The sequence below is a fragment of the Corvus moneduloides genome, chromosome 1 (genome assembly GCF_009650955.1).
Source record: "Corvus moneduloides isolate bCorMon1 chromosome 1, bCorMon1.pri, whole genome shotgun sequence".
In the NCBI taxonomy this organism is placed as follows: Eukaryota; Metazoa; Chordata; class Aves; order Passeriformes; family Corvidae; genus Corvus; species Corvus moneduloides.
Window position 1 is genome coordinate 134,759,578 of NC_045476.1, and position 263,144 is coordinate 135,022,721.

Sequence of the window (263,144 nt, forward strand, 5' to 3'; positions counted from 1 at the left end):
ATGAAAACTTTGTAACACCCTGCACTGATACTGACGGTATTTTCCTGTGACATGCTTTACTTCAGTCTTGCTCACAGTACTTAAAAACTGCAGCATTCCTGATGGTTTCAGAAAAGTCAAGACTTGTGGACCCTGCAGAGCTGACCAGTATAGCAGTGCAAAATCAGTACCCTGTATAGATCCACTGTTCTCTGAGAAACCTTCATTTCAGCTGCTTCTAAAGATGAAAAACTATTCCAGGGAAATAGTTTTCTTCCAAAACAGCCCCCATCTGAAATATTTATTCCAGAAAATCTCAGTTGTATGGGAAAAGACACTATCAAAGCAGCATGCCAGGTCAGCTATAGCAGTTACTTTCCAGGCGTACCCAGGCCTCTCTTGATTCATACTGCTCTAGCCGTGATAAAAATCCCTTGTGTTTACTTGTCAGCAAACCAAACCTCTGGGATATGACTCTCGATACAAAACTGTGCAAGCACTGAGATGCCAGGATGATGAGCTCTCTCTGAGCACCTCCACAGCCACTATTAATGACGGTGCTCTAAAGCAAGTGCAAACAGTCACACGCTCTTAATGCTTAAACCACAGCAAATGTGTTTAATCCCAGACAATAGCTCCGTTATACTGTGTCTTAAAGCTGTGGTCGGCCAGGGAAGTGGTGACCACTTCTCACATATATAACGTATACCAAACATATTCAGTTTGGCAGGAAGACAAGAAGCTGGAAGTGTCACACTGGAGCCTAGCCCCCTGACAGCATGAGACATGTGCTTGTAAGCTGTCTCAAGGAGGATATTTGATTGCCCTCCTTCTTCTTCTGCCTCTCTGCCAACAAAAGTAGAGTGACCTCCCCCATGACCTGGCAAGTGCTGAAATTCCCCAAACACATTTTTCTGTTGTGCCCCAACGCTGAACAAAAGGAAACGAAGCAGCCTCGATATACTTGAAGTATGGAATGAAAATAATAGCTGGCTCTTGCTGGCCCTGCAAACGCCGATCTTTACCTCCTCCCCAGCGCAGTTTGAGCTGCCTCCCACGCTTATCTGCTGTACTGTCGGCAGCTATTTCGGATGTATACACTTATTTATTTATTTATGCCTTTATTTATTTATTTGAAGAAGGGCAGAGTGGGGGGCGGGCGGGGGAGGAGGGGGGGTCTTGTAATTGCAGTTTACACTGCGTTCCCACGCTACTATTGTTTGTGGCTTTGTTTCCTATTCCCATCACGTGTGCTAATTAGTTGGAGCCGCTGGCTAGCTGGGAGGCGTGTGTCTGGAGTAAAAGCAGAAAGATCACTTCCTGGAGGGATCTAGGCAATCTGAACAATTCTTTGCTTTACTTTCAGCCCTCTCCCTCCCCCCGGCTTTACCACTCAGGGAAGAGAGAAGAAGTGCTGATTGTCAAACACGAGACACCGGAGAGGCACAGATTCTCTTCTGAAAAGGAGCAACTCAGAGACGCAGAGAAAATTGGGCTGGAAAGAACATCTCATCTGTGTTTAACAAACCTGATTTTTTATTTACTTTTCTTTTTTATCTTCAGAAATCCCCAGTGTCTTTCTGTTGTGGCTAAGAAGGTAAAAGCAGCACTTAAGAAAAAAATCCTCAGGTTATTTTAGCCTGCCCTTAGGAAGTGAGTCAGTTTTTTATGGCAAGGCTAAGCTAGCTCATGCCATGGCTTGCAAAATGAAATGAGACCCAGAAAGAGAGAGAGGGAAGATTACCTGAGTCATGGCATTTACTTATTAGTGCAGGCGTCAGACAGCAAGGCCAAGTCACACAGCAGCACCAAGTACCTATGCATGGATCAGGTTTTAGACTCAGCACTGGATTTGGTTTAGGTGCTTTTTCTTTTTACTTTTAGATCTCCAATTAAACCCTCCTGCCCATAGCCCGGGTGCTTTTCAAATGCTGAGCACACTAGACCCCCCCTCAGATCATGCAGGCAGCATGCAGCCCACACGGGCATCGAGCTGGAGCCGTAGGAGTTGCCAGGATCCCACCGACACCTTGCTGTCCTGTCAGCAGCCTTGGCTGAAACCCATCCTTCTCACCCAGTCGGCAAGCCCTGGGGCCGTGCTCCTCTGGCTTTAATAGTGCTTGTCCTGCTAGTCTAGATTGACTCTCCAGGTTCTCCAGTTTCCCGTGCTGAGGAAAACAGAGGGGGGCTGAGAGCGTGTGAGCAAGGGCCGGTGCTACAGCTGCAGCAGGCAGGGGAGGGGCTCGGGCAGCCAGTGACCCCTGCAGGGAGCATCGAAGCTGGGGCTCCTCTCATTTCAGCCATGCACTGCAGTGCCTAATGCCTGTGCTGTCGTGGTCAGGCTCAGCAAAGGCACAGCTTGTTCCGGAGGAGGCAGGCCCTAACCTCCTACATGGAAGGGGGGCTGCCAAGCACTCACCCAGAAATACAACACGGTCTAAATCTGTGTTTGCTTCTCTTTCACCAGGCACAAGCTTGTGAAAACAGAGGTGTGCTGCTAATAACCATAGTCAGGCTTAGTGCAAGTATGACCTGTGCTTTCCTGTACAACTCTGGTACAGTTAAAAGAAAAGCACAAAGAAATAGCTGTCAGTCTGCCTTGACGTTGTGGGATTGTAGCTAGGCAAAAATTCCCATCCTCTGGGAAATTCCAATATTTCTATGCTTTTATTTTGCTTTCACTTGGGTTACAGAGAATTGAAATATCTCGAGTCTGTTTGGTTTGGGGTTTTCCTGTCCTTTCTGTGGGGAAAACAAGTCCTATGTTTCGGAAACAGTGAAATGCTTCCCTGTGAGTCAGCTCAGCTTTAAAGGGCATCTCTGTGAGCGTCACGTTAATACTTGGATGTTGTCATTTTTATTATCCCCCAACCCTGTTTTTTAAGAGACTGGGCTCCCTTTCTGGGTTACCTGTCTCATGACAGCCTCTTCAGCTCAGGGTACAGGACAATATTTTGCACTATTGAAGGCACAGACTGAATGGCTGGCCCAGAGAAATGCAGGGCAAATTTTCCTGCCATGGAAAGAAGTGTTTTACAGAGCTATTGTGCAAGGCTTCAGAGGTGGCATCCTCATACCACCATGCATATCCTGCTTTCTGCTCATAACTGGTTTTGCCATTTACAAACACTTCATATGCATGCAGTAGCTCCAATTGCTTTGGTAGAAAGTGGGAAAATATTTGCAGTCTAGCTTTCAATGAGATAAGGAGCTAGCATTTAAGGAGAGGTGACCAAGTGGCTGGTGACACAGCCCTCTGCAGATGAACAGGCACTTCTGATGCTCCAGTGGGTTGGAAAGCAGAGTCTGCCCTGAAGTCAGGCTTGCCCACTGTGAATGGGGAGAAGCTTAGAGAGGGAAAGACCTGCAGAATCCACCCTGCATCGTGGCCTGCATTACTGAGGAAACTGGTGGCCAGTGAGGAAGGTGCCACATAGGAATATGGAGGGCATTCACACGTGCCTCACTAACTTCATTATTTTCATTAAATAATCCCTGACTTGGCCCCAGGTTTATATCTTTGCAAACAGTCCTGAGCAATGTCCTGTCAGATCTTCCTTTTCCTGGCAGAAAGCATCCCTCTCCTTGGGAATGCTTACAGTATTACTGAGGGGAACACTAGGCTTTACTGTAGCACTAACAGTTGATAGAGTCTGCTGCTTTGTGCACCTGTGGTCTTCCACTGACTGTAAACGTCATAATTTCTTATTATTTATTTCTTTTATAATGCAACTCACAAGCCGCTGCAGCCACTGACCTCCCAGAGAGATTGCTAATCAGGCAGAATGGCACTGCAGGGAGTGGTGAGTGCTCTGTTCAGATATTTTTTAAGAATATGTGAGGACCACCAACATCTTTGCACAAGTAACCTGAACCAAAGGAAAAATAATCTAGTAAAGCAACTCTGTGCACTGTAACAATTACAAGGCTTCTTCAGAACTAAATCTACTTAATTATTTTTTAGTTCTTGCATCTCGTTATTTATATTTAGAAACTAAAAAGCTCCAACTAGAACAAAAAACCCAACCCATCAGTGAGTCATTCAAAAGTTCTCTGTTCTTTTTCCTGTTTTCTCACTGAATATGGAAAGTGGCTCATGATTTGTGTCCTGATATGCAAAGCCTATATGAGCCTGAGGGAGCTTCGCTCAGACTTCATGGCCACGGTAGCTGACAACAGTCACTTCAATGGAACAGAGCTCCAGCTAAAAGAGAGGCTTCTGGGTGCATTGATCACAGTAGTTGCAAAATGTTCTGTGAAGATGCCCACCCCTTCTGGAACTACAAATTAAATTAATGACCTCATTTCAACTTTCTTTTTGTGTGTGTACTGGTACAGTACACTTGGTTACACACAAAAACTTTTGAAATGGTGATTTTTCATGGTCAGCAGAATTATCAAACCTTGTTTTCTATGGAGTAATGCTCTACAACCTGATTCTGGCCCAGAATCTGTACCTGCCAGTTTGCTCCATGGTGCTGCTGCCTGCACCCTTGGGCTGGCAGATGGGCAGGAAGCAGAAAATGCTGCAGTGGGCAGAGGGCTTGGGCATGCTGACTACCCAGATCAAATCATCTGGCATGGCCAACAGAGGACAACCAATCTAGGTCCCTTTTCTTCACTAGGTTTGCTTAAAACCTGTGGGACCTCCATTAGTTTGAATCTGCCATTCATCAAAGATGGTGGGTGGTAGCCAACAGGCTTCAACGTTATTGAATTTGGAGTACCTTATCAATAAATATATAAACAGCAAAGCAGATAAATGAGATGGTCACTGAAACTTGGTTGCCAAAGGAAATCCATTTTAAAAGTGCCTATTTTGTGCACTAAAACATTTCCCTGTGGATTAGGAGGGAGACATTATTTCAATCCTTAGAGGTAGTAACAGCAATGATATTGCTGTAGACATGATGGTCTAAATAAACAAGATGCAGGGTTTTTTGGAAGAGTCCATATCTTTAGATCTAAGGTTTGTGTACCCAGTTTATCCACTTTCTCAGTTATACTGCCTGGTCTAGTAAAAGGTACTCCCTTTTTTTTTTTCAAACTTTGCCTCTCTTAAGGATTTGGAAGACTCTTAGACACCGAAGTAGTGGGCCTCAGAGTAAGTACACAGATGAGATAGTTAATCAGTCACTCAGAGATTGTTTCTGAGATAGAAGAGCTTTCATACGCTCTCTTGGAGTGTTCTCAGGTTTGTGATGACTGAAAATGGGGGGATGGTTTCAGTACCGCATTTACAACTACAGGAATGTAGAGTCCACCTTTAACTTGAAAATATTTGCATAAAGCATTCAGGTATTATAAAGCAAACTGATTACTTTATACCAGCTGGATTACAGCAAGCCAATATTGACTTCAGGTTTTGGTCGTCAGCAAGATTTATTTTACTCAAAGTAAATATTGACTGTGGCACCGCCAAGGCCAGTATTTACTTTGGAGGAATATCAATCTTGTGGCTCAAAACTGGAAGTCGATATCATCATTGTTACACTTTCTCATAAGTAGTAGGGAGGAGGGGCTTTGGCTGATGGGAAACATATATACATATATACATAATTTAAGATGCAGTGAAGAAAAGAAAATAGGGAAAGACTGGCATTATCTTCGACCAGCAAAAGACAGAAGCTGCTGGAAGGAGCCACGCAGTCAGAATGTTATAACTCCCAGGGACATCTTTCCTGCAGACACTGGTTGTTGACCCCTTGAAAAGTAAACAGCAAGAAATGTAAGTGGTAGCTGCTGTCAGGAATAGTACAACATATGGAACAAGAATTTCTGTTCCCAGCCTCCTTTGAACTGTCAGTTGATTTTGTCTTAATACTCTGTAAGCCCTACAAAATACAACACGCCTGCTCTGTCATGGGATAAGTTTAGAAAGCCATTGAAGTTGTGCTTATTGGAGCCTTTGTCACTTGTGTCTCTGTAAAGAAACACAGCATCTAAACTTAAACCAAGAGGAAGACAAGGAGTCTGTTTGGATTTGAGGCCACTAACATGGAAAATGCTTTATGTTGCTTTTCACTCTGTTGGTGAAACTGTGGAGGAGGGCATTCAATCCATAACCGTTATGTTATCCGTGAAATCTCTTGGCACATGCACACACACCGTGTTCCTTGATACAATGGTGCTTTTCTAGTTTAAGTGCTAAAAGAATATAAAAATAGCCATTTTCCTGCTAATGTCAGAGACAGTCCTATTAATTACAGAGACAGACAAATAGTCATCAGGATTCCAAGGAGCTGGGAGAGGAGTGCTCCCCAGCACAGAGCCTAGGTGTAACAGTGTGCAGGAAGTACTAGCAGGCAACCCCTGCTGTGAAGACCCAGGACAAGTCTACCAAGGACCGTGGCTGGTTTCCTAGAGGCCTCCTTCATACCACTACATTGCTGCTGGTAGAGGACGAGTTTGACACAAGCCAGCTAAAATACACTTTCTCAGCTGAGAAGCCCAAGGACTGACTCCTAGCCAGGTATAGTTTGCAGCTGCTGGAGCTGTGACCTTCCTGACCTAGAACTCAGCATCCTCCAGATGTTGACAGAGACAGAATTGGGTCCATAGAAATCTAGCCTTGACACGGACACCTCTGCCAAGTGCTGCCAAAGACTGCCTGTCAAGAGTATGTACCAGCAAAGGAAAGCTGCATGGCACTGAACTGCTTCTCACTTGCCAGCTGCATTGGAAGGCACGAGCGGCAGGGGGGTCACTTCCCAAGCTAAAAAACGTGACAGGGGTCAGGTCTCTGCAGCAGGCCATTCGCTCTCTCAGGAAAATCCTCAGCTGGTGGCTTACAGCTGGATTTGCCATCATACAAACACACAACTGTAATGTTTGCCTTTCAAAAGATCTACGGACTTAACAGCTGCTGTGGCAATTGCTGCAAAGATCCGAGCTGAGCTTGTTAGAAACACCAGCCTCCTTGCTTCATGTGTTAGCTGTATTTGCATGTTGTAGCCCTCCAAAGGGCAGTCACCAGAGCTGAGAACACTCATACTGGCTTTCCTGTGCCTGTCCACTCCCTCTGCTTAGCTGTGCTTGTGGCAATGCCCAGCATCCAGCGTTGGTGGGTTCCTATCTAGAAGTTTTGCTGGGGCCAGTCCTGTGCATGAGCAATGACAGCTCTCCAGAGAGCTTTCAGGACATTCAGCATAGAGGAGTTGCCCAAGTCATCCAATAGCAATGGTAGCTTAGGTCACTTGCAGTAAGTGACTATATATTTGAGATCGATAAATGTCAGCCTGCTGTGAAATGATTTAATGACATTAAGTTAGTGGATGTTAACAAGATGACGTTGGGGTAATGTGATCATCTATTGCCTTTGGCCAGGCAGCAAATAGCTATTTTATTAATTTTTCTTCTTCCTCTATTTTTATGGCTTGGTTTAGAAGATTGAAGAAATTTTGGCTATGGAATTTTACATTTTTGAAGTAAATAGATGTGAATTTTGTCCCTCAATCCACACAAAAATAATTCAGTCCTGACTCATGCAAATGCCAAGAGAAACACAATAGGCTTGGAATAAGATACTTCCCCTGCATGACTGCCTCAGAATATTGTAGGAGGGAAGTCTAGAAAGTAATGAACAGCAGTCATTTCATATGGTATCCACAAGACATGGGGTTGTTCAGTTGCCACACAGAGGCATGTGGTCCCCAAGATGAAAAAACATATTAGAAGTTCATCTGAAAGCAGCTCATCTTGTGGAAGCATTTGCTCTTGTAGTTGTAAGAGGCTGAGTTTTGGCTCAGATAGATGCTTATATGTGTGTGTTCATCTTGATTTGCTGTAACTTTTATGCATCTCACTGATTTTTTAATGTGAACTTCTTCTTTTCATAGTAAGTGCTGTTTCCAAGGGTGGGACACATTCAACCCCTTCCTGCATGTCCGGCCTTCAGCTTCAGTCATAAAGTAAATGTGGGTTCTCCCAGTGGGCTGATGTGAGCAGCAGCCAGGCTGTAATTGGGTCCCTCAGGAAGGTTTAACATGAAGAGGAGATGAGGTTTGTGGCTTTGTCCAAGGCAAGAAGCTGAGGGAGGAAATGAAGGGGAACCCAGGAGGTCCTCTCCTTCACTCTCACCTCCCATGTCAAGAAAGGCATAATGATACATTTTGGAAGAGATATTTATTTCTGTTCCTGCCATTCAAAATTATTTCATTCCCTGCATTTGTGTAGTTTCTTTGGCTTCTTTGGCTTTAGTGAAATCCCTCCCCTTGCTAAGATTCATAATATTTGTTTATGTCCATGAAAGAGGTCTGGAACGCCGTCGGCCTCTTTGGGAAATAATTACTGTTAGTGTGGTCTAATAAATGGTCCCAGAGGGTTCAACATGAAATAGCCAGGGTCTGCAGGAAAGAAAACTATGTGGAAACTCGTGCAGCCTCACTAATCTGCAAGGAACAAAACAAGTACCCTGGGGTAAGAACCAGTAGCTACTCACCTAATTGCTACCATGTCAGCGTGTGAAACTACTACCTCCACACAAGCTAATGCGAACCTGATGCGGTCAGATTTCTGATTAAGACCAGCTAAATATCACTTCAAACGAGCAGATAATCCCTGCGACAGATCTGCAGTGCAGTCAGGGCTGTTTGTTATCTGAGCCTGGTGAGGCAGCCAGTGAGGAGGACATGGACAGCCCAGAGCAGTCACCTTTAATGTGCAATGGGTATAAATAGTGGCCACTGCCTCTGAATCCATGTCCCTCCCTCACCCACCTCACTTATCCTTCTCATGGAGAGGAAATTCAGCCAGAGGGTGATGAGACCAGAAAGTGAAGCCCCTTCGATTAGACCGCAAATGACCCTCTGCATTTCAGTCCTGTTTGCTTCCTTCCCCTAAGGTGTGCTTCAGTGATGGCACTTGGTCTCCCAAGTCAGTAACCTCCACCATGACCACATGAGGAGGAAAAGCAAATGCAGAGGAGGAGGCCACATGCTGATCTGATGCCCCAGATCTGGGCACAGAAAGTCATAACTCAAAATCCTGCTTTGTCCCAGCTGTACAAACCCCAGCCAGCCTGCCTAGAGGCAGTGATGCCATGGCTGACTTGATGCCTGTGTCTCCTTCATCACTAGACAACATTCCCATGGCGGCCCTTCTGCAGATCTCTGCCCCAGACCAGGCTATGTGATGGGCTCACACTCCTTGGTTTGGACTGTGAGAGCAGCTCATGAGCAGCTCCAAGAGCTAAGTCCTGATCCCAGTGCTCTGGCTGCAGTCCCAGAGCTTTGCTCCCAGTGTGTGCCCAGACGTGCTTACGCTGTCTGGCCCTGCAGCGCCTGGCCAGGCACACAGGAAGGCTGTGGCAAAGGCAGGAACAAAACTTTTGCCAGAAAGACCTCCTGGCAGTCCTGCACCTGCCGTAATCACTAGACTGCACTTCCGTTGTTTCACCTGTTACACAAGATTTCTTCTCTTTTGGTATTTTCAGTGGGACACTCTCCAGTTTCCAGTGGACTTTGGACATGGTAAACAAACAAGGCTGCTGTTTGTTTCTTTTAGGTGTACGTGAACACTTTCAGGTACAAATTCCTGTAGTCTTTTCTTTGAAAGGAATCAAAACTCAGGAGCATGGAAAGTTTTCTTATAATGTTTTCAATGTAAATCTTTCCTCTTTTAATTAAATCTACAGGAAAATGAACATCACAGTGATGCAATATCTGCCGTGTTACTCACTGCAGTCACTGAAGGAGAGCTCCCATGGATGCTTGGTGGTGCAGCAGGCACCTTTTGGCACATGGCAGAGGTGTCCTCATTGATCACCAGCAGAAATGCTATGAAGATGTTGGGCAGGTTCACCAAGGAGAGGCAGTGCCAAGGCACAGCCCAGCTGTGCATTCTGCACACACTGTTATGTTTTAAAGAGAACTATTACTGTTTTATCTGAAAATACTGAAACATTTCACTATTAGCTTTCATACAAGGAAACTGTTTTTGAAGGAAGTACCAGGCAGGTTATTGGGAGGAAAGGGGCAATGAAAGAGGAGAGAGCATCTGTCTGAGACTGATAGAGGAGCTTTAAGTAGGTTAGGGCAACAGTACCCAGCTTCTTTTTCAGGTCCCTCAGGGTCCTGACTCTGCATTCAAAACATGATCCCGTGTTTGGGTGGCATGTGCAGACAGGAGAAGAGGGACATTCATCTTCTGTGGCCAGACACCACCCTGAACAACTTGTAGGCAAATAGGTGTTGAGGACCACAGGCCATTGTGCTGCTGCCAGCAGCAGAAGGGCTGGCCCACACCTGCAGCTACTCTGTAAATGGTCTTTGGAGGTCAAGGGGGGTTAAACAGCTCACGGAATGTGCATTGGCAGATGTCATAGAATCACAGAAGCATGGAATCACAGAATGGTTTGGGTTGGAAGAGACCTTAAAGACCATTTAGTTCCATCCTCACTGCCATGGACAGGGACTTTTTCACTAAACCAGGTTTCTCAAATCTCCATCCAATCTGGCCTTGAGCACTTCCAGGGATGGGGCATCCATAACTTCTCTGGAAAACCTGTTCCAGTGCCTCACCACCCTTGATAGGCTGTTTCATTGGCAGCCTCCTCCCCACCACACATTTCCCTCCATCAGCAGCCCACCAGCTCTGACAGGCACACCATCCCATTTCTGCCCATCCAGATAACAGCATCCTGCTCTGAAACCTTATAATGCACATTCACTGATCTCACTACCCAGCAAGCTGGTGCCAATAACAGAGTTGACATCAAAGGGCAGAATCCCCTGATTTGCACTGCCTGGCCATAAATTAACTGAACTCTACCCCCAGCACCCCATCCCTATGACCTCTGAGGTACTATATTTACCAGGGCACTCTGTGTGCTAAGTCAATGTGGAAATCGGGTTAGTCATACTTTCCTGGAAGTGTGATCTTGCCCTGCTTGGCCGCAACCTGTGAGCTTCCCAAGCGCCACAAGCACTTTCAAAACTGAATGCTTTTCCAGTGGAAAGCCTTCCTGCTCTATTGTGAAGCAGGACTGAAATGATTTGCATTGGGAGCCAGCAGGAATTCAGGTTGAAAAAAAAAAAAGAAAAGAAAGGGGTGTGCTGAGGTGGCCGTATCAATGTGTTTCACACGGAGGTTTGCTTTCAGCTCAGAAAGGGATCAGTGGTTATGTGAGATAGGAGAGTCCTGCAGAGAAGTCACAGTTGTGGATTGTTCCCTAGCTGAACTGCTGCATCTCTCATGAAAACTGGAGCAGCCCCAACACAAAATGCAATTGTTGATCCTTAACACGCCGTGAGAATGAAAAGAGAAATTATATTGCAAGCAGGCAGTAAACAAGGAGAAAATTTACCTCTTCCAGGTAAATGAAGAGCCAGATTCTCATCCAGACACAATCAATTCAACTTATCTGAAGGACATCATCCTATTTCTTGATATTCCAATTGGGTGAGTCTTCTCTGAAGTTGAAAGGGTTGGAGGACTCCTGACACTAAGCAGACTCCAAACTGAATATGCAGAAATGTTGGCAAGTTCATAATCTAGAAAAAGTTCACAACAATTTATTTAACAGCAATTTTAATTATGTTTTAGAGTAAATTAATTAAAACATCAAAATTAAATTGTATTTCAGTCACTTTGACACAGCATACACATTTCAAACTTTAAATAAACTGAAGCACTTCTCTCTCCAAAATCCCATTTGGGAAAGAGTTCTGCTTTGAGGAATTGTTGTTTGCTGTTACACAAAGGCTCCACAGAAAGCTTCTGATGGCCAGAGTTTCTGGATTTACGCTGATTCAGTCCTGATAGCACTGGAATTTCAAAGGTGAGATATTTGTTCTGTAAGCCTTGATCATCCTCTGCAGAACTGCAAATGGACCCTGTGTTGCCTCCTGCCCTGCCATGCTGGATCAGCACCTTCTCACCCAAAGACCAAGACCTGTCAGGATGTCTCAGGCTGAAACACATTTGTAGCTCTGATTTCCCACCTTGTTCAATGGTTACCTCTCATAAAGGCCATGGAAAAGGCTCATAAAGCCATGAAGAGTTTTCAGACTATAAAACTTGCACTGTGTAAAAGCCTCTGTTTTTCATAGTCTTTGTTGTTTTGTACATTTTGTACATCAAAATGTCTTCTGTAACAATCTGCTGCCAGCTAGCAGATTCTTCTAAAGAATTAATTTCTCTCTTTTTCAGGACAACAATCTGCTTAGCAGCATCTGCAGGGAGGTGGAAGCAGTCCCTCTCTGTCCTGCAGCGCCTTCACAGGAGTGCACTGATCACCAGTGTAGGGTGACCCCGGGATGACAGTAGCGGGACCAGAATCAATGAGTTGTTCAGCAAGTGAGCTGAGACAAACCCCAAATCAGTCAACAAGCTGGAGAAGCACCTCCTCTCCTTCCAGTCAAGGCTTTTGAGTAACTGAAAAAGATTTTCTAGTCCTCTAGGGTCATCTTGAAGGAGTAATGTCTTCACTCCTGGAAGTCCAAGGCTGAGCTGGGAGACTGCAACAAGAAGTAATGTCTGTGTGCAAGAAGAAACATCTTCACAGAGTTAGCTCTAGCTGGAGGAGGCCTGGCTGTGTGCCAAAGAGCAGGGCACCCGCTCCCCTGTGCTCTCCCACAGGTTGTATCAGCTTCACCAGAAGGTTGGCTTGATCTCCTCCAGCAAGGTTAGGCCTGGAAAAATGACAAGATCAAGCAGCAATTTGGTCGGTGAGAGCACAGCTGGGCCCATGGCAGCTACTGCATATTAAAGGTAGAGAAGAGGGGGACAATGTCCTACACATCTTTCCAAGCCTCAGAAGTGTAATAGGTTATGAATATCAAAATTACATTAATCTGGTGCCTGCTGTCTTCCAACAACTTCTAGAACAATCCTTACACTCTTCACAAAAGTCAACAAACTAAACAACCATGACATTGAGTGTGTCCCCCTCCATAAATACTGTAGCAGACAGCACTGTAAGGAACTCTGGATAGGTAGTAAGAAACCCTGTGGGGATGAGGCTTGCAAGCAGTCAGGGCTCAAATATCCCCTTACACTGAGTAACACAGACATCTCTTACAGAAGGAGACATAAAGATCTGTCCATCTTCATGTGTCTTTCCCTGACCTTGGCTGGCCTGTGAGCAAGGGCACTGAGAAAAAGATGCACTGGAGAGGACATTTTCCTCACAGAGTCAGCCAGGCTCTGTCTTGAGATTTAATTTCCTGTGACCCAAAGTAGTGTCAGAGCCTGTCAGGTGGCAGGTGGTCTGTGAACTGGGAGTAGCAAATCCCTGCTGTAAAGTTCCGCGCTTACTCTACCTGAATTATGTCGATACTTTTAAATAAACAGACCAGGGCTCATGAGGCCAGGTGCCACAACACAGCTTGCATACACACAGCTGAACTTTCTTTCCCCTCAAAAGAGAGTGGTCTTATCCCTTCTGCATTTTGGAGACTGGACTAAAACCATGCTGGAGAGCAACTAGACAACCTGCTTAATAATGGAAGACTGGCCAAGCCCAGCCAGTTAGACTGAAATCCTGGTGCCAAAGGAAAGCCTGCTGTGAATCAGGTTCCCAAGGCTGCTCTGGCTGCAGCTGACACAGCTGAAGCAGTTGCCATTCAAAGTGTTCGTCATCCCTCCATCCCACACACTTCAGCAATTCTGCCACCATAGCTGAGGGAATTACTTATCCAGGCCAGGTCAGACAACTTGACTGAGTTTGAATGGTTTTCGTAGGAGGTTCTTTGAGGACCTGGATCAGTCAGAGAGATGGAAATTAAGGACTGATTTTTCTATCATTTGTGATGTCTGTAGAAGGTGAAATGACCTGAAGCCAGGGAAGTTTTCCTCCGGCTGTGGCGCAGGCAGAGGACGTGTGGTCTTTGTGCATCCTTCATGCCGAGCACAAGTCATTCACTGCTTGTTTCAGTCTGCAGCTCACTGTGACAAAATGTGACAGTGCCAAGGGTCTGTCTTTACTGGGAAAATTTTACCAGTGGAGAGAGTAGGCCTCCGATCCAGTCTATAAATGCCTGGGAAAAGCAGGAGAAAAATGTCTCTGGTTTTTATATTGCAGGGGCACTCCTTACAACTCACAGCATACCTATACATCTTTCCCAGTTCTGGACAACTTCATGGGCTTGGCCAAAGCCTCTCCCTGCTTGCTGCCAGTTGCTCTGGTTTTCAGCCAAGCTGCACAGATCAGTCTCACAGTAAGACTCTGAGACTTCAAGTGCAGTGAAATGTAGGTCAGATCCTGCCCTGTAGCTGGGGGCAAGCTACCCTCTGGATCTGTGGAGCCCCAGCTCCTATGTCAGGCATTGTCTCACCCTTTGGCTTGAGTTTTATTTGTGAGAATTAGCCTGGAGGCTGAGAAATTACAAATGGACTGGCCAATGTTTGCGAGCAGAGTTGGGCAGAAGGGGGATTACGCAAAGCAGGAGACACTGGAAAATCAAATAAAAATACTGTCCTGAAAAGTTGGTTGCATAATAAAAATAACAATTAAATAATTATTTTTGAAATCTGGTCTATGGATAGGAGCCTTTATGGTCATTTTTTGACCCTTGCTCACCCAGCCCTCGGGGACACGCGCAAACACAGGCGATTAAGGGGGGTGGGGGGGGAGGGTAGAGGTGGAAGGAGGCTCTTCTTTCCCCAGCAGAGCAAAGTCACCGCAGAGGGTTCCTCTTGCGGGCGATGGAAGGGTGGCTGGCTGGTGAGAAGGGGCGGGGGGCAGGACGGGCGGCTGGTGAGGAGGGGCGGGGGGCAGAGGGGTGTCCGTCGATGCCGAGGTGCGATGGCCCCACAGAAGACCTCGCATTGTGCGCGGCGGGGCGAGCCGGCGCTTTGGTGCCAGCCAAGAAAACAAATGCCTTCCCGCTGTCTCCTGGAAATGCTTCCACCGCTCCTGCTGAGCGCGTTCATTTCAAAGCCCGCTGACTTTTTGCCCTTTCTAATAGAGCTTAAAATGTTTCAGTTTTCCAGGCTCCCCCCACCCCGGCCCTCGGCTCGGAGGCACTAATGCCGCAGGTTCGTGGGATGCCAGGGGAGTGTACGGCCAATCAAAAGGATTAGGGGGCGGTTGGTATCTGAGTGGCCTTAAGATTCTTCCCCACAGTGGCAGCGAAACGCTATAAACCCGCAAATCTTCAAAAGTATCGGTTAAAGCCAGCAAAATCCCCTCTGGAGCCTGGCCGCTCCAGCTGCGGGGCTGCCATCCCGCCTTCCGCATCCCGGCCTCTCCCCTTTTTCCCGGAGCTCCGTGGCTCCCCGCTGCCGCCGGCGCTGCCCCGGGCCCGGCCCGCAGCTGCCCGCCCTCCCCGGCCGCCCTCCCGCCGCCGGCCGTGTGTGTGTTTAGGAGGTGCCGTTTCCCACAGCTCTGATCTAATGCAGCTGTAATTCAATCTCCGTGTGACCGGCACTCCGCCGGCGCTCTCCCACCCGCCGGCAGGCTCCTCTCTCCCAGGCTGTGTGTGTGTGTTACACATTTACACTGTCAATCTGACGGGCTCCCCTCAAACAACCCCTCTGTATAGATTTACAATGTCAATCAGGCGGGCTGTGGGGGCTGTCGGCGGCGACCGCTCCCCCCCCCCCGCCGCCTCCGCTGCCCCCGCAGCACAGTCACCCTATACCTGCCACTCAGCCCCGGCAAAAGGACTTTTGTTTAATGGCATTTGTGTGCGGCCACAAAGAGCAAAGGCAGCTGAGGCAGATAAGGCTGAGAACCTGAAACAGATGTAAAAGAGATCAGATCGAGTTTTCTGCGGATCCTCAGCTCCTGTAGAGATTTATGACCCCTTTTAACCCCATTTTAAATAGATTAAACCGGGCTTGTTTTATACGGATGAAATGAGACCGGTGCTTGTATAGAAATTTACCCAGAGAAATGGATCAGACCCCCGGTTTTGCTCCATTCCTTATCACTAAGCCAACCCCTTTGGCCACTGCGTTGCTCATCGTTTGAAAACTTTTCTGTGATCTCATTATAACTCACAACCTCAGAAAGATCACAAAGCTGCCAGTCGACCTTTAGCCCCCGAAGAGTCCTAATTCTGGGCTGGCAACTTACAGCTCAACAAGTGAGGCAAGGCAGGCGGACAATAGTGGCGGCTGAGGACGGGGAGCACGGCACAACAATAAGCTGTCCTTGGAAGTGCTGGGCTGCGATTGTCATCCCAGACACAATCATGGGAGACTCGGTTGGGATCGCTTTCTTTTGGCAGACCGCTTTGAACTCTGCTCTTCCCTTCCTGTTTCTCTGTTAATTACAAGTTTCTGCTTCTTCCCAATGACAGATGAATCCGCCAGGGCTGAGAAAAACCAAAGGGACAAATTCTGCTCAGTTGGGGCTGCTGAGCTTCCCCCGCCTTACTCCAGATTTACACTACAGGGCCTGAACTGAGAGAAGAATACAGCTTAGTAGGTCGGCCAGTGGTTTGTACAAAATGCAAAAACCAGTTTTCCTTGGAGAAGGTCTGGCAAAGCACTGTGATACCGACTATAGATAACAGCTAAGCTTTAAAGCTCACTTGCGGCTGCAGAACTGCCCTCTTCCTCTTCTCACAGGCACCAACAGCACCAATTCCTAGAAGATCCTGGGAGTTGTTTCTTGAGGGCTCCTGCACTGCCCAATGGAAGTGATGGCAGTTCTACAGCCCCTTTACAACTCTAATACCATTGCGTTTACCTGTGAGGTGACTTCATGATTTTTTTTTTGAACAGGAGTGTCACTGATACCAGGAGGGTTTTTTTCAAAAAGTGCCTTTCCCACTGTTCTCCTAAAATGGAGACTCACAACAAGGCAGCCCTAGAAACACTACCATAAGAAGAACCATGTCAATTATTTCCATTTCATGGGTATTACTGACTCATCACAATTTTCTATCGCGATGAGCTTTTGAAGCTGGCTGTAAGAGGTGGAACATATTTCATTTTTGTCATGCAGGGGTTCTTCTGAAATCCTGCATTTTCTCTGGTTGGGGATGGAGGTAAAAGGGGGAAGTTCCCTAACAGCGACACAAAGAGTGTTCCAACTTGTGGCTGTGCCTGCACTCTCCCACGCTTGCACCTGTGTCCCCAAGCCTCTAGCAACAGCATCAGAACTAAAAAAAGCTTTGCTGTGCTCAAAGGAAAATAAGAAATGTGACCATCCAGTCTGGGAGCGAAAGAGAGAAAACTTCTAACTAGAGGTCCATGTCTCAAATCAGTATTCATCAGGCACATGCTTACAAAAAAGGTCTCCTGACAAGAAGAAAAAGCACACAGATAAAAACCAGACACGTCATAAAATAGAAAGGAGGCCTCTAAATTTTCCCACTTTTGGGGTGGGTATTTTCTGCTGAACTCCTACCCAGCCCCTAACTCACACCTATGCGAGTGACCACAGATGTCAGGCTTTTTTCCCCACAATTTACACATATGTGAGAAAATTCAACTTGCACCAAGGGGGCAGAAAATCAAGTGTTTGCCACAGCTGCTGGTGCTGAGGGTTCATGTCCATCAGCAAACACCCGGGGCTGGGGAGAGGATGCTCCACACGTGGGCAGCTGCTCCCGGAGAGGCCTCAAAGCCCTGTGTCTGTCTGGCAGATGCTGCGGGGCTGGGGCTCAGACCAAATCCTGGCCTCTCTTGTCCCCGTGTTGCTGGAGGAGTTGAAGTTCCTCTGCCTTTGGGCAGACAACATCTCAGGGCCAAGGGCAAGAGGGTACAAGGTGATCTTCTTGCTTCTTCGGCGAGAGGCCAGGTAGAGTTTAGCCCAACTTTCTACCCTCAACATCTCTGCCTCAGCCTGCAAATTAACTCCATCACCCTAAATCCACAAACTGAGCAGAGAGAGTTGGTTTTATTTAAAGGTAAAATAAAAAGCCTATAAAAAGGTTAAAAGCCCAATATAATTATCTTATTTTATTTTCAGTCCCATGGTATTAATTAAAAAAACTGCCCAGCCTGAGAATTCGATTCCTTCTACCTGATATGGGGATGCAAAGGAATCTCTCTTGAGAAAGGTCTCCGGAGTCCTTAATCACCATTTAGGGGCCCTGCTCTTTGAAGGGCCATAGAGGAACAAAGTGGTTTGGGGATTAGCGAATGGCTTTTATTTCTTCCCTAATGATGAGCAAAGTGCAACGAATGCCTAGGGCAGATGATAAATTGAGGCAGAAAATGTTGCACGAGTGCCTTTTGCTAAGCTAGAGGATCAGTGTCAACAATATAAAAAAATGCCTCTGTTTGCTCATAAGAAATAATGTTTGAATCATTAAACAGTCCAGACGGTATTGGCCACATTTAACCGCCTTGTACCTGCAGCCCCTTTGCAAACAACCCCTTTGAAGTGACTTCAAAGGGTCTGTGCACATAAGGAGAGGCTGCAGTATCAGTCACTCCATTGGGTACTCATGGGGCTGCGGAGCAGAACACAACAGAGCAGAGAGCTGACACTGCCCAACAACCTCATTCAGGGTTGGGAGTGAAAAGGAAGGCCATCCAAGAGCCCCTGAGAATATTTTACCCCAAAGAACAGAAAGAAAAAAATACAGCATGTTCCCTTTGACACTGTCCCACAAGCCACTTTGAGCTGGGGTTTCCTTCAGTCATGGGAAAAAAAAAAAACCCCAAACAACAAAAACTTAATTCTAGGGGAAAAAAAATTAAATAGAGTCATGATGTTCTGTAGCATGTTTCTGTGGTGAGGGTGAGGAATCTAGGATGGAGCCAATGTCCCCAGAAGTCACTGGAGACACTCACTGGTTTTAGAGAGTGCCAAGCCAGGCTTGAGTCAAAATTAGCAGGCAGCACAAGTCAGAAAGCTCTGCTGGCAAAAGCAGTACAGAAGCTGACTTAACAGAAAACAACCAAATCTGCCAAACAGACTGTAATTTTTTCCTTTTGTAAGGCTGAGATATAGCTCCATCTCAGAGTGCAGACAGGAATTAACTGACCCAATGATACCTATGGCAGGATTTGTTGAAGCACCTTTTCTCCTCTTCTTCTTTCCATAGATAATTTCCCCTTCTTTGCACGAACATCATAGGAGGCGTAGAACTCAAGCTGTCTTTGCTGTCCAGATAGACAAAGCCAGCATCACGATGTTACAACTCCTTGTTTTTTAACCTGGAGGAATGATACAAATTCCTTGGGTACATCTGGAGCTCAGATCACCTGCTTTGGAAACTAGTGAAATACTGACAGCAGGGTAATCTTGTGGGTTCATTTTACCTCTCTGTTCATTAAAGAGCAAGCCTATGAGGATCAGATGTTCAAAAGTGCCATGTTTTTATACCTGGGGTTGTATGTTTCAGTGATATATGAGGTCCTTCTCCTACTTATTATGGCCATTATAAGGTTCAAAAGCACTTTCTGAGGAAAATATAAGTACATACTACATGATCTCATTCTGCAAGATAATCTTAGTAAGTACACCCTCACCAGAGATGTGTAAACCTTCTTCCTTTTTTAAAAGTCTAAAATCAGTTTTTATGTTTAGAGGATTTCATAAGGAACTTGGGGATGACGAGGAATCAGGCAAAAACCTCATGATTTCTGAGATAATTTGTATTTTTCAATGATAAAACAGCATGAATAAGAGTGCTACGTGTTTATCTCCATGGAGAAAAATAAATTACCTGCTATTACAGAAAAACAGATTGGCTAGCAACTTAGATATTTGTAAGGAACGAAAATAGTAGTGCTAGGGCAAGTACTACCCAATTAGCAATTGGCAGAGAATGAAAATATGTGGTACTGGAGAATGCAGACTAGCAACATGCTTTACTGCACGTTACCTGCACACATAAAATAAATGCTGAGCTAGCATTATTGTCTTCATTAGAATACCTGTAACGTGCAGGTGACATAAGTGGTAAGGTGGGAAAATTGTAAAACTGTAAATATAAGGAGCAGGAGAGCTTGTGCTTGCCTCTCTTACACGAAACTAAACAAATGTGGGAGCAGTAGCTCATTGTTAAGATTGGAATCTGAAGCAAATACTTCGAGTAAGCCAAGGAAGCACAGAGATTAGGAAAATATTGTGGTCGAGCAAGTAATGTAAGGATGGATACTATATGGACTTTCTGAGGAGACACATTCAGGAGATGGATTTTACACACGCCAAGAATGTGACACTGGCAGCCTTTACATCAGTGTGAAGGAAAAGTGGGAACATACTAGTGGTTCAAAAGGGCTTCTAGGAAAAAAAACACAAATGGGTTCAAAAAACTGTTCAGGCAAACTGCTGTGGCTGGAGGCAGAGGAGGGAGGAAGTGAGAAGGAAGGATTCATGGTGAAAAGCAGTGCCACAGCTTATGATGCCCTTCGGCCATCAGCAGGCCAGGCATGGAGGCTTGATTCCCAGGACCAGTGCCACCATGGTCACCTCACAGGCCAAAACCAGTGTGTTGCCCTTAATCAGGAGCAACCTGGAGGACATCTGCCTCTGCTTCAGAGATTAAGGCTCATGGTAAGTTAGAGACAGCTTAGGCTGTCTTAGGAAAAGAGATCCTTCTGGTAAGAGTTGATCCTGGAAAACATGTCTGTGATCCTGGTAACTGCAAACATGTTGTGAACAGAAAGAAAAGCTAAACACATAAAGAAATCCATAAAGAAAGCTAAATTAGTTGCAGGAAGTGGAGACAGGTGAGGGCAGTAGGTTCAGTGTGGCCAAGTAAAGATGCAAGCGATTAGGATGAGCAATAAGCAGAAGGCCTTCCAACTATAAACAAGCTGGGGAAAGAGGACTCTGGGAAAGCTGTACAAATAAGCAGCAGTGACTTTAAAAAGATATTTAGAGGAGGAAAAATAAATCTTGAATAGAGTCCTTCAGAGTGCTTGACAGCAGCACTGTCATGTAGCATCAGTGTTCAGAGAAGGGCATGCTGTCCCCAGCACACCCCCTCTGCCAACACTGTCTGATGAGCAAGGACATACACTGCCATCCCTAGAGAGCAGACTGAGGTTTGGATCTCATCTGTGCAGGTGCTGGAGGTTGTGGGAGCCCTTAAGGAATACTTTATATTTTATTAATATTTTGAAATTCTTTCACACTGAGTTGATGAACAGGTTAAGAGACCATTATCTAGGATATGAAGCCTTAATCTGCCAGCTACCAGTGTTTCATAGACAATTTTTCAGCCCTTCCAGTCATGATATTTTATATATTTACATTAGAAAACATGAAGAGAAATCCTGATCATTTTAATCATCTTATAGCCTGAATTGCTCCAGAGAGGAAAAAAAGAAAAAAAAAAAGAGAAAGGTGCTTTTCCATTATTTCCTTTCAGGAGAAAATTAGATGCCACATGGTCATAAAGCCCTGAATTGAGAGCGACAACAAGTCCCCTTTCCCAAAGATCTTACAATGTGGAAAGGATAAAAAAACGAATTTGTGTGTAGAGGGGATAAATGGTCTTTTCATATCCATAAATGCTTTATTTTTGCATGAGTCATAGTGGGTTTGAGTGAATCCTTTAAAATGCCTGACATTTTGGCTCTGGGCATGGACATCCTCTGTCAGAAACCAAGTTTCTTAAAGTCACTCTAAGGATCTGTATGAGCTAGGGAAACTCAGAGCTGCTTCCACCACTGCAGACCCCATGCCAGTCACTGATTGTGGCAGTGCTGGTGACCCTGCAGCCAACACCATCTTGGGAGCTTCAACTTGTGCACCTAAACCTGCTTGGATCACTGCAAAGTGGTGTGAACAGGGATGCATGAGCACATCTATGGAGGGGGAGACTAACTGGTGCTAGCAGCCAGTTTTGGGGTCTTTGAGTGGGTTTTTTCTTTGTGTTTTTGTCTAGAAAACATCCCTAAGGAGCATGAGGGTGGTTCCTGTCAGGGAGGTCTGTTGTGCCAGCACTTAAACAGGATCTCTTCAGGATGCTCACACTTAATTCCTACTGTTGCACATTTTTGGAGTCTTTTCCAGTCCTTTTACCTAAGCCTGAAAGCTTTCAATTGTTTCCTGAGTGGTCCAGGATTGGAATCAGCTCAGGTCCCTGGGTGGAGATATCCTCTGGGCCATGGCATTGTTGCACAAGCAGCTGTTGCTGGGACACTGCAGAGCTGCCCAGAGCTGTGCCAACGCTGCTGTCAGGGGTCTGTGGGACAAATCCAGACTAAGGGGCTTGGGGACAGGAAGGAAAACACAAGTGATGGGAGGCTTTGTAGCCCTCCTGGATGTCTTTTCACCAGACAAAATTATTTCTCCATTTGTCTCCCTGGGAGAGGCAGGGAGAGGTGTGGGAAGAGCCTCCCAGAGCATGGATGTCTGCTACAGCTTGTGTTACAGGGTTTCTGGACCACATGTTTACCTTTTTTCACCACAAGACATGCCTGAGACGTGGAAAAGGCCTCACAGAAAACCTGCTCTGGGTGGCTTTCCTCCTACAAATGGAGTTGCTCAGAATTGTTCTGGGAAGAGGGAGGGATTTTCAAGCAGAAACTTTGGAATATGGCACTTTGAATGATGAAGGTAATTCCCTCACACAGTGGAAGAGCTTTTCACCTCCCTTTTGGCCCATTTGGCCTCTTCCATTGCTGAGTAAGAGTCACTAAAGCCTCTGACAGTTAGCAAATGGCAAACCAGGCCTCAATGCTGAAACAACCCCATCCCTGGGGATTTTATTGAACTACATACTAAAATAAATTACACAATCAGTACAGTAGCCCTGCAGTGATTGTTTGATACAAAAATCAGCTTTGTCCCATCTATGTGCCTCCCAGCACATATACAATACTTCTAATGGGAGATTTCCACCATGGAAATGACCTGGAGAGGTTGTCCTGTCACTCAACTTTTCTTTCTTTGTAGCCACCAGGCTATGGCTGGATTTGTGCCTGACATCTCAGTGCCATGCCTGCCACATATTCACATTCATTAATGAGCCTCTCTCCTATTCTGAATGTTACTTGTCACACAGGGAAGGTGAATCTGTTAAAAGGTGAGTCACAAAACAGTCAAGACCAAGCAGAAGAAGCCACTGAGATTCCCTTAACAGGCAATGGCTGCATGATGCAGCCAACAGAAGGGAATTTTCATCAATTATAATGAAAAATCATAGCCAAGACACCAGTCAGATTTGAATTTCTCTTTTCATCTCACTACAGTGCTCTGCAGCCAAGACACCACCTAATTTAGCTAAGTCCATTGTTACCCTGCCATAAGGCCCTGGAGGAGCTGCAGGTACCCTGCAGGACTCAGCGCAGCCAAGAGAAACCTCTGAGGCTGCATTTTTGTTCCATTCAATCCAACCAGTTTGCTGCCAGGCCAACATGCATGTGACACACTTAAAACCCCTTCAGCCTGTATGCCCTTAGAGGACAGTTCCTGAGTTTATGAAGATATGGCACAGCTCAATCCTGCTGGCATTTAATTGCCAGCACCCTCTGTAGCAGGTACCACAGTCACCATTCCCACCTGTCTGGCTAACCCCAAACCAAGCACTGGGGCTGCTCATCCCACAGGGCATCCCACCAGGAAATGTCTGACCCAAGGAAGCAAACTTCAGTTCAAAAGAGTGGCCCGTGGCTGTGATTGGTAAGGAGCACTGCCCAATCTTCCTCTCATGGAAAAGAAACTGCTCGGCCTCCAAACCTGTCAGCAGGGTTAGATAACATAAATTACTAGAGAAAAATTAAGTGTCAGATAAATGATTTCAGAAACTGAATGTGGCTAGTGCAATTTGGAGAACAGACTTGCCAAGAATATGAGAAGAGGAAAAGCAGTAGAGAGGCCAGAACACCATCAGGTTTAGGAATAACCCAGCATGCCTTGGGCATCCGATGGATCCCCAGCAGCACATGGCCAGACACACTTGTTCATTTCAAGAAAACACATCTAAAGTAGGACCATCACTGTGCTACTTTTTAAACTTCAGTCACCAGATGCAGATTTCCTTCCACAAGGGCTCAAGGATATCTGCCACCTTTCACAAAGCAAACAGCAGTAGATGCTATATGACCTTTCTTCTGGGAGCAACATGTAATTTCCACATCTGCCTTTATGTCTGCCCCCAGCTGCATGTCAGTACAGCTGTTGGGAGAGCAGTGGAAGGAAACAGACAGCCAGGAGAGACCATGGAAGGCAGGGCAGGACCAGGAGGAACCTTCACCTTCTTTGACACTAACATCACCTCTCTCTTATCTGCCTTAGCTGCAACCCCTCATTCTTCATCCTTAAAAACCTCCTTTGAGTCAGCCAGAGCTGAAGCTTGAGGTAAAAAGCAGCAGATGGACTTTAGTTTGTGTTAGACTATTGCAGTCCATGGTGGTGGTGATGAGGGTGGCAGTGGCCATGGTGCAGGGTTGCCTGAGCCTGGGTGCAGTGAGATCCTGCCAGAGCAGAGCTGAAGCAAATGCCAAAGCTGAAGCCAAGAAGGGTGCCAGGAACAGGTGAAGCAACTGAAAAGTCTCTTGGGGTAGCTGTCTCCCCTGTTGTAGTCCAGAGGCAGCAGTGGGAGTTGTTCTGGTGTCTGTGGAAGGGAAAAAAGAAAGACAGGAAGGTGAGAAGAGGATCAGCCACACCAACAAGTGGGAAGGAGAAAGGGGCTCTGCATGAGCCATATGACTGCTGAATTTTTCTGTACTTTCTCCCAACTCTTGGCACTGATAAGAGAAATCCTTTTCCAGACCCTGCCAAGCTGACATGCCAATCAAGCTCTTTTCCATCCACATGCTGATATGTGCAATTAAAAGTTTCAGAAAGATCTAGTTAAACTTGATGTAAACCGCAGATTCATATTTTCTACCAACCTCCCACAAAGCCTTTCAAATCTAACCTAAACTTAACTGCCAACTCTCCTGAGATGTTTCTTGATAATGTCTTGTGATAATGGGTGTTTTTCCTAAAGCCCCAGCTCCCAAATGGAAATCATTACACAAGAATCTCAGCTTTCATTAAAAAGTAGATTTCTATCCCTCAGGGCTGTGAAAGAAAGCTCAGAGTTGTGAATCAAGCAAATCATTCTGGCTTAGAAGGCCAAACAAAAGAAGCCAAGGATAACTACTGTGCCCATAGCTCAACACAGCCCCTGGACCAGGACAGCTGGGGCAGTCCTTGCAGGGCCATGACCCCACTCTCAGGTAAACTGCCCTATGGCACCATGCACTGCAAAATAAAGGTGCATGAACTTTTCTTCAGCAGTTGTTGAGTGATTGGGCACCCTCATTATGCCTTATTTTGGAAGGCACAGAGGTAAAAGGAGATTCACCAATAGACGTGCATACACAGGCACACAGGCACACATCCATGTCACATATCAGGCTTGCTGGTGTAGACACAGTCACACCAACATAAAACCCAGATGAATCCATCATCCTCACAATCATCCCACTACAGAGATTGTTCAATTACAATGAGGCTACAAAAATAGCCCAAAGATTCTTAGTTTTCTGATCACACTATTCAGAATAAGCATTACCCAGCAAAAAATGGCAAGTGTTGACATTTTGTCTCCTGACTTTTCTAACTAAACTGCTGCCCAAGTACAAAAAAAGGAGACAGAAAGAAGCAATTTAATCCTCATCCTAATATGAAAATACATTCAAAAGGAGAAGAAATAACAGAATCTGAAGCTTTTGCTTGGCATTTCTGTCACTCATATATACAGATTTCACTTAGATGCATGGTTAAACTGTTGTACTTTAATTTTTATAGCATAAACATCTGATTTTCCACACAGAAAGAGCTGGTTGTTCCCCGCTCTTTCTGCCAGTGAAGGACAGTGTTTCTTAGAGCAAGGAGATCACTGGCTTTTCTGCCAAGATGCAGTAAAACACAGAGGTGGGGGCTACACTCCTGCCCTGCTCCTGTCTTCTTCAGGACTGAAGTGAACTGCCATAGAAAAGGAGCAGGAAAAGAAATTTTGGATTGCTCAAAAAGGCAAAATGTTTTGTGATCTTTGAAAAAGCACTGCAGAAATGCAGCTGTCTCACGAGCAAGCACCAGACACAGCAGCATTAGCAAACCGTGCACTGAGGGGCTCAGCCCGATGGTTTGCTTAGGGAGGAAATTGCTCGTGTAAAGGTTTTCAAAGCTCAGCTCACATGTGCACACACCCTGCTCAGAAAAATATATTCTGAGCTTTTTCTCTTAACACTTCTCATTTTCTAAGATAATTGAATGACTCAGTGAACATGGCTGGCATTAAAATCTTGGGGGAGGGAAAAGCAGAGGTAGCAAGCACTAAATCCTCTGCCAAATCCCCTTTTCATAATTTATAGTCTGTCACCAGTTTATCACCAAGAACTGTCCCTCTTTTTCTCATTCTCCAGGCTCCTTTCCCAGTGGACAGTCCATGCCAGCTGTCTCGGCAGCAGGAACGTCCTTTTTTTCCCAAGCCTCGACCTGTGGGAAAATCTTCATTGGCCAGTAATTGATTCCACCCTGCCAGCTCCATTACTTTAGTCTACAGTCAAACTGCCAGCAAGCTGGAGACAGGCAGCCTCAGCCCTCCCCTGCTCCCGCTATTGAACCCGCTCCTGCCCAGCCTGTTGGCTACCGGGGCTCTGAGCTGATGTGTCAGCCCGCCCTGCAATTAGCACTAATCTGAAAATTGGCCTTTGCTAGCAAAGCCAAGCACCTGACAGCTAATTGTTGATGTCAGATTGATGTGCATTTAATATGGAAAGGTTATTTATCAAAGAGTACGGGGTTTTTTTTCTGTTGGTCTTGGTCTGTCCCTGGATTGTCACAGGCGCTTACAGCCCACAGACCAATAAAGAACTTATACTTCATTTAGCTTAAGGAGCCTTCTAAATACCCTTTTCAAACACTCGGTGTAGGGCAGTTCAGTACTCATCTATTTATAGTGTTTATAAAGAAATCACTGCTAAGCAAGCAATTATTGTTTTTAGTCTCTTTTTTTGGAATCAAAATATTGGGGGGTGAAGAAAGGTTTATAACAGAATAGCAACTGCCGGCCAGCTCTGGGATTAAAAATGAAGTTTTGACTCATCCCCAGAGTCTTACCAGCCTTTCCTTACACCAGGCTCCTTCAATGTTTACAGTATTATTTCTGATTTCCATGACTGTGTGTGTCATAGGAAACACACAGGGAAAAACACAGGTCCTGTTGATTTTAACACAGGTTTTGCCACTCATGACAACAGAGCAGGAACTTCCCTGGCGGTTTTGTGGAGACAAAAGTACATGATCCTTCACGTCCTCATCCTGGCACCAGGTGGCAGAAGGTGAAGCCACGTGCACATGAAAACCCCTCTCACTGCAGTGAAGTTGGCTGACATCTATGTACGTATGTATGTATGTATGTATCTATCTATCCATCCATCCATCCATCCAGGTATTGTAAAATGGGTTCTCTTGATAATGAAAGCTGTAGCTAAATGTTTTCCATGAGTGTCAGGCAATCACTACACTGAAAACAGGCTGCAGTACAAGCATTACTATTGGGAGCCTGATGCTGCGCAGGTTGCCATCTAGCACCTACATAAATAGCCTAAAAAAGTAAATCCATCAGACATTTGAAAAAAATCGCATTTTTTCAGACTGGACACATATTTTAGGTCATGATAAAGTTCTGCTAAAAACCAATAAGGCTTTGCAAATGCTTAGAGGTAATTAATATATCCTATGGAGCCTTGGAGGTCAGCAAAGATACTAGCGGTGCATGTAAAACTCTGCCATAGAACCTACAGTAAGAAAAAAAGATGAGGGTTTCAAATGAAGCAAGAGGAAAGACAGTCTCCAGCATGAAAAGCTATGAAAAGTGGTAAATCAGAGGGGACACAAACACAACAACAGTTTGATACAAATCATATTCTGACAGGGGAATGACAAGTACCAGTATGAGTTGTGTGAAGCAATTGCTCATATTCATTCCACAGGTGGAGGAAAACATTGCTTGTGTATATCGAACACATCCCCTTTTTGAATGAAGGTAGTCAAGTATGTTACAGTCTCCTGACCTCTAAACTATCTCTAAACTGACTATCTTTTAAAATATGAAAGTATATAATTTGTATTCTTCCACTAATTTCACACCACAAAAATTTAAGTGGAAAGTACCCTACCATGCAGGATCTAGAGAAGGACCTTCACTGCAAAGAAAAACTTTCAAAAGAAAATATTAATTAATTAACGTTTCATCATTCATTAGGCATTGCCTGAATAACAACATCTGTGCTAAGGTAATGACTGGAGCAATGTGAGCAGACAAAGTGGAGGCAACCAACTTACTGAGGCTGGGTGTTGGGGCAGGCAGAAGCTGCTCTCAGTACCCAGCATCCAGGAGAGTTGGCAAAGTCCTGCACATCCTGGTGGTCCTCAAACAGATGGACAAAGTTACACCAAACTTTCATCACCATCAGGGCTGCCACTTTACCAGGCCTGCTGCGCTCTGCTCAGGCCAGAAATCACCCCACGTGCTCTGCCTAGCCCTGGGCATGGTGACCCTCTTGGGCGGAAACTCCAGGCCAGTGTGGATTTAGGAAGAGCAGCTTGTGGGCAGAGCTGTGTGTCCCAGTGGCAGAGCTGTGTGCAGGGCAATGGGCCACCAGCAAAGGATGGGTGCATCCTGCACACACCCACCATGGCATGTCCTCCTTCTGGACAAACATTGACTCCAGACACCAAATTCCCCTCCTGGTGCCCTTGCAGCCAGTATGGAAACTAAGCAAATGCTTTGTTTCAAATACGTGCTTTAACCCCCTGGGTTGCTCCTTGGTGAGGCTTTAAAGACATGTTGGGAAGTTTTGGCAGCGTTGCTTTCAACTTGGCCAGCGAGGAGATGTTGAAAGTTACACGACTGCATCCACACTGGAGTTCTGAAATGTGTTAATTAAGACATTCTGTTACCAACCCTTTCCTTCCTACGCAAGACAAAACCCACCGGGTGCTAAACGTGCCTGAAATGTTTCGTATGTTTTAAAGCTTCCCTGAATATGGATCAATTCTAACACTTTTTATAACGCCTGTATCCTAGCCAAGACAAAGCCTATGACTCCAGTCTGAGTCAAGCACACGTTTAACACCCTCTGCTGAATAGGTCCTAGGAAAGGAGAGAGTTCAAGAAGTCAGGGCAGGATAGCAGCTGAAGAGATGTTTGTCTGAGCTGTTCTTAAAGACTTCCAGTAACAAAAGCTGCACAAGTTCCCTCCGGCAACTTACCCTGCTCCTTCAGTTTCCTTACTGATCGAAATTATTTTATGAAGTCTAATGCAATGCTCTTCTACTGCAATTTAAACCGTCACTTTTCTTTCCTGTCTTCCATGGACACGGAGAACACTGCTCCCCACAGCTGATGTGTACTTTCTTGGAGCCCTCTGTATTTTCATTAGTCCAAACAACGTTGATTTGTCAGTGCTTCCTCAGAAATGTATCCCAGGTCCCTGAGTACTGTCTTCCTCTGCATTCTCAACAACTGACCTTTTTGCAGCGCTGAAACTGAAACTGGAACTGTTGCTCCAGTGGAGGCCACACAAGCGTGAGCAGAGGGGAAGGTCCTACCAGGCCATTCTCCTATTACATGTCCCAGTAGGACACTTGCCTTCCCCGCCACAACATGACAAAGCTGAACTGTTCTCCTCTGCAATGCCGCTTTGCAGAACTATTGCTTCTCACTTCCTCACTTCACAAGTCAGGAGAGTCACTGGGACCAGGTGCTTCCCCACCACCCCTTTCTGCACTGTTTGGGCAGAATTCCTTCAAATCTTCCTATTCCCAAGGGGTAGGCTCTTCTCACCAATCCTTCCTCAATCCAGAAATCTCCTGCTCCCTGCTCTCCCATTGCTTGGTTGGCAAACTTGGGCACCTCTGTGGTAACTGCAGGTGAGTTTCCTTCTAATTCCTCCATGATGAATCCTAAAGGATGGCTCTGGTGAGAGACTGTCCAAGTATCATACTTGTCTGCAATTTACACAACATAAACATTTTTTGGACACCCACCAGCACATGTTCTTCTATGGAGTACAAGAGCTGCTAGCTGAGCAAGAGCTTCAGCAATAAGAAAGGGGGGAAATTTTCATTATATTGTTTTCTCTTACTTAAGTATTAATATCACTAGATAATACATATCCCTGTTATCTGGAACAAGGGCTTACTTCTTAGGATATAAAAACTTCTTTCTATCGGATTGGAACATGTCTGTCTTGATCAGCTTGTATCTTGAGATACTTAAAAAAAGAAGGAAAAAAATGCAATTTTAGCAATAGCTAAAATAAGGAAAAGATCTCAGCCTGTCCAGCCAAAACAATAACCTGATGCAGAAGTCAAGTCTATCAGGTAATGCTCAAGGGAACATTTTAAATAAGGAAAAAAGAGTGGAAGTGGGAAAAAAATATCATCATTGTATTCTTATGCAGTAATGTTCCTCCACTAGCATTAACAGCTTATCTCCCCATCTAAGCACTTCTCAATAACAGACTGGATTTTATGTCGAGTACAGGCTGTACCAAGTCACTAAAACTATTCTATTGTTAAAGATTATATAAAATGGTCAATCAAAGTGTCACTTCTTCCTGCCCATCCCCCAGGCTGCTGCTGCAATAATTCTATATAAAAGCCAAGCGTGAAGGGGGAGCAAAGCACCAAGAGACGGAGAAAATGGCACACAGCAGAGCCAGCAGGCACATGGGACACCCCACCATCACAGAGGGTTGCACTGCAGTATCACCTAAGCAAAAACATCCAAATAAAAACTTTAGTGAATGTTTCCTTGCAAAAAGCCATTTGTGTTTAGCAGTCTGTGCGCCTGCAGAGCTACGGAGCATCTTTCCATGCCTTGTCTGGTACAGTGGGTCCCAGCACAACACAGATGTGGGAGATGAAGCCAGAACAGGCTCAGGAGAAGTCCACTTTTCTAGCATTTCAAATGAGATTCCTAGATAACCATGCTATATCCATGGCTCAGAAATAAGCTGTGTCAGATCAAAAAAATGGAAAACCATGACATTTGGTAACTGAATTTTAAAAGCTGCTTCTTTTGGTGGTGGTGGTGGGTTGGGGTTTTCCCCCCCTAGTAGGTTTTCATACCTATTATAGTGGAATTTTGAAGAGGCTTTCTGAGAAGGCCTAAACTGGTAAAAGGTGGCAGTTTTGAGCTCAGTGTCCAGTGTTCATGTGGGATGGGAAACAGCTCCTCTAAGCTTGAACAATCCCACAGGCATGATGAGCAGCAGGGCTTTGGGGACAAAGTCCTTGTATGCACAAGGGCAAAGTAATTGCTTACACTGAAAGAACAATCAATCCCTAGCATAAAACAATATTATAGATCTCCATCACACCTGCCCTCAGTCATCTCTGTTTCTCAGCACCAGGACACAAAACGGTTGCATCTCACCCTTAATGCTCATATTCCTGGGAAAACTGAGTAGGCAGGAGAACTGCATTCATTTGTCCAGGCTTGAAATAAGCCTTTGTTAAGTATTTGCTTAACATACAAATGCCTTTCACATCTCAAGATAGACAAATCAAGCTTATGTTCTAATTAAGGAAGGGATCAGATGAAGTCCTCCCTCCAGCAGAGATTTTCCAAAATTTTTGCCTGGATTCAGCTGCATATTCTAAGCACATGGATTGACAGGGAGGGGAGATGGGTAACAGAGGGCTTGTGCTATTTGTGAGTTGTGCTAGAGAATACATAAAGAAAAATAATTCCCACTTCTCAAACGCCCTAGAGCTGATTGAGACCAAATACAGTTTGCATCAACAAGAGCAGCAAACCACCAGCATATCTCATTTTCATCTGCTATCCATGGGGGTCCATCATGAGAGCTTTAAAGGAAATCTGCATATCATTGCACCAGGATCCATGTTCTCTCATACACAGCTTGCAGGCACACACAGGCATAGCTGTATCATGTGCTGGCAAGTAACAGAGAAGTTGAGCAAACATACCTGAAATAGCTCTCATACTTAGAGATGCCAAACAGACTCCTTGCACCATTTCCAGAGGGGCTTTTTTCTCGAGCTCCCTGCATCCCCCAGCCACTCAAACAACAGTTGTTCCTGTGGGCTTGCTCTCTCACGAAGTCATCAATTACAAGGTGATGACTTGAAGAACAATCATTTGTCACTGCAAGCCAAAACGAGCAGCCCTGCTCCTTTGTGCCCAGTTCTGATGAGGAGCTCCCCCAGGTCCAGGCTTGCTCCAGGGCTGTGTGTGCTCTTGCCCCACTGTCCAGTCCTCTTGCCTCCCCCGCTTCTTTCCTTGTAGCCTGTTCTCCCAGGCTTTTGCAGGGAGTAAAGCTTTCTCTCCTCTTTTCTGCCTCTTCCCCATGCCCAGCTGTGCCACCCATCCTCCCAGGCACTCAGGACGCTGTGATAGGTGAAACAGAGATACAAACACCCCAATCAACATGATTGCTGTGTCTTGGGAGCTTAATCCTGCTACTGTACCATTGCAAAAGCACCCAAAACTGAAAGCTAGTGCATTCACAAGGGGTTGATCAACAAAGGAGACTGAGGACCAAACCTGCTTTGCAGAAGAGCCAGGAGGGTTTAGGAAGTAGAGAAGATACCTGAGCAACGCAGAGAGGGTATCTGAGCCACGGTACGGGATGGCTCAGCTAAGGGCGGGGAAGATAGTCTGGAAATGGCACATGAAAAAGAGAGGCTGGGCTGCTATGAATAAGCTTACTGGCAAAGAAATCTAAGGGATGAGTCAGGGAGCAGATGCTCCTTTGCTTTAGATGTTTCAAACAGGACTGATGATCATACGAGATGCTGCATTGCAGGGCAGTGGGGAGGCCCTGGGCGACAGTCCCCTGCCAGCAAGGTGAAGCTGGTGTCCCCATCCCCTGCAGTGGGATTTGTGCCAGGGAACCTCTTCTCCACACACAGCGTCCTGCCTGCCACTGGGGCAACCATCACAACCCCCTCCGGAGACAATTAGACTCTGAAGCCACTGCATTCCCCTGGGATGGAGGCTTCCCTGCATGGCCTGAGGGCAACAGCATATGGGAGTCACCGGGTTTGGCTTTGCAGTTCAGTTAAATAAAAATAAAAGCATGAAAATTCCCAGGTTCCCTCGCGGGGGAGGACAAGGACGGGGACGGCGTTCCCGGTAGCTGCCTAATCGCTCACAGGGCGAAGGCCCCACTCCTGTCAGCACAAACCAGCAATTACGATTAATGGGCTGTGGCAATCGGATCCCAGCACTAACGGAGACAGCAGGTCCCACCATTTGCATGCAGTAAATTATTCAGGCTGTCAGCTGCTCGGATGTGGCTCGGTAATGCTGCGGTTAAACGCCGGCCACATGGCTAATCTGAGGTGTGCCCGCCAGCCCTGCTCTGCGCTGGGGCAGGCAGGACAGCTGTGCCACCGGCACGGCCCCGCAAGCCCCGCGCCAGCCCGGCTGTCACAGCAGGCACATGGCTAAAAGCGTGTCCTTCCGGCGGCAAAAAGCACCAGGAGAAGCTCAACAGTGTTTCACTTAGCTTAAATTTCAAGGGGTTGTGAACCTGGGAATATGGGGAGGGTTGGATGCCGGAGAGCCAGCTTCAGTGACCAAGCCTACCTGAGCCTCCAGACATGGACATGTTTCTCAGGAATTAAATGAATGGCTGGACTCAAAACTGGAGTATTCCTATACTGAAAACACAGCATCATGTAATAAACTCAGGGCTTGCCACTTAAACCTGGTTTTTATAAAGCCAAAGGTAGTGCTCTAGAAGGACCTCCGTTCAGATGAGCACCCAGTGAGTACCTGTCATGAGCACCCACAGGCCATGACGGATGAACTAGATGCGCACTGCCAACATCCCCTTCTGCCTACCTGGCTGTGGGAAGTGTGTTTTAATGTACCCACCCTCAGGCAAAAAACAACTAATTCAGAATAACCTTTCAGGGTGGAAAGACTGAACTCTCCGAAGCTCGACTACTTTTTTCCTGGAGCACAGCATGAAGAATAGCAAATGTGGGGCAGAAGTGAAAGGGTTATTTGTAAAGTGATGTGAAAAAAAAAAAAAAAAAACAACAACCCACCCCAGGCAGTTGTCTATGATGCAGCTCTTCATCCCTGTTTTCCCACGAAGAGAAGTGATGCCAAGGGACCTGACACAAACACAGCACCAAACTCAGACGGATGAAGTTGTTTCTTCATTAGCACCTCAGTGTGGACAACTGCAGCAAAATCCTGTAATTTACATTCAAATCAGACCTGCTTCATGCAGGGGTCTGCCCACATTCACTGGTACACAGCCTGAGAAGGGCTGTATTTCATGTCAGGAGCTTGAAATGGTTAAGAGTTGTCCCACACGGCTCAGTACCCCAGAAACACCTGTACCCTTGCTAAGCACCATCCCCCCCAACAAACATGCTGGGCTGCAGTACTGGCAGCTCTCTTGGGAGCTCTTGGCTTTCTCAAACATGCAGGTCTTTTAGTGGAAAGGAAACATTTGATTAAGAAATATAAATAGTGACAGGCATTATTCTAAGGAAAACTAAAAAAACCCCAAAACACCATAGATCAGTCCTCAGATCTTGAGAGTCTGAAATTTAACAATGAAGAGAAATAAAAGACAGATGGGAAATAGTAATACTCTGTGTGAGCACAGTAGCATAAATGGGTAGGAGAGGCATGATAATGGATAGCAAAACTGAAGCTTAGGAGCATGAGGTCACTTTGCTAAATAAGTACCTACTTCAGAATGTACAGGCAGATCAAGGTGCCCATGTTGGCCTGATCTCTTCAGCACTGAGCTCACATCTGTTTAAAAATGTCTAGGCATATCCCATTCAGTCTGGCTGTATTTAGGACAAGTAATTAAGAGTGTGATTGTCAGAAGGTCAAGTTATTTCAGATCTACAAAGACTTAAAATTCATTCAAGTGCTCAAAGGTTTGCACTGAATAGTCCTATTGTGACCAAAGGGCCATGTAGCAGCACAGAAATTTAGGCAGCAGTATGGGTTTTCACACATCAGAGCCATATTTTTATCCTCATTGAGGTCCAAAGTACTTATGCATCTATACACTAGCAGTAAAACAACAGAGTGATCCTTTATGACAGTATGACCATAATCTAACTTGACAAATGCAGTTGTCAGCATCCCTTAAAGTAAATTATAACTACGCCCCCTTGGCTAAATCCTGAGCCCTTTCAAATAACAAAACAAAGAGCTCTCTCCCAAGAGTTGTGTTCTCTGCATTGTATTTTCTGACATGCTTTCCCACCATCAACCTTTCATCCTGTTGAACTAATATCCATTGTAAGTGGCGCAGGGCAAGGAGGATAACTCCCGTTAACTTCACGCTGGTGAAGTGTGGGCCTGCCTGGAGGAAAGGCAGTAGAGAGGGCAGAGAGCCCTGGCAAGGCTGACCATCAAGTCCCGTGTCCTGCCGAATCAGGCAATACTTACAGACAACTGTGCTTTTCTGTAAAGAGCAGGGAAGCTGGGACTAACGACTGGGAAAAGGTCCTCCCCAGCTGCCCATCTTCAGGGCTCACAAGGTGCTATGGTGGTTTGCACCAAGGTGTTTGGTTGCAGCTCTTCCAGCCTGCTGCCCTCACTGCTACCAGCAAGCAAGGTACCCAAAATAAAGTCAGAGACATTGAAACTGACCCTTTCACAGAAGGGGCTCAGCTGAGCTCTGGATCCTACTACAATGCAGACAAGAGATGTAGCAAGGTCCTGCCAGAAAGCACTGTTGCAGAGGGCCAGCAGCACACTTTGTGTAAATGGAAGAAGGAAGCCTTTTTCAGCCTATTTTCTCCCCTCAAAAAACATGTACATTTGTACTCTTTACTGTACACTACACACCTCTCTGGCTTGCACAAGCTTCTGCTCTGCCCAATTTCATGCACCCGAGACTCAATCCTGCTCCAGGAAGACCTCCTGCCCTTTCAAAAGCTCTTAATAAACGTGGAACATTTAATAAGAACACTTCTTTGTCATGAATACAGGGCCTCTTGGTCTGTGTGTCCCATCTTGGCCTGGTTTTGCCCTCCAGCAAGAGGGAAATGGTAGGGCTGCTCTCAGGGATGCTTGGGTGCTTTATCACCAGAAGACTTCCCATGCAACACTATATGCCTGCAGGGAGGGTGGATAGAGCCTAAGGTGAGCAGGAGTTTTGTTTGCTTTGTTCCCACGTTGTTCTCTGTAATTTCTTTATCCTAATGTTTTGGGTTTCACCCGTAGGAATTCTTTAGGTGAACCCTGCTTTCTGCATAAACATTAGATCTCAGCCCAGCCTGTGTGGTTACACTTTTAGAGGGAGAGGAAATTGCGGTCCTACTCACATGCATGGATTACTGCACCAAGAGAATGGCTGAACCTCACAAACCCTGATCCTGGGGTTGCATCCTGCCCCTAACCTGTGTCTGGTAGTCTCACCCATGGGCATCCTCTTGCCCCAGTGTTCAGTAGTGCTCTTCTCCTGGAGACAGAAAGGCAACAGCTCCAGCTTGTGCCAGATGCTCTCCCTCCTTCCATCTCCCCGACCCTCTCCCTATAAGCACATCTTCCAAAACAAGCAACCATAATGATTAACTAGCCTTAAACTGAACAAACAGCAGGGTCAAAATCGTTTGGAAACTCACCTGGGAGTGAGTTTCTTGGGTGGGAAGTAGCAGAGCAGCTGTGCAAGAGCAGCAGCCCCTCCAAATGGCTTAGCAGGACCCAGGGAGGATGTGTCCATGGCCTTAGCACACTGCATCTCTGTCAAGGTACCCAATATTGACCTTGGAAATCATCTTAGGTATGGGCCTCTCCTGTTCCCGTGCTTCCAGTGTACAGCTTTCAGCAAAAGGACAAAAATCTGGAGGACTCACAGGTTTATCAAGTCATGCCTTAGACCTTGCTGTACACATCAGCCACTCCTATCGCTGCTAAAAGACATGGTGAGAGGTTTTGTCAGACCATCCTGCTTCCAACACGGCCAACTGCTCGTGCGAATGGCAGGAGCAACAAAAGCACTCTGCCGTCCTGCCTGCGTGAGCCCTTGCCCAGCTGGCAGCAGAGCACAGCTCCTGTCCACAGGGTACAAGCAGGAGACAGCAGAAATCCTTCCTCCTCATCCTAGACCTGAGGATAAACAAGACAGCCTGATGGGCCTGGTCACCACTGCCTTTCTCCCATCTGGGGTCTCAGACAGACAGTATCCAGACTCAAAGAGGAAATCTTCACCACGTCTCCTAAACACAGCTCACAGCAGAGATCTCAAAGGCATAGACTGCAGCCACCTGGATGTGCCTAACTGCAAGGCTGAGCCCTGATCAAAGCCAGGAAGTATTCAACCAGCCGGCCTGATCCCACACACCATCTCAGGTCTCCTTGGGATCAGTGGTGCTCACAGACACACGACCCTGGGGGGTAAATGTTTACAGCTGCAAGACAGCTTCTTCTCACTGCTGCTTTCAGAGCCTCAGCAGATAGAAAATAGCAGGTGCATTAAGCTCCAAAATAAGATTATAACATGCTGTAAATTAAAGTATGATGAGCTCTTTGTGTTCAGTCAAATAAGGAATGATGCATGGAAAACAACAGGGGCTCAGATTCATCTCTGAATGATCATTCACAGGATGCACAACAATACAATTTCACACATAGAAATCAGAGAATGCCTCTGAAATGTAAGATCTGCTCTTCCCGGGTGTATTTTTTTCTTTTTCAGTAAAGATTTCCAATGTGCTGAAACCACTTATAATAATAATTGGAAAAAAAGAGTCTCTGGGAAATTATTGGCATGAACTTTTAGGTCTCTAAATTAAGGCCAGCCTAATTTTCCAATTAGGCAGCTTGATAGGCAAGATGACATGTGCAGAGTAGAAGGGCAGGCTCTAAACGGCATTTTTATGAACATTTCTCATGCCTGCAGCAGCCTTTCTATACCCAACAGCTGAGGAGTGCACTTTCCCATGCCGTCAGGGGTGAGGAGGTTACGACTCCAGCATTGTGCCCCTTGTTTTTCACACAAGAACCCGGCGCGCCGCAGCGCTTGAAAGGGTCCAGCGCCGGAGCCCCCCAGCGCGCTGCCGGCTCCCCGCGGCCCCAGCCCCGCGCCCACCGCCCGGGCAGGCGGCTCGCTTTAACCTCCGCTGGGGCGGGCGGCCGGCAGCGCTAATTGGGACGGGGAGGACCTTTTTCAGAGTCGTTCAGTCGGTAAATGAAACTTCAGCTCCGCGGTGATCCAGCGTGTGCAAAGATGGCACAGCCCGAGGAGCAAAGGGCACGGCAAAGATTTCGAGCTGACGCTGCTCTTTCACAGCTCGAGCTGTCAGGCAGCTGCCTGTCTGCGCTGGCTCCCGGCCGCGCCTCGCCACTGCCCGCCCGGCCGAGGGAAACCCCAGCTCCGGGCTGCACATCCTCCCTAAGCATGCTGAAGAACCAAATACCACTGGGAAGTTAGCAGTGATTTTCTAGGGCAAACAGGAACCCAAATCAGTGCGTGAGGCCCTCAGTCACTGAGCAAAGCCTGGCCCCCAAGAGGTAATGAAATCACACACCAAAACCCGCTCTTAGGTGAACCCGAGCAAACCATGTCGGGCCTATTCAAAGGTCCTTCTCTGGGTCGAGGAATTCAACAGCTAGACCCGTGCTGGCCTGCCACAAGCCAGAGTAGCTCATGCAAGGGCTTTGGCAGGCAGGCAAGGCAGGAGGTAGCCAGTGACTGCCAGGAGAGGACCATCACCCCTCCTTGAACGACAGTTGCCAGATGCTTCTGCCAGCCACACTGATAACACTGCTCATTACTTTGGTGTGGCTGGCACCAAACTCTGAGCTGGGATAGACATCCTTTCCACACTGTACAGGAGCCTGGACCTATAGAAATCTGTCTCACTGAGCTTATTCTCAGTTTGCCCATACATACAGTAGGAATAAAGAAGGAGGGATGATACCTGCGTTGGAAGTGGGAGAGGGCAGCAGCCACATGCAATAGCCACAGTCTCCCTTAAGACTGCAGGGAAGGCCATGCCAAACACAGAGCAAACCAGCCTCAAGGACACACAGAAGGTACTGATTTCCACCTTTCCTACTTCTGGAGAACCCCAATGCCCTGCAGTCTTTTAACAACCGGATCCCAAAGTGAAGGCTGTACCCTCCTAGCTCAGAAGCAGATCATCTCCAGGTCAGGGCATTCAGAAGCTCTGAGCTTTCAAAAAGTTAGAGAAACAAAAAGAAGCGGTGTTCATCCAGAGTGGCCAAGTAAGATGAAAACAGAATCACAGAATGGTACACGGTTGAAAGGGACTTCTGGAGGTCATCTGGTCCATTCCTCCCTGCTCAAACAGGGCCCCATGGTCCTTGTTGCCCAGGACCATGTCCAGACTTTTTTTTTAAGTATTTCCACAGGGGGAGACTCTACAACCTCTCTGGGCACCCTGCGCCCGTGCTCAGTCACTGTCAGTGTAAAACTTTCCTGATGTTCAGAGGGAACATCCTGTGTTTCAGTGTGTACCCACAGCCTCTGGTCTTGGCACTGGGCACCACTGGTGTCCTCCTTTGGGCCCTTTCTGAAGACAAGAGTGACATTTGCTTTCCTCCAATGCTCAAGCACCTCTCTCAGTCACCATGACCATCCAAAGATGTTCAACATGGTGCTCAGACACTCCTTCGTGAGGCAGGTCAGGATGTATACAAACTCTCTTCTCTGATGTGTTTGTTTGTATGTTTTGGTAATTGGCATATTAGACCGTGACCTTCAACTTCAGTTAGTTTTGGGGTTTATTTGTATTCAGTTGAGTCATTTTGACAAGAATTGAACAACTCCTCTCCCTGGGAAGAGAAGCATGAAGCCCTTAAAGTTCTTCCCCATGCTACGGGACTGAGACCGTGAAACACCACTTAAGTTCCCATATGTGTCATGTCTTAAACACAAACCAGGTTTGAGGTTGAGAAGCTGTGCAAAGATTCAACCAGCGGAGCTGCTGTTGTGTGAAAGACATTAACAGAGCTGGAATTTCAGTAATTCTTTGATTTCTCACAAGATGGGAGAAAAAAAACGTGATTTACTACTTTGAAGGTCAACATTTTAAAATAATTTTTATATGCCACCACTTTCAGAAGCTAACCCAAACTGCAGAGTGACTACAGAACCTATCCCAAGGATGCCTAGGATCCCTTAACCCAGTTGGGAAGTGTGACTTTTGGCTGCTCTTGACACGCAGCCTGCTGCAGACAGAAGTTAACAAATGGCAGATTTCCTCATTAGAGCCACCATGCAGTGAGTGCATCAGGGTGCTTAACTCTGATTGAATGAGGCACAACCGAGAAGGCAACAAGAACACTTAGAGGTGTTTAAGATCTTACTCATGTTAGTCTAATGCAGTCATACCAGGGATAATATTTATTTTGGGTTATGGCCAGATGACAATGTAATAGCCCCATTTGGGCAGTCTAGACCCTTCATATACGATAAACACTTCCCCAGAATGTATAATGTACTAAAAAAACACATGTAGAGTGCATGCTTGTATCTAGTAGAAATGCTCTCTAGCCAAAACAGAAGACTGGAATAGCTTTCCCAGCATTTGGGATTAATGCTGCCAGAGAAAGAGTAAAAAGCTCAAACAATAATTTGCCTGATTTATAAATGTGACGGTATTAAGAAATGAGGAGGAACCCAAACTTTCCAGAATGCCCCAAAGTAAAGTAAAATGTGAAGTATTCTTTTCTTTAGAAATGAGCTCAGTGCCAAAGCTTTGGTGGCAAGATGCTAATTTGTTTTCAATAGGCAGGCCTGATTTCTTCAGTGTTTCCCTTTTTCCCCATTTCACCACCTAAAGGCCTGGAATATGAAAGGGCAGACAAGCCTAGGAGGATTTACGAGGTCTTGTTATAGCACATCAGTCATCAAAGGAACATTGAACTATTCTCATTTTTCTTCCAACTCCACATCATGATAAAGATATTTTTTTCCAAGTATGTATAAAGTGTTTTATGTTCTGTTCATAAAAGGTAGAATTCTAGGACAACTTACTAAAGCCTTCAAAACAGGACCAGAATAAACACAAAAGAGAAATTATTGCTTCAGCTAAAACCGCAACCAGCTTTGATTCAGTTTTTACCAAAGCTAACTTTGCTTATAAGCACATCTGTAAAGCTAGAAAGCACTTCAGACATGCAAGTACATGTGAGGAGTGAGACGTGGACGTGGGTTAGGGTGAAGTTCACAAGCACTTCAGTTACAAGTCTAAAAAAGGTAAGTGTCCTCCCAGCAGAATGTGTGGAAATATTCCTTGCTTGTGCAGGAAGGAAGATTTGAGCCTGCCCACAGCCATTTGCTGCAGAATCACCCCTACAGAGAGTGCCTGACCAAGTCGGGAGGCAAGGCTGGGATGGCAGCAGCCTCCTCCTTCCTCTACTGAGGATGCATTCCATGCTGCTCTGTGAGCACTCAGCATTACAATTCTGAGTGCAAATTCTACAGCAAGCATGAATTACAACTACTCAAAGTGACTCTGTCATGCTCATCCAAATCTAAGTGAGAAATTGGTCAACTAAGTGAGATGTGGGCAGTAAGCAAAGCAAAATATGAAAGAAGATAATGAAAACTCAGTATCTGCTAATGAAGTGGGTTTGTGTTGTTACCTGAAAAATTTCAGAGCTGTCATAGGTTAGCAAGCATAGTCCCGGAAGGGACGTCCTTGCTAAGGGGTGCTTACAGTTTCCTCTGGGAACTGAAAGAACCTATCAGCTGGCCAGTTTGAATATGGACAATTCTCTAAGCCACTTAAAGTTGTGATCACCTCTGTGATCCACATTTAAGAATAGGCAAACTCCCCCTCCAAGCTCTCTCTCATTTCCGGCGCTGGGACAGGTGGCTGCAGGCCCCGTGTGGGGGCCAGCGGGCCCGGACAGGCCCTGCTTGGGCCAGGCCGGGCCGGGCCACGGCCATCCTGGAGCCGATGGACCTGTTCCAGCCATGGAACCCCCCCCACTGCCTTGCCGTGGGCAGCCGGAGCGGCTCGGCTCTCCCCCCTCTCCACTGCGATAAGAAAAATTCAACATTCCAGCTGCAAAGCTGCAAGGCCGAGGTGAGATTAACCCTTTTTATTGCTGTGAAGAGCTGAAAACCTGAAGGAAGAGAGAGAGGAGATGCTTAAAGCTGAAATTCTGTTGTGAAGCTATGATATATCAGAGTATCCTGTTGTAATTTCATGAAGATATGGGGGGTGGAGTGTTCAACTCATGAGCAGAAGCACCTGCGCTGAGATAGGCAGATGCTGACGCAGCTGTAATTTCATGAGAAGTTTGGACAGGGAGAGATGAACCAGATGAGGACTTTTGCTCCAAACGGGAAAGGAGAAAACCTCAGTCCGTAGAGATGAACCAGATGAGGACTTTTGCTCCAAATGGGAAAGGAGAAAACCTCAGTTCCTAGAGATGCTCCCAGAGATAGTCCTAAAGATGAAGATGATGAAGACCCTTTGCTCCAAATGGGAAAGGAGAAAACCTCAGTTCCTAGAGATGCTCCCAGAGATAGTCCTAAAGATGAAGATGATGAAGACCCTTTGCTCCCAGGGAAGGAGAAGGGCCTCTGTTTTTGTTTCTGAACGGCTCAACCTTAAAATTGTACCCCAAAAAACTTCAAGAGTGGACCCTCGAAAGCAGTTGCGGGAAAAGCTGCAAGTCGGGGGAAAGGACTCACACGCAGGCAGAGAGACTCCTCTTCCTAAATGGACTGAACAATATTTGGAAGTGGGCGGCTGTCTCATTGTGATAATGTTTTCATAGCATGAGCAAGAAGAGACTTCTCTTTCTATATGGACTGAACAAGGTTATTATGGAAGTGGTAAACAGACTGAACATCTTAAGGGTTGTCTTTTCACATTGTCAGTGGGAGAAGGGAGGAAGGTGGGGGGAGGAGGAGAGTTCTGAAGGTGGTATAATTTTTTTTTTCCTCTTTTAGGTCTGTTAATAAACTTCTTTATATTCTTTCAAGTTTGGTGCCTGTTTTGCATTTCTCCTAATTCTTATCTCACAGCAGATAAACAGTAATGAGTATTTTGGACCAAACCACTACAAGAGCAAAAAAAAATTCAACACTTTCAAAGCTCAAGACTGTTACAGGAAAAAAAAAAACCTAAATGTCTGAAAAACAGATGAAGAAATAAATGTCTTCTCAGCTGCATAATCAAAAAAAGGTGAGAGAATAAATCCATATGATTTTAGTAATGAACTTTGCTCATCAGGTCTGTGCTTCAGAGAGTAAGACAAAATTCCAAAATTTAGAAGAAAACGCAGCATGGCATGTAGAGAAATTCCTGATTTTGGCAGTCAGAAGAACATAGCTGCAGAACTTGGTTTATACTGCCCTCAGGATTCTCAGCAAAATGATGCATTTCCATTTACAGCTGGAATCTTGGTATGTACAAGTAGCATTCATTTGGTTCATATTAGTTGTACATATATAGAGTGATAAGAGTGTTCCAGGCAGTGCTGTGGGCTGGGCACAGTGCCACAGGAGCTGCTGGGCTGGCTTTAGCCTTTCTTTATGTTAGCAGGAACAGCTATCCTCTTACCTGCAATAAGAAAGACCTCCAAACAATAATTCAGATTGATACCACTGCCCAAAGCAAGACATACACAAGGCCTCTCAGGGATCTGTACCATGTGGACAAGGAGATTTCACTGTGCACAGCTCTTGTATATACACTTGTGCACATTGCACAGCAGAAAATGCAGAGAAGGAGCAAAAGGAATGTGACCATGAAGAAGAAAGGGAACTCCTGGGGACAGGGAGCAACCAGCAGAAAAGTGTCCGCATTTGTTATTTTTCTGTATGGATGGCCCTAGAAATATCTGCTTGCATTATCAATTTCTACTGTGATAAAAGGTTGGAGTAAAAAATAAGGATAGCCTTAAAGACACAGGTCATGCAATTGTGCCATCATGGCTGTTCAGCAGCGAACGCTGGTGGTTTCTTACTCGGTGTTAAGGACATGTAGTCTCCACATATTCTTGGAATATGCAGGTATTACAGCTATGAAATACAATTGCAACAACCCACCACAAAGACATTTCAGAATTGCCTGCTCTGCCTTTGCAATTCTGCCTTTGGGAGTTGTACAGAATTGAGGCAACGTGCAATGGGCACAGGCTGCCCCAAAGAGAGACTCCTCCATGGGACAACTCTTGTATGAAGAGTTTGGAGGGCCAATTAATAACTGATGGTCACCGAAGATGGACTGGGACAACAACTGGTTCCTCAAAGGCCACAAAGACTAGCAGCAGCCTAAAGCCATTGGAGGTCCAACCCTGCAATTTGTACGACTGGGTCAGTTTATGTCAACCCTTGGGTTTCCAGATAAAACAGTAAGCTGGATTTGAAACAGCAACCACTACAGCCTCCAAAAGCTACTTCTCTAAAGGTTATCTGGAGGAAGGTTTGATAAAATCACTATTTGTTACCCGACTGTGAAGTAACTCTTATCCTGCCCAAAACATTAACACATATACTTCCTCCCAGATCACTCTTATTGAAGGTTGACCAAGCATGTAGCATGAGTTACCTTCAACAGACAGGATTTCTTTGATATTTTAAATCCCTCCTGGCTTCTTAAAAAGGCCTTATTTTCCTACTGTAGTGATAGGATAACTCTTTACCTGGAGGCTAACACCCAATGAAATTCATGTCCAGAATCCCCTAATTAAGATCATTGAGATGAATGAGCAAATTAAAGCAACAAAATAAGCTCACATTGCTTGTTTCCTTTTCTTGCTTGGATCCATACTGATTTCAGAAACCAAATTTCAGTTTGCAAAACTATAAAAGGATCTGCTGGAACATGCCCATTCCTTCAGAATGGTTATGCATTTACTGTGTGATTCCTCCTAGTATTTGGGTAAATAAATACCTTATACTAAAAATATTCTTCTTGACAGATCATGCATGAGATGTGTCTTGGAAACTACCCATATCAGGTGATGTCAGACATTGGAACAGGCTGCCCAGACAAGTGGTGGAATCACCACCTCTGGAAGTGTTCAAAAAATTTGTAGATGTGGCACTTAAGGACATGGTTTAGTGGTGAAGATGGCAGTGTTGGGTTGACAGCTGGACTCGATCATGGAGATCTTTTTCAACTTTAATAATTCTATGATTCTGTCTGCACTGTACCTCTTGGTTCAGTGTTATGAGAGGGCAACAGTAGGAAATGAGTTTTCTTTTGTTTATTTGGTCAAAGGTTTTCTTTTAGCCAGAGGTGTAAGAAATAGTGAAACCACTGTGCCATACGGCTGTGGTTCCAGGTAAAAAGGCACTTCAGCTTTCCTTTTGCTTTTCTTTTTATATTTAAAAAAAAAAAACCAACCACCCAAACCCAAAAACCTTTTAAAAAATTAAAATGTTTAACCTATAAACAGGTTAAGGCTTTTGTATCCTGTTCTAAACAAATTTTGTTGGACCATATGAAGACTTGGGTGGCAACCTGACCCACCAGCCAGCTGTGATCTAACAGAATTGCTCCCCATTTCTGCACTGATGCCATCTTATCCAAGCAACTCCCAGGTGAAGGCAAGGAAAGGGATGTATGAGCTGTGGCGGCCTGGAACTGGCTCTCTGGTACCCTGCTTCTTTAGGGATCCCTTACCTCCTCTTCCCGTACATGACTGAGACACCTATGTACTCAGTCATGAGAGGCAGAAGGAGCTGCAACACTGCTCACATGGCCTGCTCCAACAGAAAGATGAGGTGTCTGTGGATTTGGGTAATACACGCTTAAGCCAGTGTGCGTTTTGCTGAATTTTGTGCAGTTTGCTGAATAACATACATCTAAAAGAAACACGGTGTCACTGGACAGTCACTGCAGACAAACAAGGCATACTATCTTAACAAATCTCATTTCATTCCAACATTTGGGGAAAATATTTTAAAATTAAACAGGCTTTCTTTTGAAATTGAGTGGTATGAATGGCATTTGCCTCAGCACACCTGCTAGGCACTATGCAGATCACAAATGACTGTGCAGAATTCAGGCTTGGATATACCAGAAATCAAGAGAAATGTTCTCTGATAACAAAAGCTCCAAAAAGATACAGGATATACCATTACATTATTCTTTGGTTGTGTGTTCTAATACCCATTATATTTATCTTAAATACATGTACAGAAAACTAAGACCTACACTTGGCCAACTACATTAAAACAGCTTCTTTTCATTTTTATGAACCACCAGAGAAAATTTACTAACATGCATTGGAAATGCGAGCTCTGATTAAAGCAAAGAATAATCTCTAGTTCCTCATGCAGATGGAGATAAAAGTTTGACGTACTGTAACAGATATTAAACCCAGTATCTGCAGTAAAACAGCCTGCACTGCAGCTTGGAAATCAGGAATGCTTGATGTTGTTCTGTATGAAAAACCATCCTGCAAGCAGCACCACGACACCAAACTCTGGACCTCCTCCATGGAAGATCAACATTCCTTTGGGATAGTATGATGGACTCTGAAATTCTTTATACAAGAATATGAAAACATTCAGTTAACCTACAAAAGCTCAGTTAACCTTTCACCTTTAAATTGAAAGGCAAAGAGCTAGAAAGATGAGTGAATAAAAATGGAGCAAGAATTAGGTACAATGTGCTTATTGTCTTTTATTGACCTCATTTTTTTATGTAAGTGGACAGAAAATTTTCATTTATTTCCTGAGGAAGTATTTATTTTATGTAATTTGTTATAGAGCACGAAGTGCATCTCTCTGCAGTAAATTTACTCCTTTTGCTTTGTTTGCTTGCTCTCTGCAAGCCCTAAAAGTACTGCATCAGCTTCCAGCAATGTTGTATCACTGGCTGCCCCCAAGAACCTGGACGTCAGTTCAAGATCCAGCAGTCTCAGGCGTACCCGGGTTCCTCTCTGATATTTTCTGTGAAGAAAAGGGGAGAGGGGGAAGAAGGTAAGTTTTGTTAAACAATGGTTCTTGCATCTCCTAAGGCTCTCTCCTCTCTGCAGACCCAAGTAGCAGCACCACAGAAAACAAAGCGCTGTAATGAAGCCCAACATTGTTGTAATGCATCAGCGCTAAAACTGCTGGGACACACTCTGTACCACCCCAGAGCCAGCCTCTGCTGATACAACCCTGCCCATCGAAGAACAGACACCACCAGCTCTCACTGTGGGAATGCAGGCTCTACAAAAAAGCAGTTTATTATATGGGAAACTGTTTGTGTCTTCCATCAAAATATTTTACTGTATCATCTGCTATCATGACATCAATTACCTGCAGAACAACATATCATCAAAGGGGAGGAAAAGTCATCATTAGCTCACTGGTGACATTGCTATTATCAAAAAGTTTAATGCCAGCTAACCATGGTTTATATTTCCAACCCTGGGCCTCAGGCAAGGAACTTTTCTTGTCTTACCCCCTCATCCAAAGAGTGGGCATCATCTGCAAGATTTTTATTACATATAATTAAAAAGAAACCCCACAACTATTGTAATGAAACATTCTGCCTACAGGCTTGGGTTTTATTGTTTTATGCTCTCTTTTTTGCTTTCCTTTCCCTTTTAAGTCAGAAGATGTGAGCATTCAACATGTTTTTAAAACAGACCCTATGTTAAGATGGCCATGCCAAATTAGTGAAGATTTTTTAAATAATAGTATGCTTTATAATGCACCTGGAGACCTACTGATTGAAGTTCAGCAATAAAACTGAGAATTATTCTTCTTTTGAAAGTTCAAGTTGTACTTTTTTTTTCCCCAAGTCAAACATAAAGAGCTGAAGATATAGCAAGCTTGACTACCTCGAGCAAAAGCAAGAGAAAGTTTGAAATATTTTCCAGTTACCAACAGAAAAAAATGTAATAGGGAAGTCTGGTTGCACCATTTCTACCTTGCTCATTTTCACCTCCATCTTGGACAGACAATCTTCTCTGTCTGACAGTCGTTTGCTAGCATGAAGCAAAACTAAACCAGATTTCAACTTTCCTCAGCTCATCAAACCAAGATTCATTTGGAAAATGACACATCTTAAGACAAGATCCTGAACTTGCATTTATGGTGGGTTTTGGGTTTGTTTCATTTTGTTTTCATTTTCTGTCAGTGCTATTTTACATTCGTTTCCCATGCCTCTTGGTTAATCCTGGGTAATACTCGGTATCATCCAGACTGCAAGAGATCTTTTGATACCTCCACACTGAGAAGGTATGGGGGGTACATAGGGTACTCAGTCAGCAAGGGTTCTGCCAACACTTGTCCCAACAAATCCTGTGATGATCTGCATGAGTCCAGTGGAAATAACACACATTTTCTTAAAAAACATAGAAGTGAAGGCCCTTACCAGTCCAAAATGCAAGTAACCACTGCTGCAGTGAAGAGCATGGCACAGCTGCCAAAGACAGAGCACAGCTTATGTCTGGTTGTTACCTAAATAGCTGGAAAGAATAAATTCTGGCCCTTTCTCTTTGAAATGTATGCATTTCAAAACACAACAATTTCACAACTGATGAGAATTATTTATGAAACCTAACGTGCAACATTTCAGTGTTGTGAAATCAAAAGACAATGCATAAGACCAAAAAAGTGGATGGTATCTTCCAAGATTTTTTAGGCTTATTGAGAAGAGAGTTCCCCAAAAAACGTTTTGGGATAAGAAGGAGAATGAAGAGGAAAGCTCCTCATTGAAGTATCTTAAATGAAGACCAGCTGACTAGTAGTTTCAGCTTTTTGGGTATATAGTAGCATGAACCAAACCTTCACCTTACTGACAGCTGCTGGCTGGATGGATTGCCTTTGCCTCTAACCATGAAGTTATCCTGATCCCTAACAATATCTTCGGCATAAAATATCAGACTTTACTGCCTTTATCAATGTGTGTGTGGGGAGGGATTAGGTTTTGAGAAAGGGAAAAATAAGAGGGAGAGAAGGAAATCTGAGAGGGAAAAATGCCCTGTGGAAACAGAAAAGAAGGAGCAGATACGTTTTAATGAGAAAATAGGAGGCTTGGAAAGACAGAAAAGAAGGGATAAATGTGAAGCATGTGACAAAAAAGCACTGAAAACACTGCAGGTGAATCGTGTAGAAATCTATACAATATAGAGTAGAGCCAAGAAGAGGAAAAAGTCACTGAAAAGACTGCATAAAACTGTTAAAATCTGACTGACACTTAACTCAGATCTTTGAACTATGCCATTATGTACTGCTTTAAAAAAATCTTAATATATTTTAAACCTAATAAAACTTAAGACTAACACTAGTGGTTCTGGAACAAATTGTAAAGACCAGTCATCCCTCTGCCTTTTTCTCCTCTCTTTCCTCCTACAGGAAAAGCAGCTCACCAGTTACCTAAAGCAAGATGCTGTTCAGAAAACTACCTTCAAGGTCCAGCATTCTTCTACAGAGATCGAACTGAATGAGGTTTAAATTGAATTACAAGTCCTCTCTCTATTTGACAGCACACAATGGGAGAGATATTGAGCTCCATCTTTGTAACTGAAATACAAAATATTATTTTCATCATGCATCAGTTCCTTTTGGGCTGGTTCCTTGACTACAGTGATGTTTTACAAGTGAACAGATGAAACTAATTTTTTCTAATCAAGCCTTTAAAAATACTATTTATAACCAGGGAAGTGCATACGGAAAATCTGTGAAGAAACTACTTCTCATGATCAATGCATCTAATTTTATAGAAAATAAATGAATAAATAAATAATCTTAAGCATGACTCCCCAATTGTACAGTCTGTAGAGAACTTTGCTCAGATTTCCAGACATGACTTTAGCATATATTTGTAATGCAAAATCCAAGTAATTGTATTTTCATAAGAAGAATCACAATCTTCAATGCTGCTTCAGTAACTGGAACAGATTCCAGATACTTTAATTGTACTTAACACAATTATTAAAGAAGCTTTTCCAGTCACAGCACATTTGCTTACAAAAAGATCACGATGAACATCTCTTTGAGGAGCTGACACAACTGCCAATTTTTATGAATATAAACATTTGGGTCTGTGACAGATGTTCCCTACAGCTAAAACACTTCAAGAGTATGTAGATTATGTAGAAAAAGCAGAAACATGAACACAACATGCAGTGGTGGTCTATCCACCACATTTTAGAGCAAGAGGAAATGATAGGTTGCTCTATGCATAGTAATCATATTCTATCCACAAAGGTATTTATCCTTAAAACAGATAAAACTATCCTATGGTTAAAGCAGAAGCTTAAAGCAGGACCCAGAAACAAAGCAGGCATTTTATTATTTTCAGGAATAGTGGTCTAGGAGACACAGGACACCAGTGTAAAAGGAAAGAAACCTTTTACTTACTCCATTTTGCAAAAGGACTTGCTTTATTTTTAAGTAACAATGCTGGTATTCAAGATCATCTTATCCAAAGACCATCAGCAGATACCATTAACCTTCACCCAACCCCCAAGCATGGTGTTTCTCAAGGATCCATGTGTTTTCCTCCTACCACTTCCTATTGCCAGGTAAAAGTATTAAATCCACTCAGAAGTAGACAAAGGTGTTTAGTTACATACATAAATGAAGATACAAGATTTCTCTAGAACTTAAAAAAAATATTTTGCAGGTAGACTCAAAGCTTGATCCACTTCCATAGAACTTATTTACAATAGCTATGAATTTTAACCCTTTGGGTACACAAATTTTGAATGGAAGGACTACACCTAACGCCCACATTCAGAGGTGGGAATCCACCAGCTACTGCTGCTGAGCCATGACCTTTCTCAAGCCAGTGTCCAGAGCACCCACTGAAGCACCACCAGAAACCTTTGCCTGGACTTCAGCCAAGGAACAATGGGTCCCAAAAAGCTTTCTCTGTTTTAAATGTGTACCTGCAGGCTTCTCTCCAACTCTTCTGGAGTGGGCAAAGCACTAGGTACAAGGTGTACCTTCCCTCAAACATCCACTTCCAGAAGATGATGTTTAGTTAAGTTAGAGGCAACCCAAATAACTGCCACAGTGCTATTTGTAGTTTTTGAACTGTCATGGAAAAGAACTAGAAAAGAAGCAAAATGATAATCCTTTTTCTTATCTGAACCGTAAGTCTGTGCAACCACACATCACCAATGTAACACAGAATGCAAGAGCACAGAGAAAGCACGCAGCATAGCCTTGCTAATGGTGTTAAAGAAATTTTAAAAACAAATAAAAAAATTAAAGTTTATGTCCTATTACTACATTCAAAATAGGCTCTATTATCTTTGCATGCAACTATCAAACTACTGTGCCAACTTACAAAAAGTAGGTCTTCTCTTTGCTAATCACATGAGTAGCACAGTGTGCACTTTCAAACTCAAGCAACTTGGAAGCTTCCTCCTGACTGTGTATATCCCTTCCACTGCCATTTGGTCTCTATGCTGATCCTTCCACTTTTGCATGGAAGCTTTAAATCTCTCAAAATCTTAATGGTAAATTAAAGGGTTTAGCCAAAACTCCCCAAACTCTTCAGTCAAGATTTTAAACTTGTAATTTTAAAGTCATTTTACTATGTGAAAGATATATGAAGGAAAAAAACCCCAATATTTTTACATAATAAAATTGGAGGGGGAGGATATGGCATAACATATTTCAGCTCCTGCTAATTAAGAATGCTGGGGGAGAAGTGTTTTTTTAACTTAAAAGTCATTCCAGGTTACAGTGAAAGATCTACAAATGGAGTTACCTTGGGAAGTGATGAGCATGTAAAAACACTGAGGCTGTAACTAAAAATGGGGATCCTAATTATACCAATTTCGGCCAAGAAAATGGGACAGTAGTTTTGCAGGTGTGCAATTTCACATGCAAAGGAAGCATCCTTATTGCTAAATGGCATTAAGAACTTTATTCAAACTCTAAATTATAGGTGTAGACATTAAAGCATTTTGTTGAACTATCCAATATTTAAAACTGCATCTGATCACAAATTCACAAGCAGTCCTTTTTCTATTAAAACTACTCAAGTTATTAGTTAAAAATTTAAGGCAACAAAGCTTCTCTTCTTGGAAACACTGCTACAAAAATAACAACACAATTACAGTAATGGTTGAGCATCACCAGGTCTTAGCTGCTATTTCCCATTCATTTCAAAAGTGCATTCACAGATATCTTCTGTTTTATACTATAAAAATACAGGACTGATATTTTGAGACCAGCCGAATATTTTGGCTCACATACCCCCTACTTTGTTACTGGTTTTCAGTCTCCATTGCCTCCCTTTCAAACAGTAACCTGTGCAATACAAAGCTGAATGAACTTGCTAGGGCTGGCTATGACCACTCTCATCCACTGTCAATCCTTCCATGCCCTCTGTACCACCCCTCAGGTACGTGCACTTCTAAAAGGAGTAGGAAGGCAACTCTTAAACCTGGGGTTTAATTCCTACACTGAGGGTGTAACTTAGAGAATTTAATTTGACTTTTTTACATTTTTAGCATCATTATTTTTTAATGTCTCCCAGCACAGTCTAGTGATGGCTTTTGAAAACCGCAATGAAAGGAATCCCTAGATTATCTTCCATACAAAATCAATTATTATAAAACACTCCAAAGACACGGTTAGAGTTGAGCCATGGTACTCTCAGTGAATGCCATCAGAAGTCTTGATGCCTTTCATTTCTGCACTGTGAGAATTGCAAAGTGTGTTTTTCAGATCCATTATTCAAGAGGTTTTATTTCAGTTCCTTAGCACAGTACAGAACAGTTTACAAAATTTGTAAACGTTTCACTTTCTCTTTATTATTATATGAAAGACACCATATTATCAACCTCAGAAAAAATACAAGAGCAGCAAAGGTAGTGAAATAAATTGACCATCACTTTCCCTCCAGATTTTTTGTTCACCATTCCTACCACCGTTCAAATCCACTCAAAATCACCCTGTAGCTCCTCATTAGTAATACTGAAATGATAAAGCATCCCCAGAGGCAAAACCAACTCTAACTAACTGCAGCCAGAAGCAAAGCCATGCAGCTGGCATGGAATGAAGTTGTGTGCAGAACGATTCATCTTGTTTCTAAAAAGTGTTTTGAAGCATTCACAGATGCTGCCTGAGCCCACACTGGTCTCAACTTTATCAGCAAAGGGACGCCCTACAGCTGGCTTAAGGAGCACAGATCTGTATGAGTTTAGTACAGGTCACCCTCTGAAGCCCCACAGCGCAGGAGCTCTGCAAAAGCACAACACTTCCCAGAAACTTCTCCCTCATTGCCAGTGTACACAAAATTCTTATTCAGAAAATATATGAATGAAAAGAGCAGACTGCTGTCAAGCTGAAGGCAGCACATTTCTATGTAAAAATCTACATCTTGTAAAGTGATTTGTTGCAGCAAGGTACACATTGCACATGTACTGATGGGGCCAGCAATCCTGCATCCAGCAGGTCCAGACAGTAGTCATAACACACCCTCCCCCTCAGAATGAGCTCCCAGGCAATGCTGGGGCAAAAGGGCCAAATCCCGGTTTTGTACATAGCAGTGATGGCAGAAAGTGGCAGAGGAAGGTACCGTGAATTTTGCACCAAGCAGAACATGGACAGTGAAAGAGACACTGGCAGAGTAGTATCGTGGGGTAGTATCCTGCTGACTGCCTTTCTTTAAAGGCTACTAAAGAGAGGACAAAGAACATGCATAAAACTGAAGAACCACATAAAGATCTTGATCTGTTATTAAAAAGATTGAGCTGTCTATACAGAAAGAAAATATTAGTATTAAAAGGTGCTTAACTCTGTCTGGGAAAAGCATGTAATAATCAGGAAAGCAAAGTACAACTAATGCAGATGAGAATGACAATTTGCAATAATATTGATGAACCAATATGAAAAAGCTCCAAGCACTGGGACTTTTCAGCCATTGATGGCTTCAGCTGAAGAGATGTCAAAACAGATGTGCTAGTTCAGTTCAGGATAACCTGCTGAAATGTCATGTCTCATGATACAGTGAAGTCCTGAGAGATGACCTGAAGGTCTCTTTAGGCTTAAATTTTATTCATCCATTATTTATTACCACAGCATCCAGTCATTCAAATAAGGGATGGATGCTCAAAATAGGATTTTCAAAGCACCTCTGTTCTCTGCAAACACTTCACAAAAATGCTCCAAGGTTGCTGGCTACATTCTGTCAGAAAATGCAATCTCGCTTCTTGTGTTTCATCAACCCATTACCACTTCAGCTGTATTTGTTTCCTACTCATTTTGTTTTCCTCTTTCCTTGAACTAAGAAAGCAAACATGGTCTCATTTCTTCTGAGCAGTTACTGCTTGTGACACCTGCTTAGTAATTTTTCAGAATATTTTTGCTCCTTGTGCCAAATCCATACTTCTACAAGGAAATAGGCTGCACTCTGCTAGACAGAAGCAGAGATCTAGATACTCTGCTAGATAAAAGCAGATAAAAGCCTCTCATATTATTGGAAGCTTTTAGCAGAATGCTTTAGGAGTGTGTGAAATGATTAACTTAAACAACAGCCATTGTCACCTGGTATTTTGGAACAACAGTGCATAAGCAGATCCTATGGCAAACATCATTAAAACCAGCAGGTTTTATGCACCTGAGGAAGTCCAAAGCCAAACCCCACTTTGCACTGACCACCATCTAAAGCAGAAATTTGAAATGAATACTGTCACGGGTTAGCAAGCATAGCTCCGGATTTTCTTGCAAAGAGGTGCTTACAGCTTCCTCTATGACCTAACAAAACCGATCAATTGGCTAGTTTGAATACTGACAATTTTTTAAGCCACTTAAGGAGCTTGACATACTTTTGTGGTCCACATATAAGAATGGACAAACCCCGGGAAAGCTCTCTCTTGCTTCTGGCCTTGGGACAGGTAACTGGGCTGGGCCCGTGTGGGGCCCAGCGGATCCGGGCTGGGCCCTGCTCAGCCGGGACACAGCCATCCTGGAGCTGTGCAGCCCCGTTCCATCCGCGGCCCCCCCCCCCCCCACATCCCTGTTACATGCAGACAGCGCAGCCCGGCTCCACACTCCCCCCCCTCCAGTGTGGCCAAGATTCAGCTGAAGCCGGCCCGCTGCCCGGCAAAGATCCTGTGACCAACAGCGATAAGCGAACTTCAGCTGCAAGGCCCGGGTGAGATTAACTCTTTTAGTGCTGTAAGCTTCCTCCAGAACAGATGAAACCTGCAGACATTAAGTAAAGAAAGAAGAGCTGAAAACCTGAGGGAGGAGACAGAGGAGATGCTTAAAGCTGAAATTCTGTTGTAAAGCTATGGTGGTGATGGACTATGATATATCAGAGTACCCGCTGTAATTTCATGAAAGCACGGTGGGTGGAGCGTTCAAACTGTACTTGTGAGCCAAAGTACCTGTGCTGGAATAAGCAAATGCTGAAGCAGCTGTAATTTGATGAGAAGTTTGAATCAGGGAGAGATGGAAGTGATGAGGACCCTTTTGCTGAAAATCAGAAGGAGAAAGACCTCTGTTCCTAGAGATGCTCCCAGAGATGAAGATGATGAGGACCCTTTTTCTCCCAGGGAAGGGGGAGGGCCTCTATTCTTAGAGATGAAGATGCTCCCAGAGATGGGTGAGGAGAACCTTTGTTTTTGAACAGCTCAACCTTAAAATGGTACCCCAATAGCTCAAGACTGGACCCTTGAAAGCAGTTGTGGGAAAAGCTGTAAGTCGGGGGAAGGGACTCTCACATGCGAGCAGAGAACCAACATGGGCGGCTGTCTCGTGATACTGAAGCCATGAGAGAACTTCTTGTGGAGATGTCTCCATGGCATGAGCAAGAGAGACTCCTCTCCCTAAGTGAACTGAAAAAGGTTATTATAGAAGTGGTAAACTGACTGAAAATCTCAAGGGTTGCCTTTTTACATTGTCAGTGGGAGAAGGGAGAAAGGTGGGGGAAGGAGAAGTGTTCTGAAGGGTTTTTTTTCCTTTCTTTTAGGTCTGTTAATAAACTTCTTTATATTCCTTTAAGATTTGTGCCTGCTTTGCTTTCTCCTAATTCTTATCTCATAGAAGGTAAATAAGTAATGAGAATTTTGGACCAAACCACTACACTAAATTGGTGTTTCTGCCTGGTTTTCGAACTGAACCCGCTACAAATACACAAAGAGTTTGGGCATTTTAGCTAGATGCTGATGTGAAAAACACCCTGAAGCACTTGAATATTCCCCCGGACAACTGGAACTTACAGAAGTGCTAATGTCACTGCATGTATGGGGAAATGAATTTATTGGGGGAAAAACTACTGAACAGATTGGTACAAGCAGCAGAGCTTGGGAGTCAACCCATCGTTAGGGGGTAAAATATTACCTCTTAGTTATGCTTATGGAGCTGTTCAAAGCCATAATTTATTGGTCAAGCCTTGGCAGCTTCATTCTGTGGGACCCAAGTGCAGGGACCTTCCCTGTGTCTCCACTGTTGGCTATTGAGATGACAGATAGCTGACTGAAAGTGGCACAGACAGAGGTGAATGAAACATGTAAGTTTTCACTCCTACTGCTAAAGGAAGGTAAATGCAAAGCCTGACAGGAATTGTTTATAACTGTCACAGAAAAGCATCAAAAAAGCCATTGTGAAGACACTATCAAGCTCTGCTATTACCATGATATCAATAATCAATGGCATTTGTGTCTGTGACAACAAAAGAATACAGCCAAAAATGTCAAATATTTAAATCTAATTCTGCTCCAGTACGGACATTTAGAGTCTCAGTAGAATTTCTTATTTCTAAATCACTTCTAAAAAGTGACATGCTTGTCCTCAATTCAAACAAAACCCAAAATAGACAATATTTAATTACTAGAACAAACAAAAAGAATCAATCTTGCTGTAACTTTTACTACAGTATCTGCAAGAATCAGTCTGCATTCACTAAAACTTTTGGTACAGGATCATTCCTTTTTTTAGGGAAGGAATCCACAGAATAATCTGTGTTTTAAAATGTACTTCATATCACATAAAAGATGAATGCTGTAACCTTTTCTCCATGGCACAGAGAGGTAAGCTTTGACAAATGAAACTTGCAAGAGGTGGCTCCTGTCATCTAAGAACTTGTATCTATAGTCATGTCATCAGTAATTTATGCCAGTTGCTTTCTCAGTCTATAATGTAAAGCATATCCTTTAACTTGAGAGGAAAATGAAAGAAAAAAGAAATCTGAGTCTTTAGACCAAATTTTTGTATTTTTTCCACTGTTTAAACTAAGAAAGCAATTATTTTGATTAAAATATTTCTTTGTAACTTACAAAATGTTAAAAAATAAAGACTACATATTTAAATATATATTTAAAAAATAGCCAATTATTTTACAAAACACTAAAAAACCCCATCGCCCTTTATGCTTACGGGCACCAGAAGCCAGGCAAACTGCTTAAAAGATGAAAGGTAGCCCAGTGGAAAAAACCAAAAAAACAGACTCATGTGAAGTATGCTCTAGCTCACATTCGTCAATCCATCTTTCCACAAGTCATCTTATTGCAATTCCTACCCCTTCTCTTTCCCATGCTGAGACCTTGTATCAGTCAAATACTTTTCATGTACATAGTCCTAAACCTTCAGCCCTCCACAGTTCAAATTCACTTTCCACAATACTATTCTAGTTTTCTTAATAGATGTGGTCTCAAATTTACTCCATTTCTACACCTACTCCATTTCCTAAATCATAACTTCTCTGGCCTCTTGCTGTCTCCCTGAGATCTTAGACCAGGCACTTCCAGTCTTCTTTTTCTATCCCACAAAAAACTATTACATACATTTTCTTGCCCCCTCTTACTTACTGCCTCCTCAACTCATCCTAGTCCCAGCCCATTTATCCAGCAAACCTCACCTTCTTTTCAGTTTCTTACCCCACCACAACTTTCTCTCTCACCAGTACCAACTAAGTTCAGTTGTCTTCTTTTTCTTGCAGTGCCTCTCAGTTTTCTCACTCAGCTGATTCCAGTCCCCTTGCACCAGCCATCCTGGCAGGTCTCTTGTAAGGGATTATAAATAGTACATTTTGATAATTCAGACATGGTTCTTACCAAAATTCAAATCCGACTCCCCCTTACTATCTATGGGAACAACGACAATGAATTTAAAAACCTGCCCAGCTTTGGTGCTCAACCCTCAAGCTTTGTACAGCTTGGAGAAGCTGTGACACAGGAGAATCCTCAGCAAACCAGGATAATTCACATACTGTCAGCGGGTTTTTGCAGACACAGCTTCTAACCCTGCTCTGATACTCCCATCTATACTGATGGAAAGTAGTGTCCATGTCCTTTATTTGTATTTAAACCTCATCATAGCCATAATTTGGATTTATTCTTCTCTTGGGAGAGCTGGCTGCAGAAGACATGTAGGGAGGCTAAAATGACTACTCCAGTGGCAGTGAGTGCTGGTAACCATGTTAATGTAAGGGCTGGCATACAAAGACAGACAGAAAAAAAAATACAGAAAACAGAGCTGCTGAACAGCTGAAGCAGATACCTGAATTTTCAGTTGCAAGTGAATGCAACAGGAGAGATGCAAAAGGTGCTAAAGATGAGGGAAGGCTGGGCACTAATGGTTTGGAGGCTCAGATGAAGAATGCACAGGGAGAGAGGGATCTGGAGGAAATACAGGTTGAGGAATACAACTTTGGAGAATGTGGTGAGGTCTGTAGAGAGAATTGATGGGCTTGAGCAAAAACGAGGAAGAACTAAATGGGATTCTAAGACAAGAGGAGCTGGAGTATCACATAGTCCCTCTATCAATCAGCTAAGGCCAAGGGAGGACTGCTCCTTCCCAAAGGGCTCCTGAAAAATACCAGCCCCTTCCCTGAACCTCCCTGTTTGGGAGCCTTTCCTCAACTCTCCTTGTGGCTGTTGGTGCCTGCACAAAGCACTGCCTGTCACATCTGCCCTCTGGCTTGCTCAGTCACTCCTACTGTTCACAGTGGCAAAAGTCAAGTCACATTTACGTAACAGCTGGTCTGTAAGATGCAGCATATGCAGATTGCTCAGCCAACTGCAAGACACTCAGCTAAAGATTTTAGCTAAAAATGTCTGACAGTATGGTCTGGAAAAAGCTAAAAGAAGACAAAATGGGATCTTGCAGGGAAAAAGTCCCCCTGTAACAACAGATTATAAACCTAACTATTTCCAGTGCTCTCAAACCATCTTGAAGCATTACCAAGTGTGCACATCTGTAACATATGGCTGCATTTCTACACCAGAGAACATTACCCAACATTTTAAGGTATATCAAATAATACTTCTTGAAGTTTCAATTCCTTGCTAGTGTCCATTTTTATGAATGCCTCAAGAACAATCTCAGCTACTTACATTATAAATGAACAATATGGACTAACACTGAGGAGACTTTTTGATGAAAAAGAGTTCATGGTGCTCCTGTAAAAGGAACATTTTCAGATTTGGTCAGGAACATTTCTGTGTAGGCTAACACTTGCATTATTCATTCCAATGGCTTTCACAATAAAAATTTATTCAGAGACAACATGAAAATCTTATTGGGGAATGATGCCATTTTGACACTGTCAGTTTGATTTCCAGATACAGCAAGGAAGAGTGTGAAGCACAGGGAAGGTTCACTTCTCTGCAGAATACTATGCACTTGCCTTTGAGCAGAGCAAATATTTGATGGTTCCACTTTCTGCTAAAAACCCCTAACATATCAACAGATCTTAATCAGAGTCGGGCGAGGGACAGTGTTCAGATGTGTTTCAGATTTTTAAAATATGTCCTTCATGAAACTGTGAAACAGATGAGGAAAACATATAAAGAATATTCATGAAGAACCTGGCAGGTCTAAGGAAGGTGTCACCAGTGAGAAAGGTCACCTAAAAAGCCACTCACCTGTTGCACACAATGATGTCAGGAGTGAGCCCAGATGGCTAAGGGCGGCTTTTAGAAATACTAAATGGAGGGAGAAACCATCCAAAAGAGCATGAAACAAGGTATCACCAGACTATTAAGATTCCAGAAATTACAAAGGTTGACCTAATGTTTGTGGTCAAGGAAATATGGACTATCAGTGAATATAACTATCAAAAGGAACTTTTCAGAAAAATTAGTTTTGGAGGCAATAAAGAAGAAATGAACAGTTGGATAAATCAAAAAACATGCAGGGAAAAATGGCAGTTGCAGGTTGGAAGTAGACAAGGAGGGACTTACAGGGAAAGCTAGGAACGAAACCATGCTGCTGGGTACCACATCAGAATGTGTCCTGGCTTCCTAACACCAAAGACAGCATAAGGATAAGAGGAGTTTCCAAAGAGAATTCTTTTTAGGGGACACTGACACTGAAACAGCAGCATGCTTTATGATTTTAAAAGGGGGAATGAAAGAAGAGGGAAAAGCTTAGAGTAAGTATAATGTATGCAATTCAGTGAAACTGGTGACACAAACAAGAAATAAGCCTCAAGGATGAAAAAAGTTTATTTAAAAATAGTGAAAAATAGCTGTAATCATGCTAGCAGATCTGCATTCAGTATGTGGAGTACACCTGGAAATGAACTAATAACAACTGTCGTGACATTGTACAAGGACAAGAGCCATCTTCCTGATCTACTCGTTTTGGCTTATACCTTTTTCTATAACCACTTTATTGTCTTCTGGTCAATAAAGAACCACTGCTAAGTTCTCATTAAACACAACACACAAACATGAACTGAGAAAAAATACCAAATAAGGCTGTGGAGGTTTTTTTCCTAGATGTGGAAAGATGGAAGAACTACAGAAACTTAAATTATTACATCTTTCTCCACAATGAGAATACTAGAGATAGATAAAGGTATCTAGGGGAAAAAGGAATGAATAGAGATTCTGTCATTAGAGGAAGCAACTGAGAAATAAAAGAATTAATGGTTGTTATACAGAGCCAGGTAACTTTCCCCTCTACAGTCCCACCTCCAGATTCTTCCTAGAAGCAGCTTCTTCAAGGAATTTTTCACCTATAAGCTCGTTTTTGACCCCATTTTCTCCAACTTAAACTGTGCAATCTTTCAACTGGATCTACATAGGTAGACCTTTCACATCACAGATTTATTATGGGGGTACAAAACTGTCAACCAAAAGAATCAAAGTCATGACAAAATGTGTGCATATTTGAAGAATGGAGATAAAAAATAACATGATATGAACAAAAAGAACTTAATCTAGACCCCCAACTTCCAGGTCTGTGTTCCTCTTGCTTGATACCATCAACAAGAGAAGAGCTGGATTCAGAACTTTATCAGCTGTGCCCAAAGAAGAACCATGTTCTCTGGCAGACTTCAGCAAAAGAAACAATTTGAACCCTTTTCTGTATACGAGTTCAGACAAACACTTAATGCTATTAGTTTCTAATTTTACTTAGAAATTAATTTAAAATTTTTAAGCTGTTTACTTAGACCCTTTATACAGAAAACCCAGAACAGATGTCCTAAAAATAATTTAGAAGGCGGCCTGTATAATATCAGATCTTCATAACACTAAAAAACGAAGTACAACTGCTCTCTCTCCATAGTCAGAGTACTCTCGTTAGCTGATCACATGCAGCTGCTAAGACTTGTACTCAAGGCAGCAGAGCTGCTACAGATGCCTGGGACAAATCCTGTGACCATCCAAACTATGCCAACCATACCTTGTGTGACTGCTTGCCAAGGAGAGGGTGCTACTAGCCAGGCTTGGCTCAAACAATTCACTGCCCACAAAGCTACTTTAATGTACTGTCTCTACTGGGGTAAAAAACACAGTAATCCAACAATACATTACGATACTTTCCCATCACTGCAGCAATTCCCACCACAGGCAACACTTTGTCTCCAACAAAGAAGCCTCACATTCTGTGCCTGCAAAAAACCCCCTATCCATACTGTAGGGATGCCAAGAGGAACATCTGTGTGCTCAGAAGGACACAAAATTGGCTTTTTGTGTGCGTGTGTGTGTGTGTGCGCCTGGGTGAAAGAGACGGGGGCAGGGAGCTCACAGACAATAACTTGTGTGACTGCATGGTAAGGAAATGTTCTTTCATTCCCTTCCTCCTTCTTTTAATTTATTTTTTAATCTGAACAAGGGAGTCTAACAGCCACAGCAGTTATCAGCTACTTCCCCAAGCCAAGTGAAAAGGGTTAAGTTTCTCCCACATGACTAGTTCTAGCCTGGATTTATTTTTACCAGAAATAATTTCTTTAGGCATTAAACACATACATTCACATTTCATCAAATAATATGAGGATTCTGGGTCTACTTGTCCCTTTACCATAAATTATTATGACTGTAATAATGAAATTGATGAAATGCTGAACTACAGATAGTAAAATGTCTCCTACATGATGGATGCATTTGTGAGCTTTGATTATTAACAAATTGAAGCTTAAAAAGGAGGAAAAAATAATCAGACAAAAAAAGTACAAATACTATAGCCTTTCTGAATGCTGGGTCAGTCACCTGGAGAGCAGCATAAGAGAATGCAAACCACGAACTTGCACTACCATGAAATTAATGCTGTAAAGCAATAAAAACCAGTTCAGTTGAAGTAAATTATTATAAAAAGTCCCTCTACATAGGGCAAAGACCACCACTTACCAGTAAGCATTTTTATTTTGTTTTTATCAGACCTACTTAATCTACAGTTTAAACAATCCAACAGTTCTTTACTGATGGATTGTCCTGGCCCAGTCTCATTTAAATATGTTAAAGTTCCTGGCTACATTCAAAAGTCAGAAGAAACTGTAAGGTTTTTTTTCCTGGAGCTATGCCTGCTAATGCCACATTCTCCTTTTCTTCCTGCCCGCTCTCCAGCTACTCTGTTCCAACACGTGTGGTGCCATCTAATCACTTGACAGAGACCATTAACTCAAACTGCTTCATGCCTCAGCTTTAATGCCAGCACCTCCAAAACTGGAGGATGAGGCCAGGGAATCAATTAGCAGCGACTTATCTGTTTCCCCAAATATTTGTATTTCTTTAACCAAGGGTCTGAAATTACATCCCCTTCCCTCTGAAGGGGAAAATGGAGCCAGGAGATGCAAATCTGGAATAAAACTCAGCCTTTCAATCCTCCTCTCTAACGTTCACCTTGCTAGGAACGTGCTTCAGCAAAACAGGCAGGTTTTGACATACCTGTTACACATCAGACAAAGAATTTTCAGATAACAGTATGCACTATTATCTTAGTGTGCCTTCTCCGGAGAGAAAACTCAGTTACAGGAGCTCCTACAATTCCTGTCCACAAAGCAAGGGAATAAAACAGTTCTGTCATCTGGGAGAGCTGTCCACGGCATTTTATGCTGGATTTGGCAACATCAGTCTAGCAGTTTAGGAAGCTCAATGCAGAGAGGAATGACTCAGCTGTGCAGAGTTCAGGTCTGGCAGGGCTCCCTAGGTGTAGAATTAGTCCAAACACCTCTGACAGTCTCTTGACTACTCAATCACACATATCTAAACTGCTTCTCTATGGTGCCAGACCTGATACAGGTGCACTAGCTAGACTCCCACTATCAGGGGCTCCAAGGGGCACAGTGAAAACAGCTTTTCAGAGAGTCAGCTCAGGACAATGAAAATTTTTTAGCTTATTTAGCCAATCAAGAATGATTACACATTTTTGCACTGGGCTCCACTGTCCAGAAGGCTGTACTGACCCAGGTCTAATGATACCTGAATGGGAAGAGTCACCTCTAGGTCAGGCAGTATGTCCTGCTGGAGCTCGGGATAAGAATGGCTACAACACAGCACTGCAAAAAACCAGCCCACACCTGGAGGGGCTTGAGGTGAGTGGGCATCAGCATCTGCATGGAACCACCTGGGTGTCCTTCCTAATACCTCCTGTGACAGCTCTGAGATCCTGACAAATTGAATGAACTGGATATCTCCATCCCTATCACCTTGGAAAAGAGGTGACTGCAAAGAACAATGTCCAAACTAGGACTCATTTAGATAAAACACAACTAAATATTTTACTAAAATTGGAGCACTTACTTGAGCTTACAATGCGTGAAAGAAAAATGTTTCACCTGTTGTATGCATGAATAAAAATTACTAGAAAATAAAAATAATTGCTTAATACAGAATCTGTGTGTGAACAGACAATATATTTTAATTCTCATTTTGCATTTTTCAGTGAAAGTAGTAAGTTTAGCCAAAACCCCCAAAACCACGTAAAATAATGAAGAACAAATGAACAAAGCAGGGAGGCAACATCTCTCATTTGCTGGACTTATTTTCAGAGCAGTAACTCTTTTTTATGAATATAGCACATTTCCACTCTACTCTTCATATTTTCCACCAAACTTTAGACATTTTAACTGGAACTCCCCATATAACTTCCTTCACTGCCTCCCTTCTCCTTACCAGCATTTATTTGATATTAAAAATGGCACCAGAAGTTTCTCTGGTGTCGTGGGATACAAGCACTCAGTGAGAACATTTTTCCTAGCCAATGCTCACACCAGCTTCTAGAAGACCAAGGACTTTGGTCTACATCCTGCATTCCTGAACTGGAAAATGGAAGCTGTTAAGATGTTGTCTCATTTTCTCTCTGTTACCTGCAACTGCTGTACATTCTGTATGTTCCTTGATAACATGCAAACAATATTCAAGTCCCCTCCCCATTTTTCTCTGCAGAAGATTCTACTGAACATTTATGTTTATATTTTTAAAAATTAATGAAAAGATATTTCAATAATCTAAAGATTTAAAATACTTATAAAATCCACTATGCCTTTTTATAGATGCAGGAAACTGTTTTACAGCAAACCAATCATGTGTCTGGTGTGTTCACCTTTAGTTTCTGAGAAGTAAGAATGAATTTTGTATTTTAATAGGTTTCAAAGATGTTCTGGAATAGTAAACTTAATACATTCTGCCAGTGAATTACTGCAGACTTAGAGTGGTGGCATACATGAACCAGAGTGGAAATAATTGTAAAGAAGCCCAGCACATCCACCCATCACCCTTCCATCTACTTCTCCAGGTCACACACACCCTTTTTGTTTTCCATTTTAAACCGTTTACTCTGATTTTCTTTCTCAAGCTGCCTTGAAAATCTCACTGCTTAACTTACTACCCCAAAAGACAACAAGCTTTCCCAGTGTTTCATATTGGAGGGGTCTTATTAAAGCAAATGAAAGCCAATGGAATATTCACAGTCTATAAGCCTGGAATAAAATGGGAACCCAAAACGTTAGAAACTAATCTTGTACTAAAGGCAGTCCTCCTTTCAAATGCCAACTTTATACTACAGATTCAGTAATACTAATAAAACAAAGAACAGACTTGTCCCAACCGATTTTCAAATAAGTTCTGCCACTGAAAAGGCACCTGCTTAACACTTCCATCTATCTCAGAAGCTGGAGACTGTGGTTATATTTGTTAGGGAAAGCAAGGGAGATCTCAAGACTGCTTCCATACCTTTCACTTGTTAGTCTTTTCTTTCCCGCTATCATATCCAAGAATTCCAGCTCCTGTTATTGCTTACTTACTGGTGGAACACGGTAAGATGCAATTAATCATGATAACAAAATCCTATTCTTGCTTGTGAGTAAAACTAATTGTAGTACAGTATTTCTTTTCCATCACCTTAGAAGGCGCCTTGCAGCTTTCCCACAGTATCAAGTTCCCAATACATGCACACACACAGAGCACCATGGTGATGACTCATTCCAGCTTAACCTACCTTTTCAAACAAACTCCTCCAAACAATGTATTATCTGCATTTTAAATGGCAGGTGAAATTCTACTCTCCCTATAAAAAGGACAGGGAGGTTTATTGTACTCCACACAAGATTTAAGGAAAGTACTGATGGTCCAAGCAATTCGTAATGCTCTTGGGGTGGAAACAATCATTCTGAAAGTTTTCTCACATAGGGAAAAGTAAAAACTACACATAAATGATTTTGCCTATTAATGTGTCAATTCCATTAAAATGTTATCGACTCTGAAAGGATTTACTTGTGCATTTTAAAATATCATGCCTGCAGTAAATCACTTTTGAAGCTAGTGGTGTTAGTTATAACATTAATGACCATACAAAGCAAGAACAGGCATTCAGTCACCCAGGACAAATTCAGTTTCTCTTATACTTGGGAACAAGCTCAGATTACGTGGGTGATAAAACACCCGCAGAGCCCAGAGCAGGGTGGAGCACCAGGAGACAGGTACAGGTTTCGGATGCTACAGGACTGATCAACAGTACCTGCTCAGCCATTTATCACCTGCAGAAATTTAACCTGCAGCCAGGACACGGTGTATAAGTCCCTGGACACAGAGACGCACCTCCAGTGCTGTCACCACCACCGCACCACTACGCTGAGGGACCCAAACCTTAAACTGAACTCCAGTGAGGCTGACGCTATTTCAGCTCCTCGTTTATGTAACAAGCACACTGCACTTACAGCACGCTGCACTTGCACCCTTTCAGACCCTGTCCTGGCCACATCTTCCTCTGTCCCGTTTCAGCATCGACCACGCTTAGGAAGTTACATGAACCACCAGAAGAAACACAGAAGAAAGCATGCTAGTTAAGGTGAGGTTATTCAACCCCATTACTGATGGATGCACACAAATGACACCAAGAAAAATATGACAGTTAAAAGGCCCACTACTTATTCCACATTATAAATAAAAAGTCTTAAATGGAAAATTTTAAATACTTGGTTTAACTTTCTTTTTACAATATCTAATCTATTTGTTTTGCCTTTCATAGGCAGAACAGATTCGATCAAATCAAAGCTCCCCGGTAATATGATTGGACAAAACAGGAGCAATTACTGAACCTTAAAGTCTTGCTTTTTGCATAGGAATAATTTTAATTTATGAAATGTAGTTTTGTTTATAATATATAAATAAAACTTAATGTATAAATATACAAAAAATTTAATATCTAAAAAGTCAGCCTTATTTAACATAGGATTTTAGCAACTTGCCACACTTAACACCCAATAAAACAGCAAATAAATGCAAGATTGATAGCTTTGCTTCACCAACTGCAGTAAAAATCAGAAAGAAGCCACACAAGTTTTAGAGTTCAGCTAGCACTGCAATTACTGTTGGGTAAAAATTGAAAATCCCTGGCAGGGGACTTAGATTTGTCTGTGCATTGGATTCTCTGTCCCAAGAGCAATTTTTGCAGCCAAGAACACAGCAGCATCATTTCTGAGTGGCAGTGAGGGGCCAGCCACTGCAGAGCTGGAGTAATGGTAAGACAGCAGCTGCTGTAACCTTGGTGCTGCAACAGAGACAGCAAAGTGGCTCTGGAAAGTCCAAGGGTTCCCTTCTGCCACCTGAACAGTTAATGCCTCGCACTTGTCTTGTGTAATAATACAGAGAACAGATTTAGCTCCAAATAATTATTTCAGTGCTTTTCTTCTAGCTTTATCAGGTATAATTTGAATGCTGCAGCCTCACTTAGAAAACCAAATTAGTTTTGCTGGAAGGACTGGGGAAGAGACCAAGGTAGTATATAGTGAATGTTCCTGGAATACTGTCATCATAGTCTGCATGTCAAATACATCCTTATCCATCTCTGTGATGTAAAAAGAACAATAACACTTTTGTCATTTGATGGTGCAGTACAAGCACCACTCTGATTACAGCCTACATTTTATCTTCATACATAACAATTGTCAAAGTAACAATGGACTAAAAATGTTCTATAGAACTAATAGTTTGTAGAAATTTTTACAAAGTAAAAAAAAAAAAAGCCCACATAAAAATGAGGACTGGTGAAATTAAAGAACTTAATATTCAAACAGCTAGGGTTTATCCTTAGTTTATGCTGTGGATGCTGCAAAATAAAACGTTTCACAGCAAACTGCTTTGCACAGTAACTGCACAGGTTGTGCAGTAATACACAGATTAGCTGTTTGATATCACACACAGGTAACTAAACTGCATCCTCAAAAACAATAAAAATACTTAGATTTTTCAGAGTAGCAGTGTATTAGTCTGAAAAATGCCATCCTCCAACACATGGCAATGAGATTGCTGTAACTCAAGCTGCTTGAGTGTGTCATACTAAGTAATGGGGAAAAAAGTAAGTTAATAACTCTTAAGCATTTTCAAGACTTATTTCCTGATTTTGATATCTAAAGAGCTTCTATAAAATGACTAACTGATACATTCAATGATAACAATATACCTTCTTGAAGAGTTTCCCTTTCAGGAGTCAAATGGTTTGTGCATGTGTGCACACACAAGTATTAAAGGAGTGACAGATTTTCATTAAACTATAATGTGTGTGTAGGCTCATACCAGATACTGCTATTTGATTGTGGATGCTCACATATTTTTGGGTTTTGCTCCCTAACATCTTCAGGCTTGAACAGAAAACAATCCAGGTACAAAGCTGTGAGCAGTGTTCATTCTTCAGTAAGAAGCACAGATGAGAAAAACAGGAAATTGGAGGGCCAAAAGTTGAGAAACCACAACAAAAACTTATTTCTTGTTAAATAGCGCAAGCCTTCGGTGAGCCAGAAGATATTTACTCAAGTTACAGTTTAGCAAAGCCTGATAGCAAATTGTTTTAGAGATAAGGTCATATGATTGACCACCTCAGCTTCTTCGAACAACTATCGAGCAAATGGAAATGAATGAGAGCTGACTGAAATGCACAAAATCAAACTGAGGCGGCAGAATCAGTCCCAGGTAATAGTTGTATCAGTAATTCAGCCAAAGGCTTCCCCATCTCACTCCTAATTATTTCATGGTCATTTACAAAAGAAGTTGAGCAGATTACTTTGAGACTGTATTTACGAGCATTTCTCATTCATCTGGGTCACTTACAAGGTAACACAAACTCTTTGATAAACAGTATTTGATAAGCAGCACGAAGAAATATTTATTTCAGGAATTTTGAAATGTTTACTGCACTTACTATACTGAAATGCTAGATTTTCTACTGTACTTGCCTCAAAATGTCTCAAAAGCAAGTCTTCTTTAATGACCAGCTACTTTCTAAATACTTGACCAAAATCAGAGAAATTAAAGGTGGGATGAGACATCAAGCTTTATCTTTTACACCAAAGGTGGTTACCCCTGATGAGAAATTAATCTAACTTGTTTTCAAGAAACTTCTGTGAAGGAAAGTTTTTTTACAACCTGCCCTGGGTAAACCCTCTGACAGTTTCACCATCCTAACAGCTAAACTTGTTTACCAAATATCTAAGCTAATTGTATAAGCTAATTGTCTAAATCAAGCCAACTTTTTTCTCTTCTGTGGGGATCTGCTAATCCCTTGCTTTCCTTATTTCACATGTTCCCTGCCCTAGCCCTGGCCACTCCCTCGGTTTCTCCCTATTTGCTCCTGTACCCCAACCCCGCCCAGGGACCGCCCCTGGGCCCCTGACAAAACCACCGCGTACCCAGCCCTCGTTGTCTCTCCACCTCTGAACATTGCAGGTACAAGATGCGATTGAAGCCATCTCAAACCCTCAAGAGAGACCCTTCTCTACCTCCTTTACCATCCACTGCGTTGTAACGCTGCTGGCTGCCGGAGCCAGATCGTGGGGCTGCCCGAAATGGACTGCAGGATGCGACTGATCGCATGGCCCCAGGAAACCCTCGCTGAGCTCTCAGGGAGCAGCAGCCTGCTAGGCAGAGTCCAGCAGTTACAACACTGTTCTTCCTCCAGCCAACATCAAAAGATATGACTGAATCATCTTCTATACTAGAAATAGGATTCGAATCCATGAATTAATTATTTTCATATTGAAATAATTAAAAAAGAAATTATGAAATAAACTTCCTTTAATACTTCAATAATTCTGGTATTTATGACATGAAGGAAAGCTGTAAGAAAGTTAAGGTGGCAAAAAAAGCTTTCAAAAGCTAAAGATAAAAATGAAAAAAGTTTTTCCAACATTTGCAATTCAGCCCCTTAGGTAAACATTCAAGTTTAATTCAACACCGGTGGTTTTACTACTATAGAAGTATAGAATAGAGCAGAAAGAAGAGCCTAACTCTTCTAAATCCCAGTTCAGTTTTCTCTTCTTCCCCTGAGAGGATCAGCACTACTACTAGCTGTTACTCTTGGCACCAGCAGAAATCACCCCATGCAAACTACCCTCTGACAATAAAAGTGGTACTTGATTCTCTAATCATATGACTAACAACTGGCACGGTGATCAAGGGACTGTGAAATGCAAATCATTCTTTTCCTGACCAGGAGAAACAAAACAAGTCTAGAAATTACCGTTTCTTCCTCACTATTATCAATCCTTCCTCACTGGGCTGTAGGATGTGGGTTTCTGCTGTTAATGCTCCAGTTGCCTTTGGTCTGAGAGGAGAACAGTAGACACGAAAGACATCCGTGTATGTGCCCAAATGTCTGCTGCCTTAGCTCAGTCTACATGGACTATCAAGCAAGTAGCATAAGGCACCTCCCTGATGAAGGTCACCCCTCTCAAATTTCAAGGTATTGTCCAGAAGCTGGACAGGATAACACTACATAAAAAAGGCAATGTACATTCAGAAATGCTTGACACTTTCTGCAGCACAGAAAGGAAAATAAACAACCAGCAAGGGAAAATGACACTGGGTCATTTAATTCCAAGTATTCCCAATCTGACAGAATTCAGCAGGACAAGTAACAGGTGATATAGACCACAAGGTATGAGACAAGCTTACTTAGGGAGCATCACAATCACTTTTGCCTACATGGTACAAACAGATGAATACGTTTAACAATTGCTTGCTAATAATGAACTGCCCTGAAGAGTTGCTTTGCTATGGGAACAACCACCCCACATCAAAAGAACCTCATTTGTATATCAAAGGAGAAATTACACTCAATAATAATGTTTCTTTGAATTGGCACCTAAAAATAGTATTAGACAAACTTAACTTTTGGTCTGAAGACTTTTTGAAGGGAGAAGTGATTTTCATTATAGCAAAAAAAAAAAAAAAGAAAACACTTTCACTCGACATACTGCAAATACCATAGGAAAGAACTGAAACTAATTTTAACTATGTGGTGTGAGGAGGTGGGTGTGAAAAAGAGGAAGACTACTTCTTACATGTACTTCAAAACCTCTCAGCAACATCAAAGGCAAAGCATGCCACATTCTTCCAAGAGGTGTTTGTTTACACTCCAAGAGCAGCTTATGGTGCGTAGGACTCCCAATCCCATAGAGGAGCGTGCTCCCGTCAATACTGAGATCCTCTCACGCTTTCCTATTTACTCCTCAAAGGCCTCTTTTATTTCACTAGCCCCATATGAAAGCTTGCTACATACTCAAGAGGTGCACAGTCCTGCGCCATTGACGCCTGCTTTGCCCACTCAACAGAATATTAAATATCGCCTTGCTTACTCTCTCTCCACTGCTTTCCTCTTTCCAGAACCACTTTGGTGCACTCTGCAGAATTTTGCTACTGCATTCAACACTGTCCACAAAGTCTGAAGTAGCTCAGTCATGGGCTTTATGTCAGTTACCAATGATGGCATAGCTTTATGTCACACACAGCACTTTCAGGCTTTTCACTAATCCCCATTCTTCTTTTCATCTAAGCCTTCTGTTACTCAAGAATTTGACAGGAGGAAGTTTCATATGGACAAGGCCTTCTAAAACCAAGCTGCCACTGGCTGTTGATGCCCAGATGAAATACAGCAGAGTAGAGCTTTCATCTGTCAAAGGCTGCACAAACCATAATGCAGGCTCTCAGTCTTTTTCTCTAAATAAGGGCAGAAATAAGAGCTCAAGGTTCATACTCAAATGAGTCTTTAAACCCCACAGGAGTGCCCTGAACAAACAGCCAAGTGCTACAAGCAAGGATGGACATGCACGACTTCCCATTTTACCTCTGTGTATGAAAATCACAAAAAGATGTTAAGACTTTCCTGAACAGATACTAACACTAACTCTACAATTAAAGAAGGTAGGGCTACCACGTTTCAAATTCAGTGTAAAACTTTAACTCACTTGGTTAAATTTAAGCAATATAAACATTTCTGCTGTAGGGAAAATCAAGTCACATGGTGACTTCTGTCACCAGTCTAAACCCATAAAATGCAGAAGAAATGGTAGGTAACTTCAACATATTCAATTACTTCCATTAATTGTATACACTTCCTAATGAAATCACACAGTTTCGCAGCCCTAAGTAATACAGCTTAGAGATGAAAAGCCAGGCCATACCCTCCTTGTTTTGAAGTCTCTCCACTACTATGAGCTGTTCCTAGTAGGAAACACCCTTCCTCCAGCTGTAAGGGCAGCTGAGCAGCTGCCTTAATAACCAATGCCAGCTCCACATATTAATACATAAAAGCAGCTGCCTGCCTGCCTATGCAGCTGAAGGAAAAGTGCTGGAGGCACAGGCCAGTATCTAATACTGGCTCTGATTGCAAAGGCAGCTGCTTGGTTCATACAGCTGCAGGAAGAGTGCTAGGTATCAAAGTAAGAGGAGAAATGGAAGATGAAATGGCTCAAGCTGTGTAATCATAACTCCCAGAATATATAATAGATACTTGCATCCTTAATCTCTGATCCTTAGTTGCCCATTTGTGAACTGGGGTAAATATGGGATAAGTATGCCTCTCTGCTCATAGGATCCTGAAAAATTACATTCGTGACTGTGAAGCGTATTAATATAGTGATACCCTACCAATGCCAAGAAGAAATAGGGAATTCTATCTTCTTTGTGAACTATTCAAAGCATGGCATAGCTGTTCATTACATAAATACCATTCCCTCTATGCATTAAACAATATTAAGGACTTCAAAAAATTTAAGATGAAAATGAAGCACTCCTCAGTTCCTGGTGGCTGGTCAGATTTTGAAAACAGCTATAAGGATCTTTGGATTTCGAGCATGTTTGTGCATGAGAAAAAGCACACAACACATACAAATTAGAGAAACATGCCCTGTTTCTCTGCTCTGATTCGGTAGGCAGGTGTAGCAGTCTGTATTTACTGCATAACATAAATACTGTATGCAGCTTTTACTGCTTTAGGAAAGACCAATCTCCATCAATATTCTGCAGCTGGTGACAAACACTGGACAAGCTATATTCTCAAACTGGTACAGAAATTGCATGTAATTACTAGCACAAGGGGCTTTCTGATCCCCTTCCTTGTTGAAAGTGCAACTACAGGGCTAGCAGAACTGACCAGACTCTTTGAGCTGGAAAGGAAGAAAGGCCACAGAACTGGAAAATAGATGGAGGCATCTAAGAGTCACAGGATCTACGCTGGACTTCAGTATATGAGGCACAAGAATCAGAAGCAGACGGAAATCTGAGGGCAGAAGACAGGATGAGAAACTTAGTACCTCACAGTTTTTTCCTCTTGTGCTACCTCTTAACTTCAGGTCTCATTTCCAGAGTGAGACCAGGGGGATGCTTCTGGGTTAGAAAGTTCTTATTCAGACAAAAAGGACCTCTGTGAGAACCAGCACAGGACTGGCACAACTGCTAGGTTTCCATGCAGTCAGGCACCTCTGACTCAGGCCCACAGTGTAATCCATAGAACCAACACCATGTCTCCCACAGTTCTCCAGAACACCCCAAACTTCATTTAGCTCAAGATGAGATGACCCACCTTCCTGTGATTCTGGCTTAGTTTCTGAACAAATGTCCAGGAAACCATTGGGAAATTGCCATCTCTATTCTCAACCAGTCATATGCAATCACTGGCTGAGAATTGGCATAAATGCAACTTAATAGCTCCCAGGGCTGCTGGCAGAATACAGTGACAGCCAATACCGGTATACTGGCTTATCAGAAACTGGGCCTTTCAAATGTTTCCATAAATCATCAGAAATATTCCATATCCCCTTGGATTATTCCACACAGCAGTATTAAGAAAAGCAATAAATTGATCAAGAAGTTTTTTAGATAAAGAAGTCCTACACTTTTCTTCACATTATTAAAGAAGACAAGGAAAAAAAAAACATAAAGAAAATGAAATATTAAAATATTACTAACTCAATTTTTCTAGGCTTTTGGTGAAGTTTAAAGATCTGAAAATGACACACCAAGAAAATGAACAAAGCTTCTTTACAGATACAGATCCCAGCCTTGGTCACCTGTATCACATTCATCCTCAACTTCATTGCAAAGTCACTACGAATAAGTGAGCATTGCAGGCTGCTGCTGCAGCAACCCATGGCTGTGTGATGACCCATCACATAAAGTACCTCAGGTCCTCCTGTTCATCTGCTCAAAGCAGTCTCGTCAGGTCAAGTCCCACAAGGGGCTGGGTTTCTCCCCAGTGCTGATAGCACAGTGTAATACCTCAGAGATGGGCCCTTGCTCAAAGATGCTGTATAGGAAACATTCATATTCACTTGCCTACTTCCTGCTCAGTAATACTGCTACTGCAGATAAACCAGCACTAACATAAACAGCTGTATACAAGACATCAGCCAGCAGATAACACATCATGCTCATGAGTAACAACTGTCCAAATACAGTTCATTCCCCTGAAAAGCCCACCCCATCAGAATCTCACAAGGAATAGAGACCACGCAGAACTCATATGGCATAACCAGCACATAGCGTAACCAAAGAAGCTCAGGTGGGCTTTTGTGGTTTCAATCTCCTCCATCCTTCTCTTGCCTTTCAAGTTATATAGTTACATATATCCTCAAACTGAGGCTATAACTATATATACTGCATAAAATGTACATTTAAGTAATTGGTACCATTATGCATGCTTGCAATGTACTGTTTTAATACCAAATAAATTTTTGGTATCAACTCTGGTATCAAATTGAGTGAATTTATGAGGACAGCTCTTCATTGTGCTGCTGGCTGTGTTTTTGTGTTTCAGAACTGAAGCATATAGTAAACAAACCACTCACACTTCTCATTATAAGCCCAATTATACATAAAACTGTGGTTGATAATTAGTGCTTCCTACTCAATTCTCTGTCATTTGCACAACACACTTAATGAAAGGGAAGACATCAGTGTGTGACATGCCACATTTTTATCAATACTCTACATACAAAGGTAAAATTAATTCACTGCCAATAATGTTATCTTCCATTACTCTATTAGACAAGAACTCCCTTGACTCCTCTCTCGTAAATGAAAGATTCTTGTAATTTCTTCCCAAAACAGGAATGGCATTTCCTTCTTTCTGGAATACATCTGTTGCATTGAATGCTAAAATACACTGAAAGAATAGCTGAGGAAATCAAGTAAAAACTTACAAAATATTTCCAAAGCCAAAGATTCAGAGCAGAAGAGGAATGGCAAGCTACACAAGCTGAAAGACAACATTAACAGGGGCAGCAGGTCAAGGAAGGGGATTCTGCCCCTCTATTTCGCTTCACTGAGACCCTACCTGGAGTACTGCATCCAGCTCTGGGGTCTCCAGCACAAGAGACATGGACCTGCCAGACCAGGGGAGGATCATGAGAATTACCAGAGGGCTGGAACACTTCTACAAAGAAAGGCTCTGAGAGCTGGGGCTGTTCAGCCTGGAGAACAGAAGGCTCCAGGTGAGACCTCATTGCAGCTTTCAACATATAAAGGGGGATTATTGGAGAGATGGGGACAGACTTTGTTTAACAAAAAGGGCCAAAGGTTTTGAACTGAAAGAGAGGAGGTTTAGGTTGAGCATAAGGAAGACATTTATAATGACGGTGGTAAAACACTGAACAGGTTGTCCAGAGTTGTGGATCCAAGGCCAGTTGGATGGGGCTTTGAGCAACCTGCTCTAGTGGAATGTGTCCCTGCCCATGGCAGAGGGGTTCGAACTTGATGGTCTTCAAGGTCCCTTCCAACCCAAACTCCTAACTGAAGACCAGACTCCTAATGTGACAGTCAAAACACACCAGTTCTATGAAAAGGATGACTTCCCACATTCACCCAGAACACCAATGAATGATATGGAAATTTTTAGCACAGTTTAGGGCTTTCTCTAGTTTAGTTAGGTTTAGAGAAATAATGGCTGTTGAGTACTCTCCTGCTCTCCTAAACACTCTCCATTTGATTACCATCAGACAGGTAGTGGAGTATTGTCTCTACAGTAAAGGAGACACAACAGGAAGAGTGGCTGATGGGGAACTGGAGGATGTACAAGATAGGGAAGAAATAAGAACAAAACTCTTCTGCCTATCTCTGAAACAACAGCTGTCAGCAAAATATGCAATCCTAGGTAGCAAAATCTCCTACATGAAGCACTCCCAAGCACACTGCAGAGAGGGGTCAATCCCCAACAGCCCAGTACACAGCAATATGCACTCTGTGGAGAACAGTCTTAAGCTGCTGCTCCTCCATTCATAGCATAATTACTGTGCTGCTTCATACAGGTTGTTTTCATTATAGTCTACAAGTGGCAACTCCTGCCTGTACACAGGTTGGGAGAATAATCTGACTTTCCCCATTTTCTTTCCCTAGGTACCATGTGTTTCTACAGATCTCAGGAGGAGCTCAATACTCTTACTAAGCTTTTTCTTTTCTGAAATGAGTTTTAATAGGAACCTTTCCCTACAGACAAGTCTAAAATAGAAAAAGCCCACTAACAATTACAATACACAATGGACAATAGCTACAGGATTTATAGCAAAATCTGCATTTTTAAAAAAAGACATGCAATTCTGTATACATTTGTATCCAAAACACAAGAAAACACCTGTTTACAGGACCATATACAGCATTTCTATCTTAGCATTCAGAAATATTTGTTATATTTGTTAAAACATCAGTCAGTGTTTAGCAACTGGCTGAGGGATGATGAAATAACTACATACTATTATGCAGTATGTTACACATATTAAAATATTAACCCTCCTAGCTTATTCTTAAAAACCTTAAGCCAAAAAACCATTTAAACACTAATGAAGAAGGCAGTGTTGAGTTCTTCTTCGTGCTATAAAGCAGAGGAGAAGAATCCTTCTGACACCCTCCATTACATCACAGTTCTGCAAATTGGTACAAGCAGAGGTAGATGCTTCACTTAACTCCAAGCTGCTCGACAGTCTGACTGCCAGAAAACAGATGCTGGGAAGCCATAGCAACATTTATGCCATTTATCAGAAGAGTCCTTTGCAATTATGATGTGAATCAACAAATTTCAGCCAGGAAGAATAATGTCTCTTGGTTAAAACACAGACATTATAAATTCAGTTACTTCCTACTCCTGCCAAAAACGTTCATATTCATGAGCATCTTACAGTTTCCACGCTGTAATTTTTTTTTTTCATAAAATGGGAATAATAGTTTACTATAGCACTGGGAGATTGAAAAACATGTTTCATTAATATTTACAACATTCCTCTTAAGAACTGCAAAGTCAGCAACAGAAATTAGTAATTTGACATGACAACATGTACAGAGATACATCTTATTGACAGCTATTCGTACAACCTAGGATATGCAATAGGCTGTATTCCCTACAATGTCATCAACCCCTCATATGAGCCTAAAATCACATATAAGAAAGGCTATTTTATTCCACAGATGCACCAAACAGGCAAGGCTTATACGATTTCTATCCCATAAAGTCTACAAATCTTTAATGAAAAGTTAATTGAGCTTTAATAGCAGGAGGGAGGACAAGAAAAAATGGCAAACAGGCCACAAAGTTACTCAGGATGTATTTTAAAAAGTACACATCATGTTAATTCAGAACAATTAAAAAAAAAAAATACAGACTGAGGTTCATTGGGATTATCTATACCATGAGGAAGTTACAAATAAAATTGTAGGAAAAAAAAAACATTTCTAACACCAGTCAATAAAAGAAAGCAAGAAAAAAAGTAGAAGACGTGGACCAAAAAAACCCCACCCAATTTGTTCTGCAGTCAGCATAGCTCGGCATATGTTTTTAGGCTTCCTGTAAGTGTGTATCCATATATTTCTGCACCACAGTCTCTGCTGGTCTAATGCAACCTAAATATTCAGCAACTCACCCCATAGGCCAGCGAGCTCTCCTTAGGCCCTGGCTCCTTAGCTTTCCTTCTGGTGGGAAAATGCCCTTACAGAAGCACCACTCTCAGGAGGTTTAGCCGAGTGGAAACAGTGGCTGCAGGTTGTGTCTCGTGCCCGGCCGTGAAACCCAGTGGCTGCTGCCACGTTTCATCTCCTGTGTCCCTGCTCCCACCACAGGCCACACAGCTACACATTTAAGTGAAAAGGCTTTTAACCTTCAAATGCAGTTTGTTTTCTTACAGAAAGCTTACAAAGGAGGGGATGCTGATCCATTTCATGCACTAAAAGCTATTTGGAAAAGAGTTGGGTTTTCAGGAAGTATTTCTGGGTGCGATGGAGTCACAGTTTACAGCGAGACACTGCCAGTCCCAAGTGAAAGCAGGAGAGATCCAAGGCTTTTTATCTATAACAAACTTGCTCAACTTGGCTTGTGCTCACAGTGCACTGGCGAGGAGGGCTGGCTCTCCTCGCACAACGGCACTTGTGTCTTCCCAAGGCTCCTCAAGTTCCCACCAAGCTCTTACTCTACAGGAGAGAACAGCAGTGTACTTGTTTGCTTCAACATACTTTTTTATTAGACAAGAAACGTTGTTTTCAGGGCATGTCTCAAAAATAATTACATAGAACAAAAGCATCTCTTCACTTTAGGATTACTACCTATGAAAATTTTAAATTTTAACAGTGTAACAGCCTATATAAAAAATTATTCATAATATTTTGGATGCCATCCTTCACCAGCCCCCCTACTACGTCTTCTCCAATTCCAACATATGTTTGTGTCTCTGCTTGAGATAATTTTTGATAGCAGGCAAACTAATTAAACATTCTTTAGAAGCCACAGGGCTGAAGTCACTGCGCGGTGACTAAACATTGCAGCTGTCAGGAGAGGCAAAGTGGGTTCCCATCCTAATCCCGCGCTGACCTCGGAGCCGAGCCTGAGAACCTGTCAGAAAGGTGCTCTCACAGCACAAGACAGTGAGCAGCAGCTGCTTATGCTAAGCAGGCTGCAGCCAGTCTTTTCTTCCCCTTCTTTTTTTTTCTTTTTTTCTTTTTTCTCCCTTTTATTTTTTTTACTGTCACTCTGGATACGCTGCATGGCACTTGCACATGCACATCCCTGCTCCTGGTGAGAAGGAGCTGTCTGTGAGCTCAGTTTTTGACATGCTTAATCTCAGACTGAGATGAAATCAAATGTCCTCTAGTCAAACTGCAGGCAAAAATCCAGCACCCACCCTGTGCGTGGGATGAGAAGCATCAAAGATACATTTAAAGGCATTTCCAATTAATCCAATTAAATCCAGGTATTGAACAATGTTAATTCTTTCATGCAATTAACAATAGTATTAAGCTTTTTTCCCTTGACAAATAAAGAACATTAATTTGAAAACTCTATGAATAATACAAGCAGAATTCTTTAATCATGCTATATTAGTCACTAAAGCATGAATATGTGGCAGAATATCTAACATATATCCTTAATTTGAAGGTGTGATTTTTAAAAATACAAGGTAGAGGGCACACAGAGAGCAACCATTTAAAAATATTTTAAATATTTAATGCAGATATAATATTAATTCACAATGAAAAACCTGACAAACAACAGATCTAAGAGAGCTGGAAAACCTGAATCACAGAATTAGGGATTCGTTCAAATAAACAAACCTCAGCAATTCAACTAGGTAAAATTACTAAATTCACTTGAGGACAGCTGTGTTCTGCCTGAAGATCAGTAAAGGAGGTGGCTATCAGTGGTGACAACACTGGTCACCACGCTTTTTTCTCTCTTCATGGCGCACCTTAGAGCAGCCTAATTTTCTAAGAATGCAAATGTGATGACTGTTTATGGACAGCTAATTCTAAAAGCAAGAGACCCAAAGAGGACTGAAGAGACTGAAAAAGGACACTTTTTTGTAGAAGTTACTAAAATACAATTTGAAGAATAACTCAGCACCTCAGTATTACTCAGCACTGCCTCATCAATTTTGCTTCCAGTTCACTGCACAGTCTGTTTCTTGTCACAAGTATCCAAAATCTTCCTTTGGTACCATAAGTCCATCCTTTCATCACTAGTTAAACAACTCATCAAGTCTCCTTCAGTTCAGTCATAGAATCATAAAATGGTTTGAGTTGGAGGGACCTGAAAAATCATCTAGTTCCAAAACCCCTGCTGTGGGCAGGGACACCTTCCACTAGACCAGGCTGCTCAAAGCCCCATCCAACCTGGCCTTGAACACTCCCAGGGACGGGCATCCACAACTTCTCTGGACACCTGTTCCAGTGCCTCACTACCCTCACAGCAAAGAATTTCTTCCTAATATCTAATGTAAATCTACCCTCCTTGAGCTCAAAGCCATTGACCCTTGTCCTATCAATGCCCTTGTAAAACATCCCTCTACAGCCTTCCTGTAGCCCCCTTTAAGTACTGGAGAGTGCTATAAGGTCTCCTTGGAACACGCTCTTCTTCAGGCTGAACAATCCCAATTCTCTCAGTCTGTCTTCATAGAAGAGGTGCTCCAGCCCTACAATCATATTCATAACTCTCCTTTAGACCCACTCCAACAGGTCCAAGAAACCTTGAATACGTAAGGCAACAATGAACAAGCTTATGTGTTTTCAATCCAACTTCTGCAAATTTGACCCACATATTTCCTGGTTTTGTACTAGTGGGGCATCTTGTGACTGAAGACTTAATACTGGTTTCAGTGAAGAAAAACTTGATTACGGATAGCAAAATCCTAACTGCACTAAAGTCTCACATAAAATTTAAAGCACTACCTTGTGATATCCGAGACCAAGATACTGAAAAAAATGGCATGACTGATAGTGGTCTGAGCTCAGAAACAAATACATCTTAAACTAGCCAAGCAGGGTTACTGCTTTTTTCTGAGGCCATTTTCAACACTCTGCTTTCTTACTGTTTCTCAAAGGTATATGACAAATGTACCTTAAATGACAAAATGGTCAGATCTCCTCTAAGTGCTGGGAATTGAGGAGAGCACTTGAATTCCACCGTTGCCTGTGAACAGCATTTCCCTGCTCATTTCTGGGACTGCATCAAACCACCCAAAGATTCAGACTTCTCAACTGTCAGAGAACAGGAGCAAGGTGAGTAACAGGCGCTTAGCAACAGCACCATCATTCTTCCAGGCATTAAGCCACCTTTGAGGAAGCAACAGCTGTAAGTTCCTTGGCAAAACAGGTTACCAGAAGTTTATAAAATCTCTCCTGTGATCAGACCTGTGACTTATGAAACAAAGCACTGTATTAGAAGATATTCATCCCTTGACTTAGACGTATTTCAAGACACGGGGTTTGGAAATATAGAAGATCTTCTAGTGGGCAGACTTCTATTATTTAAAGGTATTCTTGACACTGAAGCTTGTGGATTCATTTATTCCCCAATCAAAACTTAAGTCCTCAAGACACAGGCTCTGAAAAGAGTGCCTGCCTCCATGAGAATCACCCTGCAGCACACCTCTGTGTTTCAATGCAAGCTGCATTCCTTCAGCTGGGGCTCCTTCTAGGAAACAAACTTAACAAATGAGATACAAATTAAAATCTTTAAAAACAAAATTCCATATGAAACTTGACCCCTGTGAAAAAGAAAGAGAAACAAGAGCAGACTGCCTGTGACAGATGTTAGCCATGCCTCTCACGGCATTACTGGAATGTGCACACGTACGTGGTAATGGGTGCAGGAGATGGGACCTAATAAAATAAAAGTCCACTGACCCTAATCTACACAGGGATGTGAGCAAAACTTTGCTTTTAAACTTCACTGTTAAACTTCCAAGTACAGTTGTTATCATTTTCCATCATACTGAACTAATACTCAAAGTGACTAAAACCTCAAGACAACAGGTTTATAGACTGTGAGCAGCTGAACCTGGATGCACTGACTGTACAACATAAGGCTCACTGCTATGAACAACCCACAAAATACCTATTAAAACTGTGAGAGAAGTTTTAGGCTTGATAACATCAGTGTGCACAGATCTGTTATTTTAAATAATAAATTTTTCTTGCCACAAGTGAGAATCCTGAATAAGTGCATAAACTGTTTTCAACCAGGGATTTTTAACAGCCTCATTACTATCTGAATTCAAAGATGTTTTTCTCATGAATCAAAATTTTTACTGTAAAAATATATCTTTTTCTTAGAAGTTATCTGATCTATTAAAAAGAATATTATATAATTAATGCTTTCTGCTATGATTAAAGTTGGCTACAAAGCAACCTTCTGCAAAATGCCTAGAAGTTGTACTTTCAAATCAAGAAAAAGGGAGTACCAGAATAGAAGATAGTCTGTTAGGGAAATGGTTGATTGATAAAATGGGGTATGTACTATATTGCCAGCTGCTCCAGGTGTTTGCCTTCAGAGGGAGGCTGTACCACTACCCACATAACTATAGTAGTTTGTCAATGAATACCTGACAACTTCAAGTCCGGGTAAAACAAAAGCATTCTTACGAGCAGCACTTCAGTGATCATGTCCTTCTATCAGCTGCAGGATGCAAGAAGCTAAAATAAACTATTCAGGGAGAAGGTAGCCACTCTGCTAGATTGCATTTGTATGCATTAACTATCAGTTTGTCCAGTCAGAAAGTTTTGAGTACATGTAATATTTTAAGGGGAGAAAAATAACTGATTTGAGGAGGGGGAAAACACAGTATCTGCAGTGGGTCTTTTCAAAATTAAACCTTCTCAAACTTCATTTTCTATTCATGATATTGATTGGCTAATTACATTTTAACCCTCTTCCTGCTCAAACAATAGCAACTCCTTATTTCATTTTCACATAGAAACACAGCAGTGTTCTTGCTCTCCATCTGCTGGCTCTGCAGGAGCAGTTGACCATGACTTCCAGAATACTTTCATTGCTGATAAGGCAGCACGGAAGAGCAAGGAACAAAATGCAAAGGCTTTATCCTACACCCCTTATTATTACTATTTGATGAAGTTGTGTCTGTAATGAAATGAAAGCAGACATAACAGAACCAGGAATAATCCCAGAATTCATCAGACAGAAAATATGAAGGTGATGACCTGGACTTTATGACTTCAAAGAATCCACTGCTTTAATCATATTTATTTCTTCTGAGTAAATTTACTCCAAACTGGATATCTGTTAAGAATGCTATTTATTTTTATTTACTATAATAATAATTGTGATTATCATTGATTTATATTACTGATATAACATTACTGACCTCACAGGCTATGTTGTGGCATACCCTGGAATCTTTCTACTTGATCCAAGTGTTAATTTAATAGTTGTCTTCAAAATAATCCCACACACAGAGCCCACCACAAGAGCTGCTATCCAATCTCTTACTGACAGTTTCTAATAACCAGTACACTAAGTTCTTTTTAAAAGCTAATAGCAATTTAAAAATTGTAGTTATATATCTGCATTCTTGCATGTTTATGAGAGATAGACATACTCCAGCACACAAGCTAACACAAGCTAAAACAAAGCTTTAGAAGATGGACTCACAGACAGGCTGGCTGGGCTAAAGGGGCAGACAGTGATTAAACAAGGTGATTAAACAACAATTGATTAAACAACAACCTCTGATGTGCAGCATGATCAAACTTCCAGTGGAGTCAATGGGACTACTCCAAAGAAACTGCTTCTCTGGCTTCCCTAAACATTTCTGTATCACACAACATTGCTCAAGCTGTGGACACGAGTGGCCCAGGTGCCAAGGAAAAGGTTACTTTTAAAGCACACTAGCAATGACTGCCAGCATTCCATTTAGGTTCTTTTAAGTTTTCATGGATCTCATTTCTCACTTGCTGGATTTGCCTCAAATTTCCTTTTCCTCTTTCCCTAGCCCAGGACACTGGTTACCTTGTAATAATGGCAGTCTGTCCAAATGGTGCTCCAAGAGCCACTCCAGCTTCTACAAGGGAAGGAGAGGCAGTCCTCAGATGCACTCCTGCCTCCTTTTTCAGTGGGAAAACTAAGAGAGACTGTGTAACTTGGATTAGATGGATTGGTGCAAGGCTGAAAACAGTCAAACTACAGATCTGTTTACTTGAATTTTGAGAGCGTTTCAGAAGGTCTCTTCCATGGAGATCATAAAAAACCCACCCCACACAGAACACCATGCTAAGTTGTCATGGAATAAGAAAGATAATGATCGTATCAATGAGTGGAAATGCTAAAATCAAGCATAAAGTGGTTCATTTTCTCAGTAAAGGGAAATCTTCAGTCAAGTCTCACTGAAATGCAATACTTCAATCTGTGTACAAACTGTCTCCCCTTAAAATCGGTAAGAAGGTTAAACTATTTACAATAATAAAAATACTGCTAGTCAGAAAGAGCTACATAAGCACCTCACAGAGTATATAGTGACAAGGATATAAAGTGACTAATGAAATTCTCCACAGGTAAATGTGAAGCAGGTCACATTGAGGGAAAAATATCTAAACTTCATGTGCACACTTTAATACTTTCTATTGCTCAGATAGAGTATTGTGGGGTTACAAAAGACAATTTTAAAGAAAACATTTGCTTCAGACTCTGCTGCAGTGAAAACCCAAGTCAAGTATTTGGGTTTACCCAAGAAAAAGAAAGCTAAACCGACAATATTTTATGCTGCTACACAAAATAATGGCTTTAAAAAGTGTCCCCTTCCTTGGTCCTCCTGCCTGTGAAAGGATATAGTTAAACTTCCAAGTGTGGAGAGAACAGTGAAAAAATGTCTGTGACTATTCAGCGTCAAAAAGAAAGGAGTGAACGGTGTGACCAGTAGCCCCTGACCCTTGGTAAGCTTCAATTTTGCGTGAGGAACAGGAATGTATTTGAATCTTGAGTCACAGAAAGCTCCAAGTGGGTAAAATTGTTCATTGTTGCTTCTAACGCAGGAATAAGCAGGCATTAAATAAAACTGGCATAATAAGCTAAGAAAAAAATAACTTCGTTTATCACATACGCTGCAGTACTCTGCCATGAGTTACTGCAGGTGCTGAAACAGTTGACAGAAGTTCAAGGAGTGTTTTACTGGGGCAGGGGAGACCATTGAAGGGCTATTAACCACAAGAACACTACCTCTTGCTCTGGAAGCCCCTCCAGCTGGAAGCTGAACAAAAGCACTGCACTGTTATTGCCCTGTCTATAAACTTTCCCCAGGCACTGGCTATTGCTGAAGACTGGGCACTGCAAGAGGTATTGCTGTCTTACACAAAATAGGTGGTTTTATGTTCCTCTTTCTGCCACAAGAAGCCACAGGCGACCACAATGAGAAGCTCTGAGGGTAGGCAATCAGCTCCCAGGCAGGCTGGAGGGAGCCGATGCAACAGCTCAGCTGGGAAGTTCTTCCTTTCCTCTCAATTCTGTGTCCTGCATCCACTCAAAACACCTTAAAAACCTCAATTATTTTCAAACATCCCCAGACACAAGTTAAATAGTTATGATTAAAGGGAACTTTACAGTTAGCTTTAAAAGCTACCCTTAAACAAAAACATTCAAAGACCAGGAATCTCATCACTTACCTGGAAAAGAACTTAGTCATTGAAAAAGGAAAACACAGATGCCCTGGAACCTTTCTGTTGTTCAAACAAAAATGAAAAGCTTCTAAAAATCACTGGTATAAAAATACTGATATAAAAATTAAGTATAAATCTAAACTGAAAGTAATTCAGCAAAAAGTTGTTCTTTCTTCTCACCAGGAATGCAACCTTTAATTGGTTTAAATTTTTAAAAACAATTTAAATTTTTTATACTTGTACAACCTCTTTCATTTGAAATAATAAAAACCTAAAGAAGCAACTGAAAAATGCATGATGAACAAACTATTATTCCTTTTAAGTACTTATACCTATTAAAATGCATGCAACTGACTCAGCATTTGTTTTAACACAATTTAATCAAAACCAAGAGATCCTACATTAAAAAGGTACTTTTGCACTGAATAGGTGTAGGTAAGTGTTTGCCCAGAGCTAACCCTTTATTCTGAGGGAAACCCTAGATACCATACTTCATTCACTGCAAACTCACTGTGACTGACATTCATCTGACATGGCACGAGGTCACGCCCAGCATCAGTACTTCAGTGAATTCAAACATTCTCACAGAGCAGTCTGAAAGGCCACAAGTGTTTTTTGACCAGTGACTCTCTGTCCTGACTTGAGGATATCACAGATACACTACGATGATGGCAGCTATTGGGCTCCTCCCAGTGAAACAAGGGTAGGTCAATGCCACCTTCCCAACCTGACCCATTTTCATGACATCTACAGACTTGTCCTGCCCAACATTGTCCCACGACCAGGTCTACGAAAGCCTCTCAACAAAATTAAAATCCTCTTGACAAAAGGACAGACTCACTGGTTTCTCAACTGGAGATGAAGGATGGAGTAAGGAGCTTTATGGATCACAGTCATGGGAAAGGTGAAAAAAGTCATCATGGATCAAAATAAGAACACTAATCAAAAATACCCTTTATATTTATCCAGAGAAGTTATTGCTTATTACTTTCTTTTTCTTGGGAAGGGAGGGAGGAGTAGACACACATGATTTTCTTTCTTTATATATAGCTTTTTAACTACAATAACAGCAAGACCTTACTCTGCAGAATCACTGTCTACTATTCGATCCCCATCTCTGCCTATGTCCAACACTTTGCAACTGTACCTTCTGATTGCCAATGGTTTTTTTCAGACCCCTCCTCCAACTTGTCAACTTAATTTTGAAGTCTAAGGCTATATTACAGTTTAAAGGAACCTCAAACTGGATTAGCAGCCACTCTCAGCTGGACATCACCTCCGTGTTTAATGAGCACATTCAGTATTCCATCACCCTGGTCAATAATGAAAATACTGGCAGCTACCATTAAAAAAGGCAGCATCCTATGGAAGCAAACTCACTGAACCTTTTCATTCAGACAATTACTGCAGTATGATTTTAAAGTGAGTTTCACATGTGTTGTATAGCTCCTGCCCTCCTAGTTTGCTACCAGAAGGCCAGGGAGATGGCACAAAAACATTTATTGATGTCAAGCTTCTGACATTGACATTTTCCCTTCTGTCCACAAAACATGTAGACATTAAACACTGAGAGTCTGAGTGAAATACATGCTATATACCTAATTTTCAAATAATTTAGCTATGGAATTTTTCACTGTAAATCTTCATTATACATTCAAATTTGCATTTTCTCATGGTAGGTCTTCATTGATCCTCAGCAGTTCTTTCATAAGGCAACTGCTCTCAGACACCTGGGTCAAATCGTTATTTTTACAAGTGTCTAAATACAATTTACATAGATCTGCTACATCCCTTAGAATAAACAAACACACATGCAAACAGTTTACAGAAATACATTTAAGTACTGACTTTGCTCCATTTTTATTTAAAATAATTGCACAAATATTTGAAAAAGCAGACCAGATCATTGACTATCCAATATCTCTCCTAGAAAACATATCCAGAAAATGTAAGCACGCAACTTCTGCAGTAAAATTAACTTGAAAGTAGCTGCATGTACCCAAGACCAGACTGGTCAGAAGAAAACGTATCCATGCTCAAGGATGCTGTAGGAAGGGATAACCCACATCTTCACTAGGCAGGGACACTTCAACTATCCATGGCATACAACCAAGTGGCCACACAAGAAGAGCTGGCTGTCTCAGAGACCTAATGCAGGTGGGTAAACCCAAGAAGCTCAATTCCTTAAATTCCAAACACATACTGGAAAATCTTCCATAGGACTCAGAATTCTTTGCTATCTGTGCTTACTGTAAAATAAAAGAGATCATCTTTTTCAAGCAGAAGGTGACCCTTCTTCACGCAGAAAGACCTAAGCAAGTCATGTTCTTCACAAAGAAGGTCCTCATCTCAAGCAGTCAGGGCTGTGATTGAATGCTACGGAGCAGCTCATATTTTTTTCTTTGCAGGGTGGACTATCACTGCCAGAAAGTTGTGATGGGTTCATCTGAGGTGATGCATAATCCCAGGCAAAAAGTCAAACTTGTGAATAGAAAGCATAAAACAAGAGATAGCCTTTCAGAACCATTACCATCTTATTCCAAGTGGGTTTTTATCATGGCAAACTGCAGATTCCAACTCACAGCTGTTTTTCATATTTCTCTATACAGCAAAAACCTACTTGTACAGGTCCATAATGCTACCCACCAGCCTGATACACACATAGATAACACTGGCACTGCCACTCTGCTGTCACTCAACAGGCGAGGTTAGAGACTCCAGAAATGCTCCAGTGAGGTGCTCAAGTAACACATTATTGTTATGCACACAACTGGCATGGATTAAATGACCATTCAGTGCCTCACTAATTAGCAGGACTTGAACTCAGCCATGACCTGCAAGTCTCCTCTGATGTGATTTACTATGTAACACAGAGCCTGGATGAAGTGAAGTAAACCTCTACCTAGAGATTTAAAGAGACACACAAGTGTGGTTTTGATTCAATCTTGTTATTGATTGTGTTGTCATGGTTTGACGCTGGCCTGACGCCAGGCACCCATGAGAGTCGCTTGCTCACCCTCCCCTGCCACAGCTGGGCAGAGGAGAGAGGGAAAAAAAAACTAATGAAGGCTTCATTAGTTGAGATAGGGACCAGGAGAAAACACTTCAAGGGCAAAACAGGCTTAACTTAAAAGTTACAAAGTGAATTTTTTGCTAACAGAATCAGAGGAGGATAATGAGAAGTCAAATAAGCCCTTAAAACACCTTTTTTCCCCCAGCCCCTCCCTCCTTCCCACCGACAGCACAGGGAGACAGGGCGTAGGGGTTTGGTCAGTCCATCACTGGGATTTCCTTCCCCTGTTTCAGCAGTGTTCTCCTGTGAGACTGTGGGGTCCCTCCCACGGGAGACAGTTCTCCGCAAACCTCTCCAACATGGGTCTGCTCTCATGGGTCCGACTGCACCTGCTGCAGCGTGAGCCCCTCCCACAGGCACACAGCTCTCCCAAAACTGCTGCGCCGTGGGTCTCTCTTTCCAAAGCATGCAGTCCTCCAAGGACAGGCTGCTCCAGCCTGGAAGCAAGGGCCCTCTCCCTCTGCTGGGTCTTCCACTGGATCACAGCCTCCTCCAGGCATCCACCTGCTCTGGCAGGGGCACCTCCCCATGGGCTGTGTGTGGATCTCTGCACCTGCTGTGGATCCCCATGGGCTGCAGGGGCACAGCTGCTTCACCATGGTCTGCACCACGGCCTGCAGAGGAATCTCAGCTCTGGGGCTTGGAGCACCTCCTCTGCCTCCTTCTCCACTGACCTTAGTTCACCATGTTGTTTTCCCTCACATGTTCTCACCTCCTCCTCTTCTCTGACTAGAAGCAAAAACTGTGTGACTTTGATTTTCTTCTTAAATATGTCATCACGGAGGCATTACCAACCTCCCTCATTGGCCCAGTTTTGGCCAGCAGCATGTCCATCTGTCAGAGCCATCAGAGATTGGCTATGCTAGACATGGTGGAAGTTTCCAGGAGCTTCTCATAGGAGCCATCTCTGTGGCCCCCCTGCTACCAAAAACCAGGCCACGCAAAACCAATACATATTGTTAAATATTAATACCAGTAAAGACTATTTTTGGTACTCTGGTTTTGTATAGTGAGACTGCAATGCATTATTGATGCCGTTGTACCTAAAAGGAGATAATTCTCATGCCTTCACAAACTGGATTTAGGTGTTTAATTTCCACTGAAAATCAGTGAGAAATAGAAGAGCTCAATTACTGTTTGTACCTCTGGAAAACCCCTCAAGCTTACAACACATTTTCTTCTTTTCTCATACAAGTATGAGAAATGTCAGCATTCACAGAGATACCAAGGTGCAGTCTTACAAATTCTGGGCTTTTTTGTACATTCTGAAAAGCCTTTCTACACACTTTATGGACACACCAGCTACAGAAGTACCCTACTGTCTCTCTGAATGTGCGTCTCTATAGATACAAAGTTATCAGCTCAGTTTTATCCCAAATTCATATCTTTATATTCCTCATTGTAAGATCCAGCAGCCTCGTCCTGAAACTATAAGTAGCTTTACATTTAATTTTTTAGTAACAGATTTGATGTTTTGTTTTACATTTAATCTGCATCATCATCATCCTACGACAATATAGGATTAATCGGGCAACCTGATATTATATTTTTCCTATCAAGACTGTAAATAGGCTATAACCTTGGCAAAGAAGTATCTATTAATAATTCTTAAAAGGAAATCATCCTCATTCTTCAAACACATGCAGTAATTCCCAGTTTGAAAAGCATCACCAGAGGTCATCAATGTTTTAAAATCTTCTCAGCCTCAAACTTCAAATTCTCCCATTTTTCTACTTTAAGGCAAGTATTGCACTCAATCCCTTCAGTGTGCAAAACCAGATTTGCTCTGCAGTTTTCATTTGCCTTTCCTTCAGCTGCAGGCAACTACGTGCAGCGAGTGGCTGCAAAAGCTACTTTTATTGACAGGTGTCTCCCCCCTCTCCCCATCTCCACATTCTTTCTTTTAAAGTCTACAATGGTGAAGTTGGATGGGAAAATGCTCGGCTGCTTTGTTTCAGGTCTGAGCAGTATCTTGCTTTCCCACAACAGGTAGGCAGAGACAGAGTGTGTTGCTGAATGCAGGAGACTTCGCCAGAGACTCAAACCACCAGTTATTGCTGCTGTCTCAGGCACTGTATATTTCTATTGACCATGGCTCTTTGCCAAGCTCTAATTAAGACACTTCAGTGTGTCAGGGAGTTAACCCTCCACTGCACATACCTTCTCCAGAAGCACCAAGGTATAAGCATCTTCTTCCTAAAAATCCCTGAGCAGCTTTCCTGTTACCTGTGCTGTGCAGTCTCCAAGCCCTTAACATTTTTACCTCACCAATTCCATAAACGAAGATGAATTAATGAGGTAGTTGGCACTATAACTTTTAGCAGCATTTCTAAAAGTGAATATGCATTCCTCCCACACTAATTTGGTGTGTATTGCCATGTATATTTTCCTTCAAAGAAAAATACCTCAATTTGTCAAAGAGCAGAAATTCCTTTAAAAAAAATAAAGCAAGAATAGGCTGTTACAAATTCTTAACTCTCCAAACAGTTTTTTATTTTATTTTTGAAGGCTGCAGAGCAGCAGCAATGTTCTTAATAAGGAAAATGAGGAAATCTGAAGAATCCAGAGCTGCATTTTTATTTTACAAGAGATGAAACATAAGCACAACATTTGCTGATCTATCAATACTATCTATTGGTTTCACACAAAGAACAACTGCCACTGGACTGAATGAGGGGAAGCTGTGACAATAGTCAGAGGGGGTAAAAGGAAACCCATGCTGAGGCTGTTTGCATCTATATTTTATTGTTTGAAAACCCTGTTTAAGCACTGCATCCTGTCTGTACATGGAAATCTTCCCTAATGAAAAGCAGTATGTCAAGTGTGACTGAGAGAAAAACTAAGTTAATTTCATTCTAGTAACTAGAGGGAAAAATCATCTGAACTTGAATATGAGAAATGTCCACCTGCAATAAAACCAACAGGAAAAAGCAAACTGTGTCAACTTTAGAAAGTTACAAAAACAGAAAAAGTAGTTGACTAGCCAGCTGCCCTCATACTGCAGAGTATAAAAGGCATTCGCAATGGAGCCTTTGATTACTTTGCAGAAATAGATCTTGAATTTTACAAAGTATAAACGAGGCAATTTGTAAACTAATCCCACTTCTTTGCTCTTACTGTGCATTAGCCCCAGTGGCAGGAAAACCAGAGCTGTCTTCCAAAGCCATTACTGATCTGATCTCGGTTATGCACAAGTTTTCCCTTTTTGAAATTAAATTATTTGCTTCAGACAGCATGTTAACAACTAAAATATCTGATCCTCCCTATAGCTGTGTTTCTCTAAAGCAACACCGAGTTCTTCATTTCAACACATCCAGAACCCTACATATGTTACATGAACATGTTCATAATGTTGTCTCATTATTAGACGATGCTGCACATCACCTACTGGCCTTAGGAACTGAGCTGGTTTTAATTTAGTAAGAATAATTTCAAATGTTTTGTGCTATTTCAGTTTTCTGCTGAGATAAGTGCACTTTTTAAAAACCTGAAGAAAATTTTTGTAAGGAAAATGGCTAACATTCAGCTGGATAGAGTTTACAGAACCATAAAGCCTTTCCCACAGGCTGTATGAAGATAAATCCTGGAAGGAGCAGTGGTGGCAGGAAAGCCTTCATCTATAGGTACTGTACATTCCTATGCTTCTCTGCCATATTTTCTGTATAGCTGTAATCCACAGATGTCATGTATCGGAAAAGGGCTGTCCCACTTGCTGCTATCGGAACATTATTTCCCATACTCAAAGGGTACGTCCTCAAATACAGTTTTAGAAAGGTCATTTCAGTTTCCATAGAGTTCTTTTGAACTCACAGGGGCAATGCATGCCAAGCATGCTGGATTTTTTTACACATTGGTTATGATATCCTGGGGCCTTTGTTGAAACAAGCCAACTAATTTCTCATAGAAACTTTTTTTCTTTTTGGCTCACACTTCATTCTCCTTCTAAGAAAGGTACATGAACTAAGGCCATTTAGATTATGCCTACAGATGCACCATATGTAAACTGCATAAATATGCATCATATTCAGGGCTGACTTTACCAGTAAGTACAACAACTTCAGAAAGAACCTCAGAGCCCACACTGAAGTTATTTTCCACCAAGTGAGGGCCAGGATCTTGAGTACACATATTGCATGTGCAGGTAATCAGTCTTCAGTGCATATCCAAGAAGTCTGTATTTCTGCTCTCTTATTTTGTCTAGAACTACAAGAATTTTGTCTATAATGCCTTGTTTGCTGAAGCATGAGGCTAAACTATGTATACTATGCAAGACTTCCCCTGATTACATTGATGTTACTACCTTATTGCTCCAAACTACTGAGCCCGTAATAATTCCTACATCTAAGTTTTCAACTTTTCTACATTATGCAGCACCACCTTCCAAACATACAAGAATGCTGAAGTGGTTAATGCCTATTTCAGTAAGTTAGGTGACTTATCTAAAGACAAGTCAACTCTGCCTCTTTGAAAAGTGTATTCTTGTAACTCCTTTTGAATTACATAAAGAGACATTCAGAATTACACCTGAGACATCACAGGATGCACACGACATCAAAACCAGAGTACCCAAATTAAAAGTTTAATCAAGTTTTACTTATTAGGTAACACAGGGAAAAAACCAATTTAACCAGGAAGCTTCTTGATCTCTGCTAAGAATTCTCATTTCAAATTCATCCTGACTTTTCATATTTGAAGTGGAACGGGTTTTCTCAGTTATAGAATTAAAGTGTATTATAGAATTAAAGTATTTTAAGGAGTGTAAGACATTTACAGACCTTTACAGGATAAACCTTCAATCTCGTTTATCTCCTCTACAGATAATATAGCTGAGGAGAACACTCTTTCAGACAATTGAGTTCTTCAGATTTACACCATTCCCTGGTGTTCCTTTTACACTAAAAAATATCAGTGGATACTGAAAAGGAAATACTCTACTTTGAACACTTATTTTTTTAAGCAGAGAAATGGACAAGGGGTTTAGAAGACAGAGCTACATAAGAGAAAAACAACAAATTCCTAAGACTATTTAGTATTTTTATGAACTTAATACATCTACTGGGGAATGCACAAATAGAATTTTATATATATTTGGAAAAAAATGTGTTGACGCAGAGGCAGCAAAGAGACTGTACATAGTCCTGGTATAGCCTAGAAATGTTGCTAAGAAAATTTATTCTTTCCTACAGCAGTAAGCATTGAAGAGTCACAGAATCAAACAACTGTGAAGATGCAATTTAACTGTCATTTGCTGGTAGATGGACTTGGTCTTTCCCTACTAGTCTCTGCCTGAAAAACACGGTAATGCCAACACATTTCTAGATACACTTGAAATATTTTTGGTTTGCACATTTTAACCTTGCTTTTTCCATAAGAAAGTCAGTCCATTCCCTAGAGGCCTGTAAGGAGTAGAAAAAGGTAGAAATCAAGTAAAAGTCAATCCACAAAAAAAAAAAAAGAAAAAAAAAAGAAAAAAAAAAAAGAAAAAGCTGATTACATAACAGATGCCTATCCAAGGTAATTTTAGAGATCAACAATACAAACAGGTTCCCTTGAATCTGAGCAGACCATCTTTTCTGCCTCCCTGCTCCATGAGTGAAGAACCAGCTCTCTGCTCTGTAACAGAGGACGTAGCTTTAAAGGAGAACATTTCACTCTTTTGGCAATTACAGTCCTCCCAAAATGTTACAAGATCATATATTGGAAGATTACATCCATATATCTGTACCTATATACTTTTATTGTAACATGTAGTACCTACTCTCCCTGTTACATGACAGTCCACATAGCAACAGCGCTTCAGAATAATTGACTCCTAAGGAGCAGCACTGGGATGCAAATGCAAGGAGAAGCAGATAACCATTCATTCCCGCAAGTGATCCCTTAAAGGAGGGATTTATCAGCTGGCTGCACTCCTCCCCTGAACCCAGGGCTGCCCAGCACTGACTGTGCTCCCAGCTTTGATGTGCCATGGAAGTCACCCAGGAGCCTGTAACCCTCTCTCCTAATTTCTATAGTGGTTATTTATCCCACCACTGAAAGTTGTGCAGGACAGAAAAGCAGGCTGTTTTAATAATTCTGTATGTTATGTAGACATCTCTTCCCTCTCAGTGGAAAGGGAGAGAGCAGAGGGGGATGAGAAAGAGCATGTGTCAGACTAATTTACATGCAAATACTATGCCCTCAGTTCCAAAGTACATTAAAAGAAGAAACAGTTTCCTAAAATAATTTATGGCCAGGAATGTTTTATCACCCTTGTACACTTACCACTAAATTTTGAAATGCTGGCTTATTGATAATGAAGGTTTGTTATCCGGAAATCCTGGCAACTCTTCCTATGGGGACCAGAACCACTGTAAGTTGCTTGCTTTACCAAAAAAAAAAAAAAAAAGTGGCTGTTTACAGAACTGTTCCGCACAACAGGATGACAGAAGTATCTTGCCACTTCTCCTGATCTAAAACCCTTAAATAATAACTGGTTCTAGAGCCCAGCCAAGCCTGCAGCTATGGGAAAAATCTGATGCATAAGGCAGCAGAGATACCCAAGCAACTGCACTCAGACTTATTTCTGCCTACTTGGATAAAGTATCCACCTTGTTGACCTGTCAGTCTTGCTAATCCACCTTCTATTTTCAGTTAATATCATTAAAGTTCAGCGCTTGAGAGTCTGGAGGGAGAGGCGAGCACCCCATCCCCTTTTTCCACGGGGCGGTAACCAGATGTCAATGGCTGCAGCTGTGACTACATAATTACCTGTTTGCATGAACGCGGACCGCAGTTTAGATTTAATAGGTCAGACGACAATGCAGCAAAACGCATTTAGCCCACGATTACCCCTTTTCAAACATTCTCTCGCTCGCAACTTCGACCCTGGGAACATTGCGGGCACAGACTCGGGTCAATAAGAAACACTGGCCGGCACAATGGGGCTGGCCTCAAACAGCGCTGTTGACAGACACCGGCACAAAGGCGGTGAATAGAGTCCCCCTCAGTTCTCACACAGAGCGAAGAATGAGTCAGTGTACTGCCGCTTTAGTGCTCTGTTTGTACAGTGTATACAGCTTTTGTCCCCCGCCACTGTTCCACGCTCAATGGGGGCTAAAGAGCCGAGGAAGTGAAGGCGGAAGAATGGCTCCGCGCTCACCCCGGCAGCCAGCGGTGGCTCGCCCTGCGCTGCATGGCTGCAGCAGGAAGCCTGGAGATGCCGGTCACGCGGCTCCCGCCCCACCGCTGCCAGCGCCCACCGGGCTCCTGACCTCGGGAGCGGCCTGCGTGAGATGGCGCTGCTCTGGAGACAGCCTGGCACTTTGAGCGAAGGTATTTATCTCCTTCAAAAACACAGTAACGTGCCCTCCCGCCCCTCCCTCCCACCATCACCCAATTCAAGGCTGCCACTTCGACCAAGACCTAAAACTGAGCGTGGGATTTGGAATTACAGAAGCCCTATGTCCCTTCAAAAGGTAAATCAAAGACAGTAACAACGGAGTTGTAATTTTAAATCCCCACCGCAAAGGCTTAGCGGAACTGAGAAGAATAACAAGACACCACAGCTGTACGTCTGTATTTCACAAACATTTAGCTTGTGCAAATAATGGGTATGGGAAAATTTAACACATCCATGATATTGTACATGCACCTCTATTATTAGCTATCTATCAGCAGAAAAAAAAATCACTTCATGTAGATTATTGCTCCTCTTCAAATAATGATTTTTGTCAACTTTCCCTTTATGGAAATGGCACTTCTATTATTTACATTACCATCCTTGGGAGCATGTTTAAGACACCAAAGTAGCCCTCTAGCACAATATCAGAAGCGTTACCTTCTTCTGCTTCCTATTACAGAATCATCGAATGGCCTGGGTTGGAAGAGACCTTAAAGATTACCTAGTTCCAAACCCCCTGCAGTGAGCAGGGACACCATTCACTATACAATATGCAAAATATGCAGACTTTTTTCTAAGGACTGAAATTTTTGCTTGCAAAGAGTATTACGATTTTTCAATGGTTAGCATGAAGCTAATAAGAGAACTAGCAATTGTTCTTTAACTCACGCAGACCATACTACAGATAAAGTCATACATAATGAAGTCAAAGAGAAAGAAATGTTTAGTATGTTTTAAGACTGTGAATTAGTTAAAAAAAAAAAAAAAAAAAAAAAGGAGGAGAAGAAAATTGTATTCTAAAATAAACAAATCCCCGGATTTCCATGAATGGTACACAAATAATATTGTTCATTTTATCACTAATAGCAAAGATAGTAACAGCATGCTCTCTACCGCTCTTTCAATTTTAGTTTTTAAGCTAAAAATACTAGAATGTTACTATGTTAAGCAGCTACAGAAGAAAGCTCCAGAATATTAAAAAAATGATGTGTTTAATGCCAGAAAAAATAATTGAACCCACAAATCGAATGTTTCCTTATGTGTGAGCTAGTCAGAAAGATTTTGGAAGTCTTAAAGTTATGACTTCTATTCTTGGCAAACAAGTTGAGAACAAGTAACCTTAAAGACTTGTGAAGACTTTATCCTCAGATACTTTATTTTAAAACAGCACAAGAATTTCTAGTATTTGTATCTACATAGAGCCTTATTTAAATAAGGCAGGCCTGCCTGCTCTGCACACTAGATAACAAGACATATGACTGCACATGAGTATACTGGCACTGACTATGTAAAAGTACAGATGCCAAAGTATGCCTGCAATCTTATCAAGGATCTGATCAATGATCTTCCTGAACAGTTTTTAATTCACTTTAAAGGAGGAAAATCCTCACCTTTCAACGAATATTAGGGTTATTAAATACCTTGCCACAGGAATATTCATAGATCTAAAGGCTGATTAACAAAGCTAGAAGAAGAACTAACATCTAGCATGATTATTTTTTCTTATGTGAATGGAAAATTCTCAGAGAAAGACCTTTCAAATTTGATCTATGGTGCGAAGAAAATGGAGGCAAACTCTACCAATTCTAAATGGGAAGGGATGAGGAGCAGACCAAGAGCTTATGGGTCAGGACAGCAAGGACAAGTGACATTACAGTGGTGGCCTACTCAAGGTCACCTGACCAGGAAGACCAAGCAGATGCAACGTTCACAATCCCTGACCCTCAAGGGGGGACTTCAACCACCCCAATACCTGTTGGAGAGAGAGCACAGCAGGGAATAAGTAATCCAGGAGGCTCCTGCAATGCGTTGATGGTAATGTCTGTCTTCAGTGATAGGGGAGCCAAGGAGGAGCGGTCACAGAATCATAGAATGGGTTGGGTTGGAAGCAACCTTAAAGATCAACTAGTTCCAACCCCCCACCGTAGGCAGGGACACCTTCAACCAGGTTGCTCAGAGGCCCATCCAATCTGGCCTTGAATGCTTCCAGGCATGGAGCATCCACAGCTTTCCAGGGCAACCTCAGTTGTGCCTCACCACCTCAGTGCATCACCACCCTCACAATACAGAATTTTTTCCTGATATCTAATCTAAATCTACTCTCTTTCAATTTGAACACATTCCCCGTTGTCTTGTCACTACATGCTCTTGAAAATAGTCTTGCCCCATCTTTCCTGTAAGTTCCCTTCAAGTACTGGAAGGCTGCATTTAGGTCACCCTGAAGCCTTCTCTTTTCCAGGCTGAACAATCCCAATCATTCCCAAGGTGCTGTGCCAGTCCTTGTTATTGCCAGCAAGGAGGGGCTTGCGGGAAATGTGAAGCTCAAGGACAGCCAGAGCTGCAGTGACCATGAAACAGTGGAGTTCAAGATCCTTAGGGCAGTGGGAAGGGCACACAGCAAGCTCACTACCCTGGACTTCAGGAGAGCAGACTTTGGCCTGTTCAGAGATCTGCTTGGAAAGGACCATGGGATAAAGCCCTAAGAAGGACCATGGAGAAGTGAAGCCCAAGAAAGCTGGTTAATACTCAAGGATCACTCTGATGAATTTAGGCAAAAACACCAGAAGGCCTAAGTGGGTGACCAAGGAGCTCCTGGACAAACTCAAACACAAAAAGGAAGCTTAGAGATGGTGAAAGCAGTGGGACTGAGTGCACCATCAGCAAGTTTTCCAATGACACCATGCTGAGCAGTGCAGTTGACACACTGGGGGGGAAGGCATGCCATCCAGGGGGACCTCGACAGGCTTAAGAGATAAGCCCATGTGAACATCACAAACGCCAACAAGGACAAGTGCAAAGTCCTGCACATGGGTCAGGGAAATTCCAAGCACAAGTACAGGCTGGGCAGAAAAGGGATTGAGAGCAGCCCTGAGGAGGGAGTACTGGTTGACAAGACACTCAACATGATCCAGCAATGTGCACTTGCAGCCCAGAAAGCCAACTGTGCTCTGGGCTGCATTAAAAACAGTGTGACCAGGAGGTCAAGGGAGCTGATTCTGCCCTCCTACTCTGTCCTCCTGAGACTCCCATGTGGAGTACTGCATGCAGCTCTTGGGCCCAAAACACAAGAAGGACGTGGACCTGTTGGACTGAGACCAGAGGAAGGTCATGGAAATAATCACAGGATGGTGAGATACTGGACCAGGTTGCCCAGAAAAGCTGTGCATGCCCCATCCCTGGAGGTATGCCCCATCTCTTCAAGGCCCAGCTGGATGGGGCTCTGAGCAACCTGGTCTAGCGAAAAGATGTCCCTGCCCATGGTGGGTGCATTGAAACTACATGATCTTTAATGATCCTTCCAACACAAACCATTCTATGATTCTACAATAAATCACCTCAAACCTCCTTTCTTCATTTTATTTGTTTAAGCTTAAATCACTGCTGAGCAAGTTAGCCTATAAGTCTACTCTTGCCATACATTATTCCTTCCCACTCGCTTACTATAGTTTAATTTTAGCTAAGTGCAGCACTGGTGTATACTCCAGGCCCAAGCTTAGCATTCTCTTAATACGTCTTGCAGAAGCAGGCAAGTATTTCAGAAACCTCCACATTACAGCAATGCGTGATTCAAGTCAAAGTCCCAGTGGAGGATATTGTATTTGCTGCCACGCATCACTGCTGCTTTGCATCCCCTCCCAGGCTGGCAGCAGCAGCAGCTCTGCCTCCTGCCAAGCAGAGGATCACAGCTTGTTTACTGAGCTGTGTCTGGAGGAAGCGGAGTGCGTTTCAGTCTCATCTCCAGCAGCCCTGTCAAGCCAGCTGCCAAGAACAGTCTTGAAAGGCTTCAGGGGGAACAAAATCTAGTACTTAGGTGGTAATAGACTGGTCTGGCACCAGGGACCCAAAGATGAGCAAGGTGGTGCAGGCACTACTCTGAAACATAATCTGAAAGATTAAAACACTTTTAGATGACTTCAAATGTATAAAGTCACTGGAAAAGACATAACTGAACTCCCCAAGTGGAAGGACAGATTAGTAATCAACTTATAATTACCACTGAGATTAGGATCTCTATGTGAATACTTGAAGTTAATGAGTACAAATTGCAGATAAATTACACTCGTATGCTACCTACATTTCTTTATGATGTATGGAAAAGACCTGAAAGCTCTGACAGGGATTTCATGTTGTAGATCATAATTTTTAAAAAATTTTAGTATTTAAAATAACACTCATTACTTCCAGAAGATTTCAGACAGGTTAAACATGCATGTTGAGCACTTCCATAAAGAAATGCTTTACACAGTTTTATAGGAATTAGGAAAATCATTCAGTACTACCTCACTGCCTTTGCAAGGCCTGCTAACTACTCTGAAAATAAAGAACAAGAGGTTTCAGGGGACATGTACGCAATCCTTCATTTCTTCTAATAAGATCATTAATCAAAGAAAAATTGCTTAAGCCTTTTTCCTCTTACCCTACTAATGAAAAGTTACAAAACACTAATAAATTATGGGCATTTTTTGTTGTACCCAATGGTTATTTCTCTGCCTTTAGAGTCGCATCTCAATTTCTCGGTTAAGTGGGTACATGCTCTCACAGTGTGACCACATTATGTTCCCTTTTCCATGAGATCAGAGCCTGCCAAGTCTCAAAGCAGATTATTCAAAATACAGCTTCAGTATTTTTCAGAACAATCCCTTCAGTATTTAAAGAACTGGGGGGCTGTTGTTATTTCTCACCCAAGCTGGGTGGCTGGATTTTAAGTTTTTTAGGCAAAAAAAAAAAATTTTTGTAAAGTGCTAAGACAGGAAAATAGAAAATTTGCCTTTCTTGACAGCTATCACAGAAGGAAAAAGACCTTTGGTTTTGTATTAAAAAATGCTCCATGATTGGTTCTCATCATACTTCACATTTCAGTGTCCATAAATCATGGCTACGTTCAGCAAGTTCACAAAGCAAAAGACATCTGCGTCCCTGCTTGGCTGCTATCGTGCCTAAAATGCTGACAGAGCCATGGCAGCAGTGACCACACACAGACTCCAAAATCTATTAAGGCAAGTTTTAACAGCTACTGAATACTCTTAGAACACTTTCCCAACCCCCCTTTTTCCTTTTAAAATATATGGGTCTTTACTTACACTGCAGTTCTTCCAGCACAACAGCAATACCTGCCTAGAATTTTAAATTCTTTCTTGAACATTCTATCTATCTATCTATCTATCTATCTTTATGAAAAATCAGGCAAGCAAATACAACAGCAGGGACAGTGTTACCAGATGCTCCTTACTCAGTAAGGGCATATACATACAACCTAAGTGTTGCTTTAGTACTATCACCTCTGCTTCTTGCTGCAAAACACTGGATACAAAAATTATACTCATTTGCTATTTCTGTCCTAGCTCCACACAAGTGCACCTGAAAAGAGAGGCAGCAAGAACTGTCAATTTTGTTAGCATATTAGTGAGCAGAATAGGAGAATAAATTAGTCTTAAATAACACACATGTTATTTAAGATTTAAATGTTTATTTATGTTATTTATTTTTGCCTCTAAGCACCACACATTTTTTAATTCAGAATGGCTGTGCTGCCTAGTAGCAGCAAAGCAGCTGAATACCCTACACAGTTTGGCCACACTCAGTCTTAAAAGCCCTACCTTGCTTTGTAGGAATTTACCTGGTTTTGTGCCCTGGTTGGATAATGGCATCTAAATAGGCTGACAAGGAGTTACAGAAAGCATCAGGGGAAGAAAAGCATCTGTCGGGGGTTTGGTGGGTAGGAGTAACAGAATTAATTTTATCAGTCTTTTGGGCCTATTCCAAGCTGCAGTCAACACCCACTCCTCCCCCTCGACCAGTGACTTCAAATAAAAACGTGTGACTAAATAAATCATCAATGGCCAGAGACAGCTTTTAAGTATCTCCAAGAACAGACTCCACAACCTCCCTGCGTAACCTGTGCCAGTGCTCAGTCACCCTCACAGTAAAAAGCTGTTTCCTGATGTTCAGAAGGAACTTCCTGTGTGTTAGTGTTCCATTGCCCCTGTCCTGTCACTGCGCACTGTTGATAAGAGCCTGGCCCTGTACCCTTTGCCCCCTCTACACATTGATGAAATCCCTCTGAGCCTTCTCTTCTCCAGGCTGAACAGTCCCAGCTCTCTGAGACTTTCCTCATTAAAGAGATGCTCCAGTCCCTTCAGCATCTTAGGGACCCTTCCCTGCACTGTCTCTTGAACTGCTGCGTCCAGCCCCTCCAGGTCTGGCCTCACCAGGGCTGAGCGGAGAAGGACTGCATCCTGCCACCTGCTTGCCTAATGCAGCTCAAGACACCATCCAGTTTCTTTGCCATAAAGGCTCACTTCTGCCTCATGTTCAACTTGGGAGTGCACCAGGACCCCATAGGCCTTTTCTAGCAAGCTGCTTTGCATCCCAGTGGCCCCAGTATGTACTGGTTCCTGGAGTTGTACCTTCCCAAGGGAAGGACTTTGCACTTCTCTTGCTGAACTTGATGAGGTTCCCATCACACCATTTTTCCTGCCTGCTGAGGTCACTCTGGATGGCAGCACAACCACTCTGTGTAACAACTCCTCCAAGTTTCGCACTCGGTGGCAAACTTGTTGAAGGTACTTTCTTGTCCCATGACTGAGGTCATGAATGAAGATGTTAAACAGGACTGGACCCATTATTGACCACTGGGGCACATGGCTAGTTATTGGCCTCCAGCCTGAGTAATCTTCATGTTATACAGCAGACTGAGAGGAATTATCAGTGAAATAATTCTGTAAATCTCCAGCTTCACTAATATCAACAATTTTATCATCATTCTGATACTTAGTGTCTTGGTTCTTGTAGTTACAGTTACACAAGAAGATCAATTGCCATTAAAAAAAGAAGTTGGTTTAATTAAAAATTCCTAATCTGCCAAATAAAAAAAAAAAAATTATGTGAACCCAAAAACTAAGTAACGCAGAAAGACATAAACCAAAAATTAAGAACAACTTTAAAATAATTATTTGTGGGAGGCCTGACTCATGCCTTCTAAGAGCTCGAGGTTGATATATATTATCTGCAGTGTTTCCCTAGCTGTATTAATTCCCTTCTCAGACTCACTTACTGAAACTATTCCAGAGGGGTGAATAATTACCACTCCATGGTTATATCATAGCATTAATTTTCCTGAGTAAGATCTATGTTATATGAAGACTTATAATTCACATTTGGTCCCAAACATCATTAATTCAGTTTCTCAACATAGAAACTAAATGGCTTCTGTCTTTGGGCAAGTCTACACCTCTCAGAGGATTGCCATGCAAAGCCCACGAGCTAGTTTAGGCCAAACCTGTCTCCCAAAATGAAATCAAAGGCCACATCAGCACAGCTCTGCAGCTCAACTCATTATGCTGACAAGAGGGTTTAGCGCACAGTTACACCCAATCTAATGAAAGCAGTTATACTGCTACAATAACCGGGACTGTTTTTTCATCTAACCCTTACCTCTGTTACAGGTACAGGTCAAACCGACCGGACTTTAAGCCAGAAACATCTGCAACTTGCTCTGTGGTTTAGTCAAGTACAGTTCCCTGTACTCCTGAAAAGTACCACATGCTTGTGTAACTGGCATGAACCTACCTCATCCACTTCACCAAGAATCACTGATGAGTGAAACATGTTGGGGAACGCTTTAAGAGTTTTCAATAAAATCCATAATCTTCTGCATCTGGACCGGCTGAGATTCTGTGAGTTTTGTCTAGCTATTGAGGAAATTAATTACACTTTGCTAGAGGTATTTCAGTGAAACTGTGTGCTAACAGCAAGGCTTTCTCAAAGGTGGGGGGGAAAATTCCTAATATGCTGCACACAGAGATTCAAGTCATTTATTCTCATCAATCTCAGAACCAAATACTAGAAACAATTTTAATTCTTCTGCCAAGTCATGAGTTTATAATTCTAGTTTCTGCAGTTCTTGACAGCTAGCACCTGGATTAAGAGAAAAGAGAGAGTTAACCTACTCATCTCCTACAGACAACACTCAAGCCTTCCAATGCAGAAATAAGTTTCCCAAGCCTTTTTTTTCCTATCGTGTATGTGTGCACGTCCACATATGAGAAAAAGTGTGGCTTAAAGAGTATTTACAGACTCTGACATTGCCAAAGAAGCTCCAGGCCACCTATGGTCTGCTTTCTTCTCCCAAGATGTTTTACACACCATATTCCATCTCTCATTTATCACGATGCCCTGGGAAAATAGAACTGGCAAAACTTTTTTTATCAGTAAATGCTACTAGTTTGTGAGGGTTTTTTCTTCCAAAGGTCATCAGATCTCATAACTCACTGCTACTTTAAACTAATGACAGAAGCAAAAACTAAGAAGAAAAATTGATAAGCAGGCTCATGTGCACTGCTGCGGCCGTATTCCTAGGTCTATGTTGTATTTTCTGTACCAAATGCTGCCCAGGGTGCCTCATTAATATGGATTAGCTGTACTTTGAAAACCAACACCTGTCTCATGGTATCATTACATTAACTAAACTCTAAAGTACCTATCTGGGATGAAAAACTAATAGTGTAGTCCAAAAAAAATGTTTACAGCCTTTGGGCTCCAGGAACTTTGGAAGCACTGTCTTGTGTATTACAGAACTGCACAAAGCCAACACCTCCATTTGTGGTTGAAAATAACCACCGAAGAATGATATATAGTGGGTGGCAAAAACAGTCACAATTGTAAAGTAACCAAGCAAATAATAAGCTGTGTCCATAGGGGATAAAAATGCTGTAATTTCCAAAATGCATGCTGCTATAAATAAGTTAGAGGCTATTTGCTGCAGCACACAGACCAAGTTTGCAATCACACAGCTATTCTCCGTGCCTGTTAAAAAAAGCAAGCTGAAATTGTTCGACAGCAGACAGAGTGGCACCACGTGCATTGTTTGGGCTCGGAGCGATGGTGAATTGCGCTATATGGAAGCTTTGTAGAAAAGGCTGCTCCTGCCACCTCCTTGAATTTAGTCCTCTTCAATATAAATAATAAGGCTTCCTTTTTAAGTTGCAATGTTGGTATGTGGGAACGGGACAACATCATCAGTCCTGCTTACCATTTCTCCCTGGTATTTGGGCACAGTTGGAGACCAAAGGCTGACCAGAGTGCCAAAACCCAAGTTTGTTGATGACTAGTGAAAACCACCTTGGTCCATGGAGAATTTCAACAGGACATTCTCATAATTTTAATCACAGAAAGAGACTGGTTTTCACAATGTGGAGACCGGCTGTCTGGTTATGTTTTCCATAAAAGATACAAACTGGAAGATATTCAGGAAAGTGCATGTGCACACTTCATTTTATACTTCAGCAAATTTGAGCAGGTCATAAGTATTTAACAATTCAAAAATTATAATACAGTCTAAGTTCATCTTTCAAAATGCAGAGGAATTTTGCCCTACAATAAGAAGATGCTTACCTGATAGGTAGGACAACTTGGAAGAAGGAGCAGAAAAGTACAGACTGCTTCGATTTCAGATAGCCATTATTGTTACAAATATCAGCAACATAGCACTGATAGACATAAACCATTTGACATTATAGGCATAAAGGAAATCTCTGTCATATAGACTTACAAATTCTCCCAAGCTGCTTACTTATGTCACTACTTTTTATTTTTGATAGGCAAGAAATACTTTCCAAACAAATGAAAAAACTAAATAAGAAAAAAAAAAAATCTTGGCTGATGACAAAAGAATAAAGATAACTTTGTGGGAAAGACCACGTAAGTGGTCATGTTGACTAAATAAGATTATATTACCAGGTATTTTAGTAAGTTTTCTAATTTCTGCTTTAATTATGCATAAATGAGCAAAAATTATTTTGAAAACTTTCCAAAAATGTTAGTAGAAGAAACATATCATATACTGCTGCAACACAGCCACCTCTAAAACATGGTAACTGCTTAAAAACACACAACAGAACTGCAAATTCTAACAGTTCAGTAGTAAAATATTGGTAAAAAGCTGAGCAATAATATGCAAGCTGAAACAGACTTAGTAACATGTATAATGCAGAATAGATATAACAATATAAAACTGTAATTAGAAATGTAACTACATTATACTTCTATTGGAAATAATATATTAACAAGCAGTATTGAAAAATAGAATAGAGAGAGTGAGCCTGGATGGGTTACCAGTGGAGCACATGAATGAGGCAATAGCAGCAGAAGATGACAGAAGGAGGGAAGATAACGCATTTTCTGCAAGAGACAGGACAAAATTTTCACAGTAGCTGTGAGGGAGCGGAGCCTGGAGCCATGTAGGCATGCCTAGGTTGTTATTCTACACTACCTCACGTCACTGCCAGGAGGTGGAGGTAAAGGATTCTTGCTTCCAGGAAGAAGGGCATGGCTTCAGTCGAGAAAAATCATAGCAGGAGGGGAAAACCCTGTCATCAGAGTCCTCAGTAGCATCTTTGCATGTAAATCACCCTCTTTTGTACATTTTTGGTATTAATAGTGTTGCTGTTACTGTTGGCTTTCTTATCTCATTGCTGTTTCCAGTAAATTGTTCTTATCTCAACCCTTAACTTTCACCTTTTTCTCAACTCTATCCGTGGAGCAGGAAGTGGCAAGGGAGGAAGGCAGGGGGAGCAAGCAAGTGGCATCTGGCTTGGGAGAGTCTTGGGGCAAGGGGGCACTAAATTGGGGAGTGCTGTTCCTAAACCATGACAGAGTGCTTACACATTTTTTCTCAATCTTCTTATAGGAGTTTTTTTACAGTGTGCATACTACTAGACAAACCTGTAAGAAAAAGACTGATCTGTTGGGAAAGAAAACTGTAAGAGAAGGGAAGCAGGGAAAGGAAGTAACCACTGATTTAATGCCAATAAGCAAACAGCAACAATTTGAACACATAAATACAGTGAGAAAATTCTGTCAACTGTGTTCATTCCCCTCACTTTCCAAAATTGGGAGTTAAAAAAATGTTCCTCAGTGGACCTGCTTTTCTAAGCAAGACAACATCACAGAAACCAAAAGCAGTTTTATACACCAATCCAGCATCCTGTGTGTTTTATCAGTAACTTCAACATGCATAAATAATTTTCAAAAAATCACTGAGTTTCTATAGGTTACCAGTCTCTTCCACATGACCTGTTTTTTCTGCATCTGCATAAATTTGAAAACGGTACTTGCAAAAGCATCATTTATTGTATCCCTTGTGCTGCTGGTTAGCAATTTCCTTCTTTCCTGTTGAGAATTACATATTACAGATAAGTGCTATTTTGCTGGCAACAGACAGCAAAAAGGAAGTAGACCACTGTAAAAACAAACATGCACAACTAAACTCAGCATTACTGCAGCAAGACATGTTTTCTTTATATATCACATTAATTGCCTTTTTTTTTTTTTTTTTTTTAGCAGTAATAGTTCCATCAACATTCAAAGCTTGAAAGCTGAAGGATGTGCCAGGCTGGCAGACCAGCACCACTCCAGTCAGCAGCAGTACAGGACAGGGAAGAATACGTACTCTAAGGCGTAAATATTGTTAAACATGAATTTGATAGCTGTGATTCTTCCAACAAAGAAAGAGCAAAGGCCTTGGGAATGGGAGCTGGATGCTGAATCTCTCAATCAGTACAGTTGTTTGGTCATGATGTATTTTAAAGGAAAGAGTTAGGAAGTTATGATTCCAACATCTCTCTCTAAACCTTTTCATAGTAATATTGCACCATTACATACAAAACAGTCAGGGAAAGGAGGGTTCAGCAAGCAAAGAGTGAAGCAGACACTGACACATCCCCTTGTACAAGGGTCTCTGCTGCACCGAGAGCAGGGTGCTTTGTGTGAGGCAGCTCATTCTGGTTGAGATGCACTCATTCGAAAAGCATATGCACATGGCATCAAAACAGAATAGGTAACTCCAAACTTACCCTCCAGCTTAACACATGGTGACTGTTTAATACACAAGCTGGAACTAAACCAAACAGTCTTATTGAAATCCTTTCCCAGGAAGAGCACCTCTCTTCATGCACCTCTTTTTCTTTTTTTAGAAAATTGATTTTTTTAGCCTTACAAGATCTTTTAAACAGCTTCCCCTGTTACTTTTGACTTAAATTTAAGACTGTCTTAATAAAATAAATGTGCTAGAAAACAACCAGCCTTATTCATGTTACCTAATCTAAGAAACCAGATTATTTTAAATTGGATTCCACCCTGGCCTTATCTATAAAATATTTTAAAAATAGAACAAGAAGAGAAGAATTTAAAATGTTTCCCAAATAAAATTCACCCTGGCAGTCATTCAAACAGAGTAAATATTTTGATACAATTTGCAGAAACAGCATTAGGTAATGTTTTATGGTGCTCATTAAGCTGTCAGGTTCTAAATCACAACCGGCATCAAATGATTTCTTCCCTTCTCTATTATTTAAGTTTGGCAAATATGCACTGTATAAAAGGTGTCAAGTAAAATTGCCACAGGATATACTGGAAATCCCTGCACCAGCTGCATACTCAAGCATAAAGGAAGTGTCTTTCTGATCCTACAGCCTGATAATACTGGAGTTGCTGGAGGGTTACAGCAATCTTTGAAAATAAAGCTTCATTACGCTGGCATGGAGAGGTGCAGTTTAATCCTCTTTGGAAGCTGGTCCTGCAATCCTACATTGTAGAAAATTGCTGAAAGCCATTGTGCTTTTGATGGGAATTGGTCATTAACAGTACAGGTGCAGACCATGCAAGAGGCAGTGTCAGCACAACCCCTTCCCATATTTTCTGCTTCTCAGGAATTCCATCTGATAATGACAGAAGCAGGTTTTAACAGCACTTTTTTTGCCATGGATTAAGTTGTTGCTTATTTGGAGATAGAGGATACACACTTTCTTCTTTAGGACTTCAATTCCTCTGCATGTTAAAAGAGAGAAAAAAACATACCACTTTCTTCCCATTGCTGAAAAGGAATCTTACTTTACTACAGACCCTTTCTCATTTGTATAAACTTTGGATATTTAACAGAATTGCTGTGCTGTTGGCATAAAATGCAAATTTAATGAAGCATTTAAGTCAAAGTGTACCAAGAAACGCATTTACTAATTGTAGTATATATTTAATAAGTACAGCATATATTACATGAGATCTTGAAATCATAAGGGTAGTAAATACTTCTGACACAGTAAATAAACCCCAAATAACAAAATTATACTGATATTTATAATCAAATACATCCTTGCCTGACCCTAGTGAGATTTTACCAACAATATGTTTGATCTCCAACTATGCCAATGCATTCTTCCAATCTCAATACCATCAATGCTGATAACAAAATGTATTTTCTGCAATTCTATGAAACAGATTTCCAAAATAAAGGAAAACAATCAAGGAAAACCAAACAAAAATAGCTAGCAGGTTCTTCAAATGTTTATTCAATTCACATTTTCCATTACTGTTCTAAGGTTTCTTTTATTTAAAGTTTGTGGTGTTTTGTTTGGGGTTTTGGTTTGGAGGTTTTGGGTTTTAAAGCTGAAATTTCTTTTAGTAGAACTGAGGGGAAAGAACATATTTATTAGCTACTTCAAATTTTCCAAGTGAGGGACACTTTTTTTTCCCAGCTGCTTTTTTACCCGAGACAGTCTTTAGGGTGAAATCCTTTCCTATGGCCACATGGTGGTAGCACTACAGGGTCTTTCACTTGGACGTTCCAAGAAATCAGAAGCGTCAGTAATAGGACTGAGCAGTTTAAGAGAACAAGTTTTACAGACAAGAATCTCGTTTCTTGTATTTCACAGACAAGAACCTTTCGTTTCGTTTCAAGTAAACTGTAGCATTTTCAACAAGCACAGGACATCATATAAGAAAAAGAAAACTGTATTACAATATCATGAAAATAGTTGAGTTCTGGTAAGAAATAAGCCAAATGACCAAGGAAATATCAAAAACACATGTCCTCAGGAGATACCTCATTACATAAATGGCAAAAGTTTGCTTGCAACTGCAATTTTCTGTAAATTCAGGTAAATTTTAGAAATTCCAATTCAAATTTTCCAATTTCCAATTGGAAAAAGTTGGCACGAATTATTTAAATTATTTGCTTTCTTATTTAATTATTTTTATTTAGAGGATTAGGTCCATATAGCATTTAAACACTTAAGCAGTCTGAGACAAATTCAGGTTTCTGGTCTGAACTGTGGAGAAAATGGATTTGAATCAGTCACCTACATCTCAAATGAATGCTTAAGTCAACTAAATATAGAGTAGCAACAGTACCATTTCCACTGCCACAACATCCTCATGCTGTAAATGCTGTCTCTATTATTTTGGGAACTACCATCTTTAGTCCCAAATTTAATTTCATTAAAAATACCCAGGCTATTAAATTCCATCTCTCCACTCCCACTCAAAAGCAGTGAGAAGGAAGTATAAACAAGTTTTATAGGGATCTGCTTGTTTTTATTATTATAAAAGGCAGCCAAAAATATAACTGGCTGAGATCTTCTAAGCCCCAGGCTTCTGCTCCCAGTGTCAGTGGACAACTGACTCTAAAGCACCTGCTCCAGCAAGAGTTTTCCTGGGCCTCATCTTCCCCTGTACCTCTGCAACATGAACCACAAGGAAAGACATAAGTCATTAAGGGTAAGATGAGAGCAGGGAAGGAGTAGACAGATGCCTGCTTGCCTGTGAGCTTTTTAAGGAAGACATCTTTCATTCCTTTCCCCCAGTTTGTCTTGCCATCCCAGTATGCCAGAGCACCATGACAAAATAAGATAATAACACCACACAAGCAAACAGTGAGTGGAGGGTTCAGCATCCACAAGGTGAGTGAATTGCAGTTAGGGATTTGAAGATAAACACAAAATTGCCCACTCCCCAAACCTGGGAAGAACCATGCAAGCAAACACGGGACAAGGTAAAGAGGCTGAACTGGAAGCAAAAAAGGGACATGAGTGAGTGGAGCCCTGCTATGAACCATGCGAGGAGGCAGTTCAGAGCCATGGGCCAAAATTGGAGAGGACACCAAAAGAGACACAGTGGATGTCTGCTATGGGCAGTGTGATCAGAAAGAGGGAGTGGATAAAGCTTCATTCAAACAACCAGAAGCCACCTCATGATTGCAGGCCTTGATTGTCACCGGGCACTTCAAATGTCCTGATGTGTGCTCAAGGAGGAACAAATGTGGAGGGCAGTGAGCAGTCAGAGCGAGTACCCTGGTGACATTTTCTTACCAGAGGTACCAGACAAACCAAGTAGGACAGGTTTTCTGCTGGACATGTTACACACAGGCAGACAAGTACTGCTTTGGAATGTGATAGTTGATGTCTGTCTCAGCTGCAGAGACCACCAATGAGAGCTACATGCGGAAGGAAAGTGAGAAAGGAAAGTGGCAGAAGAGAAATCTGGGCTTCAGGACAGCAGACTTCGGGTTATTCAGGGTAGAGAAGCTGCCCTGTCATGAAAAAGTGCACAGAAGACATCAAAGATCTATAAGGATAAACTCCTCAATGCTTCACAAGGATCTTTCCCAATGTGCAGAACGAGCAGGCCCGGCAGAAGGCTGGTTCAGCTGAACAGGGAGTTTCAGTCTGAACTCCACCACAAAATCAAATGAATGGTCACAGACTGAGACTAATATAGAAACACTCCTCAAGCATGCAAGAATGGGATTGGGAAAAGCAAAGCTTATCTTGATTTAGAATTAGCAAGAGATGCAAACAGCAACAAGGGCTTTATCACTACAGCAGCAGCAATAGACTGAGAAAACCTTTGCTTGCTGCCAAATGGGACGGGCATAAAGGACTCAGTTCATCCTGGGACATCAAATACATTTGCTCTGAAAGTCACAGACCTGTCAAAAAAAGAAGCTGAGTATAAAAATGCTCTGATAAAATACCATCAAAGACTTGTACAAAAACGTGTGATTATTTCTGTTAAATCTCTTTTTGTTAAATCAACTATTTCAGAACTGATTATCACAGGAATCATATTTAAAGTTTCAGAAACAGTGATGTTGGAGATTAACAAAGATGCTCCTCCTCTCTTAGGGAAAACAGAGGGAAAAGAGATGGACTAAAATATTCTGATGCTATGAATTTGAAAAGATGATGTTTTGCCTGTGTGTTAAAAAATAAGTGTTAAAGCAACCTGGAGACAAATTAAATAGACAAGAGATCTTTGAATAATACATAATTATAAGGTGCTAAAGGCAGTTTAGAAAGCTTATAAATGCTATTTCCACTAGAATTCATTGCTTTCTTATCTTTTAGCTAAATACTGTATTCCCCAGCACAATTGTTCTAGTTCCACCACAGTTGTTTTACTTCAGGACAGAGTGAAACTTGACGCCAAAATCTATATTGAATCACCTACTACAATACGGAATATTTGACCACATTAGCACTGATCATCTGCTACGAAAAGTATTATCACAAATAACATGTAAACTCCCCACTACATCACCTCATGTATATACACCTAGCAGGGATAGCTACTGCCTAAGAAGACTGCTTACACAGGATTGAAGTTCCACATCCACAAAACTCCCAAGTATTTTAATAAACAGTGCTTGACAACTGTCTCCCTTTTCTTCAGTGACTAAACACCCAGTAACTTCCTTTGCTCATCATATATTGGAATAATACAGATAGCAATAATGTGTAAAGGAATCTGAATTCCAGACAATGATGAGCTATGCAGACCTGTTTATGATCGTACTTTCATTCTGCACAATAGGTTGACTTCCACAGTTAAACCCCAGAATTCATACAAACTATCAAAGTCCAAGTCCAGAAGATGTCCAAGTCCCTTTAGCCAGGCATTTCAGGATGTCATTTACAGATGTCAATCACCTACCATAAGTTTATTACTTACTTGCCATCAACTTCTGGTCTTTTACACACACAGTGAAACTTGCCACCAAAATCTATGTACAGATCATCTTCTACAACATGGAATATTTGACCAATGGCAATTTTATCTTTGGCAGGTCCCATCTGAATTAAAGGAGAGCGTCTCAACATGGATGCAAAGGATTCAGATTTCTCTGAAGGAACCTACAGATGGGTAATAGAAAAGAAAAAAACATTTCACAAAACATGCTGTCTGAAGGAGGATTTAAATTAAAATTTCAACATATAAAAAGGCTTCATTCACTGAATAACAAGTAAAGATTTCACATGTTCATCACATTTTTAGCAAGACTTCTAGGGAGGCATCTGGTACATTTCTCTACCACCAAACATTTTACACATTAAAGGTAAAGCTTTCATTGATTCAGTCAAAGAAAAGCATAAGTGTGCATCTCCTGAAAACATCTGCCAGTTCTACTACTGGTTAGGTAAGTTAATTTAAAAATGCATTCCAAAGGTAGGAGATACTCCCAAAAAGAACACCACTCATCTCTTCATTATCTCCTCAGTGAAAACCAAACCTGAATTAGTACCTTGCAGCTATTCATGCAAGTATTTAATAATGAAAAATACTTAAATCTTTATTTTAAAGAACAAAACCATTTTGCAAAGGCAGCAAAAGTAGAAAGCATGCACAGGATCTAATAATAAAAAAAAAAATTGAACCATCACTTCTCTCATTTTTTACTCTACAAACTCAAAATAACTAAATAAACAAAATGCCAGTTTCTTCTCATAGAACTTTGAGAAAATGTGAGAACATAAATCTTCCTGCTATTCTTCACGGAGTGAAAGATCTCTGTTCTGTAACCTGAGAAAACTTACTATCACAAGCTTACCATCACATGCTAGGTGAAAATACCCAGCTATATTAAAGTGAGACTCAATCTCCCATATGCTGTCCCTGATATCCTAAGTTTTTAAGATTGTCACCTTTGAAATGCAATTAGTAAGAAAAGCCAACATGCTAGGAACAAATGAAAAGGGAAAAGCATTTTGGAAGCAATACATACCCAGAAGTGAATCTAAGGAAATCATTTTATAGATGGCTAAATAGATTTTAAAAATTAGAACCTATTAATTTTCCCTACATTTAGTATAATTATTTGATAATAATTACTTTGTGCAAGATTTCAAACTTTCTGGAAGCAGCAGAAGAACTAAACCAAATAATCAAGCAATTAAAGGTTCAGAGCTCTGCTGGCTTCAACAACACCCTCCCCCATCAACTGCTTCAAGTGGATGCTGAAAATCCATCTATATTTGACATGAACAGAGAATAATACCATCATTTTCCACTTGTGCTTTTGGTAACTTTTATTCTTGGACAAGTCAAAACAAGAGACAGTTTTGAATTCCAGCTCTGCTGGAAGACACAAACAGCATGGAGTGTTCTGAGAGGACAAAGTCTCGGGAATTACAAGTCAGAGATCTGACACCTGGTGTATTTGCTGCTTCAGAAACAGGAACTGTTAAATGCAGCATCCCAAGGACAAGGGCTGAAAAACGTGCAACATGTGCATACATGCACACACACCACAAAAAGAAAGCATCTGGCCATGGTAAGCCACAAACAGATCAGTAGGATCTCACACAGGAAAGCTATTATCGTACAGGTTCCAAACCCAGCACTGTTTGAATTTCACAATGCATTCTAAATTCAAATACATGAAAATTAATTACACAGGATGCATTGTAAGTGCGCCAAGAAAAAAAATGAAAAATGCTGGAAACAGTAAGAAGACATATTTAAATGTCATTTATTATATTAATTAAGGGGACAGCAGAAAATTTTAAATCAATGTATAAATCATAAGATTGAAGTAAACATTTCAAAATTAATATCCCCCCAAAATGACTCTCTCTGGGCAGGGGATTACAAATCAATACTCATACTGAAATACCAAAAGCTGTTCCAAGGGAGACCAGGGCACGAAAAAGCACAAAATTCAGAGGTCTTCCACTAAAGGGCAAAGAAAAGAACATGGCAACAACACAAACTCAGGATGACAAGGACTATTATCATATCATCCCAGACTATTTTCAATCATTCTTCATTGCAAGGTAGACTAATAAAAAAATTGGTCAAAAGAAAAAACAAACAAACAAAACAACAACAACCCCACCCCCCTCCCCAACCCCCAAACAAAAAACCAAACAAAAACACTGACAATGGCAGGATGTTATCATTTGCAGGGTAACAAACATATACTCCACAGCTAAATTCAATCCTTGGGTAAAGAGCAGCTTTGTTTTGACACTTCAACAGGAGATGAGGAGGTCCACCTATGGTTTGAACTAATTTAATGCTAGTGGAATCAGACACCATACTAGATGATCCATAACACCAAATGAACTGTCTTTTTTTATATGTAGATCATTTGGAAAAAAGCCTGAGCTAGTAGAGAGGATCAAGAGAACTTCTAAGTTTGGTCTGAAGATTTTCCTACACTATCTACATAGATGTCATTAGCAATGACATCTGAACACACTGAGCAACACTGAGATTTTTTTGCTAAGCAGTTAATACATTTCACAGTAAATCAGCAATTATACTCATTAAATGGCATTCACCTCATTCATGTTGCCTTCATACAATGGCAGACTCGGTAGGGCTCTCTACACTCAAAAATATCTCACAGCACTTCATGAAGATGACTACACTAATATCCTACAGATTTCCTGTTTTCATCACCTAAAAATGGTCTATTCTAGTTACTAATGTCTCTCTTCTTTATTTCCCTGGCAGGAAAAAATACAGATGAAAAATTCTCCCATGTGCAAACTTGCCTGTGAAATAATCTCTGTACACAACAGACAAATGCTATCTTTACACACTGACAGATGTGCTCATTGCTTACTAGAAACAGATTAAACTAAAATACAGATGATAATGTATGAAGAAATTTTTTGCTGTTCTTCATGATGGACAGTTTTCCAAGAAGCCACCAGGAATCTGTCAGAATTCTGTCACAGGCCTACAAGTCTGCAGTGTTCTCTGTTCTGCATCCTGGAGAGGAACTTCTCAAGAGCACAAATAGCTGATTTATGTATACAATAATCCTCAAGAGATGCCATTAGTTACTGCCATCAAGGACTCTTTTGTGGACATTCTAGAAACAGAGTGAGATAAAATGCAGTATTTTCTCCCTTTTTCTGCATAACCTACAGCAGATCTCATTAAAGAGTAATTTATCTCAAGCATTTAAAAAGATTTAATGACATTTTGAGTGCTTTCCTCTACAACTTCTAAATCTCCTTAACTGGATTCTCCACAGTAGCATTATGGAAAAACAGTAAAGACTGTACAGTAACAGGGCAACTTTATTAAGCACTCTACTTTTCTGACTCTCAAGGAGCGTTGGCCATGCAGCTCTGATAGATGATGCATTGATAACATGTCAAGTCACAAAAACTGAAGGTTATTACAAAATTCAGAAGCACAAATGGCACATTCTTTTTAAGTACCTGAAGTATAAAGGCTTTTTTTTACCCTCCTCCTTCTTAAATGCCAGATCTGTTTGATTTTCCTTCTAACTTCCGGATTTTAAAGTTTTTTAATAAATATTATACCTATCACTTTCAGTGTGCATAGTTCAATGAAAAAACAGCAGCTCTTTCAGCAACAGAACTCTCCAAGATGATACATATTAACCACGGAGTGGGAAAAGTCAGAGATTTAAACCCCAGTAGGATACAAACAAAAGAAGTAACTCCAATGGAGGAATGTAACATACTATTTCTGGAGCAAAGCCTATGACTGTACAAGCAGGGTGGCCCTATCCCACCCACTGAGCAAAATATCTGAAAACCCAGGCTACATGCTTTATGTCTGCTTGCAAAGGCAAGTAGAATGCACATTGGAATGTAAGAGATATGGATGAGAAGAGATGGAAGATTGGTAATCTGATTGCTACAATTAAGGGGTGAAAGACATATTAACATCAAGCAGCATGCAACCCTTTGTAACCAGCAAACTTGTTTTCCTCAGCACTGTCATCCATAGCTAGACAGACCTTTCTGTCCAAAGTTAATTACACAACAAAATGGAAAAATCAACTTGCAGTGATGAATTAGTGTGATGCCTCAAAGCTAAGGGCCCCAGCAACTTGGATACCCAAAATGGGACTGGAAAAGACCTTGAGCAACCTGAACAAAGTTTAACCTGCTTGGAACAAGGGGTCTGAACAGATAAGCTCCTGACATCACTTTCAACATGTACTATTTTACTTAGGAAAGATGACTGGAGCCTGCTATAAAGAATATTAGAACCAAATACATTAAGCTACCCACTGAACAAGTATATATTGATGAGGTGCTTATTTCAACAAGCAACCTAAAAAATTCCACTATCTATTAGCCCAGCAAACCTTAATTTTCCATACCTTATAACTACTGGAAGTGTGCACTGTTGCTTAGATATAAACCTAAATCCCAGGATTTTTTTAAGTGTTGAAGACATTACTAGGGTCATAGCTTATAGTGATTCATGCAGTTTATTTACCAAACTTCTCTCTTTTACTACTTTTTACTTGAATGCAACAAGCTGTATTTAAAACTCCATCAAGCAGAAGAATATCACCTTAAAGACAGCAGGACAGACTCAGACACTATACCACAAAATCTGACATCCAACAGTTAAAGGCCTTCCATCCAGAAGCAGCATAAGTGCTGCCAACTTGAGAACTCTCCTGAATTTATCAAAGAATAACCATCAAGCTTTGTTGTCACCAACACAGTTTCCCAGACACTGAGGCTGTCCCAAAACCAGCACTGAATACTCATGAGGAGCACCCAAGAGGACTGACATATGACTACAGTGACTGAAATTTCAACATATAAGCATACCAGCAATTACATCTGAAAGTGTTTTCTCTAGGTCCTGCCTTCTTTTTATGCATTAAACTATTTGCTCTAATAATGATGAGTCCTTATTGAGAAGTTCCATGTATCTTATGCTCGTCTCAGAATATAATCACTCAAACTTCAGGCATCACACCTTTTACTCATCTCAGGGATGAACAGCTCTCAGTCTCCCCTCGACCAAATAAGTTCACGTAACTTCTCTACCTTCAACTTTGAACACGTTCACAACTTAATGCCTAGCAGTGACCAGTGATTGTAGAGTTTTCTCAAAGAAAAAACTCTGCTTCCTGTATTAGTAGGAAAGAAAAGTTTAGGGAAAAAGTATTTTTAAAGTATAAGAGCTGACATTAACATTTATTACTTATTTACTCTAAAAATACAAACAACCACTAGTAAGAGCCTAATCTACATTTCTAAAAAACCAACTAATCTTTGAATAGTCAGGCTCATTCCACTGTACAGCCATTGTCTACCAAGACAGCATTCCCACTAAACCTGCACAGCCCTCCACACCTTGAGCAGTCACGGACCATTTGTCTCCTCTTCTAAAGTAGTTCTGCACTGGGCAAAACATCCCACACCACTCACCTTAGGTCTCTGTCACTTGTACTTCTACCCAAGGGACAAGACATAATCGTTCTTTTTCTTCCTTCAAATTTTTTAAACCTGTCCCACAGTGTAGATACATCCCAAGATGCAGAAAACACCATCAGTAACCACCTCAGTATACAGCACTAACTACAGTATTATACAATCTACACCTTTGAAGAAGACTTGTGCCTACCATTATTTTTTCAAACAACACAAGCTATAGCTCTGCAGGCCAGGGCTTCACCAACTTGCTTATTATCAACAGATATAACAATAAAGAGTAAACAATAAAGAGGAACAAAATCTGACAAATACTTGTGCTTGCAATATACAGTACATGACCTGCTTGTATTGTGTAGTACATGGAAGAACAGGCTGCCCAGAGAAGCTGTGGATGCCCCATCCCTGGAAGAGCTTAAGGCCAGGTAGAACAGGGCTCTGAACACCCTGGTCTAGTGGAATGTGTCCCTGCTCATGGCAGGAGGATTGGAACTAGATGATCGTTAAGGTTCCTTCCAACTCAGGTCATCCTATGATTCCATGAAATCAGAAGTCTAAGATGAAATATAACTCAGGAGTATCATTTGGACTTGAATATGAACAGTAATGCAAAGACAGGAACCATCTCTTCTCCATCTCTATTCTAGTATTTGACAACCATTGGAAAAAGTACCAAATTATTGTTACCCTCTTATTTGCCAGTGACATTCATCTTGTGCAGTATTAAGGAAGACAATCTTCAAACTGCCCGTTAATATACACCATTCACACATGGACAACACATACAATAGACATCAGCATGACACCAGTGACTCAAAAATGTATAAGGCTATTTTAGAATTTTTTTGAAGCTCAATGTTTAATTCTGCAATATGTACCAAGGCAAATTTTAAAACACTATTCTTTAAAAACTCTAAATGTTTATGGATAAAACAGACAGGTAAAACTACGAACAGAGTAGAAAATAGGAAGACTGGATTAGGCAGAGCTGTATAAGGATAAACAAGGACACAGGATTTAGCTAGCATACACAAACTAAATACAACAGCCACAAAATTCACCTACTAGGGCCCATAAATAACAGCACATCACTCCACATACAGCACAGGCACAATTATAACCAAAGACAGCATGAACACAGAGTCTATTCTTTTAAAGTCCACTGTCTGTTTTGCATTTATTGTTCCCAGAATACAGCTCTTTTTCCTCCCCAATGAGTGGCCTGAGGTTTTGTTCCATCAAAAAAATATATCAAACAAATGAAGTTTATGCTGTTTCCCCACAGATTAAATTTACAACCCAAAGTGGGCAACCACAAAGACAAGGAAGACCTCTTCAGTTTCCTTTAAACAAGAGACTTTTCCACTTTATTCTATACAAAAAGATTAAAGTGAAGAACTGTTTTAAACTTCTTGTTAACAAAAGTTTTGAAGATTAAATACTGAACAAAGCTTAAACAAAAGCAAGATTGGTATTATTTAATGAAACTACTGAAGGGAAATAGTCCAAACAGAAAGCATAAAATGAGGATTTGTGATCCAAAGCAGTAATTTAGGGAAAAATCTAAGATTAATGACTGCAAAGTCACAAAGAAGAGCTTTGAAAGCAGTCAAGGAGAAAACTGGAAGCTGCCCTGCTAGATATTTACAAGATATACAGATATATATATACATATATATATATATAAGATATTTATAAAAAGCTTCATATGAATCACTTCCTATGCAACAATTGTTACAAGGCCAAATTTCCATGAAGACAGCACTTGCACAGCAGCTAGGATGTTCTGAATTATATAAGGGAATTATTTTAGTTATAAGGATTCTCATCGTATTAATTCTCATATTAATGATTTAATATCTACAGGCCAGTAGAAGAAATACCAGTGTAACTAAGAGTTCCAGCAGACACCATATTCCTTCATTTCCTCCCAATCTGAGTAATGATTTGAATTGCACCATCAACATCAGCAAACTCCAAATTATGTCGTTTTGGAATAAACATAGATAGTATCTGTACCCAACTTTTTAGAGGTAAGTTTTGATAAAAGTAGGAGAGGGGAGAAGAAAACAGAACCAATTTTTAATACAATGTGGTAGTACATAGTGATATTCAAGAAGAACAGTGAGCACTAGAAGATTTTCCTCCAAAACTTTAACATTTGGAGGGAAAAAAACTTTCAGATTTTATGATTGGAAAAAGCAAGGGAAACAGCTCTGTTCTGCCTGTAAGAGGGAAATTGACTGCTATATTTTCATCCTTTTCATTAAATTTTTATTGACTTTCAGAAACTTTGCATACTTCAGGTTTTAATTGTCCAGAGTTATTTCTCATCACAATTTTAAAACTACAAACACCCCTAAAGAACCACCAGAAAGCAAAGCAAACTTCTGCTGTTTCAATCAAAAGAGGAACATCCATACATTCTCCTCAGCACAGCAAAGAAATATGGTTTTATTTTAAAAAGCAAACCAAACAAAACTCTTCAGCCAAAAAAGTTGGAAGTAAGAAGATGAAATGAAGCATTTAACCATCCCTTGATGAGAAGCAGTAACTAAGTGTTTTGGCAAAGCATCATTCCAACTTCACTCCAAATCTTAAGATTTTTGGCGGATTTTTGGATTTTACTGTCAAAGCCTAATAGTATTTTGTACAAATCTCCTCATGAAAGCCCTGAGTCCTTGTTTTTGTTAATACTTCAGGGTTAGGCTTTAAGGAGTATAGGCACCAAACTCCACTCTCCCTGCGAACTTGAAGGTAAAATCTCACAGTGCCTGCTACATACAGTGTGCTGGAATTCTCAAAGTCACACAGAATCACATAATCACCAGGTTGGAAGAGACCTCTAAGATCATCAAGTCCAACTCATGCCCTAACACCTCAACTAAACCATGGCACCAAATGCCACATCCAATCTTTTTTTAAACACTTCAAGGGATAGTGATTCCATCACCTCCCCGGGCAGACAATTCCAGTACTTCACCACTCTTTCCGCGAAAAAATTTTTCCTAGTATCCAACCTATATATCCCTTGGCACAGCTTAAGACTGTGTCCTCTCGTTCTGTCACTTGCTGCCTGGAGAAAGAGACCCACCCCCAGCTGACCACAATGACCTTTCAGGAAGTTGTAGAGTGTGATAAGGTCACCTCTGAGTCTCCTTTTCTCACAACAGCTCCAGCTCCCTCAGTCATTCCTCATAGGGCTTGTGTTCCAGGCCCCTCACCAGCCTTGTTGCCCTCCTCTGGACACGCTCAAGCGTCTCAACCTCATTCCTGAACTGAGGGGCCCAGAACTGGACACAGTACTCCAGGTGTGGCCTCACCAGTGCCGAGTACAAGGGAAGAATGACTTCCCTGGTCCAGCTGGCCACACTGTTTTTGATACAGGCCAGGATGCCACTGGCCTTTTTGGCCACCTGGGCACACTGCTGGGTCATCTTCAGTCGGCTGTCGACCAGTACCCCCAGGTCCCTTTCTACATGAGCACTGTCCAGCCACGCCACCCCCAGCCTATAATGTTGCCGGGGGTTATGGTGGCCAAAATGCAAGACTCGGCACTTGGACTTACTAAACTTCATCCTATTGGACTCTGCCCATGCCAGCAAACCAGTCCCAGCATATCTATAAGCATGCTGAACTGAACTCTCTGGGGAAGAGCACCTTCTCCCCTGTGGAGCATCTCAGACAGCATGATCTACTCCATAAGCCTTCTTTGCAGCTTGGACAAAACAATCTGACAGTATTTTAAATCTTAGTTGTAAACCAGTGAACTTAGAGCTGCTCTTGCCACTCCATTTGAAATCAGCTAAGCTATAAGCACTGGAATATGAAGACTATCCTACTTTAGTTATCAATTTTGTCCTAAATAAACAACAATAACACTAATAAAAAGCCTCTAGGAAATCCCATTTAGATAGCTACATTAACTGGATATCCAACTGCCCTCATAAGGCTGAAAACACCAAAAGTAACACTGGAAATAAACTCTGATGTTGCTTTCTTACACACACATATTACAGTTGACACTTTTCTCACAGAATGGTTTGGGCTGGAAGGGACCTTAAAGGTACCCAGTCCTAACAGCCTCTGCCATGGGCAGGGACATCTGCCACTGCACCAGCTCAGAGCCCCATCCAACCTGGCCTTGAACACTTCCAGGGATGGGGCATCCACACCTTCCTATTCCAGCGCCTCATCACCCTCACCACTCTTTCTCTTGTCCAGCCAAGATCCACCCTCTTCCAGCTTGAAACTATTGCCCCTTGTCCCATCACTACAGGCCCTACTAATAAAGATTGAGAGAGACCTTTTACTTTATGTTGAAAATACACAGTAAGGTCTTCCCAGAGCCTTCTCTTCTCCAGGCTGAACAACCCCAATTCTCTCAGCCTGTCTTCTTTACAGGAGAGGTGCTTCAGCCCTGCGATCATTTTTCTGGCCTCCTCTGGACTTGCTCCACCTTTCATATAGTGCAGACCCCATAACTGATGGAGTACTCCAGGCAGGATCTCACAAGAGAGCAAAGGGTATTTACCAATTTTTAAGTCCACAAATTTATCTGAAATACACTTGCTGAGGTAAATGCAAAAGTCTCTAGCTGAAATTCAGTGCCTTATGTCAGTCAAAGTCAGTCTAGATGGCCCCTGTGATCACCTCCAGCCTAAAGATCAATAGTTTAAGCTTCAGTTACATAAGTACGTGTTATACTTCCAACAATACAAATACCATGCAAGCCATAAAACCTTCTGGCACATAACTCCTAAAGAAGAAATGTAAGAACTGTACTGCTTTACTGACTTCACATAAGAAGAACTGTAACTAATTAAGAGAGAGGCTACTGCACAAAAGTATCTACAGGGGTATTTTGAAATTCATGTAATGCAGAAATAAATTATTTTCACTGAAGAGTATCTTCATTTTCCAACTTGTCCAAATTACAGTTCTTGTTTACCAATCTTTCTCATCCTAAAAAGAAGAAATATGGAGAGGACTAAACATCAGTTTTACCAAGGACAGGGTTATTCATATTGTCCACAGGGAAGCAAACACAGTTATAGGAAGTTATAAAGGTTGTCATACTTGGCAAAGAGCATTGGAAGATTTTGCTTGGCTACAGACACAAATGTTAAGCCAACTTCCCATAGTGAAATTATACTTTTTTTAAAAGTGTTTAAAATTGTATTTTGATTGCAGATTAGGAAAGGATTACACTTCAATTTTTAAAACAACCAAAGTTTCAACACACTATTCGATATAAATTTATGTTCACTAACAACCTTCCATGAAGGTCCATATTTTGGTACTCACTGTGATGCCTTAGGTTTTAACTTTTATATTTTTCAAATTCTGTACTGCTTAGTGTGTAACTCTGAAGTTTCTTGTAGCCTGTTAATTTCTGCTCTCTCGTGCTAGGTAGACATAACAAAGTCTCTCTGGGCCTGCTCTTCAAGGACACCCAAACCATCCTAGGCCAAAAAAGTATAAACCAAAAGGCCTCTAAAGGGGGGCAAGTGGAGGGGGATTCCATCATTAAACTGAAGCTTTAACTGGAGAATTAACCCTGATATGCAAATGAACCAAACCTATAAAAGTGTGAAGAACTCATGACCTGTTGTCCATCTTGGGGCCCATCTTGGCAGTAGCCTCTGGCTCCCCTGGGGGTACCTTTGGAGGCCTTTCCAATAAATACCTGCTTTTATTCCCTTACTCCTGTCTAGTCTCTGTTTCTAGGAGGCCTCTTAAGGCATCAACTGCAACGTTGACTGATGAATATAGCATATTCCAAATCCAGTTTAATTTTTGCATACAGAACAACTTCTAATTAAAAATATCTCAGCTGTGCAGAGAACACGATATGCTTGAATGTATGTATTTGTATATACAGTGCCCTCACAATAATGAACAATGTAATATTGTGAACTAAGTACATTTTTAAAAGAGATGCAAATAACAATTAACCAAATACATGTAGTACTAAACCAGTAAAATACCACGGTGAAAACTATCTTTGTCTCTCATAATTACACCTTACAAGTAGGATCATGTAGATCTCAAAAGAGAAAAAATATCACAGGAATAGGATTTGTATGCCTAATATTCAACAGGTTTTCCTGAACTGTACTTTTAGTATCAAAACTTCTTTGTTGTCTAGAAATCTCCATTGAAAAAGCCATTTGCAGCTTTTTTCTATTTGAAGATGGGTATTTCTTAACCTTATCATCAAGATGCAGTATACAAACTGTTCTTCAACTCATGAAAGAGCATTAATTATTCAAAATATTTTGTAAACATATGTAAGTTACCAATGCCTTATTCCATGCTGCTAACTCAAGTGTAGCAGTACTGTTCACAAAACAAATGTCAATTTTTTCAATTAACAGACTAATCTCATATGTCCTACAACAAATACTGTGCTATCAGAGTAAATGCAAATTAAGGTGCTTTTTTTAGACAATTATGGCTATCCCTGCCCATTATCAGAAGAGTCAAAGGTTTACACTATTGCGTTTGAGTCTGGGTGTTTTGGTATTATATACAGGGACACGCGTGACTAAAATTTAAAAACATACTTTTTTTTTCCTGTGACTTTATGTAACTGAGTATGTGCTTAGGAGGAATAGCATAAAACATTAGAGTACGCCTGGGGAGGAGCAGGTCAGCACAGCTGTATCATGAAAATTAATCATCTGTTGCTTCTGGATCCTTTTTTGAAACTTCTTCATCAATCAGCTGCCCATTTAAAACCAGAAAGTCATATTGCTAACACACTGTAATGCTACCCAAACCACCAAGGCTTACCCAACAACTCTTACAAATGTACAATCTGCTGCACTGGTTGACTCAATACCAGCTTCTTTGTGTTTGTAGTAAAAGGAAGGTTTTTCATTTACCTTCTCCTTTTGACTGGATACACAGCAAAGAAACTGCAAAACAAGACTTTCATAAAGGATTTCAAATGCAGCTTTGAAAATACGCTGTTGACTAGGCAAGTGGATCATTTACTGAACAACGCTGAGCTAAGACTTCATTTCACAACACAAAATAGCACAGAATTTGGTCACAATAAAGCTGCTTATTTTTCTTGAAATTAAGTAACTTCTATATAGAATTTAAAACATGAAGTTCCTTTCAAGGATAACTTTCTAGCACGCAAATAGAACATTAGCATCTAAATCACAGAAAGTAGGTGAACCTACTGCATGGATTATGTCAAAAAGAAAATCTAACCAGATGGGCACACACACAGTCCTAAGAACAGCCCGTGGTGTTTTGAGCCCAGTACCTGCCTGTGCAGCTTGACTGCTTAGACAGAACTCTGCATCGCTTCTCTGAACAATTACATGTGTGTCCCTGCATTTTAAGCTGCCATGCTGGAATGGGACACCAGCAATCCCACACAACTGCACTGTCACAGCTTCAGCCCAACATTTTCTCTATTTATCACTACTCTGCTCTTCCAGGCACTTTTTTTTTCCAGGTTCCTAGGGGACAGAATGCTGTTTCAATAGTCATAATAGGAGAATAACTGGGATCTCCCACAGCAACACCGGCTGTAATTATCCTGCTGATAACAGTAACCACTAGAAAGGATTTCAATTCCTATTTAACTGTTACATTATGGTTACATGCACCTTCTTCCAGATACCTCAGTCAAGCCTAGGCAGCTGACATGCGCTTTCTTTTCTCCATAATACTGGCAATACCAAAACAGTTTAATTTTGGGGATTTCACTCTGACAGCCAGTCATCAAAGGCATATACCTACCACTCATGGACCTCCAGCAATGCCAAAGCAACCACTTGCCAACCCAGAGCTATCTGGAGTGAGTTCCAGGAAACAACTGCTCCCGAGATGAGATCTTCATCTTCCTCAAGTCAACCAAGGACAGAGGGCCCAGGGCCTTCCCACATGAATTTGTGTCCCCAAGTACATCTTTGTGATAGGCAGCATTGACAGTGTTACTGTACTACAATTAAGTCCTCCAAAGGGGCAGCATGCATCATTCCTCTGCTGTCCAACATCAGAAGTCTTGTCTACTCCATTTCAGAGTGTTGCTCCGACACCATGTGAGTTTTACTAATCCTGTCATGCAAGCACTTCTGTCACATGCAAAGCAGGTCAGGTCATCTGACAGACCCAGCTGTGCCTACAGCTGGGACAAACCCAAGTCAGAACAAACAAGTTTTGGTGCCTCAGCCAGAGCATTCACAGGGCAGAACTGCTCCTTCACAGAGGTCAAAAGAAGGACAAACAGGCTCATTCCTACTTTAATACAAACCAGCATTTCGAGCAGATGCTGAGAAGGCTGGGACACAGTCCTTATTTAGCACGAACCTGAAAGCACCAGGACGTGTTCACAGCATAGCATGAGCAAACATAACCCAAGTTTCTCAAATGCAGAATTACAATATGGCAAAGCAATCAAGAGAAACTTCCAGGTAAAGACTACTCATTCCAGATCCCACAAACCCAACAACTGCCCAGTCCCTCTCTCAGTCAGTCAGCAGTTTCCAGCACCTGAATGCTGTTCAGAAGATAATCCACCTAAAAGAGTAACCTCTGTGCCTGGCATATGGGTTTTATTAAAGGTTGTTATATTTGTAATCAAACCAAGAATGTTATTTATTAGTTATTTATTAGCACTAGCAAAGCATTCCAGCCACACAAAAATTACAGGTGTCCTAAGAAATATTACACTATGAAAATTACAAGTGAAAATTGTACTAAATATTATTCAGCATTTTTGCTCTCAAATGACAGCAACTTCAGGAAAATTATCTTCTAAATGCTAACTTAGCTGAGAAGAGACATTGAGAGAAATATTTCCCATCAATTATTAGCTGAAAATAATTCTGAATGTTTCTTACTATATGATTTCAAAACATCCAGTGTCACACATTATTTTAACCTGAGAATGCCCAGATACTGCACAAGCAAGACAACTACACATTCTTTATAAAGATACCTGTATAGCTGACAGAAATGTAATACATTCCTTTAAAATTGTCACTTTTGTGTTTTAGTTTTTAATTTCTTCCCTAAAACATAAACAGATAAAACAGTTCTTTATATGAGCTATTTAAAAATTTTTGTTTTCTTTCTTAATGAAAACTGGTATTTTATTTTTTACACAGTGACAAGACATTTAAATACACAGATGCCCTTCTCAAACTTACAAATCCTTTCAGCAAAGAATCTGTGGCTAAATTAATTTAAAAATATGTATGTGTATGGAAGAATAATTAATAATCTCTCTCTTTCAGAAATTAGTTATTATAATGTACTGATAGCAATCCCATCCCTTCTATCTGAACTACAGACAATATCAGTTGCGTTTCTTCTTGATAAATGCCTTCCCTTCAAACACAGTATTCACGGAATTAAATAGGAACTTCCCCAGACGTGCCACTTTTCCTGCCACATCTGGAAACAAGCGGTGCCCTCTGCTGTGCCGGGCGGGGATGTTCACCCAGCCCCCGGCGCAGCATCCCTGCTCGGCTGGGCTCAGCAGGCTGGCCGAGCCAGGGGCTGCAGATCCCTCCTTCTGAGCAAGGACAACTTTCTGCTCGACTAACCAGTCCCTGACACGCACCTGATGGTTGTACCCTGCTGCTCTCTCATAAAAAAAGTCCCAACAGAGCAGCTCATGACACTGTGACACATACAGCAGACTAGCTGCAAAGCTCACATAATGATAGCCCATTTCTACCTAAAAGGACATTTGACAAACTTCACCACTCATATTTTAAACATTTTTAGACTACTCAGTTCACAGTGAAGAAAAAATGTGCATTTATTCTTAATTAATTACTTTATTCTTACATTTTCTTCGAACTTTGGTAACTGAGCTAACAACACAGCTCAAAAACCATTTCTCTACCTGTATCATAAATCATCACCTCCTTCCTAAAGACAAGGTTTCCTATTTTACTAGGCAAGCAGCTTTAATCCATTAATGAAGGTAACACATAAAGCATTTGGTGTCCATCTAAAAGATTTCGTTAAGCAATTCCATAGAGAAAAAAAGAACTTTAAACTTTAAACTTTTTATAATGCAAAACTTAAATATAAAAATGAAGAAGGAAAATGCAGTAAGAAGTGAGTTGCCTGCTGTACACAAATATCACGTGGGTCTATCAGGATATTTGGCTTACCAAATTGCTACCTTTTAAACAATTTTAATCAACATTTAAGTGCCTTGTCTGTAAGTTTCCCTATTTACAAAACAGTAACAACAGAACTGTAAACCGAAGGTGAAAGCCAAAACACGAACTCAAACCCTTAAAAAATTACCAGCACAGCAGAGACACCACCAGGCAACTCTGAGGTAAGGTCAGCAGCACACATTGCTGCAAAAAAACTTAAAGAGCTACCTAGGAAAAATATCATCACGCTTTTTGAATCATCTGAAGACAAACACGTATCAACATGCCAATTTATCAAGTTTACTTATATTTGCCTAAACTAAGCCACTGCCAACCAAATATCAGCCAGTTCATACAGTTTCAAAAATGAAGGAACAGCTGACATAGGAAACCCATACAGGAACATTATCAAGCCTCTTCCCAAAAGAAAGAGAAACACAAAGAATTCAAACACCTCTGGCTCTTACAGGACGAAGCATAGCAAAAGACAGGCAGCACTTGTGAGCTAAGATAAGGAACACGAGTTTTCCTCTGATTATGTAGCTCAGATAAGGGATGAGCAAGACCACATTCCTCCTGCTTCAAGGAGCAGATCCTGCAGTTGCTGGGTGCCCCAGAAAGGGACTGCAGCTAGAGACACCACACGCTCTCCTGAGGGAAGCATGTTGCTCCACTTAGAAGGATCTTATCAAAAGATCTTCTAAATCTTTGGGTTTTTCCATCAGCATCCAGTGCATCCTCCCACAAGTATTACCCAGCTTTACCAGAGCAGCATCAGGGTTGCTCCCGGCTGTGGAAAGTTTATTTAACAAATAACACACTTTCTAGCAGTCAAATATTAGCTGAAAGCGGTGATAATAATTTCAAGAAAACTACACAAAATGAACAGATTACACTGCAGTCAGATCCCTTTCATTTCCCTCTTGTTTCATGCCACCTTCCACTGCTAACTCATTCTCACCAAAATCCACTCCTTCGTCTGTAGACTCTTCAAAAAGCAATCAGTGAATAAACACTAATCACACTCAAGACTCAGTGAGCACTACCTGGGCTACGAACAGCATGAAGTAGACTCATGATAATCTTCATCTCATTGTTATGCTTTGAACATCACTAGGAACTGCAAAGCAAGCTACTTTCCTTCCTCTGGTTCAAGTGAAAAAGTGGTTCAGCAAAGTGTAGAGAAATTCAGAGTTGTGGTCCAGATACTCATTTTAAAACCCTAGTTTGACTTCTAGTAATGCATTATTTATATTTGTGTATACAGTTTCACTTAAAAATGATGTAAATACAATGTAACATTTGAGTTACTTAAGAAGCTTTAAAGGCTTGATGACAATTCATTTACAGATAAAAAGAGAGTATGTAGATAGAAAATGTTTCCAGCTACTCACTCCAACAGAAGAACAAAAAGGGGGGAAAACTTAACCCCTCAAAATCCCCAAAGTAGCATTCAGTATCTCCTACAGCTACATCAAGTGACTCTGTTCCCAAACTCTTCTGCAGACATCCCCTTGGACGTCACCCGAGCCCCCAGGTTAGGCAAACCTTTAATCTTTGCACAGCCAGCCTTGCTAGTGTGGACTTCCAATGGAAAACAAAATGTTGTAGATTATGCAGTAATTTGGGATATTAGGTCTTGGATTCAGTGACAGGCATTTCCAGTTCTACACCTCCAGTACCAGACCAGTCCCGCCATAATAATTCACAGCTTTAATCTCCATGTCCTACTGAGCGCACTTCAAGTAATCCCAGCCTCAGGTGTGGTCAAACAGAACTGAAAAAGTTACAAAAATAAGAGTGTCAAAGATAAAGACCAGCATGGAATCACTTCCACCTGAGGAATAATCAGAGGTCAGGGTTTTTCAGCTTGGAGGAGATATTCTGGAATATGTTAGTACACACACAGAGCTTTTTCTTGTTTCCCTACATGTCTGCTAATGGGCACTGTCACAATCTGTGGGGAAAATCAGCATGACAAAACTCAATGCACTGCTAAAGAAAGTGATGGTTATTCACAAAATCTCTACCTTTATTTTACTACTCACTCTTTCCCAAGCTCCATCCACTCACATTCCCATACCCCCGGATTCCCAACAAGCATCTGGGGAAAAACCATTTGTGTACAACACCGGGAATGAAGGCTGCCAGCTATCAAGGCCTCACCACACCTCTGACATTATTCCTGTTTGACAATGGTGAACTAGGTTTTGGACAAATCTTTTACACCCTTCAGGAGTCAACAGTTGTTGACAAGGTGGTCCTTTGCTTCAGAATTCTACTTACTGCAGCCTCAATAAATAGCAGACTGCTGCTCACCACCTCTCTCTCTCCATGACTGATTCATGGTGGAGTAACAGGAAAACAAATGGCACATAAGATACGGGACACAATTCTGTAACCCTCCTTGTGCACTACAGGAGCAGGGTCTGCTCTTGATGAATCACTTGTGCTGCAGCTTATCAGAGTGCAGGCCTTGCCAAGCACACCATCCTAATTTTACTGCCAAGGACAGCTTCACAATGAACTGTGGTTTTTCACATTAATATGCAGCATGCTTTCAACCCTTGTACTGCTGTTTCTTTTGCTGGCTTCACACATGTACAATTCTACAGGTGTTTCACTCATAAAAGCCTTTATATTTCCTCTGGAATACTGGTTTAACAGGTCTTTGATCAGACCCAATAAAATCCTTAAGAAATTTTCCACATCCTCCCTGCCAGCCTGTAAAAGCCAGAATACAGCTTTACCCATGCAGCAGTACCTTGCATTCTACACAACCAAAACTGCTTGCACGCTTTCTACATTACATTTTTGTAGGAGCATGTTAAAAAGAAATATGAGCTGTCCACATTTCTGTAGGCTAGTTATTATGCAGGGTGAAGTGGTGAGAAGAGAGAATAACTAAGTTATTAGGGTTGATCTCTGGAAATCATCCAGTCCAACCCCCCTGCCACGGCAGGGACATCTAGAGCAGATGACACAGGAATGTGTCCAGGTAGGTTTCAGGGTTTCGAATGTCTCCAGAGAGAGAGACTCCACAACCTGCCTGGGCAGTCTGTTCCAGGGCTCTGCCTCCCTCAGTGTAAAGAAGTTCTTCCTCATGTTGAGGTGGAACTTCTTGTACTTTAGTTTATGGCCACTGCTCTGCATTCTGTCGCTGGGCACTACTGAAAACACTCTGGCACCATCCTCTCCACACCTGCCTTTAAGGTACTTATATGTATTGATGAGATCCCCTCTCAGTCTTGTCTTGACCACACTTAACAGGCCCAGCTCCCGCAGTCTCCCCTCGTAAAAAAGATGCTCCAGACCTCTCATCATCTTTCTAGCCTTCCGCTGGTCCCTCTCCAGCAGCTTCTCGTCTCTTTTGTACCGAAGAGACCAGAACTGGACACAGCATTCCAGATGTGGCCTCACTAGAGCCGAGTAGAGGACGCTGCCTCGGCTCGATCCCCTCGCGCCCTCACCTGCCGGGAGCCAGAGCCCGCGGTGCCGCTGCTCGGGCGCTGCTCCGTTCGCTGCGGGGAAGTCTCGGCGGCCCCTGGCGCGGCCCCGCTGCCCCTGCGGACCACGGGCACCGCCACCCGCCATGTCCGGCCCCACAGCGCCGCCGCCATCGCTGCCCGGGGGCGGTACCTCCACGCCGGGCGCAGGCGCAACGCGCTGAGGCGGACGGCGCCATGTTGAGTGAGGGACGGCGGGCGCCGCAGCGCCCCCAGGCGACAGCGACGGCATGAGGGGGACAGAGCTGGAGCTGCGCCAGGGAACGGGCGGGTCGCAATCTGGGGGAATTTCTTCACGGCAGAGGTTATTACGCATTGCAGTGTGCTGTGCAGGGAGGGGGTGGAGTCACCGTCCCTGGAGGTGTTTAAGGAAGGACTGGACCTGGCACTTCATAGAATAACCTGAGTTGGACGGGACCCACAAGGATCATCGAGTTCAAGCCCTGGTCCTGCACAGGACACCCCAAGAATCACACCATGTGCCCGAGAGCATTGCTCAAACGCTTCGTGAACGCCATCAGGTTTGGTGCTGTGGCCATAGCCCTGGGGAGCCTGTTACAGTGCCCAAACACTCTGCATGAAAAATCTTGTAATACCCAACCTGAACGTCCCCTGACACAACCTTCTGCCATTCCCTTTCGTGCTCCACTTAGTGGCATGGTCTAGGTGACAAGATGCTGTTTGGTCATAGGTTGGACTCTCTGGTCTCAGAGGTACTTTCCAGCCTAATTGATTCTGTGATTACCACACTAGCCCTGAAAGCAAAGCTTCAGTGGTCACAGCAGCCCCAAGGCCACCTGCACTCGAGGAAAGGAAGGTGTGGGCAGAGGAAGATGCAGCAGAAGCTCCTGGGAGTGTAATAATGTGTTATAATAAAAGGACTGCCATGTGGCCTTAAAAAAATTAAAAGCCTTCCTTCAGAATACAGAAAGCTCAGCTCTGGACTAGATGACCTTTCTCTTTGTCAGTTAGATAAATAAATAAAAGCCCCATCCAGTAAGGATCATGTTCCAGAAGAACCTGTCCTACGTGGTACTGACCCAAAAGAGGAAGAGCTACATTCTCTCTATACCATTCAGTTCTCTGTTCCTTTGTTAAGGCGGAGCTGGCAGGGGCTGAAGGAACATGTCAACCCATTTTCTGAACTTCACGCTGTAACCAGAGCAGTTTAATTTTATGTCGTGGCAGAGCACTGGAACAGGCTGCCCAGGAAGGCCGTGGATTCTCACTCTCTGGAGACATTCAAAACCCACCTGGACACCTTCCTGTGTAACCTGTTCTAGAGGTGACCCTGCCTCGGCAGGCAGTTTGGACTAGATGAACTCCAGAGGTCCCTTATAACCCTAACAATTCTGTGATTTTGTAATTTTATGTAGGCCACTAGAAGGCAACCTAGGCTCAGTCTTCTCTGGAAATGCCAAGCTCAGCCATGTAGATTCCCCCCCGTACTGTGGTATGTATCAGCACTGCTTTGAACCAAACTTACAGGACTGTTTCAATTAGAAATAAAATTTCCTTACTTGTTTACATTATCCTCCATGTTCACAGGACAATAAATTCCTCACATACAGATTTTTATTAAGCTTCTCACATGTAATTAAGCATACATTCTATATCTGACATGCTAGCAAGGTTGTCAGGAGCCAACCTTTTTTCCTCCAGACACCTGTGTCTGCAGTTGAAGTTTCATGGATTTCACACAAAGGTAGCAAAACTTGTTTCCAGTTCTAAGCACGGTGATAAAACGTTCTAACCATGTGGCAGAAACACACGAAACACAAGAAATTTGAGGAATACAGCAGACAAAACAAGGTGTAGGAGGACAGATCTTTTAAGAGAGCTATGCTGACTGATGACACTGTGTACCTCTCAAAACAGACTTCTGGAGTCAGGAACAGGGGTGTTACTTGAGGTACAGGCCTTAAATACATAGAAAAGAGTAAGACAGGGTAGCAGATGTTTTCAGGGTTCAGCCTGCAAGGGAAACAACATTAGGATTTAGGAGCAATTCTCTTGATAACTGAAAAAGAACAACTTCCAGGGTCAGGCTTATTCTTCCAGTCCATGCTTTGTTAGTGTGAATGTGACACCACCACATGTGAATGAAGATGAATCTATTTGTGACTGGTCAAATGTTCAGAAGAGTGTTATCTTACCACAGTGACATCCTGTACAAAAAACAAGACTGAAAATGTTATGGTGACTGAACCAAACCAGCACTATGAGACATCTTGCGTTGGTCAGAAGTTTCCTAGGTGGACAATGCATGGACAGATGGGTAAGTTTTAGATGCTCTGTATTACCTATTCACGCCTGCTGTATGAGGAGCACACTCATAAGACAATACATTCCTACCCATGTGTGATCCTGCTATAACTTGTGTAAAGCCTGCTGAAACTGAAGTCCTTTCTTTAGCTGGGAGTGATCCTTCCTCCTTGTCCAGTCTCCTAGTCCAGTGTCCCTTGCAGGCAACACTCAACTGAAACAATCACAAGGGACCCAAGTAACAAGCTTCAGTTTGGCAGCAGCAGTAGATTGATAAGGATTAAGTTGAGCAGTAGTTACAGATTGAAGAGAAATTATGTATCCACAGTATCTGTACAATATAATTCACTTCTCAAAAGAGGTTTTTTTTTCATTGCTATATTTTAAAGGTTGCCTTCAAATTACAGGTAAGTCCTTTAAATGCTTGAAAGGCATAGAAATTCCCCTTCCCACACAAAACTCCAAACAATGTATTTTAGTTTCAAAAATATTTTGAACCCACAAACAAGCTTGGTATCAGTTAATTGGGTAAAATAACTACGTGCTAAATAAAAGCACATTTGGTGGAAAGAGCGCAGAGAATGTTACAAGTGTGCTTGGTTTTTGCTTGCAGCATCTGGCAGTGGGTAGCAGGACGGAGGTAGAAATCTCAGTGGGTCTCTTCCTCTGTCTGTTCTGCAATAGTTTCTGTGGCACTGGCATTGGCAGCAGAGTTGAGAACTTCTCCAAAGTCTCCCCCGACAGGTTTGCTTCCTCCAACTTTAGACTAGAAGACAGAGAGAGCCCCAACATAGCACAGTAGTTACTTGGCATGCCAAACATGCTTAACTGTACAAAACCAGTACCTCTGCATGAGTTTAATAACTCTCTTCAACAAAGCAGCTTTTCCAGGTCTAAGAGACCTCCACAATATTCTGAAAACAAATCTTAACGTATCTGGCAGCAAACACTCACCAGCAGATTAGTTCTTCTAAAGGCATCCTCCTGTATGAGGTGCAGGCAGCCCATTATTTTATTTGCAAATCATTAGGCAGAGAAACCACTTCCACAGTACTTAAAAAGTTGTTCATCTAAGCAGCTCTTCAACTATTTACCAGTAACTAAAAAATAGGCTGCCCAGAATCTACTTGAGTCTTTTCTCCACATTCACAGCTCTAGAATCACCAAGGTGTTTTAGTAATTCTTACCTTTAAGTTTTCAACTTTTTCCTCAAAGGATTTGAAAGTAGGAGAATTTCTAGGAAAATAAAAAAAAAGGAAGCACGGAATTAAAACCACATCTAGTTAACCTATAAATATCACAAAACAGGCAGACAGTTGCTTTTTCCCAACAGCAACATGAGATTTCTTTGGGGCTCTTTCCCTGTTTTAAAGATAGCCTAAAAATAGTTTACATCTGGACCCCCCAAGTACTACAAAATTAAAATTCAAACATACTCAAATTGCAAGCTCACTTTCATCTTTGGCAACTAAACACTGTCAGGTCCAGCAACAGGCTCCTTCATATCAACATGGAAAGGAGAACTAGCAAGTATTTTAGATTTGGCTTATTATTCCCAGTGATTTCAAACATGTTTCTGGCTTAAAGCACTTGTTCAGAAAAATCTTAGTCCTCACTTCTGGTTAGCCTAATAAATTATTACTGAAGAAAGCTCATCAAAGTTTTTTCACTTTTTATAAGAAAACTCGTTCAGTTTACTTTGCTACATGTTCAATTAATAAAACATGGTTCACAGTGGCATTTTCTGCTAACATGTTAAATTTAAGCAAGACTCCCCCTTGCCTTTAAGTGCCAAAGGCAGCTGTAATTACAAATGGTAAGTTCTGCATACAAAGAGCAGGACAGCTTGGGATTTCCAGTGCTGAGGGCTGGTGTATAATTCATTAGGGTCAGAAGAGTGGCTTAATGCTCCAAATAGCTGTCACTGCCATGTGCAAATTTGTGCAACATTTTGTACACTTTTTCTGCCTTTATGTAGGATGGAAAATGCTTGCCTTCAGTGGACCGGGACTAAGGATTGATGGACTCAAAAATGTATTATATAAATATGAAAGACAAGGGTGTTTTTCAAAAGAAGTCTACAGCTTCCCTTCGCTTGGCGTTTGTGTAGGTCACTCACACTTAGCAGCACTCTTTTCCTTGGGAAAGCACACAGTGATACATGCATCAAACCAGACTCTCGCAGGAGATGGAGGGACACAGTGCCAAGCAAGAGGAGAGAAAAGGCAAGCACCCCAGATCACCAAGAGACTTTTTGTGAAACCACAGGGGCTTTTTTACTCACTTTCATTTTCAAAAACATATGCCAAGCTACTGCCTTTTAAACTTGGAATCACTTAGTAGCATTATATTTTAACAGACAGGGAAAAGCTGTTACAGTTTTCCAAACAGCAGGGAAATGTCACATTCCAGATGTTTGATAACCCCCTCTGTTAAGCAGAAATAAAACAAATTTTATCCTGTATGTACAGGAAATCCACTACAAAGCTGGGTGGGGTTTTGGGGTTTTTTTTAAAACTATGTTTGCTGACTTAAGTTCACTTTGACTTGATTCCACACATGAAAATAAATAAACCAAACAGCTGGATTATGCATACATTACCTCATAATAGGCATACTAATTGAATGTTGTATGGAGCGTATACTAAATGCCAGCATTAAGAGAAAAGAAAGCGAAAAGTTAGTTTAAGTATTACATTGAGAAGAAATTGGCTTAGAGAGCTGACTTCTGTAGACTACCTTTGGTAGACAGCCAAACAGTCTTACAGAGTCTTAGATAGTAACTGCTTGGATTTGCTTTCTTAAATTGCTTAGCCATGCACACACACACACAAGTACACCAGAGCAAAAGCCGCAGCAACCTTTTTCTCTTTTAGAAAGATTCGAGTGCCATGCTTCTTAGTACTTGGTTCTGCTTAGCTGCAACAGTCTGTCTACGCCTTGAGCTTCTCAAGCAACAGGAGTCATGCTGCATTTCCAGTTTTGCCGATAGCAAGTAGCAAACACTTGAGAGATCAATCAACTAATCTTCCTACTGAAAGAATTATCCCTACCTCCAGAAGGCTTCCATTTCAATTCAGTGTAAGTTTTTTATGCTCATCGATACAAATTATCTACTCATCAATATACATTATCCAACAAAAGCAGACACATCAGTCAGTATTCAAGGTCAGGTTTATGCTGGAAGCAGGGATAAAGTCCTAGTCCTGTGTTCTGAAATTCATGGAGGATTTCTGTAACCTGCCAGTGTTCCTATACAGTTACTGTTTGTCTAGCAAGAACACACATCTACTCCTAGAAGGTGACTGGATATAGATTAAGGAGCTCCCAAATAACCTCAAGACCTGCCATCAAATTTAGTTCCATATAGAAAATGCCTGTTTACTGTCAATACAAACAAGCCTTATATGTTAAATGTTTCTTATCAAATACCACAACAGTAACTTAGAATTATTACAAGTGATGATCTCAGTTTTTCATACCTATATGTGGAATGTCAAAGTTTGTCTAGGCTTTATAACGTCTATTAAGAGAATCCTTTCTAGGCAGTTGCTGGAGGAGGACAGGAGGAAAGGGAGACAACTCTCTCATAAGATGTACCTCCAAACTTTCAATTAGCATCTCAGCACCATCAATGGAAGATACATTCACAGAAGAAAAAAAGTTCTATGTTTATTGCAGAACGAGTTTTAAGAGATTCTTTCTGAGGCTCATCAGTAAAATACCGTGATAGAATAAAACAACACGCACAAAAAGCTCCCCTAAGGTTGGGATCCCTTAAGGCAGATGCACAAATATAGGTTGATTTGTAGTTACAGCATACTAGGAACCAGATACACAAGGCTACAGTAATGTACAGCTATGTTTCATCTATTTCCCCAACCTCATTTCTCCTGTGTTTCATTCTTATGGATGGTCTGGCTTCTACAGGCTTCTCCAGAACACAGAGAAGCTGACTGTCTTCTGGACTGTAATTTATATTCCTCACTGATGTGGATTACTACAAGTTCTGGGCTTGCTACATGGCAGGTTTTATTACAGAACTGCACCGACACTAACTAGTCAATGCTCAGCCAATTCCCCTCGCGCTACAAGAAGTTTCTCCCTGAAAGAAGATTAAGGCTAAAGAGGATTAAATACATATATTTACAAACTGTAGAACTGCGCACTATGAAAAACAACCTATAGTGTATTGCAGATATTTTAACAGGTGTCTACATAAGTTTCATTTAATCTCAGAAATCATTTAATAAAAGAACTATTCATGCATTCATGACGAATTTACTTGCCATTGTACATCACATTTCTGTATACACTCAGTATCCATTTTGCAAAATGACACCATAAAGTATTATATAGTTTTATCACACAATGATCTGGTTTGCAAAAGAACTGAATTAGATAAATGCAGTTGATTATTTTTTTAACATAAATCACCTGTTCTTCAAATAGTGCAAAGAGGCACAGTTAAGCCTTGAACAGCTTTATAAAGAAAAGAACTTGTATTTCTTTTCCCAAATAACAATGCCACACTAAAGCATTCACTGAACTAGGCCATCAAGTTGGGCAGTTTGAAAAAGAGAAGCCCTCTTTGCAATGCTCAAAAGCAAATCCCTAGCTTAAAAAAGACAGTAAATAAAAAAGGCACAGCAAGCTGCTCTCCAGTCTTTTCCATATTTTGCATTGCATTTAAGTTTTATTATCCTTTACACAATAATTTTTTAAAGCTACTCCTTTGCATAACATTTTGAAAAGGCATAAGGAGGTGTGCCAGTCCCTGCCTAGAAAACACAGCCTAACATACACAGTAGCTAGTTACTTTTGTTAGTAGTTAAATTTCCAGCTGATATGCTGGTAAGTTATAGTATATAGGAATCCAAGATCATAGATCAGACTTCTAAAGCAAACAAAGAAAGTTATTCTGCAATCCCAGAGCAAGGCAAAGATGGACTTTCCTTCATTATATGGATGCAGAGCAGGAGGAGCCAAGTGCAAAGTCAGGACTGCTCAGAAGCTACATCTTGGTACTACTATTGTTTTGCACAGAATACTGATGTTGCCTACACAAGGAAGGTTAGCTCATCAAAACTTCAACAAATTCTTACAAAGAGAATAAAGGTATTAAGAGAAACCTAAGAAGGAACAACGTTCATTTTCATCATAAAGAGCAGAGGAAACAAATACAAAAAGGAAGCAAAAATATACTGACATTGCACTACCAGTTCTCCCTTCCTCTCCATTTCAGTAGTTTCCAAAATCACAGCTCCAGTAGCTGCCTCACTCCCTTTTGCAGCTCCCTATTAAATCACTTTGCAGCGCACGAATGAAAACCTGCATGTGATGTTTGCTGCATGGAATATGTAGAAATAGTCCAACATGGAAGAAATCACATCATTACAGCTGAGAAGTACCTCAACTAAAACAATGCAAGGGAAAGTGAAGCCACAATGAAGCCAATGTAAGAGTTTAAGAATAAAAATGCACCTGCATATTCAGTATTGGTTCAAATAAGTAACAGGCCCATCAGCTATCATTTCCAGGACAGAATTTAGGCATCTAAACCTTTCTGAAGCTCAGATTTGCCCTTGAGTAGTCATATAACCTCAGGACATGAATTCACTGGCTGAATTCCAGATGAATTCAGTTCTTATGAAAAACAAAACAACTTAAAGGCTTTTAATCTCTTGTTTCAAGTGCAACTAAGATCTTCAACAGCACTAATTCTTCACACTTTTGTTTTGTTTTCTAAACCCAGCTACTCCTGAATTTATAACAATACTTTGCATTTCCATTGCCATGATTCTCCCTGAGCAGCACACCAACAGTGCAGACTTCTCTGGTACTGTTACATTCCCTCCCAGTGGCCCAGTTTCTGATAAAGAGTACTCAACACCCACAGAGCCACTAACTGGAGTAATTAGGACACTCTTAAGGTATTCCTGAAGTGGAAGACAGCTCTGAGTCTGTGCTTGTCCTTGTCCAGTGCAATAGTCTAATACTAATTGGGGAACACCATAGTCTTAAGGTAGAGAAGTGACTCCTGTTAAGTGAGCAGCTGAGCTCTGCATCCAAAACTAAGAGAAGTCTTCCAGGTTCCCATTGTCTCACTGATGCTAAAGGGGACATATTTCAGACTGGCTGCTATTCTCATACCTGATCAAACTGAGCTCACTTCAGAGTCTGAGTTCTCATCCTGTGATCATCCTTCTCATCCTGAGCATCCTGTGCCTCTGCCCATCTCCTCCCCTGGGACAACAGCTCCCAGTTAGTACTCTAGGAGCCAGATCCCAACATCTTTGTAGAGATTCTACTGCTGTCTTTTGCACTGCTCCTTAGTGGGGGAGTACAGAAAAGATTAAGTCAGGCTCAGGTGTGCATAGATGGGCTGAGAGGCAATGGACAGAAGTTGTTACACAGGATTTTTAACTGCTGAAAACACTGAGTATTTGCTTAGATCAAAGGTAATGTAGATGAAGTAACTAAAATACTGGCGCTGCTAAAGTAATCAACTCAAGGACTGTTTCACTGGACAAACTATGAACAAAGAATGTACAAACTATTTTACATTTAGACTCTAGTAATTTAGTTAGAGTCACAATGCTGAACAGCCATTGTAATAGACACAAAAAGGGGGAAATCTCTATACTCTGCCATGGCACAAACATTGTACAGACAAAGGAGGAATCCTGCATGCCATTGACCTCAACACCATATTCTGTCTCTTGACAAAAAACCTTGCAGAATCATTTTAGTGGGTTTCTTTCCCACAAGGAAGAGAGACTAATTAATTATTATGTATACTCAAGATTTCATGTTCTAAGATAGTTACCAGGTGAACATGAAGAAACACCTTCCCTGACATTAACTAACACTGGAGAAAAGAAGAAATTACCTTTTACAGACAAAACTTTAATTAAAAATTTTAATGGAGACAGTCTGACTACATGCTTAGTTTCAGAAGCAATTCTTGTGCCCACCTTACCTAAAGGAATGTGAAAATGCCTGTAGTCTGCACAATGCCAGAGTAAGCATTAAAGAGAGAAAGGAAGTTCTGATAAATCTGAAGAAAAATAAGTAACTGTGTAGCTGTACTCAAAGTGTTTACTCACTAGACTTCAAAAAGCAAGAGGTTAATGGCATCACTTTCGAACGGCTGATTTTATTACACTGCTTCCAAAGCAGCAATATTCTGTGAGAACGTGTGAATTTCTATTTGCCCAATAATTGAAAAATAAGTTTAAAAACAACAAATTACCTGTGGAGATGAATAATTGTATAGGCTCCAATACTAAGAATTATATAATCAAGGAATTGTAGGTTGAGCATTTGATTGTATTGCATCCAGCAGGACTTTTGCAAGAAGCTCAATATGGTTCTAAAAATGACTGTCAGACTTACCTAATGTGTATGAAGGGCTGTGTCATTTGGCACAAAGTCAAAACATGTTGCATGCCAACAGTAGTTAAGAATTAAAAAGTGCCAACAGTCTCTTTAAAATGTAATAAAATCAAGCCACTTCTATGAGGCAGAACAGCTTAGAAATAAATAAATCACACCTGGAAGGAATCGACACACAAAACAAAAAACCCAAACAAACAAACAATCAAATAAAAACCAAAAATAACAACCAAAAAAAAAGCCAAACAAGAAAATACAAAAAGTTAAAGATACTACTTGTTTAAATATAATATTCCACAAGCTGAGAAAGAGAGCAAAAATGCTAGTGCTATGTATATCCCACAGAGGCAGGCAGAGACTGCCACCTGCAATCACACCAGAAAAGTAAGAGCAGCAGGGGAGGTGGTAGCACACATTGCTTCTCTCGCCTACGTAAAATACACACCACAGAACTGCTCAGCATCAGTGAGGACGTACAAGCAGATTTTGCAGCAAGTCTCTTACCTCCCCTAAAACAGTTGCTGAAGGCTCTGGATAGATTAGCTTTTAAAAGCACTAGGTATGTTAATAGCATAAATTTATTGCAGTGATTACCCACTTAAATAAAAAATGCAATTACTTGGGAAAAGGTAAAGAAACCTACCTGACATCTTCAAATTTCTTGGTTATGACTGAACCAACAGAAGAAAAAGCAGCAGAAGCCTTCTGACCAGCCTGAGACAGGGTTTCTGATGTTCTCTTGTATCTGCATTCAAAAAAACCATTTAGTTTTTAGTTATTTTAATAGAACACATAAGGAACCTTTTAGTGTGTGTATATTCATATCAAATGCAGAGGTACACTTCAGCTTTTGGGTCTAATGAAAAACCTGCTTAAGGCATTATTTTGAGCCTTTGCAGTCCCTTCTGGCTACAGCATCTCTGCCACCTCTGACTTCAGACCTGGTTCACCAACATGCAACTACACTACCCCACCCCTAGAACAGATGCTATCTGCTATTGTAGGATTTAGTAAAATATAAAGTAAACTCACACAGAAAACACCCCAATCAACAAAAAAAAAAACCAAACTCGAAAAACACAAAAGAAAACAAAACACCAAAAAACAACACTATGTGCACACACACTGAAAAAGGTCTATTTTTTGTGCCGAGTGTCTAAATTCTTGTACCACACAGTTCTGTCAATAAAATTCACCATAAAAAGTTTGAGGTACATCTTGTTACATTCTGTGTAGTCATTAGTTGCAGAAGGTAGCTTGCTCTAGACCTTAAGCTAACACTTGTGTTTGGCAAGAACAGTAACTGTGACTTCATACTCTTCCTGCATGGGCTCAGTTTACAACAATTTCTGAGGGTGGAAAAGAAGGATATTCTGTTGGACTTAGGACACCTTGGTATCTCAGATCTATCAGACAAAAAAAATGTGTTAGAATAGCCCATATTTTGGTCATTCTTCCTTCACATGAGATATGGCTAGCAGTGTTCTTCTTTAAAAAAATAATCTGTGTTAATTTACCCAGAGAAGTTTTAATATAACTTAATTTTGTGTTATTTATACTCATTTCACAAGAACAGAGTGTTTAGACATGACACAAGATCTAAACAGTTTTCAACAGTCTAAACAATCATGATAAGCTGGTACATACGCTGTGGTTGATGTAACATCTTGCCAGCTTTTGGTAATGTTCTGCCTTAGTTCCTGTAGTGAGTTAATTCCCAGCTTTCTCTTGATTTCTACTAGATGCTTCTCTTTGGCAGCTAGCACTTGTGAGAGCGTCTGGATTTCCTCTTCCACCTGTGGCAGGAGAGTTGTTAAAAAGTGGTAAACAGTTAACAAGCAATATACCCAACCATTTAACTATGTATTTCTTTTAAAGCGTCTAGTAGACATCAGTAATGGGAGGGCTAACAGAGGTTTTTAACATTGCCTCACAGTCATTCCTAAATACAAAAAGAGAAATGCAACATAGATTACAAGAGCTAGTGAGAAAGTAAACTACCTGCAGCTAGCTCTGTTACAGGAATATGTACAAGGAAGTTGCTAACTAGAAGACTGTACAGTTAGAAATCATTACAGGTTGAAGATTTTTCAACCCGAGACAATGGCCAAGCCTGTATTCTACTTCCACATCAGAAGAGATACCAGTGTGTGACCAGTATCAGGAAGCTGAGCATATCTGATCCATACACAAATTTTGTCTCCTTGCTTCACCAGAAAGGTCCTTTTGTGGCTTAAGCCAGCACCTGTTGACTGGATCCAGCCACAGGAGTGCCTTCCCCAGAGCAGGTGTGGAAATGGTGACAGACTGAGCAGTCAAAACCCACACAAACATAAAACACACAGCACCTGCTCTGTAACTAGAAAACCATATTGTTTGTGTATTTCCTTCTTTATTCAGATGGTCACTTAAGCTTCTCCTAGAAGCATGACCAGAGATGTCAGCACAGTTCTACAGTGCCATTCTGTAAGCTATATAGAAGTGACAGAGGCATTAAAGCCATGTGTACAAAGGCAAGGGCATACCTCCAATCCTGCTTCCTCATCCAGGAAAGATCACCCTAGTTTAGAGTATTAGGCTGCCCACTCATTTAAGCTCCTTACAGCTCCTCATTGTACTCCTTACAGTATCTTCAGTGCACCTTTGTTTTGGATATCTGTCCGAAGTCCAGTGTGACATATCCTAGCAGGACCAGCCTACCCTCACTATCTTTGGCATGAAATGATACTCAGGACTGCCAAATACAAGAATGTATTACATGTGCTTACTTCACAGCTAACCTTTGTTCGCCAACCTTAGGCTTAAGTTAGTGTCTTTCATAATGGTCCTAAAGTCCCACAGAGCTATTAAAGAAAAAAGACTGGCTGCTTAACAAAGCTTGACTTTGGCATGTATCAGGCTTGAATATTTGCGTGTCTGTCCTTCAAAGAATGCTACTTTTTCTCACTCTTAAAAATATTCTGTTATGGACAAGAATAGTAACATGGTTAGACACTAGCAATACAGTGCCTACACAGATACTACTACAAAGCATTCTTCATGAAAGAAACAGCTTTAGCTACTCCACACCAGTTGAGACAAAACTTGGGGTTTGGCTTCCAACCACGTTCTCTTTGACTGCTTATTTACCCCTTTCTCACTCGAGAAAAAAATTAAAAGGTTAGGTATTTATGTATCTTGGTTTAAGATCTGTACATTCAGCACTCACAGCTGAATTTCCCATCACTAGAACTGGCTGTTCTTTTCTCCTTGACACCCTTCCTTTCTGTGCAATACACAGAAGTGCCAGCTTTAGACACTCACAGAATAACTATGCAAAGCATTAACTGTATGTTCAAAGATAACATTATCCCAGATTTTCATTATCAAAACAAGTTTAAGAGCTATTTGCAAAAGAATTACCTTGGCAAGCTCTTTTCTTAGCTCATCCTGTTCTTCTTCTGAGAGTGTTTCTGCCATACCGACTGTAGCAGCAGCATCCTCTCCAACCTCAGGTATAGAGTCACTCCTCAGCAGCCCTTGAGATGAATAAAAGTTATTCAGATTATCACGTCTGCCAAGCAGCAGCTAACATTAGCACACAGCTCTTTTGTGCCAGTGCACAAAAAAAACTTGTGAGAGAACACCAAAGTCATGCTTCCCAACTACAGGGAGGAAACCAAAGGCATTTTATATTTCATTCTATCAAGCTGTATTAAAACTCAATATACTGACAACTGCTGCACTAATAGGAGACTGGAAACCTGTTAAGAATAACACATCCCACTACTCTGTGAGAGAAACCAAGGCGCAGAATGCTACGTCCCAGCCAGTGTTTCCTACACAACCCTGCCCAGGAGTCTGTGCACACTCTGGTATCTCATCCATCTGGCACAGGAACTCCAGAAGCGCTGGAGATGCTCAAGGCCAATGCAGAGGCTCCCTCCTTTACTAGTCTCCGGATCAGAGTTAAAAGTGTCCATTCTGAGCACACTGGGTGCAGCCACGAGCAAGGTTAACAACAGTGGAGAAAACTACTGCACTGCAAGTATGAACTCTTCCTCTGTACCCTGCTTGACCTCTCTGTCCCTAGTAACTGGGACCACTGTGGCTAGAAGGTTGCAGGTATCATGGAACTAGAAGTAAACTGCTGGTTTACATCTGGACCTTAAGACAGATGGGAAGCCCACAGACAGAGCTCAGGAACAAAAGGCTGTTGCTTCAAAGCAGGGGACTGCTGAGAAGGGACTGATAACAATGTGCATCCACTCATACTGCTGCCTCTTCCCCTTCCAAATCCAGAAACCAATACTCTGCTAAATTCCTATATAAAACACAAATATCCCTATGATCTTCCTCAACTTTTGCTTTCAGGGCTTCAGGGAAAAGAAGGAGGATGATATTATTTGTATTACTTTGATGCACTCACTCTAACGATTCATCTTTTCTTAGTCCTTAGTTCTTGCAGTAAGATAATTTTAAACACCTTTTAATGCAACAAAATTTCCAGCAAAAGATTTCCCATTTTGAATCTTTGTAGCTGACACTTAAACATAAAGTTTGCCAAAATCAAGGAATTCTGTTCTAAATGCAGAGAGACCAGGTTGCAGGGAGACTGCATGCTGGGATGGTTGTGGATTCCCAGAACTAATTCTCTATGCAAGAGGTAAAACAGCTTTACAGATAATAAAAAAAGAAGTTAAATAAAAATCTTAAAATACAAGATGAAATAAATCAGGATTGTTTGTTAATAAGGAGCGAGGAAGAGTGTGTGTAAATACGTACATAAGTACATCATTCATCTAAGTTGAAGACACATTAAGTAACGTTTCCTATTAATCACTATAGTAATTAACCATCCAACCAATAAAATTCCATTCTCATTTCAGCAGCTTCTGCTGGCACTCCATACTATCCTTTGGTCTGGGAATCAAAAACTCATTAATCACCACTATGATTTTGCTGTGAGGTTTCATATCAAACAGCTACATCACAATCAGCTGAAAAGTCAGGGGGAAAAAAGATTCTGTGAGTCTGTAATTAGTTGTAGGCATTCTATAAAACAGGCTCCTAGCAGCTGTCAAGCCAAAAAAAAGAAGAAACTTTGTTCTTGATCAAATTACTGAACTCAGGTAAAGCTCAGTTCCTCAAATTCTTTCCAATACAACTCAGTATGTCGTCTGCCTGTATTTGTGTCCAGAACACTTGCCTTCTAGAAGCACACTGCTACATGGACAGAACTTTTGTAAATGCTGTTACCTGTCACCACAGAGTGCACTGAGAAGGAAGCCTACAGAAAGAAAATTAAACCTCATTCTGCATTTATTCATGAGATCTGTGCCACGTTTTCCCTGAGATTTACATGTGTCTTCTACACAATCATAATGTAGATCCTGTGAGTTTCCCAATACGCTATTTTCTGTCAGTTCTTTGAGCAAGAACTTCGAAGTTCTAATGCCCAAACCAAAGCACAGCACTACAGCACCTCAAACAAAGGATTATGGCTCATGTCTCACAATCAGATAGATAACTTTTGTTTTATACATCAACATATTTCCTTAATAGTTAAGAATGCCACACCTTTTCTGTCAAATAGTTATTTAACCTCTTAATTACATATACCTACCCTGACGGAAAACTAACAATTTGAACTGCATTTCTCCCTGATACCCTACAACTCCCCCGTATGTTCACCTACGACTCCTGACCTTGCTCTCATCTGCGGCCCTTCGGGGACCACTTGCTTGCCATCACAAAGCCATTTCAGAAAGTTTGCAAGTACCACGCTGGCTCCAAGAGCATTAGCACAACCAGCTGAAAGTCTGTTCAATCTGATCATGAGGAGTCATCTGGATTAAATCACCAAAAATAGATCAAGTGAATCCACCGGTAGGAAAACGTGCTGGATTGTCTCCTGCAGCAACAGCTTCTGTCTGGGGAATGTACCTTCTCTTTTGAAAACTCATTTTTTAAGATTGTTCTCCTTCTCGCCTACCAAATGGAATTTAAAGCACAATGCTAAGAAGCAAGGGAATGATATCTCCTCCCCTTCACATTCCTAGAGTTTTTAGGGAAACGGGAAATCACTGCTACTCAGAGTGCTCCATACCTCACCCTGCACATCTGACCATGCCTTCCTCTCCTCGCCTCCTGATTCCCTCCCATTTACTACTTTTTTGAGCTCCACATGAAGTATGCTAATGATTTCCCATCACTCTTCATTCTGGCACCTCCACTCTCTCTCCCTGTCACTGCTCATCTCCCTGTTTGCTTTGCTCCTACTCCTCAGTTCAATACCTACAGGACACAGGGTTCATCCATGCTATAGGTAAGGCTGTGCTGGGCCGTCTGACCAAGGAGCAGTTGTCTACACAGCTAGCAACCCACAGACCTCCACAATGGGGTGGCTACAACACAAATGTATCCCATAAACTAGGCCTGACAGCCAATAGGATCCTGGCTTTGAAAAAGCTGCCTAAGGAGACGTGCACAGCCCATCTTAGATCTTTCTATGGGGTGTAGGGCAAGAAACCAGGAAATCAGTAGTCAGCCAACAGATGGAAATGCTTTGACTCAAACTATTACTAAGAGACTATTTCTCATTTGTGGTCTTTTCTTGCCAACAGGACTGTTGCTATTATTATTTTAAATTGTTATGTAAAATCATTATTACTTTCAACTTGTTACCTTTTGTTATCTTAGTTGTCTTGCATCATTAGAGTTGTGAAGGACTTAAAATTCAGTCATTTGGTACTCTGTTATAACCAAGTTTAACTGAACATTTCATGTCTCTTAAACAGAATAAAAAATCTATTTGGGGGAAAAAATTGTAAAGACTTAGATAGCATTGAGAAAACTTACCTAGCTTTAAGGTCAGTTTTTAGGTCTGTATTTCTAAGATTAACATATTATCCCAGCAGTTTATTAGATCTACTTAAATGAACCAAATAAAGACACGAGCAAGTTAGTTGATTAGGACTTCATGGATCACAATCAGGGAAATGGCACTTAAGTCCCTATTATTCTGCCAGGGTAGGCAAAGCATCAGAGTAATTCAATTAACACTCAGCTTTTCTGATTTGGGGTTTGCTTTGGCCAGTTTCAATCCAAGTTCATGCTCTATTTTGACCAGATATTCCTACCTCCCTGGCCTGAATTCAGAGATCAGCAGCAAACAGGAGCAGTTTAAGGAAGTATTTGTCATTTCAGATGAGCAGCCTTGGGGTGGGGGCGGGTTAACCTCCACAAAGCTTTTTTTTACACCGACATGTTCTGCATGCGACACTCAGAATGAGCATTGTGGTTATCACTATACAGTTGGCAAAGCTAAAGAAAAAAGGTTCTTGTTATAGTTCAGGAGAACAAGCTGTTGCTAGGTTATAAGACCACTCCAACATTTGAGTAACATACAGTACTACAGAGCATATTTATTCTTCAGTATATAAGAAAGATCAGATTTAAGTGCTTCCCATTTATCTCAGTGAAGAAGCCAAAGTGAGACATATTTCTTCAACCTGGGGGGAGCAAATTCTTGAGCTTCTTCCAAATGCTAATTAGATATTCATTCAAAGCAAATGAAAAAGAAAACAAAGCCCAGCAAAGGCTGGTGGTAATGGTGATGCATCATCACCTGACACAGAGAGATGCTTCCCCTCTCCTTTAGAAAAGCTGGGAGATGCAGTAATTGCAGAAGTGAAAGCTGACCAGTATTTCCCAGTAGCCCCTGGCTCATCAAGTTCACAGAGACGGTTGTTACAGCTCACACAGAGGTTCCCCAAGAGATGCATGTTTCTTTAAAATTTTAAGTAACAAGCCCATCAAAAAAAAAAAGTTAACACCTGTGTAACTTTGTTTTGCCATACCTGAAGTAGGTCTAAGATTTCTTTATTTAAAATCACTTTGGAAAATCACATCTGGCAGCAAGGAAGGGAAAGGAATGACAGTAAAACCAGACTAAGATGTGTTGGGAGGCACAGCTATAGGTGTTCTGTACAACAGAACAGGTTACCAGCTAGAAACTCATAGGGTTAAGCACTAGACAGATGCCACTGCAGCACAGCACAGGGCAGCCCCAGTGAAGTTAGTATCTGCAGGTGGAAGGTTTGAAGCATTTTAAATGCTAGGTAGAATGGAGTAAAGGCTTTAGAGGGCATTTTTGTTAATCAGTGAGATTTTCAGTATTATGGCAAAATCAGACTTTAGACTATCCAGAGCTCTGAAGTCCTAGTAAAAATGCAATTTCTACCTCCCCCCTCAATAAATCTAATAGTCAAACTAGGCAAATTATTCCAATCTTGAAGAAGTTGCCGGTTTTGTTCCTAATTGTTTCTGCCACTTCATTTTCCCTCAAAATGCCTTTCTACTGAAGAAATAACAAATAATGTAAAGCTGGTAAATGCCTAACACATGAGATATTACCTACACAACACACTGAAGCTAATACACTTACGAAAACTAACAGAAGGCCAACTTTCATAGATTTTTGAGAAGTTTTACAGATATTAATTGCTAAACATTTCATGTAGAGATTTTAAGAAAGGAAGAGAAGGAAGTTACCAGACTTTGTCAGTGTAGGTGATCCAGGTGGAGAAAGGTTTATGCTAGGCGACAAGTAAAGATAATTTCTGTTCACTCCAGCATTGAAATCAAAGGGCGATTTGTAATCCTCATATAGATCCATGCCAGACAGTTCAGAGCGCGCAGCCATCCTCCTCTTCCACCAAAGCATTCATCTTTGAATGGTGACCCAGACAGCAGGATTCAGAAACCCTCCATTTCTTCACATGACACTCACTGTGCCTCCTCACAGAATTCAGCTCTGCTACATATGATAGAGCCATCTAGCAAGTGATTTCTTAGCCATCTTGTAGCTGCTGCTGTTTACATGGCACAAAGTTACGTTCCTGTAAATTTGTAACTGAGACTGTACTTAAACAGACCGTTCCTTTAACAAACATTCACAGTGCACCACTCATGGCTTCTGCAAGAGCCTTGGTGCTCTGCAGAACTGCATCAACTATTTTCAATCGTTTAAATAAAAAAAGGTCAGCTGACTGCAGCTACACCAGGATATCCTTAATCTTCTAGGACACAAAGGGATTACTAGCCGTAATCTATCCTATATACCATCTGTGTTGGACTTTTTCCTCTGATTAATGGAAAATTTTGCGTGCATAGCTACTTCTCCAGCTGCTTCCACCAGTGTAATAACCACTAGTGAGAACACAGTCTCTGCTGCCCAGGTATCACACTGTAGTGTGAGTTCAGAATAGGAGAGAGCAGCACTCCTCTCTGAAGGCTGGGCTATAAACACCACCTAGGTTTATTGATGAACGTTCTAATGTGCATTACGATTTTTGCTCATGAGGCTAAATATATCTGGGTCTGATGAGTTTTGAGGGTTGGTTTTTTTTTGGGGGGGGGGGGGGGGGGTGGTATTAAATATTTACGAAGTGCACTGCCCTATGTCCTTGGTGCTTCAACCAGCATTGTTTAGAGCAGCCAGTAATGGCAGGAACCGGTAATGCATCGCCTGAAATGTATTTATGTTTTGACACATATACCATAAAGAAAGGTCAACTTACATAAGCCATCTGACTTCATGCCAGGCCTTTAAGATTCAACCCTGGGAAGCAGAACTGCTTCTTACCTAAAAGAGGCACTCAGCACAGCTTTGCAGCACTTCACTACTTACTTTTTTTTTTTTTTTTTTTTTTTTTATTTCAAGATCAGCTTCTTTCACTGAAAACACAAGCTTACTAGCAATGTAGATCACTTTTCTAGCTAAGCAATACTTCCTCCCAAACCCCACACCTTCACCTGGGATCCTCACTGCAGTCTGCACACAGAGGAGCATAATCAAATGGAAGTTAATCTTTTCCTGCACGGTAAGGACAGAGCTGATCAGACATTATTCCAGAGAAGTGAAGGAGCCTTGAAGCATACCAAAGTCAAATCTGAGCAAAGTATTCCCCGGGCATATGAGAAGAAAGCACATCCCTTCTGGAATTTTAACTTCCCATTTCCACTGCAGTCAGTCAGTGGGCACAGGAACAGACCTTACAGCTAATTAAAGAGCAGCTCCTTTAGGCTACAGACCTCCATTTGCTTCTGGTGCAGAGTACCTGCAGGCTCACAACAATGAGAGTTGCTGGAGCCTGAAACACAGGCCTCTGCTATTTTCCAAACCCACTGAAAAGAAGAAAATAGAATCTCCCTTTGCATTTCTGACACATGGCTGTGGCGTGTGCCAGAAATACTGCAAAGTTCACCTGGCAAAGGTCAAAGCTTTGGTCACTGATTCTAGTGAAAGCATCCAGAGGCAGCAGAGAACTGTAACACAGCTACAGTAATAATATGCTCTATTAACCAAGTCTGTTAATATGAATACCTACAGATTGTGCTTCGTGGCTTTCCCTTGTGTAACTCAGCAGTCAGGGGCTGCCTTCTGTGCAAAAGGCTCAGGCAGTAGTTGTACTAACTGGGTTAGGCAAAATGACAAGTTTTCAGGTGTGGCACACGAAGAGCTGGGTGTTTTCTGCCATCACTCTCCCGACACAGAAAGAGAGAGAGAAGAGGAGGCTACACCCTAGGACTTTTTCCCAACCCTAGATAATAATTCAGTTTAACACCAGTCAGTGCTATCTGGCTACAACTAGCTATTATAGCAAAAAGAATCCCTTATGAAAAATCTGTTGATTCCTGCTAACAATCAAGAATACCATTTCCTAGGCATTTCCTGGAGCAAACATTACGTTTTTGTCTTTTACAGGAAATTCCTTACATTCAGATTTACCCCTTACCATCCATTTAAAAAAATCTGGTATTCTTCCTACATCTTTATAGCACAAAAGGTGGTTTCATGTCCCTAGAGACATTTGGATTGCCAGTCTCAACCACCAGCCTGGCTTGCCACCCCTACAGACAGAAGTGTGTATGGGCCAAACTCTTCAACACATCTTCAGCGTAGTCAGAGACACATACAGGACATGTCCCACTGCTGGAATATACACTTGGCTTACAGGGAAGATTTGCTGAATAACAAATCTAAGCCTCCACCTGAGAGGCTGAATTCTGTTTGTTCTGGCTTACGCATAGCCTGAGCACAAGACCAGAAGTCATCCAAGACAATCTCTAGTTTTTAGAAATATTACAGAAATATTACTGTCCTAAGGTCATTGCCAGGAGAAGGATATCATGCAAGCGCTCCTTACTTCAAGTTACCCTCCTTGCTCAGATTAATGTCAATTATAGTGGCCATACAGATGGGTTGCTATAGCACCTCTCAAACACATCACCTAACACATCAGCCTCCTGCTCTCTTACCTGCTAGAGTTTACAGGAGTGTTTCTCCTCACTTGTTCTCAGGTACAAATCCTACCTGGTGAGGAACGAAGCTGTTTTGCTGAACAAGCTTCTTCCTCATCACTTAGGGAAGTTTGATGGTCTTCACACTGAAGTACAAGTCAATCCATCTGTAAAGAGAAAGGACTGCAGTCCACCCTTTCAAACCTGCTGAAGGACAACTTGTAGGCCATCATCCCTAACTCATCCACTTCAGGATCTAGTTTTGAGAGATCCCCTGCCAGCCATAACAACCATTTTATCTGCTTCTTCCCCAGTAGTTCCTAAGCACATCCAGAGATTCAGGGCAGAGCAAGGCAGCACTCGCCCTGTACTGCCTAAGGCCAGTCTGAAGAAGATAGGTTCTGCTAGCTGTGGTGCATTTGGAGGAGGAGGAATGAATCTCTCTCCAAGGGATTTTCCAAATTCAAGTGGTGGCCCAAGGAAACAAAGCAGGATAGGTATGACAAACAGCAGCTTCACAGAACAAAAAAGTAAGGTTTTGCTCTGCAGTGTGAAGCTTTTGGACCAGTTTAGCAGCTCTTGATAGTCACAGCAATCAAGATTTCTCTACACTATGAAAACAGGCTCATTATGAGGCCTTGCTAAAGGGCCCTCCCATGACCAAATTATCCTGCTGTACCGGCTTCCTCTCCACACTAATTCAGAGCACATGAAGCTGGCTGAAGGTGGAATTGAGGCTGTAGAGCCATACCCTAATAGATGGACGCTGCCTTCCCAGGGCAAGACACACACGTTTCAGAGCTGAAACTTAAGTTTAGGCTTCTGTTACATGGCTTGGAGTAGTTACTGTGTATCCTTGAGTATCTGCTCTTTGCCCTGCATTATAAATTCAGTTTTACTGTGTACCTTGGTTGTTATTGCAGATACCAGATGCAAGGCAGCACCTGCAAAGATATTGAAGCCTAAAGAAGGAGCTGTTTCAAAGACAAGTAGCAGTGGGGTTTTGCTTACTATTCAAGAGATTAAAACTGAAGATTTTGCTATTCCAGAACAAGTACTCATTGCCCTTAACACCTGAAGATAACGAAGAGGTTAGTACTTAAGTCATCTATGCCATTTTAGAAGCTGGTGTCTGAGAGACTGGCACAAGGTAGATGATACCTTCTGTCAAGGATGCTTGAACCAATTACTGACAAGTTCAACTGAATGTCACAAAACGGCTCAGGAAGGCTTGGCAAGCCTCAGCAAAGCATTACCATCACAATTCCCACCATTAATCATGTTGTAATCTCCTCTGTTAAGGTTACAGAGTGTACTTAAAGCTTTCCCAGGTAACTATTTAGCATTAACAATCAGTACAGATTGTGCACCTCATGAATCATAAGGGAGGGAACTCCCTCCACAGCTAGAAAAGCTGTTGAATTTGAGCAAACACTTTTCACCAGATATTTGCCTGCTTAGTCTCAGGCATGGTTCTTTCTTCAGCTAGCCCCTGCTACCCAGGTCTGCAGCTTCCTCCTTAACCCAAAGCTCTAGCAACAATTTAAACAAGGCAATATAGTATTAAAGCACTTCTACCTTGATGGCAAGGCTAAGATGTTATGGTAGCCTTGCAGAGAAGCTGCTTTTCCCACATACAGGTCTAGCAGAACAATAGTTTGTTCATACATGGAAACATTAGATCCCTCCTTCCCTACAGAAACCAAACCCTGATCAAGCATGAATGAGTATCACCTCCAGGCTTTGAAGAAACTGAGCTATGTATTCAGTAGTGTTTCATACAGTTAAACTCAGGAAAGGCTACCACTCATGCCTCAGGATTGGAGGAGTGCAGAAGCTACCCTAAGATGATCTAAACAGTACTTTGGAAAAAGCTATCAAAATAACCAATCCACAACATCTACTCTGAGTTCTGCTGTTACATAGGCACCTTCACCACATTGAATACCCCGTGTTTGTGTCTTGATTATACCCAGAGCTGCCAAACTTGTGCATCACAGCTCACACTTTTGGCAAGGCTATCATGACTCCAGCACTTAAGCAAGCAAAAGAAAATGGGGGAAAATGAGGGGAAGACTTTGTTGACAAAGAGGGGAAAGAGGTGCAAGAAGCACTTGCTCTTTGGGGGGCACAGCAAAAAAGATTCAGTCTCTTATTTCAGGGTTGCCTGTTAAGATTCAACTGCCTTCTCAGCCTATACTTGGTTTGAATTTCATCTTCTTCAGTCCGCTAAGAGGCAAGATTGACAAGAGGCCTGCCAGAGAGTGTGTCTGGGGCAAAGACTTCCAGCCAGGCAGTCTTCCACCACCCCCATCTTTCCCAGGTAGATCCCAATCAGGCAGCAACAGTCAGGCTCCTCTCCCCACTCCAACAGAGTTTTATACGGCATAAGCCATTTTAAGAGCCATAAAGCTACTTAAGCATCTTAAGCCAATCTAGATTCTGTAGCATCAAGTTGATCTTCAAAATCTTGCCAGTTTACAGACAAGTAAAGCCTTTCAGCACCTGATCTGAGGCCTTAAAACTGCATTAAGAGAAAAAGATATTGTGAAGCAATAAGACAGAAGCCCGAAGACTAAACAAGCCTGAAATTTGTATATTAATTCCCACACTGTGCTCTCTCCCCTTCCTTTAACAGCAGACACTTCTTTCAGTCCCCTGAGATTTGTGCATGATAAGAACGGAGCTGCACAGCTACAGCAATTCCTGAACAGCACCGCTATAGGCTTCTGCAGCCCCGTTAGCAATGGTCAGCAGAATGTTGCTGAAGGGGTTAAGTATCTGCTGTCTTCTAGCAGGGTACAACTCAACACCACAATATTAATCTCAGTACTTCAGCCTCCCCCACATGCTTTCTCTGGACAAGCTCTGCTTATACAACTACATCATTCAATAAGGTTTTTTGTACAGAAATATCTTCTCCAGAATTTTCTTTAGCCTAAGTGCTGCCTTCACTTACTCTTATTAAAACAAACAAACAAAAAACCCAAAGAAAAAACCACCACCAACAACCACTACCTCTTAGAATGATCAGTATTCTGCCACGACATACCTCCCTGCAACACAAACACTTTCAAATGTTACAGGTGAGGATCACAGGCTGCCAGTATTGCTCTTCTCTTAAACCAAAGTCTCAGCCCACAGTATTTCAGACAGCTGACGCATGTCTTGGCGAAAGCAGCAGTTCTCTTCTCTCAATCCAATTATAAACTCAGACTAATTTCCTGAGCTCTTGTGAGGGAGTAGATCCACACTCCAGCATATTCTGCCACTAGACAAACTGATACTACAGTAAAATACTTAACCCGTTCATATCAGACAAAATTCTCTATATTTGCACACATTCTCTACTACCTTATAAATGTTTCAGCACTTAGAAAATTAGGCAGAAATCCCTGATTTATGACAAAGTTGTGTGTCTCAAACAGTGTTCTAAGCAGTCACGTTTCCCAGCTCCAGCAGTAACAGGTAAAAAGCTTTCTGACTTATGGAAAGGGTCCAGGCCAAAGGACAGAGTAGCACCCCAGAACCAGTGATCAGAGTTTGCATTGACTTTGGAAAAGTCAGATCAAACCCTACAAACACAGAGGGGCACTTCCAAGTGAGATTAACAGAGTCAAAGCATCGCCAGGTAGATTTTAGTTATTTAGTTATTTTAGATTTAGTTATTTAGATTTAGTTATTTTACTTCGGCCACTTATCCCAGTTATGCTGCATTCTCTATAGACTCCAATCCTTCAGGCAAGAGACTGACCCTGTCAAAAATGTGAAGAAACAGTGCTGAGCTGCAGCTAGATGTTAGTTGGAAAAGATTAGGAAGAAAAGATTGCAGTGCAGAAATGGTATTGTTTCAAGCAAGGTTTTAATATGTAACCTCACAATCTAACTAAGTTTTACTTGAGTGACTCCGATTGGAGTGACTCCCTGCCTCCCTCGTAGGACAAGTCTATTTTTCTGCACTCTTAAAGCAAACCTCCCTCTTTTAACACAGAATCCCAGAGCCTCCATTTCTGAAAAGCAGCTCCAGAAAAGTCTGCCAGGTACCAGGTCGCAACACGAAATCGACACTGAGGTTTTAAGAACAAAGCAAATTTGATTATGCATTAAGCTGAATCACATATTGTGAGATCTAAAAAAGAATCATCCAAAAAAGCATCATCTGTAGTCTTAGCAGTACCTTAATAATACCGACAAAATCTTCAGTGTTTGTGGTACACAGCAGCTCCCACCATGTTACCAAGTTCATGCCTGCATTTGGCGTGGCACAGAAATTCCATCATTTACTATAAAGGGCAGAAGTACAGAAGCAACCAAGCAGCACACAATTTGATGCAAGCAACACGGGTTTAGGGTAAGTACTTCACAAAATCCATCCTTGAAGATATTCAAAAGCTATCTGGACGTGGTCCACAGACACGGATATCAAGGACCAGTCATCTTTAATATCTTTATCAATGACACAGAGTGGCATCAACTGCACCTTCAGCAAGTTTGTAGATGACACAAAGCTGAGCTGTGCAGGTGACACATCAGAAGGACAGGATGCCATCCAGAAGACCTGGGCAAATTCAAGAAGTGGGCCCATGAGAACCTCATCAAGTTCAACAGGTCCAAGTGCAAGGTGCTGCACCCAGGTCAGGGCAGTCCCAGATACAAGTACAGGCTGGGAGAGGTCTTGAGAGCAGCCCTGCAGAGGAGGACTTGGGTGGATAAAAAGCTGGACATGAGCCACCAGTGTGTGCTTACAGCCCAGAAGGCCAAATGCACCCTGGGCTGCATTGACAGCTGAGTGGCCAGCAGGTCAAAGGAGGTGATTCTCCACCCTTACACTGCCCTTGTGAGACACCACCTAAAGCACTGCATCCAGCTCTGGAGTTCTCAGCAAAGAAGGACATTGACCTGCTAGAGCCGGTCCAGAGAACGGCCACAAAGACGATCTCTCAATGAGACATCCTACAAAGGCAGGCTGAGAAAATTGGGGTTGTTCAGCCTGAAGAAGACTCCAGGGAGGCCTCACTGCGGCTTTTCAGTACCTAAAGGGGACTTGAAAAAGAGGAAGAACAACTTTCTACACAGGTAGATAGTGACAGGACAAGGGGGAACAGTTTCAAACTAAAAGAGGAGAAATTTACATTAGACATTAGTAAGAAATTCTTTTCTCAGAGGGTGGTGAGGCACTGGAACAGGTGACCACAGGTGAAGTGGTAGATGCCCCATCCCTGGAAGTGTTTGAGGCCAGCTTGGATGGGCCCTGAGCAACCTGATCTAGTTAGCAGGTGGCATCCCTGCCCATGCCTGGGGGGTTGGAACTGGATGAGCTCTAAGGTCCCTTCCAACTCAAACCGTTCTGTGATATGGTCCTGGGCAACCAGCTCCAGGTGGCCCTGCCCTAACAGGGGTTGAACCTCCAGAGGTCCTTCCCACCTCAACCATTCTGTGATTAACACAATGGCTGTAATAAGTCACAGGCAGCTCCCCCAGATTCTCCAAGGATCTTCCAGGGACCTCTCTTCTTCAGGAACACAAGGGGTCCTGGCACCCTGTCTTAGGGAAGGTCTGTGGCCTGTCCTTCATCTTGTGAAGCAGATTTGTAAGTATCTACCTGCTGACAAAAAATAAAGTTCAGTTTTCTCCCACACTTTCTAAACTGAGGTATGGACAGAGACTTCACGGGAGACTTTTCACTTCCACACATCTCCCCAGTGTACAGGAGTATTATGACAGCTGACAAGCAAAGCAGAAGCCTTTGCAGCAGTAGAGACTACCTTGGTTTCTGGTAAGAGACTACAGGAAAAAGGTAGCTGACCAGTTGGGACAGATTCTGGGAGGGGGAAAAAGTCTCCTGTATTTTCATAAAAGGGACAGACTTACACTTTGCTCACTAAGTGAATAAGCAAGCAACTTTTTGGGCTTGACATGTGACTCTAGACACAGAAGCAGCTCTTGGCAAGTACAAAAGCCATCTACTTCCCCCGACACCCCTTCTTCAGGAGGGAAGTGCCTCTGCAGTAGGAAGAGTTCACTCTTGTACAGAAAGAAAAAGCTGAAGTAGACAAATAAGCTACCAGTGTCACTGAGCTAAAGCTGCCTTTCAGCAGGAACCTGTCCTCCTTTTACCCTTTATCAATTGCATGAGCCCAAGAAAACTAGGCTCAAGTTAAGTCATTGAATTCCCTTCTCCAACTCCTCAATTTATTTTTCATCCATTCCAGTGCAGTTTCCTTTACTCCTCCAGCAACTCTCTCTAGAGCATGCTCTCAGGTTCCCCTAGCAAAGCTCCTCAGTCCAGAGGAATGCTGACACAAAAGCTTCCAAACACATGTCAGTTCATCTACAGATGTCAGCTTGCCCTTCAGTAGCACTGGGCGAGTCACTTCTGCACTCAGGGCACAGTAATTTTTAGCACAACCACACAAATTTCCTCACAAATAGTCAGAGGACAGTAATCTCCAGGTGGGCTTCCACAAAGGATGCACATAACACCAAGAGGAGTGACATTTTTTAGAAGCACTGCTAATTTTACCACACACAGGTTACTGGTTGTATGGTTAAGGTGCACTCCTGCTGTAGCCTGGCACCTAATTCAGCTATCCATGATAAAGATCAGCTGTTTGCTTAGCAATAATGGCAAACCACCAGTTTTTTTCCCTTCTTAGGACTTGACTAAGTAAGTTTACGATTTCGACTTCTGCTGTCAAACAAGTGTAATTGCATAAAACTTTAAGTACAATTCCTCAAACACGGCCAACTGCAAGTAGCAAGCTGTATAGAAATCCTATTAACATTTTTGCTCTTGGCTTATCTGAGAGCATACTGTGAAGTATCTGTGAAACTGTAAAACTCTGCCTAGTCAGCAGCAGCAGTGCACTAGTATGGTAAATACACAGACATATATGCCCCAGAAATGTCTCAGGTCATAAGAACCTGCTCCTGATCCCCCTTCTTCAACCAGTCAATTTACACCTTTAAACCAGTAATGGGTTTTGCTACAAACCCTTCAGAGAACCAGGCCTACCACAAGGTACCTAAAAGCTGGCAGTAGACACCAAGCCCGTTACAGCTTTTCCAAGCAGCTAAGCCCAAAATGAAGACAAGCCCTGATTATTCATCTACATTTCTCACACTGCAGCATTTCAGTGCGCCCTCCCAAACTTAAGAAAGTAAGACCTAACAAAGGAGTGTTAATGGCACACCACCAGATTGCTGGTATGAAGTACCTGTGCAGCAGTTCACTATTACTGGGAATCTCTCACTTGAAAACCCAGAATAAGTTGTTTTGTTTTCCCTGCAGCATCAAACGAGATACATTACCTACTCCTTTATAGTCCAGCACTTTACCAGTCACCCACTCAACTGTGTGGTGCTTGAAGCATCCTGTTCCAGATGGAGTGTGGCTGCTGCTTGCCCATACTGCTAAATTCCATATCCAGCTGGGCAGCACCAATTCCTACAGTGCTTCCAAACTGATTCAGAGCAATAGCTATCACTACTTAAAGGATCTTGGACACATCCTGCCAGGGCTGCAAATTGGACAAACTCAGGACGTCAGCTTGAATACTTCTGCACTGCTGTTAATCTCATTTAAGAGATGAGGGAGAATCCTGCAACTGTGCATGCAGCAACCAGCAGCAATTCATTAACAAACCAACTGCAATGACCAGCTTTTTTTCCTAATATAATGCAGATAATGCACCTACCTTTAGAATATTATGACCACTGAAGTTGCCATTATATTAATAAGTACTCCGAGATTTTATCCGATTGATATGTCCTTGACTGACTTTTAATGCTGCTTGAGCTGAGTAAATCCTGTTAAGAGACATTTGCCCCTACTCCAAGTCACACTAGGACAGCAAATTAAATGAAACTGTTAGCCTAGAGAGATACTGCTGTCACATAAATCAACAGACAATCATAAAACACTGATCACTCCAAAAGCTGAAGGTGGCAAAGAAAAGGGTCAAGAAAGCTTGTCCAGTGATGATTCCACAAAACGATATAAAGCTTTAAAGGACTTCCAGGTCCTAGAAAACTTGAGCATACCCACTTCCATCAGATCAGACTTTGGACAGAGATGCCACTTTTTGCTGCTGGGTGACATTACAGGCAACCTGTATTTCCTTTTTTAACAACCTACGCAGGTTCAGATCACAAAAGTACTAATCTCTCAAGATCTCCAAGCAATATTAATATATTTATGCACAATCTAGTTGGGTCCCAGTCCATTCTACAAAAAGGGAAGTTTTCCTAAATATCAGCATGCTTGGATAAGCATCCAGGTTCCTCATTTATATTTTGCAACAAAGTAAGTCAAATGAATTTAACCACTCATTTTACTGAAATATATGATAGTGAACAAAACTGGAAAGACCTATCTAATGAACACAAAGGCAGGCATTTTTCCTGATTCTGGTGCAGATGACATGATGGAAACTACAGCGGGAAGAAAGAAGTGCAGGTTTGAAGGACCAAATTTTGAGGTATTTTGAGGTTCAGCTCCAAAAGAGAGGAGGGGGAGGGGAAGCGGTGTTTTTTAGTTTTATGTGGTTTTGGTAGTTTGTGGTTTTTTTATGTTGGGGCTTGTGGTTGGGTAATTTTTGGTAAAGAAAGCACGCCTCCACTGATTTTAGAGAGTAGCTGCTCCAGAACTGCACTGTTCCACAAGTTGCCTCCTCCCAGTGTTTGACCTGGAACAGAACATCAGTGCGAACTCCAAGAATAAAGCTTTACACTGCTAAGTGAAGTCTAAGTTTAGCATCACTCCCTATTGCACAAGCTAATCCACCACACAGCCTGTTTCACCACTGTAAATGTCAAGCAAAAAAATACATATATTCATAGCCATTCTGAGTACTGGTCATGCTCTAGTTTAATGGATCCGTTCTGTTTAACAGATTAGTCTGGTAAACTTTTCAAACTTTATGGTTAAGGACTGCTCTAGCTGGTGCCCAGTAGGTTATTGTTACATCAGGTTTGGCACACTACAGCTCGGCCATCAGCACAAAAAAACCATTCAGAATAACTCAGAGCGTCAAGAGCTATGAATAATGCAACCCACAGTTTTTCATTCTGGTAAAAACTGTATCAGGATGTTGAAGAGGTGAAAGTCGAAACACTGCCTTGCGTACTGCTAGTCCTCAGTTGTCAATCCACAAGTGTGTCCTGTAGCAGGGAGCTGTGATACAGCATTATTACTAAGAAGCCATCACATCCCTCAGAAATGCTGCTGGCACCACCTTGCATGAAGGGCAAACAAGGCTTCTCCAGTAACATTACCTCGGAGCAGGAAAACTAGAGAAGTTACTTTATTTGACACTAGCTCTATCCTTAATTTATCAGTTTTCCCTCCTAAAAATAGTTAAAAGTTTTCTCAGCTCCTCTCAACAACACACAGAGGTCTTGCTTTGACTTTTGTATCCCTCTTCTCGTATTCTCGCTTTCTCAAAAGATGCTTTTGAATAGGAAAATACTCTTCATTGGGGATGGGAGTGAAGTACACTTCTGGGATTCACCAAGGTGAAGTTTTGCTCTTGAATTGTAAATAAGAAACAGAAGCATATTAAAGACTTCACACATCAGTGTGCTAAAACAGAATAAGAAGACTGTCCATTCACTCCAGTAAGGCTCTCCCTTTTGCCATTTATCCCAAAAACACTTCCTCACCACAGCAGGAAGTACTCAGCAGGTTGCTCTGCTGACTCCATTGACACTCAAGTTGTTTTCCTTCTTATACAATCTCAAAAAATCTTTCATGCCAAAAAATCTGCACAGTGACAGGCACAGAAGCCAATCGAAACCACTCAGCTTCAAAGCATCAACTCCAACAGGTTTGACTTGGTACCATTCAGAAATATGCAGAAACTAATTCTCCCTGCTCATGAACCATAGTACTCGTGTTCATCTACAATTCACACTCAAAGATAGCAAAGCAGGGTGCCCCAAATACCCTTTAAGGGCGGTGTAAGCCTTCCCAGTTAAATATTTGGTCAGTATCTGTGTTTTACCATAGAATGGTTGGGGTTGGAAGGGAGCTTTAAAGGTCATCTCGTTCCAGTTCCCCTGCTAGGGATATCTTCAACTAGATCAGGCTGCTCGGAGCCCTGTCCATTGCTTCCATTGGACTTTCCAAATGTCCAGTGGACCACCTAAAACCTCCAATATTTTGAGGAATCAGGCACCCACCACCTCTCTGGGCGACCTGTTCCAGTGTTTCACCACCCTCAATGTAAAAAATTTCTCTATATCTAGTCTGAATCTACCCTCCTCCAGCTTAAAACCATTACCCCTTATCCTATCACAACAGGCCCTGCTAAAAAGTCTGTCCCCATCTTTTTATAAGCCCCCTTTAACTACTGAAAGGCTGCAATAAGATTTCCCTGAAACCTTCTTTTCTCCAGGCTGAACAACCTCATCTCTCTCAGCCTTTCCTCATTGTAGCGGGTTGAGTTCGAAACCGGGCAGAAACACCAATTAAATGTAGTGGTTTTGATTCAAAATATCCATTATTTACTTATTTTTCTTCTGTGAGATAAGAATTAGGAGAAAAGCAAAGCAGGCACAAACCTTAAACAGTTGCAGTACAATGAAAGAGCTTTATTACTAACAGAATTAAAAGTAAAGAGAAAACAACAAAACAAAATTAAAGTAAATTCCCCCCCCCCCCCCCCCCCTTTCCAGCACTTCTCTCCTTTTATCCAGCTCACACAAGGGATAACAGAACATGGGATGTTAGTCAGTGTTGCAGTTCTTGAAAAGTCTTTTCTCTTATGCTTAAGGAAGAAAAGGTTTTCCTTCAGTTGCACATGGTTCCCAAACTGCCAATAGCAGACCCGCCCGGAAACAAACAGTCTGCTGTGTGTAGAACATCTCTCCCATGAAGAATTTCACAGTTCTTTCATACTACAAAACATGGGCCATCACATGGGGTTATTCATCTTTTTAAGGATAAGTTCTTTTGGCCTGCACACAAAGGCTTTTCTTCGCCACAAGTCTCTAACAGCCTCTCACTACTTCTATATAGCCTGGCATAGGCACTCTTCACAAACTTCATAGGCACACGAGGATACTCCATCCCCCCATGTTCTTCAAATGGATTAAAGAGACAAACAGTTTGTGGTATTACAGTTTCTCACCACGGCATGCAAGAAGGTTTCTTTTAAGCTGCGCGCCAGAATCGCGGCACCGCCCTCTTTTCTCCCGTCGCCATTTCCAGCTCCGTCCCACGTGACTCACTTCTCTTTCTCTGACTCTGAAACCGCCATGTTGAAGGGTGTTCTTGTTCAGGCTTTACGGTGGGGAAAGCCTCGCTCCCTTTGTGCTGCTGGCTGCATGGTGTCCTCTTCAGTTCAGCACGGAGTGTGCTGGCTGCAGACAGGAGGCTCTGCCGGCTCCCGCTGGCTCCGCCGGCTCCGCATGGAGAGGAGAGGGACCCGCCTGTCCCCAGAAGCCACGCTGGATGGGTTTAGCTGTGAGCAGTCCATGGCTGGTTTTAGCTGCCTGCGGCTCTGGGACAGTCCCCCCCAGCGACCCAGGGTCCGTGCCGTGGCGCTGAGAAAGGGGGAAAGGGGCAGTGGCCCCGGCCCGGCCCAGCGGGGCCGTGAGGCTCGGAGCCCCCCCACCTTCCAGCAGGCGAGCTCCGACCAAAAAGGGGAAGTCCCGCCTTTCTGTGTGGTTTAAATATGTAAATTGTGAGAAGCGTAATTGGTCTTAAAGACTGTCCATCAACTCAGGGTCAACCCAACACACTCATACAATAGGTGTTCCATCCCTCCAATGATTTTCATGGCTCTCCTTTGAACCTGCTTCAACAGGCCCAAGTTTTTCCTGTTCTAGGGACCACAGAACGGGACACAATACTCCAGGTGGGATCCCATGAGATCCAAGAAGATCCCTGACCTGTTGGCCACTATTGCTTTTGATGAGGACCAGGATGTGTTACCGCTTTTCTGGGCTGCAAGTGCGCACTGTTGACCCATATCCAGCTTTTCATCCACCAGCACCAGTCTAAGTCCTTCTCTACAGGGCTGCTCTCAATCCCTTCATTCCCCCAGCCTGTACTGACACTGCAGGTTGCCTTAACCCAGAATAGTTTATGGGAACAAATTACACACTTAAGAGTGTGAACAACTTGCAGCTCAGAAGTTGGTGTTTTAAGCAATGCACCAAGAGGGGTGTATTAGAAAGGGTGCAGAAGGCTCACCTACCATTGCAGCTGTGCTCTGAGAGCACCAGCCACCTTTCCTGTAGGATTGCTGGACTGTTAAAACCAAGTCCTCAAAACCACATTTGAACATGAACAAGTACCCCCATACATACACCATAAAAACCATGCAACTCCTGCGTCTTTACAGAAGTGCTCTGTATTGTCCAACCAACCCAATCAGTGGGCAGTTGGTGCAGCCCCGCACCAACATACAATACATGCAGCCCTGCACACCTGCAGTACATGCAGCAGCTCTCTGGTACTTGTTAGGTGCCTGGTGAGCTGCTGGCTTTTTCCTCCTTTGATATTAAACATAGTTAAACAAGTTTATATTGAACAGCAGCACCGATTGCTGGAACTGAGTAATCAAGAATGCACTTGCAGTAGACTGATTTCTTTGGAAAAAGTCAACTGTTGGAGACACCACAGTCCAAAACCGAATTCTTCCCCCTACAATATTTAGAGATTCCTCCAGAAAACCAAAAACAACTAAGTTGACTGAGTATTTAAAGATTAACCTGAAGGACAGGAAAGCAAGATTTGTTTGCATCTAAAAACCAAGGCTATATTCAAAAAGAGACATTCAGCCACTGAATTTTACTTTTCCAAAGAAGTGTACTACTACCTGCTTAGTGTTCACACTAGTTCTGCTACATAAAGTGTTAATGAGATCGATGTACAAAGCTCAAGTAGCAGTTGACAAAGTACAGACAGGTGTCTCTGTTGTACCTCACCATTTACTAGAAGTGCACTAAGAAATTCAAATGTATTTTAGGGAAGGCTAGTATTTAAGACTGATTGCTATAAACAGTTATTTAAATGGTAGCAGTGACTGTTTATTCCTTCATTAGAATTTTCAGACAAGGAGATTTAGAGTGGGTGTCTAAAATACACCTTTACTGCAGTTAAGGACTGCTTTATTGGAGAAAATAACAGTAATATTTCAGAGTCTTCCCCTCCTTCCAAATCACTGCACTTAAATCATATGACAGTAGCAGTCAGCTAGAAGTGCAGTAGAGCTTTTGGCAGTTAAACTACATAAACAACTTCTATGACACACAGGATCCCCCCAACACATCCTAATCTGGTTTTGGGATACATCCCCCCAGCTCAAGCTTGGGGCTGAGGTCCCCACACAGCCTGGACCAGGAGCTGGTGTGAAAAGATAGTGTGCAGGGATCCAACTATGGCCTGAGACCTGGAAGAAGTAGGGAGCCAGACCCACAATGTGCTCAGTCTTGCTCAACAAGAAGATCAGGGATGAACACCTGCTTGGCAAGCAGCAGCACAACACCATTTCAGACAATGGCAAGCTGGGGTTGTGGCCTTCTCCAGACAGTTCTCTTTGGGGTCCTCTGCAGGAGGTTCTGTTCCCTGTTCCTTCAAGTGTCTGCAGAGGTGGTGACAGGCCACATGGCAATGCTCTGAACACAGCAGGTGGACCCACCCCTTTCTTGAGGGCCCGTACAGACATACTTGGGATATCAGAGCTGCAGAGCGCCTGAAGAGTCTGCCCAGGCAGCAGACACAAAGGCTTGTCACAACTCAGAGCACAAGAAGGTAAAACATAACTCCCACACAGGCACCAGAGAAGTCTTAAGAGAAAGACCAGAAGTCATTTCAGGTCTTTCCTTTTGCTCAAGAACAAACTCCCTGTTAAAAAAACAGTTTTGGAGCACAACACTGCAAATAGCTTGTTGAGGAGATGAAACAGAGTATGAATGGTGCTTTTCAGAGCTCATAGCTCCAAGCAAAGCACACTGCAGTAAAACAGCCTGTTTTCCTTCTGCCAAGACTGTGACATCTGGCAACAGGAAAGTCAATATTTAAAGCAGGCTCCATTCCTACCCCATGCCTAGTCTGGTACTACTTCTGATGCTCCTCATCCCTGAATGCACGTCAGCTGCTCAGCAAAACCTCTTCAGGGACTGCCTGGCGCAGATTTTTTTGGTGCTATGGAAACAGCCTGCACAGCGGCGTGTGATCCGCTCACGCACACCGAGGCCTGTCTGTGTGCAGGCACAGAACTAACCTCTGCCAGCAGTCATCAAAGCACACCGAGCAGTCAGCAAGTCAAAAACAGTGACTGATCTGGGGGCTTTCTGCTCTGCCTTCAGCCTGCTTCTCAAGACTCCTCAGATGTAGGCAAAACACTTTTGAGATGTGCTGAAGGGACTTCTCTTCTGCAGAACAATACAGACACTAGAGAGAAAGGTGCACTCCAGCCAGTGTGAGCTGTGCCCATTTCATAACCCTGACCCTTCTTTTGAGTAGGAAGTACTGGTTCTCACTTAAAGGACAGCTTCTTTAAAGTTGCTTATAGGCAAGTCTTTGCACAGTTCCATTCCCAGGAACCTGTGTGAGGAAAAGCAAGGGACACATCAGGACTCTGATACACTCTGCAGAGACTACAAGGTACCAGAAGATGCAAGTTCAGTGACATTGCCTTCTTCAAAGGCAGCCCGTCCTGGCAGCAGCTGCAAATGTCCAATACTGTATGTTATTCCCAGGGACTGGATTGCTGTAGAACACTGCAATGAACATCAGAGATGACTCGAGTGGAAGCAGAAGGGGAGTTTCTTTCAAATTCTGCTATCCTGATCAAATTAACCAAGACTTTCTAATGTCATGATGTGATACACATTTAGGCAGAGAAAAAACAGAGAGATAAGTAGGATCACTTCTTGCTCATCTTGGGACCCCTGCTAATAGTTTAATTAGAGTACTTTAGGCAAAAAGTAAACAACACCAAACAGACACAAGCAACATTCCCAATGCTACACAGCTTTGCCAGCCTAAAGAGCAGTTAAGAAACATTACTTACACAGCTTTGTTTTCAACCTTTTTCAGGTTTTTCTCATGAACCAACATCACTGCCAAGCATGGGCTCTAATCCTAGCAAAGCACAGGAGGAGCACCTGTCTGAAAACACCAACTCCAGCCCAGGTCGCCTCCCTTGGCACATCTTTTCATCTCTATCCAAGGGTTAGGGGGTTCTGATGAAGCGCCACTTCCCTCTAGCTGCTAGACAAGGGAAAGCAAAACAGGAAAAATACCTGCTGTTCTGCCTCTGCTTGCCTCACCCACCACCCCAAGCAAGCTGCAGGTGCTCCCCAGCCTCTTTGTTACTCCACAGTACAACACTGCCATTGCCAGTGACAGGACATAAGCTTTGAGCCGAGCTTGCAAGGCCCCAGGACTAGAGACTTGTCAGGCTTGCTCTGTCTCAACCCTTCTTGATTTGCCTGCAGCTTTGTTTTACTTGGCCTGTCTCAGAGCAGAGACACAGGGTGTGAGAATACAGGCATGGTACAAGTAAGAGGGCACAGGGCTGACAATGGAGATCCCACAGCTGTAAGAAAGTCACCAGTGGAGATGTGCAGTTGGACAAAACTATCTTATAACACAGATAACAGAGAGCAAAGGAATAATATCTAACATATATAAAAGGCACTTTATATAATAGATTTGGATGTAACATGGAGCTTGCAAAGCAATGAAAGAAAGGTCTGTAAAAACTAAACAGAACAGAAGGATTCCAGTGGATCCCACAGTGAGGAAGAAACCACCAATATCCTACGCCTCCCAGAAAAGGAGTCACAATATGACAACTTGCTCTAATACCCCTGCCACCACCAAAATGATACTGACAGCCCCAGAAGCCAGGGGAAGGATGAGTAAGACACCAAGAAAAAGGTATAGAAACTAAGTTTGTATGTTACCTTTATTATTACTAAAGCTTCATCTGCATAATAGTCTTTCTAAACTAATTCTTTAATTAGATTGTTAACGTTTCAATTACACAATAAACAGGTTTTCTTTCCATGTACTCACACAAAGTGTGCTTCCTCTTTATCTATGAAGTTTTCAAGCACAGCACACATTTGTTGTTCTGCTGGGAGGCTACCAGCAGGAGAGGGGCAGTTCAGAAGCCTGTCACTCCAAACCACATGTGGCACAGCACATTCCTATAGACCTCAGTTCTAGAGAAAAGGGAGCATTCCAGGCTTGGCTAAGGCAGCATCTGCTGGGCCACTCCACTGTCAGTCAGCATCCAAGGACACTTATTGCTCTCATACTCTGGAATAGAGAAGTCAGCTTGCAAAACAGGAAAGCTGCCTCTTTCAGTGACAGTATTCACACCACAATAGAACTGCTGCTTTCCCTCTAGATAGCATCAATCCACCCCTTTCTGCTCAGGAGCAAGTAACAGCACAATGAGCATTTTTCCACGCACCAGCATTTGCTGGCAGACAGTGCTGTGCTGCTCCCCCCACCACACCCCCGGACAAGTGGCTGCAGACTCATGCAGCTGACTGCCACCACTTGTACTTGCACTAGCAGAAAATCCATACAGCCATCTACACCTCTGCCAGAAATAAGTGTTTTCATAGCAGAGCAAGGATGCTCCAGACCAGTTAGCCTGGCTCATGTTATCATCCTGCCAAATGGCCAAAGCCAACACACAGCTACATATTCTTTCACTTCTGCTCCTTTAACCAGAGGAAGACGAGGAAGATGAGTAAGAAGAAATGGCAGGAGTGACACCGAACCTTCAGGAGAGATCCAGATTAGAAAGTTCTGGGTAGCTGGTCTGTTACTGCAGCCCTTTTCAAAAGAGAAGGCTTTCAGTAGAAAGCCTGTCTTCTAACACAAGGTTTTTGAGTGAAGGTTCCAAATCACTCTGGCTAACACACCCAAATATGAGCAATTTTGAAGACAGTCACTACATTTAACAGGAGAGAAAGCTGTCCCTCTGGAGACTTAAATTGAAGCTGACACAAAGTGACAGTGTTGGCTGAACAAGAGCATTTCAATTTAGTACTTAATCTCACTTAATGCTTGCTTTCCCTTTTAGTCACCCTTTGTTTGACATTTTTCTGCTTACTCACTGCAGGATATCCAAAGAACAAGGGTAAACACCTCCCTTCCTCCACACAGCAAATCTCAAATCAGAAGTGCCCATATTACAAAGACTCCAGTGGAGGCAACAGCAGGGTCATCATCCTCCTACCTGGAGGTGAGCATCTCGTAAAAGCACAAAAACCCCACACTCACCAGGTGTCTGCTGCACAGGTCTCAGCAAATGACACTGCTGCTCTCTCCTATTAAACTAAGAAGGGAGGAGTTTGGGTTATTTTCTTTTGAAAATTGCTCAAGAAAACATTGGCTTTCAAGAAGACTCCCTGCACTGTGTCTGCTGCCATGGAAACATCACTTTTTGAAGAGATACAGCACATAACCTCCCTTACCTGCAGCAATGTCCAGCACCCTCAGGAATCAGCAATCCACAAACAGCTCCCTGATTTTACACAGAAACTCTAGTCCCTCATCCCCCTGCAAGACTTCTCGGTACCAGCTGAGGGACTACCTGCCAATAAAAACTGCCAGGACACCTTCCTGTTAAAGAAGCAAATAGTTGTGAAGAAAGAGGACAAAGCCTCCCCAGCCTTTACAACACTCAGGTCAGCCAAAGCAGCTTTTGGGATGTCCTCACCCAGCAGGGTCAGTGCATGGCAGAAAGCATCAGAAGCCCCAACACTCACTTCCTTCATCACCCAGCTCTTTCTGGGACTATACTAACAGCTGGCTCACAAAGCAGAGGTTGTTAGTCAAAGGCTGCTGTATTCAGCAGCTGTAGAAGACAAGGGGAAAAAATGTACATACAAGATAGACAGGAGCATGAATAGAGATACGAATGAGATAAAAATGAATAGAGATAACATTCCCAAGGCAGAGTAGTGCACTATGTGGTTACTGACAGCCCCTGCAGATGGAAGGGGCTGTGCTCTGCAGCCTCCAGGCACAGCTCACAGCAGCTCAATAGCACTCGTGCCCAGGCCAGGAGAGGTGTTAACATATGGCAGCCAACTGTCAGCCATGAAAACCAGCTGTTCCCACTTTACCCACAAAGCACCCAGATCAAGCAGAGCAAGGTGCTTGCTCAGCCTGCACCAGCACAGTTTCACACCAAAGCCAAGGTGCGGTGCTTTATTTCAGGCCAGCAACGTCAGCCTGAGCCTCCAAGGCCTCCCATTGCTTTGGAGGGCATTTGCAGTGGGAGAAAGAGGAACCCATGGGCTGCTTCTAATTATGGGAAACTGGAACAAAAAGGAATTGCATCAGTTTCATGTCGGATTTTAAAAGCCCCGAGCAGTTACAGCTTGGCCTCACTGGAGGATCAAAGAACATAGATCCTTAGCTAAGCTTTCCCTGCGCCAAAATGTCCGAGAGCAGACCTTACTCTGGCTGAGTGAAAGACTGTACTGCCTGCTTGTGACAGTGTTCATTGTAGGGAACAGGGATAAACATCCATGCATACCACAAGCCACAGATTCCTTCCACAGTTGGGCCACTGGGCTGGCCCCCTCCTCCATATCCTACTGAAGTGGGTGTGAGCAAGAATGAAGAGTTCAAGTTACCCTTCAATGCTCACGCACTGCAGGAAGGCAGAACAGCTGACACTGCTCCAGCCTCCAGCTGCCCACCCAACAGTTGTGCATCAGCTGCTCCAGCATCCCTCCAACACAGCGCACAGATCCCCCACATTTCCATACCTCATTCACGCACTGGCTTAGAGAGGAGGACAACAACACCATCAAATAACTCACGTTATGCCACCCCATCAAGTCAGGACCCCCAGCCTGATTTCAACCCCCCCAATACAGTTTTTCATGCAAAAGAAATGAGGGCATGCTGCTGTTCAAGGGACCTACTCGTGTAAGTCTTCTGATATTTTTGTCATCTTCAAGTCACCATTACAGACACTCAGCTCAGTGAAATCATTCTTCCTTTGCAGTTCCCACAACAGCTGTCCACTTGTATTTACTTACAAGTGTTTGATTTCACAATTGCACATTAAGTGAAAAAAAAAAAAAATCATACCTACAGTACTGCAAGTACCTAGTGATAAGAAAACAAATAAAGCAGTAGGAAAAGGTGCAGCTTTGTCCAATGGGACAATGGGGGAAATGTTATGCTACTGCCAGCAACAAGTTCTTTCTGCACAAAAAAATAACATTAAAGTCCATTCTGTCAGCCCCAAAAGTGCAAGTCAAGGCTCTAGGAAAAGAAAGGCTTACATAGTCTCTCAAGAAATCACATGTAGTGTTTTGGGACTCCTTTTAAGTACCACAAAAGCCTGAAGATTTTGAAAGACACCAGGTTACATAAGTGAAGCGTTGCTGAAGCATAAGAGGAACCCCTGAACACAACATCAGAGATGGATCATTACTATATAACTGTGCTGTGGTGCATGTGTTCGTGAGACCGCTCACTGGCACAATCCACTGTAGGGGCAGCTTCATCCATATTCTTCCACTGGTAAACTGTATGAGCACTAACAGTAACAGTGGCAAGCCAGAGAGAGACTCTTTTTGCAAGCATAATCAGGTGTAGTTGTGGTTTCACTTTTTTTGGGGGGGAGGGGGGAGGGGAGTAGGGAGGCAGAGGGGACAGCAGCATCTTTGTGAAAGCACAACTGCAGTTATTAATCTATTCAGCAACTAAGTCCATACAGTGAATCAGATTTTTGTTCATGACAAGTTAAAGCAAAGCAACAGAACAAGGGACTCCTCATCTCAGGATAATATTATATCCATTTGGCTTGAGCCAACACTACTGCTTTGGCACCTGTAATCACAGAGCAAGAGGCTCCGAGCCTTTGGAGTGCACCAAGAATCACACGGAGCCACAGAGCCAGTCCAAATATCCCTTTGCTGAAAACGAAGACATTTCAAGTGAAAAGTTGCTCAGTGGTTCTGATCCTGCTAGTGGTAGGCTAGGAACAACTTTTTAAGGACTGCTGCCAAACCTGACTGCTCGAGAGAGGAGAGACTTCAGCACATTCTACACCTGGAACATTATCCTTGTCCAGTTTGGCTGCAGTCTTAACCATAATCCAGATTTTCTTCCTACCTCCTAACTTTTGCTGTCTGAGAAAGCTGTCATCGTAACAACAGAATGTGCAACCTCTGACTTGCAATTTTAAGCAACTTAATTTCTGATTAAAAGAGGCAATCCAAGCCAGCCCCAGAGACAGGACCTGGCAGCCTGGACTTTAACCACATACATTGGCTTTAGTGAGTAATAATATTGTATCATCGAGCAGAGTTGCCAATGCAAGCACTCCAGTTTGCCAAGGAAAGTGGTCTTTGAAGTCTAATTGGCAAGGTATTAGAAGCCATTAATTAACTGGCACAAGTATGTTGACTATTCTAGATTTTCCCATTGTACCTGCAGATCTCCCCCTCAGCATGAACAGAAAACAGCATAATCACTCCAAAAAGAAGGCAGAGGAAGAAGGTGTTGCACCATGTTTGCTCTGTAACAGTCCCTTACATCACACTAGGTACACTATTCCGATAAACATCCTGAGGTGCAATACCCTCTTTGTAGGAAGCCATTTATAACAGAAGTGAGTAAAATAACAAAACAAACCTCTAGTAAGTGTCAGGACTGTCACTACAGTTTTTCAAAAGATCATGTTATTTTACCCTCCTTTTCCATCAGAAGTTGTTCAAGACCCTGCAGTTGCAATAAGGACCTTTGCTTTTTTATAGAAAAGCCTCAAGAACTTTGGGACAAATATTGACATCAGTTTTAATGCTCCTGCAGTTGGAATTAAAATTCTGATTGGACGGACAGTTGTGCTATTTTCTGGCACAATACTGTTTGTTAGTACCCAAAAACAGGGTTTGGTGGTTGTTTTCTTTCCTTTTTTTTTGTCGTTGATTGGCTTGGTTTTTTTTTTTTTATTTAATAGACACAGGACTTCAAAATGGTTGAAGGAAACTCCCTGAGGAGGTTCAGCCCCTCACCAGATTATACCTTCTGGTCAGGCAAAGATGCCTTGACCTTTTCTCTAGGTACAGAGAAACTCAGAAGTCATTGTTAATTGTACGAGTATACTATACAAGTCTCGAAACACTTAACTGTGTGTTTTGGCTGTGTGTAACTGGGAGCAAATCAAGGCTGGTGCCCAGACCAGCTCACCTGGCAGAGCACAGAGCTTGACCGTGGCAGAGTCAGGGGTACATTCCCAGAAGCTCGAGCCCCTCCAACACTCCAGCCGCCACAACTGCATGCTTCCTGCCATCCCCAGCATGACAAGCAGGAAAACCCTGAATGAAATCAGCCCAAGGGCACAGACACAGAGCTAACCAAGCAGCCCTGCCAGCTTACTGCAGGTAACTTAGTGACCCCAGCCTGCCCTACTTTGTCTAGTGGAAAGCAGCTGGCGTGTAGTTCAGTACCACACCATATAAAAGGCTCCAACTGATCTATGAATGGGTTAGATAAATCTAATATACCTCTGTGGGATAAGCTTATACAGCAAGAGAACGTGCTTTGCCTGCCTTCGGGTCAGTTTTCATCAGAGCACCAACTGCTCTCTTTGGCAAGCAGTCCCAAGGTTTTTGGTTTTCAATAAACCATAAAGTTTTAGGAAGAGTGTTGCAACCATGGCAGGTAGGACAACAGTCTTCCCAGGCAAAATGCACACCAGTGAAGCGCCACAGAGGCGCCAGCCCTGCTGCCGCTCAGGGGCCGAGAGGCAGCTGCCCAAACGGAGCTGCCAGCTGCGGGGCAACCCTGGGCTGGAGAGAATTAAAAGGGAACAAACCCTGCGAACAGCGCTGGTCAATCAAAAGTTGCACACTCGTAAAATGGAAGAGCTTTACTTTTACCGCAGGGCGCAAGCAGAAAGTTTATTCTGCCCACGAAGCGCCGCGGGAAGGCCGGGATGCGCTGCCCGTGCATCCGCGCCTGGGGGGCCCGGCAGCCGCCCCGTGCTCCGCCGCCCGGCCCCGGTTCCGCCTTTCCCGAGCCGACGGCCGGCGCAGCCTTGCCCAGGCCGGGGCGAGCCTCTTCCGCACCGCCCCGACCCCCAGCGCTGCCCGGCCCGGCACGGCAGGGCAGGGCTGGGCTGGGCTGGGCAGGGCAGGTCCGGTCCGGGCCGAGCAGCCAAGGGCTGCGAGAGCCACCGCCGTCCCCGCCGCACCAGCGCCAACGCCAGCACCGCCGCCCGCCCGAGGCGCAGCGGCAGCGCCCACCCCCCGCCCTACCTTGGTCCCTCGGGGGCTCCATGGCGGCCCCGCGCCCGTCCCGGTGCCCGTCGCGGCTGCCCCGGCCCGGCCCGGCTCGGCTCGACGCCCGCCCCCGCCGGCGCCTGGCTGGCAGCGGAGGCGCCGCCCGTGCCCGCGGGGCGGGGCCGCCGCCCGTCACTCAGCGGCGCGTCCCGCCCAGGTGAGCGAGCACCGCGGCCCCGGCCCGCCCCGGCCCGCGCAGGTGAGCCGCCCCCGAGCCTGCCCCTCGGTCACCCCTCACCGCCTGTATCCTGGCTCCAGGGCAGCGCCAGGGTCTGCAGTGCTGCTGCACCTCGGAGCTGCGTGCCCCAGGCCGGTGCTGCCTTGTGCTGGCTGACACGTCCTGGCACCGGCTCGGTGCGGAGACGCACAACCAACCTACTGCCCGCAGCTGGTGCGACGGGCAGGAGGAAGCTACCACCGAAGAGATCCAGCTCACAGAATCAGTTAGGTTGGAAAAGACCTCTGAGATCATCCAGTCCAACCTATGACCAAACACCAGCTTGTCAACTAGACCATAGCACTAAGTGCCAAATCCCGTCTTTACTTAAACGCCCGCAGGGACGCTGACTCCGCCACCTCCCTGGGCAGCCCATTCTCATGTCTAATCACCATTTCAGCGAAAAAGTTCTTCCTAATGTCCAACCTAAACCACCCTTAGCAGAGCTTAAGACTGTCTTCTCTTGTCCTGTTACTGGTTGCCTGGGACAAGAGGCAGATCTCCACCTGGCTACAACTTCCTTTCAGGTAGTTGTAGAGAGTGATCAGATCTCCCCTGAGCCTCCCTTTCTCCAGGCTAAACAACCCTAGTTTCTTCAGCCACCCCTCACAAGACCTGTGCTCCAGACCCTTCACCACCTTGTGTCCTTCTCTGGACATGCTCCAACACCTTTGTGCTGCTGTGGAATCTTCTTTCTGTTTGTATATCGAGATATACCCACCCACACAAATTGTACTGCATTTCAGAAGTTAAACTGTGATTTTATATTCACTTTAGAGATTGCCCTGCAAGACTCATCAGCATTTCCACCAGGCAAGCTGGTCGTGGCTGCTTTAAACAGACTTCAGCAGCTGAAAAGAAAACCAACAACTGTCCTGGCTGCAATTCTAGCTGCAATCATACCTCTTTCTATGAAAATATCATTAAGTGCAGAGAAGTTTTCATTATGCACTTTGATCAGCAGGCTGCCTTACCGAGAGTATTAAGCTACCAAATAGATCCTTTGCTTCACCCTTTTCAAATCCCTGGCCTTGACATCTATGGATTTGATTGTTTGAAAAGATCAATGTTTGTGCAGAATGGGTGGCAAGGCCTCCATGGCAGGGCTGTGTGAATAGCCAAATTGTTCCCAGTGTTCAGCATGCATGGTCACATGCTAAAGCAGAGCACAATAGAGAGTCATGAGGTGCCAACTCAGGATGTCCTTGCTTTGGATAACAAAGAGCAGCAGCAAATCCAGGTAGTTTTTCAATCTACAAGGCAGCTGAGGAACGTGAGCTTTTGCTAGGGTAAGGGAAAGTGAGTTTATAGGATATGCATACTTGCAGCAGGAGGTTGTTAGAGTGGTATCATAAAAATAGGAAGTCAATCACAATATATCCCTCAATGTTTATATTTTTCCCCAAATATATGACTCTCAACACAAACTCATCCCACATATCTCAGATATGTTTTATGACTGTTTCAAAAAGTAAATTCAAATAGATATTTGAAAGGGTACAACTGCTTTTATTTTTTAAAAAAATAGATTTTTTTCCCCACAGTACTCCACTTGAAGTCCCAAGCTTTCCCACTGACCAGCTGATATGCGATCCATCATCTGTAATCACAGTGGAAGAATATCAGTAGCAATAAAATTTGCCCTCCTTTGCAGGTACTTTTCACTAGCAGCAGCCCTGGGGGCTCTTAAATGCCTGTCAAGAACCAACTTGCAGGGCAGTGAAGCTATCAGCATCTCACTGCCTCTTGCAGGGGAAGGGATATTTCACTAGCACATCCGAAAAAGCAAGAGCTAGCCGTCAGGAAAGGACTACTACCTGTACAGCTGATTCAGTACCCTCTGCTAGCAACACTGCCACCAGCCCACCTGAGTCTGAGTGGAGCAGAGCACTGCTGATTCGCTGACCCACACAGCTGGGGAATGCTCTGTTCAATGCAAGTGTAGCCTGAATGCACAGTCTTGCTCCCAGTTTGCTGAACTCAGTGTCTAAGCTTAGAAATCCCCCCTTCCCAGGCCTGCTAGGATACTCTGCTGTTCAATTTCCCTAGCAGCTGTGGCCCTCTCAAAGTAGTAATGGGCCTACATGTGATATTAGATCCCAACCATGTCCCTAGATGTCCTGCCCAGAAAAATTTTAGATGTGAGACGCTCAAAACCCCCCATTTCCAAATACAATAATGTATTGCCTTTTCACACATTGCCCTGATTAGCAACGAGATGGAATTGTTGTAACAAGCATCTGTTACTCAAACCAAAGCCTGTTAAATGTTGAATATTGCCTACGGGCTCCAATTATAATCACAGAACATAAACACATTAACTGAGAAGAAAAGACTAAATTTGTCCTGAAGGTCCTGCTGTGTCTATGAAAAAGGACAGAAGTGTAGGACAATGGGACTAGGAGTATACTGAGCTCAGTGCCTGTGACTTCTTGTTTCCTCTGATCAGTTATAAAAATAAAAACAAACACGTACCTGTATAGCAGCCTGGTCTAGTGGAAGGTACCCTTGTCCATGGCAGGGGGGGTAGAACTAGATGGTCTTTAAGGTCCCTTCCAACCCAAGCCATTCTATGATTCTATAGAAGGCAAGCCTATTAGAACTTTGAACCACCTAAATACAGGACTTGAAAATACTTTGTCCTGAGTGGTACTGGGCCTGTCCTGTGCAAGGGTTGTTTATTGCCAGGGAATACAAGCAGAGCAGCAAACACAGAAGCACCTCACATTATGGCTGTGTGCCAAATTTCATTTCCCACTCACAACCCTGGAGCCTTCCCAGCGCTCTGCCGTATTGATAGGCTTGGTCTCCCGCTGTGGAGTCAGAGCCCAGTTTTAAAATACATTCCCCGTAGATCAGCTGTTTATTGAAAATAACTGGCAAGGCAGTCAGAAGTGAACATAAGCCAAGGTTTCAGAGAATTAATACTGCCAAGGTCATTGAAGAATATATGCTTAAGAGTACCAATTTATTTGCGGGTTTTTTTCAAAATGCAGCAGAAGAGCACCATTGGCTTGGCTTCTTTCAGGAGCCTAGAATGATTTTGTTGAGCTAAACCTCAGTTCAATTACCTCTTCTAGGCAGAGAATTAAGCTCTTAGCTCCCATAAACCTGCCCCAGGCTCAGGGGGAAGCACTCTGCCACAGGTTAGGATCAGTTTCAGAAATGGAAATGGTTCCAGTGCATATAAAAAAAGTTCACAAAAGAGTGTGATATTCAATTTTAGTGAGAGAAGAGCCTTGTTGCTCAGTTGTGTTCGTCTAAGCACATTTATAAATATTCAGTGTGATGTAGCTAAGCACAGAGGGGTTTTTTTCCTCCCCACACAACAGCCCTGAGGGCAGAGTGGAATGCACACTGTTCTCTGGCTCACCTCATACCCCCTTCCTCATAACCTCTGGCTTGGGCACTCTCTTGCAACATGTAAAAAATCAGAACTCCTTTAGCAGAAGACACATATGTGTTCTGAACCACCAGAAAAGCAGGTAAATAAAAACTGTAATGAACCTATATTTACCATATGCCAAGTGAATATCACTGGGATATTAGTGGAAGGAAAACAGACAAGTAAGCACACTCCCTCCCTCTGTGTTATTGTCTGATGCACCAAACATAACCCAGAAAGCATGTACTGTATCAAAGTCCTGGCAGCCAAAGAGGTACATACATTGGATCAGAAATGATATGCAATATGTCCCACCTGAGGAAGCATTAAAAGTCCCTAAAATCAGATCTGCCTATGCCAAATTAACAGTACCATCAAAAAGAGACACTGAACATGTAAGAACCTTTTTAGGCCAGCATCAGCTGACTCACAAGTCAACGAGTTTGTAGTTTTGACTCATTTATTTCTTGCTAAAACTCTTTTGTGGAAATAAATCCTTCACACCTCTTAGTGTCTATAGGCCAAGGTCATACCTGGGTAGCCACTGAGATAGATAAGCAGATGCCTAGTGGAGTTCTAAAATTCCATGGGCTCCCACCTCACCACAAGCAAAGTGCAGCATGTTGCTGAAAATATCTGTGGATGCCTTCCCACCTCTTTAAATGACTGAGTGTCTCCAAGCCCAAGGCCACTTTTGAAACCAATCCTGAACTGGTTAAATGCTGAACACCCTGCAGTTCTAAGCACTTGAGTGAGAATACATTAAGGACAGGATTGTTGGAGATGCCTCCAAAAGAACTTGGAGGTCTTCAGCTGAGTAGACCACCATAGAGAAGCCTCCATGAGCATTCCACAGTGGTCAGCTAGCTGTGAGACTGTTATTTGTCCAGTGCCAAATCCCAAAATCCTTATAGGAACTAAACCTTCCATCAAGGACCAAACTTCAGCTGCCTGCATGAGCTTGTTGCCTGTAACTAATCTGAGTGGGTGCATACAAAAGACTGTTAGCTGGGAGTTTGTGCCTCCCACCTATAGCAGCTTTTGACAGCCACTGTGTACAGATGCTGGTAAATGTGGATAAAAGGACTTGGGGTGAGACGTAAAAATTTTAAATAAATAAGTAAGTAAACATATAATTCAAACCCCGTGTTAAATCTGCTACAGAGGCACTAGAGGGAGGGCTAGAGCACCTCATGAGTTTGGAATTTGCCGGTCTCGGTTATTTCATTATTTCCCAATGAAGGAAGAGTACCTACGTGCTTATTCTAATTAAGTCACCCAAATCTCCTAACACATCTTATTTTGCATGAGATACAAGAAATTGAGCATAGATGTGCACACAGATGCATGAATGCTGTAAATGTATATCTCTGAATACCTTAAATTTCTCTGTCCCCCCTCTCCCCACCCCTGCTACTTTCAGTTGTGAGCAGAAGAAATGTTTCTAACTTCTTATTACCTATTTACCTTGTACCACAACTAATATTTGATAGCATTTGCTCAATTATAGCTCCAGGAATGATGTGATGAATTACTCTCAAGCCTTCTAGCTGTTTCCAGTTATGACACAAATATATCGATTGGGGAGCACAGACTTTTCTTTTTACCACACGTCATCATCTGCAGCAAGCTTTATTGCTGTAGTAAATTATACTGTAGATAAAGCTTTAGCTAAACTAAATCCATGTCAATTAACTGCTGCTAATTAGTTAGTCACAATTATTCTATTTCAGAAAAGAGATTAAATTGAACATTTTCACATTCTAAAATTATTCTGGGAATTAAATGAGGTCATGTCTTCAGTAACTCATTACTAAATTATTTTTAGGGCTGCAGTGCTGTACAGTTACTACATGGTAATTAAGAGCCAGAGGATCTAGGTTTAAATTGTAGTTAATTTTCAGTATGCTCTTGTGAGATGACTATGTACTACCAGCTCCACTTTTTTACTCATATACCATAACACAAGTATTATTTATTATTTTTAGAAGCAAACCAAAAAAAAAAGTGGATCTGGGGCCAGAAGAGATATGTAGGAATGCAATTACAAGGTTACAAGGGAAGAAAAAAAAGCAATGATCAAATTAACTAAAATTGCTGCAAATTGTTCATGTATTTTACAGGCAGAAGAAGACTAATGGGAAAGCTTGCTCTCTTGCATAACAGAAGCCATGGGACTCCAGCCTTTCGAGTTCCCTCAGACATTTTTGCCTTACCCATTTAACAAACAAGAAGTCAAGGCTCATAGTTCCTCGATAATGTAGCATCTAGCCTCTTGAAGAGACATAATCTGTGTTTCAGGCTTCTAAGTATATAGCTGTTTTCCTTGACAAGGCATTCCACTGAGATAGAAAATGTAAAGGAAAATAAGAGCGAAAAATTAGACTAAAAACACGGAGATTAAACTTCCATTCATCTCATCAATATTTTACTCGTAACACTGTCTACTCCCTGCTGCCATTATTAGAATGAGTAGGCAGTTCCATTACAGTCTCACTCAGAAATGTTTCCAAGAAGAGATGCACAAATCAGATATAACTCATGCAAGTTAGTTTTTCCTCCAGACTCTTGTGAAGCCAACAATGCTACGTCTTAACATAGTTCCTACCTGATCTTATAAAGCTCACTTTGAAACTCCTTGCAAAAATCATGCCTTGAAATTTCCCCCAAAAAGACAGACCATACTTTCAATTTCAGCAGATAAAGCAAGTCTCCTCCCTTCTTTTCCCACAACATATCTATTTGTTTAAAAGCAGCACAGAGTTTATCCAGTTTCTCAGTGAACCTAAACCTCCACCAGAACTTTTCAAAACTGGGGCAGCCACTTCTCTGCCCATCAGCAGCAGTAAGGAGGCACAGATGTGGTTCTGTGAAGTCAGACATCAGTCAGTCCCCAGCCCAAGTGGGTTTTAGTTTTAGGTTTTTCCCTTCAAAAAGAAAATGACTGTACTTGTTTCATTTGCACCAGCCTGTAGGTTTTGTGTCTGAATTATGCATTGCTGCATGTGCTAAAGGCAAGTATGAGGGCATTCTTGATTGTCCGTGCATTCGCTGAGACTTGTGCATGTAAGCTGCAATAAAGGCACACCGCTGGCTGATGGCAAGCAGGGCACATGCGGTTATCTGACCACTAACCTAAAGGAGAATTTATGCCTCTTAAAGCAGTACCCTGCCCTCCTACAGCACTAGCTGGGCCACATATAGGTGTTTACACCTTCATTCCAAAGTTGCATCTCTCAGCTCCTTCTTGACCTCAGGCTGTGCTCAGTTCATGCTTTGAGAATTTCAGTCTCAGTTCTCACTGAAGCAGCAGCAGCTCTCCAGATCAATATATAAATGTGAACTGGGTGAGTATCTGTGAAACTCCTGTGCCTGAGAAATTCCCCCTACTCTTCCAAAATCGTAATTTTTCATTACACATTCTTCATTCTCATTACTTCACTAAATAAATAGTCTGTTTCTGATATGAATCTGACTAATAGCTAAACTTGGTTTCAGTATAGATTCTGCTTCCTCCATGGTAGCAGAGGCTGTTAAGTGTTCCTAGTGTGCCCTTGGCAAGATGGCTTTCCTTTGTGACTTTGGGGGAAAGTCATTCCAGGCATGTCAATGTACCTACCCCACTGCAGGGCAGCACCCCACAATGCAACCCAGAATTTGGTCACAGCCTTGTGCTTTTAAGTCTCTTCCAGGTGGGTCCATTGAGCTCCTGGCTCAAAGCAGGGACGTGTTACATTTAATGACACTCTGCACTGCAGTAAGGGGTGCTACAAGGGCAAATTCCTGATCCATTCTGTAAAGCCCTGGGAGAATGCAAAACACAAGAGGAGGTTTCAGGAAACAGATGATTGCCTGTTTTTCCTTCTTCTGCTGAAAGGATTTGTATGTACTCCCTTCCACTCAAAACCAGAAATCAATGCATGACAACCCCCCTACCCTCACAGAGATCTCTAGGTGCTGTAGTTCTAAGGCATACCAGAGTATGTAAGTTCAAAAGCTGTAAGGCAGCACATCCTGCAATTCACAGGTTCTTGATAATTAATCATTTAATCGAGGACTTCAGAGGAGCTTTATGAGCAATATGTTGGTTTGCTGAAGAAAAGAAGCATGTGAAGGGTTTTTTTGCTCAACGTGGAGCCAGACCCTGCTTTTCTGGGTGAAAAACTAATATTTGTGGCTGTTGTCTCTGTTCCATTTTTATTTCTCTTGTGATTATGGCACATAATGATATCTTCAGTGTGCATTCAACTTAATGTATTATCTACTGCTGTCAACATAAAATAGCCTAGGACAAGGGCCACAGTTTCTTTTACAGTTCTTATATGGTTTATCCTTAGGGTTAATAAAGTAAATCACTATGTGGCTCTGTATCTCCAGCATTAAGAGAAAATACCACAGATAACACAGCTAATTCCCTTCTTCTGTGTACCAAGACAGAGTCAGAGTCAACTCACTGGTGTGAAGTTTTCAGTGTTCTCAAAACAGAAAATGAGAGGGGAGTATAACATGTATCTTGAAGAGATTAAAGACATGCCGCACATTCTTTTTCCGTATTGAGCAGACCAGTAAAAAAGAGGTTTGTCTAATTGTGAAAAAGTAATTAACATTTGAAGATGTATCCTTCTCCTGTGAGGAAGCTTGATTTTGTGCAGAGTATTTCTTTCAAACTAAAGTCTCTAAGTGCCTTGAAGTATTAAATATGTCAGCTGAAGAACTAAATAATAAATAAGGGCAGGGGAAGACAGAGCTTTTAGAAAAGCTTCCTCTGTCTCTAAGTGGTCATTTCTTTCATTTTTAAAGAGGATGTACACTGCTTCTGCTCAGCCCTGCCCCCCTCCCACAAAAAAAAACCAAACCAAAACCAAAGCAACAATCCTCTCGAATTGGCTGATGATAAGTACTCCACCTATTTACGTGCTCTATCTCTCTGCACAAAAGCGTGTGATGAGAGAAGGTGTGGATGTTTAGGAAGTCAGTTTACACATGGATGATTTCCTTGGCTTTTACTTGCCTGGACTGCCTGACTCTTCCAGAGACCCATTTGTGTAGCAGCTGCCACCTTGCTGCCATTGCGCTGTCTCACTGTCCTCGGACAACATTTGGAAGGTGCATGTAATTATTTATCAAGCCAGGGAAAATGCCAGCACCCTCCATGTGATGTTTATGAGCTTCCCCCAGAGCACCTCCAGGCGCTGTGCAATGCATTTTTACAGGGCTGTAGTTCAGCAGTCTGGTCTGCTGACAGTGAATTCCCTTCTTGCTTCTTCATGCATTGCTTGCAGCCCCCCAGCCTGCAAACCCTATGGATCCTTCACCCCTGTGAGAACAGGAAGAAAGGAGAGAACAGCAGACCAGAGAGCACAACCAACCCTTAAGACAGCAGCTGGAGGAAGATATTCCGAGGTGGCATTGCCAGAGAGATAAAAAGACAAAGCTCCAACAGCCTTCCTTTCTCATGTGGATACTAAAAAGCTAGAAGCAGAGGAATTTTCCAGCTTCTGTGGCGTCCTGTGAAGTTTTCCTTCCTAATGCAAGCTAGCTGAAAGCAGTATAGAGGTTTTTGAAAACCAAGACTTTATCTCACAGGTGCAAACTTGTTATGCACAGTCTTGCTATGGTACACTGAAGAAAATATTTTGAAATGGGTGTCATAGCATTCCACCAATCACTCTGAGAGGTGGATGGTCAAGCGACCAATAGCCTTAGCCACTCGTGTGAACCAAGTTATATAAACGAGTTTGTAATTAATTAAATAATTCCATTTTATTCCTGCACTTGGACTTGTGTTGTTCTTTACGCTGTCCTCGGTACAACAGCGACATTCTCATAAAGATTCTTATATGGCTTGCCTTTATGCACCTTGTCTTTTCTTCCTTACAGTCAACAGAACTATAAATACTAAAAGGAATTAGCAAGAATGTGCCCTTTCACAGCCTTAATGGACGTGTGTGTGCTGGGTATGTAAGCAGTGGTAAGTGGCCAGACTCCAGCCTCCTTATTGCCACTGCTGAAGACAAGATAAAGCCTCCAAAATTATGAAAATGGTTTTTAAAATAGCATTTGATATAATTCTGATTCTTTTGACTCTCTTTTCCCATCAAGAAACTTGAGGGAGCTTCATGCCCTCAGACTCACCTTTCTGCCTTCTGGGCAGTTCTAATGACACAGTACTGTCCTCATCTAGATCATGTCAAAAAGCTGGAGTCAAAACAGCTTAATTAATGCTATTTCATAAAGAAAAGAGGAAAAATGGAGGTGAATGGCATACATAATCAAGAACTGGGAGACAGTGAGACTTGGAGAAAAAACACCAAATATTACACTTACACATCAAGATGCCGGACCTGCTAATCACAAATCTGATGTCTTGTGCTCAGAATTCGTTTTCCAAACCCATTAGTTGCTATTTTTATATATCACTCCTACAAGCTTATTTCTATTATCTCTACTGGCAAAACAATTCCAAATGCAAATGGAAAGGCCCAGTCAATCACGTTGTGTCTTTAGTTGTGATGCTGCAATAAACAGAGACTTATTTGTTTACTGTTTTATTGTTTATTAATATTATATATTATATATATACATATACACTTACATGAAGCTTTAGAGCACAAAGCTCTTATGAGGGGCAGCTGAGGAAACTGAGATTGTTTAGCCTGGAGAAAAGGAGGCTCAGAAAGGATCTTATCACACTCTACTCTCTCTGCCTGAAAGGAGGTGGTAGTGAGTGTCTTCTCTCAAGTAACAAGAGACAGAATGAGAGGAAGTGGCCTCAAGATGCACCAGGAGAGGTTTGGACTGGTTATTAGGAAAAATTTCTTCACTGAAAGGGTTAAGAAGCATTGGAACAGGCTGCCCAGGAAAGCGACTGATTCATTATCCCTGGAGGTATTTAAAAGATGTGGCACTTGTGGACAGGGTTTAGTGGTGACCTTGGTGATGTTAGGTTAATGATTGGGATTGATGATGTTAAGGGTCTTTCCAATCTAAGTGATTCTGTGATCCTGTTCTACGGTGCTGTGGAACTCTATTGCTGTCCATCACCCTGTTGTGTCAAGGCAGGCTGAAGGACCTGCTGGGCCAATTGCTGCAGCTACTCCAGGCCAGCTCCGCAGTACCTAACTCTGGGATTTCCAGTAATGTAGCTGTACAGCGAGGAATTGAATTGCAGGTTGCAATCTAGCCATGGAGCAGCAGAAATATAGACTGCAGATGAGCCCTGTGCTTGCACAGCTACACATAATCAGATCCTGAACTAGTCAGGGTGTACCTCCACAAGACATGGCTTTAATGGTGAGTCCAGTATGCAAAGAGGTGTCTTTGCTTGTCATGAGGTGCACACCACAATGGGAGATATCCGAATAATCTCCACAGAGTATACCACAACTGAGTCTAGAGCTGATAATCTCCACAGAGTACGTAACAATTGAGTTCAGAGATGAGTTTATAACTCAGATCAATCTGACAGCACTTATTCACATGAAAAATTGAGTGAAAATACTGGTTCTGCATATTTGCTTAGATTTTGAGATATCCATCTGGATGGTAACACCTCTCATACAGCTTGAGAACTCATGAGTCCTGTGCCCAGGAACCCAGGAACACCCACAAACCAGGAGGGGTGGATTTGAGCTTCAAGACCCCCATTCCCTTCTCTTACAGCTGGTGTGGTATCCTTATAGCAAAGGCAACAGGGGAAACAGAGACCTTTTGCTTATATGACATTGCTTTGCTAGAACGTCATGGGGATATTTACATGTGACATTGTGTGACAGCTGAATAATGCTTTTAATAAAAACATAACCCAGTCAGTGTCTTCAGCCTGCTGACTCTGCTTCTCATAACATGCTTTATCAATGTCAAGAAGCTGTCAAAAGCTGTAAATGGTGCTGAAGGAAAGTGCTAACGTCATTCCTAGAGCCTCTGATCTGCATAATGGGAAAATATTAACACAGAGATATTAACAAAGGATATTGCTTGTTCTAAAGGTGCAAGGGTTTTAACTTAACTGAAGCGTTTAGAAAATGTGAACAGATTTTTCAACCAGCATGAATCAGTGTAGTTGATATTGACTTCAGCTTAGACAAGCTGACTTCTACTGAGGATACAATATAAATATTGACAGATCTGCTATTATTCATTGGAAATAATGAGCTGGGCAGAAACAGCTTCAGCATGTGGCCACACAAGGCAATTCAGTTTCACTTGGGTTTTGAATTGAAGGCAATATTAGAGAATGTGGTTAAATCATTCTCTGGAAAGCCTAAGAATGAGTCAGGGTGCTATGAGGAGCACAGTGCTGCTCCCTGTCAGCACAGCTAGCAAAGCTGAGCCCTCCCTGACAAGGGGCCAGGATGCTGAGAAGCCAGGGCAGGATTAGGTCCAGGGCAGCAAGTGGCATCAGACACAGATGGGTGGTCACTAAGCAAGTCTGTAGAAACAGGACATGTACAAGGGCAAGTCAGGAAGCTAAGCTGGAGGAGTCTGACCCAGTCAGGGTCAGAACCACAGCAGCAGCAGCCAGGGCACAGACATCACTGCAGCACAGGTGGGGCCAGGGGTAAAGCCTCAGCTAAAAACAGCTGCCAGGAGGCAGGAGGGCAGGCCTGTGCTTCTGTGTTTCTTCACAGCAGCCCTTATCAGTGGAGGCTGGTTGACCTTGGACACAGACAGCTGTGCTCCAGAAGGGGATTTGCCCAGGCTCCTGGCAAGGAGGTTCCATTTTTCCATCCCTGTTTAGAAATACAATTTTCTCCACTTTCTCCTACTCTCTTTGACAGATAGCAGTCAGAACTGCATCTCATTAGTATGAATTAAAATTTTCACAAGTCTTCAGCAGGCTAATCATTGAGTGACTTCACAATAAAAGAAGAAAGCAAGTGTATTTTAATTTTAAGAACACATCTGGGGGATTAGAAGACAAGTTTAGAGAGAAGAAGAGCTTTTTAACCTACTGCTTGCTCTTCGCAGGGAGTATGAAAACCCAGGGGGGTTATCCCTGTAAATAAAATAATCCATCTAGAGGAACAGGTCCATCCTTGGTGAAAAATCACACAAAATACATGTTGTTGGTACTATTGCTCCCATTACCAAGCACTTCTACCATTTTCAGGGGATTGTGCTGATAACGTGGCTTTAGGGTCAAGTAAGGACGGGTATCTCAGGTAGGCTTGAAGTGGATGGGTGGCCTGGCAGCTTCCCTTGCCAGGATCAGCTCTGCACACCAGTGCTGGGTCAGGATCCAGCAGCACTGGATGAAAGTGCCTATGGAGCAAGCTCTCCTTCCTCATTCTTCTGTACAAATGCTGATGCCTCTGAAAAGAGAAAAAGTCTGATTAAAGTAGTTGCTTTCATTTTATTAATGTCATGCTATGTACCGGCATAAATATGTGTGGTGATAAGAAACAGTAATGGAGAAGGCAATGGGCACATCGAGAGCCAGAGAGAGGATATGAGGATCAGTTACAGTATTAAATATACAAACTTTTCAGTGCTTGTCATATTACTTAGATATTTGGAGGTGAGCAGTCACATGTTGGAGATGGAGCATAAGTTAGGTTTAAAGAAAGGGAAAATTAGAGTGTGCGCAGAAACAGACAGGGAAATCCTGACCCAGAGGTTAATTCTGATGTTTCATAGGAGTCCTCACTGGTGGAGTAAGTTCCCAGTGTCTGCCTTGGGAAGAGGGAACTGCCTGACTGCTTGCGGATTCCCTGCTGAACCAGCAGGAATAGATCACTTACCTGCTTCTGAGGATGGAAAGAGACATTTACAGGGATCAGATCCCACCAGAGAGCAGCAGTGATTGAAGCAACCACTGTCAAAGAATTTGGACTTGAAATGACTGAATGTCCAGGGCTCTTCTTTTCTAGACATGGCAGTGGACATATGGTTTGCGATGGAATGGGAGATCAGGAAAACTAGTGACATTTTTCTCCATCTTCATTCAACACATTGCTAAGGTTTAATAACAGATACCCACTAACAGCTCTTTCTCAGCAGCAGCTGGTACAACCTGAAGCCTGGATGCTGCTGTTCAATGCTCAGGACCTCCGGGGATCCTACATCTGTGTAAGTCAAGATCAGTATTTGGTACAAGCTGGTTTTTTCCATGGGGCAGGAGGGAACTGCAAAGTTTTAGCTGTAAAGTAATACAGCTCAGGAGTATTTCAGGAATAAATATTTGAAAAGTTACCTGCAATGATGAGTGCAAGAGTATCCAATCATTCAGCTTTGGACATTCACTGAGTTAGGCCTGTATTTCTATGTGCAAATCCTAACAACCTGACTACGTGTATTTATTGACCTAGCAGCTTCCATTCCATGAGTCGGTAAATTGCTGTGGGAAATGAGCAGCTTGAACTTTTCTGAACTCCCACATACTGGTTGCTCTAAGCAAGATCCAAGTATGGCAAAGAGGTTTATCACTGCTGCAATCTCACATGCAGAATACACGAAGAAAAAAAAGGCAACAGTATGTGTGGAGGGAAATTTTCACAATTAGGGAACTTCGAAATAGACTGCTGGCCCTGAATTTGCTAGAATGGACAATCAAATGGATTGAATAAAAGGCAAATAATGCACAGTAATAGCGTCCCATGTTTCCATCTTCACCCAGAACAGATGTTTTTCTAGCTCATAGCAGGAAATAATGGTCCTGAAGCGAGAAAAAAGGGAGAGGGGAAAGCAAAACTCTTAGTGGTAAAGCTGCTGTAGATGCTGCTCTTGCTTGCAGATGGATGCTCCTCTCCAAAACTCTCAGAGCAAATCTGGCTAAGAATTCAGTTTGACTCATTCATGACAAATTTCAAAGAAACCAGCTCTTTATTAAATTCAGGGGGATTGGATAATCTCATGCTTTGAACTTGACCTATTCTATTCTGGATGTCCTGCATTCCTTACTCTGGGTTACAGGAAGCTAAAGTTGCTTTTTCAAGCTCTTGGAAAGAGGATTGACATGGGATGAAGTCAAATCTCATGCAAAGGCCCCAGGGACCAAATGTCAAGCCACCAGCTCCTCAGCTGAAGAGAGCTAAAAGAAGAAGGCATCCTAGTCAAATGATTACTAAGGAGTAACACTGTTCAAGCCACTGAAAGGATTCCTGACTGCAGGAATCCCTCTCTTTACTTGACCTGAATACACACATATTCCTTCTTTGAATATTTTATGCTGTTCTGGCTTGTAGCATGCATTCCACTACTCTGCCCTGGTTTGAATGTTGTTTTCCTATGTCATTTGGAACAGTCTCAAGAAAGAAAATATAAGAAAGATATTCTTAAAGGAAATAAAAATTAGCAAAATGGGCATTTCCATCCCTAGTATCTGGGGCAACAGATGAGGTGGTGAAAAATATGCCTGCAGGGCAAAGTTCTGCTCTGATCACCCTTGTGCCCACCAGAGACAGTTCTAATTTAAAGCACTGAGTATCATGCTCTATGGAGCTACACTTTGTTAATTTATTATTATCCCTCCCCTTAGTCTGGTGTAAAAATCATGATAACAGGCAAGTGTGTAGCACCAGCTGTAGATTGCTCTGTCCCAGCAAGCAAGCAGAGTTAGATCAGGAGGTTGAAATATGAAAGAACCTTCATATGTCAGTTTAAAAAGCTCCCACATCTTCTGTGTTAAAATATCCCATCAGCCCACTAGCAGTCTTTCAGAGAAAAGGTAGAAACAAAATGGAGAGAGTGGAAGTTTGATAAATAAACTATTTTCAGTTTTTAGTCTCTAAGAATTTATTAGGATGAGATAAAGAAAGCGGTTCTGAATTTTTGGCCAGCTACTTTGTGAATGATAACACTGAGTCAAAAAGAGAAAGCTTTTTTGTTTGATTGGTTTTGGTTTTAACAACTCTATGCTGCATTGGTATGCAGAGTGATTAAGCCCTCCCTTTGCCATTCAACACGCAAATGGCCAGAAACCAGCATCTCCATCATGAGTTTCATTTCTTCCTGGATTAGGTTTTTGCCGTGTATCAGTTGGCTCACCCCGTAGGAGCATTAATCATTTACATTGAGCAGCTAAAATAAGCAATGTGAATTACACTTGAGCAGCTCCTATTTAAGTACTGTCTGTGAGGATTCATACTTTTCATGTCTTGAACAGGAGTCTTACCTATGATTTCAAACCAGGTGTGTCTCAGACATGGCAAAGTGGCCCAGACATCACGTGGGGATCTCAGAAAAGTGTGCAAAACCTGTTCTTCTAGATGCCTACCTGCAGATACCAGAACTGTGGAATGATAAGGCAACGTGTAAATAAGTTACTGGGTTTTCAGGTAGAATTGCGCTGTAAGAAAACACTGCCTTGCTGGGGGAACTGTTCCTGGATGTTTCCTGCAATATGTGAGGAATCAAAAGAAAACACTGAGAACTGCAGAATCATCTTTGTGCACAACTGGTGTGCAGCCATGTACAGAATCTCTTTCAGTTTATGTAGGGTGCAGGCTGTGTCCACCCGTAGGAGGATATATCAGCCCCCCACATGGTGCCCAGGGTGGACAAATTATCATGCATATTTAAAAGGCTTTCCTCCTCTTTTGGGAAAGATGAAAACAGGAGGTCCTGCAACACAGTATGCACAAAGGAAGTATTTCACAGAGGTACCAATCAATAAATTATGAATTGCTCTGGGCATATCTCAACCATAGCAACTGTACTCATCTGATGTGAAGGCTTTGCTTCACATCAGTGAAAGCAGCATGGACAAAGTGTGTGGGAGCCATGCAGTAAGGCTGGGGGCAGGCATGTAGTAGAGAGCAAAATAAGTAGAAAATGGGATATGTTCAAGAATTTTTGCCCACGCTAATAATAATAATAATAGTAATGGTAAAAGAGCCTGCTTACACATAAGGCTTACTAACTGTTCTAGGGCAGGTGGGATAGTGAGTAGAGTGCAGCATAAGCTGTCAAATATACCTAAAAAATGTGGTTCATTTCTGGCCTTTGGACACCACTGGTATAATACATACAAAACCGTTTGTCTGTCTTGGGCAACGTGCTAAAAATCCCAAGCCTAAGGGTTTGAAAAATCAGTTGCTTCTTCACTGCTAAAATCTCAGTCCATTACCATTAATTTAATCATCTGCTTGTGTGTAGCTGGATGCAGACATTCCTTTATATCCCCATAACGACTTCCTAACTATTCATTTTCAGTTGATGGGCAGGCAATAAACACCTATCCACAGGTCGCTGACTGATTTAACTAGGTTCTAGGTTAAAAAATTACAAGATTGCATTCCCAGTAAGTCTTCACCCTGCAGTCCCTTGCGCAGATGTTTGGAGCAAGAGTAGCATCCAGTGGTCAAAATGTTAATTACATTATATGAGGGCACTACATGCTGGAAGCACCTTAACAGCTCCAGCTTTCTTGCAACAAAAGAAAAGCAGGTGAGTGCAAGCCTTGAAAATTCAGGGTCATGCTTACATTGCACAAAGGAAACTTACACAGAGTAACACATCTGTCTGCCTACAAGGCTGGTGTGTGTTTCCCCTGCTCATGCCAAGTGAGATCTACTGACCTTTAAGTTTGTAAATGCTAAGACTGAGGACTTTCTGGATGGATGGATGGATGGATGGATGGATGGATGGATGGATGGATGGATGGATGTTTCTGCATATGGATACCATGCAGCAGGTCATGTTCTAAGGAAAGAGGGAGGAAGGCAAGTGGGGAGGAAGGTGCTGTGACCTTGTTCTGACATCTGTGGAATGAAGCCTTGAGCACAGGACACTGCAGAGTAACTGTGCTTGCAGTGCTGTGACTTGTCCTTGGCTCAAGGACCTCAGGCACCAGGCACAGCTGAAAGCAGCAGAGCTCTGTCCTGGAGATAGGATGCCAGCACTGCAGCGGGGGGAATAGGTGGAGTTTGACTCATAATCAAGGGAGATAGGAGAAGGGATGTCCTTAGGGGAGGGCAGTACCTATCTGATTATTGGTGAGGGCAGTTGGAGCTGTGGAGGTGGAATCTGCCTTCCTCCCCCGTCAATGCTCTTATCTTCACCTGGCCTTGGGAGTGAGAAATAGGGTCAAAAGTTGAGTCACACACTGAGAGGACAAGCCTTGCTTGTGCTTTGTGGACTGCAAGAAAAAAGTGATCTCAGATAAAGGCTCTGCATGTGCTCAAGGGCATGGGGAAAGGAGGTGAATTTCTTGCTCTCAGCCAGGAGGGGAGGCTTCATTAATCACACTGCAAGTGAGGGAGCTGCCAGGTGTTCGTCGGGGAGCACTGGGTTTAATCCTCCTAGCAACACAGGTACCATCCAGAGAACAGGGAGCATACTGTCCAATAAGGAAAACCAGGCTGTGAAGACTACTAGACCAGGATGTCAGAAATTTAGCAAGTGATAACTTAAGCTAGACACCTAGGGCTAATTTTTTCCCCCTGGAATTGCAAGGAATGATAAAAGTTAAAATAAATAAATAAATAAGAAGTTGGTTTTAGGAGGGCTAACATTCATGTCCTTGTGCTGTGTCAGCACCACAGATGAAAGATCCCAGGAACAAACCCGGATGCAGCTTTATTGGTGTGCACAGAGCTCTGCCTTTCCTGGACAAGGCGCTCTGGTCTCCCCAGCACCAAGAGACTTGTTTTGCTGCATTTCTGTGGTCTTTCAGTCCATCATTATTCTGTGACCTTGAGGCAGTAAAACTTGTCTGGGGCAGTTAATAATTCTCACTGCTCCCATGCAAGCATTAGCCAAGGTAGAGGAGAACCAGCTGCGAGGGCTGCCTGACTTTCATTTCCTTCCTGCTTTACTAATAGCATAAATGCTGCAGCTCTAATGCAGAACCACACTTGCCCGAAGTGCTGGAGAGAGGAATTCTCCCTCATCATCTTTCCTCCTGTGTGTGTCTCCCCACAAAAATACAGTGAAAAGGTCAGATACTAAGGCATATGCAGGGAGAGTTCACCCCAAGGGCAAGAACGTTACTTAATTCCAGGCTACCTTGCATGCCTGGGTGGATGTACTTGCAAAATTGTTTCCTTCAGGTTCACACTATCTGACGTGAGATGGAGCACCTCCACTAGAAAAACCTTTTACGGAAGAGCTTCTCACTGCTTTCCTCGGAATGCATTGTGGGTTTTCCATCATGTATGTGCTTGGTGCAATGATGTCTCTGTGTTATGCTGAGCTCTGCATGCTGCAGCACTGCTCAGCAGGTCTTGGTGGGGTACATGACAGAGGCAACTTCACATCAGTTTTTGGGACAAATTGAAGGGCTCTCCTCTCCCCACCCCACCTGACTGCTCAGGTAGGCTGTGACGCTTTCACATGGCCAGCAGATGGCTGTGGGCATGGCAGCTCTACATGCTGTGATGGTGTTAGGGCGCTAAATGACGCTGATTGTATCTCAAGATCTCTCAGGTATTTTTTCCAAGGGAGAATGAACATCACAGAGCAGGTAGATGTTGAGTACAGGGCCGTGTGAACCTCCAGCATGGGGGTTTGTCCTCACAGTGTGGGAGCCCAAAGCACCATAACCTCTTCTGCCTGATGCATGGTAACCTAACCAGCCTTCCTGCTCTTATCCTGAGATAAGAGTACACCGTCCTTTCCAGCAAAAAACAATGAAGCCTTCTACTGCTTCACAGAGCAAAACTTGTTTAACTCTCCTCCCTGAAGACAAGACTGAAAGTGCCTGGGAAGATGGGCTGTATGTAGCATGTATTAAGAAAACAGACCGGTATCTGTTTCAGGTCATAATTTGCACTGCATCCTGCCTGCATAGGAAAGCAAAGGAGAGGACTTTGCCTTGGTTGGAACATGAAGATTCAATTATTTTCCAGAGGTCTTGATGTCCCTTCTGAAAACCTGACCATGCAGGACACATTATATGGGATGCACACACCCCACTGTTGTACCACATTTGATTGTGGTACCAACTATCAGTGCAGCCTGTTGTGCTTTTGGTGGCCTGTGACTATTAAGTGCTGGGGTACAAGACCAAGGTAGGTTCATAATCCATACGAAGGCTGTCCTGAAAATACTTTGGGAATTCTCCATGAGAAACCCAAAGTGTTCACAGAAATATTCCTATACATAAACAGCATGCAATTGAAGTATCCCTAAAGTGCATGTACTAAAAAAAAAGCGAACAGCAGTAAATATGATAACATGTACACTGTGGAGATGTTTAAAAATTACTGAATAAAGTTGATTTAGACTGAGACCATGGAAGTTTGGGAGAGGGCTCGCAGTCACAGTGGGCACATTTTCCCTTTGAGGCTGTGCAGAAATCTCTTGTGCTGGGAGCAGCGTGGCTCTGAGGGATAGCAAGAGTAGGCTCGTTCCATGTTGCTTATCTGTGGTAACAGTACAAAAAATCTGATTACATCCCATTCTGGAAAGCTGTGTCCCAAGGACACTGCACATATATGTAAGACCCTAGGGGCAGTGATTCCTTTTCAGATATTCCTCTCAGGTTTCATGGTATGCTGATACAGGAAAGCACCCTGGCATGAGGATCTGGTATCTAATAGGCTGCATACTGGCTGCCTGCTGCTTTGCATTGTATTGATTCTTGGCAGAGGCTGTACTGGTTCTTGGCTGCAGGACTAGAAGCCTAATTAGCAGCATAAGCAAGGGAGGTCTGAGGGATCATCCGGGTGAGAGCAAAGACAGGCAAAGGGGTGCTAGGTGTTTGTACCCTGCAAGCCTTCTTGCCTGTTAGACACCATACTCTGAACCAGCACAGACCATGCATCTGTGAGCAATCATCAGAAGCAGGCAGGTGCAGTGCCAGCGCTCCTCACACTGCAGCCTCCTGCCAGTGTGCTCAGCCAAGGGCAGCATGGGCACCTCTCCCCACCTAGCAAAAAGGAAGACCTGACTGAGAGCACCTTGCTACAGCCCTCTCTGAATCTGAACTACATTTTATCTCCCTTATGGCCATGATCAGATTCCTCATCCAGTCATCAGTCTTGTTTTGCAAGCAGTTCCAGAGTCAGAGGCCTCTGTGGCTTTGCTTTGCAATGTGCTCATTCCTTGTACTTTGCTTGTTACCACAATAAGACCAGCAGTAAATGTAATGTTGCATAAGAAAGGCCCCACTATCAAAAGCCTCTTAGCACAATAGCATTTTTGTAGAAAGCAAAATAACTTACTAAGATCTGTGAAGCTAATAAACTAACCCAGGCTTTCTACACTGATTTCCTACAGTGATTCCCAGCACAACCAAACAGCACGATTCACACTCTTTTGTCTGTAAACACATTCAAGGCCATTTGACTAGAGTGAGGTGTGGGCATGCAGGCTGATTTGTTTAGTGTTTCCCAGCTGTCCTTGAGCTTCTCAGCTATGTCTGAGATAAAGTGTGTTTCACTCTGGGGTCTCATGCCGAAGTCCTGCTGCAGGGAAGCAAGGACTGGTTTTATCTCACACCTCTGCAAGCCCTTTTTCCAGACTTGTTTTGGGCACCTGCAGGTGTAACCAGAGTAACCTAGGAGTGCAAAGTGATGCAGGAAAACACCTGGAGTTGAACCAAATGTTGTGGTTTATAGGTTAGGGGCAAGATAAGTGTTTTCACTTTCTCCAATGTAAAATTATGCCCAACTCCAAGAGCAATAAAATCTCTTGTCAGGTCTTCAATTCCACTTATGTCCGGACACTGTTTTAACATACCTCTGCCCCTGAAATGCAGAATTCCTTGGTCCGAACAAAGCAGGTTTAAAGGTGAGCCCCAAGGCCTGCAGGTGGGGCAGTAGAACTATTGCATAATAGCATCAGACCTTCCTAATACCTTCAAATTCCTGCATATCCTAAATACAGCTGCAAAATAGAGCCCCCCACCCACACTGGAGAGTAGCTGCAGTTTCATGAGAAATATGGCAAACTAATACTAGAGAAAGAAGAGCCAGAGGAGAAGCACTAGGTGCTAATACTAAAAATACTTTCCTGATATACATACTTTACCTGAAAAACTTGAAAATAACGTTTTATTTCTTCAAAGTTTAAATTGGTCCCTAAAGTAGTCATGGGAATGCAGCACAAAGATTCTCTTGCTGCTTGTGATTCAAAACAAAGTGTAGCTGTTCAAAAGCTTTGGACCAGCCCAGGATTTATAATACTTGTAAAGCTGGTTCAACTAGACTGGCAGAAGGTCAAGGTCCTGCTTTTAGAACCCAAATTTGAGTGTTACCCTGCACAAAGACATTCTTCCTTCAAGAAAGACTCTCTAGTGCAGACTAAGGCTGCTGCTTTTGGTTTTACAGGGAGACACTTTGTGACTTTGTGTTCAGTTAAATGTACCTGGCAGGATTTCACACCCTTCTATTTTCCAGGTCATCTGTCCCTCAGGGAAAAGAAATTAAGGGGGCAGGGAACTTAATGGCAGAGACTGATAAAATCATAGTTGATGCAGAAAATAAAAGCAGATAGTAACTTTCTCTTAGAACACAAAAAATCACAAGGCATGAAACAAAATAGCTAAAGTAGTGGAAAGCACTTCTTAGCACCGTACACCATTAAGCTGTAAAGCTCCTTGTCACAGGACACCAGGAGTCTGGAAAGCTGTTATAAGTTGAGAGACCAATTGGACAAAAAAGGAAGAAAATCCATCACGTACTGTTTGATATTAATCACCCCTTCCATCTAAGGTGGTCACAACTTGCAAATGGCTGTAGACCAGAAAAATATTTTATATAGTATCTCTGTTTTTTCCCTGGGTTTTTATTCCACCTTCTGTACCTGCTGTTGTTCAGTCTCTTGCCTCATGTGAAGAAGGTATTGAAATGAGGATCAAAAGATCAAACCTTTAAAATTATAGAATTACAGAGCTTGAACACAAGCATCCTCAACAGTAGCTGTTGCTCTCTCTCAGTGAGCTGCAGAGAACTACCCCCTTCCACTGGCCACTGTTAACAGTTTCCCCTTCTAGGAGGTCCAGCTCTAAAAATATTAAATGTCCTATTTTCATTCCACCCAAAAAAGGGAAAAGCTGAATCATGGCAATGTACAGTAGATGACAAACACTGGGAAATCTTTTATTTCCTTTCCCTTTTTTATTTTCTAATTGACTGAAATATCCTAATTTCTTGAAATATGCAGCTATGTCTCCAAATAATTTAAATCCTTTAACTGTCATTTGGGCTTTTTCGGAAGAGAGAGTAAAGACTCATGCTAATTGTCTGCACTCTTCTCCACTACCCCCTTGTTGCTGTGTTCATGGACATTTGGAGTTGAGAAGGAAGGAAAGCGAGGATGGCATGTTGTCACTGTCATACATACAGGGCATGTTGTCTGTATATGTAAAAGAGGGAAAGAATTATTCTAAGTGCCATTGGAATCTCTAAGATTTTATTGCCCTTGGCTAACCTCATGCTCTTCCCAAGACTAGTCCTTGTTTGTTTGGCAGAATAGTGCTACATCCCTCGGAAGCAGGACGCTGCTGTGCTCCTCAGTGCAGTGCCAGCTCAATTACATCTGGCTGCCTTGCAGATGTACCCCAAGACCAAGCAAAACTGGGCCCTTATTGTACATAATCTTGATGCTAAAACTAAATCCCACAACAACTGGTAGCCTATTGTTTTCAGCCCTTGGTTCATGTAGGTATCTCTAAGAGGAGAATTTGAGTGTTTGGAGCACTGAAGAAGGGATGCATGAACTTTCAGTTTGGTTCAGGATGGCTGTGCAAAACCCACAGTGTATTTTATCAGACTGGTGATTTCAGCTGGTCTCTGTTGGTTGCCACGGATGTGGTCACTCTCCCTGTTCTCCACAGTCGTTCAAAGCTTGGGAGACTCCCCACCACAGGGGTGCCACACGTGCAGAGAACATTGCCCAGCTCATCCCCTCGGCATGGGCAGATGTTGAAGCTGGCAGAAGAGCAGACCAAAGGGCCACATCCCTGGCTATCAGAGTAGGGTTATAATCTCCCCTCATGTTCCTGCAGAGATGGAACATAGCCCCACCACAACCTCCCTTTCTCAGGGACCTGCTCCCTAGCACGGCTCTGGCAGCACTTAAGCAAGATGTAGCTCAAGGCAGACTTTGGCTCAGGATCTATTTTTGTCCCTATTCCTCTTCAAGAATATAATCTGTTAAATTAAACCAAACATTTTCTCCTGAATAAACAAACCACTACATACTTTCCTTTTGCTCCAAACAAGCTTTTAATTACAAGAGAAGAGGGCTTGGCAACTCCAGCTAAAGATGGCCCCCTGAGCAAGAAAACAAGCAAGTAAATAAAAGAGTTCTGCAGAAGGTTATCTTTATAAAATGGACTACTTTTAACCTAATTTTGAGATTAAGTTTATGTATAAAGTACCAAAATAACAGAGCAGAGAATAATGAATATTCTGAGGTTAGCAATACCACACTTGGAAATTAAAATTTATAACTAAAATGAAGCAGGGGAGGAACCTCAGAGGACCTGATGAAGCCCACCACACAAGCCCCCAGCCTTTGAAATACCACCAGATCAATAGCTGCATGAGAAGAACATCAGTGCTCTTCGAGAAGGCTGGGATTTTTCCAGGTTCACTCTTTGTTGGGTTTCTCTTGGGGTTTGGGGTTTTTTTGGGGGGTGGTGGAGGGGGGAGGGGAAGTATTGGGTTTTTTTGGTTGGTTGGTTGGTCGGTCGGTTTTAGGGTTTTTTTCCAAAAAATCCCAGATGTACATATAGATTTTTTTTGCTTTAAGTAGCTCTTACAAGGCAAGGAGACTTGCTTTGCATTTTTGAAATTCTCTAGAAAGTGTTCCAATGACTAGTGTTTTCTTTAAAGCTTCCAGGAATTGTTTGGTTGTAAGGAATTTAAACCTTTGGTTTACAATAATATTTTAAAGAACAAAAATCTCCTTCATATTTGAGAAAGCCTGAAAATGTGAAGTCTCAGCCACCAGAGTTAAGAATTTTAAATAAAGACACAATATTTCATTCTGTTTCTCAAAATGCCTGTGCTAATTTTCAGAGTAATGAGTTTGGGGTTTCAACCATATTTTATTTGAATTTAAAATGAAGTTATTTACAAATTCTATTTGAAAATTACTTTATACTTTTCCAACAGAGGAATCTATTAAAAATAATAGAACTTAGAAGAATGTTTCACAAAATAATGAAGGAAAACTTACCATTTAAATGTGTCTCACAGAATCTGTGATATAACTCTTCCAATATGTATTCCTAAGCACTGAATTATTTTCAAAGGCAACAGAAACTCAGTAGCTTTGCCATTATAGGGAACAACATTTTCCTTCTTTAGGGAACAATATTCTCAGATTTTTCATCAGATCTTCTTTGGAAAGCCTTTTTAGTTTAAGCTCAATCCTGCACACTACTGACTCGGCCAGGCTCATTCCCTTTTGGAAAGATAAACCAAATCATCACTGGCTCCAGCTGCCATCATTTCCCCAAACTACTTACTGGGAAAAAGGTCTTAAAATTATGGCAGTGGGTTCCAGTTAAGTTGTTTTTCAACTTAAGATTGTTGTTCAAATCAAATGATTTATGTTTATGGGTAAGACTTTTTGTCTTGTAAAATAGGTGAAAGCAACCAAATGGATGATGATGCACTCCTGATAATAGATGCAGTAGTAGAGAAGGAAAAACCAAAATTATTTTGGGATGTTCCAAAATGCTACAGCAGAATTGGTACAGCCAGCCACAAGATGAACCAAAACATAACACAAGCTAGTTTAAAGCTTGAAACAGTGCTTTAAAATGTGTGGGTCTGTGTGAAAGAGAAACAAGAGGAAATAGGACTGAAGCACTTTTTGAAACACTTACAATAAAGGTGATTCTCTAATTTTGACTGCCAGAGATAAGAAAGCATTTCATGACTTAATTAACCCACCCTTCCCATGGAAACTATCACACTGTAAAATTGCCACAGCTGCCTATGAAGCATTCCCAAAGTCCCAGGAGTGGTGGCAGCAAGGCTGGGGAGTCCTGGGACCCTGTCCAGCCCTGCCAGGCCAGGCAGGGGCAGGCAGCCAGGGGCAACAAGGGAGACCGGGCAGGAAAGAGGAATGAAAGTCCTGCAGGGAGTGAGGGCAGCAGGGAGAAAGGAGAAGGAAATGTAGCAAGTCCAAATGCATAAATAAATTACGTGGGTTGATGTAAAGGGGGGTAGTGCAGGCACCACACTGCAGCTGGTGTTGCTCCAGTTCCTTGTTTACATTTTCATTCACCTTAAGCTGACAGTATGCATTTGCTTTTATTACAGCACTTGAAATAACTGGAAGAATAAGCAACCTTGTGCTTCAGAATAATCCTTCTCTCCCCCAAATACTGTCCCTATTATATTTCCACAGTAAGAGAGCTCTGACACCTCTACTGCAGGAATTCTGTGTGTCAATATCTCCCCCATCATTCATCCTCCCTTCACTCCTGCTAACCCTCACGCCCTGCTTCTGAGGGCTCCTCTGCCTCAGGCTGCTGACAGGGGTTGAGCAGTGCCTGCACCAAAGGTCTGTGGGTCCTGCACCACCCCGGAGGCTCCCAGGACAAGGAAAGAAAAGGAAAGATCTAGTGGGTGCCAGCTGGACCCACTGTCTCCAAGTCAGATGGGGAGGAACCACCTGCCGACCTATGATGTACTCATTGGGAAGAAAGAACTGAAAAATTCCAAGAGGAACAGTAAAACAATGTAAAAATCCCAGAGAAGATGAAGGGAAAAAAGCACCAGAGCCCTGAGGGCATTCACAGCCCTGCCTGACCCTGTCAGCCACACTGGGCTTCTCAACCTGCTGGGGCCCAGGACCCCACATCAGCTCCCCAGGCTGTCAGCCACTGCCCCAGCAGCCCTCCAACCCCCCACAGCCCTGCCCTCCTTGGCCATGTGTCCCACCAAGCCATGCCCATGTCCCAGCCTGTCTCCATCCCCAGGGATGTGCCCTCACTGCATGGCTCCTGGCTGGGGCGGTGGGATGGGCCCAGCCTAGTGAGTGGGTGGATTATAAAGTCCCCCATGAGGATGACTCTTTTCACTGTTTTCCTCTGGGATGTGATGAAATCTGCCATCCCAGCGGCACCGAGGTGACCGGGACAAATAGGGGCTTTGGCCAAGTCCTTCAGGACAATCTGAAATTCAAGGGCTGAGCACCTGTCTTGCTTCTTCCCCTGCCTCCCGTTGTTCTCTCTGAATCCCTTGTCCCGTGGATCACATCTGTCCTCTGGTGAAAACGAAGCTAAAAGTTCTGTCCCTTCTGGGTCTGGTTTTTTTTCATGGAAATAGAATTACACTTTAGCTACAGCAGTGGAGCCCTAGATGTTTTTTACTCTTTTCCTCCTTATGTATCCTAAAGGAATGTTCTTTCTTATAATTAACCATCCTGAAGGCCATGCCAAAGAAGGTTTTAATATTTTTTTGTGGTTTGGAAGAAATTTGAATGTGGTTCAAATAAATGTGCTAGTAAATACTTCAGATGATCCATTCTAGCTGCCTGTTTACAGGCTTTTTAACAACAAGTTGAAGGTGCATAATGATGGTTATCACCCTAGGAATAAGCAGGCTCTCCTCTCCATATTCTCAATTCACTGTAAATACCTTCAGCTGTAGCAGGATCCTGTTTCTGCCTTGGACACTGTGTCCCATTTATCCCATCAAATTTAAGCCAGCAGAGCATGCCTGAGAGATTTGGGAGGTACCATACTGAAGTCTGACAGAGGGTGAAAGAGCAGGGATATCCAAAAGAGCACTAACACCCTCCCGAGCAAGTGTCTGGGCACCTCAGAAGAGGTTGCTAAAGGAATGTAAGAAGAATGCTGCTCTGCTCTATCTCTTCTTCCTTGTTTGAATTCTTCCCCTCTTTCATCAGCAGTATCTCAACTCCAAATATTTTTCTTCTTAACAACACCTTTTCAATGGGCATTTTTTCCCCAAAACCACAGTATGCTTTCTTTGACAACAAAAGCCCTTAGTTTCTCTAGGCAAGATTAGGAAAGATGCAGCTTAAATTATCAAAAGGGCTATTTCATTAGCACAGCTAATACTGTGCTAATGTATTCAAATACACTACAAGGTAATTGTCATTACCCCTTTAAATCCACACAGTTCTCACAGATGAAAGTGTATAAATAAATTTGGGTCTGTTCTTGTTTTACACTTTCAGCCACAGCTATGCTGACACAGTGCTGCTGATCATTTCATGTCGTGTCATTTCATGGCCTTGCTACTCTATCCCATTAATGATTTTTTTTAAATTTCCTGTTTCCCAGGAGAATGCAGAGCCTGGCTCTCTAGCCTTTCCTGCAGTGTAAAGTGAAGTTCTTTCCCTTCCAAGTTCATGTGCTCTAAAAGCAAACTTTTGCAATATTTAAAGCAAAGGTCTCAGGGAACAGACTGCAGCCTCCTCACCAGCTGTAATTAATCCCTGAAGCAAATCACATCCTGCACAATTACAAAGATGATACAACTGAAGACCACACCTGGTGAGCACAAAGGAACCTCAGTTAAGAATGAACAAGCAATAGAAAGGTGGTGGGTGTCTTTTGTGACATCCAGAGATGGGGGGAATGTGGACAATTCTGCCAAAGGGCTTTCAGCTGTACCTTTAGGACTGATTTAAAAGCTTTCCCTTTGTGTATCTATAGACATTACATAATTTCCCTTTGGTGCCCAAGCTCTAAAATGCTCCAGTAACTCTACAGCAAACTGGAGGGCATAGTGGAGATATGGCCCTCATCAGTGCCTGCTGCCCAGCTCCCTCATCAACTTGGTTGGATGTGGTTTCACACTGTAGGTGATGTCTCAACACAGCTAAAGCCTCACCATGCTCTGTCTTAGGCAGCTTTGCTCATTTCTGGGTTTACATGCTCTCGAGCACATTTCAATCTGCTTTCCCCTTCCCATTGCACTGTGCTCCTTTTCAAAGCGATACTTGTGGACAGAGAAGCCTTGAAAAGGATGAACCCAGAGTAGCAGAAAGGTTCCCTGCAGAAATCAGAGGCAAAGGCTAAAGAAAAGGCAAGCTATAGCCTATATCTCGTTAAGGCACAGTGTACTCAGATTTCAGAAAGACTGTTTTTGAAGTGGCAGGTAGTTTAAAGGTCGGCCTGCTCAGCCACAGGACTTCCAAGCAATAAGAGATGTAGTTGAATTTGAGCTGTACATGCTATGAGAACTTCCCCACCACTTCTAATTTTCTGAAGCTGGATAAATCCTCTCAGAACTCTGTGTTTGCAGAGGCTTTTGGCTTTGCACAATGATTTAACTGTGTTTGCCCCTGTTTTATCTTCTGTTTGTTTGTGCAATATTTTAATGGCTTTGACTTTGTGACTTTCAGGCATCTAAAGTGCTACAGCAGATGGGAACAATAACATTTTCATTAGAAAGACTTGCCAATTTGAGTTTTAATTCAGGTTTTTCCAGCTGCTGCTCTGTGGTCCCATGACTGAAATGTACGTCCAATGCATTTTCTTTTAGATTTTATTTTTTCTTGGGCAAAAACAAGAAGACAAATCCCACACTTTCATTTTGTGTCCAATCTGGGCCTTTGAGACCCCATGTACAACCACAATAATGCACCTTTAGAAAGGTAACTCCTGTGTAAGGGCACACTAAGGGCCCACCAGTGGGCCTGCTTTCTCAAGGATATGAACTCCCAAGCTTTGGAATCTGCCTCTTTGCTTGCAGAGCAAAGAGCCATGCAGTATCATCAATATAAAGCTCCTCAGCCTTAGTCCTGGAGCCTGCAAAGTGGGTTCTCTCCAGAGACTTACAGCTTGAAGCCATAGTACAGGGTCTAGGCATGCTTTGTTCAGTAGAAATATTCTTCTTAAGCAGGATCCCAGGCTGGTCTGATACCGCAGTGCCCTGGCTCCCAGAGAGTCTGAGCTGATGGACAGGAATCCCAGCACTGGATGACTTCAGCTACCATGATTCATTTTTAAGACATTCAAGCTAAAATGTCTCCAGTACTACCTCACAGGTCCAGCTTCAAGGAGGTATCCTGAACATCCAGTTTATTCAGGCCTCCCTTGGCTTCTATATTTAAAAAAGTTTGCTGAGTAGCAAGTCCCTTTTCATGTAAGTAAGGGGTAATCAAAGGGTTATCTTGTCAGCATAGCTGCTACTAGTTTTCCAAACAAAATGAGTTGCACCAAGCAAACTACTTTTCTGGCTAATATAACCTCAAAAATTGCAAAGCTCCCCAGCCCAGCTACATTTATTGGGTATTATTTGTCCATATCTCCACCAGTAGCATAAGAGTGGTAAACATGAAAACAGCAGACCCAGACCTCAAGCAAGTCTCGATGCGTTTTGCATATTCCTGAAAATTCTCTGTAAATTCTTCCCATTTGTAAAAGCAGATATTGTACTGAAGGGAAGAAGTGCAAAAACTGGGCGAGCACATCGAGCTTCATCTCTTTGTGCTTAACCTGGGTACCAGTAAACATCCTTTTTCTTTTTTTTAAGCTGCTAGCTAATACTCTCTCTCACAAGCAGGTATCTTGGTAAATTTTTCACAGGTGATAGTAAATCATGTTTTGCATTTATGGATTATTTATTTAGGTTTTTTTTGGCAAACAGTTGCTTTATAGCAACTCATCTTTTTAGCACAGGTTAACATTTCGTAAGTATAGAAGTGCAGAGATTCCCCTCTCAAATTCTGCCTGAAAAAAACCAATTTAAGATCATTCAACTGACGACAGTGGCAAGTCTGAGACTAAAGCTCAAGTAACAACTGGAAACAAATTAATCAGCATGGTCAGCATATTCTTCAGCATTTTTGTACAAGTAACACAGCTGTAGTAAACCTGGCCCTGGCATTCACCAGTCTTCTTGTTGCTTTGTCCCATATTCCGTGGCAGTATCTGCTAGTAATGCATTAACAGAAATCACCTTCCCAGGGCATGGAAACACTTTTTTTAGCTCCTGACATTATAAACATATCTTGAATCAATAGAGCTGGCCACCTACTGCGAGAATCGGAAATACTGTGGAAGGTAATTGCTTCACAGCAAATGACTTCACATAATTTGATAGTCTCTAGGTCTCAGGCATTATTCTTGCTGTTAATCTGTTGTGATTTATTATCCATTTCTACTCCATTTATCATCACATTACTGTTCCAAGGTTTCTCCTGGTCTTTGCTTCTCAGAGCCCAGTTGCACATTTCATTGCTGGCAGTTTAAAACAAGAATAAAATAGATTAAACAGTTGAAATGCTGCGCCCAACAATTAAGTTTCACTTGTACTGTGTCTGTAGGGTGTCCTGGGCAGTCCAATCTTTACATTTTGCATTTCTTGTGGTAAGTCAAGAAGAGTATGTCAATAACACTCCCCTTTCTGGAGTAACAATGATTAGATTTCACTTCACCTCCAAATCTAGCTGCCAATACACAGCGCTGTGCCTTTTCATTGTGCAGCTGACATTTATTGACCATGAGTCAGAATGTTTGGAAAATATACAGTTATCCAGTACTTGTGTTTTCCAAGCTTCTTGGGGTTTAAGGTTTGTCAGATTCAACCCCTTCTGGACAGTAGATAAAAACAGTGCTGGCTGATGTGCATTTCCTTCTGCTCTAACATTTTCATTCTGTTAATATTTCTCTAGCATGACCCTGCTTGAGAGAGGCTGGACCAGGTGATCCACTGTGGTACCTTCCAACCTTATCCATTACTTGATTCTGTGATTCCTAAGTGAGAGATGCAGGTGAGAGCCCTCGGGTGAGGAGTGGGAAGAGTGGCCACAGAGCAAATTCCTCCACAGCTTGTCCAGTGCTGTAACTGGGTTCTATGCATACCCATGGGGAGCAGGCAGGACAGCCCCAAAATATCTCTTTGCTGGAACTGTCTGTCCAGAATTCCATCACAATACTTTCACAAATACTTCCACAACTGTCAGTGCTGCATGTGAAATAAAACTTTGTGTAAACAGGGAGGAGAGAGGGCTTCTCTGTGCCAGGATAGCAAGGATCAGCACTAGGACCTGGAATAATGCTCTTTTTTTGCCCCAAAGTCTACAGTGCTTCTGTTGGATTGTTTTATAGGTGGTAAGTCACAGGGTGCAGATGACAGCTCAAAGCTAAGTAACCTCTGATGAGGCTCCTTCTGTTTGCCTATAAATAAAACTGAGATATCTGGAGCTGAGCTGCATGAAGGCTAAGATCAGAAGAAGGCAGCATTTCCACCAGGTTGGGCTATATGACCCTCAAAGCTGCAGGATGGTACTCTTCATCACTACCAAAGCACAAGCAGAATTCCAGCCTATGAGTGACTTGAGTAGTGAGGATCATTTACCACCCTGGATGATCATATGGTAGTTGGACTACTCTCTAGGTTACTTAGTGGATTACCTCTAAAGTTACAGGAGGAGAAGGCATCTTCTCTCTTGGTCCTGCAGCATGGCAGGAGGTTTGTCAGGCCGATGCTTCACTCCCTTCCTAGTAAATACAGTTCTCCTTGTGCTATACACGGGCTCCTGGCCTATGTTTAGAAATCCGTGGCCATTAAAGATGCCCAGAAAGATAGGCAGGCGTTTGTTTGGACAGAAATTCTTTCTGCATAAATGAGACCTTTGTTCCAGCCAACAGTTCAACAAAAAGCTTGCCTGTGCTTTACACGCTTGACATTTCTTGTGGCTAAAGCCCATTTTACATAGTAGTAATACATCATCAGGAAAGTACTGAGCTTTTTTTGCTTGACCTTCTGTAGTTCCTGTTCCCATTTTTAGAAGCAACTTCAAATGTTGCTGTTGGTTATGTTCCATTTATATTCAATCTGTTCCTCAAGTCACTGTTGTCACTCATACTGCTAACTATGGAACTGAGAATTATCATCTGTTTTCAATGAAAGCACATTTTCAGTCTCCTTACCTATCACTTATTAACTGGAATTTCAGCATTACCTGCAACACACAGGGGGTTTTTTGCATCTTTACTCATTACATGGTATATGCAAGCTGCAATCTACTGCTCAAAAAGGGATTTTCCTGTAGTGCAGCCAAAAATAATTTGTGATTTCTGTGGATTTTGGGTAAAGCTCATATCTCTTTCTGGTAAAACTGTGACACAACAATCACCAACAACCATGGAGCTGCATCCACAACCTCAGATGTCCCTATGGCTTTGCTTTCTATCCCTTTTTGAAGCAAATGGTGTCACAGCCATGATGTCACCACTTTCTGTTAGGATGGGCAGAATTTCCTCTCTCTTTTTCCTCTCATTCCTAAGCCAGAGTGTGAACCTGATGGAAGAACTCTTTCTCTAGGCCTGCCTGGCAAGAGCTGGTCTTGTCACAACTTCTTGTCTGCAGGCTTGGTACAACTGCCCATTTTTCTGAGGGATGAGGGTCTGAGGTGACAGTTTCATTACTCAGAGACCTCCAACTGGCAGGCAAGTCTGCCTCTAAACATAGCATTTTGTATCCTCTGCTACAGTCATTCTTTTGCCATAAATGTACCATTAATCAGGGTGTTAAAAAAGGGTTCAATTTACGTTAAAAACTGGAGATTTGTTGCTGCACATACCAGAGGTTCCTATGGAGCAGCAAACACTATCATTATCCTTGTGGACACAATCTGAATGGACAGTGGGTCTCCATAGAGGACCCTGTAGAAAATAGGACCTCCATCAACTGTATTCAAACAGATCTGTTTCCTCAGAGCTCATCTACATCAAAGAGGAAGATCCTGTTTAAGTGTGTGCGTCCTGGCTCCTTCTCCAACCCCCATTCTACTTGTCCCCCTTCCTGGTGGTGAGCAGGCTTGGAGAGTTGTGCTATTGGTGTAAGAGTCCATCCCACTTCCAGCAGACAAGAGATTGTTACTAGGAGCTCTTCCCTGTTGGACTCTCAGGGGGTCAGTAAAGCACAAAGCTGAAAGTCACTATGACAAGCTCTGACCATAGGAATTTGACCCAGCTGGCTTTTACACCTCTAACTACATGAATACAGTTAAGGAAAGAAAGGTCTGGAAACAGCTGCCTTGGAGACATCTGTGGGGAAAAGGACATCTGGTCTTGAGACAGACTACCTTGGGCAAAACCCAGGTAAAACTTCCTAGGTTCAATCTCACTAAAAGTTATTATATCATGTGGGCATGACTTTTAGTTTTCTTTGAAACATCTGGGGTTTTCCCAAGATAACCTACTCATGGCCAAACACTGAGGGGTGTTACCCTGAAAGTGAACAGGCAGTGATATTCCTTTAGACCACGTTGTATTTTGACTGAATTATGTCAGTAACAGTTTGCTGAGCCTGAAACTAAAATACATTTTGCCAGGGCTTGTCAAGAAAGCTTTTACCCAGCATATGGTTTGCACAGTCACCCCTAAAATAACCTGAGCCACGTGAATATTGCGGATGCATGGCTCTGGCCTGTATGTTTGAACAAAGTTTTAATTTTCTTTATGTTTTCTGAGTGCCAAGATCTTGGTAGTTCTGCAGAGCGATAGCTCGGCACAGCAAATGGAAGTGCACCTAAGGAATCCCCCTGCTGATGACTAGTGTTGTGAGCAATCATGAGTCATATCTGTAGTGCTCGGAGAGGTCAACCTGAGGGTGCTGCTGGAGAAGCACTGAGCTGCAGCTCCTGGGCAAATCCCATGCTCTTTGGCGTGACACTTTTCTCATAAGTCTTTGCAAGCTGCCCTGCAAGGCCCTTCTGGTATCATCTCCTCCACTGCTCTGCCTGACTCATACCATACACATGGAGTGATGTATGGGTGGGCACTGTACACCAAGTCCTTACAGAAATGCAGGGGAGATAAAGGTGATCCCCCATGCTGGCAAGGAGCTAGATGTCTGGAGTTCCAGTGCAGTGCCCGCAAAACCTGAACACATTTGTGTTGACCTACATGTCAGCTACAGAGGGCATCCACCTCAGAAGGTCAGCCTAAATTGTAGTCTGTACAGATCAGGATGCTCCAGATTTCCTGTATGGAACAAGATCTTACCTCAGGCATTCATAGGAATGTGGCACAGGTATGAGCAGGATAAAGTATGTTTGCAGTACAGTTTTGGTACGGCATAGCTCCCCTCACCATCTCTAGTTCTGGATAAATGCTCCCATGGGTGTTTAAAGAATTTGTTTGTTTTTTTTAATTTTCTAAGCACAGAAGACTTTGACCAAAGAGACCACAGTGTGAGCATATTACAGATACCGCCATGAAAGAGTGAGTGAGTATGCAGCAAGAAGTGGGTGCCCTGTGGCAGTAACAGTGGCAGTGACAGGGAGCTGGCAGCAGGCTGGCTGGCACTGTGCCACCTTGGCAGGCATGAGGACAACAGGGCAATTCTGCAAGGGCTGTCCCAACTGGTCCCTTGAAGCCTTGACCACTTGGTTGGCAGACTGCGCTCAAGCTACAGCCCCTGGAAATTCCCTGGCAGCCCACCCTAAAGGATGCAATACCTGTCTTGTTACCTGCCTTCAAAAGCTGGTTGTGCAGAACTGCAGGGTAAGGCTTTGCAGGATCTAAGGCTGGGAAGTAGCCAAAGACAGCCCCTGGTGGGAGGCAGGGACTTTTAAGTGGGTATGGCATGGCTGATCATGGACTCCAAAGGGTCCTGCTTTGTTTGTCTCCAAGACTTTAACTTGTCATCCTAAAGCAACCTGTCCTGAACTGTATTTCTGATGTGTTCTCGCATCCCCATTTGGGAGTGCTCAGCCTGGGACTCACACAGCTCCATGTGGATCCCATGGGAATTCTCCAGCATCACATCTTGGGATGGAGGACAGAGCCATGGGACAAACACATGGACTGGAGCAGCAGGAGTAGGTAGGGCCCACATATCACAGCCAAGTGCCCTTGTGCTGTTTCCCTTGCTTGTGCACAGTGCACTTGGGAATGTGCATTCACAGCTCTGCTGGTGCTTGTACAAAAACAAGGGGCAAGCCAGGCCTGCCTCCCGTGCTGGATAGGGAAGAGGAAGAGATGGTGGAGAGAACAGCTAAGCAGGCACAAGCCTCAGTATGTGTGGCAGATGCAGAGGAATGAAATGGTGTTAAGCTTATGTAAACACACACGGAGCTCGCCATCTAGGGAACGAGGTGGTTGGTGTCAACACCAAGCACTAACAGAGCCCAAATCTGCATAGCAGCTATCTGCCAGGAAAACAACATTTTGGGGTTCAGTTACCAGTGTTGGAGCTTTTAAGCAAGGAAAGACATGCAGTGTTTGATAACCATGGAGGAGGCATGAGCTACAGAGATTACAGGTGATACAGTTTATTGCTCACTGGACAGTTTCCTGCTTCTCAGTGCACAGGACTGAGGTAAGCTTTGATGGGGGACATCTTACAGTTGTTCCAAGATGACCTTGGTGTGAGGTTCTCCTCCAACACTCAGGAAACCCTGCTCAGGTCCCTACCATACTTTTTGTGGATTCTATTTCTTGTGAGGTAACACAGTTATGCCTGTGGGAGAGCCCAGTTTCCTGCCTGTGCCATGAAGTTGTATTACACAACAGGTGTATTGTGGCACCTGAAAATAGTGACCTCCAAGTGATATTAAAGGTCAAGACCACATAAACTGCCCGAAAGCTTAGCCTCAAAGACACTGCAGCAGGAGGATCATGGGGATGCTCTAAACAGGCTGAGGCCAGTCCTTTGCTATTACAGCAACTACATCATCTAAGTCCCTGCACAAATACAGCAAGCTTACTCCTAAATTAGCTAGATTTCTGTTCCCGCCCTTCTGTTGTAAAAGGCCATTGTAAAACATGTTAAATGCCATGCACCCTGGCAAACCAACCCAAACAAACTCAACCTTCAACAGGAAACTCTGTGTATCTCCCATGGTTTGCTGAAAGTAACCTTTAGGACTACACCTCCAGCATCCTGCCTGCCCAGGGAAATGTGTCATTTGTGAGGAGCTACAGGAGGATCATTGTCACAGAAAGCTTTCCCGTTGGCTGTGCTCCAAGGCTTTAAAACTGAGATCTTCCTTTAGATCAGTGACACTGTAGGAATACACACTTGGCTTCAGAAGCACTGACGGAGTGCTCAGCTGACCCTGTAACTGCAGTGCAGCTTCTCACACCTTGCTGCTTTGCTGCTTCAGTGTTCGCTGAAGACAATCCTGGGCCTGGATATGCATCAGAAGCCACCATTTTCAGAGCTAAGATGTTGATTAGAGGTGGGTTGGTTAACCAGACTTGTCACTTCCCAGGGGCATGGGACCCTCCTCCATCTGTATTCCTGTACCTGAAGTGCCAGGTACAAAACAGCCAATGCAGTAGGAGCTGGCCGTCCAAACATGCTCCTGTTATAGAACTGCTTTGTTTCAGTCGGCCAGTACTCAACAGCACTGTGGGTTTATTTCTAGCAAGAGGAGAAGATTATGTGAGTAAGGTTATTCTTGGTTGTGCAGTCCTGTTTGTTTACAGGGAAGTGCATGCATGCCTATGTCCCCCAAACAACCTGGAAATGAACAGCACACACTTGTGCTGCTCACTCTCTTCAAGACAGCTTTTCCTCTCAGCTCTGCTTGCCCAAATTTTCCGTCTCCAGGAGATCTGTCCCAGGACGACTCTCTCCATTACTTGCCCTTGTTTTTCCTGGCTTCCAGCCTCTAAAATGCTTCCAGCAGCCAGCATGCTTTCCTCAGCATTTGCAACCCATTCCAGCAGGCCAGGTTTTAGTTCCTGATACACTTATATGCAATGTATTATGTAAGTTCCTACCATTTTGAGCTGTCGTGGCCTTCAGAGGCTGTTTTTCTCTTTCCTTTTGACTTGGAGAAATCCTCCATAGATTATCCACTGTTCTTAACGAGGTCTCCATCTTTTGCCTATAGAAGGCTATTTGATTTCAAATTTAAATAGCCTATACTAGAGCAGTAAGATAGACTTTAGATCACTTGTGTGAATTAAAAAACAGATCCAGCAGTACTCATGAGAAATTTTACAGTGGAAAATTATTTGAAATAAGCAGAAGTTTGTATTGCTGCATACTAATTATTCTGTACTTCCCCTTGTGTTGTTAACATGCAGTGAGATCAAGGAGGTTTCAGTTCGGAAACTTCAGGTGCCCTGAAATTACATTAACTGCAACCTGCTTCATTTCCATAGCTCTGCTTAAGCGAGGAAATTCCTAATTTCAGGAGTTGCTTCCATTTTCTTTCCTATTTATCCTGTCACGAACACCTAGAGTGTTGCTTCAGAGCACGTTGTGGTGTAGCTCTGCCTTGACAGTGGAGAACAACTCAGCCTAACACTGAAGTGCCTGCGTTTGAGAAATCAGGTTCTCCACAGCAGCACCTGCATGAGGGACAACCTCTGCTCTGAGCACACCCTACACACCCACAGGATGGGCTCCCAACAAAGACATTCCTGCTCCACCTCACTGAGCGTGATTCTTCATGCGGGAGATGGCAGCTGGGACAGAGAGGGGAGGACCTGCCAGATGGGCAACAGGAGCATTCTGAGACACAAATCCCCTATGTACCCCTGATCCTCTGAGTTAGGGAGGCATTGGGTTATGTAGCGTATTAATAGTGCTAATCATGGTCACAGACAACCATATTCAGGTATTTAAGAAATACCTGCCTGTACTGATGCAGGGTAGTTGGGATTTGCCAGAAATCTGCTCTCTCACATGCAGCTGTGTTACCAGGTTGTCAGGAGAGTTCAAAGTGTGAATGATTATGCAGCTAAGGGGAAGTGAAGCAGACACATATTGAACTTTTAAAGATGTTTTTCTTACAAATCAATGAAGTGCTGGTTCTCACTTTTATTTCCATAATCAGGTGACTTTTTTTTCACTAAGTGTCAGCTGTCTGCTAATATTTGATTTGCACTTTACAAAGATAGATTTTTTTTTCATATGATTTCCGGAGAGGCAGCTGAATGCTGGTGAAGGTGAGAGTTAGCTGTAGGCCAGGAGTAAATGGGAATCAGACAAACATTTCAGTCCAAGCAACCTGCAGTGACCTGAGAGAAGGGCTCTCTTTGCACCACAAGAAATGCAGCATTATAGGGAGTATCAGCAGAGTGAAACAGCTCATGCTAAAAGCCTGACATCTACACTAGATGCCTTTTAGGAGGGTTACTTAAGACCAGCTTGTCTGGTCCAGTGGACTGAGCACTCACTTGTGGTTCACACACATCACAAATGGGCTCCTGGAGAATCTCATGGCTTAATTTAATCTGAAAGGAGTCGAGCTTACAGACTCCAAGCATGCAACGCCAGATGCAGTAAGTGGGGACCACTGGACAATTTGTTTCAAAAGCACATTCCTTAACTAAAACACTAATGTTGACAAGCCAAAAGACTGCTTGAAATAGATTAAATTTAGACTAGATGAAGGCAAGTTTTCTGTGTGATGTGTAGGAACAAAGAAACTGTAGGTTCACAATAAATTGCAGCTGACAAAACAACCCCGGCAAATAAGTATGCAGTTTCTTCTTCTTTCTGCATCCCTCTCCTTCTTCCCTGGTACACCACAAAGGAAGCTGGGGTGCTTAGCTCTGCATTCTGTATGCAGGAGAAAGAAGCCAGCCATCTAGAAATTAGATATTGCAATACAACCCTACAGGAACTAATAATAAGCATTTTTAGTTTAAATTAAATATTATTCACCTCATAATTTAAATAGGGGAGAGCCACATTTTGCCTTCAGTAGAATGCATACTGGAGCAAAATTTATTCTATAAATATTTAAATAAATGACATTCATTAAATTAGTTTTGCTCTCAGTCTTTCTATTTACTTTTATTTGCTATCAAAAGCTGCATTATGATTTCAGCTCATTTCTTCCCCGGAGGCTGTAGCCACAATAATATTGTTTGATGTAAATAGGCTGTGGTGACTGAATTTTTTACTCCAGTAAGCATATTGCTTGGAACATGCTGCTCTCTCCCATGGTCCAAAAAACTGTGAAGGGATGACTCATAACTAACAACTGCTACTGATCTCATTTCCCTTACTCGAACTCCACAGTTTATGTACAGTTCTGTGCGTGAATGTGCCTCCAGTCTTGCCCTATTCAGCCTTAGTTGTAAAGAAGGGAGTTTCTTTCCTTTCTTTTAGTGGACTGGTGCACATATTACTAATTTAATGTTCATTTACAGGGACATAATGGAAGTTTTAAGTTCAGTTTATCCCACAGCAACTGCATGTGGTATTTTTAGAACTACTTTCTAAGCATTTTTAAGATAGATGGCCAGGTGGACTTGCACCAGCCCAGACTTTAAGGAGCTATTTATATTATGCATTACCCACTCTGAACCACTTGTCTGTGCATAAAGATCTCTGCATGTGACACACTTCCTTCCTGGGGTGTAACTAGACTGCTGTTGTGGTCTTCCCCTGCTAAAATCAGCCACAAAGATTTTTGTGCTGCAATAATCCTTCTGTGTTCGTGTCTATTTTAGTGGTTCTCCCGTTGCCTCCTCCTATGCACGTGTGCAGCGCTGCCCCGGGGTCACTGCGGCGGAAGCCACGGCGCTGTGCCAACGTCAGCACAAATGCTGACACATGCAAGTGCACTCCCCTGCCTCAGGGATGAGCATACTGGATCTCATCTTCTCCCTTGCCCTGTGTTTCTGCATTGTGTTTCCTCCTGGAGCCACCCAGAGGGCCTCAGAAAAGGAGGTGATGCAGGGAGCTGCATGATCCCCCCTACAGACACTGGAATTTTTGAGAGAAGCAGTAAAGAGACTGACCAAGCAAGACTGTAATTGGGCTAATAACCCAAGGCTACAAATATGACTTGGGAACCTGAAGGGAAGACTACTTATGGTTGAGCCCACACTAAGCACCGGGCTGGATTTATTGACATGAGTCACACACACTAATCCTCACCTCAAGGCTTTCATTTGGCACCCAGCTCTTGCTTTTCAGTCTCTATTGTCATCCTTCAGCTAAGCAGTTATTTTCCATCAAGAGTTCAGTAAAATCTTTACCAAAAGTTTTCCTTATCTAAGTATAAGAGGTGAACAGGTTCTCTTAGAATAAGACTATTAGGCAGTGCTCCTTATATCACATTGTTCAACCTTGCTAGCAAGACCAGCCAGTAGGAGAAAGAAATGAAAATTCAGACATTTTTTAGGCAAGCTACATTAATATTATTAAATCCACTACAGGACTAACTAGGCTTTGACAGAAAGTATTTTACTATTTACGTCAGTTTTTACTGATGAGGTCCAAGGTTTTGTACAGGAGAGAAGTCATCAAAATATAGTTTCAACAAGTTATTCCACACAAGCAAACTCATGAGAAGGTCACAGACTTTATTAATGCAATGACATTTGTCATTTCATGGAATCATAGAACATTTTGGGTTGGAAGTGAGCTTTAAAGGTCCTCTAGTCCAACCCCTTCTGCAATGTTCAGGGAAATCTTCAACTAGACCAGGTTGCTCAGAGCCCCATCCAGTATGGCCATGAATATTTCCAGGGATGGATCATCCACAACTTCTCTAGGCAACCTGTTCCAGTGCCTCACCACCTGCATTACAAAACAACAACAACAACAAAAGAAACAAACAAAAAAAATTAATTTTCCCCTTATATCTGGCCTAAATCCACCATCTTTTACTTTAAAATCCTTACCCCTTGTCCTGTCACAACAGGCCATGCTAAAAAGTCTGTCCCCATCTTTCTTATAAGCTTCCTTTATGTACTGAAAGGCTGCAGTGAGGTGTCCCTGGAGTTTTGTCTTCTCCAAGCTGAACAACCCCAACTCTCTCAGCCCTTCCTCATAGGAATGGTGTTCAAGCATTCCAGTCATTTTTGTGGCCCTCCTCTGGACTTGCTCCAACAAGTCTTTTGTGCAGCAGGACGCAGCACTACAGGTGGGGTCCCACAAGACTGAAGTAGAGGGGCAGAACCACCTCCCTTGACCTGCTGGCCAGGGTTCTTTGGATGCAGCCCAGGATGTGCTATGGCTTTTTGGGCTGCGAGTGCACACTGTTGGCTCGCACCCAGCTTTTCATCCACCAGCACCAGCACATTCTTCTTAGCAGGGCTGCCATCAATCTGTCCAGCCCCCAGCAACCAGGGGCTGCCCTGACCCAGATTCAGAGCCTTGTACCTGGCCTGGTTGTCTCTTTTGAATTTCACATGGGGCCACTCCTCAGGCTCATTCAGGTCCCTCTGGATGGCATCCCGGCTCTCAGGTGTGTCCATTTATGGCATAACTCTCCATGACAGTAGTTCCAAGAGCTGACAGATTGTGAGTAGCAGCTGGCACTTCTGCATTCCCACATAGTAGGGGTCACACACATAGTGGGGATCGTGCTATGTGCTGACCCTGTGGTATTCGTGCAGGTTTGCAGAAAAATGGTACCTTCACTGCCTGTCATGCCAAGCCTTCACCAGAAACATGTCTCACCACATCAGTCTTCTTCTACTTCAAGATTAACTTGGTGGTGAAACACGCAGAAAGTTGTCAGAAAGGAAACATGGAGGGAATATTTCAGAAGAAGGAGAGGACAGAAAAAGCCACACTGTATTCTGCAATAGTCCCAAACTGGCCTTGAGCCCAAGCTCATCTTCTGTCCATGCTCATGGAGACAAACCTATTACTTACACAGAAGCTAACACAGGCCCAGCTCAAGGGCAAAACCTAAATGCATACCCATTTTAAGGGCATCCTAGGCTGGGAACACTGTTTACATCTGTATTAGTGAATTAAATATTCTGGGAACTGTCCCATTGAGGGGAGGGGAGAGGAGGGCACAGGAGGGGAGAGGAGGGCAGGGGAGGAGAGGAGGCAGGAAGGGGGACCTAAAAAGACCTAATGCACTAAAAACTGTGCTACAACCAATATTTAAAAGATTAAAGAGAACTGGCATGAAGTTCATGCTTTAGACAAATACTTGCAGAGGTTGTGGTGAGAGCTCATTGCAGGAAATGGAGCAGGGGAAGCCATGCTTTAAAGATTCAAGATGCTATTAGAAGAGATTTCCCTGTCTCATGATGTTTATTAAATATCCAATTTTAGACTAGTGATAAGGTCAGACATTAGTACCCAGCTCCTATGTTAATATTTAATATTATTGACCCCCATTCTCATGTTTCAGGGGAACATGCTGGAAACTGTCTCAAAAATTACACAGGGATGTGGTACATAAATATAGGGAAAGATTAGCTGTAGCACTAATTCCTTTGTTGCCTGAAACTAGATTCATTTTCTTTTCATCTGCAGCTTAGTAGGTCCTGTGGGGTATGACAAATATTTATTCTCAGCATAGCATTTTGCTGCACATACAGAAAGGTTGTGGCTGTTTCTCGATGCTCCCTGGCTGCTGCTTCTGTGGTGGTGCCATTCAGTGCAAACAAAGAGAGGAGCAGGGGGAGCATTCATTTCAGTCAGCACTGCCAGTTCACAGCATCAACTTTTTTCTCCTGAGCAACAATACCCCAATGCCAAACATGGACCTTGTGATCCCCCTTTAAACTGTTCTGTAGCCAAAAAAAGAGAACGTTATCTGGCAGCACAGCTTCATTTACCGATGAATTAATGAATACAGCATTACAGATATCTGATTACTGTTAGATAAATGTGATAGTGATAACAGATTATACACATAATCTGTCCCATGCTACTGCCATTTGCTGAAGTTAGCCTCAACATGTGGATACTAAATGACTGATCACTGCATCTGCTGATGGTTAAAATCCAAACCTTTTGAAAATATGTAAAAGAGAGTTCAATGCCTATGTTTAAAGGGGGAGAAGCACACTTGAAGATCGTGGACACCAGCTGGGGAGAAGTGGACAGCTTGTGAGTCAAGACCTCTGTCAGCCACATGTGAAAAAACTATGAAGATGAGAGCTTCAAGAAACTATGGACATGAGAAAAATTTATCGTTACAGTATTTGTGTATTTTTACAGATTCTAACCTCAGAAAGTCAGAACAAAGAAGAATAAGTAGTGAACTTTAGCATGACAAAATAATCTTGGAGGTTACATGTGTTATCAGTGATCTGCAATAGGTCATTCACAAGAGCTGAGGTGCCAACATCTGCCAAGTAGCTAATTTTGTAGGTTGGTTGACCTCAGATAGGACTGATTTCTAAATGAGCTGGGACACCTGCATGAATCACAGGATGAGGAGAAGCTGGAACAAATTCCAGAACTGTAATAAAATAATGTGCAAGTATTCAGCTGAATATGGTACTTAAAACCAAGGCATAGGGGTAGCTTTCCAAAACAACATCCTCTCTCTGCAGGACAGATGCCTTATACACAGGTTATAGACACTTCTAGAGTGACACTGTTTCTTTTTAGTGCTTATTTTGTGCAGGATTGAGGGAGGTTATGCTCCATATTTGAAGCCCCAGATCATTATTATGAGATAGCACATAACAGAAGGGAGGACATTTTCCCTGCATGCCTTCAGCACTTCTCACTATACTTGGATGTGAAGTCACCATTCTCTTTTTCAGGCACATGGTTTCTCTGAATAATACTGCTAATCATTATACTAAATATATAACAACAACAACACCACATATATTATAATAATTATTCTATCTCATTATATAATAACATACAAAATATGTTATTATGAATGTTAAGATGTTATATGGTAATTACACTATTACACTATTAATTTGTTATAATACTACTGAGAATAATATTAATGAAAATAAATATAACAGGAAAAATGAAGCAAAAATAGCTTTTCTCTCATCTATGCTGATTCATTCCATCTTCTTTGTTCTAGACAGAGAACAGTGTTACCTGAGCCCTGTATCCTTATTCTCCCTTCTGCCTTCCAAACCGTGGAGTTTGAAGGTTGAAGTCAGCTCTTACAAAATGCAGATGGAGCTTAGGGAAATGCTGCTACTCCTACTGTAGCTCCCCTGCAGATCCAGGCAGATGCACTGAGATCACAACCAGCAGTCAGAGCACGTAGTTTGTCCTCATTTCTTTAGCATTGGATCATCTCTACACCAGCACAGAGGAGCAGATGTGGGGTCCCAGCGGCATGCCACTAACTAGGAGATGCTGCTCATCTGGGAGCATCTCCACATCTCCAGCTTCCATAGGAAATCTTGGTGGCTGCTTCCAGGATCGCTCAGATAAACAGCAGGTACTCTGGGTCAGCAATTCCCTGGCTTAGCAGAGCAGCTGCCTGTGTCCTAGCAGCGAGCTCCCGTGCCTCGTGTGAGTCAGAGCCACAGGCTTCCACACGCTTGGGCACAAGCATGCCCTACTGCTCCTACCTTGGAAATCCCTAGTACTTTAGAAAATACCCAGATCTTGTGTCTCCAGCCTATGATTTTACATCACCTCCCTCTTTTTACTTTTTTAACAGTTATCTTGGAAGTAACTGATAAGATGGGAATCTCAGCTTCCTTTGAATCACTGAATCACTTTGTCTTCACTTCATAAAGAGTGTGAAACGTGATATCAAAAGGCTTAAAAAAAAAAAAAAAAAGAACAAATAAGCTCAGAAGGTCTTCATATTTGCCAGAGCCTGAGAGAGAGCAGAGCTGGGTCTAGGTGGATACATGCGTGTGCATGTGTGCGTGCATGTACGTGTGCCTGTGTGTACGTAAGTAAGTGAAGGTGTGTGGGGGTGTGGTAAGCACTATTTACAGGCAAAGAGCCCCCACCCGGTTTTAAACAACAGCCATTGTCACCCCCTGAAGGCCTGCAAAGTGCTCCACGACTTGCCCGCTCTCCAGGGCTGCCTGCTCCCTGCAGAACTGCAGCTCCCTGGTTCCTTCTCATTCAGGTGAGTGCTGATAACACCTTGTGGGCAATTGCAAGTTAAACGCATGTAAGAGAAAAAGACAAAGCCTACCACTGATAGCAGATAAAATCGCCACATACACTTAACCGGGCTAACCTTATCTTGTAATCTTAAATTAGCAGAGTTCAATCTAATTAAGTGCTCACATGGAAGAAACCCAAGTTGTGGTGTGACTAGTCAGCCTGAAGGCTCTCCTAACCGCAGCACTGATACGGCTCTGCTCTTACGGGGTCTGAGAGAAGACACAATTCGTGCCCCAAATGGTTTGCAAGCTAAAGCCTGATCTCCTCTCAGAAAGGTGGGTGGGCACACATTTTATAGATGCGGTTTGCATCTTGAAAAATTAATATCTGATGGGTTATTTCAACTTTTGAAACAAAATCGGCATATGCTTGTGCCTTTTTTGCTGTTACTAGCTGCATTAATTATGCCAGGACCGTTGCCTAATACAGTTACACTGATAAGTTATATTACACCTCAATCAGAAATTCCTATAGAAGATAAGACCTAGGGAATCAAACTACATTGAAGTTTATACCTTGATTTATTTATTTATACCCTGAAGTTTATCAGCAGCGGAGTAGTTGCTACATTGCTGTTGTGGATTTGTCAGATATGCTCAAGAACCAGTAAAAATTGTAATATTAGAAGATTCGGATCCCAAAACTGCAACCCAGTAAATTCAACAGCCAACAACACCCAGGAGAGTATTGTCTCTAGCTTTTGCATCTGCTGATATTACTTCCCACTCCATATAGCTGGATGCCCCCTTGTATCCAGATGGGTCTTTTATGCACATCTACAGCACGGCCTTGAAGTTGTACAGCTGGATCTCACCATCACCATGCTCCAGTCAATAGATTTGTACCTGCACAGATGGACATAGCAAGCCTGTTGAACACAGCCGTCTTGTGGTATCAGTGAAGTTACCTGCCCCTTCCTATTTTTCATCTAAAATTTAACTGAAGCCTCTTGAACGTGGTGTGCACCTCAGTTCCTTGTGTCCAGGTCTGAAGATGGCAGGGATACTGAGAATTAGCACAAACTGTAGGAGAGCGTGTCCCGAGTAGGCCAGTGTGTGTGAGATGCAGCCTGTGCTGGTGAGGTCGTGCGCAGTGCAGCACCAGAGCTCAGCTGACAGATTGCTGGTCCTTGCTGTGTGCTCCATGCAGAGCACAAGCCCCAGGGAGCCTGGGGAACTCAGCTGGAAGGAGAGCAAGCTGGGGAGGAGAAGGAGCTCTTGTACTTTGCTGCGTTTGCCTGGGAGGAGAGACCTGCAAAGGAAATACCAACCAGCTCCTTCACTCCTTCATTTGAACAAACCTCAAAAAGAAGGAAAAAAAAGTGGCTTGGATAGCAGATACTGCCTCCCACGCTGGTTCCTCTCAGCTACTAAGAGGGGGGGGAGTTGGGAAGCACGAACAAGCATCTGGTCTTCCTGATTGTCATCTGACCCATGAATTTAAAAGCCTGTGAAATTCATCGGTGGGAGGGTTTCTCCCAGGGAGCTGTGCAGCATTCCTGGGAACAAAGAACAGCTCAACACCCAAAGCAGCTCACCTGCAGAACTTCTCAGATATTCATATCCCTAAGGAGGCCTCAACATGACATTTTTTCTGCTCCTTTTGTCCACCATTTGGGATGCCACAGCCCAGAGGATCAAAGCCCTCTGCCTCAAGTCTATCTTATAAATCCCCTTCCTACACAGCCTGTCATGACTGGCTGCCAAGCCTCATGTCAGAGAAGATTTTGGTACCTGTGGGCTGCTGAAGACCCTCAGGGCTCTGAGCACCTCCTGCACTCAAAGGCAGCAGTGTTGCTGCCAAGGTCAGTCCTGTTTCCCACACACAGCCCTACAGAAGTGGGTTTCAGCCAGGGACATGAAGCTGGCAGAGCTGAACTATACCCATTGGAGCTGCTGGAGTGTCCACTGCACATCTCCAGTGGGCTTCAGCACCCACACTGAGCTGCAGAAGAAAGGGAAGGGGACAGCCAGGTGAGAGATGCAAGAGACAGAGGTAGTGGTGCCTGGTCACAGTTAGAGCTGAGTTTTAGACTTACCACACCATGGTTAAAACAAACAGCTAGCACCAACGCTCAACACATTGAAATCCATTATGGTCCATTATTAAACAAAATCAAGCATGAGGTGCTGGCCACAGTCATAAGCTGGCCCACAGTCTTGACAGGTTGCAGTTAAGCATGCTGTTATAACCCAGAAACCCTTCAGCCCTTGGCCATCACACATGGCCAGTGAGCGCAGACCTGGGGCTCCTGGGCAGGGCTTCCAGCTCACTTGCATGTTACGTGACAGGCTGCCTTCAGCCACGTGCTCTGTCAGTCTCCCCATTGCCCTCCATCCTCTGACATCACAGGGATCTGGAGATCCCCAGTGCTTCCAACAGCTGCCCATTTATCATGGATGAGCACTGTTACTGCCATGAGAGGCTCTCGTTGCTTCTCAGCGATGTGAAGTTGAGGAGAATCATGCCCTAGCAAAGCAGCAAATGTGTTAGAAGGCAAGAAATTAAGACCCAGCCAGGGGATATCTCACAGTTTGTGCTGCAGACCAGTTGCTTTGTTTGGCACGTAATAACTTGGGATAAACCCTTAGAAACTGTAGTATCACAGAGAAGATCCAAGGGGGAGTCAGAACCCAGATAAATTAGGCTTACATTAAGCAGACTGACCTCCAAACAAAGGCAAATTAAGCACTTGCAGAGAGCTGGGGACTACCTATGCCAGTTTCAGAAGGCCAGATGCTTTTGGCAGATGCAGCCTGACTCTGCTTCCAGAAACAAGAGCAGTAATACTCAGTGGTGTGTATAATGCTGCAAAGCCTGAACTGATTCCAGTGATGAATTATTTCCTCCCCCATCATAAAAAAGAGTGACAAAAATTATCAGCCCAGAACACACAGGTAGGTAACTCTCAGTGTAGTGTTACTGAAAAGTAGAAAACAATATCAAACCCAACAATCATATTACAGGCAAAGAAGAAATAAAAGCCTAGTAGAAGAATGTCATGTACTATAAGTGGATTCAACAGAAACTGGAGATTTGCAGTCTAACTCCAGACATGCTACTGAAGTTTTCTTTGAAAAGGCTGTTGCAGTTAGATGTAAAATCGTGTGGGCTGCTCCTCTGCCCTCCCCAGGGCAGATAAGCAATCAAACAAATGCATTTATCTGAGCGATCTGTTAATCCTCTGCATAAATAACATTTCACCATGCAAGTTATATTGGGCTTAGTGTTCCTTGAGCATTGAGAAGCTTAGCAAAGTAGTTCAGTCTTTATCCTATGAGCACAACCACAAAATCCAATCCATGTTTGCATGTCCTAAGGTTACCCAGGAGACAGAGATAAGGGCTGTCTTTGGTCCCTTTCTGCACAAAACGAAGCGCTCCAGTCTACCTGAATCTCTGCTTCATGGTAGAAGGGAGTAGGTGAAAAGAGCCTGGCACAGGGTTTGAGGCAGACAAAAGATGTACATTCACTTTTCCTTAGGTTAGCAGGAATATTCATGAGGATCTCTTTCTTCCAAAGCCAAGAAGCTCTCCAGTTTGTTCTTTCAGCATTCTAAGTCTGGAGTGGCAGATCCCTGCACAGCTGCTGGTTAGAGGAGGTTGAAGGCTGGCTCAGGGGAAGCACATGCCCTTAAGGGCTCTGTGCTGGAGTCAGAGAGGCAAAACTTTACTGGGAAAAGGTAAGCAGAACCCTTCCAGAAATGCTGCCAAACCTGAAAACTCAGAGCATACTTTACAGAGCATACCTGCCAGGCACAAGGTGCTGCTCATGCTGGCTGAAGAGTTTGGAAGGTGAATAAAGAGGGTGGTCCTGCTGGGATGCAGAAGGGTTTTCTGAGAACTGGCCACCTTGCAGCTGTGGACCTTCCTGGCTCTTGTCATGCTCTTTCCTACAGGTGCACAGGTTCTGAAACAAGGAGCTTTAAATCTAACAGCAAAAAGCTGCTAGATGAATATTCCTAATAACAATTTTGAGTCAAAATTTGGAACATATCGAGAATTTATTCACTATAGACATGTTCAAAGAAACAACAATTTTCAGACATTTATGTACCCTATAACATCCAAGATTTTTTTATAGACACTCCCAAAAGTCCACCCAGTTTACTGCATGGTGGTATCGGTGTTTTGTTTCTTTAATTACTGCCAGGATACCTCATCTATCTTTGTTTAATGGATAACTCAAGTGTTATCCAGCTAAACAGTGCTTTATTAAATTTGCTGTCCTGGTTAGACAACTACTATTGATTAAGTTTCCTGGGGTGTACAAGCCTACTGAGTGGCTCCCTTGCTGCATCTGCAATGTATTAATCAAGTTTTCTGGGGTGTACAGGCCTTTCATTCCTTAACTTCCTCATAGTATCTTTCTTGTTCTATAACATCTAATTTATCTCTAGTTATATGATAACCATGAAACAATTCTTTATTGAATTTTGTTCTTCAACTACGGATTAAGTTCTCTAAGGAGTAGGTGTCCACGGAGTTCCTTTCTACAGGTGCAGTGAGGTAATTTCTCAGTTTTCTACTGACACTTAGCCAACACAAATCTAAATCAAAACCAGCTAAAATAACACATTCAAACATTCCTTAAATAATTAAACATAGCTCATTACAAATTTTTTAAAGAATCACAGAACTCCTGGCTAATTAAGATATAACTCGCTGTCAGTTCCTTCTGGATACAGGACTTCACCAGGAAAGAAAAGGTCACTGGCTGAATCTGAGGCCAGTCACAAAGGTTTTATTTGGAAGCACCTTTCTCCTCACTGACCCTCACACAGTGTTGGTAATTTTTGAGCTTTGTATTGGAGGGGCCTGGTTTTGCAAGGTGAGCCGCAAAGCCCTGGAAGGAAAAGGAGCTGCCAGAATCTAGAAGTGCTCTGACATGTGCTTCCTCAAATACTGAGCTTTTAATATTGGAAGAGGAATTTGGTGAGTGAGGCTGGTAGAGAAGCTGGGGGGAGAAGGAAAAGGTAAACGAGTTTTTCCCTATAAGCCACATTGTATGATAGTAAAGTCATGGCCTCAGGAGTTACCCAGAAAGGAGAAGTTGAAATCTGGTAGTCACTCGTGGTGTCCTGAATGTGAAGTCAAAAAAGCCATCCAGAGCAAGGCCGAATAGCAGCACTCAGTGCTGGGGACAGTGGGGAGGCACAGACCAGCCCCTTGCTGAAAGCACCGTGCACATGCTATCCCACACAGCCACTGCAAAACACCCACGCTTTCTGTGAGGAACGATAGCACACAGCACCGAGCCGAAAAGGGAAGAGCATAGTGGCTTCGAGAACTCATCTCCTGAGCTTGTCCTGAGACACGTATGCTGCATGTGATGCCCCTGAAAGGCTGAATGAGCTCTAAGCAGCTGTTTGGTAAATCGATTCTCCCCTGAGGGCACACTCAGCGGTGTGGCTCTGGCAATCAAGGGCTACCCTCCCACCTTCCTCGGCTGAGGACATTATCATCAGCATCTCAGTAGGGAGTGGGTCCTCCTCTGAAGAAAAAGTACTTGGCTTTGATAGTATGGTCTGGACTAATCTTCCTCTGTCAGGGAACTGTTTTTGTTGTCACTGCCTTCTTAAATACCATCGTCTTAATCACAGCAATATTATATGTCCTTGTTTTAAATACTTGTACAAAAAGAAAATTATTTTCTAAAAGTCGGAATCTGATACCAAGTTTATGAAAAGATGTAGTCAAAAGCTTGTCAGATACTATATATCTGGCACTGATTAAGAAATGTTATTGGGAGCTACCAAAGGTAATTGGAGATAAAAATAATCTTTATTGCAGTTTTATAAATGAGGTAACTGAGGCACAGAAAAATCCAGTGACTTGTTCAGGACTGTATGGAAAGCCTTGGCCATGGCTAGGAGCAGTTTACTAACCTCCAGTCCCAAGCCTTTTAGCTGTGTGTCTTCACTACTTTTTCCTGACAAAAACTCAACCTCTGTTGCAGATGAGAAAACTGTGAGAACAACTTCAGGAAGTTCCTTGTAAGCAGCAAACTAATGAATCTTGCTTTTCCTGTGGATTTGCACCCTGAAAGCTCAAATTCTCATCCTTAGCAGAGTCCAATGATACCAACACCCTCCCTCACAGCTCCCCCCAGCACCTGCTTGTCTCCCTGGACCCAGACACAGCCTGGGCATCTCTGCTACTGTGGGAGAGCTTCTGGTGGTGACCGTCCTCTTGAGGAAGGAGGTGACTTTGGGTCTCTCTCATTTACACAGCAGCTGACCTTCATGGAAAACCAGGTCAGCGGTGTCTTTTCAAGTCCTTCTTTGAAATGCAGTTGGGCAGGTTCAACAGTCACTGGGACATCACAGTTTCTCCAGGGAAGCAGGCTAAAGCTTGAGCTAAAGTGCCTGCCACTGTCTGGAGCTGTGGGAAGCACCGTGAATTTTCCTGTTCAGCAAGCTGGCAAGGGGGACTTGATTGTTTTGGAAATAATCATGGAAACATAGAATGCCTGGGTTGGAAGATTCCTTGAAGATCATGTAGTTCCAAGCCATGGGCAAGGACAGCTTTCACTAGACCAGGTTGCTCAGAGCCCCATCCAACCTGGCCTTGAGCACTCCCAGGGATGTGAAATACTCTAGTTTCTTAGTAGTCACCCTGCTTATCTTCCAGGAAATCCCAGCAAGGATTACCGTGCTGCTTTGTGGATGTTCCTCAGCAGCTTGCCATCTCCCCACTGAGCATGTCACTGCTGGAGGCCATAAAGCCATGACTACCCTCAGCCACAGGCTAGTGGCCATGTGACCAAGTGCCATCTTATTCTGGTACAGAACTTGGGGCAAACTACTAGCCACCATAAGGTTTTCTGCTCAGATTTGTAGGAGTGGCACTCAAGTACACTGCCAACCAGGATTTAATATAAGTAATTAAAAGACTTAATTGTACAGCTGTTTTCACTGCTATTCATAGATTGTCTTGTTTACTGGCTTTTTTCCTCATGCATCATCCTATGTGGATAATTACATATCAGACTGCCTGATGCAGGGAGCACAGCACGGCGTGCCCTGGCTGGTGTGAAAGAACCAGAACATTTAAACCAAGCCATACAGCTTGGTTTAAGCTCAGAGTCCATCTTATTGCATCAGCACCACCGCCCCTTTCTGACTTCATCAGACTGAAAACAGTGCACTGTCTAGTGCAGTCCAACAGGAGAGACTATGACAACACTTCAGACATGTTTTCTGAAAAATGAGAAACTTCTTTCCTTAGCAAAAATCCACATTTTCTTTTGCACACTTCAGTAGTGACAGTGATTGCAATAGCTGGGGGTGGGGGTGGGGGAAAGTCAATTGCCAAAATCTTGTAAAACTTTAAAACAGAAAACTGTGACCTGGAATCTGTGAAGCTGGGAGAGATGGAGCAAAATCCATACACAGATGTCAACTACAGAACAACCATGAGATATTTGTTAGTATTATCTATACTTACCATCACATTCTCTGATATCTTCTTTCTCTGTGAAAATGTGAAATGAGCATGGAAAAGAAAACCATGATCACAGGATGTATCTACTGAGGTGTACTTGGGAGACAAAGCGGAATGTGAACACCAAACTGTAACGTTTTGCCGCCATCTTCTAAAATCTCAAATATGACTCTTTTCACCTGTACAGCCTGTGAGGCTTTATCTCTTTATCTTCTTTTTTATCTCTTTATCTCGCTTTTACTATTTTTCATTGTTTCCTGATTTATTCTTTCACTGTGCTCTCTTGCCTCCCCTCTTTCACCCTCATGGCCCCAGTGCACTGCAGGCTGTCGTCCCCACCAAATGGTGCTAATCCTCACCTCCCACTCTACCTGCAGTTATTGCCCAGTAGGAAGCAGGACACCCAAAAGGGACAGGTTTAGAAATGAGATTCAGAGAACAGAAAGCTCAGAGGAAGCCTCTGCTTTGGGCTGAGTGGGATCCCTGACACAGGAGAGTGCTGTACAGGGCAACAGTGTTGTTGCACTGCAATAAGGCAAAGAAGGTGCATTGACTCCTCCTTTTGAGGAACACCTTTCTGAGTGAACATGTGATAGGGTTGCCTGTGATAGAAGGGGTTAGTTGACTGACAAAGGCAGTCCCTTCCAGATGTGTGTTTCATTGCTACCTTATCATCACCACACATGGATTTGCAGTCTGGGACTTCACCATGGGAAAAACAAAACCTTAGGAGTCATTACTCTTCTAGAGCTTTAAACTAACCTTTTGAATTGCACCCATCAGTAGAGCAGAAATCCAAGCCCTAGAGTTATACAGTCATCCTAAACTGTGCTATCATAGCTGGGAAGGGAGAACTAGTCTGCACCAGACCTCTTTTCAAGGTGCACTTCAACAACACTCAAACTTGAAGAGACTGTACCATCTAGATCCAGAGAGAACTAAATTGTGGTTGAATACAGTAAAGCTCACCCTGCTGGAGATGGCTCCAATCCCTTGCCCAATCATAGCAGCATCAAGAGATCCTGAAGGATTCAGCAGGATCCATTATCTGTCATCTATTTCAAGGGTAATCTCAGTAGATGTCTTTGAAAGGCATTTCATACAGAATCCGCTTCATTGCATGACTCCCCTTTTAGCTGCTTTGGGTCACTTGTAGTTCATCCCTGTCATCCATGTGTCTGTCTCAGCCATGTGCATGCCAATGAATGGAAAGACAATGCTGGATTGATTATCTTCTGCATGACGCCTCACTGCCTCACTTGAGATCGCAAACAGGCTCAGTGAGCACTTGCATGTGTCAGGCAGATAAACAGTTGTATCTGCCTGGTGAGAGGATGAAAACCATGGAGGCTCATTCCCTACTACTGGCAAATGGCACTCATGGCACTCGGTGTTCGGCTCTAAGAGCTTTTTCCAGCACAGTGTTTATTACTGAGTAACTCTTATCCCATCTGAGAATGCCCAGAGTTACCCATGGAAACTGCCAGTTGCCTCTGGCACACCTTAGAATGGGTTGTTAATGCCCTGCACTGCTGTCCAGCCCACTGCCCTGGAGTTTTTTCATCTCAGAAATAGATGGATTGAGGATATCTGATATCTTTCCACTTCGAAAAACAGGCTGTACTAAAAGTAGAAGCAAATTCTTAGGATGCTGTTTCTAATTAGTGTTTCAAGATGCTATTGTTTGGGTTTTTTCATAAAACTTTCACCAGATGTGGCTTCTTTCTTAGATACTCCTTTCTCATATTTCCTTCTTAGAAAATTAGGTGTCATTTAGCCACAGTTTGTGGTTAAATATTTGTTTCCATTTCCTTTTGTTTAATAAATGTATTAGTTTGTAATCCCATTTGGGTGATTTTGTTTTCTCTTTTGCAAAAGAAAGTGGAAAGAAGCAGGATGACACTGAAATGCATCTCTCTATGACTGTTTCTTTTATTCCTATTTACTTACCTTCCTCAAAGTTTAAAAAATCTGGGATAATGTGATTTTTTGCATACCATTTGCCTTTGTTTTTCCCTCTTTTTTGTTTTCTTTTTTTTTTCCTTCAGTTTTATACTTCCTCACCACCCACAAGAGACATGTAAATAAGACATCACCAAAAAGCTTCTTTTTGCTTAGGCAGCTTGAACTCTTTCAAACTGAATTTAGCATAGTTTTTGCTAATGTGTCTTGTGAACAGAGGTTGTTCTACCAATACAGAATTTAAAGGCAAGATATTTTTGACGGTTAGCAAGCATGGAGATTGCACAGCTCTCCTTTCTCTTTCACCCTCTGTAGTCATGTGCAGAAATCCATGACTTTTGTTCATTCACTGGTCAAAGATTCACTGGATAACAATTTACTGTTCATGAATCTTTAAGCCATTTGCTGCCACTTACTGGATAACTAGACATCCTGCTTCAAAAAAAGGGGGAAAAAAAAGAATCAGAAGTGGTCTTACAGTGAAATTCAAAGCAGGCATCCCCTTAAGCCTGTGCCAGTGTAAGAAAAAAGTCAAGGGCAAAATGAACATTAGAGTTGTTCCACTCACTGGAGACCAGGTTCTTCGTTAATGAGTTACAGCTATAAAATGCCTGTAAACTGCACCGCCCCATTTTACTTCCTCCTCCTCTGCCCTGCTCCATACTGGCTGCACAAATCTCTTGGGAGTGGGAGCAGGCAACTGGAATACCAAAGCGAAAGGAAATTTAATGCATTTTCAGAAGAGTTGGAGATAAAGTAGCACCTACCAGGAAGAGAGGATATATTTTCCTACCTTTTTCATTTTATTTCCATGTGATTTTATTTCCTGAGGATACTAGGTACTGATAGCGTGTCTATTTCCTTAATGAAATGAGAAGTTAATTTTTTTTAGCTGTATTTGGAGAGTTTTGCCATTAAAAAAGAGTTGCCATTAAAAAAGAGATGGATAAAAGAACATTAGAAGCCACAAAGCCAAATATTTACAAATAATAGCTAGGACTAAAAGGATAGAAATAAGAGATTGCCTTTACACTATGCTCTATTCTTTAGTCACACAAGAACATACTATTTTGCCGGAATTGCTGCCCAGCTGGGAGCGGGAGGGTGAGGTACATGAACATTTGGTCTATCCTCAGTTTTAAGTCCCTGTTCCCTTGCCTACTACACACTAGTGAGACCCTGCTCTGAAGGCAGAATTATTAATTTGTTCCCAGGCTGTCCTGAAGAAGCGTTATCCCATTATTCAAGTACAACACAACCCCAAATTAATTCATTTTTCTCATTGCCTCAAAGAGAATTGCTGTGAATTTCTCATTTCACAGCTGACAGCTGAGATGCAATCAGAGATGTCCACAATATTTTCATGAAGGAAGCAGCCAGCTCTCAAGCAGGCAGTCTGGCAGAGTGAAACACTACCAGTAGCCACTTCGGAGAAGCCTGATTTTAGCAGCTTGTCCAAAATTTCCATGACAGAGCCAAAGACAGAGCACAGTTCTGCATTGCAACACCTGTTTGCTTGGCTATGTCTCAACTCCCTGGATAACATGGCCAGGGTCCAACAGCTTCCATCAGTCACTAAACCTGACCTGTCCCCAAAACAAGTCTATGATGTCCATCAGTTGAGATGGGAACTCAGGACAATAACAAGTGATCAAATATTTAACACTTCCAGACTGGATATCACTAGCCAGATTTTGAGGCTGGAATATAAAAACTTCAGCTGCCTGGAAACCTTCCTGACAGGCCAGGAGATGCCAGATCCTGCTTTCTGGAGAAAAAAAGCCTGTTGAACTGGACAAGCAGGGAAGATCTTAAGCCAGTTCAATTTCCTCAGGTCATTCCCATTTATGACCACCTTTTAATGAAATACTAAATAAAAAGACTATGATATGGAAAAAAGATGACTTTGCTGTTCAATGTTTCCTGTTGCACAGAGGGGTTTAAGGTACAGGAAAAGATCCTTCACCCTCATGGTGTGACCAGTAACCAACCCATTCCTCTATACTGCTTTCTGACTTTTGCACCAATTCTCATTTCTAATAATTATGTTTTGTTGTTTTAGCAGCAGAAAATGTTGAGAAATGGAGAAATGAGAAATCTTGCTTGTCATCAGGGTCACTGTGTAACACCAAAGCTGTCTCTAGTTCTATGAACACACAATTTACCTAAGGACAATGTTAAGAAACTGCAAAAAGCAAAGCCTTCTGAAGCTGAAGGAAGTGTAAACTAACACAGGCTAAACTTCTCCCAGGCTGGTTTACATCCCTCACCTCCATAAAGTGGAGAAGCCTTCAGAAGTGGGGCATCACCAGCAACGTAGCCTCCAGGGCAATCATACTGAACTTATTCATTAATTGCTTCATTTATTCATTGTATGGCCTTTTTTTAAAGAAAAACCCAACCATGTGTTGTTTTGCTGGTGCTGTGCACACGGTGGCTGTGGACCAGCTAAGGAGTGGTGCCCCAGCTCTCTTCCACTGCCTTCACAGCTCCAAGAAAGAGCTTATCCAAGGAGCAGGGGGTGTCTTCTGCCTCACCTGCACTGCCTGCACAGGCAGGAAGGCAGGGAGGAATGCTGCACTGTGGCTTGGAAAAAGGAGATGGGGAGATAACAGCAGCTGCCCATGAGTACGTGGGGTAAGGGAGCTCCCTTTTCCTCAGTCCTTGGCATCTAAGTGAGGACAGCCTGGGCTTTGAATACACTTAAGTCAGGGTGGCTGTTTGGAGGGGAAAATTTCCATGTTCACTGAGGAGAGAAGCGGTGTTTGAGCTTTTCCTGAGGGCACAGCTGTTTTTAACATAGCTGCTGGCCTGGTTCTGGTAATAAAATGGAGTAGGCCTTGCAACATGACAAGTTTTATTGTCTGTTGGCTGCAAAGAAAGTGGCACACTTTCTACTCACTATGTGGGATGCTGCATTTTGTGCCTTCCTTTACACTGACCTCACTCACAGTATGATCAGAGCACTATGAAAAAAAATTTTAAAAATCCAAACACTCAGCCCTCCTAAATCATCTTCTATTTACATTTTTTGCTACTTTTAAAAGTAAATCTTTAGTGAAAATTCTGCAGCTGTACTGAGGTTTAGCTTTTCCTTCTGCCAAGGATATAGCAGAAAAATTGCTCCTAGTGGGGAGAGGCCCTGGTGTCCAAGGGGAACAATATGTCCATTGCGACTCCCCCTCTGACATTTCCTTAGGAAGTGAGTACTGCCAGCAGATGCCAAAGGTAAACCCTACCATATGCCTGACACCACATCCACCTGGTTAACATATTAGGATCAAAACAGAAGAGACAGCACATACTAATGTACAGACATCCAAAGACAGAAAAAAGCGTAAGGAACAACTTAATGGTTAGGAGTATCTCTGTGCATCAGCTATGTTTAAATTTCAGATTAATATGCAACTGCAGTAGCACAGAGGCTCAGGGACCACAGGAAGGATGCATTACCTACAGAAATCACATGCAGTACTGGTGTTTAGAAGCCCAAGGGAGTCGGTTTCTGCAGTGATATCGCACATGCCACAAGAAACTATTTCAAAACCACATGAGGTCTGACACCACAGCCTGTCCTCCTGCAGCTCAGGCACCAGTGTGAGTGTTGGGCTTTATTAAAACTGCAGACATCAAACTGGCTGCCATGTCTGTCCAACTGTGTTTAAATCCCCCCTGGCAGAAGAAGGTCAGCACGAACAAGGTTGGATACAGCTCTGGCTATGGATGTGCTTTGAGCTCCAGATGCAACTTGCTGCAAAGCCAGAAGCCGATGCATTCAAGGCTGAGCTTAAAAGCCAGATGAAAGAGAGATTCAGCCTTTTAGCTGCTGCAGTTTAGTGTGCAGCCAACAGGACTCGGACTCAAAGCTGTGGTCTGAAAGAGGCGCCGCTGGCTGGCTGAGCATGGCTGGTCTGTGCAGAGCAGCACATCTGTGCAGCCAGAGCTGGCAGACGGGCACTGCTGTGGACACTGGGAGCCAGGACACAGACACCTGCCATCCCCAAGGCCTCCAGACTTCTGAATGTGGCCCTGGGTTTCCCTGTACCTGGGACATTAGGTGAAGGAGAAATTTTACAGAAACAGGACAGCAATGTGTTTTGTTAACCTGTATGACTGAGAAGGGGGTGTTTGTCTCATATTTTCTACTTGAGATAACAGCTTTTCTGCAGCAACTGCTTTCCTTTAGCTCTAGGTGGATTGGTTAGACTGTAACAAGCAAAATATAAACAGACGTTATCCTTTCTCAAAACTGTCTTCTTCTGCCTTTTTGAACCTGGGGGTTCTGCCTTTCAAAACTTTTTCCACAACTAGTGCATATTCTCTTTTGTACAAATACTGGTGCATATATATGCACATGTGTCCAAACACACAAATGCTCACACACATATACATGCACATATTCCCTATAGCATTCACCGAACAGCAAATGCTAGTTCTTTAATACTTGTGTATCTAATGTCCTGTGTACTGTTACAGCTCATTATTGATGGCATATTAATCTTGATTTGCTTAGATTAGATTTTCAAAGTCCTCTTCTTCGTAATTTCTTTTAAAATACCAATAAATGTCCAAAATGCAGTGGGAACGTTGCATGGATCTTCCTCTATTCCTTTCAGTTCCTTTAGAGGAGTAAAATATCTTTGAAATGCTTGAAATATTTCAGATTTCGCTTGCTATTTGTTGCTCTCTCCTTTTTTTTTATTTTGCCCAAGACTAATTCCATTTGGATTGTCTTCCATAAAAAAGTAGATCCATCAGAATTAATTTTTTAAAATTAATGTCTGATTATGCATATTTCCTCTATTAATTCATTCATATGAAATAATTAATTGATTATTTCTACAAGTCAGCAATTAATGAAAAAAATTTGCTAGCATTACAAATCTGAGAATTGATACATTGATTGACCAACAGGTCACACACCATTTCAGTATTCTTCTACCTGAGCCTTTACACTGAGAATCAGATTTCTTCTCTGAGAATCACATTTCTACCATAGATTTGTTACACTTTTTGCAAACATTCTTGTCAGGATAGGTCTACTTCTTCAGTTATTTATAGGCCTCAGATTTCAAAGGGAAACATGCAAGACAAATAGGCAGCTATTAATTTAGGAATTGTCTTCTCTGCAAATGTTGGTCAGTCATTTTTCTTTTACAAGAATTTGTATTTAAAAATAGAAGCAAAATAACAAACTAAATTTATATCAGAATTCAGATATTACAAAGACAATGCTTTGTAATTTCTTTTAATTCTCAAGGCAAGAATATGATCGTGGTGATTTTTTTGTAGGTTTGTGTCTCTAAATCTTTTTACAAACATGTTTTAACACAGAACATCCAGCTGATCACCACTGGCTCGCATTCCCTCATGTCCTTGATCTTGATGTTTCCTACTGATACATCATTTCCACTGTGGGACTCTGAAAGCACCCCTGGGTGCTCCAGCTTAGGCAGAGTCTCTGAGGCCACATCAGTGTACAGAGATGGGACTGGGGTGTCCTTACTCCTTGGGCAGTCCCAGCTGCCTTGCTGCATATCAGGCAGCCCTCCTGACTCCGGCTAAGGGTATGTTTGCACAAGGACTCCTTGAGTTCCTCCTTCTACAGGTGACTCAGATGACAGGAATTCAGCCTTACCATAATTCATGCTCAGTTGCCTTTATAACTTGTCCCTTAATTAACTGATGCATGCAAGAAACCTGTTCTCCTAGCTATTCAAAAAGTGGCTATGCAACATTAATCCATGGACTTCTACTGTATCAACAGTCACCAGCACAAATTATTTCAGCTACCTGACTTGGATCATTTTGAATAGAAGCAAAGTCCCTGTGCATAAAGAAACATTATTTCAGGCCAGCCTTTCCTATGAGCACAACTACAGATTTAATGCCAATTTAAGACATTTCCCAAAATGTTATGGGACACTGAAGTCTCTCTGAATCCTGAGACGATGAGCAGTTATCTCAAAGAACAAACAGTTCAATTTTCTAGAGCTGAACTTCTGGGAGTATTTACTAAAACATGTAGCCCAACCCAAAACAGTGAGTATTGATACACCCAGATAATAAACCTGGGTCTCCTCCTTCAGGACTAGATTCCTCCCCTCCTCCCAACCTCTGCCTTTTTACAGCGCCAATGAATATTGTTAACCACACATCATGGTTAATTCTAGAAATGACTGCATTTCACTTATGAAAACCATGCAATTTTATAGTTTTATGTTATCTTTTATTCTATGACAGAGCCTGACAGGCCTGTCTGCTCCCCACCCCTTGCACTGCTCCCTGCTGCCCTCGCAGTTGTGCCAAGAATGACTATGTGCCCGGCAAACTGGATCAGTGAGCCCATCTTTTAACTGGCTTAAAAGAGCTCCAAAAAAAAATTCAAAACAAAACACGTCTAGGGCTGCACTGCTCACAAAGAAAATGTAACATGAAACTACAGTCTCCCTCAACCACTCCCTCAAAATAGTCTCAGTTCTTTGATGAATAAAATACACTGAGTTTTCTCACTGCGGCTGTTTTAATTCTAGTTCAGGATGGAAAATGTCAGCACATCAGGTTTTTATAAAAGAACAGAAAATCCATTTCCTTTTTGGGGTCAATTAAACAACTGGTGTTCTTTCAAAGCAGCAAAACAATATTTTTAATGGCAAAGAAATGAAAATAGTGATTCTTAGCGGTATTCTTCAACCCTATACATATTTTTCTCTCTTTCCTTTTTCCTTTCTTTTGTTCATCTTGTGGAGGGAAAGGAAAGTTTGAAAACATGCAAGCTCCCTATCAGACCTGCCTTATCTCATTTCGAGGGTTTCCTTGTATTGGGCAGAGCTGAAGCCAAGCGGAAGCCACGTGCCTCCAGCCACTCCCTTGCTGCCTCCTGAGGAAACTGGGAGAGGAATGCTGGCATCTCACAAAGAACCAAGCACAGAAAGGCCTGAAAATCTTCTCACCTGCCATCAGTGTGACTCCCTGCATCAGAGGAACAGCTCTCTCCTCTTTTGGCTGAAAAATTTCCTTCAAGTCTCTAAAATAATCACAGGTTAACTCCACATCTCTGTCCTCCAGAATGTCCCAGTTACAGCCCCTCTCTCCCAGCCTCCAGTACATTCTACCCCCTCCACAGAACTGTATGTCCCTTTACCCACTCACCAGAGACCACCAGGCACCAGGATATCCACTCACCCACTCCACCTGCAGCCAGAACCCTTGAAAATAACCACAAACCCCGGTCATTGCTCACCCAGCCCCTAGGCAGAGAACAGAAAACACAGAAATGCCAGATGCTGCACATACCCAGACCCTCCATACATCCACTGGTCACTCAGGATATTCAGCATCCCTGATTGGAACCAATTCCCACTTGCTCTGCCAAACTTCATGACTTTGGGCAGCCTGCCATGGCTCTGAAAAGATATACTGCAACCAGAGGCACGGGTTCATATGAGAAGTTTGCAAATCTGCACATTAGTTCATTCCAAAGTGTTTATAAGACATCAGATGTGGAGCTGTGAAGGATTTAGCAGCCAGAGAAGCAATGACAGCCTGCCTCTGCTGACAGCTGGAGCTGGCAGCTGGACCAAGGACACAGCTTTGGCCATCTTCATTCTGACCCTGATGCCTCCTCAGGTGTGGACAAAGCTTTTGGGTGGGAGTGAAGCCCAGCACAGGGAAGGGGCAAGTAGGATACGCCAAAGTCCAAAGGGGAGTGCACTGGGCTTTGTTTTGCTCTAATTCAGGCATGCTGAACTTGGTTTTCCATGGTTGTGATCCTCCAAAGATGCCTTCGCTCCACCTGGTTCTGTGTAAGGAAAAAAAGAGACCCAAAGTTCAAGCTTTTCAATGTGTATCCCAGAACGAGGACTTCTGCATGAAATTGACGGAGTTTGAAAGTACATCAACATGGAAACGAGGACCTTTTACCTTCCAGCAAGAAAAAAAACAACTTCCAGAGAAATATTTAACTGCCTTTGCCTTCAGACAGCCATTCCAATGCGAATCAGGATGTGCTTATTTTGGCAAGACTCTCCTAAACTGAGCTGTTTTGTGTGTGGTTAGGAGTGTCGGATGCATGCTCAGTAATTTGCTAGTGGCTGCTTGTGGTAGGTAGTTCTTGGGAAGAGGCAGACTAGACAGCCAAAATGTAGGTCACCAGTGGGTGGAGTTCACAACCCCCAGCTCTGCTGCAGTCTGTATGCAGCAGTTACTTCTCCCACAGAGTTTGAAATTAGCGATGAAGCCTGAAAGCTGGGCCACTAGCTGTAAGTCCTTAGGATGATAATTTAGTTGGTTAGTCATTTGTGTATGATGGTGTTTAATGTCCAGTCTGTTCCTGGATTATCTGTTAGCTAGGAGAACTTCCATGTGCAAGGACACAGGTGTTACTCTACAGTGTTTAAATGTGCGTGGGCATTTGTAGTTAAGAAACAAAACAAATTTTGATAACACAGTTGAAAGCCATTCGTCACATTTTCAAAGTGTCTCCTTCCTATCACGCTCATGGAAGTTCAGAGCAATCTTTTGGCTCCTCAGCTCCAATGGCCACTCAACTGGCAGGGCTTTGCAGCAATGATGGGCGAGAGCCATGGGGTCTCAGTTGTCTGGCCAAGCATTCAGCAAGAGCAGTCAGGGGAGAGCGCTAGTTTCTCAAATGACCCTTTAAAATCAGCTCTATGCAGCATTGTGCCAGTCTTTATTCTTCCTGCTGTATGTATTTCAGGAAAAAAAAATCAACCCCTCAAACCTTAAAAACTTTTCTAAACAAGAAGCCAGATCAACACACCCTTTTATGTTTGCACACGCTCCATAGCTGCCTTAACTCCAGGCTAAACCACTGCTGTATAACTGCATAATCTTAAAGCTTAGCAAATTAGAAAATAAATATATATGCATGCATTTGAAATAGCACATTCTCCTCCAGGCTTTATCTCTCTGTAACTGCTGAAATTGCCTGACAGGGATATTCCTTGCAGTCTTATCATATGGATCTGTGGTGAAAAGGTTTCGGCAGTTTGCAGTGCAGATGTACCATCAGGACTGTCACTGGGATACTTTGGAGGGATTTCTAAAAATGAGCTGTCCCTGCAGGAGATTGCTGGAGGAGCAGAGGCCTCCTCTGCATATACTCTGCACAGACATGGGGTTCCTGCATATAGACCTCTGATTCATCGAATATCAGACTTACTGCCTAAAAACCAGTTGCTTCAGTCATCTCTGCCAACAGGAAAACAGACCAGGCTAGTCGGAAAGTGGCCTGAGTGATGTCTCTGGGAGGTGTGCTGGTAGGGCTCATGAAACAAAGCTGATGGGGATATCTGCTGCTGGAAGTTTTAAACAAGCAAGACTTTGGTTCTGACCAAGTCAAGTAAAGAAAAGCTTTGGCCATACTGCTTCACATTTGTAGTCTGTTATCCTGTGGGAAAAGGGTTAAGGATTATAGATAAATGTATTTCATATAAAGCATGCACTACTGGCACCACCAGCAGCCCTACATCAGGATGCATTCCAGTGTGTATGCCTGTCCTTGCTGCTGACTGTGAATGGTCTGAATTAGGCGCAATCACCTATCAGAATAGTCCCTTGGAGGGGCAGGGATGTGCAGTTCATGAGACCAAATATGGAAATAAACTAGGGATGACATGCCCTGCATAGGCTAGCCAAAGAGGGCACCTAAGAAATTTACAGGTGAAAACACGGGTGTCCCAGAAGAGTAGATACAGCGGGATGAAGCAGGTTTGCTGCCACTTGCATCCAGGTGGTCAAATTCCACCTGGGCTGCACATTAGGCATCTGATTGCTTTTCTGGATTGGGCTGTATAGAGAATTTACACGGGAAATCTGATGTAGAGTAGGAGATCTATCTCTGATTTTCCAACTCCCCGTTCAGTGCCTTAACCACAGGTGCCACCTCCTGCAGTGGCTCTGAGCTCATACGGATGCTGGAGTCCTTCCAAATTAGCAGCGATACCGGAATGGAAATGGCCCTTTCAGCACAAAATAAACACCAATAGTCCATAAATGCTAATGATACAATTTAAATGTCTCTGTGCTTGGTGAATTCAGCCTCTCACCTACAAATGCTGGCATCTGAAGTTTCTTTTGTCTAAGATCAAACACTGATTACTTTAATGGGCTTTGTCTCAGTAATCTATTTTAACAGTATGGTTAATATCTGACAATTATGCTAGATTAGCATCAAAGCCTAATGGAAAGACTGAGGTAAATTCACAACAGTCACCGTGTAGTTCAACATAAAGTTGTTTGCTGTCAAAGAAAGGTTTTCTATTACAAATAAGTATGTTACTATTAATGCTGCTGTATAGCATCCAGGAGTAGCAGATGGGCCCTTTGCTACTTTCAATGTCAAGTAACTAAACCACACAAAAGTTAAGGTTTTAAATGTAAAAAGTCTTAAAAAAAAAAAATAGATGGGCAAAAAAAAGGAAAAAATTGCCTCTTCTTGCCTCCCCATCATGATCCCAGCCTTTGTAGTTGCCCTGCCTCTCCATTCAGTACATAAATGGCCAGCTGAGGATTGAAGCCAACAGGATCAGATTTCATAGGATGCTCTGGTATCTAAGGAATGATGGAAGGGTGAGACAAGATACAGAAAGGAATTTAAACCTCATTGAAAAATTACAAGAAAGAAGATCTTCAGCCTGAGAACACACAGTGTGAAAAAAGAGGATACACAGATTTTATTCTTATATGCATGCTCCACAAAAATGACATTCATTGAAATACATCATTAAAGATGACCCCAAAAGTTCAAGGTTCCTTAACTAATGATGGTTCTGCCTCACAAACTGCAGGCACAATTTCCATTGAACTGTGACAATACACACGTGATATTTTAAGCAGAATATTCCATAGGACAGTTTTTTAAAAAAGCATTTTCAGCTGTTTCCACTGCTTGTATTTAATGAAAGGCTAAGCAGGAATCATAGCTGTGTGTACGGATACTGAAGCCCAGGACAGTGGCCAAAGCAAGGATTTCCACTTCTGTTTTATGATGTTTTGATCAGTACAGAGACCTATAATTTTTCTGTGTTAGTCACTAGTGATCAAATCCCACAGTACAGGGACAGAAGTGATCTTTGACCTGTTGTTTATCACGATTTTAAATAAGCTATTTAACGAAAGCAATTCTATCACATCACTAATGGAGGATTTCCAGTGTGCATTGATGCCTATTGGCATTCAACCTGTGGCTTCTAGACTCTCAGTGTGATGATTCAGCTGTTTCTGGGGACAGTGCTGCTAAGGCTGCCACATTTCACCTGCTTCATAAGTGTATTTCACAGAGCCACAGAATCACAGACATCTTCCATTCCAACCCCCTGCTTAAAGCAGTCGCCTAGAACTGTTTTTCCAGGACAATGCCTTTTTGGGGTTTGAACACCTCCAAGGAAAGTCTCCACAGTCTCTCTGGGCAGCCTGTGCCAGGGTTTGATCTTCCTCTCAGTAAAGTTCTTTTTTATATTTAAACAGAGTTTTTTGTATTTCAATTTGTGCCTATTTCCTCTTGTCTTTTCACTGGATACTACTCATGAGAGTCTGACTCTGTTATTTGTTCTTGTGTCCTTTTATTATATTTTATGTCATAATACAGCATAATATGTCATAATGTTATGATGTGAATATTAGACATGTTACTATCTTTCCTGTCATATTATTATGTCTTTGTTATATTCCCCCATCAGGTATTTCTCTATGTTGATAAGCCTCACCCATTTATTTACACAATTTGTTTGCTTTCTCCCTATGCCTTTGGTGGTTTCTTCAGTGCTGGCCCTAACTCCAGCATGCACTTGACCTCAAGGCCCACCCTTTCTCCTTAAAGTCACTTGAGTGCATTAATGCTTCATGAAACAGCAGTACTGTCCTTACAAACACATTGCATGATCAAATTTCAGGAATGACATGGTGAATAAGAAAATGCTGTTTTAGCTAAGTTTCTTCTTCTGCTCACACTGAGGCCCATATGCCTTATAAGTGCAGAAAAGGAAACTGTCTTCTCCTTTTGGCAAGTCCTGTAAGAAAGATTCTGTGGGAAGGACAAAAACAAGAGGTGGATTATAGATGCCACTTCATCATAATTTCAAGCACTTGGCCCTGGGAAGCAATCCGATCCATGTGACACACTGCTCAGACGCTCTGTACAATCACTGCAGAGTAATCGAGTTCAGACACTTCCCCCTCTTCTCTGACACCATACCACAGGGACTGTGCGCACCCCAGCAGCAGCTCAGTCTGCTTGGGTGTGCTGTTTACTTCCTTCACAAACAACAAACAGAATTTGGGACAAAGTTATGCCCCTTGATCCATTTGGAATCATGGCCACAGAGCCTCCTCCAAGGACAGGTGCCAGGAAGAACACAGCTGAAACTTACACAGTTACTGTCATTGAAAGTATAGGAGCTAGAGGCTGTGTTTTTAAGAACCTGTGTAGTCCACAGACTGAAGCTCATGTCAGAAAAGAGCTTTGAGCAGCTGGGCAGGACCCTCTGGGGAGCATGCTCTTGGCTGACCTTTGGAAGCCAGGCAGCAATTGAAGTCTGTGGGACCAGTAAAAGCTGGTCAGAGGGATGCTCATGATAGCCTGGAAGCTGGGTTGCTTTGCTTATGGCAAAGTAGAACTGATGTTCAGGTGCTGCTTTCTGCATCAGACTACTTACCATGGGATAAAAGATTGCTTCTTCTCTGCCACTGACATGATGTCCTGCTCTCCAAACACATTAATCTTTCAAAAACTGACAGCAGTCTCAAATCCCCACCTCCAGCTGTCACTGCTTTGGCTGTGAAGCTTCCTGGCACTGTACTTGAGAGGCTTCTCTGCCTTCTTCTGATCCCAAGAGCTTTATAAGCTGCATTGACTCAGTAAACTCGAGCTATTTAAAACTACTGATGCTTGGATGGTAAATTCAGGCACTTAGAAAATAATAGATCTGTGCAATTGCAGTTTTGTTCTCTTCTAAATTCATTTTGTGCTGTCCTATCAGTGAGAACATGAGTTATTTGCTTTAATTGTGGTTCTGACATTAAAATCAGCACCATCCTAAGCATGCACAGAGGGGAAATAATTACAGTGGCACAAGCAGTAAAATAATTTCCTTGTCTAAGCACTTGTCTTTGTAATCTAATAACAGTGAACCAGTCTTCCTCCCACCCTTCCTCTGTCACTCCTCTAATTTCTCTTTTCCTTCCTCTCTCCTTCTCTTCCTTCCCATCCATAGCACCTCTCCCTACTGAAATATCAGCAGCATTTGTAGCTCTGAACCTTGTATATTGTATATTGAACTGAGATTAAAGACTGGCAGTAACTACCAAGAAGGAAAGCTACACCCTTAAAGCCATGGAGAGTTTGCAGAGCCCCAGATCAAGAGCAAAGGAGTGTCACTGTAAAGTCTGATCTGATTCTCCTTCTCCCATGTGCAAACATCAGAAAACTGCTGCTGTACGTGTTGCTGCTGACACACACTGTAATTAGGTAGTAGGGCCACAGACCACATCCATGGTTAGTCTGTCGACTTCTTTCTGCTTAGGAATTGAAGAGTGAAAAGAAGGATTGGTGTCTCCAGTATCATTTTATTCTTGAAGAAACCCTAAAATAGGAGTATGTGTGCTGAGTGAAGGAGGTAACCTAAAATACCTCTCTCAAACTTCAGGGTTTTTTCCCCTCAAAATACAGTCTGATTGTCTTTGTTCTGCATTAAAAAATGTCAATGCTTTATGCTTGGAGAAGGAACACATATTCAGTTGACAACATGTGATTTTCATCAGTAAAGACATTCCTGAGCACTTATTTTCCTGAGTAAATAGGTTAGCTAGTTTGACTTACAATTAAGTACATACAGTTGGACTATTAAGTACCTTCCTATCTCAAAATCTGTGGGCAATACTACAGGCTAAAACCTAAGATCTGTGGAGCAGCTTGGAAACAACCCACAATTATAACAGTATAAAAAAGAAATATTGATAGAAAAACAATGTGGACCTTAAGTCCGCTCTTGGTTACATTCATTATCTCATTTCTTCCCCAACAGGTTGCATTTGTAGTGTACTAATGAGTCCTGTATCTTGAGGATTCTTATTTCTTGATTGGCTGTCTTGTATAGATAAAATACAGTTCATGGTACACATCGTTGCCAGCTGTTTGATTCAGCCATCAGGATCCGAAGACACTAGGGAGGATCTCATGACCACTCAAATTCAGTTCTCTCCTCTCCCTGGTAACTTATTTATACTGGGTTATGCAGGAAAATAATTTTGTGTCGAGCCATATATCCTCGTATTAAGTGTGGTCAAAGCAGGCAGTAGGCTGAAAGAAGGTGATGGCAGGGACATGCAGACATAGAGGTGATCACACAAATTTGCTTCCCTTGAGATGGTGGCGAGTTGCATTTTGCATGCTGGTAGAGAAACAGATGGAAAAAAACATCAGATAGGCTTGGCATTTGATTGCTCCTTTTCTTCCAGGCCTGTCACACCCAGCAGTGACTCCACGGGGTGCTATTTCCTCTGGGAGGGCTCCTGATGCCAGCTGAAATGCCTCACAGCTATCTGACAAAAGGTGTTGAAGTGGTGCAAAAATCCTTCTGCCAGTTCAAGTATGCTCAAAAGAAGTTTGAAGGAGCAGTTTTGTCCCTAAAGGCTTTCTTTTTTTTCTTTCTTGTTTTTTTTGTTGTTTTTTTTTTTTTCCTGATCAGGTGTGATCTGTCCTTGTCCAGATGGCATTAACATTACTATCCTGGGTAATTCAACTGAAAAACAATCGTAAGTCCACAGCAGACCTGGGTTAGGGTAGTTAGTGGGTGGTTATCCACAGTCTTAACCAGAGCAGACCTATGTCCTGACATACTCTAAGAACTCAGAGAACTCAGAAGTCACAAGAAATAAGATCTTATTCCAAGCTCTTCCAACAATTCCCACCTTCACCTTTGGCAGGTTGCTGGATCTCTTTGTGCCCGTCTTCTAACCGGAAAAATGGGAATAATATTTACTTTTCCATGTAATGAGGTAGGAAGCTTTGCTACATGTACATGTGCAAAGAGCTCTTAGCTCCTCAGTATTAACTCACATCTATTAATCTGTTCAGGAGTATTTTGTTAGTCTCAAGAGTTGCAAAAATTTTTGCTTCTGCTGTTACCTGTGTGGGACTAGCTCAGGATTAACTCTCCTGAAGTTAGTAATAAAACCAGAATGAGTAAATACAGAATCAAACCCTACCAGTAATGAAACACCCCAGACTCACTCTCACAGGAGCTGAACATTCTTGAGCCATTTTCAGAATCTTTACAAACTCCTGTGACAAAAGACAACTGTTTCATGTTTTCACTCCTTTGGGAACTTGTACAGATCTAACACTGCTGAATCTGACCTGTTTCTCAAGTTGAGAGTTCAATTGTCTAACCTGGAGAGTGGTTAGTTTTCCAGTCTGGGTGTTTTACTCCCATGCACAGACACTTTAATCACATTAGAGAACATGTAATCTACAGTAAGAAATGTGAACAATTAATGTTACACAGTGAGTTCAGGCAAATCCAGGAAATTACAGTGAAAGTGGTATTAATGGGCTTTTATGTTTTCCCCAATGACTTCTAGAACCTGTGTCCTGGGGTGCACCAGGCACAGCATCACCAGCTGGGCAAAAGAGGGGATTGTCCTGCTCTGCTTTGCACTGGTGTGGCCTCACTTTGAATATCATGTGCAGTTTTGGGCACCACAATATAACAGTGTGAGACTATTGGAGAGTGTCCAAAGGAGGGCCATGAAGATGGTGAAGGGACTTGAAAGGAAGCCAAATGAGGAGGGGATGAAGTCACTTGGTCTGTTCAGCCTGGAGGAGACTGAAGGGAGACCTCATTGCAGTCTACAACTTCCTTGTGAGGGCAAAAGGAGGGGCAGGCACTGATCTCTTCTGTCTGGTGACCAGTGACAGGACCCAAGGGAATGGCCTGAAGCTGTGTCAGGGGAGGTTTAGGTTGGATATTAGAAAAAGGTTTTTCACCCATTGGGTGTTTGGGCACTGGAACAGGAACCCCAGGGAAGTGGTCACAGCACCAAGCCTGACAGAGTTCAAGAAGTGTTTGGACAATGCTCTCAGGCACATGGTGTGATGTGCAGGGGATGGTGCTGTGCAGGGCCAGGAGCTGGGATTGGTGATCCTGGTGGGTCCCTTACAGCTCAGTTTATTCTGTGATTCTATGAAGAATCTTTCACACCATTTACTGCTCATGAAGACCACAACTGAATGCATCCAACCACTTCATCTCTAGCATATCTGCTTGAGCCAGCTATTGCTGAGTGATGGGGACTGTTTCAAACATAGAGTCCTTCCTTGACTGCACAATGCACCAGCTCTAACATCTTCTCTGTCCATCTAACTGTGCTGTCTGAAGCCAAGCAGCCCTGTTGCACTTCCCAGGTCTCATATGCTGCCTTTATCATCCAAAACAGGCTTGGCAGAATACTGTTGTAATGCATTTAGCCTCTCAACATGAGGAAGACATAAAACTTCAGATTTAGCTGCAGCTATATTACATTGCCTCAGAGAGCTGAAACATAGTAAGTAAATCTCATTAAATGGTTACTACTGCTTACAGATCTTGAATAGTTTGTTGGGTTTTGTTTCACTTTAATGTGTACTAAATTCTCTGTGTAACATTCTTCTGTCTTTTGTAGACTTCCAGGACAGCCTGAAATTCAGTAAAAATGTCTCTGTTCTGGTGCAAGGTGGATTTCTTTTTAAAGCATGCATTATCTTCTGGGTAAAAAACCCCCAGATAGTCTGTACCTCTGGACTCAGTATGTCAGAAAGAATTCCTCAGGGCATGCAAGAGGAAGGATGCAGCTCCAGAGCATGGATGCATGCAGAGCAACCATGCCCACATAACAAGGACAGCAAATTTTGAGGGTGACTGATACCAAATCGCTTTGAGAAAAGACTGTAGCCTTTCACTACTGTGACCAATCCAAACCTGTTGGGGCAAAAAATGGTTCCAGCAGAGCCCTATGCTGTCCCTCTGTATAAGTGGCCACAGCACTAAGGGCAGAAGACAGCAAGCCAGTCATTTAGGAAGAATTTAGCTCCAAATCCCAGGTGGGGATCCTGGCTTCTGTGCAGCTCAGAGACCACTGCCGTAGCAACGCTGACAGCATTTTATGCAGCTTCTGCTGCTGCCAAGAATTTAGATTGCAAACTACTTTTCTCTCATCCTCCCTCAGCTACAACCCAGTCTTGGCTCCTTCTGCACAGCGGCTGCCAGGACATTGATCTGCAGGACCCTGAGCTCCCCCTCCCCTCAAATGCCCCCACCTTGCTCTGGTGCCTGTGCACAGGCTCCCACTACCATCACCACACCCAGCCCCCCATTTTACCTAGGGGGGGGAAATGAGCGCGGGGAACACGAGGTTCCTCCACCTGGCCGTGGCTGCGCTGTGGCAGAGCACAGATCATCCCCTTAGTGCTGCCCTGGACACCCCAGAATCGTTGCCTTATAAAGACCATTTTGTCTGTGGCTCACGCTCATGCCCTGTATACATAAAGAGAAATTGAAATGTTCCAGGCTCTGCTGTCGTCTTCTAAGCAAAGCAGTAATATATGGCCTTGCAACTCCTTCTCACCAAATCCACTGCGGGGGTTGAGTCCCTGTCTTCAGCCGCCGTGCTGGCCAGGGTGGCACCAGCCTGGTGAGCCAACTGCCCCTGGGACCCCCTGGGATGGCTTTGCTCAGCCTTGATCATTACCAAAGATGTTTTTCCCTAAGATGACTGTTGGCTGAGGGTCTTCGTAAGAAAAGGTCTCAAATTCTTGGTACTGTATTGCCTTTGCAACACATAGGCCATTTTTATAGCCCTGTTAACAACCACTTTGTCAGCTACTTGGTATTAAAACTGTACAGTTTGCTGAAGGGAACTGTAGTGGAAGATTACCTCCAAATCTCAGCCAGGACAGTTCACAACTTTCCACTTAAAAAATTGCAAGAATGCAGAAGACCAGAGTTTCACCCTCAGCAGCTCAGCACGTATTTCATGGCAAAAGAAGGGCAGCACAGCAGGTTGTTGGATATGCTGGACCTCAAATTATAACTCACTAGAACAGCTCAGAGCAGCAAAATGGCTGCTGCTACTGAGAGAAATGAATCTGGCATCATTTTTCTTCAAAACAGTATCGCAACTGTGGCTGTGGCACAGGGCAGTGGGATTGGGTAGCCCTCACCCCCCTTCTGTCATTACAGGGGAAAATCAGGCTCGAGGGCCTTATGTTTTTCCAGTCAGAAAGATCTTGAAGCTCTTCCTTTATTTACAGGAACTCTGGGCAACACCTGTTTTGTACACAAGAATGTGTGTCTACTGGTGGTAAAGAAATCCCTCTGTCCTATCGATCTGTTGCCATTCACTCCAGACAAGAAAACCTTGTGAAGTGTGTGACCTAAACCTCTCTCTAAGCAGAGATTCAGAGTAAATATGTATTATTTCCTTAGATTTATTGCTTTTGTATGCCAACATACATCCTGTGCTCAGTTCTAATTATACAAGTAGTGACCTCTTCTATTTACAGAAGGGGAAGCTGATCAGGCAAACATTTCTTTTTTTTTCCTTTTTCACTACAGGAGCCCTTCTGACATAAATATGCTAAAAGGTTTTATATCAGCTGATTTATGTTGAAAGCCCAGCTTTAGCTTCAGGCTTGTGTTAACAGATTCTTATTGAAGCTATTCTTGTTAGCCTATCAACACTGTATTTCCTCAGCAAAGATGTTTGACAGCAAACCCTGCTGTAACTTCCCATATGATTCTTTCTGTCATTTCCAGGCAAGTCTGGGACAGATACCTGCCATACAGAGAAGTGGGGGAACAAAGGCCATCACAGCTCACCACACCTTCCTGTTTTGCTTTTGCTTTACCAGGCTAGTGGGGGTTTTAGTGCCTGTCCTTAGTTAGGCTGAGATTTGGCCACCAACAATTTACAAGAGTATATAGTGACAGGACAGGGGAAATGGATTCAAACTGAAAGAGTAGGTTTAGATTAGAGGTTACTAAGGAATTCTTTACTGTGAGGGTGGTGAGGCGCTGGAACAGGTTGCCCAGAGAAGCTGTGGGCTCCCCATCCCTAGAAATGTTCAAGGAAGGTTGGACAGGGCTCTGAGCAAACTGGTCTAGTGGGAGGTGTCCCTGCCCATGGCAGGGGGTTGGAACCAGATGGTCCCTTCCAACACAAGTGTTTCTATGATTCTGTGATCTGCCACCCATTCCCTAGCATGTGAGAGGTGAGCAGGACAGTCCATTAGGATCCACCTCCTCTCAGATGGCAGCCAGAGAGCGGAGAGGATAGACCAGCAATGCAGATGTAGGGAGAGAAGATCTTGACATGACATACCCTCAAATACACTACAGACCTACAAATACTGAATTTAGAATAAAAACATATATATTATATATGTAATATTTCTTTAAGATATATGTGTATACATACAGACACACATGCAAACATAGAAGAGTCAACACTTTAAGGCCATTTACAACAGATTAGCTACTTCTTGGTTCAGTGCCCTCAGAAGATCTATGTCATCTGTAGTAATATGGAGAGAATCAAGACAAAAACAAAAAAGCTCTTGACTTAAACCTGGATTTAAATTTTTTTCTCCACAAAGCAGGCATGTGTGCACTGCAGCCTGACAAAAGACCCAGAGCAAATTCTGAAGGACAAAGGAGATAAACAAATGGCAGTTTAAATTAGCAAACCACAGATTGATACACAGCATATGCAGCTAGAGCAAAAGTGAAAGCTTAGGGAGAGGCTTCACAAGCAAGAAGATTGTTTTGCCAGAAGCAGGATAAAGACTTGCCTGCAGCCTGGAAACAGGCTCAGATCAGCAGCAACCAGCTCCCCACAGCTGCTATATTTACAAGACTAAAATGATTTTCTGCCAAAACTTCAGGCAGGTTGTTCTGGTATCTGCAGTTACAGTCCAGACTTTGCAAAGAAAATCTAGGTGTGCTGACTCTAGACTACTAATATAATATAGAGTGTGGGAAAACAGTTATTTTGGGAAAGAAATGCTTGTAGTCGTTTCAGCAAGTGGGAAGGGTTGAAAAACATGGATTTATTAATAGAGACTCAATTCAGTTGCATAAATAAGTAATTTAATGCCCTCAGAGTGTCCTATGAGTTCTGCCTGCCATATCTACTCCTCCAGTAGGGCATGGCTGTCCTGTAGACCCCATGCTTTATCCATCAGTGCATGTGGATGTCTCATATTCCAGTTAGGACATTCTGGGTACCAGCAAAATTACCCTGATTCCTTGGTTTCAGGAGCGGAGCACTCACCACAGCCAGACAGGCCCATGAGTACAAGAAAAAACAATACTAAATACAAGTATAGAAATTATGGGGAAAAAAACCCACAAATTTACAAGAAGCAGATGAATAGAAAATGGATAAAATTTTGCTACTACCAAGTGTTACTCGGAAAAAGTTAGAGCAAAGACCAGAATCCGATGTTGTGTAAGGTTCTAGAAAAAGTATTTGTACTGATGTATGCAGATTTGTCCCTTGGTCACAACCTGGGCTCAGAGGGCTGTGATGGGAGGCACAAGCCCCAGCTGAGGCCAGTCACTGGGGGTACCCCAGGGGTCCTGGGGTACCTGCTCTAGCTGACCCTGCTTTGACCACACAGTTTGCAGTGAGGCTGTCTGGTCTGTGATTGCATGTGGAAAAAATTTACTTGCTGTCTCTAAGTTATGATTTCTTCTATCCAGAAACATGACACAGCTGATGAGCATATAATCGACGTCATAGTCAAGGTATTTGCCAGAAATAGCACACTGATAATGGCAGTGGTAGACAATGGACCACAGCTTACAAGTTTAAGAGTCAAAGCCTTTGCAAATCATGCAAACATTTTACTTCAAATGCAGGATATTCACTGTGCGAGTATACCGCGGATAGTAGTGCTACAACAGCTAACTATTTAAATGGCTTATAGCGTACAGATTTTAGGGAAGCCAGATGTTTTGTGAAAAATAATGAAAAATATGTAGAAGAGCTCATGTGAATGATAGAAAATAAAAGAAAACTCAAGTGCTAACAGCCTATAAAATAGCCGTAAGAAAATCTGGAGTGAGTTATGTCAGAGGAATGTCTGTGAAGGGAGGAAAAGAGAGGGAACATAACCACACAGAGAAAGCTTCATCAGTGCAGGTCATGGAGACAGACTAGTTAGAAATGTAAGATGGGATATATGAATAAAAGATATTATCTAGCTAAGGGAAAGGTGGACATAAGCAGCCCATGACAGATGGCAACAGCTGAAAGATTGAGAAGGTTATGAATAAATGAGAAATTCATTTAAGGGAGTACTCTAAAGAAAATGCAATCACATCTTCAGTAAAATATTTTGAAAGAAAGTCTGGCTCAGGGGGATTTCTGAAAGGAAATGGCATAGAAGAAAGATTGAAAACTGTGAAGACTCTAACCTGAAGAGGAAGCAAGGAAGATTACACAATGATTGTTCAGCCTATGACAGATTCTTGGAGAAGGGAAGAAATCATCTTCCCACTGGGTGAAGAAGATAAAGGCAAGACAGAAGAGATTCAGATACACATACAAAAGTAAAGTTGGTTTCCTTTCAAGGGTAAGACTCTGAAAGTAGGAAAGGTGTAGAAGAACTTGTTCAGGGAGAAGAAAAACTGTCACAGGACACATGTCCAGGTTCATCTTTGCATTTGAACTGAGATGGCCACAAAACTGAGAAGGTGTCTGGGGAGTATCTCAAACACTGGAGCAGCTGGGACACAGGAATCACTTCCTGACAAAGATCTTTTAGCCAGGATCCCTTGCAGGGGACAGACTGAGACTGTTACACTGACTCAGCTTGCAGAAGACTTTATTAGAATTTTGCTGGATATGGGACCAGGACAACCCACTAAAACATAAAGGACAAATTCTTTGATGACGGCTGTAAACAGAACAAGAGATCAGGCAGAAAAAAAAGAGTAACAGTTAAAAATGCAACAAAATGCATGTGCACAACAGAAGACTGAAAATGAAAGACCTTGGAAAAGAGTGGAAGAAAGGTAGAAACAATTTTGTGAAGATAACAAACATCACTGTTAGCAATGTTGGTATTCCTATCTTCATTAGCCAAAAATAAAAGCCAAAACCAAACCTGCAAAGATGGATTTGATTTGAAGAATTAGGCACTCTGGTGAAGCCTGGACTTTCTCCAGCTCCATTCAACAGCCGAAGGTGTGAGCAAGATGAAAAGCAGAAACCAGTCAATGCTAAGGAGTGTCACAGATGCCAGAATGTGAAACAAGAAGACTGAAGACAAAGAATTACAGCAGTAAGACACACAAAGTCTATAACCAGCTACTCTGTCTACCCTAGGGCACCACGTTATTTGCAGGAAATCCTAGGACAAGGATGTTGAGGGACAATTTCATACAGAAATTTTTCCAGTCTGTGATACCATCTGAGTTGAACCACAAGTGGTCTGATTCAATGGCCAAAACTCTTCTTGAGAGACATGGCACTCTGCTTGGGACCCCGCACGCCACACATGCCCAGTGTAGATGCTGGATGCCACAGATAAAATATTATTTGCCAGCTGTGCTGAAGCCATTCTGCAAGAGCCCACAGCAAAAAAAAAAAAAAAAAAAAAAAAAAAGAAAAAGAAAAGAAAGGGAGGGGAAGATATTACAGCAGCTAGAGCATATTAGTTGTGAGAAATCTTGTCTACCCTCACTGACCCCAAGGCAGAAGGTTCCAAGTCCATCAGTGTTTGCTGACACACTCTGCAAGCTCATCACTCCTCTATTCTCCCTGCTGTCCTACATGGATCCAGGCAGGAAACGGATCTGTTCCTGCATGTTGCTATCCTGGTATCTCATAAGGATTTCAATCAGACATCCAGGACAGGAAGAGGATGTGTCAGCAATGGCACCTGACCTCTGAAGGCAAGTCAAATGGGTTTGCTGGTAATGTGACAGATTGAAGACATCAGATGGAGGTTGTGAGATTTTTGTCCATGCTAATTCCCAGCTGTGGTGTAGGGTCATAACCCCAGAGAAGTGCAGTTCCACTGTACTGAAAATTTGACAGAGTTAACAGCATCTTCAGAACTTATAGGCAAACCATGTAATTCAATAGTCTAACGTTGGAGGAGTCTGCTACGAACACCTTCCCAGCTCAGGAGCACATTGCTGTTGCTGCCTGGAAGGTTGGCAGGTCAGATGTGGGTACTACAGTGAAACATCAGTCACTTTTTAAAGACATGGGGCTGAAAACTTGCTGTAAACTATGTAAACAGCAACATGTGTGCTTTATCCCATGATACAGACTGGGACATTGAGTGATAACATCAGAGTAACTTTGTGAGTCCACATGCTAAGTGATTAAGGTACTTCACATTCAGTGGGATCAAAGTGCAGCTGAGACATTGCCTGTTTAAGTCTTGGCCTGTTTTCAGCAATGTCAATATCTACCCATACTTCATGCCATTGAATGTACAATTGGAACAGGACACTCAGATTTGCAATTTTATTCTTCCTGAACCTAACAGTAGGACCATACTAAGAGCTATTTAATATCATCAACAACAATGCCCAAGGATATGTGTATTTGGAGGGGAAGGGGAGCAGGGAGTAGCTAAGGGGTCTGCTGTCCTCTTCTTCCCATGAGCACTGCTGGTTTAACATGCTCTTCAGGCCATGAAATACTAGAATGTTCTGTGCCTGTGCTTCTAGCTCCACCAACAGCTGTGCTTAGCTGCAGTTCAAGGTACTCAGTCTGCATCTGTGTCTATTGGGTTGCACACATCAGCCAAAAGCCTCCTGGTAATAAGTGCAAAACCACCTTTGCTGAGAGATGGAGGAACAAGAGTAGGAAACTTTGCATGTTTTTAATTGCTTGTATAACTTGACAATATGATTTCCTTTTAAGATGAGGGTAAAGGCCAAATTGATATTAGATTTGCAGGAACATTCAGCAATGACTGAAAGTCCAGAATTCTGAGGCAAAATCTGCATTGTGTAAAATCCTACTAATACTGAGGGTCATTTGCAGATTGGTTATGAAAAATAGAATTTTAATTAGATTTTCAGCAGCACTTATGGGTTACTGTAGTTCATTGTAGGTAGTTCTGTCTTGAGAACATTGCACAAGCACCAATTAATTAATTCACTTGAAAGAGTAGAAAAATTCATCAAGCACATTTGTAAATCAAGGACTGTAACCAAATAAGGCTAGTGGTGATGTTTTGGCCAAGAATTTCAGAAAAAAAAAAGAAAGAAAGAAGACATGTTTCTGTAACAGCACTTTGAGCAATATGGTAACTCTCAATAATATTCACTGATTTCTTCAGGCACACTTCTAGAAATACTAGAAAGTCATACTTTTTCTAATCACAAATCTTTCAGTCTACTTGCCATCATACCACAGCTTATTTTTTACTTTAACCTTTTACTTTCAAAGTTAACAGTTTCTCAGAAATAAGGTTTAATATATTCAAGATTCAAATAGTTCATACCAACAGAGTTAATCCTGCATTTTTGTTTTCCCACATGAACATTTGTTTGTGCCTTCTATGTCTGTTGTAGATTTAAAATATTGGCTTTGATACAAAACATGCATTATTTATAAAAGAGTGGACAAGAGGCAAGTTGCTAGTATACTTCCTGAGCTATTACACATCATGTTATGGAAATGTTACTAAAATGCCCTATTTTATACTCAGATCAGCTTCAGAAGCATTTAACACCAGAGAAAAGCTAAGTGATAGGTTTATGCAAAACTTGTAAAGGAAGATCTTGTTTTGCATCAAGCTAAATTCAGACTCCCCTTCCTTCAGGAAATTGGGAAGTGTCATTATTCCTTTTCATCCTGTTTTATGATCCCAAAGACAGCTGACATTCCTGCATTTCCTACATGAAAAAAACACTTAGTAATCACCAAGGATAAGACTTCAGCAACAGGCAAGACATAAACTTGTTAAAGTGGGTTTAGAGGAGGCCACGAAGATGATCGGAGGGCTGGGGCACCTCTCCTATGCAGACAGACTGAGAGAGCTGGGGTTATTCAGTCTGGAAGAGAGAAGGTTCTGGGGACACCTTAATGTGGCTTTTCAATGCTTAGAAGTGGCTTACAAAAAAATGTTGGTGAGATACTTTTTAGCAGAGTCTATGAGTGACAGGAGGAGAGGCAACATTTCTGAACTGAGAGAAGTCTAGATCAGATACCATGAAACGCTTTGTTATGATGAGCGTGATGAGACGCTTGAACGGGTTGCCCAGAGAAGTTGTGAACTCCCCCATGTCTGGAAATGTTCAAGGCCAGGTTGGATGGGGGTTTGAGCAACCTGGTCTAGTGGAAAATGTGCCTGATCATGGCAGGGGGGTTGGACAATTTTTAAGGTCCCTTCCAGCCCAAATCGCTCTGTGATTCTCTGAATCTATTAACATACAAATTCTGCCACCGTTTTATCTACTGTTATACTGGTCAAAAAAGTTGTTTGTATTTTCCACCAATCATTATTCTTCTGTACTCAAATATATCAATAGCTGTATTCAACTTTTTAAAGGTCATGTTTCAAGGTACTTCCTGGAGAAGCACAGGACATTAATTCCAAAGCTTTAGGTTAGGAAACATCATGGTAGAAAATCACATTGAAACAATGCTAAAAATCTTTGCTTCCAGTCATCTCAGTGTTAAACTTTCATTTTCCATTGCAGTCTAACTCCATAGTTAGAAAGAGTTTGTTGTTTTAAGTAAATTTGTCCCATTCTTTCCCACTGGCAGAGCAAGCTGGTCAAACTACATCTTTCATAACATACCAGCCAGGGCAGTCAGAGGGAAAACCCTGTGCTGCAGCAAGAGATGTCATTTCTGAGGAACTCCAGCCAAATAGACATAGCATCACAAAGTAAAAAATTGCGTCTAAAATTTCAATTTTTTTCCCCAGAAAGTACATTTTCCAATGTAGAACAGAAGTTTCTAGCCAGCCCTAATTGCTTCAAAAACCTAGACTGCTTTCTTGTCATAATCAGGAAAGCATTGGATGAAGTACGAAGTTAGTCTCTTCCCATTCCTGCATGCATCTGGAAAACAGATTCTGGATAAATGACTTGTATATAAACGAGGTGGGAGCATGCAACCTATGTTTTCTAGTACTTTGCCTTGTGCAAAGGGCACAGGAGCAGAGAAATTCTTGACTCCAGCTTCATCCCACCTCATGCAGTACCTAGGGGAGTTAGCCAGGCAGCAAAGATGAAATAAATGTCACCCTTAGTTAAGACAGTACTGTACCTCCAGGAAGGCTGGGATTCACTGTCCTGTGTATTAACTCAATTTACAACTCAGAATACTGATTTGAACCAATTTTGGAAGCAAGCAATTTAAAGGTTGATCTATATTTAAAGCTGTGCCAACAAAGCAATCCAGCTGTACTGAAATATTACCCAAGAAAGCCTCTTGAAGTGAATTCAAGAAATTAGGTTCTTTTACAGCCAGACACAGCTAGAGTCAATGATTTATAGTAATTTACTCATGGTTCTACAGTCAGGATGCCACTGTGGAAGGAAGAAAACAATAAAAAAAATCAAAAACAAGTAGTACCCAATTAAAAATTGAATATGTAATGCCTGTTGACCTGAAATGAACATTTAATTCACACTGGTGCAGTTTTAAAATTGAGTAGAAACAGCAATAGATTCGGTTTTCTATCACACGCTAGTCTATTCACGTTCTCACCTCATTGCAGCAACATCCAATTGCTTTCCAGTAGTGCATTAAGCAACACCTCCTTTGTTCTCTCTTCCTCTGCCCCAGGGGAGACGTTTGTAGGATGATTCGCTTTGATAATTTGGATGCTTCTCTTTAATGTATATGTTGCAATGTATTTATGTCATAAAGGCAGGTTAAAGAACGTTGTTTACATTTGGATGATGATGTTTGCAATTGTCTTAGCTCCTGAGGGAATTAATTCCATAGTCTTGGACCAGGCTTTAAAAGTTTTTAACCACCTGCATTAAGGAGGTACTTCAAGGCTAAGGGGTAAATTTTTTTTTTTTTCTTCATTTTTGTCATGTTTTTTCTTCTTGAGTTTTAGCCCATCTTCTAGATGACTGGCTTTGAAAGTGAGGTGTGTAGACTCAAGGGGTGTGCAAGATAATCCACTGGGGTGCAGCAAGAAAATATATTCTGTACCATTAATAAATAAATGAATGAATTTTATCTTTAGCTTATCCTTCTTTAATTTTCATTTTGTCTATGTTTTCTAATGTACATAATATATCACAATGACATTAGATATTTATAATTTATAAATGAAAAATACAAATAATATTGGGGATGCATGCTCAACATTTTTTTAGTGATGGGGGTACACTACCAAAACAGTTTGAGACCACTGTTCTAGAGAGCAGTCCCCTAATGATAGTGCACCCTAATAACATTGAGATCCCAAATTTTTATCAGTATTACATAAGTCAATGTAAAAATCCCACTAATATGTCTGTCAAGCATGCTTTAAAAACTGCTGCTGTTGTGGAGAGTTGCAACAACCTTCCTATACCACATGGATTTCCCTGGTGCCAAAAATCCCCAGCAGAAATAGATTGTAGCTGTGCTCTAACCAAGAGGTGTAAGAAATATGAGAATAGAGCACAACAGATCTGCCAACACAGGAGTTTCTTGGCCAGGAATGATTAAACGTTGCTGCCATTATGAGCTGCTTTTTGGGTACCAGCACAAAACCCAGAACTGCTCCCAAACTGTAACCTGAACAGTTTGGTTTGGGTTTGTGCATTTGCACCAAGGAAACTGCAGTGGGCATGTAAATTCTTCAGAGTAATTTCTCTGAGGACCTCTTCTGTCTTCCAGAGACTTCTGACTCAAGAGCTGATACCTTTATGTCGTGTCCTTGAAAACACAATGGAGCTGCTGATATGAGTGTTGATGTGGTTGGGTGACCTGTGGTAAGTGCATTAGCATTAGCACCTGGTTTTGGAAATGTAGCCTCCCTAGATTAAATCAAATTATTACAAAGGTGCTAACTGTAATTTTGAAAATCCACACACACAGATGTGTCTGCAAGACTTTTTTTGAAGTAGCCACTTTGATTTAATCTCAATACTACTATGTCTTCACCCATTCTCTGGCATACAAAAACAATTAAATATTTTCAAGTTTACTCACACCTTCCAGAAAAGCCTAGTAGTTATACTGAGGTAAGGCTGAAGTTTTCCTGACTAAACCAGGTTTTCACAAATCATCAGAGTTCACACTTTAGCAATACTATAAAAATGGGGGAATGTGGGAGGGGAGGAGTTCCTATGGAAAATAAGAGATGCCATTCTGAAACGCCCATTTAGCAACAATGTTCCCCACAGGACAAAAAGCTGTTAAGATGTAGTAGATTAAGACAACTGCTTGTCCATACCACAAAGAGGAGGAAGAGGAGGAAAAAAAAAGGATGTTGAGCAAGAACACTTCGGGCGGCACCCAAGGTGCAGATGCTTCTGAGACACTCTGGGTCCATGCCATAGTGAAGGGAACAGCCACCAATATTCAGGCAACAATTTCCCAGGCCTTAAAGAGAGTGTCCAATATATCAGTGAGCATTTCTACTAGGATTCTGATTCAGACATAGGAATGCATTAGGTATAAGGTCATCAACACTGTATGTGGGAACCTCTTGCAGCACTGTGTGTGGAGAGAAATGTTTTGGCAATGCAAAAGCAGTCAGCATTGCTGCAGAGTCCTTCCCTTGCTTGCATTAGCTTGCTTTGGGAAAAACAAAAAGAAAAGGGAGCATTAGCTCAGGGAACGGCTGGTGAAGTGGGCAGGGGACATTCCTAAGGACAAAATGGAGTGTCAGGGTCTTGAGCCCACTCCCATCTTCCTGGGGGTTTGGCTGTCTGGGCTCAGGGCCAACTCAGAGACACTGCACATGGTGACCTTGAGGAAAACTCTTACCTAAAGCAAAGCAGGGTGGCTTCAGCCAGGGCTGCCCCTCCTTCTCCTGGAACCTGCTTCAAAGTTGATTCTCTTCACTTTTCTCCTCCCTTTGGTCCCTGCCTGTGTTACACTGCACTGGCACTGCAGCCATGCCTGTGCATTGCCTGCCAGACTGCCAGAGGAGAATATTTGGATGACTGTGTCTGGCATTGGCAACAGCAGAAATTGCAACATCCTATAATGAGTTCGGCAGTTATAACCTTGAGTGCTAACCCTGTTCCTTACTGACCTGGCATTATCATCTTTCCTGGCAGATTTCACTCAATTTTAGGAATTTTGGTTTAAATTTGATTTTCTGAGTGGTTAAAGCTATCCTATATACAATATTCAAAGGAATAATTTTAATTCCCTCCAGCAAATACAGTTATAATTATGGTTGCTGTATAGAATGGCAGGATTAGCAAAGTGTGCCAACAATTAATCGGTTTGTGTAGTTTCTTTATCTCCTCCCAAGAAAGGAATCCACAAACACTGTCCTACAAGAAAGACATTTTAATAAGCAGAATTTTCAAGTTTCACTCCTGTTCAAATTTGTGTGGACTAACTCCACCCAGCTGAGACACTGCAGCCCACGATAACTGTTAATAACTGCTGGGTAATTAATATGAGGAAGGCTAAATGGAGATATATGCCTTCTGTGAACTTCAGTAACTTAAGATAGAGAGTACCACTGGCCCACTAGCAGATTCAGAAGTAGAAAAAATGTGTAAGATTATCCAGAAAAACAAGAGTTGGATAGTTGCAGAAAAAGAGAGGGATACATTGGATTACCCAAAGTCAGCAGTCAGAGTGTTAGGAAGAGGCTGTAACCTGACTGAAGGGGCACTGATCAAAGTCACAGGGAAAATGCAGTTGTTTAAGTACCCAGAAGGACGTCATTCCCTTCCTGATTAGAGTGTATCTTTGACAGCTCATTCCCTGCCTGATAAAGCACATCCATCCAAGCTGCAGACTGAAAAATACAGGACTACTATGGAGGCTCACAAAAAAAACAAAAGACATGAAAGAACAAAAATGTACTATTTTTCCAGTCAAGCAAAGGTTGAAAACCAGATGCTTTCAGAACAGACACCTAACCCAGACAGACAAAAGGATCAGAAACCTGTGAATAAGACAGAATAACAAATCTTAGGTATAAACATGTTAAATTACTTTAAAAGAGGTCGAAGCTAAGAGAAAATGCCTTGCATTTGAGAAGTCTAAACTGGTCATAGCTGTAGCCATAGGAATAATAAAAAAAAATCCCTTCATCATCTGAGCAGTTGGCCACAATGAGTGAGCAGATTTCAACCTCCTGCAGCACACTTCAGGTCAGGTCTTTCAGTCCTACTTCAGAAAAATATTGATTTTTTTTAGCAAAATCCTATTTTCTTTCTTCATGGAAGCACATGAAAACATACCTATCTAGAGGTAAAGACACGTTCAAGTACTTCACTGGAAAAAAAAAAAAATTAGGCTGCAGGTGACAGAAACAAATAGCAGTGCTGTCCTTGTGTAGAATAAAACAATGGAAAAAAGAAACAACAAAGACCAGTCATGTGAAGCTACAATATTAAGATCAGACTATGCAGAATTTTCCAAAAGAAGTGATAATTAGTAGTCATAATAACAACAGTGGTGGATAAAGCACAATCTCTTCTTAAGGATGTTTAGAAACTCCAACATGAAAATACAAGAAAATAGAATCTAAAGAGATTAGGAAAAACAGTGTGGGGGATCCATGAAAGAAGGGAAGCATCCCATGGACCTTTCAGGCAAGCTGATGGTGCAGCTAGAGGAGAAGACTCTACACCTGGAAAGAGGGTGGTAAGGACAGCTCTTCACAGCCAGGCAGACAAAACTCCTCTCAGAAGCCTGTGGGCAACTGGACCCCTCTAGGTTTAAGAGTAACAGGAAGTCATTCACATGACCATGAGAAAATGTACAAGCTGGAAATGAAGGCTGGAGCCCCCTCACTGGATGTGAACTTTCCTCAGTAGTGTAAAATCAGTGTAACACAGCCCCAGAACAGACTGTCCCTTGGCTGAGGGGCAGCACTGCCACCCTGCATCCAGGTGCTGCCTGTGCATCCAGCATCCTTGACGGGAACAGCTCAGGTTCAGGATAAGGAAATGATGCATTTAATTTTGCGAGACTAATCATTGATACTCACCCAGTAGACCTTCTGACATAATCTGTTGAATAAGATAGCTTTAACACTCTGGATGCTTTCAAATTGTTTTGTATTGCCAGCGTGGCACAAAAGTACTTACTATGAAAGAGATTTAAGCCAGGAATGTGTAACAGAAAAGGCACAGACCTGTTCAGAAGAGCTACAATAGCCACGGCACAGACAGGAGTAAGTCATGCGCTGGCACCCAGCTCGCAGACAGGTGTGCCGGCTGCTCGGTGACATTATCATTCTTCCAGTTGTTTCTTACCACTCCTCTGCCGAGAGTTTCCACCCCCGCAGCTCTGTTGGCAGAAGGAATTAAGTGAGCACTCCCTCGTGTGCTTCCAACAAGTCAGATGGATTAGTCAACAAAGAGGGTTTAAACCAACCTGCTCACTTTGCCTGAAGCAAATGAAAGTGCTCTTAAACAAACCTTTTCACCAGCTGAGCTATGGCAGCACTAATTGAGCACCAGAGGGGAAGCATGTGGGTACAAACTGGCAAAACCTGCAAGTGGCACAGTTACATCTGGAACACACTCTTTGTCCAGAGCTTTATTAGTAAGCACAAGTTATAACATCTTACACACACAACACCTGTCCACATGTATATTTTATTCTTCAGCAAATACAAAGTTAATGCAATTACACTGAAAATTCTTCCACCATGGGCTAAGTTAAGGTACATTATCTCATGTTCCTTGGGTACTAAGAGCATGCAAGGGAACAGGTACCAGACAATGGATGGTTAGCTTTCATTCATAATACCTTCCTAACCTTCCTTCACAGGCCACAGCGTGTGACTGTGCAAAATTAAGTAATTGACCTGAAAAAGGTTGTGATTTACTTTTCCAAATATCACTTACAAGGTAATTCCAAGAGAAATTATTGCACAAGCTCAATTTGAATTCAGTTTGAAACAGCTGCCAATTTAGTCCAAACATTCTACTGACACTACCTATGTGAGAGTTTCTACTGTTAGAAATCACACTTTCTTGTCTTCTCCAATTGTAATCTGGAAGCAAGGATTGCAAAATGACCAGATATGCCTGTGCCAGGTTGGACAGCAATGAAATTCCAGCACACACAAGTCTTCACAAGGCATTCAGTGCTCCCTAGGCAGCTGAACACGTGCCATCAAAATCTACTTTGGTATGTGTACTTCAGTGGCACCTGAGCACACAGCATAAGCAGAACTGCATACTAAGGATGGCATCAAGGTTTCTGACTTCCTCATTAGCTTCAACTGTTGTATTCTCTTCCTGGTACTTGTTCTGTGGAGCAGCACAGTTCAAACTACACAGTGACAGCTTATGCTATTTATTTTCTGCTATGATCTATTTTTCCACCTCTGGGGTATCAGGAAAAATGTGCACTTTTTCCTGTTCTGGTAATAAGACTCCAGTTCCAATACATTCATGTCCTGTGTGATCCCCACAGCAGAGAAATGCTTTTGCTTGAGAGACAAGAGCGCCTTCTCTCCTATCAGTGAACTTTCAGCTTCCAAAATCCCTCAATATGCAGGAATATTTGAACTGAAACTTTCACATGCCCAGGAATATAGATTTCAATAACACAAAAATCATGTTAGTGAGCCTTGAAAGTTCTTTGAAAGAAATCTTGAACCTTCGTTACTGAATATCCAATGCAGAGATGTACTCTAGGGTTAGGACAACAATCCATCGGTTTCAGAAGCTGTCTTGGAAGAATCAGCCTCATCATGAAAGTGTTTCTTAGCTCACAGCAGGAATTTCAAGACAGAAGTCATTCCAGTTATAATGTGCTATTATTATCAGTAGCATGTTGTTTAAAATGCTTATGATTGGTACACACTGGAATGGCATGATGTTTCCCGTGGCATGGTCTATTTCTCACTCATTTCTGTAAGAGTTAGATCAGGTTTTAAATACTCTCCTCAGCTGCAACCAATGGAGACACTGGATACATGTAACGAGCTCACTGGCCATGGTGGGGTCCTTGGAACTATGTGATACTTAAGGTCCTTTCAACAAAATCATTCTGTGATTCTACATGTAACACACAGGAATCAATCATGCAAGTGTGAGAATTTAATCCTCAGAGTCTTGCACAACAGGTTTTATCATCTATAAGCAAAAGATCCTACGCTTTTGTGTGGGAGTTGGCAATTTGTTCACTGAAAACCTAATTCAGCACACTATACAAACACACATTTAAAAGTTTTGGTAGAATGAACTTTAAATAGTATTAAATATTAAATACATTAGTGATTATATTCACCCACAAAGGAGTTTTATAAACCATTCTCCGCAGATATATACACAGCTGGAGTGATGAACAGGATTTCATGTGATGCTCACTCCCTTTTCACAGCATTATGACCCTCTATTTTTTAATACTGGACAATACAAGAATAATGCCTTCCTAGACTGTGTCCCCTGCACAAAGTAATACCAGTGCCTGGCAGTTGCATAGTCATATTTGGATTTTTCTAGATTTGGAGCAAAATGCCACACTGCAGTAGTGTATATAGCATTAAGGTATCAATTATTAATTCTGTTGTCTTGTATGAGGCACTGGCTTTTCATTTGCAGGAAGCTGAATCATTTTATGATTCTTTCCAATTGAACAGTGGAAGATTTCTACATCTTTCTGTAACACAGGAGAAAGAAGCAGAAAG

General features: G+C 42.5%; 2 protein-coding genes across 6 annotated transcripts; both read right to left on the minus strand.

Moving 5' to 3' along the window:
* Positions 1-46,401: 46,401 nt before the first annotated feature.
* On the minus strand, positions 46,402-131,830 carry MRPS28 (mitochondrial ribosomal protein S28). Its single transcript, XM_032128155.1, has 3 exons — positions 131,414-131,830; positions 112,304-112,485; positions 46,402-46,695 (listed from the first exon to the last, which is right to left on the minus strand). Exons 1-3 carry the CDS (start codon positions 131,561-131,563, stop codon positions 46,542-46,544), a joined length of 486 nt encoding a protein of 161 aa, XP_031984046.1. The 5' UTR covers positions 131,564-131,830; the 3' UTR covers positions 46,402-46,541.
* Positions 131,831-133,006: 1,176 nt separating this feature from the next.
* On the minus strand, positions 133,007-174,763 carry TPD52 (tumor protein D52). Of its 5 annotated transcripts, none has more exons than XM_032128130.1 (8): positions 174,665-174,763; positions 144,515-144,630; positions 142,760-142,908; positions 141,756-141,857; positions 140,697-140,723; positions 136,317-136,358; positions 134,902-134,950; positions 133,007-134,480 (listed from the first exon to the last, which is right to left on the minus strand). In XM_032128130.1, the coding sequence occupies exons 1-8, from the start codon at positions 174,684-174,686 to the stop codon at positions 134,364-134,366; spliced, it is 624 nt and encodes a 207-aa protein (XP_031984021.1). In that variant the 5' UTR covers positions 174,687-174,763; the 3' UTR covers positions 133,007-134,363. The 5 variants fall into 5 exon arrangements, with proteins under 5 accessions (XP_031984021.1, XP_031983995.1, XP_031984004.1 ...); XM_032128104.1 differs by lacking the exon at positions 174,665-174,763 and adding an exon at positions 149,648-150,109; XM_032128113.1 differs by lacking the exons at positions 140,697-140,723; positions 174,665-174,763 and adding an exon at positions 149,648-150,109.
* Between the last annotated feature and the right edge of the window lie 88,381 nt (positions 174,764-263,144).

Coding starts and splice junctions, on each gene's coding strand:
- TPD52 (XM_032128104.1), bottom strand. CDS start 149,819: ATGCTTTGGTGGAAGAGGAGGATGGCTGCGCGCTCTGAACTGTCTGGC. Junction 144,631..149,647: donor ACCTACACTGACAAAGTCTG/GTAACTTCCTTC, acceptor ATTCATCTCAAG/GGCTGCTGAGGAGTGACTCT. Junction 142,909..144,514: donor TAAGAAAAGAGCTTGCCAAG/GTAATTCTTTTG, acceptor CTCCTGCCACAG/GTGGAAGAGGAAATCCAGAC.
- MRPS28 (XM_032128155.1), bottom strand. CDS start 131,563: ATGGCGGCGGCGCTGTGGGGCCGGACATGGCGGGTGGCGGTGCCCGTG. Junction 112,486..131,413: donor CGGGCTCTGGCTCCCGGCAG/GTGAGGGCGCGA, acceptor ACCCATCTGTAG/GTTCCTTCAGAGAAATCTGA. Junction 46,696..112,303: donor AGACCAGAAGTTGATGGCAA/GTAAGTAATAAA, acceptor TTTTCTTCACAG/AAAATATCAGAGAGGAACCC.